The 244,861-nt window shown below is 34.5% G+C and overlaps 14 protein-coding genes and 1 long non-coding RNA gene across 18 annotated transcripts; 9 read left to right on the forward strand and 6 right to left on the reverse strand.

The window, feature by feature from the left end:
- Positions 1–1,131: 1,131 nt before the first annotated feature.
- On the forward strand, positions 1,132–12,981 carry LOC135687345 (ribosome biogenesis protein NSA2 homolog). The gene is made up of 10 exons (XM_065203885.2): positions 1,132–1,408; positions 5,010–5,077; positions 6,363–6,428; positions 7,083–7,287; positions 8,410–8,494; positions 9,936–10,030; positions 10,675–10,713; positions 11,765–11,866; positions 12,509–12,560; positions 12,849–12,981. Exons 1-10 carry the CDS (start codon positions 1,406–1,408, stop codon positions 12,914–12,916), a joined length of 783 nt encoding a protein of 260 aa, XP_065059957.2. The 5' UTR covers positions 1,132–1,405; the 3' UTR covers positions 12,917–12,981.
- LOC135687346 (uncharacterized) lies at positions 11,773–16,603 on the reverse strand. The gene is made up of 7 exons (XM_065203886.2): positions 16,454–16,603; positions 16,093–16,228; positions 15,304–15,443; positions 14,849–14,874; positions 14,255–14,329; positions 13,867–13,932; positions 11,773–13,418 (listed from the first exon to the last, which is right to left on the reverse strand). Exons 1-7 carry the CDS (start codon positions 16,551–16,553, stop codon positions 13,311–13,313), a joined length of 651 nt encoding a protein of 216 aa, XP_065059958.2. The 5' UTR covers positions 16,554–16,603; the 3' UTR covers positions 11,773–13,310.
- Positions 16,604–31,432: 14,829 nt separating this feature from the next.
- On the forward strand, positions 31,433–45,821 carry LOC135687153 (uncharacterized). Of its 2 annotated transcripts, none has more exons than XM_065203649.2 (8): positions 31,433–31,775; positions 37,432–39,514; positions 39,762–39,830; positions 39,991–40,059; positions 40,703–40,777; positions 41,761–41,823; positions 43,927–43,994; positions 44,518–45,821. In XM_065203649.2, the coding sequence occupies exons 2-7, from the start codon at positions 37,453–37,455 to the stop codon at positions 43,956–43,958; spliced, it is 2,370 nt and encodes a 789-aa protein (XP_065059721.2). In that variant the 5' UTR covers positions 31,433–31,775; positions 37,432–37,452; the 3' UTR covers positions 43,959–43,994; positions 44,518–45,821. The 2 variants fall into 2 exon arrangements, with proteins under 2 accessions (XP_065059721.2, XP_065059720.2); XM_065203648.2 differs by having other exon boundaries at positions 31,433–31,631.
- A 1,397-nt stretch (positions 45,822–47,218) lies between these two features.
- LOC135687151 (uncharacterized) lies at positions 47,219–149,298 on the forward strand. Of its 2 annotated transcripts, none has more exons than XM_065203645.2 (33): positions 47,219–47,393; positions 50,250–50,322; positions 50,748–50,794; positions 51,418–51,531; positions 51,627–51,698; positions 51,820–51,848; positions 52,066–52,133; positions 52,884–52,965; positions 53,831–53,957; positions 56,003–56,089; positions 57,123–57,231; positions 58,212–58,269; positions 59,080–59,119; positions 61,524–61,593; positions 62,373–62,413; positions 62,864–62,910; positions 63,390–63,453; positions 64,143–64,196; positions 65,363–65,505; positions 67,051–67,105; positions 72,040–72,141; positions 129,419–129,535; positions 130,729–130,886; positions 131,639–131,678; positions 132,651–132,803; positions 133,084–133,199; positions 134,979–135,094; positions 135,776–135,936; positions 137,471–137,599; positions 142,194–142,308; positions 146,920–146,981; positions 147,978–148,058; positions 148,948–149,298. In XM_065203645.2, exons 1-33 carry the CDS (start codon positions 47,343–47,345, stop codon positions 149,101–149,103), a joined length of 2,937 nt encoding a protein of 978 aa, XP_065059717.2. In that variant the 5' UTR covers positions 47,219–47,342; the 3' UTR covers positions 149,104–149,298. The 2 variants fall into 2 exon arrangements, with proteins under 2 accessions (XP_065059717.2, XP_065059716.2); XM_065203644.2 differs by having other exon boundaries at positions 47,223–47,393; positions 59,077–59,119.
- LOC148957849 (uncharacterized) lies at positions 79,083–121,318 on the forward strand. Its single transcript, XM_089114361.1, has 2 exons — positions 79,083–80,794; positions 120,981–121,318. The coding sequence occupies exons 1-2, from the start codon at positions 80,647–80,649 to the stop codon at positions 121,316–121,318; spliced, it is 486 nt and encodes a 161-aa protein (XP_088970487.1). The 5' UTR covers positions 79,083–80,646.
- On the forward strand, positions 120,969–126,743 carry LOC135687158 (doublesex and mab-3 related transcription factor 3, truncated). Its single transcript, XM_065203653.2, has 2 exons — positions 120,969–122,148; positions 124,637–126,743. The coding sequence occupies exons 1-2, from the start codon at positions 121,806–121,808 to the stop codon at positions 125,437–125,439; spliced, it is 1,146 nt and encodes a 381-aa protein (XP_065059725.1). The 5' UTR covers positions 120,969–121,805; the 3' UTR covers positions 125,440–126,743.
- A 197-nt stretch (positions 149,299–149,495) lies between the features above and the next one.
- Positions 149,496–151,886, reverse strand: LOC135687157 (carbohydrate sulfotransferase 5-like). The gene has a single exon (XM_065203652.2). It carries the CDS (start codon positions 150,853–150,855, stop codon positions 149,521–149,523), a length of 1,335 nt encoding a protein of 444 aa, XP_065059724.2. The 5' UTR covers positions 150,856–151,886; the 3' UTR covers positions 149,496–149,520.
- Positions 151,887–152,142: 256 nt separating this feature from the next.
- On the reverse strand, positions 152,143–158,623 carry LOC135687155 (haloacid dehalogenase-like hydrolase domain-containing 5). The gene is made up of 8 exons (XM_065203651.2): positions 158,020–158,623; positions 156,435–156,549; positions 156,231–156,319; positions 155,694–155,730; positions 154,376–154,550; positions 153,892–153,937; positions 153,214–153,359; positions 152,143–152,684 (listed from the first exon to the last, which is right to left on the reverse strand). The coding sequence occupies exons 1-8, from the start codon at positions 158,479–158,481 to the stop codon at positions 152,372–152,374; spliced, it is 1,383 nt and encodes a 460-aa protein (XP_065059723.2). The 5' UTR covers positions 158,482–158,623; the 3' UTR covers positions 152,143–152,371.
- Positions 158,624–158,893: 270 nt separating this feature from the next.
- On the forward strand, positions 158,894–172,914 carry LOC148957850 (uncharacterized). The gene is made up of 2 exons (XR_016145016.1): positions 158,894–160,432; positions 172,131–172,914. It is a non-coding gene; the product is annotated as an uncharacterized LOC148957850 (long non-coding RNA).
- Positions 160,956–182,265, reverse strand: LOC135687150 (leucine-rich repeat serine/threonine-protein kinase 1). Its single transcript, XM_089114359.1, has 25 exons — positions 182,141–182,265; positions 179,723–180,428; positions 178,012–178,296; positions 177,070–177,373; positions 176,111–176,353; positions 175,259–175,482; positions 174,458–174,564; positions 174,011–174,108; positions 173,547–173,690; positions 172,908–173,084; positions 171,928–172,188; positions 171,575–171,734; positions 170,840–171,063; positions 170,326–170,593; positions 169,908–170,107; positions 169,399–169,546; positions 168,493–168,931; positions 168,023–168,149; positions 167,141–167,365; positions 166,739–166,963; positions 166,303–166,476; positions 165,312–165,474; positions 164,820–165,007; positions 163,845–164,120; positions 160,956–163,370 (listed from the first exon to the last, which is right to left on the reverse strand). The coding sequence occupies exons 1-25, from the start codon at positions 182,157–182,159 to the stop codon at positions 162,294–162,296; spliced, it is 6,462 nt and encodes a 2,153-aa protein (XP_088970485.1). The 5' UTR covers positions 182,160–182,265; the 3' UTR covers positions 160,956–162,293.
- Positions 182,259–191,283, forward strand: LOC135687160 (uncharacterized). 2 transcript variants are annotated; one of them, XM_065203657.2, is made up of 4 exons: positions 182,259–182,390; positions 189,223–189,312; positions 189,868–190,052; positions 190,976–191,283. In XM_065203657.2, exons 1-4 carry the CDS (start codon positions 182,366–182,368, stop codon positions 191,177–191,179), a joined length of 504 nt encoding a protein of 167 aa, XP_065059729.1. In that variant the 5' UTR covers positions 182,259–182,365; the 3' UTR covers positions 191,180–191,283. The 2 variants fall into 2 exon arrangements, with proteins under 2 accessions (XP_065059729.1, XP_065059728.1); XM_065203656.2 differs by lacking the exon at positions 182,259–182,390 and adding an exon at positions 188,745–188,902.
- LOC148957851 (uncharacterized) lies at positions 184,406–190,982 on the reverse strand. The gene is made up of 2 exons (XM_089114360.1): positions 190,547–190,982; positions 184,406–186,769 (listed from the first exon to the last, which is right to left on the reverse strand). The coding sequence occupies exons 1-2, from the start codon at positions 190,570–190,572 to the stop codon at positions 185,167–185,169; spliced, it is 1,629 nt and encodes a 542-aa protein (XP_088970486.1). The 5' UTR covers positions 190,573–190,982; the 3' UTR covers positions 184,406–185,166.
- A 5,415-nt stretch (positions 191,284–196,698) lies between the features above and the next one.
- LOC135687152 (endoplasmic reticulum metallopeptidase 1) lies at positions 196,699–200,799 on the forward strand. The gene has a single exon (XM_065203646.2). It carries the CDS (start codon positions 196,831–196,833, stop codon positions 199,531–199,533), a length of 2,703 nt encoding a protein of 900 aa, XP_065059718.2. The 5' UTR covers positions 196,699–196,830; the 3' UTR covers positions 199,534–200,799.
- A 2,959-nt stretch (positions 200,800–203,758) lies between these two features.
- On the forward strand, positions 203,759–218,741 carry LOC135687159 (very-long-chain (3R)-3-hydroxyacyl-CoA dehydratase). Its single transcript, XM_065203654.2, has 12 exons — positions 203,759–203,913; positions 207,515–207,557; positions 207,822–207,895; positions 208,688–208,748; positions 209,799–209,911; positions 210,216–210,270; positions 210,745–210,855; positions 211,242–211,369; positions 211,771–211,883; positions 212,933–213,039; positions 214,012–214,143; positions 214,764–218,741. The coding sequence occupies exons 1-12, from the start codon at positions 203,833–203,835 to the stop codon at positions 214,850–214,852; spliced, it is 1,107 nt and encodes a 368-aa protein (XP_065059726.2). The 5' UTR covers positions 203,759–203,832; the 3' UTR covers positions 214,853–218,741.
- Positions 214,763–221,536, reverse strand: LOC135687154 (uncharacterized). The gene is made up of 8 exons (XM_065203650.2): positions 221,415–221,536; positions 220,953–221,039; positions 219,324–219,491; positions 217,523–218,740; positions 216,874–217,002; positions 216,076–216,156; positions 215,778–215,856; positions 214,763–215,548 (listed from the first exon to the last, which is right to left on the reverse strand). The coding sequence occupies exons 1-8, from the start codon at positions 221,521–221,523 to the stop codon at positions 215,296–215,298; spliced, it is 2,124 nt and encodes a 707-aa protein (XP_065059722.2). The 5' UTR covers positions 221,524–221,536; the 3' UTR covers positions 214,763–215,295.
- Between the last annotated feature and the right edge of the window lie 23,325 nt (positions 221,537–244,861).

A 244,861-nucleotide genomic window follows, 5' to 3' on the forward strand; every position in this document is an offset into this window, starting at 1 on the left:
ACGCGAGCACATGACTTTTGATGTTGCCCAAACAGTGGCGCTTGGCAATTGAGAATACTTGTAAGTGGGTGTAGAAGGGGTTTTGACTAGGTGAATAACAGGCTGTTTTCAGTGACCAATTTTGTGTAAAACCCTGTGACGGGATATATTATGTTGCAATTCAAATAAGAACTCATAAAAATTTTTCTTTTTGCTTATGATTATGAAACTATGAAAATCAATGTTGAAACCAGGAGTTTTTGTACTAAAAAGAAATTTTGACTAATTGGAGCCAAAAATCTTGGCTAGTGACTATCACTTGGGGCTTATCGCCCGACTAATGACTAACAGTATCCCCCCTTCTACACCCTCCTGTAAGCACAATCAGAACATTTCTGTACGTCTAGATTCTGGATCAGGGTTAAAGTGTTTTAGCTTGAGATTATATTGACATACATTTTGATCTCAAACACTGTATTGAAAAAGCAATTCAATAAACTATAAGAATCTTCCAGCCCTGCATATCGCATGTTTTACTCCTCAACATCATGTCAATTTTCTACACGACACTAGAGAAGAAATTTTTTTAAGTGACTACAATTAAAATAGTCGTTAATATGTGTTGTTTGTGCTTATGTCCCGGAGGGGGGGGGGGGGGTGGTACTCCCATTAAGGCCCGACAGGGGGTCCAGTCCGTTTGAGGGTCTTACCAAATGGCTACCAAATGGCCCATTTTCGATAATAACTGAACTGCTCAGTTTAGCTTGCAATTTGTTATAGATAATGAACAAGATTTATCTTTCCCGAAACAACAACAATCAATTCTGAAGTAATTTGTCAAAAAAGGACCAGAAGAGAACAGAGAAATGGATGCTACCAAGGAAATAATATTGGTTTTTATGCTACCGTTTGAGTGGTTTTGTCAAAAAGTACTACCATTTGAGAGTAATTTTCTAAGCTTTCCATTACTTTTAAGGCAAGGGCATGAACATCTGTCTCTATTTATGCTTATCGCAGAGGTGGTACTGTTTTGTCAAAAAATTCGTCGAACTGAAATTACTTGAACGCAAGTTTGAAATATTCTTCAAGTGCACATGTTGCGTCCAGTGGTTGCGTCATCAAAATGGAAGCAACTCCGTCTCGTTTTCAGAACACCTCCCTTTCACGTGTTCGCCATCTTGTTGATGGAAACAAAAAAATCACACACATTCGAGAAATGATTTAAATTGGCGTTTAGCTCTTGAGGAGAAGATAAAGCAGACATAAATCAAAAGAAGGATCATCGAGTCCTCTAAAAATCTAACTGATTGGGTCATTGATTCTGTAAAACCTCGATATATCTTATTATTCTTTTGCCTACTTGGTTTTAGGCCATATTTCATCAACACAAAGTTATAATAGGAGAGCAAATTAAAAATTAACAAACATGGTAAGTAAAGATTTTGATGCGTACATTTTATTTCGATCGTATTTAAGAAGTGAGAGATGCTAGATAGAATGAAGCAGCGTGATTTGGAAGGAAACAGAATAAGCAATTTGCCAAAAGTATCCAGACTGCAGAATATGGCAAGTGCACACAGGAGATGATAGGGTCACGTCTCGCCCTGATCGGGGATAGTAACGTTACCTGACATATACAGGCTTTTCTTATATATACCGAGGGGCAAATCACTCTTGAAAATGGCGTACGAGATTAATAATCAATAGTGATTGATTTGCGAATAAATCAATTTTGTGTGTGATTAATTTGATTTCATTGATTAAAGTGATTATTATTTGATCAATTTGTGATTAATTTGTGATTATTTAGGGATTGAATCATAGATTCCAAAATGCTCTCAAATAATTTCATGCGAAATAAGCGTTGTTTGAACGTATGACGGTAAACTAATTCATAAGCTAAATTAAACAACAATATTTCTTAAATTAAATGCCAACTTATCATGCCAGTTTAGCAACAATTTTGAAACATACTTGATGAAATTGAAAAAGAAAAGTTAGAAGTTCAGCACAGGGGCAGATCCAGAAAATATTTGCAAAAGAAAAAAGGTGCAAAAGTTTTATAATCATTGACAACTTAAAACAAAGTTATCTTTCTGAACAGCAGCATAAGCGGAATATTAAATCAATGTGATAGATTTTCTTCTTCATGGATGCAGGGGTGACAATAGCCTGACGTGAAAAACAGTGAAAAGTTGTGGAACACCTTGTAAAAGACATCAAGTCAAATATAGTGCTCTGTTCCCTACCCATCGCAAGTAATACCGCTATTGGAAAATGAAACTGTCATTCCTGAAACTGTTATGGATAGAAAAAATTATGGAACTTGATTATCAAGCCTTATTTGGGGAAAATACAAAAATATGACATAAATCCTTTTCCATAAATGTAACAGTTGCAACTGCAACAGCCTGAGCTGTCTGGATCCGCCCATGCAGCAACCAATGAGAAATTAGTGAGAAATGACTGCTATCAGGCGATTAAAGTGTGATTATTTTCAAGAGCGTACGTGATTTTAAGCAGCGATTTGTCCCTCGATATATATGGGCGACTAAAATGGGCAATGAAATTCATTGAGTATTCACCTCAACTTTTCCAAAACTGAATTTTATTCCATTTTATGATGATTTTCCATGTACTATTGTCATAAGGAAGTGTTATCACCATCAACTGGTCGACCTACACATTAGGATAAGTAGGCCTGTAAAATCAAAACACAGTTATCCCATTAATGGAGTATATATCGATTTAGGAGAATGAATCAAGTTCAAATCTCAATCACTTTTTTGCTAAACACCATTTAATTTTTGACGAACACCCAAAACATTAGGCCCTTCTGCAGCAATTGTGAAAACGGGCAAAACCCAAATTGATAAACACTACTTATATGAAGGGTATTCCCTAACATGCCAAGCTTTCCACTTGAATAGTAATAGTGCTGCAGTGAATCCTACATATGCAGGCTTTTCATTTCAGGGCCAAATAACAACAAAAACTAAGTAGTAACGGTTTAATAGGTCAAATTGTGGCTGTGCAGGAATAATGAACTATTAAAAAAAATGGAATTGTACAATCTCACTGATCTTTATCTTTATAATCTTGATTCTTGGTTTACGCTGCCTTAGGCCATCAACACAATGTAAACAAATCTGCTGAGTTTTTGTGCGTCTTTTCTCCAGCAAAATTAAAACTAACTAACTAAAAATCTATTACAACGGCACTGTAGTGAATCTTACATATAAGGGCTTTTCATTTCAAGGCCAAATAGCAAGAAAAATTGGGTAGTAACGGCACTGCATTGAATCTTACATACACTGGCTTTTTATTAAAAAAGGGCCAAATAACAAGAGAAATTGGGTAGTAACAGCACTGCAGTGAATCTTTCATACACCTGCTTTTCATTTCAAGGCCAAATAGCAGGAAAAAATGAGTAGTAACGGGCTTTTCATTTTCAAGAAAAATTAAGTAAAGTTAAGATTCAGCAAAATAGAAAATTTTTAATTTGTATCCAGGTACATGACCCTATATCTCTAAATTTCCCTGCACAGCTGATTAAAGGTGTGAAATTTTGAGATCTAGGCCTGACATGGGTGCTTCCAATTGCTTAAGGTAAATGAACAATTAAGTTTTATCGAGATTAACATAATCTTGCATTGGTTTGATAACAGATTAACTATCACTCATGTACACTTACTTATTTTTGTTCATTTTCGCTTCTTAATTGATATCCTTGGGCTCTAGAATAGTTTTGTGTGCTAATATGCACAACTGAAGTGCACACGTTTACCAAAGTGCACACTAGAACAAGTGATATTTTGCTCTTGCACACCCAATATTCTGTTGGAAACAGCCATACTCTGCAGTCGAGAAAAGTATTAAACATTGACAACTCAAAGGGAGCCTGAGGTCATCTTCTAACTCAGTTGATTTGAATGAATCATTTAAAACTTTGCAATTTCATGGCAAATCTGGTTGTGTCAAATATCTAGGATTTACAATGGAAATAAACTTTGAATATTGGCCAGGTTGTAGAATGTGCATACTATCATATGTATGACTTAGTTGATTTTGTGGGTCATGTTCAGGTGCATGAAAACCCAGCATAGCTGTGAGTATATACAAGTTTTAGAATCAGGAATATTGGAAATAACTTATCCAAAAAGTGTCTCTTAAAAATTCACCACAAATTATAAGTATTGTATCTCAATATACTAATCAACAGCCATAGTGCATTTATTTTATCATTAATCATTTGAATTATCATGAAACAAAATATACTCCTATTTCAAAAATCATTTTTTGAGCGCTGAATGCAAAATGTTTCTAAATAAAACCCATTTTGTATTCAAAATTCCTTCATGTGGTGCAGTTTTATGTTATTTACTCGCTGTTAACCTGCTATTCCCTAATTGTTTTTTTATTTGTTCATAAAGCAAAATCTGTCAGATTTTTAACTACCAATAAGAACTGTTAGCCTTGTCACTAAGAAATATGATAGTTCTTTCAATGTGTTCTATGCAATCATTAAGAAAATGTAGATTCCTTAACATTGTTTCTTATTAAATTTGCCATGCTTAGATTTGCACGTCCTGTAGGGCTGGTGCTGGAAGTAGATGCTTTTTATGATATATACATATATAAATATATAATCATAATGTATGTAATCATAGGCAAAGGCTGAAAGGAGGAAAATCTTTCCACAAGGGTGCTGCCCAATTGTATCAAACCACTCTTGGTCAGAATCGAACTCCAGTTTGCTGCTTCAAAAACCCACACTCATTCCACTGAGCCAAACAGTCCAATATACACATATATTTATCTTTCTTTACAATTTTGATAAATTAACTCCAAGACTAGGGCATGACTCTGTACAGAGGTAGCCTATTCAGTTGATAGCATGGCAATGTTGGTTAAATTTAAAAGCTCTGCCTAAAACAGGATATGTAAGATTTGCTAAGATATGTTCCAGGGCCTTTTGTTTTTCATAAACATACAATTTTGATAATGTTGTCCTTCCCACCACCTTATAGCCACAGAATGAGCATATTGAGCAGTCCATTAAACGACATGGAAGACGTCTTGACTACCATGAGAAACTGTAAGTAGATAATGAAATGTTTTCCGCAACAATATATATTTTTTTCCTATTTCACATGTCATTTGTTGCAGTTCTTGTTCATTTGTACAAACCATCTTGTGTACCAGTTGGGAAATGTTACAGACCACATTTTGAATCTCTGCGCTTCAATTTCAAGCGCAAACTGTGAATGAAGGGATTGCAATTAAACCAGTAGAAAAAACAATTAAAACAATCAAAAAATTTATTGAACGCTAAAAATTATAACATTTTTCATTTAACTGGCAAAACTTCGTTGTCCTTTCATCCAACAGTTTGGGAATTGGCCCACATAAGAATGAAAAACCACTATTATCTTCACATTGGACTCCAGTGGTAATTTTTTTAGAGGAACATGGTACTTTATGGGTAACTATGGTGGTCATGTGCTTGCATTTTTCTGATTGGCCTTATTTCGATCCAGAATTGACTTTATAATTTCCAGTTTGATCTTTTCAACCCTGATTTGACATTTTATTCTTTGAGCAGTGTCAGACAAAAAGTTTTTGTATATACAGGCCATACTAGGAATAAATTTGCAGGTGTGCAGTGAATCCCATTCTGTGTCAAATCAAGGGGTGTATGGGGGTGTTATTTATATTTTGGAGTGATGAAGTATTTTTGAAAATTTATTGGTAGTACAACATTTGAGTTTTTTTAAAAATTTTTAAATGATTTACTATGTACAAGGGTATACGTTTGATTAGAAAGCACAAATGTGACACAAAAATTGAGATTTTCAAAATGCTATCAAAAGTACATATTCACAAAAAGACTTTTGAAAAAACAGTGGATCGATGTGAAGGTACATTATGGAAAAAAATTCACAAAAATAGAAGCAGTGTGAATGTTCAAAACCATAAAAACAGGTATCTTTATCAGAGAAGATAAAACAAAGGCAAACTCCCCACAGTTTTGTACCCCAAATCCAAGATGAAATGAAAGCAGTAACATGTAAATAGGCAAAAGGTTTGTGTTGGATGAGGAAACTAAATACAACATGAAATGAAAATGTAATTGTTTGACCAAGAATGTTTTCTGTAAAGGTGGTAACTCAGAGGCTTGATACAGCATGTGATAAACTGAACTTCTTTGGAAAACGCAGGGGGCCAAAAAATGCCTGTGTGATATCATGCTTTTCTGAGGATAGCCTAATATTTGTAAAATATTAGCTTTATTGATCACCATTTTCAAAATTTGTATCACTAAATAGAGCAGGGTGTTGAATGGAAGATTGACTATGTAAACAATTTTTTTATTTTCTCAGTCGCAAGAAGCAAGGCAGAGAGCCACATGACAGAGCACTCAAAGCAAAAAAACTTCATGGTTTGAAGTAAGTAACTCAATAAAGTATTAGTCTGTTGAGTTTTTTGTTATAATTCATAGGATTTTGATATTTTCAAATAAAGATAAAATTGCAGTAGAATGATATTTGTTTGCATTACAATAGATAAAAAATGTGATGATTAGACATTAAAGTTAAGCTGCAAAAATTCATAACCTTTGTTTGGTAAAAGATTTGTAAGATAAACCATAACTACGTTTTGTTTATCTAGTGCTTAACTTTGGCAAACAAAATTTGAAACCCCTTGCAAAAACTCTGCAGCCACTTGACTAGCATCCACTAATGCAAATGTGCTTTGTCGCTAAATCCTATATTTTCCTGCCTTCTATGTACCCTTTTTGCACCCTCCACACTCTTTTTTGATCCTTATTATATTTTTCATTCTGTATTTCTCTTCTCTGCTTTCTGATCTCTTTCTTTTCTATCATTTCATTACCATGCTCCTCTTTCCCCATTCTAACATACCTTTTTTGCTCTTTTTCTTCTTATTGGAGAAGAAATCTTCAATTTATCATAATTTATCATTTTGCAGCACATATTTTGCCATTTATGCTTAAACTTGTATACAACATTTTAGGATTAATAAAAATTAGGGAATTAAGAATTAGAATAAAAATTAAGAATTTGTTTTTCAACCTAAAGGGCAAAACTATACAACAAGAAGCGCCATTCAGAAAAAATACAAATGAAAAAGACATTGAAGATGCACCAAGAAAAGAAAACAAAAGCAAAAGATGCAGAGAAAGTTCCAGAAGGGGCTGTGCCTGCATATTTACTTGATAGAGAAGGACAAACAAGAGCAAAAGTACTCAGTAATATGATAAAGCAAAAACGAAAGGAAAAGGCTGTGAGTTATCATTTGGATATCTAGTTTAAATATGTAAAGATATTAATAAGATATATATAATGCACTTTGATCCAGGCTCAGTATTTAGCTTTGAGAGAGAAGCATTGCTGTGTCATATTAGGTGGATTTCTTCTTCACGGTATGGACAGAATACGGCATATGGTACAAGCATGGGCAGAAGATATTTTGAGATTCAAGAATGGTACGCTTACCATACAGCTTTTCATTTTTTAAAGTTGAAATCAAGGCAACTTTTTCCATGGAATTTGTACCGTTTGACCTCTCAACCAATCATGTTCAAGCCATTTCGTCATAACTTCAGGAACAAGCTATGCTTCAAATTGAGTCACAGTCAGTCATTCAGTAATACTTGAAATGGTATTACCTATCATCGGTGGAAGCAGGCAGAGTTATAGAGCATCCCTTTTAGATGCCAATAATGAAACCTCTTCTACTTTTTGCTATCCTTTTTGAGAAATTTTTCCCCTCTTGGCCCCTCTTCTTTTTTTCATAACAACACTTGTAATTTCATAGTTCCCTGGGTGGAACTTTCCTTTTTGCTTTTTTCTTGAAAGGTGTTTCACCCAAATGCTCTTTTCGTATTTCTTTCTCTTTTAATTTTCAATCTTCTTGCAAAAGAAAAAGCAACATGAAGTTGTTATCATTTGTCAGTTACCATTTTCTGTGAAGTGAAGAGGAAATCCACCTTAAATTCTGGTAGGCATATTTGAGAAAAATGATATGCAACCTCCAATTATATGTAACTATGTGCAATGGCAATCACAAGTTGGTTGAGGAACCATGTAACAGCAAAGTTGAGTGGAACAGTTGCATGAAAATTGCATTAAGCATTAAACTTGGAATCGCAACTTTGAACAATCCTGTTCTGTATATATACCAGGAAAATTACAGTTAATTTAGGTGTTTAGGAAAAGAGCTTTACTAATGTTTCTTTTGGTGCTTTCATTTATGGCTTTCTCAAATTCTAAATTTCAAGCACTTGCATTGCAACATGAATCCCCTGTTTCCATAGCACCAAATCTATGGCTGTATAATTTGCATGTGTCTATCTGTGAAATATTTGAAAGGAGTTAGGCATCAGAAAGTTTTATTATTTTCTAGGGCAAATGGGATGTTCCTTTGCCAAAAGTAAGAGCAGTTGGTGAGGATGAGGTTTTCAGAGTCGTCAAGACTGGAAAAACAAGAAGTAAGCATTTGGATTGTTTTTACTTTATCGAGTAAATGAGCACATTCTAGATGTATATAAACAGGGCCAAATTAACCCTAAGGCAAACTAGACCATGGCCTAGGGCCCTGCAGTTGTTGGGGCCCGTGCTAATGAAGTCATTTTTTAATCTATAATGAGAGCATCACTGGAATATGACACAGAAATGGCATCATTAGTGCTAGGCTGGAAAAAATGTGCTGTGCACAGAATGTATTCTAAAAAATCCAGCAAAGTGCATAATTGTTTCAAACATTGCTCTTTCTACTTTTGGCGAGAAAAGCTGTTGAATCAGAACCAGACTTTAGCAATAAAATATCTCTAAATGTGCAAAACAAGTTAAATTTGTTGCATATTTAATGCCAATTGGCCATTTGAAGCTTGCTAATAAATTACTGTAAATTTGGCTTGGTTGAAACATTTAAAGGTGATGCAGTTCACTTATTTTCAGAACTTCTACGACTTCCATGAATGGAATGTTCAAAATATATGTATGGCATAAACAAAAGCAATGTTTCCCAAAAATTGTAAAATTGATTTTTATGACATCATTGCATTGCTATTTTTATAGGGCCCCAAAAATATTTTTGCTGTAGGGCCCTGCAGAGCTTTTATCCGACCTTGTATGTAACCAGTAGAATCCAGTAAAGTCACTAGCATGTAGCTCAATAAAGCATTGCAACAATTAATTTGTATTGCAAAGGTTCGAGATTCTCCTGCTGATATTTTATTCAAGATAGTATGGTTGAGTCATCACTTTGAAGCCAGCAAATGCGTAAACCTTAATTTCCAATTTTCAAGGGTGCAAGGCAGCAGTGAAAGTCTTTGTAAATGCATAATTCATTGTCTATCGATAAATGTGATTTAGTGTACAGCAATTTGAGCTGTGTTCCTGTTATCTAGTATTTATAAGAGGTTTGGTTGAGACAACAGGTATGTAATTTAATCAACTTCTTTCAAAAAAGCTCTTCAAATTCCAAACATGTAAATGATTGAAAAAAAGTTTCAAAATACAATGAAATAAAACAACACACCTTTACTTACTTAAAACTTGATACTTTTATATGAAAAATTGCAGTGGATGATTTGAAATATATCATTAATATGGCAAAAAAATCCCAAAGCATTTAAACATTCTTCTAAAACAATTATACATTGTTAATGGAATGATTTATGTTCACCAAAATCCAAATTGTTTATGTGCAGGTATGTTGACAAAATTAGATTTTATCCAGAGGATGTCTTGTACTGAATTTGGTTGAAAATGTTTAATTTGGAAAGAATCAACTGACCTCTACTGTTTTTATTTATATATTTTTATATTAGCACTGATGTTCATTTGAGCTCCAATACCTTTTTTTTGGATTTCTTTGTATCAAAATCTATTGATAACAATTCGAAAATGGACATTTTCTTCTTGCAGGAAAGTGCTGGAAACGAATGGTCACTAAAGTAACATTTGTTGGGGATGCTTTTACAAGAAAACCTCCAAAATATGAGCGTTTTATCAGACCAATGGTTAGTGCTCAAAGCAAGTTTTATTTCTAATATTGCTTGATATTTTGAAAATGAATTCTTTTGTGCCAGCTGAGGCATTCATAGTGGTATACAAACACAAGGTAGCACTAAAAAGTGGAGACATAGAAAAAAACCAGAAGGCATTGGTGATATGTGCTATTTTTATCTGCTCCAGGATGTAAATTTCTGTACACACGTTAGTTATTTTCTGATTTCAATTGAATAAATGTTTTTCTGATGATTAAGCTCAATACTAGTTAATGTTGTCAGGGTTTTCTAATGATGTCCAATGAAAGCATTTAATAAAGCATTTAATAATGTTCATTATTTAGAAATTATTGTTTCTCTTGCTTGAAAAAAAAATTTTGTTTTCAAGTGGCAACAAGAGGTAAAGATTAATATTAGTTATATTGCATTTTATGTAGCGCTTGAAGCTTGCCAAATTGCATACCATAAATTTCTGAATGAGTGCCCTCCCCCTTTCAAGAATCAACCACCAATCAATGAAAACAATTCTATGGAGGCTAAATTGACTAATCATGTTACAGAGATTAAAATTCAATGTGATTCTTGTGCACTCATTAGAGGATTTATGGTACCAGTTTTAAAGTTAATATCAATATATGTAACTTTTTTGTTTGTAGGGCCTCCGATTTAAAAAAGCACATGTAACTCACCCAGAGGTAATTCCTTCTGAAATTTCAATAGCAGGGAATCTATCTTTAGTCATGGTTAATTGCATTTTGTGTTTTAAAATGTCTTGCACCAATTTGAAACAAATATACAGTATAACCCCCAAGAGAACAATGAAAGCTGGAGCTTATCATTGATTTAAGTTGTTTGAGATGACGGGTTTTAGAGCGTTAAATGTAACTTCTAGCTACAGCAATTGTACAGTTCTTTGTCATAAAATCTGTACAAAAACTGCCATTCTACCGATTTCAGTAGGTTTAAGCTTTTCTTTTAAAGTTCAATACTTCTGCAAGGATTTTTGACTTTGACTTTTCACACTTTTATTTAGACTTGAGCATTGCTTGTTTCTTATGTAAAACATATTTTAAAAACATATTTAGACTATTTCAAAACATTTTATTTTAAAATTATAAAATATATTATAAAATATAGTAAAATATAATAGGAACTCTAGGTTAACAGGTCCTTGGTTGATAGCTAGCAGCAAATTATTTTGCTGAACAAATTTACCTGTACAAATCTGGCTTTATTATTATCATTATTATTTACCCCAAAGCATGATGAATTTTTGGATATTTGTTGTGAGCTACAAAAAATTTTGTACCAAGCCCTTCTCTCTATTCAGCCTTAAATCTTTCGAGCAGTCAAGTTAAGCAAACATTTCTATAATTGTAGTATGCTGCTATTGAATTAATGCTTGGCCCCCAATGCAATTTGTAAGTTTTGGCAACCCCCTCTCTTTCTTTTAAGCTCCCCTTTGGGTTCTTCAGTGTTAAATAAGTTCCAAAATTTATTATCAAATCGTCATGAAAGAGAGATAAGAACTTTTCTTTGTCCTCCCTTCTCTTAACGAAACGTTTTTTGCCAAATCAAATGACTACCTTTAGAATAGCAGTATGATTGTTTGTTGCATTTACAGCACAATAATGTTTACTTCTATTTGTTAATGCAAGAGTCTCTTTTGAATAATTCTATTGAATTAAACTTGATTTTTAATTGATCTGCTAGATATTATACAATTATCTGTCTTGACTTCTCCAGCTTAAAGCAACATTTTGCTTATCTATTATTGGAGTGAAAAAAAATCCCCAATCACCAATGTATACAACACTTGGGGTCATAACAAAAGGAACTGTCATTGAGGTAAGTTTTTTTTTAGAAGATTTGTATCTGCAAATGAAACCTAATTCTATATTCAAGTTGTTAGTTAATAAACAGTGTCAAATATAAAGTGAATTTACTCTGAATAAATATTTTTGGGGAAAACTGAGAATTTGAATTTTTCAAGCTTACTTGTCACTTACCTTATGTGCTACTTTATAGGAAAAGAGTTTATTTCAAGCCAACAAATAGCTAATCCAGTTTACAAAAGCAATTCCACTCATATTTCAATGCAAGTTGTTACGCATTATTAAGTTAAGTCTCTCGAGTATGATGTGAAATAGTAGGAGCATGAACTAGTGCTAAAATGTATATGATAAGATATGATGTTATCCTTTAAGCATAACACAACTTTATCCAGGGCAGTAGAATCACATTTGTTCTAAATGGGTTGCAAAATGGTTATGCTATATGCTTAAGGGTTATGCCAAATTAGTTATTTCAGTTGTACCCAGTGCTAGAAAAATGGTATATAATTCCTTGCAAAATCAGTTTTCTAGATTGAAAAAGTGGTTCGGATTGACTTTTTGATCTTATTATTTTGGTATTTTAACATGGCTTCCCTTGCTTTTTCTACTCTGATATGTTGTTTGAGCTATATGTAACTTATGTTTTTCTAACTAGGTAAATGTCAGTGAGCTTGGGTTGGTTACTCAAGGTGGAAAAGTTGTCTGGGGTAAGACATCATTAAATACACCAATAGCTTAATTGTACCAGTTAAAACTGTGCATTAAAAGCAAAATTATAGGCAAAAGTGTTTAAGACCAAGTTTTCTCAACTTTGGCTATAACAAATGGATCAATCTTTGGTTTCAGCAATTAAAATTTTTCTGCAAAAAGAGCTGTGTTTGAAATTATCTGTTAACAGTCAAATTTTTTACTTTGAATTTACTTTTTAAAAATTGTTGAAGTTCCTTGAAAACCCCATTAGTTGTAATATATTCTTTCCTTCTTTTCTACCACAGGAAAGTATGCACAAGTAACGAACAATCCTGAAAATGATGGTTGCATAAATGCAGTGCTTCTTGTATAAGCAATATCATTTTGTATATATTCTTTAGAAAAATTGGATGTGTCAAAAGTTATGTTCGTTTTAAAGGGAATGTTGTCTTCTGAATAGTCTTTTAACTTAAACACAACATCTCATGAGGCCCAGTTCTTTCTGTTAGTTCTGCAAGAATTTTTGTCTGTTTTTTTGCCTGCCTGTGGCAAATTTCCAACTCACAGAAGTGCATTAGAATGCAGTTAAAGAAAATATAATTTGAATTGTTTCAATTAATTATACAATAAAAACAGCTTGAAATAAAGACAAACTTCTTCTGGTTGGTTGTAAATTACAAACAAATTTATAGCAGGAAGACATTCTCTTAGATTTAACTTTGTTATGTTCCTTCTTCTGCAACTGATGTGGATTTCTATGTGATTAATCAGATTCTCCTTTGCTTAGGGGGTTTACATCCATTATGTGGCACTGGCGTAACATCTGTAATTGACACAATATTGATCCCTCCAGCTATCAGGCCTTTGATTGATGACTGGTATGAAAATAAAGAAACAAGATGAATGTTAGTGTTCCTTAAAAGCTAAACATGATAAAAAATTTTGAAAATAATTTCCAAAAAAATTTTAAAATAGCAAAGCATGGTATAATGCTCAATAGCAAAATCACAAGTAGAAAACTTAAACCTTAGTAAAAATAAACAGCTCAAAAATGGTGCAATTTGAGACGTTTCCATTTTGAAATGGAATAATCAACATGTAACGAGTCTTTAAGAATTTTTGTGTGGTTGTAAAAGGTGTTCCTATGAAGTGTTTCCAACACATTTTCTGGTGCCAACCTTTATATAAAACAGGTTTTGCTTATTAATGGGGGCTACTGTGAAGCAGCCACTGCCTTTTCATGTCACATTAATTACTACACTTAAAAATAAATATGGTTTTTGAAAACTGTTTATAAGATTTTAAACTGAAGGCAATACATACCTGCCTTGCTGGACCCATGCCTTTGATTTTAACACGACATGTTTCTATACCAAGTGTTCTTGCTTTCTGAATAAAATTGAAATATTTTGTAATTTTTTGAATTGATACTGTAAATCTAATTTAAAAGCAGCCTAGACTACTTTGACAGCAATAACAATTACTTTCAAGCATGCTGATATTTAATTTGAGGCCTGGCAACAAAGGCAAAAAAAGGAATGAACAACAGTTGAATATTTTGAAACTATGGGATACAAAAGGATACAGTAGAAAACCTTATAATCCCTTTTTTCGTTTACTGGTTTCAATATTTCAGAATTACTAACTTTATTTGAGTTAGCATGTAATATTTTTAAAAAGAAAGAAAGTTTATAGACATGTTATACTAGACCTTGGCAGCTGCAGTTGCAGCCATTTGTCCTGCATAGTTTGTACCACGTTTGGCACCTTTGAATCCTTCAACTCCCTACAGAATAACAGAACTTGTTCAACTAGTGAATCAAGTATAAGAAATCTGTGAAGAGCATGAAGACTCAATAAATATATAAGCCTGTTCAGGAATACTAATCTTTAGTGGATGGTGGTTAATGCAATAAAATACAATTCAATAGAAGCACTTTCAAAATAACAAGTGAGATAAAAATGTTCATAAACACAGTCCTTTTGTGACTTGATAAAGTTAAATAATATAACTGATTTCACAAATTTTACAGCATACTGGGTATCATTTGTCATACCTAGATTGTACCTCACATTATTTCTGTCACTGATCAGTATCAGTAACTTATTGGATGGTCTTCTGTGAAAAGAAATTTTAATCAAAGCAGTTCAGCAATAGAATTTAGTTGGATAAAAATTCCTCTAAGGTTTTTTTCATATCTGATTAATAATTATTTGGATAATACTAGGTTTGTAAATCAAACGTTTTAATGTCTATTTAGATGAAATTTCAAGACTGAGATATATTAAAGAAAATAATACGCACTGCTGATGTCCAAGCAACCACCAACCCTGCACAAAGATAAAAATAACTTTACAAATAACAAAATGACAAATAACTAACTGTTTTTAAAATAATATCATGATTAACTAACTTGGTTCAAAAGAATTGATGACCGCATGATCAATCCCATTTATATACCAGCATGTCAACTTTATCTTTACCTTGCTTGCAATTAAACTCTAAATGGATCTGTTTTAACATATTGTGTTTTTTCAAAGAAGCTAAAACTATATTTTTATTAAAAGATCTAATGTCATTAAACCAGCTTAAAAACTTGTTCCTGTCTTTTGCTGAAGGTGTCTCTATGAACTTGAAAGTGAAACCCTTATCAGCCTTTCTAAAAAATATTAAGCATGATTTCTTACAAAATAAACAGTGTATTGCATGGTTTGCTATTGTAAAGGTATCTGGCATCAGAGGATGGAATGCATACATACCTTGGTGATCTGTGATTGTAAACATAGTGTTATTATAGTTTGCATTTACACACATGATAGGCAGCTCATGGTAAAGGACTTCAGGACCCTGTTTGATGTTAGGTTTTCTGCCAGCAATTTTTTTTACATCTTTCTTGTTCCTATTTTCAGGAAAAAATTTATTGATAATTTAAAATCATCAAATGTGTTATTAAATCTTGTAATAAAATGTATAAACATCCACCTACATCTACCAGATACGGTCTGCCTTCTATTTAAAAGATTCTGACAAGGTGACAGACCAAAGCGGGAGGTCATCAAAATCTCTGTAAAAGTTAGAACTAGATGATTTGAATTGAGAACTAGGTGATTTGAACCTAGTTCAAGACGAACCATTAGTCTCCTCCAGGCTTACCCATATATAACATGGTTTCTGGTCAGAGGGTATGCACATAAGCTTTATATTTTATAAATATATATTTTATAAATACAAAAATACAAATTTGATACATAAACAAGTATTTGACACAGTAGAACAATTAAAAAATGTTATTGTAGATAATTGGTACTGTAAATAAGAATACTCAAAGGTCATCCTCAAGCTAAACCCCTTGTAGGAATTTGAGTGAATTCTTGATGCTCATAAATATTTCTATCTTCAAAAACTTTGTTAGTGATTGCGACTTTTGTGAGCCATGTGGGAACGAAGATCAGATACAATTGAGTCATTATTAATCTAATATTATCCATATTAAAATGCTAATCCATATTGTATTTTTTAAAAACTTTCAAAATTTTGAATGGACGTACGTGGCTTTTGAGGCTAGACTCCTTTCTTGTTTCTTCAAAGGAACTATATTCTTGCTTGTAAACTCCGGTGACTTGTTTATCAGATGCGAAAACGATCGAATGAAGATGTAGCTCATATATCTTGCAATATTACTTTCTAAGGACAAGAAATTATAAAATGCTTAAAGAAACACCTCTTCAATTACACTTTTATTAACTTTATAAATATAATTTTCTCGGCTGAGTTAATATCATCGATACACACAAACTTCATAAACACATATTAATATATGTGAAAGTGGAGGATCTGATTGAATATCCCTCCTCAAACGTCCTATTGTGCCCTCTAACAGCAAAGAAGAAGATTTGATAAAAAATCAACCTTTCTTTGCGCTTCTCTGACAGCAACAATGACTAAGGTTCGACGAGGCTTGAAAAAGAGAAGATAAGTTTCTCATGTGAAACATGGCTCTGGAAGCCATGTTTGAAAATTCTTATAGTAGTAGTTCCTTGTGGTTCAGCCTCATTTCTAAAACGAGTAGACGTAGAGTTTCTTGTCAACAAAAAGTTTTCTCCTTTCTGCGTGAAAAGCATCTTTTAAAACAATTGTATATAATAATTTTATGATAGACATTTGCTATTGTCAGAAATTTTGGCAAAGTCACTACTTCGTCGAAAATTTGAAATTTGGACACATCAGGGCCAGCACCACAGGGAGGCCCCCGGTGGGTCTTCTCACGCTATCAAGTGTAAGCGCCCGTGTCTGAGGGTCTAGAAAACTGACCCTTATCTCTATTATATGATGCCAATATGAAAATTCTAATGAAAAACTATACCCTTTTTCCTAAAATCAAGTAGTTGAAATAAGGCCAAACAAAGAAAAATTAGAAGCTATATTAAGAGACCCTTTTTTATATTTTCTATGTTCTAGATATATGACAAAATTGAACCCAGAGATATTGAAGACACGGTGCTTACATTTGATTTAGAGAGAGGACCCGCCGGAGGAAGGCCATGGCCTCCATGCTTTTTCACTAAATAAAAGAATAAAAGCAGCTTAAATTGTTCATATAGATAAGCCTCCAGATAACAGCAAATACATTAAACCAAAAAAGCTATGTAAAACAGCGTCAGCAAAATGTTTGTCACAATTGGGGCTAAAGGGGGTAAAAGGAAACTTTCTTTACATTGCCGGCCCCTCCAGTTTAGGATCAGTGGCGCAGGCCCTGCATGCTCACTAAATTTTGGCAAAGTCACCACTTCGTCAGAATTTTTGAAATTTTGACATATTCACTACATTTTGGATATTTATGATAACATATACTACATCAATAAAGTGATATGCTGTGTCAGCCAACTGCCGATGTTCAATCACAAAGCAAGAAAAAACATGCAAGGAAATTCTTGACAAGTTCTTCCAGGGGTATGTTGCAAGTAAAAAGACATTTGACCAGAATCGAGAAGAAAATTTCTTCGAGAAATCACAGATTAGATTGTACTGGCAAAGATGCTGTTCTTTTCTATTTACATTTGCAGAAAAATTGCAAAATTTGGGAGATAGGTCTGTATATTACCCATTGCAATAAATGAGATGACAAGAAGAGATGACAAGAACCAAATATATTATGGCCGTGCAGGGTGTATAAGGCAAAATAATTCAACTTCCCGGGCATTTTTTATGTGCTCAGTACATTGATGCCATAATTTTGGCGCTGATGCCATGAGGTTAAGAAGTCATACAAGATTTTTGTGATGATTATATCAATGCCATTTAATTCAAACGCTAGGAGTTCATTTGCAATGGCTACTGCAGCTCTTTAGCTGAGGCAAATAACTTAGCATCCCTTATCAGCGAAAACAATTCTTTTTTCGTTTAGTTTAGCTCTTCCTTGTTTTCTATTTATTAATATGTATTTGTTAACCTTAACCTTTATCCAGAAAATTTTGTCTCAATGTTGAAGTTTTTTTCTAATTCAATGTAATTTTATGCATGCAGTATAATAGGGCAATCATGTAGCTTGTTAAAATAGCTTGAATTTATTATAATTGAATTGAATTGAAAAATCATTTTACATCTCATTCTAACTATTACATTTGACATGCTCTACCCTTTGAATGTGGCTTTCGTGCGGTCATTAAATAAGTGCCCTATCTCAGTTTTTCGGGCCCCAAAATCTCCGTTACGCCGCGTTACGCCACTAGCAAAGTGTGTTTTATAATGTGCCAAGGTTCTACATTACATGATCACACGATCTTGTACGTGTTTTCAATACGACACGTAATTACAGCTTAAATGCAGCTTAAGAGCCATTACTTACATAATGCAGATATACTGTATAGATGTGGCGAAGCAAGCTCTACCTTGCCTAGCAAAAATCCCAACAATCTTCTCTAGCCCTTTCTTCACGTATCAATATTTATTTTTTAATTTTTAAATCTAAAATTTACTGCAACACGCATACTCTCAACCCCCAAGCCCTTGCTGGACAGATTGTAACATAGGCGACTCAAATATAAATGTCGCACTTGCTTCATATTACATTTAGCTATCAACTCTATATTATAGTGAAGAATATAGAAATATACTCATATCTTGTAAAAGTTTCACATGCATACATGCATATGGATATTTACCCAAATAGGCTGCGATTAAAAAAGCTCTTTTTCAAAAACCCGGAGCCAAGCTTTTTCTAAAAGATGAGTCTTTTGAATAATTACTAGATTTTATGTTGAAACACGCTTGAAGATAAAAACTGTACAGCCTTGAATAAACTTCAAAGCCTTTTGCCCAAGTATGTTAGGCCCTTTTTTAGCAGCTTTGCCTAATTGATGTCAAATAGTCTCATTACTAAGTCTCAGAAAGAAAGATCGAAACTAATCACAAAGAAAGTTTTCTACAATACTATATCTCCGGAATCATGAGGCTCTGGCATCCAGGGTACTTCGTCATTGCTCACTAATAAAATGCTATTTAGAGTTTTGAAAATAGCATACATAAACAAATGTAAATGTGTTAGGTATCAAAAAAGGGGCAAACTAGTGAAATGTAAAGTGAAGTCAAGAGTATAGCTAGCTAATTGCAAGGGATCATCTGTATGTCTCAGAATGTCACCTAACCTTAACCCTTACGATCTACAAAACTGCATTGCTGCATCTATTTTCGAGAGCATTAGCTTGAACACAATTTGAAAAATGTTGGGAAGTAATGTTATTACTTGAATGTTACTTTTACTTTATATTACTACCCTGGGTGCTAGATTCTCCTTAATTTAGTCTCAGAGGCATAGTTCAAAAAAGTCACAGACAAGTTCATCTCTTTGCCACCGCAGCGGTCTCCAATACTTCATCCCCGGTTTCTTAAGGCATTGGTACCAAGGGTATTGAATTATTTAATAATTTCATTTACATTGTAGCCCTTTTCTTGGAAAACATACAATGAGATAAACATCGAAAGTCTAGCTCCTAAGAAATATATTAGCTTATCGGGGTTTTGATTTATCAAGGTTCACGCCTAAAACTTGACCCTTGCTTTCAAATATCGCCAAATTAATTGATACCCATTCACGAAATGTAGCAATGGAAATTTGGAATGAGTATAATTTAAATCCTGCATGTAGATCCAAAAAGGAGCGAATTCGAGGTTAAAGTGCAATGGTGAGCAATTAATCAGGATGACGAAGGTTAAGTACAAATTGGATAGCTTCATCGAAACGAAATCTTTATTTGGGAGGCTGCCCATTTGCATTGCCTCCTTTCTGTACTCTGCGCAGTGCTGAGGAGAGGGGGGTCAGGCGGGTCACTGACCCGGGGGCCCTCGGCTTTAGGGGCCCAAAAATAATAACTCAATTGAAAAAAATTTCTAAGTAATAATCTAGCCTCCCCATCAAAATTTACATAACATAATATTAGAGACAATAATGAAAAAGATCCATGAAGTCGTTGCCTGCCTCAGTCTTAAATATAATTTTGTTAAGAATTTCTCATCTTTGTTGGCTAGGGCTGAAGAAGTTCAAAAGCTTTTGAATGTTACCAAAAATGTGATTGCAGGGCAACATACAGGGCAATATGTATGTCATACAGATTTGCACTATGGCATTGGTATCTATTTGCAACAGTGTATCGGTTTTGGTCCAATTTAGTTAACGAATTGAACGTTTTTCATTTTCTAGCCTTTAAGAATTTCTAAGAAATTTTCATTTTCATGCATTATGGTGCTAAGATATCAGTTATGCTCAAGTTATCAGGTATCAGATATCAGTTATCAGGTATGGTAAGTATGATATTTGATGCGTACATTGTATATCGATTGTTTTTAAGAAGAGCGAGGTTGAATGAAGCAGTGTGATAGGGAAGGAAACAGAATAAACAGTTGCCTAAAGTATTTAATGTACTTGTGATAAACTACATCTCTTCCATTAAATATCCCTAAATCTTGTGCCAAACCCACTTGTTTTTTATTCTGAGTTATTAAAACGTATCATCTTGTACCTGTTATTTTCTATTTCTTTCTAATTCAGAGGAGGGGTGAGAAACATGGATTTTCCGACAAAAATCTAACAAGCTTCTATATTTTTCTCATAAATTTCAACATAACATAACGACATCAGAACTGAAAAAAATATCTTTTGATATATTGAATATTCTTATGTTTATTTAGATTCAAATTTTTCCATCAAAACATAGCATTTAGATAAACATAGACAACCATGTTAAATTTTTGAAAAGAGCAGAGGTTTTCTGACAAAATAGCAGTTCAGCTCTACAGTGGTGTTTTTGATTCCTCTGACCCCTCTATCTACACCATTGCCACCAAAGCAGTTTAGCCACCATGGCAATTTTAGCAACCAAAATAGCCACCCTAGCAGTTTAAGCAACCATATATTTTAAAAATTTCTGGGGAGCATTCCCCATACCTGCTAGAAGCGTCTGCCTTAGGCATGCCTTATAATTTAATTTTTGTCCTGACCCGGGGCCCATAAATTCTCTCCGCGGCCCTGACTCTGCGTTGAAGGAAAATGACAAGAATTTGAGAAGTCAGAAGTTGGAGTACGTTGTAGTCGACATTTCAAGGTTAAACTGTAATTGGTCAAATTTAATCTCGGTTCCATCGCGAAAACCACCAACAAGAGACTTAAAATCAGAAACAAGGTGTCGCACAATCATCTAGATACATCGGGATAAATTTCAAACAAGGTCACTTCTTACTTAAACCGCAAAAAGCCTACGCATTCGATGTAAAATTGTAGTCAGGTAATTGGTAGAGAACGTGACAACATGCACAGGTTAAAGCCTGTGACGTAACATAAGTCATTTATTGCAAGATATTCTTTAGCGAAAGCTTGATTAAGGTGTACCACAGGGATAATTACCTGGACCTCTTCTCTTCACAACTTCCTTAATACCAGTTTTTAGAACCTCGGTGAATGATATTCATGCAGTTTGGCTGACGATGACCTGAAAAGATACATCAGTAGAACAAATTCCAATGAAATTACAAATGCCTAAATAAAAGTCAACACTAACAAAGGCCTTGATTGATTGGAGATGATTGTAAATTATTCTAAAAATCTGACCCAATAAGCAAAGAAATGAACTCATTAAATAAGCGCTTATAAATTATTTAACAAGAATTTGAAATTGAAATAGATAACAATGTCACTTTGGTTTTTTGTTTAGATTGATGGGAATTCAAAATTTTATACTTCTATCAATTAAATCTGTAAAGAGCAGCTAGAAAGTTAAATTCTTCAAAAAGATTTGTAAAATATATGAGTGACATAAAAGAAGCTAACTATAAATTACTTTGAAGTATGTCATTTCAATTATTTCAAATTAATATGGATGTTTTGTAGCAAAGGAAGCCTGGGTAGGCTAGAGAAAAATAAACGAGAAGGCATTGCGGCTAGAATACTTGGACCATTCGTCTTCCTACAATCAGGGGCGAAAATACCGGAGGGTGGGGGGGGGGGGGGGGTGTGACACCCCCCCAATCTTGAAATCAGCCGATTTCGCAGGGCGATCGAAGATTTTGCAGGGCGTCAAGAAGAGCTTTATTGCCACGCAGAAACGCCATCTCTGAACTTCGTAAAGGGCCGTTTACGAATTTTGAAATGGAAGTATTCTTTTTGCTATGAACCTCCCTTCCTGACATTGCATTTTAGAGAACGGAACAGTTATGTCAGGAAGAGCTCCGTTATTAGCAGAGCGAAAGCATTCCTTACCGAGAATCATAGCCTATGGATGCAGTGATTGATGCATAATTTTATGAGGGCAAGGTTGAGTCTACACAAATTAATTTAAGTTGTAAATTATTTTCATGACAGGTACGGCGCCACGGGGGGGAATAGAGGGCTGAATAACTTTGGTCAAGATAAGAATTTTTTATCGTTTTTTCTATAACTTTTTAACAGAGTGTTAAATAGAAAGAGAATAAACTATTAAGATGCCGATTTTGTTTGATCTAATTGCTAACTTATTCATGTATTTCTATTATTTTTTTATTTGCATTAATTCAGTAAATTACTTTCTGTATCATTGCAATGTTTTTACTTTGGAAGTGTAAACATGGCCTTCTCGAGATAAGAAACTGCACATTCTGTTTATGAAATAAAATTCTCCCAATCAAAACAACATTGCTCTGTCATTCACAACTATGTGCTATCTGAAGCGAAAGGTTACCGTTTCTTTCCTTCCCCAACATCTATCGCTAGCGTTTTAGCATGACATCCCCCTCCCTATTTTTCAAATAAACAATTATCAGTTTTTTAGCAGTATAGTATTTTGCTAAATTTTAGTCTGGGAGACGCTTTTTAGCCCTTTTACAAGGTATAATTTCAAAAATTTTCTTCACGTCGGACCCAACCATGGTGGGTCCTCCTACCTCACTAAACTTACTGTGCCATGAAAAAAAAGCTTTATTACAAAGGGAAATCAAATTTGACATTTAATTTACGCTCACGTAAAAAAAAGATATTTCATAGGCAATGAAGCTTCAAGTTTTTTTATGGCTTAGGAGTTTGTTCTTGGTAAAGACTAATTTACACTGGTAAAGCTTTCACTAGTAACCTATAGACAAACCTTTGCTACGAGGTCTGCAGGGCACCACTCATTTTCGCAGGGCAGAAATCCTTTCACCCCCCCCCCCAAACCTATTGGTCAAGTTACGCCCCTGCTTACAATGATTGTCTCGATAACGCGAAAGAAACAACGATGCACATTCGTTTAGTAAGAATTTGGAGCTTGTACTGAATAAAACATCTAAATGCTACCATCCTGTTTTTATGTATGACTATTTGCTATCTAACTCTACATGTCACAACATTTGACTCAAAAACTCTATTGACGTTTCAAGAGTAGCAACTACCAAAAATGGCATCGGTTCATCAAGTCTTCAAAAAGCCCAAATATAAAATGTACTGCCAGAATCAATAAAGGCAGCCCAAAGTACTAAAAATTGAAAATTATGCGTAAAAGCCGGATCTTTGAAAATTAACAAACATTTTTTACTGCCGTAAATATTTTGTCTTTTCGAGCCTCAATCTGATTTGCAAATGGTCAGGAGGGAGGGGTAATCTTTTTCTCAATATACAGCGCGAGGGGCTCGCAAAAATCTATTTTAGCGTAAAAAAGACACATTACACATCTATTTTTGTATTGTAAAACAGGTCTTGCCTACAAAGCGGCACACATTTGTCAATAAAACTAAAATTCAATATTACTACCTCTATTGGAAAATCTTCGTTTCTGATATACGTGACCTTTCCACTTCCTCATTTATGAATTTGATGTCTGCAACGCTGTCAATCCTTGACATTGGATTAGTGTACGTTCACTATTGTTTATCATTTGTTAAGTAAAATAGTGCCGCTAGACAAAAGTATCTCTTTGAAGTGGTAACTTGAAGAAGAAGCTGACCGATATACCCAAGATCTGCATGCATTGACAAGTGTTATTGAAACAACAGAATTATCAACGTGCAGGTGGAACTTCGTCCAGAAGGAGGACATGGTATGTATGGAGCTAGGATGGGGCTAATTCAGATTTTCCCTCCTATCGTTTTTGCATTGTGCTTTGATTCCTAAAGTTCTACATCAATTTGTTGGGAAGCTGAAAAAGTTTATTCAGCGTAATATTGGATTCAAATCACAAATCATGACAACGTGGAAGACATGGTAAGCCCAGTGGCCACCTGGCTATAGCTATTGTTGTTTGGTAAGCACAATTTCAGGCCAGTCTTGGCTGCAAAAGCAAGATATTTGCTTGACTTTGGTAGAAATCATCTTTGGTATAAAATACTCATTTTATGTTGAATTAGTAGCGTTACTAGTTTATTAATGCCAAGCTAAGAAATTTCTGGGTTAAATTACAGGCAATAGAGAAAAAAGGTTCTGGAGAGTGATGGGATGGGGAAATGAGGGTAGACAATGGGAAAGCATTTAGACCACGCTCTTTCTGCACAATTTGGTGCTTTATACTTTTAGCAGCGTTATCTCTCTTAGGTAAGCATGAAAACGTTACTGCTAAGTAGATGAAGTTTTTGAAACAAGGACTATCTTCCCCATCCTATGTCCACGTCCAAAAATGACACTTGATATATCTAATAGTTCTGCCTAGAAGCTTTTCTCTTTCTCCATTTAGGCTGGTTAAGAAGAAACTGTTCAATCATTTCATTTTTGAATAGGGAATAGCCTTTTGATTAAGGTAGTTAGTCCAGAAGAAAAATTCTTAGTTTAATTGTATTCCAAAATGTTGGCTTCCCCTCCTAAAACACCACAATTTAAGCCCCGGTCAAACGCTCTTAACATTTCACTGAACATTGACAAACATTCATTGCAGTACCAATCGTTAGAGTTAAAGCCTGCACGCTGTCAGGTTACCATTTGGGTTGGGTTGGTGCAACTGTCCAGGCGCGCAACTACGGGGGGGGGGGGGTCCTGGGGGTCCAGACCCCTGCCCTTTTTCTCAAAAGGGGAAAAGTGCCCTTTTTCTTGGAAAATTGCTTGAATATTTTGATTATTACGCTAAAATGGTTGGTCATACAGTAAATGACACACTCCGGAGATGTAATGGACCTCGCAGGAATACAGATAAATTATTTAGTCAATTTTTCACGTACTTGTTGGGTCGAACGTCATCATGTTGCAGTAATAGAGTATATCTTCAAGCCCCAACTCTACAGCGTGTTTTATGATGCGTCACGCACTGGCTTTGAAGAAGAATGGTTCTGGGACTCAAAAACCAAAATAAAGGCACAAGATTTTGAACGGGATAGAGCCTCTACGACCTCTGGTAAGAGCTTGTAAGAGCTTGTTGGGTCGACCAAGACATTTTTCAAGCCTGTCACATAGTTGACAGGGTCATAGAAGACCTTTGCATGAAACGAGCGAATGCAGAGAAATATTCGCGGACTGGTATTAGAAAGCAGTAAAGATGGCACAAAAAGTTGATGTTCAGCTGTTCCGTTCCTTGTCAGTATTACAAATCAGCTGAAAGCAAGACTTGGAGACAGAAACCAGCTGAAGGCAAGGCTCGTGGAACTGTTCAACCTACTCCCACTGTAGTGCGAAGCAAAGAATTCAATAATAATATTTCAAAGAGCAAAATGTCTTCGGATATGGAAGATGATGGGCTGCTATTCAAAAGTGAGCTGGCGCTGGGAAAAGGAGATGACAGCAGGGTCGCCGAGAGGGGGACAAAGGGGCAAACTGCCCTAGAGCCTCGAGGTCTAGGGAGCCTCACAAAGCAATGAATTCCGTTTTTAAATGGAATTTATTAAAAGTAACAAAATTACAATTAAAAAGTAAAACATCTTAAACGAATTAGTGAATTTAAGCTATTTGCAAGGGTGTGGTGGCAAAATTTTTGCTCGCTTCGCTCGCAAGAGGCATTGTTTTTTCCATTTCCCCCCTCCCTCGGGCCTCCTAAACTTCTCGGCGGCACTGTACGGCAGACAGAAAGAAGTCATATGCATAGTTAAAATTAAAAGGAAAAAATAAATCACACCTCACCACAAAATAAACCGTACACCACAACTTTTCTCTATTGATCAGTTTCCCTTGTCTGGCGTACAATATTTACAGATTTACTAACTGCTCATATTTTCGCCGTACCTAAACAAATGCCCCGGTGGACCTTTAATGAAATTTAATTAGTGCCCTTTTTGTGTCTTGAACCCCTGCCCTCTGAAATTTCTGGTTGCGCGCCTGACTGTCATATCTACGAGCATACAATTACAGTACCGGCGAAACGTAATTGAAATTGTAGGGACCAAAATGTTAAGGTTATGAAAGGGTATCGTAAAGAACGCCACCGTGGTTGGCGGCAAGACAAATTTTCAAAATCTAGGGGTGGGTAGAAACAGCGTTAAAAATAGACTTTGGCTAAGGAAAGTCCAATACTTTTTATTGGACTTTCCAATTACTGGCTAAGGAAAGTCATGGTTTTGCCGGCCTTGAATCAGCACCCTCCCTGAGGGTATGAGGATAAATAAAGGCAAAAAATTGATCAAGCATAAAAAAGCCCTTGAAAGGAAAGTACTGTGATTTCCGCAGTTCCAATTTTCCACAAACATGTGTTTCGGGGACTGTTATACCCTAACACAACCCAATGTGAACAAAAATATAGTAATATTAACTAAATAGCAGGAACGATAATTAACTTCTGGACCATGGGCCATTAGGAGCCTTAGAGGAGGGCAATATGGAAGCAATTTATCTTTTTATAAAGAGATTCTGCGTTTAAAGATGTTGAAGAAAATGCTTGAAAAGTAAAATTGACATATTTTACTATAAAAATATTCAGTGGATAAGTCTTCAACAAATATAACAACAACACAATTACCCTAACCTAGAGTTTGGAGGATAGATATTTCTATTAAAGAGTAATGCATTGATTGCTTTTGCATCTAGTCAAATGTCAAATTTATCCATGGGCGCGCACTTTAAAGGGGGTTCAGTATGGATCTTGCTTCATTAAGATAAAATTTGCCAAATGGGCCTAAAATTCAATTAATTTTGCCGGATTAGGGAGCTGTAGCCCAGCCTCTATGTCTCCTATTCCTACGTATTCGTCATCAAAGTTTTCTAATAACATCGGTATATAAGCCATCATCATCAGGTACCATCTTCTATCAGAAGGTTGGTTACCATGACCCTCCAACTATCCCACAATCTGAGTTTTGGTTTATTGTCATGGTCATAGATAAAACTAACATGGTCATATATAAGCCATAGATAGCTGAAAAGAAGAGCTTGTTACAAACTAAGGTATAACAGCGCCATACCAACCGCAGCTTAATTACATTTTATATTGTTACACAACCTTGCACATTGATGAGATCCAAGTTTTAGTCTTTCTGCGTGGATAACAAGAAGATTAGGCATACGAGTTATATAGATGTTGTGTTATGAAAATGTAGATGTTGTATAGCATACCTAATTTTAAAGAAAAAATTCTCACTGCAAATGTTTGCGATAGTAGGGGGTTTTGCGCGGGATTATTCATAAATCTTGCTGATCACACCCTCTATTTCATTAGTTATTTTTATAGGAAATGGTAAGGCAGTTGATATCTCATCTAAGACAAATGGTGATACAAGATCTCTTAGGATTACACTTTTGAACAGTCATTCAAATGATCAAGATATTTGTAACTTCACCAGCGTAATAAACAACATTATGTTGTGTTTATGGGAGTCTTAAGTAGATCATAAGCTATCTTAACTGAAGGGAGATTCTTATGGCCATGCTCAGTATGCTCCTTCTTGCCCTCCTTTTTATCTGAGTATAGTAAATCTTGTAATTATAAAATATGCTTCATCATTGGTGATTTCACGTCTGCAGCTCAAAGTTCGTCTATAAAATATTCTACCATTTTCAGTTCTAAAGGACATAGATAGAATGGATCTATAAATGTAAAAGATTACTCGCAACTACGGGTTTCTAGTACAGACAGATGGCGATTTCCCCATACTTATATGTAATCACTGCTTTCAATAGCAAAACTGTATCACTAACGAAAGTTTGTTTCAATAGTATGAGCGTATTGATAAGTATTCCGGGTTATTCATCGTATACAGCGAGTTAAAATATGCTTGTATATGCAGTGGCGTCGCGTGACCATTCTCGCTGGGGGGGGGGGGGGGTGTAAGAGGTGCAAAACCATATTTTACCGACAGAAATTCTTTTGTTACCTTTATATTCTCTTATAAATTTAATTCTATCGACAAGTTCTCTGAAAGTTAGGGGGGTGTACACCCCCCCACACCCCCCCGCATGCTACGCCCCTGTGTATATGCATCTTTTCAAGCAAAATATCCAGAGGGGCGCCAGCCCTAAAATAGTTGGATGGATATTGAAGAGGAGGAGCTGATGAAGCGGTGCAACTTTGTTATACTTACAACTTAAAAAATGTTTTGGTGCAAGTTTCAAAATTAGTTATTGCTAAAAACCTTTAAAAAGGAAGCAAGGCAATAACCACACTCTAAAAACCAACTTTTTACCACGACAAGCTGTGTTTTATAGATCATCTTCATCACAGTTTCTCACTACAGAACTGATGATCCAACACATCATACTCCATGTCAGCTAAGATCTGAAGAAGAACCGTCAAGGACCATCAAAAGGGAAAAAAGTTCCGATCCCAGAAAAGAAAACTTAAACCCCACCCTTATGTTTATTGTCCAGTTTTGGAAAAATTAGAAAATCGATCTTGAAAAAAGGTGGGGTGGACATATCCACCCCAGCCCACCCCTTGGCACCGCCCCTGAAAATATCTATGAAATATAAACATGAAATATAAATGTAAATATATCCCTATGAAAACGAAATCTTAAAGGTTCTGAAAACATTGGTTGCAAATGCCCCTACAGCCCTCCAATTATGGCTGCTCTGAGTTCACAATCAGAAATGTAAGCGTTACCTAATTCCCTAAAGTGCTGAATTTTCACCATTGCTTCAAACATACACTAAATTGAAGCCAGCCAGCACCGGTCGCTCTTTTCCTTTCATCTGATAAGTCAGAAAGGGAAGGCTTTTTCATAACTCATCAAAAAAACTGATCACTTCAAAACAAAGGATTGATTTTTGAATCAAAATAAATACTCTAGTTATAGAAAAGACCCTTTCCCCAATCTATCCCTTACACGTAGGGGCAATGGAAGATGCCCCAAAATTTTGAAAAGACAATGCTTTCGTGTCGGAATTTGAATTGCTAAAACTGTTTCTCTTGCGACGCATTGTGGTGGAAAACGAGAAAATAATACACAGTGGGCAATAATACTGCTCACAGCATTTATCAAAGTTTTACAAGTAAACATTTGCGATTGTCAAAACGTGATTTGCTTTTCACTCTTGCGCGCAAAATAACTAATTATGCTTTCGATTCAATCACACCAGCCTAATAAACTGGACTGTGTAATTTCACACACAAGGTCCTCGGATGAACTGAGAAGCTAGTTGAACAGCGGATTAACATGCTTTTCCTGAGTCTCATCCTTATTAGGATGTTGTTTAACTTTATTCATCGCTATATTGTTTATTTTCCTTCCTTCTCTTTGATTCTTTTATGCCTGTTGCCATTGCTCGCCACTCTCAACCATTGGTTATTATGCCTAATCTTTTCGTTGTTGATAATATCTTTATTCAATGGATATAAGATGTAAGGCGTGCAGTCAAGTCAAGCAAGTAAAGCCGTCATAATCCCCGAAATTGTTTGTTCCTTCATTAATGTTTCATACACCCATTGATTATTGGTTGCTTCGGTGCATGCAATTTCTTAATTTGCAAGGAGAATTTACATTTTGATCTAAGAATAGCATTGCTTGGTAATAAAAATGAAGTCGAAATAACAAAGTAAGTATTCAATACTTTGGACAAGTAATGGTCTGAATCAATTACTAATTCCCTAGGAAAATTATAATTTTTGGTTTATGGTGAATCATTTTGTATTTGTATAGAAAAATAAGGTTTAATTTGTGCATTATTCAACTTGTCGTCTTTAGTTTTCTCGTTTCTTCTTTCCCTTTCAGTTTGTAGTTCTTGTCATGGCGCTCAAGGCGTATCTGCAGAATGCCGGAGTGAGTCACCCATGACTCGCTTTACGCTACTCTTTTCGAATAGGTTTGTTCATATCCTATAGTTGCTAGCAAGGCTGTGAACCTTGAATGACAGGTAATGATATCCAATCTCCGAATAAGCACCATTTATTAAATTTTCCCTCTTTATGGGGGGCGCTCATTCGAGTTTGAGGGATGGTACTCATTAAGTTTTAAAATGCAATCAGACTTGATTCACTCGAGTCCATACTTTGAATTTTTAAGCAATCTGCATTAAACAGTAGATTTTGTGACAAACAAGCAATGCCGTAGGAAGGATAGAATTATTGGGGGGGGGGGGGACATTAGAAACAAAGGATCATAAAAGTTATTCTTGGTTTGGGAAGAAGGTTCGAGCCCCCTCAAGAACAATGTAGCTCCGGCCGTGCAAAAAAGCAAAAGTTTTGAACGATGAACTTCTGAAAGTAAAGACATAATACTAACTCAAGCAGAATCAAATCTTAGATAACCATTTACTTGGATTGGTAGTCCTAGCTTTATTGGGAAATTTAAATGAAGAAATAGAAAGTTCTAAATTGGTAGAAATTTGTTGACCGTAAATAAAAAATGAACTACTTTTTGTTTTGTGCGAGTTATATATAAAGATACAATTGGCTATTTAATACATTAATCCTACATTTAGGCCAACAGTTGCAAAATAAACAGATTGTATTTCCAGTTCCTTACCATATCATTGTATTCAGAAATGAAATTTTCCTGAAAAGTGAGTCATGGCTACCCATAGAAAGGCGTGTATCTAGAGATGGTAGATTTTGCCCTAAATGTTGCTTATTCTTATCCTTCCTGAAATGAAGGATTTGTCCCATGGCTTTGGGTGGGGGGGGGGGGGGGGTGGCTGATGGTGCTACATAATTTTAATTGATTTCATAATTTAATTCGTTTTGCTTGGACTTTTTTCTTCTAAATTTTCATCTTACTTTTTATTTTATCAAACGTCATTTATCTACCGCAAATCAAGCCTCGATGTTCACATAGTGTGTCATAAATAAAGGCATTTTCAATAGAATTTATTAGTTTATAATTTTCCAAGATGCTAGCCATCATGTTTTAAATGTCGAGGAAATTTCTTTCTCCTTGTTGCTCCCTTCAAAGTCGACGATAGAAATCATCTCCCCCCCCCCTCCAACACCCGCACTTTCTCCAACACCCGCTACAGTGTACAGGTTTCTTTTGTCTTGCAACGCTTGTAAAGCACAATGCGTGCTTGAGTAATATGACATAAACTACGAACCCATTTCATATATTTTCACCCATTTGCCTTTGATCGCGCATCAATAAACAATAGCCTGAGTTTGTTAGCAAAAAATCATGATGTAGTCATTCTGCGTAGGCTTATCAAGTACACTGAGTTAATCCCGAAAAATAAAAGAAAATAAGCGACGAATCTTTACATATTAATCATAAACGCACTTGTTAACATTATCAAGCTATCAAAACGTGAGGACTGGTAAGTTTTCGTATCATTTTTAGCAAGTTTTGTTTCTTTTTCAAATTCATAGTGTCAGACTTGGCAGGTGAAGCGAAGTTCATGTTGTATGGAGGGTTTCCTTCTGTATCATGGTAGAGAATTTACTTACTATATCGGTGGAAAGTAAGTGACCCATTGCTCGATTGTTTTGGTTTCTCATTCAATACCTTCCATATGCTAAATTTGAAAGCTTACATTGTGTCGGAATCCGTAAACATGTTCGTACCCCCACCGTTTCTTTCAACACGCGTGCATTCACTTTAGGCCAAGTCCGTTTCTGTTCAAAGGTAACAAGTTATTTATTTACCCCTACTACAGCATGGGCGTAAGTTTGGGTTAAGAGAGCATGTCAGTGAAATTTTAGACCATTCTTAACACTTCTTTGATTTGGAATAGGTGATTTTGAATGGCAGTAAAGTTCAAAAGAAGATGGCGTGCTGTTACACTTTTCAATTTCAGTTTCCATCATTTTGTCGTTGCGAACAAAGGATTTTTATGTAATTAGCAGTTAAGTATTTTGGTATCGACGGACAGAGAGATCAGTGAATTGTTAATGGCAGACGAAAGGGACTAGATTAGAGGAGTAGTGGTAGATTAAGCAACGGGCTTACTGCATGAAGAGCGTACCTGCATTTGTTAATTAACTGCCGTTTTAAAAGAAATTTTACCTTTTTAACGGACACGTAGGAATTCACTTAATTCCGTCCTTTTGGTGGATGTTTCGACAGTCTTGAATCGATTTCGTAATTATGGTCCTCTTCAACGTTTCAAGGGTGCTGCCAGAAGCCCAAATCTCTAAAAACTAAAACGTTTGGTTGCCTGTGTAGCAGATCCTTACGTTTATTGGCAATTGTGTGTTAACAGGCTTTATTTCTTGTGTAGCCCAATATTAGTATGATATTTTTGAGACAAAGAACTGTAGGTTTTCAAAGTATCAATTTATATGCACCAAATAAGAAATTAAGATTTTCTTTAAAAATGATACTGCAGATGTATTCATTTTTTCATCTTTCAACCTGGTGAATTCATGCTGAGTATCCATATTTTTTTTTACATTTTAGAATATTTAGTATCAGCATCATAGATTTATAAACCTGAAAATGTAGACATTATTAATAAAATAGATTGGTAAAAGAAGATAACACACAAATTTGTGTTTGCTTTGCCACCTGCCCAAAATTCTGGTGGTGACTGTGAACAGCCATTAAGTTTTTACATCAAAACAGTGAACAATGATTCTGAAGCATGGAAATAAAAAAAATAGTTGAAGAAAAAAAAACAGTTGTTCATGGCAATTTCATGTCTTTGTTTGAGCTCCTATGCATAAAATACCCCACAATGTAATTTTGTGCAGAATATTTGTTGAATCTTCATTATATCCTTTTTAATAGAATGACCAACATAATGTAAAGACAGATAAATTATATAATGGGCATTGATTTCCAAAGACTAACATAGTTTTTTATCAAAACATCATTAAAAAGATTAAAAATTGCAAAAAGAAGAAAATAGAAAGGAATATTGAAATTGAAAGGAATTTTTAAAACCAAAATATGATGTGTTTAACAAACTAAAATGTTTTTTTGCATGATAAATTTAAACCATTTTCATCTTCACCCAAGCTACGATTTACTTGAAATTAAAAATCTGGTTTTGGTCCACATGAAATTTCTACCTGGGGTGAGTTTTACTTCTGTTGATCCCAGTGTTTTTCTGTCTCCTCTTTTAGGCATCAAAGATGCCTCAGGTGGCCCATGTTGAGAAAACTGATTGTTTATGTACATATTTCCCCACATTTTTTGGCAATGTTTCAATTTTGGTAAAGCAAATTGATGTAATTTGTGCTAGAATTTTATCACACAAAACATTACACAAAAGTTTTATTTTAGAGGCAATAGTGGCAGCTTGTTTCTAGCTTATGTTTAACTATCTCAACATGTATTCAACAAAATTTCTACATTGTAACAAATCTTTTATCAGAATATATCTGCTGAGAGAGTACATAAAGACTTTAGTAGAATAACTACATCAACTTTCAAACAGAAATTACATGTAATTTGTTGCTCAATTCTCAAGTAATATTGTATTGTTACTGTTACAGTCTTTTTTAAATCTGAAGAAGTCATTGGTTTTGGGTAACTTTCTTTGTGTTGTTTTTATTTTAAATTGATTGAGAGGATTGTTATATTTTTTGGCTTGACTGCTAGCCACTCATTTAGTATTCACTCAATCTAGATTCATGTGTCAAACAACTTTTTGGTAATCATTCATTATAATCACAAAAGAATTAAGAATATATTTATATTTAACGGGGCACATGTATGATAAAAATATATTGTCAGTAACATTTTGTTTTTTTTCATTGAAGATTAACAAAACCCTTCATCTAAATGAACTCTTTAAATAAACTGCCAGTATTGTCATCATCTTCTTCACCTTTTTATAATACCTTGCTTTTTCTTATTCCAAATAAAATATCATTCTTGATGAAACATTGTACAAGTCTTAATGATCAGCTTAGGTGATGGTTGGACTTTGCTCTGCCATGCCAAATAAGGAGCAAAATTGGTTTTCTAAGAATTTCATCATGCTGTACCAACCTGGCTGTGCAAAAGTCACTTGGTTTGGTGCGGCACAGCACAACTTTGAAAAGTATATGTCAACAGTGATTTTACAATGATTTCAATTTCTGTAAGATGTGAGAAGACAAAGATAGTTCCAGGCTAACAGGCAACATGAGCACCTCAAAAAAAATTTGGCAGCTGTCAAATACTGTGATTATTGCACATGGTAAAGGAGCAAGCTTGCTATTCTGTGCTACAAAAATTTCATCAATGACCACATCAGTTTGCTATAGTAAAAAAAATGTCACATGATATCATGCACAGCTAAGGTTGTGTGTTAGTTGCTGCAGTTGATAACTGACTGCTTGTTATTTTTTCTTGTAGTGAATAATATTAGAAAGTAGCTATATGCTTAGACCTGATATCAACATTTTTGTCATGCCTTGAATTCATATTTGTAGAAGGATGTATACAATTTTTAGACATATTATTTGAGCTGCATCTTTTTGTTGTTCATTGAGTAAATGAATTTGCAGTTTAAAAATGCATCACAAATTAATCCATTAATCCAGCTCTTTTCAAAATAAATTTCAAAATAATTTGAAAGCTTGTCATAAGAGAAATGTATCCAGTTGGTGCTAACTCAGCATGTAGGAAATATAAGTTAGCCTTATGTAACATGTTCAACACCAGGATTGCTTTTAATTTTGCTGCCAGCATAATATTTTGCAACTGTGTTAGTGAACAAGATAATATTCTTGAAAAAAGAGTTGCACAAGTCTTTGTGTTTACTTTCCAGCCTTTTGGTTTTGGGCCATTTCTTTACCAACATAATCTAGACTAAAGGAAGTTATTTTTGCTGTTTTCCTGAACGGTACTGTTTCTTTGCCATAAAGTCAATCAAAAGCCTCACAGCCAGCAAGAACAAGATTGTTGCTCCAGTTGTTTTGCTTCCCATATCTTAGAGAAAATGTTGAATAGATATCAAGTAATGAATATAATTAGGGTTTATAGTGTAAATTGAAATCTAGAAAAAAATATGCTTAGAAGAAATTGAAACTAAGGTATATTCTCAGTTTAGATGAAAGCCCTAGAGAATAACCTTAATTGGTGAATTCTCTATTGCTCAGTCGCTTTTCTAGTTTAATTTATAAAGAATTTATTTTTGTTTGTGGCAGAGTGATGTTTACATTAAAATTTTAGCTTTATTAGGTGTCTTTGTTTTTATACAAGACATTAAAATGTTGAGATTTCTCCCTTAACGTTTTTTTTGTTAAATTATGTTTGTTACTCTGTATCACACCTCTGGGTAGGCCAAAATGCAACAGAACACAATGGTCTCCTTTCCGAGTATTTGTAGGCCAAAAATAGCATAGTAGTAGAAGGCTTTATAGTAGAAGCATGATTAAATTTCGCAAAAGAAATTATGCCCGTCCTCGAATTATTTAGGTTCATGAAATATAGGCACGTTGCTTATATTCAATAAACAGAATAATTCAGTTTGGTTCTTTCACAAAGTGCCGCTCGATTTCAAAGCACTTCGACCACAAGCCAGGAGATAAGCATTGATTTTTTGGTCTGTAAACTTGCCAGTGTGTTACTCTAATAAATCAATAAATAAGAAACCATTGAAGCTTCTAGACTTCCTGTCAGATGTTTTAAAATTGAATAAGAATTATGAGTTTAATCTCATGTATGGATTAGATGACCTAATAGTTCTTAGAATGGTGCTTTAACAGCCACAGAGAGTTTTGTTTCATATTAATTTCATTTTGATTGAAAAAATCAGTCCCCCGATTTGTTGTTTCTCATTTGTAAAATTGAAGAGCTTTCCGATTTAAGAGGCAAGGGATAGAAACATTAAAATTTTTGTTCTGCAAATCATTGTATACCGATCTCCGTTAGCTAGACTAGTAATTGATCGACCAGCCTCCTGTTTATCGTTATTCTCATCTAAAAATTGAGAGTATCCGACGGGCGGCCTACTCCTTTCATTTTGGCCAAGCAAAAGATTTTTGGCGGTATGCCCCTAAGTATTTCCGAGGGGAAATTCACTCTTGCAAATAGCGTACGAGATTTTCCCAAAAACAAAAGATATTCTGGGGATTTTCAGCTAAAACAATTGGATTTCCACTTTGCCTATGAGACGGAATTTTGCGTCGAAGCATACGGCCTCATTTTCTCTAAACAGCAACGCGAAGAGCGGTGAGCGATAGTGTATTGACATTTTCACCGTAATGAAAAAGTTTATATGATTGACGCCAATATTGATTATAACAAGACAAATTAGAAGTTACATATTTGAAATTTTTTTAACCTTTAATTGCAAAAAAGTGAGAAAGCCATAGCCCCTGCTACCCCATACAACATTGTAAAGTTAATGGGGTTTGGCTGCTAATTTACGAGACTACTGCCAGCTACTTGTATGGAATCAACGTCTTTAAGTTTATCACAGAGAAAAGCGCTGTCAAGGTGTTCTTAATTCATGAATACAATATTTTAGCACAACTTTGCCAAGATTCTTAAAAAAAAATTTTTCAACAATTTTACCTAAGAAAAGGGCGTTGTCCTGGTTCTCCGGGAGTCATAAGGGCGGTTGCCTCCTTGGGGCCCAGTTCTTTGGACCCCTTCCGGGCTCTAGCGGGCTCTCAAAGTCCTGGAAAGCATATGATAGCTTGAAAAGTGAATTGGCCGGTCTGTCAGTTTCAAAAGAAAGTATACTCGTTAGTTGATTACACGTAATTCGATCTTCCTAACGACTCTGCTTATCCTTTACTGGTTTACCTATTACGTCACTTGCCCACGGCGTTTTCATTTGCTTTTAAGAGAGGAATGTAAATGATCCTTGGCATTTTTGGCGTTAGTCCCACTTAGTAAAACAAGAACCAAAGGTAGTTTGGAAAAACATGTAGATTTTATGCTTGTAAGATCTAGAGAGAGAGAGAGAGAGAGAGAGAGAGAGAGAGAGGGGGGGGGGGGTATATTCCTTAATATGCTTCCTTCTGTACCAAAACATTTCACTGATATGTAAAAAGAACTGGTTTTGATAAGAAATAGTTAAACCCATGTTCATGCTTGTAATAGCCGCAAGCTTTTAGCTGATTCATGTTTATAAAGTTCTTACGTCATTTGGCTTACCAAGCCTGTATAACAAACCTGCCAGATGAATTTGCATTGTTTTTACTTTCCCTGAAACACTTATCTTCTTTTTATAGGAAAAAGAACACAACTTCAAAATGTCAGGGCATCGTTACTCTCCAAGCACCCAAAAGCACGAACATTCGGCCAGTTTTGTGCATAAAAATGGGATGAGGTCCCCGAAGATATCACCTTTGTCCCAGTCTCTTTTGGACGACGGGGACGATAGAGTGCAACTTCACCGATTGATTATAGCCAACGACATTGTGGTGTGCATGCCACAGGTGAACAAAGTATTGCGTACGGTCTATCAAGTACTGTCACAGGCCAACTACTACCTGTCAAAGCATGGCATCTCCTCAAGGCGCTTTTCAGGTGCACAGCTTATCAAAATCAAGATGTTAGGGATCCTAAACCATGACGCAAAAGTATGCTCATACATCAAGCAACAAGAAGCTGAAAGGATATTTGATAGCTTCGACCTTTCTGGTAGTTGTCACAAAAGTGGCAAGATCACATGGATGGACCCTATTCTTCTGGACGAGAATGGCCCTGAAGCAATTAACGGAAGCAAAGATTCAGATTCGGACCGCAGAAAGTCAAGCGCCAGCCCGGTCGATATCCAAGTGTTTGAACTGAATAAAGAATACGTTGTCTGCGCACCAGATATCCAGAAAGTCATCCAGACTCACTTTAATCAAGGAGCAACAACTGGCTACTATTTTTCTAAGTTAGGTATTGTGCCCTTCAAATTCATACATTCAGCTCATTTGGATAAAGTAAAGGAACTTGGTATTATCAAGAAGTCAGCTGTGCATTGCACGTACGTTGCAAAGGATGATGCGAAACGCGTGTTTGAAGCCTATGGAATGACCCCTGAAGATATGAAATCGAAGATTAATTGGCTATCAGCCATTAGCCTTGATGATCTACCAGGATGGAGCTCCCATCGATCTATTAAGAGAGAACATATGCAAAGTCCATCCCAGAACAGCAGTAGTCCCCATGGAAGTGAACAGTATGATGATGATGTTAAGGACAATGCCTATGGTTCTAAAATCGAAAAGAAGCTACCTGCAAAAGTTAGTGTGTTTCTAGTTGAAGGGAAAGAGGTGGTGTGCATGCCCGACATACACCGTATAGTGCAATCAGTCCATGGCAGTAGCATACAGGTTAATTATTATCTGAATAAACTGCACGTGAAGAAGAAGCGATTTTGTTTTGCGCATTTAAAGGAACTGAAAGCCCGTGGTATTTTGCAGGGTAATGCAACTTACTGTACTTACATACCAAAGATAGAAGCTGAGAAGATATTTCAGATATATAGTCTAATGGGAGACCAACGTATCAACGAATTAGAGTGGAGTGAAACGCTCAGTCTAGATCCTTATGGTTCAAGGGGTGATTATGGCAACTCGCGGTCGGGATTTTCAGAAGGGAATGATGAACACGAGCCTGCTGGACTAAGCGTAGCAACTTTCATTGTGGATGGTGAAGAGGTTATTTGTACGCCAGACGTACACAAGATTGTAGACTATTTAGAAGAGCAAAGTGCGTCACTCGATTACCATTTTAGAAAGCTTGGCATTGTTAAGCACCGCTATACCTACTCACAGCTTCATCAGCTGAGACGGCTGCAAATTATCAAAAGGCCAACGGTTTGCACTTACATCCGCAAGATCGACGTAGAACAGCTGCTGCTAATGTATGCAACAGAGCGTAATAGGCCTAAGATGCAGAGGATCCACTGGCAGGATGCAATGCCTCTTCTAGCAAGTGAACAAGGCCCCCAGCCGACGAATGAGAGCCCCAGTGCAAGCCCTGCAAACAACACTCACAACACTGAAGAAAATAACAGCAACCATCATGCATCTACACCAGATTATGAAATGTCAGATCTCTACAAAATGTATGTGAGTGATAAGTGCCATTCTGAGCCAGATGCTTACAATGATGGTCATGTTTCCATGGCGACCGGGAGAAACCACAGGTCCAATCATGCAATGACGTCGATTGCCGACATGCAGCAGACCAATCCTCACATCGACTGCCCAATTGTCATTCCAAATGCTGACTTCGATCCAAAGAACTGCTCAACTCCCCTCAACTTTGGGCCTTTGACCTCTTCTCATGGAGTTATCCGCTCAGAAAACAGAGAAGGTATGGTTAAAGGCATTTTGACTTATTGCCGTGCTTTCAAGCAATGTGTTTTGTTGCTATCTACTTACTTTACGATGTTATTTTTTTGCCAATCAAAACGAAATCTGTTATGGTAGTCATTGATATTAGCACCAAATTCTTCAGCTTTCAGGATTTTCATAACTGTGTAGCTGTTATGAATGGATTCGTAATTGTCTCTAGGACGACTAGAATTAGTTACACTAATTTTTTTATTCAAATTTTCAAGGTACCAGTTCACCTTTGAAAAGAAGAATGTATGAGAATGATGATTCCCCAGCTTCTAAAAAACAGAAAGGTAAGGAACATAATATGGCTTTTAGTTTAGTGTGGAGCGTTGGTTCTGTTTTAATTATTATTACTAGTGTAGACGGTGGGCGTTGAAGGACCAGCGAAAATCATAGCCGATTTTTTTATATTGGACATCGCATTGATTTTGTTCTATTTTGATTTTTTAGAGAGTGAAATCATTGAAAGACTTCTCAAAGACCTACACAGGAAGGAAAATGAATTTCGGTATCTGCATGGTAAGTAAATGTTAATTTCTTTTGAAAGAAAAGGATCCACCCTCCCTCTGCTGGAAGAATAATATAAAGATATTCATTCATTGATAGCAATACTACTACGTTTAGTGAAGACTCTTTATGCTGTCTCCAAGCTGCTGTTGGTACCTTCAGTCCTTTCATAGTTTGTTGCAAGGAGTTTAGAAACACCATCGTATTCAAAAAAAATAAATTGGCAACAGGGATACCTGGTTTATACTGGCAGCGTGGATTTAGCCATCTATTAGATGAGGACATTGCAGTCTGTCTGTATTTATTTCATTGCGATGTAACTTACAACAGGCTAATGTATCTCCACATAAGGCGACTAACAATGCTTTGGAAATGAGCCGGTGACGGGGGACTCAAATATATGTGACTGGAAATGTTATTGTCTGAAAAAAGAACTTCCTCCCAACAGAAACGCTTTTTAGTGGAGGTTTTATTATTTTCAATATAACAGAAAAACAATGTGGCGAATTTAAGTCCTTTGTCTTAGTACGTGTTTCGTATAGATAAAAGACAGTCTGAATGTAATACATTTCTGAATCAGCAGTGGATTACATGCTTCGTTATATCATGTCACTTGGAACTAGAGGTGAACAATGAGAAACTTTTTTCTTTGCAGATGCATATCAACGAGAAATTAGCATCGAGCGAGAGAAAAGAGTTGAGGTAGAAAGTGAACTCCACAAACTCAGAGGTGATTTTTAGATTCAATCGGCTTTTAAGCATAAGAGGAACCAGCTAATTCTCTTCCAAATCATTCACAATAAAGTCGGAAACTTGAACACTTTTCTAATTTGCATGTACCTCACATGTACCTAAAGACACAGCTGTTAATTACATTTTATTATTTCTATATTTAAATATCATATGATATCCCTTCAACGTCCTGTCAATGGTTTGCTCTTTGGCCGGAAACTGTCCATTGCTGACATTGCTGACATTGGATAATGCTGTATCCATTCACCAACGCAATCTATATACTTTGATGATAGTAATATGCAAAACTAAACATAACTTGAACCCTAGTTTCATGAAGGAGATTCTTGAAGCAAGAAATAAAAAGTGGGATTTCAAGTTTCATGAAGGAGATTTGCGAAATAAAAATAACCTTTTGGCATTCCAAAAGCCAGGACAACTTCTTATGGTAAAGTGTGAGATATTTAGGTCAAAAGCTGTAGCAAACACTACCTCACAGTCTAAAAGAGTTCCAATCATTAGCAACTTTTAAAGAAGTATTAAGAGCACACCTTATAGAATGTGACCGAAAATTATGTAAAATATTTATTGCTGGGTTAGGTTTAATTAAGAATATTCTACCTTAAACATTTTTCAACATTGTACCATATATTCATTTAATACTAATTCATTTTATATTATTTTGTCATAGATTGTTGGCCTTTATTGGCTTCTTCGCCAACTGTAAACAAATTATTTCTTATTATTTTTATTATCCATCAGATATTCTTGATGAAGTTAAATAAAGACACTCAGCTTTTTTATGAAAACATTTTACACCATTTTGTTCCATTCATTTTGATTCCGTTCATTTTCCACGATTGAATTAACTGCTGTTGAATAGATTTATTTTAAACCTTTACTCTCAGTGCTTATTTATTGGTACAGTCTCAAAGATTTGGCAATTTCAGATGTACATTTAATATTTCGCATCTTCTATAGATGATCTTGGCATGGAAAGGCAAATAAGAGAGAGACTGGAAGATGAACTAAAGCACATTAAAGGTTGGTTATCAGCTCATCATTGAATTACAATTTTACTCAGGGATCATTAAACTCTGGATTACTGTTGTGTTAAAATGTTTCACCCCATCCTTAATCATTTTGAATACATTCCATCTTCCCACACGGCCCGATTTGTTCTAATTTCTTGTTGGTAAAAATTTTTATTTTTTTGAACAGTTTTTTGGCGGTACAGAACTTGAAAGTGGCTTTGAAAAAAGCAAACATTTTAAAACATTAACTAAAAGCTTTTTTATCTGACACTCCTCAGAGCATAAAACGTCAGAATGAAGGTCCGAAAGAACACGATGAAAAATAAATAGCTACCCAGTTATTGAATAGGCCAATCAGAAAAAACGCAAGCACAAGACCGGTATAGTTGACCTATCAGTGCTGCGTGCCTATAGAAAAATTACCACTGGAGTCCAAGAGAGAGTTCAAGAAAGACTTTTATTTTTCATATATATACAGTTGGCCTTTGTAATTGAGACAGGGAGTTAATCAATCTCACCAGTTAGCGGTAATGCATCTGACTGAGCTAAACAAACCTAAACAATTGATCAATCGAATAGCGAGTTTTAAACTTGACCAATCACAGCCACTCAAAGATCTACACGTCAGATGATCTGGACGCAGTCGTTCGTTGAAGCTGATATTCTATCATCTCGATCTTAATCCCAGCTTTTTATTTTGATCTGAAGGTCTTTCTTAAAAAGCTAAAAATTTCTGGGATATTTAAGTTATCATTTTGTATACTTCCACAATAATGAATTTAGAGATATGTTATTTCTTACAAAACACGAAGCTTGCACCACCACCCTGTTGTGCAGTTCAGTTTAATCAAGCAATCTTATCGTAGTGTTCAACAACTTTTGAAGGCAGTCTTTTTGTTTTTCATAATAGTTCAGGTTTTTCAAGTTACTTAGTTTACAAAGGGCAGTTTCTTTTAGCCATTTGTACGAAAAATATTAGATCTCGTATATTTTTAGCTCATACTATATTTTTAGCAGCTATTAGGCTCATATAATGGCCTAATAGCTGCTATAAAAAGCAACAGCGTTTCGTATGCACCAGATCGAAAATTTTAATCAATGAAAGCTGCTGTCTATAGCTTTATGGTGTTTCTGTTTTTCAAAGATGGTAAGAGCAACAGAAGTTAGTTTCAGGGTTTACTCGAAATAATGCATTGCCTATAGGTCGAGCAAGCAACTGTTTAATGATTCACTGTCTTTCATTGTTTGACATTTCGTAATGGACAAAATTCACTACCAGTCCAGAGCTATTAACATTGCAAATATAATATTTGTTTGATAAAATGCAAGTTCCCAAAGAAACCTAATCAAATAACTTTAGCTAAAAATTGCGTTTTTTTAATTGCACAATAAAATAGAGTCACGGTTGTCATCTATTCAGCTGTGTCAACAAACAGGCATTTGCAAATGAAGTAATGCAGTTGCTCATTGTTTTTTGTTCTAAGTAACAGTTATAGGTAAATGGAGATTAAGGGAAAAATGTTGGTTTACACAAGTGTTATTCTATTTTACAATTAATGTTGAACAGCTGTCTTGATAAAAAGGATCTGTCAAATGTGTGACTCGCTTGTCTTTCTAAGTGAAATAATTACAGCTAGTAACGGTTTCGTTTTCTTTGTCTAGAGAAACATTCGACAATGATTTGATGCCATGTTTTACAGAAACCGTAAAATACATATTTTACAGAAAAGCTACTATTGGGCTGATGTACCTTTGCATATTGATAAAAAATGCTAACTTTCTGATGTTAAATCTGAATAATTTTGATGACCATGAAAAAGCTTATGCAGATTATGTACACTTTTGTTTGTTACTATGAAACTCGATTGTCGTTCTACTGTTTAGGTAAATTGCTTTTGAGTTTGTCTCGAAGTTTTACTTAACATTTATATCAATTTCCTCATCCTCCTTTGGCCTTTTTCTATATAATTATTGCCATTTCGTACACAGCTTTTTGATAAAATATCGATGCCTTAGATTTTTGAGTGTTTTTAATATATTTCTAATAGATTTCAAGTAATGCAATTTATATGTTATCTCTATGCAAGTAATTTCTATGTTATTTATGCTTCAGAGGCTGCTGTAGAGGACCCTGCCACTAACTGAAGAAAAAAAGAAGGCCTGTAAATACGATAGATATAGGTAAATATAACATACTGTGTTTTTATAACTTGCCTAAAAATTGTCTAAAAACAGTCTTGTTGACAAAATTGACATTGTCTAGTAGCAATTTTTATCATTTTTCAGCACCCTTGTTCCACAAGTAGGCTAATCTGTTTACTGGGTTTACAAGAAAGGAATTAACCAATGGAAAGTTTTCAGAGAGTTCCAAGATAACCCATCTTGAAATAAGAAATGAGATTTTTAATGAGATGAAATGAGATGTCTCTGGCTAAATAGGGAGTAAGGCCAGACTCTGTATCCAGAAAAAAGTCCTTATTTTTCATTTTCGTTTTGATGACGGAGATTTGGCAATCTTTGAAGTTTGGCCCTATCCTTTTTCTGTTCAGATCAAAAATACAAATGTATTCTAGTCACTGGCAGCCTTACCTGCCGACCCTGTTTCGTATTTAATGTTAATGTATGCAGGAATGTTAAGGCATTTTTAACCCGCACAAATCTATTCCACCACCATTTTGATGGTTTGCGTCGTTTTCTCTTTCAGGTACCCAGAAGTAACTTTGATTGATTGTTTGATTGAAATTAATAGTAATCACGTCGAAGTTTGTATTCTATTAAAAAGTTTCCTAAGATATTGATCAACGCAGAAATTATACTTTTACCTTGATATTACGCTTTTACATTACATTCAACGCCTAGCTATTTATTTTCTCTTGCAGAAAACTATTTGAAAACAAAACAGGATATGTATTTTATGGGTTTTGTAATCCGTTTGTTCACCTGTAACTTCTTCTTGTACTGATAATCAACTGACAGCTTTTGATTTGTGTAGAATATTGCCCCAAATTACCATAAAAAGATGCAATATCTGATGAATCAGAAAGTATTCACGCAGCATGTAATCATTCATTAGCCTAGCTTAAACCCTACCCATCTTCCTGTTCCCAAACCCCCACCCACCCCGGTTCCTCCCATCCCCCTCTTCCTACCCATCCGCCTGTCCCTCCTCTGTCCCCACCAAACTCCTGTCCCCTTCCATCCTTCTTTACACGTATTCATAGTCCATAACCATCTCTCTTTCCTGGATGGACTTTTGCCATGACATTTTCCCTTCTTAACCTATTTTTAGTCATACCTTTATTTTTGCACCAATCGGTACAAGGTACAATGTAGATGAAGAGAACGCAACCATTTTACCTCTTGCAAAATTCACAATATTCGCTGTCGTTTTCTTGTTTGGAAATGATAATAGCTAATACTCCAATGCCACGTCTGCATTCATATGCTGCAAAATGCTATCATTCGCAATTCATTTTAGCGATAAAAACAGCTTGTTATTGCTTATGTTGGGCGTTACAGAATTTTTAAAAATCATTTTGTATATCCCATTGCTGCAGAAAGTATTTATGTGTGTATTAACTCCGGAACTCCTTATTTATATAGCTCACTATCTCGACTAAGTTGCCATGCTAGGCTGATTCTACAGAAAGGTTAAGTTGGACTTGATGCTGATCGTTTCCCAGTAATGCTAACGTATACCAGTTATAATAATCCCGGTTAAGAAAAGTTTTCAAGCTATGTCCAACTTTAACTGCAGACCCCTATCCGTGGATTTGTCGTTTTGTCGCCGAAAATATATCACAATTATCGAACTTCTCGTTTTTTTACCACAAAAAATTGATGTACGATGCTTTGCACTTTGTCGAACAATCTCCTGTAAATCGCACTTTTTAATATATGATGTGGAAGTATGTTTAGTCATAAATTATCTTATCTTTAATACAGATATTGATATGATTTCTTGCCTTAATTACGAATATTTATTTATTGATTATTATGTTTTCGTAACTTTTTCCATTTTGTTCTTCGAGTCTGAATCTCTCCGCGCTGTGAAAAGTATGTACAATCATTTCCGTACAACTCCCGTCCTGTAAAGTTAGTTTTAAAGTAGCAAAAAGGGCATCCTTCGATGTTCATTCTAACACATCACCAGCCCCTTGCACTAACCTGTTGGCCCCGATAGTTTTGACTTGACTAGTAGCAATGGATTTTCTGAGCCAATTTAGGATCTGTTCGAGGTCATCACAAAGCTCCTTTATGGAAGTCTCTTAAAGCTTACCCATGACAAACTATAATGATGGCGTGGCCATTATGTGGTGGATAAAATTCTTCTACTTAATTCTTCTTCTTATTATGGATAGGAGTTATGGGTAGCCAGCCATTCAGACGAACGATGGAGATGGGATGGCCAATTCTAAAAGCAATAAAATTTGTATGAAATAGCAAGATTGTTTAACTGTTTTCAACTAGCTCACTTTCTCCTTCATATCCGATTCAACAAAGGTTCAATGAATAACTTCTGTGTTGAACAGAGGAACTGTTAAATTTCTAGCTTTTCGAAGTAGTTAACATTTCCCTGCGAATTTTATTGGACTTTGCTGTTTAATTTTACATTTTATCCTTAAAGAAAAAGATCAAGCCTCGGCAAAAAAATAAGAAGGTTATTCTATAAAAAAGTGAATTAATGGGAACTATGATAAGGCACTCAAACTTAAAAAAAATCCTTCAGCAGTACGTCATTTAAACAAAATTTCATGTCGGTTGCTTGAACTGCTGCTTGATGATTGCATCAAGTGTGATGATAAGTTACCCAACTTAACCGATCGCGAAAGAAGACTCCATTTAGAAGTTAGAACCGATCTGTTATATTAAAGGTTGAAATAAACTGAAAACAAAAATTAAAAGCAATGCTACTTGAATCAATCTCTCTTTGATTTAATGTACATTACAGGCGTTCATAAAATCTACCGGACAGAACAGTTTTATAAGAACAAGAGCCTAAAATTGGTCAGAAGTTAAGAACAAATTAAAAACAAGCTGAGACAAATTAAAACAAGCTGAGGCTAACATGGATTTTTCAACAGCGTTTTATCTCAAAACGAAGGTTTTTAGTCATGTGTGGCTGCTTTTTCGGTGAATATTTAAAATTTTCGTTAAATTAAGGTTGCCTTACTCACTTTTGTTGCCAACGAGGCCTGAACATTTCCTAGAGCGAAGAAGCTAGCAGACACATGCTTCTTACACCCTATTAATTTAAGAACAAATTAAGATAAATTCAGCCCCAGTTTTTCGAAAAAATTAAGAACAGTCGGCCTGAACTTAAATTTACATGCTCTTATAAGAGAAGTCTGTACTAGAGTTGCTCGAGTCGCTCATTATTATTATTTACAAAAAATCATGTTCTCGTTTTCAATAATTTGTGTGAGACCGAGATGTGTTTCCTTGGCAACAAAGTGAGCAGTAGTAATAGGCCTTTTTCACTAGAAAACATGGCAAGGATCTTGCATACAGTCCATTAAAATTGTAGAAATGAACATGGATACAAGCATTCCGAGTATCCAGAGCTTGCCACTCGATATTGTGAGTCCTAAGATTTGTCTTTATATCATAACAAAGTGAATGGTTCACCAGTTAATTAATAACATTGGAAAATTCGACACAAGTGAAATGGGCAGAGGCTGGCAATGTGTCGGGGATGGGACGGTTATTTATCTGTATAAATTTTTTCGGTCAGTAATTTGGTTGCATTTTGGTGGGCCATGCAGAGCTTAAACTGGTAAAATCTATCAAAGCTGAAATAATTTTTTTTAAAACACAAAAAATCAACTTTTACGTGATGAAATATATTATTTCTGTCTTTGGGCCTGCTGTAAGAATTTATTAAAATATACTGGCCACAATGGTTAGAAAAGTAAACAAAAATGTAGTATTCCAAATATTACAGGAATTTGGCGGATGATATCCCGTAAGGCTAGTTGATATATAATCTGGCGAATAAAAGCTGCTCTAGTTTTCTTTGACTTAGTGTTGTAAGTTCCTTTCAAGTCAATTTCACATTAAGGGTGATCAAGTTTAAGACAGTGTTTGTTAATACCTTAAGTTTGGTGCCAAAAAGTGGCTATGAACAATAAGCCAGCCCATTTAGTTAATTGTAAAGCAAAAATACTAAAAATGTCCTTCATGCCAGTGTCATCTTGCAGCATGTTTTGCCAGTCTACAGAGTATGGCAGTTTTCTGTGAGGTCTTTGTGTGCATACACTCTTTTTATTTTTAAGAATGCTATATATTTGTTCAAGACTTGATATTCTTAAGAATCTTCTTCAATCTTCAATCGTTAACTCCTAAAGGCTTTACAACCAATCTGGAGCATTTACTCAAGGAGCATTAAAACAAGGAAAATTAACTCAGGAGTAGGATTAATACCATTTCCACCCAGCGCTCCAGTCACTTCCTTTTAAGCTTAAAAATATTTGCAAGTTATTTGTATTTTTCAAATCTGATACCGTTTAAGAGGCTCTTGAATTATTACCATCTTTTTGAAAAACAGATAGGAGTATATCTTATATGTCAGTTTTGTGATTCTTTTATATGAACATTGCAAAACAGGCAACTGCTGAAAAATGAGACACAAATGAGACTGGTTGCTATAGGTATTATTAATTGCCTTGTACTGGAATTGTTTGCCTTCAATAAGCTTGAAATGTATTTTAACCTTTTTTGCTTTGGACTTAAATTTTTTAATGATAATCAGGAATGTGATTTTTAATCTGGGATTAATAACATTTTCATTTACAATCATCTACATCTGCTATAGGAATTTTTCTTTTTCTGTAGCAGGCCTTGCACTAAGCAAAATGAAGGTGCTCCATAGAATAAGCTCCAAAAAAGTCAAGGCTCTCTATTTCACTTCCTATGTAAAATTGCTGTTTGCAAAAATTGTATTTTTCTCTTGATGGAAATGAGTCAAACGTTTTGTTTCCAAACAGAGCATTTAAATATAAAGGCATTTAAAATATCATTCCGTTTTTAAATGATTATTGCACATTTGTTTTGCACATTTGTGTTCAGATTGTTTTGCACATTTGTGTTTTTGATGCACAAAAAGTAACTTAATTATTCAAAAAGGTATTCTTGTAAATGTGGCCTTAGAAGGAACCAGGTTTAAAATCTAGTCATCAGAAGATTTGTGGTATAAACACTTTTGTAAATCTTATAAACCACAATATTTCTGTCATTTGAGAAGATTGTTTAAGCTTTATTGACACCAATTTCAAAAAAGGAATTTGCTGCCAGGCAATATCGCTTTACATTTTCAGGTGCTCTTTAAATTGCTCCTCATGGCTCTTTTTAGGTGCACTTTAGGCACATATGTTCCACTGAGTGCCTTTCTTTGCAAGGCTTGCTGTAGATAAGAATTTTAAGTAAAAGAAAAAATTTACCAGCTAGATTGTCCCACAACTAGTGTTTTTATTGGTTACATAGCCCTTGCCCTCAGCACAATTTTGCAAAGCCATCTGTTGCTGGCTAATGAATACCTTTAAAAACATTTTTGCCTGTGAGTGACATTAAAAATGGAGAGGGGGAGGCATAAAGTCTTTCTGTTGAATGAAGTTATTCCCCAGTGACAGCCAGTCAATGTATTCATCTAATGCATAAAGTATTCAGGTGAAATTCTCAATTTATTTACGAAGCTATGATTTGTGTCTGTGTTTGATATTTATACATTATTTGATTGTATACCTTCCCAAAGAAGTCAAAGGAATTTCCTTTTTGGAATTTCAATATTTTATAAATAAAAATCCCATGTTACTGAAAATTTGTCCCCTAGAGTTTCCACTAAAGCTTAATGTACCATATATTAAGGCTTTTAATTTTCTATCAATTATGTTTGTCTGATATTATTCCATATCAACAAAAGCTATCGAAAGCAAGGTGCATGTCAGACAAAAATGTCTTGCATGGGGCTTTTTTCCATTCAGGGCACAATACCAGCTGTCTGATAATTTATGTGACTGTGAGCTCAATACTAATATCTCTAGACATTTTGTGTTGTTGATTTGGATAAACTATGGTTGCAGCCCAGTCCATAAGCTCCTTTTAAAAACTGTAATTTAGAAAAAAAATAGCATACAAATCATGCAATTCAATTCAATTCAATTTCATTGGCAAATATACCAAAATATATTTCAATACAGAATAAAAATGATTAACATGACATTACAATAGTTATCCACACATACAATCTAATAAATTAACTTAAACATGGAACATACAAGTACCTTTTGTGGAATAATTTTCTTTTAGCAAGTTAGCCAAACTTTTGAAAAGGCTTCAGAATTCTTTTGGGCCTTTTCTTTGTGTCATATTTAAACTGCATGATTAAAAGAATGAAAGACAAAAACAACATTTCTAAGTAACTGCATCAATATTTTTCAGCTCAATTTTCACAAACAGTTTACAGCAGATCTTGAACATTTTGGCCTGAAAGACAGTGATTCAGATAATGAAGGTATGTCTTCTAAATTGCTGGTTTCTTTTTCATATTTTCAGCAAAGTTTGTTTCTAGAGTTTTAGGAATTTAAGCAGAAAAGTATGATATGAACTATGTAGCTTAAATTTACCAGAAAGATTTAGCAAATTTTTTGCTCAATTTTCTTTTGATTGGTCATATGAATATTATTTTGACAAGTTTAATCCTAGTCTTAACAATTGAATATATAAATTTTGATATTATAAAGTTATAATATGATTGGTACTATATAATATATAGATTAAATATATAAGGTTCTAGACAGAAAGATCTATAAATTAAGTGTGCATTTTTATATCTTTTGTACTTTGATACATTTTGCAGCATTCTTCATTTAATGTCTTTATGTTATTGCATATAGATTGTGCTGGTTAAATGTTTTATTTCTTTAAATGATTTTTTAGAATCAACTGATATCCCAGAAGAAGAAAGACCAGTCACTCCAATTGAGGTATGCTGGAAAAATTGATAATTTAAGAGTTTTGAATTTTCTCATAGCCTGAAATAGAGTGCATACCACAAACTAATAGAAGTAGAGTGCATGCGGCTGATGAAAGACGTTTTTCAGAAACTTTATGCATTCAATTGAACATCTAAATTGCAAAGTTTATCTCAATAAATAGAAAATTGTGTTGATGTGCCGTTTTCATTAGCCTCTCATTTCAAAAGTTAAATGAAATTAATTTTCCAAACTTAGTGTATCTGTTACATTAATTACTTTCAGTAACTGCTTACTAGCAGAAAAAATCACATTCCAGGTACCTTATGTTTGAATTCTTGTGAGCTAAAAAGCCTTACTGCAAAAACCTTTTTATTTGCTAAATTTAAAGTCAGAATTTCATGGGTTGTTCCTTTTGGCTCAAACTGCTAGTGAAAAATCTCCTTCGCATCTTTGGTTTTTTTGTTACTTTGTAACAGAGAATAAAGATTGTTAAAAGTTGTTTTTCTTGTAATACCGTATACATTTATCAACACCCTATTTCACGGTCGTTTAGTAGAATCAGTAAATGGTATCTGTTTTGGCTACAATGTCTAGATATTCTTGTAATAATATTTCCATTCTCTTGTTCAAAGGTGGCGATAAAAAGATCGCCAAAAACAATCCAAGAACTAAAAGAGTTGATTCACAAACGACTGCATATCCAAGATGGCATTCCTTCTGTTAAAAGCCAAGACCAGATGGAGTTGGTAAGAAAAAAGTTTGCTGATTAATATTTTTTTGACATCGCCCATTTTCCACCTAAATGCGAGGTTTCCTCTAAATAAATAATGTTCTCTCTTAGGCTGCTACACTCATGTCCGAAACAAGTGCAATCTGGCCAGATATGCGACATCAAGCTCCTGACCCTTTTCTGGTAAAGATGCCAATTACTTTTAATGCATCAGATTTTTGATGAAATGTTTATCTTTAGTGCAATAAATTGATTTATTTTAACTTTGAGTCAAGTTATTTATTGAGATTATTCGTTTTTGTAGAGTGCTGCAGATAATAAAGAATTGGAAAGGTAAGAGCTACTCTGTTGCGTCGTTTTTCGATTCACTTTATGATGCAGTTGTGAATTTAAGAACTTCAGTACTATGATTCTATTTTTTCTCTCTGTAATGGAAAATATGTTACTGTATCTAGCCGTTGTCAACGATTGATAATAAAGGTGCAAACCCTACAATCTGAAACAGGTGAACATAGGTGTTTGTAACACCCTTCAATTTCTCATTTTTTAGAAGAGTTGCAATTGAAGTCGTTAAGACCGTGGAAAATCTCTTCACTACATACATAAAAAAGTTGCAAGGTATGTTACACTAATTCAAAGTTTCAGGAATTGTTGTCTTTATTTGATTTATCTACTGTTTTTCCTTGTTAATTTTATCATGAAAAAACGAAATAAATTTATGCACAATCGTAAGCCTAAAAGCCTTTTTATAGAACGTTTTCACTTGATGTTTAGTTAGTGTTTGATAGTGAAATGTTTGTCTTGTTGCGTTGGTTGGCAATATTTGCAATCCTTTCAAATAAGTTGCAGCTCTTACTTCTGAAGAATTTCAATATAAAATGGAGTGAAGCCTGGTCACGTTTTCTGAGCCCCTACCAAAATCGGCTAGTTCACAGCAACAAGTTCGATTTTGTTCTAAAAAATTTGCCAGACAAAGGGAAATCGTTGACTCAAAGATTTGTTACCCGTCCTGAAATTTTCCTTACTGTTTTGGGCATTGTGGCCTCCCTCAAGAAAATCATTTACGATCAAACATCTTGATTTAAATTATGTAGCTGTGACAGGCTAAAGTTGAAGTTGGGATGATTTGAAGATTTTTTGAGAAATTGAAAAATAGCTGAATTTCTAAAAATAATTTTTATGCAAATGGCGTTTCTACGAACAGAAGTTCTTTTGAACTTCATACAATTTAGTGAAGGTGTTAGAGACAGTATTTCAGATCTACATGAAAATAATTTTTATTCAGGTGACCACAGGTAGATTGCTATAAGATATAATTATTATTCAATTTGCCAATCAAACATTGACCATTAAAATTCTTTCCTTTAGAAGTCAACTTGAAGGGAGTATTCAGCTCATCCTCAAACGTCAGCCGACTAAAGACTCAGCTCTCATTTGAAGCCAATAAAAGGTGATTCTCCAATTTCCGTCCTTATAATTTTTCATATTGCCTTAAAGACATTTTTATTAAAACATGTATTTTGCTTTATTTTATTGGATTAAACACAAAGGCATCTCTTATTACTTCCTCCCTACCTAAAGAAGTGTTTTACTCAACAGCGTTTTCAATTTTGCCAATCTAATGTCTACCTTTCTATTTTATAGTTTTTTCCTTGGAGCAGTCAATCTGCATTTTATCACTATTGTGTTTTTAATTCATCTTTATCAGCGCTTTACACCATTCACTCGATGTTTACATTATTCATTTTTAAAATCTAAAGGTCGTTTTGGATATCATAGTTAAAAGAATAAGTTAACCTAACATTCTGCGAAATCTGCAAGTCTAGCGGATGCTTGTGAGAAGTCTGACCTTTGTCAAAATTTGTTCGATCTTTTGACTTCAGAAAACTCATACATACTGTTATATCATAGATTCTAATTTGTTGCCTGTAGTATTTCAAGTGCAAGCCATTCTTTTTCGACAATAAAATACAAATTCATTTCCCTAGTTTTCAAAATTCACCCAAAACTTTATTCATCCATGCTTCTGCTCTCACTTAGTCTTTTTACCAATAAGAATGAAGTTAAAAGCGAAGTTCTCCATTAGTCTCTATGTTATCATTTTCTTTGCTATTTCAGGAAGTTTTTATCGCAACAATGTCTCTTTTGATTTGCCGATACTATGTATAGAATCGATCTTCTTACTCTTTATTTCTTCTGAATATGTTACTAGGCCAGTTTCGTTCTTTCCTGAATAATCAGTTAAACAATTTAATGTAGAATGCATCTTTATTCTGAGACTGCCTCTATTCGAATCTGTGTTTGTTTTGCCCTAGCTTGAACATTCTGAACGTTAGAAGAAAGCTTGCCACTGCATTAAGAAACCCAGAATCAAATGAGGATGTGTTATCAGAGGATTCGTTTGTCATCAAAGTCAGAGAAAAGCTTTTGGAAAGGAAGAAGGTTTGATAGTCGTTTTCACATTTCTGTAAACCTTATATTACTAAATTACTTCGATATTATATTACTTAATTACATAATTGGAAGCTTGCAATCAACAAGTTTGCTTGAATATAACATTTTAGATAATCAAGTTTTTTGATTTTATGCCAATGTTGACATTCATCTGAGCCAACTGCCAAAGCCTAAGTTTTTTTGTGATGATGGAGTAGAAATTACAAATTCACTTGTGCTAGCCACAGGCAATTCACGTACAGATCTGATAGCCACATACAATCTTCAATATTTAATAATCAGTGTTATCAAATTATTTTTTTTAGATCCCCTAAATCCTTTTTAATTATGGAATGAAATTTGAAAAACTCAACATCTACTTTTCAATCAGCTTTCTTCTCTAATGTGTATCAAACAAATTTTTCTGCACATCTAATAGTTAAAAAAACTTGTTTAGTCTTTTCTTTTTTAGAAGTGAACAAGTATATCTTGTTATAGAGTAAAGAAGCATTTTTCGATGAATTAAACAATCTTATTGGATGTGAAAAGAGATTTATAATGAAGAAAAAACTTAACAACAATAAATACGGATGTCGTTTAACATGGTCATATTCGAAAAATCGTTAGAAATTTTCTAAAAACGCCAAGATTTTTAACGTGAGCAATTTTTGGCGGTACAAAATTTGAAAATTGCTTTTGAAAAAAACAAACATTTTACAAATAATAGACTGACACTCGTCAAAGTATAAAACGTCAGAATTAAGGTCTAAAAGAACAAGATTGAAAATGTATATCAATTGGCAAAGGAAGGTTGTCTTTTCATCTAGCTGTTTTGGAATCAGTCTACATACAAACGAAGCTACACCCTAGGACTCCAGGGGTGATTTTTCTATAGGCATGCGGTAATGATTGGACATCTATAACGGTCACGTGCTTGCTTTTTTCTGATTGGCCTATTTTTATCCACAATTGGGTATATATTTTTCATCGTGTTCTTTCGGACCCTTATCCTGACGTTTTATATCTTGAGGAGTGTCAGACAAAAATGATTTTAGTATGTTGTAAAATGTTTACATTTTCAAAGTCATTTTCAGACTATAAATGTGAAAAAGAATGTCTTAAAGTGATTTTGACACCAATGTTTCGTTTTGTATTAGACCGAGCTTTGACACTATGCTGTAGCTGGCATTTAAAGTTATAACAGGCGTATCGTTCTCGATAGGTCAGCAGAAATCTAAGAGCTGTAGCCAGCGTTCCTCACACTTGCATTGAATGACACTTTTGGGATAAGAAGCATTATCATTATTTTTGCGATTACATTATCCATAACCCATCTAGTTGTGTAGAGCTTGATATTTCAGAAGATCTTGCCTGTTGTGTAGTTGAGTGGGAAAAGGAATAACTTTTGAGCAGCAAAATATTCAGTTTATTTGTACTTCTAGGAAACTTTTTTAGGGCATGACAGTTTAAAAAAACGTCTTGAGATGTTGCGATTTTGAATTTCAACCAAATCCTTGTCATATGAAAAAAGGGAACTTTTCCAATGATTTTTTCAATCTTTTACTCGTTACTATAAAACATTAATTAGTTCATGTTGATTTTAAAAAGCATAGTGCAATTGTAAACAAAGTTATTACTTATTTGGTGTTTAACAAACATGTTCATAACCTTTTAAATCGTTTGTCAATATTCCATTTCATTTCTATACTGTGTAATAAGCGTATTCAATTTTGGGGAATGTCTCTTATAAAGGTTTATTTCAGATCAATGTCCTTATCAGAAATTTGGGAAAGGCCTTGTTTCTTTCAAATCTCTATATCAAATGGGGAGCTGGGCAAGGCGTCCCCATGAAAAATAGATGAAAAAATCTTAACTATTTTTCAATCTTATTGAAGCACCGATCTTATCTAATTATTATTCAAAGGGTGTAATGACTTTATGTCTGGAAGCTGCTTCAAATGTGAAAAGTAGTTGATCTTATATATTTGATAGCAACGTAATCTGCCCCTGAGAGACAGCCAATGGAGATAATGAAAACATTTCTGTGTCTGCAGGAGCAGCCCACGGGACGAATTGCGCGAAAATTGCAGATCACAAGAATGCACGCAGAAGAACTGTACCGGCAACTGGAAATCAAGGATGTAAGTTGAAATTCAGTGAATCTGCTAATCTTAAAGTTGATTTTTCAGTTGGCCGTCCTTGGCCGAGACTCAACCACCTGGATCTTTGGAAAGCAGCATGTATGTTGTGACTTTTATGCAGCATTTATAGTGTATCATCTAATATCAATACTTTGTATTTGTAGTATGAGGTACGTGGTTTGTAACACCTCCAAGGTAGTTAAACCATATTTAGCTTGTACTGCTGTTGGCTGTCCTTGCGAAGTCTTAACCTTAGTATAAATGATCTGCAAATTATACCAGGCTTCATGGAGACCTTATGGAAACACTAAGCAGTTGTCTGATGCTTTATTTTTACAATATTGTACTTTATTTCTTCATGTGCTATTTCCTGTTATGTTGTATCTTTTTGCATTCAATTTGCATTTATAAGTTCTCTTGCATTCTACATTTCTTACATTTGTAAACGCACATTTCGAAATATTGGCTTTATTTCTAGGGTGCGTGGATTCTTCTCAATCCAAAATCTTTTAGCTATTTACAAATGTTGAATTCACCATTCTTTGGTGTACTACTCAGTATTGCTCCTAAATCTTTTATATTTCTTCTCGACAAAGTCTAGCCAGTAGCCAATTGCCGCATCAACAACTTTATCCTTACAAAATCTCTGCAGCTTCTTTCACTTCGGTCATGTGCTGCTAACATATCCATCTTTTACAATTAATTTGATTTATATTGCTCCCATAAGATCAGAGATTTGTTCCTTCTTCCGTCACAAACACCAACAACTTTCCCTGTGCTTAATAATTTCAAAGCTCCTCACCAAATCCATGAATCTTGGTTCCACAACTCATCTTTTCTTTCCAGAGCTTGTAAACTTTGAAGCACATAACCCTTTTTTTGCTTTCCAGACCTTTATAAGCTGTCTCCTTTTTATAAAGCTTTATAAAATTCCCTGAAAAGTAGCTCAAACATAGTATCTTTAGCTACATGATTTGAAGCAAATCATCCACATAGAAACCAATTTCCTGACCAACTATCTTGCAATTTATAGTTGAATGAAAAGATGCCAAGCATAGACGTTTCAAAATTTCTCGACACTGGATCACCTTTCGTTGGACTTAGCATGCCAAAGCCTGCGACCAGCAAATTAACACAAACACGTAATTATATTATATTGAATATGCTTTTTTTGTTATCTTTATCAATGTCAGATATTTATCGTGAGGTAAGATATTGCTTGACGATAAATCAAGAAAAACATTCGACGACAAAACAGGAATTTTGTAGGCAAACTTATTGCTGAATAAACTATTGAAAGTTTGTGCTTCATTTATATAGATGATATTTTAAAAAGCATTTTTTAATGTATGTCAGTACTGTTGTAGTAAGCTTTTGCTGCAAATTGGGGGAATGCCGCCTGTGCAACATTGTTTCTGTTCAGTATCTTTATGCCTTTAAAGTTGGACTGTTCTAACCCGCCTGTAGCATGCTTTCTTGCACATGAAAGAACTACATATACATAAGAAATAGTTTTTGAGAACCTTTTTATGAATGTTGATTTTGCTACTCATTTTTGGAGCTATATCCTCGTGATTTTAAATTCTTTTGGTTTTATTTGTGTTTTATTTAGCTTTATTTCTGTAGAAATATAAAATCCAAAATGAAGCATGCATTAAATTTTGTAACGATATATTTTTGAAAATGAATTTAAAAACAGGCTCAGGAGTTAAGGGATCCATATCACATCCAATCTGTAGGTTTGGAACGCCAAGGAAATTAATCTATACATATCAAATTATTTCTAGTATTTTCCATATCGTATTTCATAACCAGGAACCAAACACCTTATTGGAATTTTAAAAGAAGTCAGGAGTGAAATAACTAAGTTTTAGCTTAAAGGATATTAACGAAAGACAGTCTTCGAAACTGGAGTTATAAAAAATACAGCCATGCATGGTAGATTTGGAAGGTGGATTTAAAACTGGTGGTAAATGGGGCTGTTTACACGTACAACAGAAGACTTCTGATATAATGGATGCTGTATCATAATGCACGTTATTTAGCACAACATCTCTGATAATCATCATTTGACAAATTTGTTTCTCGCTGCAAATTATTCACTCTCATTTATACTTCCCAGCTGTCACTCCAAATGATGGAAATGATGAAGATGTTGCGATTGAAAATAAACAAAAGGAGTAAGTCTCAATTCAACAATTCGTTTTCTCATTAATAATCAAGATTTCTGCAGCCCTCTTATTTATTCATGAAATAATTCTATGACTTAAAAATTCCGGGCTGACGTCTGTATCGTTAATGTTATTTTTAAAAGTAAAGTAATGAGGAGATTTTAAGATATGAAGAAAATTAGTTGCTGATTTTGCTACTGCAATTAGGAAAGATTAGAATTCGGTCAATTCACTTATTTTCTAAGCGTTTTGCAAGCCTCAAATGATGAAAAATGCAAAGAAAACATGGATGGCTAACCGGCTACGGACAAACCTAAAGGTTCAGTTAATTAGGATTTTTAGGAGATCTTAATAATACAGAAACTGTTAATTGAAGAAGTGATTTACTTATCTTTTAACGTTTTACGAACCGCAACTGCTTGATTTTGAAATGTTACAGCGTCGAAGCCCTAATCGTGTTAGATTTAGGATTTCGGAAAGAATACACTGGTTTCACATTAGTCTCAGTTTCGCTGAAAACCAAGTAAGTTTAACCCAGATACGATATGAATTTTGCGAAATTAAATAGAATCCGGGAGATAAGGATTCCTAATCCGGTTTTGTGAATCATTTATTCTACGCGGTGGCTTGCTACTATCAATGACACGCCCTTTTATTTGTAGTAATCGCAATAATTGAGAAGGGTAGCAGGGCCTTGAGAAATGGCTTGTTTTGGGAATTTAGGGAATTAATGATGAGTGACTCTTCAAAGCTGTGGTAAAATTTTGGCTATTACGTTTCTGTGCATCATAATCTTATTTTATTGGTTTTTTCTAGCAGGCTTTTAGAAGAGGATGGAAAATTACAGTTTAGACTACAGGTGAATTTTTTATCCCTGATTTCGAATATTGACACATTGTCGAGTCAGATACCCAATGCCAGACTTTGATTTAAAAACCGAAAAAGCCATGGTCTGAGACAGCCTCTCTTTCATGCAGCTGTTAAGATTGCCAAAGATATGTTTAAAGAATGGTCTAGCATTACTATTTGCTGTCGATGAAAACACATTTGAATGTTAAAAGAACTTAGTTACAACAGAAATTCAATTAGTGAACATTTCCCAACAAATCTCCTAATACCTAGTAAAGCGCTGTACCTCAAAGCTCTTTTAACACGGTTCAAGCTTTGTCGACATGGTGGTCCCTAGATTCTTTATATAGACTTTCAAGTTACAGCAAATTATTTGGATGAATAGAAAAAAATGGTTTGCAATATCTAGAATAAAGACTTATAAACGCTGTTGAAACCTTGGATGGGCACAGATAAATTAGAATGATAAATCATTTTTGACCTAAAGAGTATAATATTCTTTGATAAATAAAAAATGAAACCTTACGAGAACTGAGAATCGTGTACATGTTAATTGATCAATCAAACAATATGATTTTATAAAAGGGCCAATTGAATTACTAACTCAAAATTTACTAATTTATACTTAAAATCTGTGAATAAATGCTTTTGATCTTTCAACACGTGTAAGTAATTTCAAGGTATGTTGTAATTTCAATGTGACCCTTATGTAATTTCAATGTGTCCACAAAACACTTATGTAACTCACCATACCATGCTTAATTTACTTTTCTTTGATGATTTCGTTCATAAAGTTAGAACCGAGAAGGGAATATGTTTTTTCGACAAGCCATGTGCAAAACAAAGAAAATCTAATTCTAAACAAATGCCCTTCAGCGCTCGGTGTGACGTTCGGAGCTGGGGGTGTCAGCCAGATGACGATTGTTATCAATTTAAACAAAGAACGTTGAATCTACTGGGCTTTAAAATAATTTTCTTCCAAATATTAAAACGTTCTTTATTTTTATTACCACAAGGTAGCCTGATAAGATAGCTGCAACTCTGTAAAACCCACAGCATTCTTTTCATTTCCTTTGCAACTATGAATTTAATTCATATTCTTTAACTGGAAAATCACTTTGATCGATAGATTCTGACACAGCTAATCTCAAGTAAGAAATCAATTGAGCTTTCAATTAAGTTTAGTTTCTATATTTTCAGCACAAAGATAACTTTCAATAAATTAGAATAAAATAATCTAAATTTAAGTCTCAGTGTGTTTCAAAGTCATCAGCGTAATTGTGGTATCTTTGTCTGTTGGGTTATTAAATATCTTTCAACGCCTTTGGTTAAACCAGAAAAGATATTAATTTTATGTAGTAGTTCAATATAAATCAAAGCTCCTTAATAAGCGTTTCTATATTACTTTTTCATTCTACTTTTTGTTTGCCTGCTTAAGGATTAGCGCACTTTAATACTTACTATAAATACTGCTACCCTTTTCAAGGCTTAGGTCTGTCTTTTTGCACCCAAAGACTACTGTCCGAGGAAAGCTTTTGTTTCTAAGTTGACTGCTTCCGAAACTACTTTGTAGGATTATTAATCGTTTGTTTTCTGGTGTTAGAAGTTTAAAAGTTATTAACAGGAAGTGAGTGCTTTTTGTCTTCTGGTCTTAAATGGTTATTGCTTTGATAATGTGCTGGAGATTCTTCGCTGGAGATTTTTTATCCCAGGAGGCAGTACATTTTCTAGATAATGGCATCGAATTAAGTGAACGTGCCAATGAAACGCAAACTGTTATGCCATAAATGAATGAATAAAAACCTCTTCAAGTCAACGAGCAAAACCAACAGGAATATAGAAAGCCACTAGACTACCCTCATCATATATGATTTGTTTTTTATTTCGAGCTCATCGTTTAGTGTCTTCTTGTAGTAACTTTACAATTTCATCGTTTAATATATTTTTGATATGCCTTTATCGTGTCAGATTTTGTTAAAGCTTGAATTTGTACTCCGCTTTACCAAGGATCAAAAACACATGTTTCTAGTTCATAAGAAAATGATTTTTTCAATTCGCAAATTTTGTTGATGTCAACACGACTCTGTTCATGATCACATTAACTATGATATTTTAGCTTTTAACTAGCCAGGCAAGTTTCATTATGCTAGCCGTCAGAACCTTTCCCATGTACCAATATCACCAGATGTATCTATGTGTCTATTAATCAGCACCAACTACGTGTTAGTTTGTGAGGGCTCAAGCAGATGTTTGTTATTAGTTCTCCAACTGACAACTGTAGCAGTTATAATTGTCTTGATAAATGTTCTCAAAATCTGTTTCAACGCAAATTCTGGTATAGCTAGGTTTACCTCAGGCTTCCTATACTTTGTTTAATAATTTAGACCTTAGCTGTTGCTTTTTCATTTTTGTAGAAGTCACATTCACTTCAAATGCCAGATACAACGGCACTGTTCTTGGAAGAGCTGGAGCTGACTGAAAAAGGTCTCATATTATATTTTCAAGCTAATTTTGAGTTTGATTCGTATGCTATTCTAGTGCGTATCAATGTTTGCGGTGAAGTTCTTGTTTTGAATTTCTACACACGGTTTATAACGCCATGCCATTGTTGTGAAAAATAAGCTCACAAGCTCTTTTTTCCATCGATTTCTGTTGTTATCAGTTAGAATTGTTCAGTCAATAGTTCGTGATGTGATTCTAATCCTTAATCAGAAGTTTTGCTTACAATGTGCTTTGAATGGTTGCACTCATATTCGCTTTTAAAGTACGCTTTTTTAAGTGCTACCGGGTTATTATATTTCCCCATTTTGATTGGCACTCTTTTCGATATTTTCTATCCCCTAAAGTATTCCTACCGGTTTATTCGCCATTTCGGCTCAGTCCTTAGCTACGATTAATACTTTGAATTCTTTCGGTTCTTTCAACTACGGGTATTTGAACCCAGCTGTTTACGACTTCAGCTACAGAATTTTGTGTCTGATTGATCGTTCAACTGTCAGTTCTGTTTCCGTCTTACATCTTGAATGACCTTTTCATATTACTAATTTTTTGCCAGGTATTTGTCATGTTTTTATTGTCAAGGTCATTTCAAAAGCTAATTGTTAATTCGCCCTTATGTCTCAATTCTGACTTTCTTTGTCTTGAATAATCTGCTTCTTATTTTATTGTTGTTTGGAAATTTGCTCGATCTGATCCTTATTTTTTTCTCAGCTTCAAGTTTCTAGTTTCTTACATATTAACAAAAGTAATTTTATTTTATCCAGATTTGAAACCTGAAAGAAAAAGAAGCATAGAGCGCCTTCCAGTGAGTTTCTTTCATCTATTCTTAATAATCTGCAAGAAAATTAAAATACCGGACCTGTCTTTTGACAGTGCTACCCAATATTGTATTTCCTGCATTGCTAGATCATAGTTAGTAGGTGGAAGAAACGGGCAGTATTGGAACTTGAGAATATGACTGTCTTTCTACTTAAACAATAGAAGATACTTCAGTAACGGTTTTATGCAATGGATTTCTACGCGTTTCTCTGACTAGTTGTCCACTTTAATTTTAAGTGTGCCAGGTCTTTAGTGTACTCTGAAACTTAGTTTAAATGTATTTTTTCTCCACTTAAGGGCCTGCCTTGAATTCATACTTTGGTGCTCCATATAAAGATTAAACCTATTTATTGCTTCTAAATGCAATGTCTTCACAATGCACCCGAGCCTCACTCATCCATTGACTGTTATGATGTTGGGTTTTATCGTTTTCAAGGTTACAAGTATGCGAATAGATGGCATTCAAGAAAAAGAGAAGGCACTGTAAGTAAACAGTAGAGTTAAACCTGTTCCTTTACCACAAGTATAATTCACAGGATCTAGATTTTTTATTCTGAAGCTCATTTCATTATTTAGATAAATATATTTATATTGGTAGTTTTTGTGATAGTGTTCTTTCAAAAACTTTATATATCTTTGAGAAAATCAAGAAACAATGATTGATTTTAATAGCAAATACGAATCCTGAATACCTTAAAAAATTGTCATTTGCTGACATTGCTGATGACCCTAATCCGAGTTTCGTACATTAAAGCAACATTTTCAAAAAGGCAACCGTCAGGTTTAGCAATTATGAAAGCACCATTAATGACTGCATGTGTCGTAATGTGTTTTATTTTGCACTCTTTTGGAAGCCCTGGGAACGCTGTTACGGCATCCAAATCTGAAGCTAACTACAACCAAGAAAATTTTTATTGTTTTGCAACGCTTGTCTTTTTGTAAGCCTACGATTGTTGTTCAAGGTATGCAAAATCACCAAGAGAAGATCTGGAAAACTTATTTCAGAGAGAAATACTCAGTAGAAAGGTAAGAAATTTAATGACTTAAGTTGGTAAACGATTTCCTTGTAAATTGGCCAATGGAACATAACATAATCAATTATTACATCTGTTGTTTGTATTTTATCATATATTTGCTATTCTGCTGAAACATCTTAGTGTGTTTTCTATAAATTTATCATACATGCATCATTTTGGCTTGCAATTCTTATGAATCAGGAATCGTCAAACCGGTCCGCCAAGAGCTTTTCTAGAACCTTTGGAAAAATAAAGATGGTCCCTTTAAAGGCGTCATTAAAACAGTGAATTTTATTATTGCTGTTATTGTTTGGAGCTTTATTATAACTTTTTCGAACCCTTTTAAGCTCAGGGGGCTAAGGCAGTCGGCCCACCTGCCCCCCCCCCATATCCGTGGGCCTGTGAACAAATTTATCGACCAATTCTTGCCAAACTGACAGCTTCTACTTTTACCTACAATTTACTGTTTGAATGGAAAAAATTGCATCAAGTTTCTCTTCCTTCACAGACTGGCTTATGTGTCATTTAAATGTCATTAAGTGGACAAATTAAATGTCAAAGTATTAAATGTCATAGCTCTCCAGACTGTAACAAGGCCCGTCCTTAGATTTACTAAACTTAGATTTAGAGTTACTTTGAATTATAAGAACAATATTTTACTATGCAATTAGCTTTATAGTTAAGGGTTTTCGCTTCTAGGTTGCTGATGGTTTTGAAACGGACGTTCTCGAAGACATGCCACCGTTGCTACAGGTGAACGTTTTTGCATTTTGCTTATTGTTGGGTTCAATCTAATCTTCAATCTAACCAGCTATATTTGTTTCTTTAAAGGGCAAACGTTTTTTCTTGTAAGTGGTTTGTTATCCATGGCACTAGTGTATAAAGATGTGTAATATAACTGAAGTAAACTTTTTGCTAAAAAGGCAATTAGTTGGTAATTGCTTTTCAAAAAGTAAATACCCACAGAAAAGGGGTGCTCAATGCTGCAGAACCAATAATAATGATAAAATTCCTGAGTTAAGGAAATATTTATTAAATGATTTTTTGGTTTATGTCTATCAAGTGGTTATTGAGTTGTGCAATTCTGGTTATTTCGAGTCACAGCCTTAACACTTTGTAAACCTTAATAAACTGATTCTGCATTTCGTAGTTTTAACAAATTTACATCGCAGGACTAAAAGTATTTGATCCAAAACTTCTCTTCAATTAACAATTAGTTCGGATATTCTTATTTAATTTGCATTTCTAGATGCCAGAAGGCTTAAATTATCTATATCAGCTACTAACCCCGGATTACAGCGAATGATTTACAAAAGAGCTTTTCCAATACTTTTCTCCCGAACTTTTCTTGCGTTTTAATCGATTTCCTAGTCAAAACCCATTCTCCCGTATTTGATAATTATTAAAGCAGACTGTATTCTTGCTACTAATGTGATGATTTTCAGAATTTCTTTCTTCGAAGTAGTGAGGGCGTTAGTTTACCAGTATTCTGTCACTAATGTAAATTGCCCAAATGTTGAAAAGTTTGTTATGATTTTGTCAAAATATATTTGGTGTTTCAAATAATCCATATTTCCTTCGTTGATTCTTATTTAATAGATCATTGTGGATATCTATGCCGATTGATTCCTAATTTTCTGAAACCAAAAACTCACATTGACACCAAAGGTTAATTTGCAATAATCATTTTCAATGTTGAAATGGTTCTTTATCAGCACATTCATTGACATTCAATGCGTTGACACTAAAGTTGCAAAGCATGTGGATGCATTGAAGTAGACTGTTACAGCGGAGTTGTTCGGTTCTATCCTTCAGATTTTTTGAAAGAGGCCGTGAAGCTTCTGTATGCATTTTCTGTATGCTGAGCAAGATTAACACTCGAAAGAAGATTATAATATAGGCCGTTATTTATCTTGTAGGCTTTGCCAGTCAGTCGAAAAGGCAAACGAAATCTGAAAAAGGACGTAAAGGAAGAGGAACTGGATACGAGTGAAACAGAGTCAGTGGCATCAACTATATCTACATTGAAAGCTATCAATACTGGATACAGAGGAGAGGAAAGGTAATTTGAGCACTGCATTGTCTGCAAATTAGAGCTGCATAGATGCAGTTTCATCTTCATCGACTGTAACGGAACTCACAAAAAAATGTGAAATCTCCTGGAATTCGGGTTGCAATCTTAGTAACTAAGTCTCTTAATGGATGCTTAGACTAAGAATGGTGACTTGATCTAAGAATAATGAGCCAATCTAAGAACGTTGGCTCAATCTAAGATGAGAAATTCAACTCTAGAAAATTATGTCGATTTAAGAATAAAGACTCGTTTTAAGAATAGTGATTTACACTAAAAGATCTAAGAAAGTAATCTCATTTTTCGACTCAGTACAAAAAGATTGACGTAATCTAAGAGAAGTAACTCAATTCAAGTGACTCATAAAGTGACTCAGACTGAGAACAGTAACTCAGACTAAGAAAAATGACTCAATCTAAGGACAGTGACTTAGACTTAGAAAAGAGACTAAATCTAAAAACAAAGACTTGAGCTGAAAAAGTAGACTCAATCTAAGAACAGCGAGTGAGACTAAGAAAAGTAAACCAAGCCAAGAACAATGATTCAGCCTAAGAATTTTGATTTGATCTAAAAACAGTAAGTCATTTGAGAAAAGTGACTTGATTAAAGTATAATGAGTCATTCTAAAAATGATGGCTCAACTGAGACTAGTTACTTCATCTAAAAGTAGTAACTTAATCTGCGATCTCTCTCATATTTGATCTCCTTTGTCGGTAAAAATCTAATTTCATCAGCGAGGATTAGTGCTTGCTCAAACTTTACGAGCTTCAAGGTTGCATGACAAGGTTAATAGAAGATTGACTTTATTAACAATATGCTCTGAAGAACAAAAATATTTTATAAATTAATGTGAATGAAGATGTTTGCAATTAATTCAACTAGATTCAGTCTACTGTGGAAACTTTATAATAGTATTCAGTGTTGTCTCTGGAATTTATTTTGTTGATGTAAGCAGTATTAACTTTTGCATATATTTTCAATTTGATTAATAGAAAATAATTGAAAATTTATTAAGAATTGATGTGTTATAAGTATGTTTTCATTTTTTTAATGGCTAAAAATTATTTGCTATAGGCATCTAAGGCTAGGCATTATCCTGTTTTAGCAACAGAAATCGGATCAATGCAAGTAAATCAGTTGTTTTGGAGTAAACTTTGAAATACCTGTAGAATTCGATCTAAATGTTCATTTGAAGCTAATCATGTCGATTAGTTGTTTTAACAGTAAATTAAAAAAATGCTTGCATCATTTGCTGGTCAAAAAGCAGGACTTTTGTTGAAAGGAATCAATTTAAAATCGATAAAGTCGACCAATTGCATAAAAATAGCCATATAAAGAACGTCAGAAATGTTTACCAGTTTCAGGCAGTTGTCTTCTTGAGAAAGGAACTTTTAGAAACCCTCCCAGATGGTGCAGCAATGAGAACTAGGTACAAATGTCTGTAAACATGTGTTCCTTCATTGCTTTGAACTTGAAATTTAATTTTTATGCGAAAAATTGGATCTTAGAGGAATCATTAAATACTTTTTCATTTAGGATCAGTGAATTGCCACCTCAACCGGCTGTGGTGTCGAAGAGCTTCAACAAGAAGGTGAGAATAGTCTGGCCAGAAATGCCTGCATTTCCTGTCTCGTCTTTGGTTTGCTATGAATAAGAGTAATTTTAGTTACTTTAATTGGGAACTATACCTGATATAAGTTTTTCTGCTCTTTAAGTTTGTGAAAGTTCTTGCAAATCGGTATTAAATAGGGTTTGAGAATGATTCTCTAATTAAAGTAAAAAACATGGAACTCTCTGAGAAGATAGAAGGAGTACTTTCGTCTTTCCATCGCAGATCTGAGGATATCTAAAAGACAAACCATCCACGTATCATTGTTTTAAGTTTGTTCCAGTGCAAACCCGGATATAATGCTTTGTCCCATTTTAGTCATTAAGCAATGTTTTTCTGTTTCATGTGAATGGTGCAGATTTTTTTTCTGTATTTTCTAAAAAACTCTTTTTGTACACTTTTGAAATACAAAACCAAATGTTAAGTAAACGGATTTATTAGAAAGTCTTCAACAGTTGTGTAAATTTTGTATAATGATAAAGTCAGCATCTATTATCTGTACAAGGGGAAATTGAAACATTTTATAAGCTTTAGCTGTTGTCAAATTGATTGCCAGTTGGTCATTTTGGTAAAAATCAGTAAACGAACCCAACATTTAACGAGACAAACAGTTGTAAATAACCCACGAGCGCATGCGGGCAAGGAGTTGCATTCATCTGGTTGCTGGTAACAACATTACGACTTCCTGACTTGTCGACTTCTCGTATGGCCTTTTAATATGTCTGTCCTCTGATCTATATTGTTTCTTTGATCGTTATGAATAAATTCTAAAAGGGTAAAGGTTTAAAAGGGTACATCAAACGAGTCGTTTTTCATCTCCTGATGATTAGTGTTCCATTGTTTGTAGGCTACTCGAAGCCTGCACGTTTTTAAACATTAGACTTTAGAAATTCCGGTAGGAAATTTGAAAGTCATGAAATATTAAAGAAAGGTCTCATCAATGGAAAACAGACTAATTAAAGATTTAGAAGACTAAAAAAACAGACATATGCAACGGAGAAAGTGCACGTAGAAGAAGCATTTGTCGTTCTGTGATTGAGTAAATTAAGGAGCACCACCTACGACTAAGCTGGCCTTAGTTCAAAAGATTCCAGTGCATCATAGCATCGATCTGTATCCAGAGAGATGGCCGCAGATGTAAATATTAACCAAGACCTATTGGAAACTTTTTATCAGGTTTTTTTATTCAATTAATCCACGCGCTTTTAACCAGACCGCAAAACAACTAGAACTCAAGAAAATTGTAACCCACTTATAGACATCCCGACTTTGTAACTGCGGTCTGAAGGGATTTGGACGGCGATTTAATGTGATTTTTGTAGCTGTTTTCTCTTATGGCATTTGATTTTTGATAAACAAAGCAGCAGGGATGCTACTAAAGGTCTAAAGTCCCTAGGCTACCTTTTACGACAGTTGATTCAACTGCGATGTTAAATGAAATATTTATGGTCAATCATTGATTCTGCTTATCAATTTACAATCGCACATTAAAAATGCAATCAATTATCTCAAGAATCAAATTTAAGTCTCAATAGGTGTGTACCTGTGTATGCGGCCATGAAGATGTTAGTGTCAGGGGTTTTAATGTGATATAGATTGATTTATATTACATAATACAACAACGCAGTAAGCAGCTTGATACAAAAAGATGTGGTATATTATCTGTTGTTCTATATAATTTCATAATAATATAATACACTTTCATATTATAGTATGATACAATATGATTAAGTATAAAATGATTTCAGATAATATAATATGATTTCAGATAATATAGTATAATATGATATAGTATAATATAATAAAATATAATAAAATATAATATAATATAATATAATATAATATAATATAATATAATATAATATAATATAATATAATATAATATAATATAATATAATATAATATAATATAATATAATATAATATAATATAATATAATATAATATAATATAATATAATATAATATAATATAATATAATATAATATAATATAATATAATATAATATAATATAATATAATATAATATAATATAATATAATATAATATAATATAATATAATATAATATAATATAATATAATATAATATAATATAATATAATCAAATATAATATAATATAATATAATATAATATAATGTAATGTAATGTAATGTAATGTAATGTAATGTAATGTAATGTAATGTAATGTAATGTAATGTAATGTAATTTAATTACTATAATGTTATATAACATAACATAACATAACATAACATAACATAACATAACATAACATAACATAACATAACATAACATAACATAACATAACATAACATAACATAACATAACATAACATAACATAACATAACATAACATAACATAACATAACATAACACAACATAACACAACATAACACAACAAAACACAACATAACACAACATAACACAACATAACACAACATAACACAACATAACACAACATAATATAATTTACTGGACAGGATATATATTTTCAGCGTAGGTAGTTTGTAAATTAAGGGACTTGTTTTTAGAAGCGTTAGAAAGCATATATGCTTGAGCTCTTCGTGTATTTAGAACTTAAAGAGCCTTTTATAGAGAAATCTATAGCTCAATTGGTAGCATAAACTTGTATATTCAGTATAAGAAACAGTCAAGGATTTCAGGACACCAAGAAACCAGTCCATTTGAAACTGCTATTTGAACTTTCCGGTCTTCAAAGACGATCGTTGCTTTCATGCACTCATTTTCTACAAGAGCCTGTGTATGAAAATCTACCTCTAAGATGACCATAGTACTGATCACCGTCAACCTCTCTAAAATGCTCTAAAGCTGCTCTAAAAAGAATATTTTAAAGATGGGACGAAAACTTTTTCCTTTGACGATTAGATACCAATTTTTTGACTCAATTAGAAGTGATAATAGAAAGAAATCCTTGTGGCTGATAAGTTTTAAATATCATGCTATCTTATGTTTCTTTTTTGGTTCTAAAAACAGGGTCTCTAGCAGTTGGTACTAGAGAAACCAATAATCAACCAAAAATTTCGAAACTAGTAACTAATGTCGTGTCTGGTTTGTCTTAGAAACAATCGGCGTAACTGAATAATGATCAACTGCAAATTAGCGATCGCAGCTGATGGAACAGAGTCAGTTAGAAACCTTTTTATTCGTATAATTTTTTGCCTTTGTCTCACTGACGAGACCTTGACCTAGATCAGGAAAAACAATCAACTAGAATTGATGTTGGATGTTTCAGAAGATCCTGTATTACATCATGATCTAAAGTACCATCCTCTTTAATCTGATATGGCAATCACATGACATGAAGAAGTATCAGACCGCAGTATCTTGATCTCCATCAGCAGATCCTTATGTACGTCTACTTCAATCTGAAAATAATCGAATTGAAAATAAATGCTACCACACAACAGTTCTGAAATAAGATTGTCTTTTAACGAGGTCTTCAGTCTTGATAACAAATTAAGCAATGTCATTGGGAACAAAGTACACAATCGTTTTGTAGCCTTTACCACTTGTTAAATTAGACAACAATATTAAATAAAGTGAATTTCTTTATCCAATACTGTCGCATCTGGGCTAAGTTGGCATTGTAATACCATTGTGGCCTTCCGTTAATTACAACGGTCACAGCCAGTGAGGGCCCTTCGTCAGCAAGAATTTCAAACTACTCTGGACAACAAATTGACCTGTCAAAGGAAATTTCCAGACAATGGTCAATTTGTCCTGTTTATATCTTCAAAATACCGTGATGCATTTGGAAACAAACTTGAAAACTTTAAAAGACTACACCACGAATATAGCTAAATTGCTATTAGTGGATAAAAACTTATTTCATTGACAAAGAATATCCATTTTGTTGCCTTGTCGGCTTCAAGTTCAAGCCTTAGTGGCTTTTCCTCTTTCCAGTATGTATTAATTCCAGAATATTCTGATCGTATTTGGGAATTTTATTGTACTTGTTCTTCGGTTCTGCCAAATGCGCTGTCTATTTCTTGACCGACTGGTTTTGACTGCGTAGGTTTTATTCAATTTTCTGGCACCAAGTTAGTGAAGAATTGGGGGTAGGGGGAGCTTGCCCTGCAAAGGGTGTCTTTGCAAAGGGTGTCTTTGCAAAGGGTGTCAGTGGAAGGGCGTCCTTCTTGAAGTAAATGAGTCCGTAATGTCAGAAATTGCTTTAAAAGGATCATTGATTGAACCATTGTAGATGACAATATCATATCTTAGAATTTTCAATTAGCGCGGCACGAAGAGGGTTTTGTGTGTCAAGTTGTTCTCCAATTGCTGTGCTCTGTCTAGTCTTCCATATCTTTTTATGCTTTTGCTGCTGTTTTGCTGTCTGTCATTTAAGACTTTGTTCTCGATCGCGACTAATATGGTTTCTTCTGCAAAAGAGTACTTTTCATTACTTATCTTTGTTTCTAGGATTTTTTTTGTTTAATTAACAGTATTGGGTGAATTTTTTTTCAGAGTGCACCAAATTTTGAATATGGTAATAGGCATTGTGCTTTTTTACTTGTTGCTAAATAGAAACATGTCCCCTTTTATTGTGAAAGGTATCCATGAAAAAGCCATAACGACAGAGAGTTCCATCTTGACATTTTTATAGCAAAGCAAAATCATGATTAACTGAACATAAACACTGATAACTATTTTTTTGCAATTTTTTGTTGACTGAAGAATGTACGTGGTTAATATTCAAAGTTCAGCTTCTGCAGAATGAACTTTAAGCCATCCCTCGACCATGTTAATCACGCATTGTGTTTCATGATTTGTTCAAACCGGCCTTTATGTTTTGAAATTTTCCCTTCGTTTCAGCAGCAGCCTAATTATTATAATTTTTGTTTGCTGAATTTTTTTACTAAAGGAAGTTGCTACCTGATTTCAATTTGCACTTTCATAATTTAGGATATTGTTCGGGCATCTGATGTCAGAGTATCCAGTCGAGAAAACGCGTCCCAGGTCACCTTAAAGAAGCACCACACAATTTACAACAGTTTCAAAGGAGAGGTATGTTGTCTTGCAGTTCTTTTTAAGGCGTTTTGTCTATAGGCCCTACTTTTACCCAGAAAACTCGAAAAAACTCCAATTATGTCATTTACGACATACATGTTCCAACCTCGTTACCCGGCGCAAAGTGCTGTCTAGCGTATATGGAAGTGGTAGTCAGTTAACGGTGAACATTTTGTTTGCCAGCTCCTTAAAGACGATACGATACGAAAGAGTCGAAAGAAGCGGGAACGTACGAAAATCGTATAGCATAAATGTGATGTGCGCCACTGATAAACTAATTTTTGGAGTCATTTCTTCCAATGACAGCATTTGAGAAGTCTTAAAATGTCCTTCAAGGTAGAATGTCTCCTTGCCATTACTTTTTCTTCCCAAGAAAACCTGAAATACGCGCTCGTGCCAGCTTACCCTAAAAAAGAAGGGCGAATTAAAGGGAAACACGGAAGAGATAAAAGAGAGGCAACACATTTTGGAATTAATGAATCGTCAACTGGTCCTGTAGCCTCGTGTTCGTTGTTGTTGATTCCAGTTGCCATCGACCTCTATCTCATATCACTGATTTCACTGATTTTCTGATTTGAAGCTCTGTGTTTCTGGCTCAAAACCTTTTGATGTGCTGTCTAACTAAGCTAAATTTTGTGGACTCATTTCCTATGATTATTTGAGTCTTGCTAACCATCAAAACAAGGATTGCTTTATAGCTTAATTGCTTCATGTATCAATCTGATTCATAGATATTCTCTTTCACTGACCTTACTCTGCAGACACTAAGGACTAGCAAATATTTGGCTCTGCGCATTACCTTAAAGTCCAAGTACCTGATTTTTTTATAAGCAAGTTAATCATCTACCGCAATACCTAAAAGCATGATTGTTATGGAAATCGAAAAATACGTTAAATAGATTTTCGCTAATATAGCTGTCACAGGCCCCTCTTTCAATCCTATTCAATCAAAGACGCTCTTTTGCTGTTGAAAATAACAAAATATTGACCAACTATTGATATATTTTCTCGAAATTTTTTTGCATCCATTCTGTTCATCCTGATCTACAATCTTCCCATTCTTATATTTCTCTTGCTTTGTGCTGTTTTTTAATCTTGACAGTTTTCCATGTCAGCAATGTCTTATCGTCATGACCTTTTATCGGTGCATCAAGAGCCCTAGAAAAATGTATTCAGCCAAGTGTTCTGTGTTGACCTTGTGTAGTATCAAGATTGAGACTTATTTATATTTAAATTCATAAATCAGTATCGGTTCACTTGGTGCAAAGAGCTACGTTAATTTTGTACGAGTACCGTTCTTGGATACGCCCATTGAACCTTGCATTTCGATTAGAATATAATTATTTTGACACTACGACCAGCTGGCTGTGATATTAAAATCAGCGCGTTATGGAGAGATATTTAAAGCGAAGTGCAGCTGCGGAGAATCTTATGAAGTCGAAACAGAGGAGAAGCGCCGCCAGTTTTTCAGAAGTCATATGTTTGACGCCAGAGCGGACTCTCAAGAGGACCAGCATGGATCAGACTCTTGACCAACAATAAACAGGTAACGAATATTTTATACACTGCTTATCTTTTTTTCAAGTATTTTAAATATAATATATGATGGCGTTGGGTTATATCTAACGGTAATTTTCATATCGAACTTGAATTTGGAAGCTTCTATGCGATCCATGTGCTGTTAGTAAAGGTTTTTGCCATTGTACTGCACCGTAGATGCGCGTAGCTGGGATTGATACTTCATTTCGCATTTGTGCCAAATAGTCTGAATTGATTTATGTAGATGACATGATCGGGGTCATCTTTAATTGTGTTTATATACGCGGTAATTTTTTAATGAGTAATTTTTGAGTAGCTATAATAAAGCTTGTGTTTCCCAAATATAACCCTGTTATCACAAGAATTTGAAGCAAGTGATTCAACAGACAAAATGCGACTGTTGTGCTATGATATTCATCCCTCGGAAAATTTTGAGCTGGTTTAAATCATCACCCATAAACAGGTCATAGACAGAGTTTTTGAGCTGTAAATTAAAATGCACTTTGCTACGTTTCAAAATGATTCCTAGAGATGAATGTTGTTTTGATCTACGGTAAACAGTCGTATAATCAACTCGATGTGTGAAGTTGTGAATGTCTACTTTTGATGTCTTGATTTTGGTTCTGTTTTGTTTCCAACCTCTTCTTGGCTGTCATGCAAGAAGGCTCATTGTTAATCAAGCAAGGATGCTTTTATTTATGTTTATCAAATCTGTTGGACTGTTTGATATCCAGGAACTAGCATCTATGCCCAATTATACCAAATCATAAAAAACACCATTAAACGCCGTAGCTAGCAAACTGTACTTAATCATTGGTTATCTGAAGTTGTCGTGTACTGTTGAGCCAAATGAATCATGTTTGTTTTCTTGTGCTGTCTACATTTAACTTTTTGTCTCTCTTTATCTTCCATTGTATCCAGCAAGCAGCTTAACTTCCTGTAGATGCAAAGTTATTTTGGAATTTTGCATGGTTTTTTCATCAGGTTATTTGGTGTGTAATTAGCACATAATTGCTTTGGGCTTTGTTGGCATTTACGTTATGTAAAGTTTCACCAAGTCGATGCCGCTGCTTATTTATGTCCGCTCTGTACAATGAATTTTGGTTGTGCAAATCTTGCTTTTGGAACTTTCTACCATTCTAAGCTTTTTTATCTGTTAAACTGAAGTTTGAATAGTAATGTCAACAATTGTTCTATCTAAAACTTTTTAGAGGTTGGCGTTTAAGATAGTGATTCTTGCACAACCTAAGTCTTTGATGGCTACATGGAAACTCCCTATACCACTTTGATAATTTCAGATAACTAGCCTGTCTTAAAGTGCGAATCCAAGCCCTGGAAAAATTTTACTGTTTCTATAAAGGTGTTTCTTGATTACTGTAATGCAAACTTCTCTTGAAAAACCAGATTTCTTGTATAGAATAGGAAGGCCCTAAGTTGCTATTCCGAGTTTCACGCTTAATGCCACCATCAGTCTTCCGCTCTCTGTAATTCCAGGCGTAGGAATCACGAGGTGTGGTCACAGCGAGTGGAAGGACAGGACACTGCTCGATAAGCATAAGTTTCTCACTGTCCTTAAAACTACCTTCGGATGCTAGGTAGAAACAAATACATTACGCTTCAGATAAATATATCTGTTTATACATAATAATGTTTTACGGAATCAAAGAAATATGACACTATTTGCTTCCTGTCTCCGTGCATCTAACGACAAACATATAGCTGCTTGTTATGTGTAAGCTGTTTGAAAAGGAGACTTCTCATTATACACACACTTATATCCACATTCGCTCTATAGTGTGAATCTATTTATCATTCTAAGACCATCTAGTGCTCATATATTTTTTTTACTAACTTAGTATTGTCTCATCCAATCAGCCACTAAAGAGTTCTTAAAGCTTTTTGCTTTTAGATTCGTGTTCCATAGAAGTACGGAACATAATATTATGCCTTATGTAAAGCTTCGTTTCGGGTCTGAAGTTTCTAGTTTGTTTTTGACGGTGATGTAATGAGTTCCGTCATTCATTTGATCTGACGAAAGAATGCTGTCTGATGAAAAAGTGTCTAAGTGCCAAAATCATTGTTGCCAGCCTTGTAGCAGCAATCTGTCTAGCCAAAGCTTCAAATTTTGCAATCTTTGGTTCGTTCAATTGCTATTTTTTAATAAATTCAATCAAAAATATCATATGTTGGATAGTTTCAGTGATTACACTACCACAACCAGTTTCTTGTTCTAGCAAAGAAAGACCAAGACCATTCAGTTCAGACACGTTAGTAATCCTTACAAATGCATCTATTTTGTCCTGCTTCAATCTTTGATGGTTGCGTTTATGTTAGTATATCATTTTAATAAAGAGCCTGCCGGATATTGTTTGCTAAACGAGAGACATAACATGATCCTTGCGAACACAAGTGTTCCAAAAACCATCACGACGTTACGACGGTTAGTACAAAGTCTAGTCTTATTAGAATTAAAACGATTTGGTCACTAATATTTTGTCAACGTTAAACATTGTCCGATTGTCTAATCGTCGGATTCTATACTGAGATACAATTCTAGACAAAATTCAATATTATTGATGCGTTTCTTTAATTGTTTACATTTCGAGAGCAATTGACCATTTAGTCTTATCTTGTAGCGATTAGGATTTCGGGTTTAAGATTTTCATAATTATGTTTTAATTTATATCTGTAACAATTAACATCTGTTAAGCCTGAAGATTTAAACTCCGACCCCCATTGAGCGAATTCCAAAATCAAACAACGGCATGTTTCATTGCAGCCACTTATCCTACCTTTTCACTGCTTAAATAGTGCCCTTGGCGACATGAAATCCTTTTTAGGCTCTTACAATCTTAAGCACTAACCTTATCAGTGATTCAGTGAACAACTCTTAGGCTCATAATGGTTTTCATTATCAATAAAACACATGCCATGAAAGATATTTTAGTCTTTTCTTTGTATTTTCTTTTGACTACTCGTTGATATTTTCTCATTGGTCTACCTTTTGTTTGTGTAAGTCCCGCTCACTTCTGGCTCTCCTGTGAACTTCACTTATTGTTCTGTCTCTTTCGATTATGTGCTGGGGACTGTGTTTGGACCACTTTGGTTATTCGGTCTTTTTGTCAGTTTCTTGTCGCTGGGATAAGCTGGTCCTTTGAGTCGATGCTATCAGCGGTAGATCTTTGATTGTCCTTAAAAGCGGGTCTATTGTCAATGGTACTTTAGTGGAGCAGCTATTGATGGTTTTTGTGCTGGTATTTTTGTCGCAAACAGCGCCAGTTCAAGAAGGCAGAGGCTCCTTACAATGGCAACGGCGTCAAAGTCAAACCACACCAGGTTTGGCTGTGGACCTTTACAAAGACACAGAGGTGTTCTTGTTAATTGCACTCATGGTAATCATTTGATTAAGTTTATTTATAAAACATCCATCTCTGTACGGAAGTGATTTTTTGCAGATAATTGTTTGTAGCTCTTTGTTTCAATTAAGATAGACGAACATTTTACGATAATAGAATGCCCATTTTTGTTTCAGTATTTAGCAATGCAAGGGAAAATTGCAGCCATTCTTTTGTTCATTTTTCATAACTATCATTTATTGTCATGGCTGTCTGCATATTTTGCTATATCTTTGCCGAAGATTTAAATCAAAGTAGACCCTGCTAAAAATCTTGCTTTCTGACATTTTTATATGAAAACGATTTTATCCTAGATTTCCGTGTGTCATATACTTTAGAAAATGAACGGTTTCCTTTTAAAAAGGCCTTTTCTCTTTCACCGAAGACAGACTATGGGTCTATCTGCAAGGCAGCTGTGCGTGGTTAACTATCAATTAAGTCATTTCATTTATTTTCGGTCAATATTTTCTGTTGATACCATACTTTAAAATGACTGTTTCAAAGTAGTTTTAAACTAAATCTTCCTTGGTAAGAAAGCATTATAATTTGAACTCTGCCGCTAATTTGTCTCTCTAATAAAAGATGGGCAAGAAAAAGGATGAGCTTAGGCTTGTAATGAGTGTTTCTACTAATGATAATGAGATCTTGCTCGAGATTGGTTGTTGCCTGGTAAAGAGGAAATCGTGGTTTCACGCGTCGATCTTTGACTGTAGTTCAATTTCTTTTCGTATTTCTTATGGTTTTCATTGATAATAAACAAGAAAGAGAGCTTTACTTTAATTTTTTTCATTTTTGAATGAACTTAAGCGGCGGTTTCATAGCAGGTTTCCACGTGGCATTTGTTTCTGGGTATTCATAACTCATTTTCCCCATCGCACCATTTCGTTTTATACATTTTGTTTCACACGGTGACATTTGTTCAAAGATTTTTTGATCTATTTTCTCATTATCTGTTTTTATCTATTTTCTATTCGATATTTTCTTAGGTATATTGTAATTGAAGTATCACTAATTTCTTTTTATAAATTTGACATTCTCTTAATTCTCTGACAGTTGAAACATACTTGTATGCTTGTACTGACACAAATCCAATATAGGTAGTTTTATCTTCGTATTTATGCTCATTGCAACATTCACAGAATCCAGCGGACAGCCTATCCTGCGGTTCTTCCTTCTTGCACACAATCCAATATATCACCCTTAAATTAGCGAATTTATTTATTTAACTTATTTAACTTATCTAAATATTCTCTTCTTTATTATTATCATTTCTTTTGATTATATTGTAACTCAGAATATAAATCTATTGAATCATCGAGAACTTTTATGTTTTATTTTTGCAAAAAAGTTATTGAAAAGAAAACTTTTCATTTTCTTGGGTTATTAATCTTTCTATAGACGGAAATAAAGTGCTATAATCGAATAAATAAAAAGCCAGTGAGTTGCTGAACTCACCTGAAGATCAAGCAAGGACTTTTTTTAAAAGATATAAGTTGTTGCTGCTTTGTAACTTATTTATAGAAAGAAAGTGATAAGCAAAATAGGTCTTATAACGGTGTATAAATTGTCTTTTTGTCTCTTTAAAAAATTGTTATAATTGTTTGTTTTACTCAAAGCAGAAAACAATCAAATGAAAAATATCTAATCAAAGATCAGAGAAACTCATTGATAAAATGAGCACAGCCTCTTACTCTAAAGAACACTTTTTGTGCATTTTTCAAATTATGCACAAACTAACAACTTGGATATATGGATACATATAGAATAAATCATGGATATATGGATGGATACTAATAAATCAACTTGGACTTTATCAGCCCAGGATACTTGCAATGTTAGATTTCTCTCTGCATACTGTGTTTCTAGAGAAAAAAACAATCTTTCTTGGTTCGACCTTTTATATAAAACTTTATGCTTAACACTAAACCACCCTGCTCCAAGTAAGGGAGATGTCTCAATGCATTTTATTTTTAAATTGGTTCAAGCTTCTTTATCATGAAAGCTTCTACCACTTACTGATTTTTATTTTCTCATTTCTTTCTGCTCTTATTTTGGCAGTTGAAGTCTCTATATCTTTATTATGTTTCTTTATGCTTTTAGTATTTTGATACTTTTTATTATTTGATACTATCATATTTGAATCTCCAAACAACTCTTTGATATTTGTCCACAAATATCAGAGCTACACATTAGATAGATAAGCTGAATCTAAAGCTTGGTAACCGATTTTACCAATATTCGATATTATTTCAGGCTTCGTGTTATTTGTGAAATAGAAATACAGTTGCCTATCCTTTTTCATTCAATATTCAACTTCTTATTACCGTCATCTTGAAAAACATTAGTTTTATGCAGCTTTGCCACTTATTTTCCGCCTTCCTTGTGGTTATTTGTGAATTTTCAAATCCTAAAATGGCGGGCGACATTATAAACAACTCTCATAGATGAATTATTGTTAGGAAAGTAAAAATTCTTTAGATTTGGCAGATGTAATATAACAGGAGCTATTTAAATTTTTTTTCCACTCCAGTTAATTCTGATATTTTAGGAAACTGGAATATTAACAAAATCACTTCCAATGCAGTTCTCGTATTTCCACCCTGTCAGCCTCGTTCGCAAGCTCTCAAAGGCAAAAATGTAAAGCTTTAGCGTTAAAGTACCTTTAAATTATCGCATGGGCTCTTTTCTTTTACCTACGTTCATTCAAATGTTATGCTGTTAGTTAGGATATAGGCACGCTGACTGTCTATGTTACCATTATGTTTGCAACGTAAATGTATATGACGGTTTGTGCGCGCTATAATTATGAATGACCCTGTAAAGCTGTAAAATTGTCCCTGTATCACAATTTGGACATTAAAGCATATTTGTTGTCTTTAAAATCCTGTTGTCTTTACACTTTTATTTGTTTTACTTCTTTTTGCTTTTCAAAGTATTGGTCTAAAGGATGTTTCTTAAGAGGTATGGTCACTGGTACTAGTTATAAATAAATTCACTCATCCTTCACATTTCATGTCTCAAAGTTTTAAGATCTTGGCCCTCTTTGTTTACAAAAGATTGACATTGTAAGGAAAATTCAGCCTTTATTTGAACATACCCAATGGAAAATTTAAACAACAAATGGGAAAGCCGATTTCTGATGGGCATTCAGTAACTGTTTCAATGTATGGGCCAATTAGGAATAATTACTTATGTAAGCGATCAGTGTTAACTGAGGAAATTGTCTACCATTGCAAATGTCTTCTTAGAGTGGACACATGAATTTAAGCTGCTGTTAATCCGCTGAAAGGTATTTCGCGCTAGTGAGAAAATATTGCAACTTACAGGAAAGTTCAACAAGAAGTAACAAACAATACCAAATTTACCGGCAAGTCAGGCAGCTATCTTCTGTGTAACTTCACCGATTTTTGGCGCGAGTTTTTGTTACCTAGCGTTGTGAGACTACTTATTTCGAAGCGACTTTCTTCCTGTAATTGGTGAGTTGCATCTATATGTTGTTGATACAATTAACAGAATTCAATGCTTGCTTGCTTTCTTCCTTCGGTGTCATAGCCAAACTCTGTCTCAAATGTATAATGTTTACATTCCTGCGAGCTACTCAGAGACTGAGGCGAGCGGTAACGGCTCATTGATCTCGCGAGCACTTTGCAACCCTGTCCCTTTTGAATTTGCAACAGAAATATGGCTGCAGATTCGTGGGAACATCTTCAACGCAAGTGAGTTAGCTTTCCCTTTCTTTGTTGTTCTTCAATTATGATATAAGTCTGTTAAGCCATAGCGCTTTATAACCCATAGGCAAGTCACACATTCTGCTATGTCAGCTTGACGCAGTTATATGTGTCGCTTTTCAATGTAACCTGGCACATCTCCAGTAGACTGCTCTTTGCTGCTATTTGCATTCATGATGAACATGTTCAAACATTGTGTTATTTAACACATAACTATTGACCAAACTTTCATTAGATCCATTTGCTGTTTTTCCGTAACCATTTATAGAAAACAAATAAAACTTCACTTATGCCGTTTTCTTGAAATACCTAAGTAATTGCAAAAGTATTTGTCAAAGCGCATTTGGATCCCTAAAAAGTGATTAAGATTGATCGAACTGTTATTTTTGTGAAAAGATAGAGACAGAGAATCGCTTGGTTTAGAAAAGATTTTGGTTTAAAAATCTTATTGCCCAAGTTGAGATGCCGGTTCAATTTTACCTATATATGCTCCGAAATTCTTTAAGCGCATTTCAAGTTATCGATTTATTCCATCATTGCTACAGCTATATTTTGAAATTGTCTCATAACCTTCAAAGCACTCATTACAATCTATGCGACCTTCAATAAGGACTTTTGCAGGAATAAAACATTTGAAAATATCTCCAATTCATCACAAGTACAGATTTGCGAACCTCAGTCTCGTTTTTGCTTTGCATTCTTTACAAACTTTGCCAAAAAACTCGACAGGGGAAATCAACCCCCTCTTCTATTATAACTTTATTTTAACTTGAAGCTGAAATGGCCAGTGCAAATTGTCTTAGTATCAGATCACTCCAGGTCAGTTCTTTAAGTGCATTAACGAAGAGCTAATTCTTTTCTACAACATTAATATCAAAGAAGAATAAATGAATTAGTTCCATCATGTCATTTTTATTTCTTCACTTTCATTTCAGGTTTAGTTCTTTATATTAGCATAAACTTTTAAATGCTTTCTTGCAACCCAGTAAACGTTAATTTCCAAAGTGAGGAAATTAGATCATTTCTTTACGATGAAAGTTGAAAGCTACATAATCGTTATAGATCTACAATTATATATATATATAAAAAGTCCTTTTTTACTTTTTTGGCCCTTCTTAAACTTAAATCACTCCAGCTGGGCTTGCTTATAGATCTCTTATATAAACACGTGTTTTATATTTGAATAATGACAAATATATCTTTTCTGTATTTTTATTAGCTTCTTAACTCTGTATTTTAAATATTTAGACGAAATGGTTTTTTAAACTTCAGTATAGTTCTACTCATTCTCGCATTGTAATGATGCCATATCATGCTTTCGACGCTGTTATCTTTGAAAGTTATTCAATTTTTCTTTGTTTTAAAGACTTTTACAAAATCAAATGCAATGAGAATAACAGTGAATATTGCCTCTATCCATGCTTTAAACTGCACACATTCTAAGACATTCTTTATGTTATCAAGAAAATGTTCTATGATATAACGTTAGTTTTTCGCAATCGCTTTTACACCAGTTTCTATAAAATGAAGATTTTATGCTTTCAAGCTATGACCTGATCACAAGTCAACCAGCCTATTTGCTAAACAGCTTAATCAAAACCTTTTTGTAACTAAGCATTCAAATTTGAATCTGATTGGCTGCCTGTTCACTTTGATATTTTTCTATCTCTTACATATATGTCCTAATCGATTCTATTGCATGTTGCTGTTTAATTGAGTCTCTTCGAAAACCTCAAGGACCATAGTAGGAATCTATCTCAAATTCTTAATTGCCTATATTCCTGTTGCACGCCTGTCCTTGTTGGAATAGTTTATATGAAGCGCTTTTGATGCTAGCAATCTTTGTGGTGGCTCTAATATGCAATATATCATGCTCATTTTTAGATCACTTCACAACTTCTCTTTTTTGAAAAGTCCTTTTTATTCAATTAAGCTACCGAAGAGGTAACTCCTTTTTCTCTAACAGTAACAAATTATACGCTGTCGAAAAATTGTTTCGTTTGTTATTTATTATTATAATCCAAACGGCTACTGCAGTTAACGATCAGTGATCTGTAGATTTTGATGAAATTGTAATGAATTTACTCTCGATAGAGGTAGCAATAACTGAAGAGTTATTTGATTTAAATCAGTTTTGTTCTAAAGGATAACTCTGTTATGAATGGTCATAGTATTTTGTCAAACGTCGAAAATGAACCGCAGAGAAAAGTAAAGGAATTTCGTAGCATGTTTATCACTCTATCTGACTGTTTGGTGTTTAAATATTTTTTCAAACGCTGCTCAGTCAGATGTAAAGTCCCGTTGCTCTATTTCTCTTTAAACTTCAACTAAGCATTGTCGGCCGGGCTCTTACTAAAGCGATATAACAAAAATGAAACACATTTATGCTTAACTTGTCTACAAAATTCCCATGGTCCAAACTATGATCTTTGTCCACGCAAATTGATAAGTTTGTACTTGATGTTTCATTTGTAGCAATTTGGCGGTTACAGTTTGCTGGTAATTTTTATCAGTTTATTCTATCTATTGCAAGAGTATTCTTAATTTTTTTTGAGTGAACGGCTTGATGCTGCAACGCGTGCTTGCGGATTGTGTAGGTTGCAATTTATCGTTAGTCCTCTTCCCAACTTAAAAACAAGGCTGCAAATAATTTATCAGCCGCTTTGATATTCTACTTCAAGGCACGATGATCCAATAGAAGCTTGATATGTTTAGATGCTTAGATATAATAATCATTTGGCTATTTATATTGAATAGTCTGTATTACACAATTAGTTTGCGTTCTATTCCAGTTGACACTACACGCTCTACATGTTCAAGCAATAAGGCTTTATTGTTTCCTATTTATTAAACAACTTCCTTGAGAAGTTTATCCATGAAAGGTCGAGGCAGTGTGAGAGAGTATAATCATAACGTGCCTATAAAAAGTGCCTCCAAATTGACAATTGAACGCGGCTTCACTGTCTGCATTTTCTATAAAGTTCATTCTTGTATTAGTTCTGTATTCAAACACTCGACAGTCTAGTTATAATCAAGAGATGCAGCCTTTTTAAAATTCTTCTCAACTATTTATTGCCATATCAAATCTATGTTTGATCAGGGTTACCTCGTTATCTGTCCCGTAATTATCTAAATACTAGTTTGAATACCTCGTTTTCTCTGGGAACTCACTTTACTATAAGATGAACCAAAAACAGCTGAAAATAATCATGATATGCTACTGTCAATTATTTGAAACAATACCAAAATCTGATTTCCTTCAAAGCTTTACCTCTCATAGACAAATTTCAGACCAAACAAAGATTCAATACGAACTGTTGCTTATAAAAACAACAACAGCTGAAATATTCATCAACTTATCATTTCCGTGGCAGAACTTACCATATACCAAGATCGACGATATCTTTGTATCAGTATAACCATTTAAAATCAATGTGATCTTTTGGTTTTGGATATATGTTTGCAATGGCTGTCACTGGTTTCTAAGAGATATTTTGTGCCTTTCATAAGGACTATATTCTTTTATAGCTTTTATAAGATAACGAATATATCCTTAGATCGTTGTGGTGTGCCAAGAAATGTAGCGAATGAAATTCTGTAGTTTTAAAAAGTTTATCATTTGCCTACTGCTTTTGTTATCTTGTCGCTCAACTATTGTAGGTGAGCTAAAAGGTAAGACATCGCAAAAGCAAAATTGCTTTTCTTGTTGCAATTTGAAGAGCATTTTCTTCATAGGTATTCATATGAAATAATTCCAATTTTAAAAGCTTTCAAAACTTCAGACAGATCTTAAATAGTCATTTCTTAACTCTTTCAAACGTATTCAAGACTTTGTCTTTGCGGAATCTTTAAATTGCCGCACCTACTTTTAACTGACATGACTTAAATTGAAAATCCAGTTTAAGTGGATTTTGACAACCCTGTCCATACGCCAATCCAAAGTCAGTTATGAGAAAGAGTCAGGAAATTATAAATTGAACCACGAGGGTTGAAAAGAATCTTGCTTGATGCTCGTGTGGAAAAGTCAAAGTTTTGAATCCGTTTATTCGTTTGGTTGGTTGCGAGCTCAAGTTAAACATCTACTTTGTTTTTTGTATCAAGTATCAGAACTAATAACAGGCAAATCCTTTCATAAAAAGGAGTATGAAACTAAGTAGTAAAGCTGCTTTAAACCCTTGTTCTATTCTTAGTTGCTCACAGGGACACAGCTCTATAAGTAGTAGTTTACAGTTTCCCTGATATCTCATAATTTCAGATTCACAGACTTATATTTTCAGCTGAATGCCGTAATAGAAGCTTAGCTAAAGATGTACAGTACCCTGGACAGTGTTCTTTATATCAGGGTTTATTTTAACGTGCAGCGATAACCAATTTGTGCAGTAATAAATCGTTATTGTAACTCAAATTTTGCGCAGTGATGTAACTAAAATAAAGAGATTTGGCATTGAAAAACAAAATTGAAGCAACTGTCAGTAGACACATAACAGTAGCAGTGATCATAATCTATAAAATCTCTTTGAAATTTGTTCAGTATCTAAAACCTATCGAGATTTTTCATAATCCATTTTGTTTAATGGGTGTGGTCATGAAAATTTTCAAAAGGTGACACCCAAATTTTTAAAAGTTTTGAATTTGTGCAGTGATAAAAAATTCCTTAAAATAAACTCTGCTTCATATTGATTCGTCAAAACGACCATCTTTCGATCTAAATAGCTCGAAAATATTGAACCAAACCGAAATTTTATTTGGTAAAGTGAAACGGTTGGTTTTTTCATGGTTTTACAGCAAAGTTTGTTTTAAATTATAAATAAAGGATAGAAAGACTGATCTTGTAGTGTCAATCGCCCCATCACAGGAATGGAAAGTATGAAGTACATGCATCGGAAAGAATGTTTAAAAGGCAGTAAAATTTTGCAAAATCTTAATTTAAACACAATAGTCAGGATACTGGTGCAAAGGAAAATACTACAATTCTCTCCTGAAAAATATTTATTTTTTATTTTTGATAGACAAGGGAATGAAATTAAGGATTTTGGTATCTGGCATTGCCAAGGTGAAGAATAAAATAACATGAAATTGTTTAGAGTAATGCCATTTTCTTTAACGTGACTTTCAATCGAATGCCCGCGTGGGTTTTGACGAGATGGCTCAACACCGGATCTGACTTTATCTGAAATAAGTTAAAAGCTCTGATTCACACGAATGATGATCTTTTGATGCAGACAATTCCATGCAAATGGTTTCTAATACACTTTTTCTTTCCGCGAGAATTTGATCTTAAAATTTTCTTATCTTTTTTACGTTTTAGTATTTTTGTTATTTGCTTATGAATTTAGTGAATTTGAAGCCCAAGCTAAGAACAATCTTTGAGTTGTATAGCCAGGTTTTTTTCTCTAGTTTCTTATTGAAAACGTTTAACACTGGGATTCTTTTTTGCCCGAGGCAAAGAGGCTTAACTTCGTCTTATTAACAGGATGCAAACAGGATGTGTTAAGATGTGGCACAAAAATGATCTTTTTCTTGCCCAATATCAATTGGAATTGATTGGGAATTGAAATAGATTCTGTATTATGAAATTTCTTTTTCAGTTACACAAATGTTTATGATAGTTATGAGGCATTTACATTATTTATTCAGTTATCAGTTTATCCTAAAATTATTTGACAACCGCTTATCTTGCGAAACAGTATGCTCTTTTCTTAATATTTCTAAAGTCTGTTTTCTCGTTGCAATGAAAGCAAAGATGGAGGGCGTTAGTAGGATGACCTTGCTGTAAATCTAAATCAGAATTGTCAATTCAGCCAGATATTTTTCTTTGAAAACTCATAAGGTAGATTTGTGCGTTTGTAAATAAAGAAAATCTTTATAGAAAGCATAATTAATGATACATTAGTCAAATCTCAAAATATTTGAACATTCTACGATCTTTCAATTAAAATCATTGTATGTTAGTGATACCTTATGCAGCCTGATTAGGGCATTTCTGAATGCAGAAGTAAGGTTGATCTAACAAACCAACTTATAAAAATTATCTGTGATTACGAAATACCATGAAGTATTCCTATCATCGATAAAGTCAATTTACAGCTTTGTAATAAAATGTTTAGTGGCAAAGATCCTTGTAAAAATCATGAAAGAAGTGACTCCTGCAGAAATCATCATACCTGGCGTCGATTCTCCACAGATTTCCTTCCAATGAAGATCTGTTGTTAGATCCTTTGTGAAATTGAATATCGTAAACATCATGAACATATTCATGTTGTTTACCCTCCTGTCATAAAGTGCTCGATGCCGTTTAGGTAGAGCTGTAAACGCATTAAATGCAAAGAACAGTTCTAAAGTTGCTGCCTTGAGTTAGACGCTTATTGAGGTCATCAGGCAACGATCGCGTTTCATGAACACTAAACATAAGGTTTACTGTATCAAAAACCAATCGATGTATCAAAAAAAATTTGTCATCATTGATGGTTCTGATGGTAATGAATATTTTCTAGTTTATTATCTTCGTGATTGAAGATTTTTTAATTACTTCGAGCGCCCTAGAAATTTTCCGTGCCTATTTTTGTTCAAAGTTTACTGTTTTATAAAGCATTAAAATTTATTGTTTCATAATCTTTTTCTGAAGTCTCATTCATTCATAACCAATTATTCTTCAATACCTCTTTTACCTTCCCAGTTTTCTCTCTAATACCTTATTTTACGCTTCTTTGCCAACGCAATTAGTTAAACTGCTTTTCAAAAATTTTGGAAACATGTTTTATAAGGATTTTTGAGCACAGTTTGCATTCAAGATCTATGGAATAAAACAGTTGTTAATTTAGCTGTAATTGATCATTAAAAACATTTTTGGCAATTACCTTCAGTTAATTTTAGAAGATAATTGACCTAAGGCTTCGAAGTGCTTTCTGTCATTTCGTATCATATTTCGTTTACTTCAGGATAAATCAAAGCATTTTAATCACTTTTGGATTCAGAAGAAGTAGCCATATCGTGGCGCTGCCATTGAAGCATCCAGCAAGCACATCAAGATGCAGTAGAAATGTCTAGGTTTATTTGTCGCTGCGCATTATTCTCCCATCGAATGATCCTCTGAGCACAAAAGAATGCTGTCTTATATAATCATATCGGCGAAATTCCCTTGTAAAATACAATCACTTTACCCAACGGGCAGTTTGATCTTTTTGAATCCTTTTTGCAGATAGATTGTTCAAAATCGTCATATGCTAAGAATAGATGCGTTAAAACTAAATATGTAGAGATGTTGCACCTTAAGTTAAAAACAATCATTCGAATATCAGATAATTATTTTCAGGTTTGAACACCCAAAAATTTATCAAATCAGATTTGCAAAATGTATAAGAAAGTTGTTGTTCGTTTAAGAATTTTAGACAACCTTATCTTTACTGTGGTTACCACGATAATTTAAATGTTTTGCCATATCTCTGAGCCAAACAAGAGACCAGACAGCTTGTTTTGACTTATTAAACCAACTATCAAACATCAAATTGCGTATTCAAAATTAGTTATCTTTTTAGTTGAATTTCGGTTTACTGTATGTTTTTTAAAGGTGTTGGGTGACCGGTGCCCTCACTTTTCCCAAGAATTTCACTGCGCTGTCGGGACATACTGCCTAACCACGCTACCCACCATTTCTATTTTTGGCACCCGAGAATCAATCACCCATTCGAAATTTTAAGTCGCCTATCATTAAACAAATTTCCAATAGGTATTAAGTTCAATTTATATTAAGAGTGTGTTGTATACAACTTCAAATGGATGTCAACAAAGTTTGAAACGCATTGGCTGGTATTGCCATGGTTGCTTGCTTGCATAACATTTTGACACTTCACGCTCTAACCATAAAGCTGTATGAAAGGATTCGACCCAAGCTAGAGTTGTGGAATGGAGAATTAAGTGATTAGTCACTGCTGGTATTTTACAGGAAGCTATTGATCCTTGCATTGTTGAAGTAATTTCTTGGCAGACGGCTCTTTGAGGAGCATGACATGTAACCACGAAAATCAATAGATATTATTCGCTTACTTGGAACTATGCTGCCAAATAGAATCTAAAGAGTCATTGCTAGGTTTTGATTTTCTGTAGCTTTGGGTTTCCTTGCATGTTGTTAGTTTTCTTATCAGTGCCTACTTTGTTTTCTTGGTGAACGGCCATGAAATGTTAGAAATTTATTGCCAAAAAATCCTCTTAGAAAAAAAGACAATTTTAGAAATGAGTCAGTTGAATTGCAGGTCAAATCAATTAACCAATCAAATCTACGCGATCACCTGTCGATTTTGATAATGCAAACAAATGTAGGTTTTGAGTGCTTTGGATTCTGATACAACCACAGTGCGTCTATTATTCTCTTTGAACTGAATCGAAAACTGTATGTATTTTGAATCGATATGAAACAAGCTTTGAGCTTGCTAAAGCACAGTGAAAACAAGCATCAAGCACAGCAGTTGTACGTAAACTTCCATTAGCACCTACACAAACTTCTTCTTAATTATTATCTATGCATATATTAAGAATCTTGCAATATCAAGGAAAGGCAAGATATTGAAATCTAATTACACTTGAGACAGTTTTTGTTGATCCAATAGTCAAATTAAAGCAGTAAGTCATTCTTGGTGCTTTTCTTTTGCTGTGAAAAGTGGCATTCTTTCATCAAAGTAAAATTGTCATTTTTACTTTAATGAGCACCAGCTGCAGAATTGATTGATTGCCAGCTAATCTAAGCAGACAAAAGTCACAAAGTTCTATAATTAAGCAAGTTTATAATTGCAAATCCTGCACATAGTTTATTGTTGATAATTGTCACAATGAAGAACAAACTTTGGCAATACTCCTCTGCCTCCTATTATTTGCTAGCTTCGATAAATATTTAACTTTTTTGCTGCTCAAACTCTGTCTTGTCTTTCATAGCAATTTTTTGCTGTCATTTCATTCAGTTTATTTCTAAGTAGACTGTTAGAATTCTTTCCTATGCACCACTAGTCAAGGAAACATTTTTCAGCTCTTGAAGATGACGTCATAGACGGCTGTTTCTGTGTTAGTTTTTAGTTGTGTATGCAGAGACTTGCAGAGTTAGTTCTTCTTTGCCAAATATGGATGTAAAAAGAAGGCGGTATCCCGGTTCTGCTTTGCATCACAAGTGCAGCATAGTTAAGGCCCCACATTGCTAAATCTTCACAAGAGTGACAACAATCTGCCTATTCTGCTGAAGTATCTTCTCGTGCAATGCAAACAGCTTCTACAAATGCTATCACGTCGGATCATACCTGACTGAGGAACTTCATTTAAACTATTTGTAAACTGTGGCCGACACAATATCTTCATCTATCCAGTTTACACTTTTTAACAAGAAATATTTGTTTAAATATTCATAATAGTTACCTTTTAAGTGAAATTCTAGAGATAATGCTTTTAATATTCAATTAATCAACTTTTCTCAATATAGAAGCGATCTTTTAACTGCCTTTGAGTCGACTGTTTGAAGTTGTATCGTCTTCGAAGCAGCATTTCCTGTCGTCGGTCCTCTTTCATCTGACAGGCTATCTAGGGCAACATCTTTTGTTTATATCTCGTGTACCATGGTCTGTTGATAACGCTACAGTGTAGGTTCTATGTTGTAGAAAGAATACGTCGGCTACTTTTTCAAGCTCTGATACTCCTGCCTTTAAGAACTTTGCTACCGGACAGGAAAGGAAAACGGACGCCCTTTTACTTGTTGTCGGATCTGTATTGAGGTTTTCTGATTGCTATTTTGAAAAGAAGTTTTAATTATGAGCATAAAAGTATGAGACAAGTATAAAACATATATACAAATATTTCGAAGCACAATGTATTGCTTTTTTGAGGTTACAATGTATGTGAATTTTATCATATCTTTGGTGACTTTCTCGTTGTGTAGTTTCCACTTACAGTTTTAAAACTTTCACAGTTCTTTCAATAAAAGTTACTTCTTGCTAATAATATGCAACTTAAGGTTCAGAAATCATTATTTGTCAATAATGGAACATCTTTTTTCACAGAATATTATCAATATTAATCTCTTTGTGACCTTGCAGCCATTTTCTAGAGCTTCGTTCACTTGCTGATTTTGCTATTTCATTCAGCTTTTTAAAAATTAAACTGGTCGATTCATGTTGTCTGTATTAGCAAATTCTACATCACTACTAAGAAGATACCGACCTTAGTTTTTACTCATTACAGATTGTACATCCTGTGCTCTAGACTTGGAAGAACTACTCGTTCTTATACTTTCATGCACCAAGGGGATTCTTTTGCATAATGTATGCATTCAGGGCTTGTTTCAGTATATTTTGGGGCTTACTTTCATTCGTTAACACAAACAAGAAATGGCTTTTGCCAAATTTTCATTGGCTAAAAGAAAATCATCACATGGCAATTAGTTTGGTTGGCTAGTTTAAGTTGTTTGCAATTACATTCTTTTGCATGGAAAATACCATCATTTGATATATAGTCTCAAAACGCTTTTGATCTGATACTTTTCTTGTGAATTCAGGCAATGAAGGATATCTGGCTTAAATTTGAGCCTTTCCATCTCCTCCTGTGTGGCCGTTATTTTTCAATAGCGTCCACTATCAAACATAAGGTGTCAAATCTAAATTTCCTTGGTGTCAAACGTTAACAAAAGATGATTTCTGCAACATAGAGCTATTTTTATCTAATTCATTAATAACTGATTTAGCTTCAGGGTATTATAGACGCTATCATTGGCACGTGTCTGCTGTAAAGCACCCCAATTGCAAGCTGGGTCGATAGGAGATGAACAAAAAGCGGTCCGAAACCTTTGTGGTTTTAGCTGTCATTGATTCGTGCCTTGTTAAACGGAAACGTAAAGAACCAATGTTTTAGAATCAGCCTTTCAAGGGAAAGTGCATTCATTTCAGGCAGTTCAAGTGAAAAGTAAGCGATTTTCTGGTTATTCGACATGGGTCTGTCTGTATGCGCCTTACATGATTAATTCTAGAGAACGGGCTAAGAAAAGCTCACTTTGCGTTTCACAATGGTGAATTGAATTGAATACGATGAATATATCTTTGCGCTTTTTATACAAGTCTGTTAATGTATTTATGGACAAAGCATCCAGTTTGCCGATACCTTCAAGAAAATTTTCAATTCCAGAGAAATGATAAACTTCCTGTGAGGCTTTTTATCATTTCTATGAAGGTAAAATACGATTTTATTCTAAATTTATAATCACACTCTGCACTTTGCATAATGTTGTAAATTATCTTCCCTTGTGAAACAGTTTTAGGCCGTGCTTGAAATACCAATGCTAATTACTTACTTTTTTTTCTATTGTTCGTAATTTTGCCGGGGTGTATGCGCCACAGAAAATATGTCACACGTTTAGTCGTTCAATGGGAATGCCGCCATTGGTCGTGTCCAGCCATTAAATTTGTGCGTATCTTATCAGCCTGAAGTATTCTGGTAGCAAGTATGATTCTTTTACCCTTCAGAGCAAGAAAGTTTGGATACACGAGGCAGGTTTATATATCAAATTTGACATGTTGGTTTACGCTTTTGCAGTGTGCATTTTATCTATTGCAGTTTAATAAATATCAAAACAACAGGGAATTCGTCAGGCAAAAGCTTTTTCATTGCTCTCCTGGCTGGAAATATTTAATAGTTCTCTCATATCATTTTTAAATTTGATAAACTTTGATATCAGATTAAAGCCATGCTAACATTGTTTGAGCTCAAGTGGCCTCGTACTCTTTATACACCTCTGCTTGCTTTATCGCTTGCGTTTGCCAGATTCGTGGTGTTCAACTGAGACCTGCCTTAATTACTTGGAAGATAATAAACCCTTGGTAACCGTTTCTGTTACATATGGTGATTTCTTTAATGAAAAATAACAAAATAGGCGCTGATACTTTTGCATAATCTTGAAGTTGTTTATCTTAAGGCTATCCCGGATTCAATAAAATCTAAAAAGGCAAAAATGTATCAAATGTAGAAAAATTTAGTTTAGTTATTGTGAAATAAAAAAAAGATAGATTGTCTTTAAGCGTTGTTTGCTGCTAGATTTGATAATGCTGGAAAATGCCAGATCTTTATGCATCAAGATATTCGTGCTAAAGTTGATTTGAAATTCCACTTCAGTTCTCAGTTTTACGGTTTATGAATCTTGTCTATGCAATTGCATAGCACCAATGCCAAAGAAGCTTTGCACCTTATTACTCTTGTTCTACATGCAACTTTGCAAAATGAATATTTTTGATTGATGGTGCTAATGCCAGGCAAAAAATCATACAAACTTTAAAGACTTTGCATCTTGGAGACCTGTGATGTTGCATTTCTCAAGGAATAGCTTCCTTCAAAGTGCAAGTTTTTCTAAATCTAGCAAGCTCTTTACTATAGCATTCAAAGGCATTATCATGTCAAAAGTCCCATGGATTCGTTTTATTGTGGAAATAAGCTTTTTAATTGGAGAGAATCTTAATTTTATGGTACTGAAAGACTCTCCGAAAGTGGAAATACTACCAAAAAACATCCCCGGTCAGAGTTTGTTATTTTAATGCTACCATATCACAATTCCATCTGGTGTTCCATTATTAACAGCGTACCTCTTTTTGAAACTTAAAAAATGAACCATGCCTCACTTCGCCAGTTTGATTATTGTTTTAAAGCAAGCATGGATTGTTCAGAAAATTACTTTTTTTAAAAATTTAGGTGGATTTTTCAGCAAATGTAAATTACTTTGCTTTGCATTGAATTTACTATCTTAACAGTAGAAAGCTACGACAGGCAATGTCTCAACAGTCACTTGATAAATTATTTACACTGGGTCTTCTCAGAGTAAATATTGAAGAAGTTTAAAAGCGTTGATAATTTCTGTAATACTGAATAGCTTGGTATGCTTAGCAAGCGTGCATTGGTGAATCCTTGCAAATTGCTTTGAAATATTGCACTAATTGAACGATCTTATGCATAATCAGCTTTTTTATACAATACTACATTTAGTGCTAGCTATGACAATAACTTTGGTTTGCTGAAAAGTAAGCCTACGGCCTACTCAACACTTTGGCCTAATTTTGCATAGTCAGTAGCCTGAATGTAGGATTAGATTTCATTTCATTGCAATCTTGCTATCGGGCATTGCTTATAAATCATCATTGGAGTCATGCAGAAGATGAGTTACTTCTAGAGAAATTCGCTGAAGATAAAAGGTTTAATGCAATAGCTCTAAAAGTTTGCCCGTCGTCTTGTTTATAGCCTAAGATAATTTCTGAAAGCTTTTAATACCAGTTAGAGACTTTGATTGGTAAATATTCAGTTGTAGTAGGTGATACATTATTAGAAATATGTATAGAAATATCAAATTCACCTTAAAGCTCATATCCAAGATTGATTGCTTTAGACTTAATGGAAATTGCTACGGAAATAGTTGCTTTGATATCCGATGAAAATATATTTGTATAAATTGCACTCTTCCATCAAGCTGCTAAATACATCCAGCCAGTAGTTTCTCATAATTTATCAAAGCAAATTTTACTCTCAATATTTGCGTGATAATTGAGAACTTGACACTTTGATGCTAAGGAGTTATGTATTCGTAAGTGTAGTTTAAGTGTACTGAAATGATTACTATAAATTTGAACGGAAAATCATAGTTGAAAGAGTTGGTGGGAACTGGCCAGTGGCGGAAAGTTAAAAGTTGTTACCCAGAAGTGAGTGAGCAAATTTCTTTTAGCATTGAACAAATTTGTTCGGTGGTGTTTCTTTTTAGTAGTTTCATTTAGATCTGTGCTGACGGCTTAAATTTGCTGTTTGAGATCTTTGGTTCTTAGCATCCATCAATTGGAGATGGTTTAGTGAGCTGTATTATCTCTTGTTGCATTGTTAAAATTCAATGGTTCCTCTATATGCGAGTCCAATGGATGATTTTCCGTTCTGCTTTTTCTCATTGGTTGCAGTATATATACTCTTGCAGTACACTACAGTGTACTATTCAGCCTTAGCTCAAATTTGTGAAACCATGAAGTTTCCTATTTAGACGTAGCTAATCTTGGACGTACCTATATTTTTTTTTCAAAAGTGTCTTGTGTGCAATAAAATTTTGAAATTTTGCGATTTTTTTAAAATTTCCAAGTCATTTATTTTTCAATTTCATTATAGATAGGTTTTCATTTCTTTTTGCATCTTCATTGTTACAGTACTTAGCTGACTTTCTAGAGCTGCACAATAAACATTCTTACTTCTACCTTACCATTTCCTCTTTGATTGCAAAAAGCAACGGGATCATTTTACTAAACTCAATAAGGTACTGTGATTATGTAAACTTAAGTAGCTAGGGAATCTGACAGTGCAGTGATACTTGGAGTTGGTTTAGCCCACTGTTTTGGTCATATGTATGTTCTAATGTGTCACTTTTGTTTTAACGGATAAGAAATATTTTTATATATTACAGTCGATCTTAAACTGAACATTGTATACTATCTGACAAATTGCTGAAGATTGCTTGGTACATAAAGTACAATTTAGCTTCTCTATTTGTACATTTGAAGAAAAACATCTCAGATACTCATTATTTGAAATTTCTGCCTGTCAAACCATAGCCAAATGCTGGCTGTCATGGTAAAATAACATGTCACCCAGTGTCATATTGGTAGCAGGACCATTCTGGATGTAATTGTTTTTGGATAGGTGTTCTTATAGGTGAGATGCACTTCTTTGGTACGATTTGCCTTGTCGATTATCACAGTCTGTAGAACAGGAATGTAGAATAGAAAAGGATCAAACCTTGAATGATTTTAATAAAACATCATTATTGGCTTAGTAGTTGTTACGCATTGGGTACGTAGATGACGCGAGACTCGCCAAAGCTTAGCACGTCTTGATGGTCCTTATCAGGAGTAAACTAGATAGTTAGTGCCTTGTACACAGAATGAGTTTATTTTCTCTTGGGACTTTCTACGTTGTCCAAAAGCTGCATTTCTTCAACAAGAAGCTTACTCAGACTATCTAAGTATTATTGTTTGTGCAATTGCGATTACGAATTCGGTTAGATATTTCACTTGCTGAGGGCAGCTAATGTAATGATTACACTGCCATCTTAAACTTCTGTGTTTGCTGGAATGTTGCCTCCATTTCGCTCTCAAGCAACAAGACCTTTCTTTTTGTCTTTTACTTCAGCTTTGCTGTAGACTTTTGCTTAGACATTGAATAGCATTGGAACTAAAGCCCCTCCCTGTATAACACCCTAAAAAATGCTGATAATGGTCACCAGTCTTTAAATGTGCCAGGAGCACGGTCAATATGCGCGGGAGTAGAATAACGGTGTTGATTAGCCGTTTATGTTTTTCTAATACTTACTTTACTCACGTACACGTCTAGCTGGCAATACTTTATCTATTCAGTGGGTTTTCACTGTGGATTGTTTTTTTATTATACGCATGTGATGGGATATTGGTAAACACATAATTTTACTGTAAACGCATCAAGGCATTGTACATGAAGAAAAGTAAATGTAAGTTTTTACATACATCTATCAATAATTTATCACAAGGTCGTGAGAGAAGCGTGAGAATACTGTATTTGTCAGCGGATCTCATCAATCACTCGATGACACACTAAATTACTCTTATCAGTTGCCAAGACATGCAGTATTTGTTTCTACCAAGAACCGAATCAAGGAATTTAGCAATTAAGTTATGGGTTGGTTTGGTCAGCCACTTTATTAGCACAACAATTGCAAATTATGGTGTCAATGTATTGTATGACCCATGTTCAATCAACTGCTGTCAGTTTTCTGCTATAGGTAGTTCATGAGTCTTTTGGGTTTCCAGTTTCTTGCGGGAGTTTTCTTTGCCTTCCATTTTGACACTCTGAGAAGTTTTTAATGCACATGACCAATACACGTGGACGTGTTGGTAAGCAACATAGAGCAAAGAAATGCTCCTTGCAGGATCAATTCCTTTTGTTTCCACTGTATAAGTCTTTCCGCCCTTAGTTTTCACAATTTATAATTATATTTAATTTTTTTGTATATAACAAGTAGACCATCTAATTCATTGTGCGGAAAATTCAAGATTGATTAAATGATTGGGCAGTAAATGTTTTCTTTGTGTTTAATGTATTCACATTGTTGAAAAATAATTCTCCCGGACTGCGGCCTAATCTAATGCACCAGCGAAAACTAAATGAAGGCATTAAGGCGCACGCCTTTATTAGTATTCAAGCTATACATCTATTCATTCGTTTTACTGTGTGTTATTACATTGCACCATTTTCCAGAACTGTCATTATTGGGAAAATATTCGCTACCAAGCATCAACTACGCCTAAGTTCACATTCTTTAGCCACAATTAACGAAACAACGGATGCGTAACAGTGGATTGATTGTGAAGTAAAGAGAAAATTTCACATAAGTTTGATTAATCTTAGTCAAGACTAATTAATTTTCTGCATATTATCAAAGTACAATTCGATATTTGCTGGTGCATGAAAACTGACGTCACTTGGTCGATAGCTTTGGTGATGACCTTGAGGATGAACTTTCAACGTCTGAAGGCGGAATAACATGAAAGGCTTAACCTCGTTTAGGGCTATTCAGGAAACATTATTTCTCATCTTAAGAAGTTTACCGCATGCTAACTTTTGTTAATTGTTTTCAATTCCTTCTCTGCCCTATATTCATGTTAGTATGCATAGAGATCTAGGCTGTCCTCTGAACAGGTTTTGTGATCGTGTTACCGAAAGATGTTACATTGATTTGTTACTGAGAATAAGTTCAAACGTGAAATTTGTTTAGTAGAATTAATCTTGTTCTGTTTTCAAGCATGTCTTGGTCACTATTCAAACGCTTTATGGCTGATGTTTGCTTAGCCTTTTTCAACTTGAAAACAAGTTAGCCCTATCAACAATAGCAAGTAATAAGTCTTTGTGTCGTATTTATGTACACATTAGTGGATTAAAGATCACAATTATTATGCTCTCCAAGCAATGAAAACACAAAACACTAGCAAAGTTTGCTCTAACTAATCCATCTTCCTTCTTCGGCCTCATTCGTCGGTTTTCATTGATACAAATAAATCCTTTTTGGCTGTTTGTGTTTGGTTGTTGCAAAACGCCGCTCTTCTGATATTAAATTTGTCAAATTGTAGCAACAGATACCTTAAACAATACGATTTCATCTCCAATCTTCGTTCATTCACATCTGCCGCGGATCTTAAGCCTGAAAGCCCTGTTCACTATTTCTATAGAAAACACCAACAATACGTACTCTATGTCGCCAAGGACAAGAACTCTTGGATTTTCTCAGAGTTCTCTATTTTTGGCATACCATTTGCCTTACCAAACTTTCCCTTTTGTGAAGCTTGCCACAGTAATGAGAATAATGTACTAAAACATTCGTCATACATGATAAGGTCAATAGTAAATGGATAGTTCTTCATTGTTCGATAATTGTTAAGTAGAAACCTTTTGGACCTTTTTTGTAATCTCATAGTCTAAAAATCTAAAAATCTCATAGTTAGGGTGCAACTCTTCTCCATTTTCTATGATTTCTACACGGTAGCCTCATCTGTCAAGAGATAAGCTTTACAGAGGACATAAAGCTGCAACAAAACTTTGGATAAGAACTGCAATAAGGATTCAAGGCTAAGATTATGTTGATTAAGGCGAAGATTAAGATTGAGGGCTAAGATAATCTGAAATGCAAAATACACAGAGCTAGGCTCATAACGGCAAATTTCCCTACAGCCAAATTTCAGAAAAACCAAGAGAAAGTGCTTTTTTCGATTTTTGATAGGCAAATTTTACAAAGTTTTTTAACCTCAGAACAATACGGGTACAGCTTCTAGATCATGTATTTGGGTTCTAAAGTACACAATGAGCTCTTTGTCATCACTTGCTCTCAGCCATATGGTATGGCCTTTTCAGTCTTCTAACACATCTTGTTTAGAGTGTTACCTGATTTAGTACATACATTGAATAGTGATTGCTTTGTTAGCGAATGATAAAAGCAAGATTTATTTTTATTGTACAATTATCTACATCTAACTCCTAATACCCACATAGACATGACACCTAAATAGTTTTGATATTTGTTCTCTCCTATAGTGCCAAAACATTAGTAAAAACTATAATTTCACTGAAAGTCAAAGCATCAAAGATACTCTTTAATATGCACTTGGCACAGTTTCTATTTCTTTTTTTAATTTTTTCTTTTTTAAAAAATCATCACTATCTTGACTAGAAGAATAAACATCTTCATTAACAGTCATCTCGTTTTGCTCTCAAGCAATTCAAATCAAATTTTCTCTCTCTTTCATGAGAAGAAATTGTTTGAGAAGAAGTTTCCATTTTGTCTATATATAGCTTCCTATAAGCGCTGGATAGAGTGTCTAAACATGAAACAATGAAGAAGAAGCTTCAATAATTTTTCCAATATGAAAGTAATGTTTACCTTTGCTTTGCAAGTTTTCTTTTCTTACAGCAAATCGTTTATTCCGTTTGAAATGAAAACGTTGATATTTACAGATATCAATTGGCAAGCATTTAAGAGCGTGCGCAAAGAACGAGATAGAATGCACTCTTGTAGGCAACACACCGCCTCATGAAAGGTACCGCTCTGCAGTTGTACAAACTTCTCGTTATTCGAACGTTATCTAAAGGGTGGTTTAATTGATAGGTGCATTTGTTATGCTAAGGCTGATGTTAGGCCAGCTGTATTGTAGAAATAACCATTCTAAAGCCTTTTGCAAATCGAAATGTTCCAGTTGTCCATCTTCAATGCAAGGTGTATCCCAATATTTTATCACATGTATTTTGCTATGCGTCATTAATTAGCGCTTCTAAATATCAATTTGATACATTTTTTCGTGAATCTAACGTTGCTGTGTAGTTTCACTTTCACTTAAATCTTCAGTCCTAAGATCGAGTGATCAAATGGATAATCATTTTTACTTGGGTCAGTATTGCCCTGCTACTCTGTCTTAGAAAGGAAGTATTGTTTATATATTTCTGTAATGGTAAACATACAGCTTGATAATCAAGAGCTTTACGAGTAATTGCTTTAGTTTTTTTTATAGCCTGCTATAACGAATAACTGTACAATTGTGCAAGCAATAGAGCTCCAAATTATATTTATCATCGATTAAAATATATATTATAGAAATTATGGTAGACAAAATATCGAAAGATTGAAATTGAAATTATGGAAAAGGCAGGAATGTGTTTAAGCCGTGTTGTTTGGTATGTTTTTGATTTTCTAAAAAGAAACTTGTGGTATATCTTGAAGTTTTGCTTGGCTTATTAAGTTTTCTGATTTTGGCATTAGAAGACGTTTGGATGCTCTAATTGTGATAGGCGCAGGGAGTAGCGGATAGAATTAAAAAAAAAATAGACAAATATGAACAATTTTTTTTCTACAAGGGCTTTGGATGTAATATAAATGTCAACGATCTGAACCCTGCTTCCTCCGTTTGGTAGTCAGCCTTGAGTAGGTCTCTTATTGGTTAAAGTCCTTGCCTAAAACAATTTGGGAATCGCAAGTTTTTAGCTTGATAGTCGAGTTTGGTAGCGTTTGACGTTCTCGCTGAGTCCAAGACAGCTCATGTTGATCTCCGTTGCAATCACTTGGTGTGAATAGGCACGACTGGTTCATCTTTGCTTGTCTGATCCCTTGTTACTTGTTACTTCGCCTCTTTGGTTAGATTCTGTAACCATTCGCTGGTTTCTTTGTCCGCGCTTTATCAAACCTCCCTTGCGAATATTCTAAATATCATCATTTAGCAAGCTAATTACCCATCAAGAATCTGATAGTCCAAATATTGCGCTTCCATAGTCTGTTTTCAAAGTGCGTAAATGGATTTCAATTGACTTAGAACTTTTTAAATACTGTTCAAAATTCATAATATAATATGAATTCATAATACATTCAAAAGACGACGCTGGTGACTTTTGGCTTCTCGACAAATTTCATTCATGACAATCAATTGCTCAATAAAAAGATAGATTTTCAAGGTTTTAATGACCAGAATCCTACAGTAAGTTAATTGGATTAGGGTATGTAAGGCCGGATAAAGTAGCTAATGTGGGTATGAAGTCTTAGAGACTTGAATGCACAATAAAAGCCCAGAAAGTGATGGAATTGGTGCAAAAATTGTTAATAACCCAAACTTGAAATTACTTCAAATTTCCTGTCTTGATAAAATGAATTCTTTCTTCAAATCAGATTCGTAGAAAATCGTTAATCTAATGAATTTAAAACAAACATTTCGTATAAAAACTAATCGCAGAGAAAGTGAATTTAAACGGTTCTCTTATTTCGGAGATCAAAACATAATTGTAGTTGAATCTGAGGCAATATTATTTTAAGGCCTCGTAGCCAGGATGGAATTCATACATCTGTAAGAGGCAGATTGGTTTTAGGCTTTGAACAGGCTGTTCCTGGATTTCTATACCGTGCTAAAGCTGGGTTTTGGTCAAGAGATGTTTGAAAGATTTTAATCTGAACTCTTGTGGATTGAAGCCTTTTTTATATCCAGTCACCTCAAGGGGAGTTACAACCAAAATAATCCTGTTCGCACAATTCTGGCAAAAACGAAGGTCTTGAATTACTCTGTAGTTCGAAGCATGCTGAATAGTGCGTTTGCTTAGTGGCCTAACCAGAGTCAATTAAGTCGCAAACTTACTCCAGTCTGTTTTAAACAGAGCAACACTCTCTCTTTTGTAACCTAGCTAGTGTAGCAGATACAGTATGAGCTGATCTTTCTCTATCCCTGCCGTTTAGTGCAATGATGCAATTAGTACACAATCATATGATTTTTTTCATTAATCTTTAAATGCACCTGAGTACCATCGTCAGCAAGAAGAATACTCTGGGAGGAATTTTAAGTTCAAATTTAATAGTTTTAAAAAGTTGTTTGAATGCAACAGTATAGAACTATGTGGAAAATTTTGTCGAGGATACTGCTAGTTGTGTAAGTTGATAAGCTGTTGGATTTTGTGATGGATATAGGATTATGCATTTTTTGAACTAGTGTGAAGCAAGCTGTATCTTTTCTGCACCCGCGTTTTTTGAGATTTTAAGATAAATGAATCGTCTGTTTGAACGTAAAAGGAGGGTCAATTAATGGTCGATCTGAACGTAAAAGGAGGGTGAATTAATGGTCTATTTGGACGTAGAAGTAGGGAGAGTTGATGGTCTATTTGAACTGGAAGCAGGGTGAATAAGTGGTCTATTTGGACTTGGAAGGAGGGTGAGTTGATGGTCTATTTGAGCATCAAGGGATGCTACAAGACCCTTTCTGTGATGTCATGGAAAACTTCTCGACGGTGCCTTGTAATGTGCGAAAGGAAAATATTGAGCTTTAAAAAACAAAAGCTATATGCTCGTCATATTGCAAGTTAACTAAGCGCTATGTTCCAATGCAAACATAATTAAGCGATATCAATTTATCTTTGTTTTACGACGAAGGATTTTTTGAGAGGTCCCATAAAATTGTTGAATAAACCCTAAACGTAAGCCGATCAACGGTCATTCAAGTAAACTGCATTACCCATAGACATGACAACTGGTAACCCATATGAGTTTCTATACACCAATGAAATCTCAGTCATTTGCTGTCTTAATATGAAAATAATGACAGCAAGAAAATCAGCTATTATTTTTACCTAAAATGACTGATATTGGTTTTATTATTTGTTTCTGTTGAAGTAATCAGCTCTGAAGTTTTTTGTCTGCTTCTTATTGAAGTATAGGTTGTTAAGGTTGTTAAAACTAGCCCATAAGAAAAAAACACGTCAATGGCAAAAATATATTGAAACACCATTGTTTGCTTTGTCGATATCCCTCTTCAAACATTTCTTGTTTTTCAGCTGCTTTCTTTTTTTGCCTCCTTTACTTCAATGACTTTTGCCGAATTCTTATGAGTTACTTTGATATAAGAAAGCGCTTTGAAGCCGAACTCTGATTCATAACTACCTGTAGCCTTTCTCTATACATTCGACTGGATTGGCGAATTCTCTTTGCGTGAGTGGTTGGTCCCTTTTATTTTTTTCTGCATCACCTTTGTATCTGTTTAGATTGATCGTTAGCGAAAATACATTTTGTTACCATTTGCACTTAACAAGATCTCAGCAATCAAGAATCTGCGATCTATCTCAATCATGAATTCGTTTTTTTTTTGAAAAATAATATTTCAAGCCTCTAATTTTATTTGTTTGTGGTTGAAATGTCAAAGGGTTTGCTAATAGATTGAAAAGATTGAATGCTCCATGCTTATTTGCTGCCTCAAAGACAAACAATTTCATTATATAGAAGATTCTCGACAACTGGTAGAATCAGGTAATCGAGATTACGTTCTGCCATCATCTTGTAATTTATTTGTAATGGACAGTAAGTTTCTTGTCGTCTGACTCATCTAGTTTCTTTTTTATTAATTTTCACCATTTTTAGTAGCTGTTTATAATAAATTGTATATATCTGAAGGAAGAGGAGTCGTTAATTTTTCTTTTTTTAAGGACTTGTGTCATTGATTAATGCCACAATGTACATGATTAGAACTAACAACTCATTTCAGCTGTAGGATGATCTACAACTGAATTCTCCATGGCGATAATTCTGATTGTGAATCTGCTAACGGTACTAGTTTTGATATACAAGTAATCGTCGAGGCAAGATGAGACCAAACATTATCCCGTGATTATCTCAAAGACAACGTAATGCAATAGCCGCTCGATGTCGCAGCTTAAGTGAGCGCGTATTGCCTTCTTAAGAAGATAAAGCAGACTAGATGTCATCTCTAATCCGTTGGAAAGATAACTATAGTTTCAAATCATGCAAAATTTACTCTCACGAAAGTATGTGAATATTAAATATATGCAGATATCGGTAGTTAATGTCGTCTCCTTTGAATCTCCTTATCCGGAATTTCTCCTCTTTGTGTAACAGACCCAAATTATCGAAGATTATCTTCAAAATCGGTGACAATAAAAGTGCTTAGTTCAAAATCATCCCGCGCATTACCGTTATGCTTTGGTCATAGTCTTGAACATTGCTTCTATTCTTTGTCACCATGCGCTACAAACCATATCTCCTTCCTCTGGTGTCAATAAACAAAGGATGCGAACGGCTGTTGGTCGGTGACCTAAAGCTAGTTTGAAGGTTCCCTGGGAATAATAAGTTAGATAGAGGTAAGCTCTGAAGGGTTGTCATACTTCTGTTGCTCCTTTGTTAAGTTATATAAAATTTCGCGAGAGTTTTTAAACTTCATAAATACTATCAAAAACTTAAAGTTTAGGAATGAAAAGACGCTATTTCTCTTAACGCTTTAAAAAATTGTCTCACTTTTCATTTGATATATTTATTGAAACACTTGAATCAAAATCAACACCTCGTTATTTCTGCTCGTGATGCAATGCTACGTAACATTGTTTAGGAAATCAGTATTGCGGATTTGCTGACAGTTACAAACAAACCGCAAGTGTAAAAACATGCTTCATTTTTTGAAACATTCTTATTGAAGATCAGCCACTCTGCTTTTCTTTTTACAAATAGATCGAGGTAGTCTGAATAGAATTGCTTGTCCTATTGTGAGTTTGCTTAATTGATAAAGCAGAAATAAGTAGTGTATTTGAAAAGTGAAGATTCCCTTTAGTGGCACAGAAGAATATTCATCTGTTGTATCAACAGTGTAGGTGTGTTAGACAGACAGCAAATAGAATTTAGGCCATTATCGTTCAAGTGAATTAGAACCCTTTCAAGTTGATCTTTGCAGATTTGAAGAAGAATTTCTTTTCTACCTTAATTTAAATGGCAGTATATGCTTTTCAGCTTGATCAACAATGGGACTTCAAACAATGCAATGTTTCATGTTCTTGCAAATAAAGCTGATACAACACAGATCAAAGTAACAGTGTATCGTTTGATACATGTTTATATTTGGCTTATTCAAAACGCAGGTTGTGAGCATGTCGCGATTAAGGATATCTCTGTCTTAACTGACGTGTCAAAATTCCAATTGACATCTACATTGCTCGTTTTCACAGCAGGCATCAATCATTAATCTTCCCAGTAGTAATCAATAGCCATCTTTGTCTATAGTCTATCGTTTTTTGTTATCTACACAATCCAGCCGTCTCCACTACTCTTCTTCTTTATATCGTCCATCCTCTTCCCCTGCTATTATACGGTTCGAGTGTTCTTTTTCCTAGAAATTTGCACTTTTTGGCTTCCTCATGCAGTTTTTGCACCTTTTTTGCTTCCTTCAAAGAATTGAGGGTTTCATATAGTACTTGAAATGGGCATTTTAGAGCGAGCATTTTACTTGAAAATCGATAGTTCAATATAGCTGCTTTTGAATTTTTTATTGAATTTTGAATTTACTAACACAATCAACCAAATGACATATTATCGCGTTTCCGTATCGTTAAAATCCTCGACTTCTATAATTTTTCTATCAGTGCAGAATCATGGTGGATTTTCAAAGCGTTTCCCTTAATACTTTTGTGGCTTAGGCCATCCATCCTCTATTCAATACAACCTGCCTCATCATAAATGCTTGAGGCTGAATCGAACTGCTGACCCGCCGTTTGTCATCGACGCTTTTCTAAACAACGTTGCCATACAGTCTGTTAGTGCAATTGGTTTTCGATTACATAGATGACTATTGGATATCAAGCGATGCATTCTAAAGAGTAAAAATGCATCTTAACTTTTACACTCTGAAAAAAGACTATGCATAATTAATCAAATCAGTTATGCTGAATTATTGAAAACCTTTAATTAAAATTGGATCATACTAAATCTGATATTTAAAAGAAATAACAAATTTTGGTCATTCGTAAAGCTGTTTTTTCACGTATGTCAGTACAGCTCAAGTTAATTGGCAGATTTTCAACACAATCATTCTCCCAGCGCTTCTCCGCAAAGATTTTCGGGTATTACCTATCGCTACAATTTGGTCTGGATATAATAACTGCATTAAATAATTTCATGTGTCAGGGCTCTTCTTTTATTGATGTATTGGAACATTTGAGATTTCTTCAATAAGCTGCGATTTGTGCTGAAACTAATTTGTATATTATGATTTTGAAGAATAACGGATTGAAAATCAATGAATAAATGATTTTGAAACTGCTAATCCCTTCTGATACCATGGATCAAATGCTGATGACCAGCTTCCATTGCTGTAACTTTTCTAGGTAAATTTTCTGCGGCTGGTCGGGACGTGATGCAAGTTGCTCTCTCCATAGAAGCTTGACATACAAGTGTTTTTTCAAGTAAGCACTAACTGTAACCATCATAACTTAACTCTGTAGCTACTATGTATGCAGCATTTTTCTTCCAGCGTTATGTTTGCAAGGCCAGCAGTAAATTCAATTTCTTTGTCTTACAGCAGTGCTAAGAAATGTGTCATAGCAGATATGTGTCGAATCTAAATCACTGAAATAGTGAATCTCTTGACAAACGCCTTCCTCTTCCTTCCATAACAGTTGCTTGATAAACTGAAACTACGAACATCATTCAATAAATTAAATAACAACTTATGTGTTGAGGAAATATATATAGAATGCATTATAACTCATATTTTATTCCTTTTTCAATAGTTCTCCCAGTTATGTTTCTAGTTGCCTGTGCATTCTTGTTGAAAATATTCCATTATTTTCTACTCTTCTAGTTTTAAATTTTTCGTTTTAAACATAAATGCTCCATGCATGCGGCCACCTGTAAAAGCCAAATAACTTAGACTATTGCCATATAACTGAGAAAATCCATAAGCCATATAACTGAGAAAATCTTATTCCAATGTTATCAAGATTTCAAATGTTAAATTTTTGCATAAAATAGGCAAATTTCATTAAAATATGTGAATCGATGCGATCTTGAATAGAAAAGAGACAAGAACTTCACTTCACAGAATTCTATATCTAGTTGCTTTCAAACAGGACAATGACTAATCTTTTTATTTCTATCAGACATTTGCATTGCATATCGTATCATTTACAAAATAACGTATAAAAACGTAAGCATTAAACGTACATTACAATCATAGTCACTGCATTCATTGCATCCCGATATGGTAATTTGCTAATGCCACACGCTGAATTTTTTATGCATAAGTACCAAGAAAGATCAAAACTTTGTCAAGGCTTTTGCTCGCCAATATCCCTTTTCGTTATCATTACTACAAATTTTGCTTCAAATAGCATTATTCTATTTTCTTTTTAAAAAATGGTGCACTTCTAGGCCGTATTAGTCAATATCCCTTTTTACAGGCCTTTGAATGGGAATGCTTTATTGTTTAGTTTGTGATTATTTACAGTGAACCTTTGTCTTGATGGTTTCTAAGAGAAACTGTCCCATTATCATACGGACAACCTGGAGTCATGGTTCATTTATTATCTTTGCCCCACAATATTCACGTAGCTTTCAACTTCATTAATTCAGCAACGTAATTAAGTTTATACAAGATACCGTCTTTTGTGATATGAATTTTCTAATATTTCTCCCTTTGGACTTTAAGGAATCCCTTAAACCCATTCAAATATCATTGTTAAATGCTTGGAAATTATGACAAGGCTGTTGGTTTTGATGAAAACTTCTGGCCACTGTTGTATGATGACATTTTCTGGCCAGTGCTGGTGGATGGTGTTAGGCTGCTAGGAAGGATGATATCTTCTTGTCACTGTTGTATTGTCCATGCATAGCTGCTATTGTTGACGATATCTTTTGTATTGACGATGTAAGGTTGCTAGTGTGGGTGACATTTTTTTTCTATACTATTCTAATCCTAAAGTAGACATCGTTATCAACAGGTTTTACGTATGGTATATTTTTATGCAGTTTTGTAACTCCGTGAATTAGCATTTGAGACAAGCTTGCATTTTCAAATGATCCTGGGATTATTCTTCATTGCCAGTTTCTCAAAGCCTTTATGATCAGTAAATATCATGCCTTTGAAGCGGCATGCATTAAGATTTGATTGTGATGTGATGGGTATTGTAATTGTTTAAAGATGTGCTGGTATTCTCAAGTCTTCTTGAAGTTCGAACCGAGCCGCAGTTGAAGTGTACAATTCGGCACAATCTGGCTAATCGTGTGAATATTTACCCTTTATCTTACAAGAAGACATTCTTATCTCCAAAATCTGAACAAAGTAAATATTTTGCTAATTGTGCTTGCTATGCTTGATTTGTGTTTACAAATAATATAAGATTGTTAAAAGTCTAATGCTTGTTTACGATAACTTAAGTACGTCAGCTTGGTAATCACCTAGCTAAATATCACTTAAAAGCTATTCTCATAATGTTTTGCTTGAAAAGAAACATAATAGGTACTAAGTTTTCCATTGACTTGACCCATTTGATTTGTCTTCGGTGATTTTATGGCAAAAAACCCAAAGAACTGATTAAGCCTTGATTTATGGACTGGTTATCATAAATCAAGGTACTTAACTTAAAAAGCAGATGTTTTCGGTGTTTTGATGTTGTAAAGAGACACTGAGACAATTTATACCCGACATTAAAGTTATTGAATAGTTGAGCAAAATATTTACTAAAAAGATGACCCAAGAATCTCCTATATTCATTAAAGCATTTATTTTTGTTACGCAGCTTTCTAAAGTTAACCTGATATTGTTCGGCTACATTTAGCATACCAAGGCCTAAAAAAGCTGCTTTCAACTCCCATCAGCAGTATCTTCAGATTATTCTCAGTCCGTCTCGGTTTATTAACAATATTTATAAAATTTCCAGTAACTTCTCAACGTCTTCTTGGGAGTCGCAAACTGAATTTGCAAGTGCTGCTTATGAAATAGTATTTAACACAAACTATGTTATCATTAGTAAACGATATCGTTAACGACTACAGTAGGAAAGTTGTCGATAACATCCTGCAATGAAATTATATTCTTTAAATTTGATATACTTGAAAACTTTTTATTTTATAATCTATATCCTTAATTGCTTGTTTTATATACTTTAGAAGTTGTATTTCGGCTCCAGGACGTTCCAGGCAGATTTTGAGGGATTTGTGAACATTTGTATTGTGTGTCGACGTTCTTTTTCCAAAAAACCCACGATCAACGACAAACCTTAACTTTGGCAGTTATTGATTGTAGTGGCTGGCGATGTTGTTTTTCGATTTGTTCGCAGAATTGATATAGTCAATATTGGGGTGGTCTATGAGAAGGCTTAAATATCTAGTACTTTGTGTGATTCTTTGACGTCTAGCTGCATGGTAAGCGTAATAGATGAAGAACTTTGGTTGATGGAAATTCAAGTTTGTTGCAGCGCACTTGACCTGTGAAGGGTCTTTATAATTTTTTACCATGCAATCATTTGACAACTTAACATCTTAACAGAATTAGAAGCATAACCTTAAAAGGTTTAACTTTATATCGATATTAAGGGCAAGGCCTTTGGTAAGTGAAGTTATCATATGGGGACGATATTAAACAAAATGTGATGAACAGGATGATGCATTTAAGCGTTGAGAAACGAACATGACGAGATTTCCACGAGTTAATGATTTTGATCAGAGTACAAACATAGCGGTACTGCTACGTCGAACTTGACGTTTAACTACCTTTAATTTGCCGGTGTCCACATTTAAAAGTCACTTCTTAGTTGCTTTATCTACCGCCTTATTAAGGTTCTAACATAATCTTTATCACGTCTCTAAAAGATATTAAGGTAATTTCTGTCTGCTTGAAGTTTTTTATTCAATCGCCTTGCGTCACTTTCTGGCAAACGGTTCACAAAGCAACCGATAAAAAAGTGCTGAATCAAATTCACGTTTGATCTTCTTTTGATACGAAACTCTATTTCATTTGTAGAAACGCTACTGTGATCTATGATGACCGTACTAAGCTCGATGACAGTTACTCGGAGTCTTTCTCAGGATTAGCCTCCCGTAGTTATTGTACAGGAACACAATAAGGAAAAAGCCTTTTGTTAGGCCCTCATTGCATATCATGGTTCTTCGTACTGATCCCAATGAATATATTCATAGTCGCATGTCTATGGTAGCACCCATAACTACCCATGAGATCTGAACAGCTGATTTCTGCTGAAAAAAACAGAAACAATTGCCAACGACTTTATTGAAAAGGGCCTGTTACAATTGCTTGACTGAAAGAAAAGGTCTTTTCTCTTAAAAAATGCGTTTTTCAACTGCGATGCGAGGTCATATTTACGTTGGAAAACAAAGCGGCTTTAGCTACTGACATTTGATATCTGTATACAAAAGAGCGCTCACCAAAGAACTATCATCATTCTCAATGTATCTTTTATAGGAGGTCCTGCAGCGTCTATCAATGGAATCTAGACGATTGTGAAGCGATAATGTTCTGATTTCGGTAGCTATTGTAACAAAGGAAAGCGTGTGTCGGCTTCTATTTTTCCAACCATCGGAATACCAGTAAAGAGTTCATTTCGGCCAAATCTTCAAAGACTTTTTCGAGGAATCATTTTTGTCGTTGGAAACTGTCAAGTAAGACATCTTTCTCGTTTTCTCTTCAATGTAACCTACCTTAAGCTGTGCCCGGTCATTGCGTCGCGTGGACATCAAATGCTGATTTTCTATAAATCACTGTTTTCTTTTCCTATATGAAGAAGGATGGTCTGCCAGATCTGAAGGAATTTCGGCGAAATTGTTTAAAATCAAACGTAAGTAAGGCTAGCGTTCTTGACTTGGAAGATTTTCATTCTCAATACGTTTCACAAAATAACCACCTAACATTGAGCTTTCCTTATCTTTTTACAAGGTATTTTACTTTGTGTAAATGGGCATGAAATAAGATTATTAAGTTGATATAGACCAGAAATTTTGTAAGCAGAGTTTTATGCAATAGCCTTCTTACAATATTTCATAATGTCGTCAATGTATTTAGCTTGCTTTGATTTGGACGCGATTGCAAGACTTTTATCTTGCCCGATAGTCGTTATAATTGTATGCTGTCTAGCAGCTGGTAAATGTCAGCTTTATTTCATTGGATATTCAACCGTTACTTTCTTTTTGATGTTTGAAGTCAAAATGATCATATGAAATCGTGTGTATGAATATGCTTGCTTATATTTGGAAAACTTATGTTAAGCTGCAAAGCATCGAATGCGTTAATGTAGCTAGGCTGTATCTTTCTGTTTGTCTAGCGTGAAAATTAATGTTCAAAACAAACTGAAATCTGCTTGCATAATTCTTTCTAAATTTATTTTCTGATACTGTTTTAAGAAACCACAAGAGTAGCGAAATTTCCTAGAAGTTTTTCTACAGCCAGGCAAATTCTACATTCAAGTCTATCAAAAAACTTAATTTTTTAAACAGATTTTAGACTTCGATTTTAATATATTTTTGCTTTATGACTTTCCATTTCCAGAGTTATCACAAATTGCTATTTTTTTCGTTGCTTTTTCTCCTTTCCTTTCCTTTCCATTTCAGCCTGCTTTTACTTCATTAACTTTCGGGATATAAGCGTTTCTGTAAACCTGGTCAAAATTTGCAAAATCTAGGTTTTGACTTTTATTTTCCTTATTCTATACAAGTTATTGAATCTTTGCAGTGGATTCGTGTCCTTAAGTACGTTAAAAATGTCTCTCTCTCTTTCACTCTCATCAGTGCAATTTGATTATATCATTTTTATTTTATTTTTTATCATTTTCATTCTTTGTGACTGCGGTTTAAAACAAGGAAAGGACATTTCCATATAGACGTTATGCAACAATCCTATTCCTCATATTTTGCTGCTGTTTTTATTTTTCCAATGGTAAACCTCTCTCTTGAAGCACATAGCAACTCTCGAACTATCTTCTACTGCCTATACTATGGTTGGTAATACTTTGCAGCAATGCATCTATCGAAAAATCCAATTCTACATTATGTGAGTTGTCAGAATCAAACAAGATATTGTAGCAATGTGTGACAAGGAATCTTCTGAAAATCTTACCTTAGAATCTTTTCTTATAATGTTTGAAACTAAAAACTTAAACTAAAGAGTTCTCCATATTTGTTACGCAACACAACACATTCTTCACTTTCCTACATCACCATAGGTACAAATTTGAAAGCAGCTCAAAATTTAGTTGAGTATCTTTAAAGCGTACAATTTTTCTTAAACTAGGCACTGTAACGTTCAAAACTGCTTGACCAAATTATTTTGCCTATTACTCCTTAAATTCGCAGTAATGCTGTCTGACAATTTTCGAAATTCGATTACAATACATAAAGATTATAAGTTATTCGACACTTCTGCAGTTTCGTTTTTATTCTTGCGTAGGAATTGAATTTTCAAATATCTCTTTTTTCAAATGTAAAACAATATTTGTTGCAAAGAGCCTATTGATACCAGCTGTTCAATTCTGTTAAATGTATTTTTTATCAAAATGTGAAAAAATAGAGTACAAAATATTTTTCTTCCTTAACCTTCTATTAAGCCTAGGGAACAAAAGAATCACGACAGGTATTTTTCATAATGGCCTTAATTTCCCGATTTTTATGTCAAAAAAATCAATAGGACAAATTGAAGCGGAAAAATATGAATAAGGAAAGTTATAGAAAGAATTTTTGAATGATAGCCGCCTTTTGAATGGCAGTCAGTTTTGAGAGAATGCATGCTCTCTCTGACACTATGCTTACTTCATCAAATTAATTAAAAAGTATGACAGGTGATGCATAGGCCGTATTTACAGTAACAGCTTTAAAGCCATAAAGGCGCGTGCCTGGGTGTACCTATCATATGTTATGATATGTGCCTTTGTACTGCTTTATTCAATATCAGACAAGTTACACGTGTCTTCACCGATAAGCATTAATTTTGACATATTTTCATGCGCATTTTAATTGCCTATTACATGTGGCAGTATTGTTATTCTCTTGTAGCATATTGAAAAAGTCAAACGCAAAGTGTAGACAAATTCTTTGCTTGAAAGTCTTTTTTTATTGTAAATTTTCAATTTAGATTAGAAACAATTGCTACTCGACATCATCGAAACATGTCCTAACAATGCTGTTTGGCTTTCTTGGGAATGCGACAATTCCTTCTGCTTTTTCAGTGGGTGCTATGAAAACCTATTTCTTACTTTTAATCAAACAACTGAGCATGCAGAAATTTACCAATTGGTCATATTTTCAAATTTATTATGCATTAAGCCTAACAAATAACGGGTATCATATTCATTTTTTGCATAACCTAGCTACGTTTTATATATACCACCCTCCAAGTATTGACATAACGAAGTAAATCAAAAATTAGAATGCAAGCTGAATGCAACTTAAATGAGTTTTGAACTTTTTGCTTCTTCTCAAAAGATTTTAACAAATTTTAAAGGAGAGCGGAAAGTATCAAATGAGAGTCAATTTTTATAAAGTACAATGATATTATGCAAAGAGACAGGAACATTTTTGCAGCAACTGAACAGGAGATTTTAAAATTAACTTATGATGAAACCATCCGGTATCAATATTTAATCTGTTTTGCTTGATTTGCGCACAAGTCGGTTAGAAAATGACTTTGAGAATGGAATTCTTTTTCAAAAAAAGTTACAGGTAGTCTCTTGAACTGCAATGACTCCTCTGAATGTTTAGTCGTTGGTTCAATAACTCGCCTTCTTTAATGGCACGCTAACAAACATTCTATTGATACGTTTGCAAAAACAACGTCATATGAAAACACGTTGACATTTGAAAGGGCATTTCATTTCGTTTCTTTCTTTTGTCTCACTATTCGTTTGTGCATACATGAAAATGAAAACATTTCCAGACATTTGAGACCATGATACAATTTAATCAAGAGTTGCTTAGACTTCGAAACAGGTGCTTTGTCTTAAAGACAGTTGGTTCAATTTCCTTTTAGAACCATTTCTAAGAAGTCTCCAATTGAAATCTATTAACTCCTAAATATGTTACAGGAAGACTCCAATATTTTTCACGTTTATTGAATTTATTTTAGTAAGTGAATAGCAACAGAAGTGATGAGGCATTGATTACAATCCAGGTTTGACAGATTTTGTCTGTTACATTAAGCATTATTCTTTGCAATAAATGCATCTTATCAAGGATATTTTGATCACTCTGTTCTCTATTTGGGTGGTATTTCATTCATATATAACCATGCTGAAAGGAACATGATCCTGTTATAACACAACGACTCAATAAGAAGCTTTTAATTCATACATTATTAGGATCTTTTTATATTTCTATATAAGCTTGGGCATAAACTTTCGTTAATTAGAGCTCTTCAGCACTGATATTGCTTTAGATTTTCTTTATCTTGTTAACAGTTGTTGGGATAGCAAATAAACGGAATATATTTTAGATGAGTATGCATAAGCCCAATGTGCAATATGTAAAATTAAGGCAGTCATATGATGCCAAGCACTTCTATCAAAGAGTGCATCTGGAAGTTTTAAGGTACCCGTTATAAGAAAGTAATAGCAGAGATGAAGAATGTCAACATTTTTATTTCTTTGTGCTTGAGAATTTCGCCTGTAAAAAGTTTTTGAAATTGCATTTCAATTTGATGTTAAGAAAAGCTACATTCGAGAGCATCTTCTATTTGTTTGATATCATAATATCTGGTTACTAAGTCTTTTTTACCTGGCTAGAAGGCGAGATTTGGTCTCCTATAAACAATTTGCTTGTAAATAGATGGCCGCAAATGTGTTGCAACGCTACAGGCGTGAGTAACGACAGTTGCTTTTCATGCCTGCCTCACTCTCTGTGAATTTCTTCGCTGGTTCAAAGGAATAACCAAGCCCGTGATCTCGCAAGTGCAACTAAGAAACTCAGCGCTAGCAACAGCTTTTGCCATCTCGACATGGGGAGATTAAATTGTCGCATGAACCTAATAGAAAAAATTCGTGGGAAGTCCAATCTTTTCTTAATTCAATTTACACAGTCGTTTCTCAAGATTTTATTAAATCACTTTTAACTTTTGCCAATATATTAACAACGTACGCAATACTCATTTTAGAAACTCTTACATTACCAACATAAAGCTGTCTTTTGTAGAGTCCGACTCACAAGATACGGTCAGTCACCGTGTTTCTTCTGTTGTTTAGGACACTGTGATTTATTGTGACTAATGCGTGCGGAATCGGCGCAATGTGACGAGATCCCATGGCTTTTTTATGAGATTTCATCATCTGGCTTGTCTTTGCGTTGATAATCTGTGCAGTTTTGAAATTTAACTTATTTTTCTCACCAAGGTCACTGCATGTTTCCTTGTAAAAGTCTTGCAATATCTATAAGGATGTAAAAACAACACATATCAGATTTCGTATCAATATTCAAACAGCCCTTGTCAAATAACTCTTTCTTCGAGCATTTGCTATTCTTCTGTTTGAAGGATTATATTGCTATCACAGCATTCAACCTTTCTGCCAGCCTTATCATAATTCAGCTTTTGCATTACATTTGTGAAATTTGCTTTAATATGTTTTCCATGTTTCCTTAAAAGCTTTCAACACTTTTGTCCTTTATGAGCTTTGCGAAGACTAATTTTGATGAAATTCTTAGCAAGTATTGAACTAACCTACATCTTCTATATCACAATTTGTGAAACATTTGACTTGAAATTTATTCTCAAGCAACTTTTCATTAAGTTCTTATCCTGCACCTGAAAAATGTATTCCTGAAAAAGTGTATGCTATGTTGCAGCTAAAAACAGCCTACAAGTGTATTTACAATTCCAGAGTAAACAAATTGCTAGTTAGACAAAAAGTCAAGATCGTCAGAATAACTAGGATAGAGCAATTTAACACATGACACTGTATTGAATGCCTGGTTTCTCTCAGGAATCTTCAGGTGTATGTTATGAATCTTTTCGTATTAGCCTCTTCATCAGCTGTAGGGTTGCTTTATCAGGCATCATGTAATCAGAATTTTAGGCTTCTATGCTGCTTTTCTTTTCCCATTAGGTCTTATTTACATGCTGTATCGCAAGCACCCGCGTTTGTTCCATAAAGAAGCTGTTCGCGTCTCATCTCTTCTGTTCTCTTCTGTTCTCTTCTGCTCTCTTCTGTTCTCTTCTGCTTTCTTCTGTTCTCTTCTGTTCTCTTCTGTTCTCTTCTGTTCTCTTCTGTTCTCTTCTGTTCTTTTCTGTTCTCGTCTGTTCTCTTCTGTTCACTTCTGTTCTCTTCAAATCTATTCTGTTCTCTTCTTTATATTATTTACATAAAGCTTATTTGCTTCCTTCCATGCCTTCCCTTCCTTCAAATTTCATATTTTTCTTAGATACATACTTTAAACCTATTTCTCTTGGTTTCTATTAAATCTATTTTTCCTTTTAAATCGCTAATAGCATTGCATCTTTCCTTAAGATGAAGTTGATACAATATGTTTTTAGAGTCCTTTCTGGCAATTTTCTTCTTGGCTCTGGCTAGCTTTTTTTCTTTCGAATCAAGACTTTTTCCCTTTTCTCCTCGTTATATCGAAAAAGGACGTCATCTTTTCTTCATTTACCTTGCGGATAACAAAATGTTGTCTTGTGATGGAGCTTTGTAGAGCTTCCGGAGTTTTTCTACTAGTTGTACCCCCTAGGACAATCTTGTTATCATATTTTTATTGGCTGAAAATAAGATCAGCAAGCTACGGCTGGTTGTTTCAATACCTTTTGGCACGTACTTTTGGCTTGATTTCAGGAAATAGTACATTCCTTCACTGAATTTTGATACCAGTTAAAGAATATTCCTTATTCCTTTTTAAATAGCTGCTTCCTGTGAATAATAGCATTGGTCTTTCACGCTAAGACATTTTTAATGCAAAAATAAATTATTTGCCATTAAAGATCAAACTGTGTCAAGTTGCAAATTAACCTCCAAAGGTGTATCCGCTTGGTAATTGATACATCTGCATACAGCCGCTCTTCTGCCCCGACTTCAACTTACGTCTTTTATAAAATTGACTTATCTAATGGTCATTAACCTTGGGATAAAATTACAACCTTTCAACATATGAGTAACTTTTTCACGATTAAAGTTACCAAAATGTTTAGATTTAATGATGTCTCTTTTTACCTTTCTACATAAATTAGATCTTTCAACTAACAAATGATCTTTTCATCTTATCTTTGGCTTAATTGTTGCTATTTGTGCTCAGTTATTTTTATTCACTTGAACTAAATTCAGTTGTACATATAAGTCATGTATGTTTACTAGCCACAATCTTACATTAAGAGCTAACTGAATTGCAATCCTCACCTGGCTACTGAGGTGGTAAATTTGATAGCTGTTGGCTCAGTCCTAGCCCTTTGGACATTACCCAAATCGAAGCAAGCCTGAATATTGTCTTTAAGTCATTGCTTGGCAAAATTGCATAGCACCGTAATTATCTTATGATCAGGTACACCGCAAAGACCATGTTTCTCGGCGCTTTGTATTGCAAGTTTAGATTTGCTAGCCTATATAGAATTAATTTGGTGAATTTAGTCACTTGTTTTAATAGTCCTATTAATGCTTCTTTAACAGATTGGCAAATGATTCCGTCACAATGGGAATACTACAGGCATTACAGAGGCCATTTATGTAACTTGTGGAAAGCCTACTCAGCTATCTGCATCTAATATCATTTTGAAATATCAAAGTAACAAAGATTCATAATGCTTCTTCAAATTGGCTTATTTATAAGACAAGGTGGGATTAGCACACCCAATCATAATATAATTTTACAGGAAACCCAGTATTGTGTCCTGGGGTACTCCAGGATCCACATTTTTATTCATAATCTATGTAGAGTATAACTGTCTCAGAAATCCCTTCAATTCAGATAGTTTTAATTCAATCATTTGATGGATACCCAGTACTGAGGAGAGGGGGGATGGGGGTCAGGGGGGTCACTGCCGACTTTAATCTTGAATTTTTCAAATTATTTGAATAGTGAAATTTTTTTGGTGCAGCATATCAGTTTTGATCAATTTTGGTATTTAAACGTTTTTAACTTCCTAAGATTTTTTTTAAATGTAAAGAACTGCATATTTTATAGTTAAGAAATATCCATGCATTATGACGATAGTATACCAGTAATAGTTAAACTATATTGAAAAGGCTATTCATAGCCACCATCGCAATTTCAACAACCAAAATAGCTGCAACCATCGTCTCAAAAAAATTTCCCCGGGCCCCTTAGAAGGGTCGCCTCCGGTGTGTCTTGCTTTTATCTTACTTTCTGACCCGGGGCCTAGAAATCCTTTCCCGCGGCCCTGTGGATACCCCACACGATGAGATTCCATTGATATCAGCGTTTTTGTAAGAAAGAAATACGCCTGGCAATTTGCCAATTTAAAAGTTTTTGTAATCCTGCGTTGCTCTCTATAACGCCAGGTTTAGTCAGACCACAAATATTTTCGTTATCTCTTTTTTTTTGTAATAGCAGATCCTCGTTTGGTGGGATTCAGGCAGATATTTCCATTGAATTGAATCGCTTTCCAGAATAGACAAGATAGCTTTGATTGAGAAGAATTGAAAGATGACTTTGTGCCCAGGAGGTACTTCCCCTATAGTTTTTAGAGTGCGTGAAACTATACCAAAATGGTTCTATTCTCTTATTTTTTTAAAAAAAATACCTCCTCATGTAGCCATTCACCTTCTCATATACCCTCATACACTCACGTATCCACGCCATAGAAGAAATAAGCCTTTCCCAACCTCTTTTTTCCAAGAATATGCCCTATACAGTGTGACACCCGTATGTTCCGATCATATTGATATTCTTTCTTGGCTTCTGCATTTAGAATAAGATTTAGTACATTCTGGTGGAAGTCTTTTTGCTTGCAAAGTGCAATGGTCGTGAGTGGCTTTGCGAAGAGGCATTCTTAATAGAAACAGTCACGTGTAGCCTACAGCAAGCAGATCAATGGTATATAATAGATACAAAGTACATCTTGTGAAATCCCGTTGATCTCTATCCGTTTGTTGTTTGTAGGTGAGAATGTCTCTAAGCTCCATGCTTTGCAACTTTTCCATTTTAATCTGTTTTGATACTGCATAGTAATAACACGCGGAGGGCCCTCGCTGGCCGGCATTCTTTTTTGGATAGGAAATCTTCTGTCCTGTTTTCCTACGTTGGATTCGGTGAATATAAATGTGGTTTTCATGTATCCCTGTAAGCTTTAGTTTATCAACCATTAAACACTCTTGTTTTAGTTGGATTTTGTCAGGAATTTTGCAGCCTTTAAATAGAAAACTCATCTTTCTGTATAGATAAGTCGTAACATACATGAATTGCTAGACACCCTGTGCTTAGAGGCAACGCGTGACATGGCTCAAAGTATAACCAGGAATTGCAGCATTTTTTGTTTCGCGCTCTACTTGGTTCGTTTGGTTCTATTATTAATGTTTCTGGCACATTGAAAGTTGCCTTAAAAAGCAACAAGTGTAACTAAAATGAGCTGTTGTGTTTTAAGCCATCTAAAAAGTCATCATTTTACCATTTCCAGCAAAGCACACTGATCATGTCATTGTTGATAGGTGTAATAGTCCAAAAAGTAGTTTAATTTTGGGTGTTGCTAACTTTGGCAAGCACTGACAAAGTGTTGTGGTACAGCCAAACAGCAGCTATACCCACTGAACACTAGTGTCATTGCCTGGTAAAATTATTCCACAGTGTTCAACGAGAACTACGTAGATCTAGGTATTCAACTAAATTGTTTGTCATTTGTTTGTATGTAGATCAGGGGTGGGCAACTTACGGCCCGCCAGCAATTTTTAGCGACCCTTAGACCTCCAGAATGGAATATTTAACGAACGGAAAGCCTCATGAATGTGGCAGCTTGCTGCAAATTATTTTCAATCAACGTGTAATATTTCGTCCTCTACTATTGAAGTTCATTCCCAGGCGAAAGACCTCAACAAGCATTTGTATCTGGAAGCAGCTTTTCTCGCAAATGAAGTTAATCAGCTATAATTTTATTTCAAAAATTTAGACAAACACATGTATTTAGTTACATGTTTCTGTAGTGGCTTTGACCTGATTTTGACAAGCTTGCTATAGCACTAGAAGGAGAATAGCTTTATTGCTAGTATAGGACAGAACTTACTTGTAGCCCTTCCAGGCCCGACCCGCTCTTCCATGGAACAAAATGTTATAAATTTGGCTCCCATGTTGAAAAGGTTGCCCGTCTCTGACCTAGACAGTAACAAAAATGTTGTTTGGTCTTCATGTCTCTTCTGATAGGTATTTGTTTGTCATTTTTGCATATTTTCCTCGGAACTTGACGCTCTTGTTCACAATTTAGTACTGGAGCCTTTTTCTACTGAACGCGTCACAGCTCATCATCCACCATTTTCATAATGCGTAGCCTCCAGTTGCAATGGCGGCACCAGCCACTAGGCTCTGGGGGGACAAAAATAATAGGCCACACCCTTCAAAACATTACCCCTCCCCAAACATTTTATCATCAAATTTAGACGAAATTGCCTGTTGCGAGATAAATTCACAAAGCTAAAATTGTATTTTTTCATATCTTAATATTGGAAAGTTAACAAAAAATTATCATGAATATTTCTGTTTGCGTTACTCTTGAGTAGATGCAGCATTTTTGTATGATACAGACATCGACGCTTGACAAAGCAAAGTCGAATGAATAGAGGCTCTTGCATTTAATCTTCTCAATGGCTTAGAGAGCTGAAAAGTAGTTACTTTAGCGGGCATGTATTTGGAAAAGAATAGTACGTTTCTTTTACAACCCGATTATTGTATCAGTAGTTAGAATGCTTTGACTGCCTAGAGAGCGGCAACATAATTTAAGAATGTGTGTTTGTAGGAACGTCTCTTTTATTTGGGGTCACATTTTTCACAGGTCAACTTATACCCTTGGCTTTGTTACCACAGAAAGGCAATGTTGCATTTAGAAATGACAAGTACAAATGTAGCCGTATATTTAATTTGTACAAGTCAAAATTCCTTGATGCCATTGTGCGCGTGCCTCTGTGCAACAAGCCGCTCGCAGTACATTTGGGCATTGCTTGTAATATCAATAGTATCGCATAGCAGCTAACAAAGAGGCCAGAATAGGTCATCGTATCAACAAGGCAAATTAAGCACCGCTAACTCACTAATACTCTAGTCGCAATAACACACTGAATCGCATAGGCAGCTTTCATAATATTTAGTATATTGATTTACGAAACAAAACTCGGCTAAATTTACTAGGAGATTAAACAAATATTGTTATTGAAAATATCTCTTTATTTCATCTAGGATATTACCACGACATTGAGAGAACAAAAAGACTTGACCTCTGGTCGCGGCAAAAGAGCGCACCGAGCCTTGTTCCCCGTGTGTGTCTCAATCCACAAACGGTTCTGCAGCAGTGTTCAGAGACAATTGACCGCAAAAACTACAGACTGGTTTTCAACCGGCCAACACTTTTTAGCTGCAAGGAAAACGGAGGCAAAGTGGGCGATCGAGCCTTGTTGCAGCACCTGAACGGCTGTGAGAAGATTAAGCTGTTCAGCCATTGCTGCCCAGTTGTAGCCACAGGGATCCTAGATGAATCTTTCCACCGCTCGCCTATACAGGTCAGGGCCGTGTTATAAATCCACGTGACTCCTTTGACGAGGTTATATCTATAGTTGCAGCCTAGCGCGCGGACATAGAAAATCGTTCCACTTGGTGACCACTGCAAGATCGAAGCTTACTCTCTAGCTACGTTGATGATTGCCTGCATTGTACCATAAGAGACATCAAGCAAGCACACGCAACCTACAAGCCTGTATATCTCATTTCAAATCTGATATTCTTTTAGAGGGCTGCCTTTTTCTTTAGCTAGAGACATTTTTCAAACGGAGTGTAAATTTTTTTAACGTTATCAGCATATTTCAACTTAAGAAGAAATTTAATGGAAATTTAGTCAAAGATACACACTTCAATCGCACATGAAATGTTACAGTAATTTGTTTACTGGCAACAACCTTCATAGAGACTGCTGAGAATTCTGGGTAAAAGCTGCTCGTATTAGCCGACAGATTTAAGTAAAACCATTATTTGTTATCAAAGTCAATTTGGCGAAAATTTTCACCAGACATGGAAGGTCCCAGCTTCATGCACTTTCCAGATTCACCGCCTTCATTACTCTCACCAGAAACAAAGCCACCACGAGCACCAAAATGTGCCAGGTGCCGAAATCATGGAATCGTTTCTTGGCTGAAGGGCCATAAACGAGCATGCCAATGGCGGAACTGTAGATGCAGTAAATGTATCTTGATATCAGAGAGGCAAAAGGTTATGGCTGCACAAGTTGCGCTAAGAAGGCAGCAAGCTCAAGAGGAGATGAACAGTGATGCCAAGCTGCAGGTAAACATTGCCAGCTTCGTCAGAGCGTCGGAGGAAGAGCGACAGAGTCTTGTCAAGCGCAGGATCACACTAGGTACGTAATCGTAATTTGTTGTTACTTAGTTGCAAAATAATGTCTTTCTCGTTTGATTTGATGCTTCGAAAAGTGCTTTTTAGTGCTTTTAAGGTGCATTTGCTTTCGGGAGATTTTGCAACTGTGAACTCTCAGTAGAATAAACAACGGGTTTGTACTCCAGACGATTCGCTATGTTTTTTATAAGGGAAATTAGAAGCTTTTGCTACATCTCTACAAACAGATACCCCCATAGGCTTGGTGGTCTTACAATGCTCATTTGCTGAAGCACTTGCTTGCAATATGCATTGACATATGCAAGTCCTTACAATAAAACAGCATATCCATCTTCAAATCCTTACAAATGTAGATAATTATCTTTACATAAAGCTTTCTTGCCGCCTGTAATTAATTATTTGCCTTCAGTTTGCACTTGTTCTGCTCAAAAAGATGAATATTGTTTGCAAAGATACATTAGATATTTTTCAATTAGTTTTCCACTAAATCTGCAATGTCTTTACAAATGTTTATAATGCTCTAACAGTATTCTAGCTAGTATTGAAGCAAACTGTTTCAAAATCGGGCAAAATTTTTTTCAAAGTTCATCTTTCAATCATATGACAAAGACCTTTCCTTTCTTTTGGTATTTCCATATTCATGGAGCAATTTGAAGTGTTAAGCTTAAGTTTGATTTACTTTTAATGACTACAGATTGCTAAAAAGAACATATTATTACGGGAGAATTTGCTCGTTTTTATTTATTCGATTGTGCGTCGCGTAAGAGCAAATCAAATGCGACATTGATTAAACTTACTTTAATCAGCACTTTATTTTTACGGCAATCTAGTTCAAATACGTTGTTTTATTTGAATTAATGCTTGTGCCAATGATTTGAATCTTTTTATTGATGTTTAGCAGTCAGTGTAAGTCAATTTTGTGACTAGAATATTGTCTCTAGTTTGGTAGAGTGGAAGATATGATAACATATACCGAATCATCTTTTATAAATATCTCCGTTGAAAACATGGTTGAAATATGTAACGTAGAACCTTAAGCACAGTATGAAGATATATAGCTCTTTGAGATCTAGATCATAGAAAATTTCTCAAAAAATGCAGTCAGTAAGGTTAGGAATATTTCTTAAGTAAGCTAAACTTGTTGGTAGGTTTATTCGATTGTGTTATGAGATGAAAGACTAGCTTTTTGAGAGATTCATGGAAAAAGCCTATATTTTGAGCAAATGTAAATTGATTACATGAATTTGCCTGAAACAACTAATTATAAACATTCAGAGAACTTTCACAAAATTCTGGAAAAACCATATTTAATTCTACTGAACATTTTACTAAAGTTATCATTTTCCTGCTGTGATTATTGTAACAAATACGTTCCCATCACTTTTCATGTTGATTTGGCTGCAAAAACTGTAAACCTACAGCAACAAGTGTATTCATAGGCTTCATAAACCAACTCTTGACGCAACTTCAATTAAACTTTGAACCACTATTTATTTCAAGATGCATCGACACTTCATTGAGTAAACTGTTTATAATTGCGTTGAATTAAACAAACAAATACATAGAATGGTGTCAGTATTTTTAGCATTCTGGTTCTGTTAGGTTCAGCGTTATAAATATTCACTCGGACACATAAGATAGTGTTTAGCAGTCACAACTTATAAAAACATTTCAATAGAAGTAACACCAAGATTTCATTTGTGTAGGCTTTTTAAATTTACTCTAAAACAAGGTTTGTAGCTGTTGATTTGAGTTTAAACAAGTGCATTAGCCAGAATGGGGCTTTTTAGTCACTGTTTTGAATGTAAATTGAGATTTGAACTAGAAAAGACACCTCTAGAAGGTCTCCCTGAATTGGACGAAAAAAACTTCTCTGTTGGCTTGCCAACACTTCTGTGGATTGCATCTTAACCTCTTTTCCTATGTGTAAATCAAGAAAGCTCTCGCTTAACCCTCCTATAGATAGACACATAAATGTGGCATATTTATGACTAAAGCTGCAGATAAAATTTACTCCAGGGCTGGAAGTAGGCTGTGCTGAGGATGGTCACTCTGGTCATTTCTCGGTGTTATTTTTGTTTATCTAAGCGTTACTGAAATTATGATGGTTTTCTGATGGTCATTTCTGCCGCAAGGGTTTCCCTTCTGCATCAAATGCGAACCTTTTCAGTTTGATTTGCTTTATTTCCTCGCCTTATGTTGTTGCTTTTTTCTGTTTCCATTTGCATAATTTCCATGTTTTTGCTTCAATTATGTGATTCATTAGATCTATGCTCGGTGACAATAAATTTACACACGCGTTTAGTTTAAACAAATTCAAGTGTATTTAAGGACAACGTCTATTTCCACTGTCTTATCAAATTCATGCGATGATGTGCAACTTCATATGTAACAACCTGATTCGATATTTTCATTTTTGTGACGCAATTTTAAACTGTAAATGATAAAGTCAAATCTATAGTTTTTAATGATATGATATTGTTTTTTCACAGGTATGCCTGAAGGGAATGGTCCATCAATACAAGGGTCAAGCAGCAACGGTTTTGAGTCTCACTTAGAAAATGAACAGAATATGTACGATAACAGAAACTGGCATGAAAGCAAGTCTTCTACGAGAAGCTCGCCGGAGCAGCATGACTATCCCCCGCAACCAGCGCCGCCTTTGCCATTTTCAGCTGCATCCAAGCTTTTCGCCTCCTCTCCATCAGAATCAAGCAAAGACCCTGCCGAAGTCCTTATGAAGATTTTTCCGTATTTAGACCCAGTTGTATTGGGCTCTGTCTTGAAAAATTGTCAAGGTGATTTGCTAAAGGCGGTTGAAATTCTCTCTCCGCATTCCATGACAAGGCTTAGGGAGGTTAAGCCAAATAGTAAGGAACACATAGAAATTCCCCCAGCTACATTTGCAAGACATCTCTCAGCATTCTCCTCGCCAAATAGAGGCATTGAACAGCCTCCTTGCACTTGCTGCCATAGAAACGGTGTCCGAAAGTTTTCGGACTACATGCCTTCCAATAGAATGGAGATGATGAAATACAACCGCATGATGCATAGGATCACGGATCATGATGTGAGAAAAGCTGACTGTCGAGGTCATGTTAACTATTTCTTGTCACTGCAAGAAAGCAGTGAAAAGTTTGCCAATGATATTCCCCCAAGAAGGCACATAGGCCATGAAAATAATGACAGACTTAGTATTGGAGAGCCAATCTGCTTTGAATGCAAAGCTCCTGCGCGTCCGCAAGACTTATTTTGCCGGGCGTGCGGGGCAAGGATTGCAAAAGCTGTCCAATAAGAGAAAACTGGCCATACTTATGTCCACAAGACCAAACTAAAGCTGAATACAAGAAGCAATCCTTTAAATTTTTTTCTGAATGACTCTCTTTGAAATTCAATCAATACGATCTCCATTAATATATGTAATATGTAAAAATTTAATGTGATGTATCAGTTCATCGTAGTTATAATGAAATAAGCTACAAAAATGTAGAGTATTAATAATGATATTGTAGAATGTAAATAAGCTATAGCTTCTTGGTTTGTGAAAGTTAAATCTAAAAGATTCAGAACGACCTGTTGTTTCAACCAAATCAGCTCTTGTTGCCCCGGTAAAAGTTATGATTTAAACTTCACAGTTAAAACTTATGATAGTACGACTTCATGAGAAATGCTCATGCTATGCCTTCTTTTGTGTTTAATTTCTTTGTATTAAAATTATCTTTAATCATCTTCATTACGAATCTTCACTACGGTCTTAAAATTTTTTTTATGCAAATAACTTTTGGTTAAGCAAGAACATTAGTGATTAAAGGTAAATAAACAAGAGAGCAGCTTCCCTTTTTGTTCTATGGGCGCTTTTAAATGCAAAGATTTATGGTCAGTTATACAGAAATGAAATGAAAATCGATTTATCTTGAGTGATGATTGAATTTGACATTGAACTTTGGAATCATTCAATCGCTCGCCCTTGATGTCTTAGAATTTTTCATTTAATTTGCTATCTCTTTCCTGGTATGCCATGCTCTTTTTGATCAACTCTAAATTTTTTACACGAAATAATTTTGAGTTACAAAGGTGCATGTTTTCAAAAATGCTCTAAACGTTCTCGAAGAATGAAATGGTATTCGATATTCTGATCAAGGTAATACTAGCCAGCTCCAGAAACCTGGTATAGAAAGCATCATGTCAAGGACAATCTTAATTTTTTATGATGGTGAACGAAGAAAGATTAAGCCATGCTACTTTTTGCTATCAATAACTCTGTTCATTACTCTGAATCTTTTAGATATTTTTCTGTAAAAAGTTTAATATTACTTAGTGGACTCGCAATTTTTATGCTTGCCGGACAAATGAATGGAAGATAACGAGAAGAATTTGAACGGCTTTAAGAAATTTGATAACTGTTAGTGTGGTGTCGCATATTATGTTCTGGATTCCATTTATCCACATACTAAAGTCCTGCTGACGCTGTAGAATATGGGTTACACAACTGCGTCGGATCTTCAAGAAGCTTAATGCTTTTCTATAGAATATCTGTTGATTTTATATCTGATGTCCTGCGTTGAGGTTACATTTTATCACATCCAAAAGCAAGATGAATATCGAAACCGTTTATCTTAGGATAATGCTGTTGCATAAATCGAATAATCCGTTTGCAGGAGATTCGGTCTTCAGTAAGCATGTCTGTTTTAAATAGTTAAACAACACTGTATGTTTATCTTGGATAACTTGAGTGATGAACTCATTGAGCGTGAAACATATTAGCAGTGTCTTAAGTTCGCGCATTTTTCAATAAGCATTGTTTGAATCAGTTACACAAAGCCAACGCAAATCATATAATCAGATGTTTCGATTTGTTCTGGTAGATTGTAAATAATATCTTCAGGCACTATAGATCAGATTTTAAGCTCACTTTTTGTTCAATCGGTAAAATGATGAATTCAAACCAGACGAGCAAAAGAGAAATTATTTCCAGAAAAACATTATATGGGTAGACTTATTGATCAATTTTCGTCACTTTGAAAGAGCCTTATTGAAACCACGTGCAACTACTGCCTGATCCTTGAATATATGACACTTCAAAGGTTAATTGGTCCTATTTCTTTGTTTCCATTTTACTTGACAGATATAGAAATGAACCTGATATGGAAACGATAGAGTTCTCTTGGGTTTAGAATATGAGAGAGCAAGCAATTGTTTAGAATATGATTCAGAAACATGGGCCAGAATTACAGGTTCAAAGCAGATAATACAGTTACGATACTGTACGTGTCTGTAAGAAAAAAGTGACAAAATCTACGTTTTTTGTGCATCGAATACTACTTCTTTCTAAAATGTATTTTGATTATGTCAACTATTTACAAAAAATGCTGGTAGACACGTAAAAACTCTTTGTTGGTCTTATCATTTACGATTCGAGAATTAATATTGTACCCAACCCTTTTTTTAGTTTGTTTCTACCTCACAAAAAAGTGCGCTTTTTCATGCAATATAATTATGTACCAACGGAAATCGTGGCAAATTTTTGCTAGTAGATCGAATTTGCTTGAAACTGCCTGGTGTATTCATTTGAAGCAGTTTTTTCTCCGTTTTGGTTTCACCACAATGCCATACAAGTTAAGAAGCCCAACCAAGTTTGCTTGGATTTCGTTGAAATGGCCTGGTTTCAATTACGGTTAAGAACTGGTGTCCACAGCTTTTTATAGTGAAAGATTACACTTTAAGCCTGAAAAAGCCACTGGATCCGTAATAATTCCTCTATATGTTCTCTAAGAAAAAATCCTTTGCGTTCAAAAATCCACATGAAATAAGAAAGCGTCAGGGTTTGAAAGACATTGCTTAGAACAAATAGATTGAACCACAGCTTAATTTTTAGAAGAAGCTTGGCAAACACGGTTATTAAGCCTGCGATAAAGGCTATTCGAAAGGTTTCTCTCTATATCACCTTCACTCTACTTGGCAACATTCTGCGTGCCCTTGGTATGCGCCTCCATAGTGTCGAGACACCATACCACTTGGACTCCCCTTAAGTGTACAAGATCCATTGAAAACATTTCTGTATTGTTCAGAGCTCTATTGAAAGGACTTTGGACTGGGCAATGAGACACTCCTACCACAAAATAGAGCATTTAAATAGCGGATGTAAATGTCTTGGTAAATAATTGTCTTTGGATGAGCTTTTTAACAAAGTTAAAGTGGAACTTTGATACGATTTAGACTTAATGGCCCTCTTTCATCTTCAAATTACATGTAAAATAGGCCATGCACTTAAGTGGGCTTCCAAAGATTTCAATGATTGCAAAAAAGGGACTAAGCAAGAAATTAAGTGACAACGAATGCTTCACGATTTACAAATCGGGGACTAGAAATGAATTAAAAATTACATATAGTTATTACATTAAAATATTTTTGCAACAAAATCCTTAACAAATAAAAAATATCTAAAACGTAAGTGTAATCACTTTGAATATTAAAAATATTGCGTCATCAAAGATTAAGCATTGCTTTTGCATTAAAAAAAGTTTCTAAAACAAAAAATTCATTAAACTTAATGAAACAAAAAAGTCCAAAATTTGCTTGGAACATAAAAGTATAAAAGTCATTACAACAGGGATTTTTAAAAAGTTTCCTGAATTTTTAGAAACCATTGACTTCCTCTTATGCATTCTTTAAAGAGCATTATCAAGCTAAATTAATTGATTTTCGCAATTTATTTCAGTATGATAAAGCTTTTGTGATTTGTTTCCAGGAATGAGTCATTAACTACTAACTGTAACTTGCACCATTCCAAGTTCTGTTGTAACGGGATGGGAATTGCATCACTGAAATTATAGCTTTTATATATTTTTGCTTTTCAAATGTCTCACGTTAATTCCAATCAGTGAAAAAAATTAAATCTCTGATTTTAGAATGTCATAGCAAAGGTTATGAAATAATCAATCTTAAGAAACTGAAAAAAATCTCGCATATGCTATCGAGTTAAAAGCCTAATTCAACTACTTGATAGAAATACTAAATGGTAAAAATATGAACAATTAAAGAAGATATAGTACTAATCAACATTTCAAAGCTGAAAGTAAATCTACTATCTAATTGAAGAATTATTCAAAAGTAAGTAACACAAATTGCTGCGTTAAGAAACACAACACCCCCATTGTTGTCATTTTCATTCTTTGTCCTCTATAGAAAAAACTTGGGTGGGTCACATTTTTAGCCATTTTGACTAAAGTTTTTTATCATTATTCAACACTTAAAAGCCCTGAATCTATTTGCAGATCGACGACGCCACTGTGAAATGGTTGGATCGCAACTTGTTTGCAGGTGACGAAATCAAAGAGGTTTACGGGGAAATCGTAACAACAATAAGCAAAGTCCATCTACAGTATGATCAGGTAAAGTCATAGAATTTTTCCCCATTTCAATAACAACGCGCAAAATTTTCATCACCTTTTTTGCGAATGACCCAGCATAAGAAGTCCAGTTAGCAGGGACAAGTCGCAAGGCCGCGGGCTCTAATGAAGAGCCTATTAATATAACTTCTGAGTATTTTTCGTTGTCTATTGAAGGTTGCTAAAACATATGATATGGAACTTTTTCAAAACTTTAAATTTGTTGAAATATTCAATTTCTTTGAAAAAAATCTTCCTGTTTCATGACAATGCATTGCTTCTTAAAAATCCATAAACCTTGTCAGATTTATCTTATTTTTTAATTTCAAACATTTCATTTCCATGCATTTTCAGCATATCTTTGGTGAAGAGCACAAAAGTTATCTCAGTCCCTTAACAGTTGGTCCATTTTTTTATGAACAGCAATGAGCTTTAAAGACATCTATGAGCTAGCACCAAAAGTGTACCTATTTAAGGGAATAATAAACTGTTTTATTTTCTGATGTGACTGAAAGCAAAAAACCAGGGAATAACAACGAATCCTGCACCACATTTAGATTTTTTTTATTTAATATAATTAGATAAAACTCCTGAAGAATTTGCCTTTTCCTGATCAACAAGGAATCAATGCTTATCACACAAAAAGGATGTTTTTGCAATATTCATAGGCAACAGTCTCATAATTGAGACTGTTCAGTCCGCATTTGTTTCAAAACAAGTTTACAATTAGTACAAATAATGGAATGGCAAAATGAGTAAGCAAAGATGGTAGTTCTACTTACAAAATGCTCAAAAAGTATGTTTCATTACAACCATTATCATCATTACCATCATTCATAGAGATCTAAACCTGTTTTCTATGAAATTATTTTGTTTTATAAATTAGGCTAACCAATTAAAAACTACCTTTAATTAGAGTGTTTGGAAGGATGTCAAAATATAGCTGAGAATGGAAGAGAATTTATTCTGATTGTCTGGTGCCTCAAGATTTCCAAAATGACAGAAATATGCAAACAATATCCAGTTGGCGATGCCATCCATAAGGCTTTGCTTTTCCACACTATCCTATTATTATTTCTACATATACCCTATACAATATTGTTTTTTACACAATCCGTCCCCAATATCAGAAGATTGTGCCTGATGAAGTTGATATATGCTGTATCATCTACTGTCTAATGCCAATTTCTGTCTAGGATGACTTTGTGGTTAAATGTCCTCTGAGCCTTGACAACTCAAATGCGAAATCATCACTAACGTCTGAAGGAAAAGAAACTCGCATTTTTAATAAACAATTGGTAGGGAAAACAGAGCCACCCTGGGGCAAAGAAGGTGCCAGCGACTGGAGAAATTCGTATGTTCAATATTTAACCATTCCTTTTAGGGCTTGTGTTACAATGTTTGCGAGGCATATTCAATTCAAATTAATAAGTACTTTAATAATTTGCACAATAGTTTCAATCATGCATAAAATTTTTAAAGGCCAGCTAAGTTTAGCATTTAAACAAGAAGGTGTTCTTACTCACCAAAACTCTCTTTATACCTAAGCAAAGCTGAAAATGTTGCGTGTAACAGCACACAAGGGTTTTAATAGAGAACTTTGGTCAAGTGTGTAGAATTTTCGCATTTTTGCATGACATATGAAGAGAATTGCCCCTTTATATTCATTTTTAAGTTATTGCTACCTCTATTAGCCCTGTCCCTCTTTTACCAAACTCCATTAATCCTGTCCCAGCGTAACAAAACGATATTAACCCTGCCATTGTGATTCAATGAGAGTATTTCATTTGATTGAATAAATTTGACTATTGGCCAGTGCACTAATGAATGAGCTTGATGTAGCCTTGAATGTTTTTAAACATTTGTTTATGTTTTGTTGTGTAACCATTAGAGAGTTTTATGAGATCTAATGGATATAAATATTGGTTTTTGGTAGATTAAGACCACAGAGAAAGAAAAGGAATATTGTATGAAAATAAACTATCAGAATATTCACAAGAACCTGAGCATTGTTGCATCAAGTCGGTGAAAAATGCATTGATCTGAATTATTCATATTTCACAAGTATTTTCTCATGCCTGACTCATTTTTGTCAATTTACCGTAGACCAAAATTTGACGGTCTTGGAAGGCAAGAAATTCTCAAGGTAATCTGCAATTAATGATAATAAATTGACAAGGATAAACGTGTATTTTTTGCTATGAAAGGGTGATTCATTCCAAACGCTGAATCCACCCAATGGCAATGACATCTCCACCCTGAAACCTTAAGATTAATTTCAATCCTTTGAATTGTATACATTGTTTCGCTGAAATGATCTGTTAGATGGATTATCCAAGGTGGGAACATATTCATGATTTTCAAGGTCTGTTCTTTGCTTTCGTGGGAAAAGTCTTTTATAAGCAGAATCTTTATTTATTTTCCAATAAATTTCTCATTTTTGAACTATTTTATATCATCTTACTTTCCAGTGCATAGACTTATCCTTTTGTATTTTCTGCATTCGAAGAGTCTTAGTACCGCTCGATAAAAATAACTGGTCAGTCAAATCAGATTGTTTATGCTGTTTTTAAAAGAACAGTTATTGCCGAAGTGTTGGAACACTGCCGTCAGTTTTCTAGATCATATTTAGCAAGCCCCATCTTGCCCGCTACACAACGAGAACTTACTGTAAAATGACGGAGATTAAGAAATGCATTTTTTCATTTGCCCAAAAAAATGAACATTAATCTGGGAGGAAGGGACGGAAGTTTTTGGATTGGAGAAAATAAATGAAAAGGATAAGGTCCAGCGAAACCAGGAATTAGCATGTAGCATTTTCCAAGTATTGATCGTCTAGTAAGGACCATAATCGTTAGTTTCTTAATGAAACATATTTAATGCATCTTTTAAGAATAACCTGTGTATGAAGAAGCCTAAATTATTATGATTTTTTCTTGAAATTGTGCCTTTTATTCAATCTTAATATTAACCTTTAATTATATTTACAATTTAATCTGCTTGTACTGCTAATTTTTATAATTCCTACACTGTGAGTAGTCGACTATACCTACATCGACTATAGCTACAGCAACGCTAGTGAAATTTTAAGGCTAAAAATCTTACTTTTATCAATTAGCTTAGAGAAAATGCCAACAAGGAATTGAATTCCCAAGAACTGGATTACAGCCACCAAAACCAGAAAAAGCCTGTCAAATCATATGCTGCCTGGCTTGCTTGGTGGAGATCTACGATGAACAGTGAAGATTTTTATAAATACGTCTCAACAGGGGTAAATGGTTTACTTCTTTTTTATCAAACATTCAACATAAAAAAATGTCTTTAAGGATTTGGTAATCGGTCAAGTTTTTAAGATGCCTGGCTGATACGGACAATCAGTGGGTCGGTACAAAGAATTGGTATTGACAACTTAGTTGTAATACAAGTCAGTGCTTTTTCTAAGCTAACTATATCTGTCAAATGATGGAGTAATATTTATTGGTCAGCCAATTTTATATGCTTACTTTACGAAGACGAGAAGTATCAGACTATATTTTTCTCCTTTTTTTAAGGAAAATGACTTTTTGACCAAAATATTTCACCTTTACGATTCTGAAGATGAAGATGAGAATGCAGATGGCTCCTCAAATACAATTCAAGAAGACCCTGAAACTTTGGCACGAAGAAGGTATCGTGATGCTTATTTACTCACTAGAATATGAATCATTTAGATACTTATTTCAGTTTTTGTTTTGTTGCATTAAAAAAGCTTTAGTCAAGTAAACAAAGCTATGGTCTGATTTATCACAATTCAGAGCCAGAAAGAAATTTTACACAAACAAAATCTGTTTTTTTCGACTGGTCATTACCCAAAAAATACTTTCCAAGCAATGCTGGTAAATGTATATTACACCTATCTTTCTTCCTTCGTTTATAAAGTCATTGAGGCTACTCTCAAAGTTTTCCATGGTTTTATGAACTTTTGTTTTTTTATCAATTAGGACTATTCATTATTGTGAAATCTTTCTTTCCTGGGCTTTACATGAAAAGGGCTTAGGAATCTCAAACTCATTTATTTTGGATTTCTTATTTGTTTTTAGGTTTTGTAAATATTTCAAATCTTGATTTTTTTGTTGATATCATTAATTTGAGAACTCAAAAACACCTCATGATGGGAGTATTCAGCATTGTATATTAATTTTGGATTCATGAGAACATTATTACATATTCGGTATGGAATTTAAAAGCTTTGTTCTTTTAATGAAAAGAATCTTGCACGGCCTTAGTATATTTAATTTAAGAGATTAATTACAAGGATCATTGTATTAACATTCTTGGATTACATTTTATCATTAATCAACCCCATGGGCGATTCTTGATATTCTTTACAAGGGAAATCTTTGACATTTCGTATATTGACAAAGATTGCTCCAATCAATCAATTATTGAGGCATATATGCGTTATTGTAGAGGATATCGCAAAACAAATGTTATACGAACTTACGGATCTTTTTGTGTTCGATAACATTACCTGATGACGTGAACACGAGTGTCTCCAACATGAGTGCATTGTAGGTGACTTAAGAAGATTTACTGGACTACTTTGCCTGGGAACGTCCTTTCACAAAGTTCCGGTTGGATTTAAAAGCGGAATCAATCAAAATTAAAATTAATTTTTGATGGAATTTCTTCTCTAGCTTTGTCAACCATGTATCTTAGAAATAAGAGAGTGTTTTTTGAAGTCTACTGTCAAGGACTAGAAAGGGCAAGCATGTCTTGTCCAGGAGTGATTTTAGAAATACGTATCATAGAAATAAGAGAGTGCTTCCTGTTTATTCAAAAATTGTGATAATCAAATAATTTAGGGGTTTTTTGCAAGAGGGTGTGTCGCTTCAGAGCAGACTTGGTGTTATCTTCTTGATATTATTCTCACGCGAACTTTTCTTTTTCTTGCGAAAGCAGAAACCTCTTTTAAGCTTAGAATGTGGAGATATCTTGCAGCATAATGAACTATTTTTGGCGGCTAAGATGGCTAACAATAGCTTTATAAACAAGAAAACATGTCAGCTAAAGATGACACTCAGAGTTGCAACTTAGAACCGTCCTGCTTAGAAACGAAAGCGAATACACGACCATTTGGCAGACCTGTAAAACAGTAATTTTTATAAGCGAAACATTAAACTCTTGCGTGAAACGTATTTCAGAAAATGAAACGCTGGTTGGGATATCGTAATAGCTTGCCGTGCATAGCATTTTATTTTTTCTTTAATGAAAAACTCAGGGAAGTTTAATGGGCATTTTTCCAAAATTATATGACAGTAAACAATCTACTGGCAGATTTCTACATTGAAAGCTTGTTGTAGTAGTTTCTATCATGTATGAAAAAACGGTAAGCATGCATGTTTTTGTTAGCCCATTGGACATTTTCCCATGTTTATTGGTCATGCTTCTTCTTGTATCATCCCAGACGCTATGAAGAGCGACAAGCAAAACTGCAAGCGGACAAGAGTAAGTACAATGAAGGCTTCTGGAATGTCAATACAATTCTGCTTGGAGGACTTGGAAAAGAGCCTGATTTGGATGGTAAATATTTGAAATTTTTATAAAGAAAGTTTAATGTGTACAACATAGAACGTGCAACTTTGATACAACATCCAAGTAATTGCACTTTAAAGTAAATGCTTAGCTGTTACTTTTTAATTCCTGAAAACATGTTTATTAAAACGTGTTAGAAACATATGAATCAAGGATGGAGGTTTTGAATGGGATTAAAATTTCTGCGATAATCGGATATCTATTGTATAGAAAAAATGGAGGTGGCAGCTCGGAAAGCAAGAAATTCGGGAATTAATTGTCCCTGCTTGATCACTCATAAAGCTCAATTTTCACCATATGTAACAATAAAAATGCTGCCAATCGACAGTCTAAATAACAAGTTATCGCTTGTTTTTATTTTATTGTACTTAAATAAATTTTTCTTATGCGGTTATAAAGTAAAGCGTGAATACTGGAGTTGAAACTTAGAACCGCCCTATTCTACAGAAGAAAGCATGTATAGCTCTGTATTTAGAGAAAAAGTTCTGTATGCAATGTCGTTCAATGTTTTAATACACAATAAGTATAATGATGAATATCGGTATGGTTAATCTTAGCTTTTTTCGTGTATAAGTTCTGCTGCTTTCTTTATTGGTCATCTATGAATCAGTCTATTTTTTCATTAAAGAAATTTTAAGATAATACTGATTTTATTAATCTAACTTTAAGATGATTCTGTCTGCTCACTGTCTGCCATCGGAGAGGGCATTGCAACAAAGGATGGAAAAACTAGTGCGTCCGGAAAATCAACGAGAATGTCACAAATATCATCAGAGTTATTGGGTTCAAAGTTAATTAGGCTGGCCAACAGCGTGGCATCTGATTATTTGGTAGGTAATGGGCTGATGAGTAACAAATTTTCTTTTTGTTAACTGTCCCTCAAAGCAAAAACGATATTGACTGATAATTTGACTACATTTTGAGTAATTCTATAGTCATTCGAAAATTGAATTACATAATGGTATAAAGAATTAAAGCTATTTTGTAAGTATTATGTTAGCTTGTTATTTAAGTTATATACCGTAAATCCTCGAATAAACCCCCCTGGGGGCTTATTTAATTTTGATATTCTTGGTTGGGGGCTTATTCGAGGGGGGCTTATACGAGAGGGGGGGCTTATAAAATTATTGTAGACATTTAGAAGACATCATTAAAAGACCTCGTTTATTTTAGTAGAAATTTCTTTATGAGCATTCAATTAATTACTACCAAATGTATGAATTTGTTGTGGTAATTAAAAAAAACGCCATAGGCAACCTCAGCTGGCAAAATCATCAAATTGAGAGGTTCAATTTGAGAATTTACGGTAGCAGTAGGGGCTTATTCAAGGGGGGGGGGCTTGTTAACAATTTGTAGTTCTAGGGTGGGGGCTTATTCGAGGGGGGTGCTTTTTCGAAGGAGAGGGCCAATTCGAGGATTTACGACATTGGTTTTACATAGTAAAATTATCTAAATTTATTACAGTAAAAAATCATATTATCTGTTTTACATTCTAAAATTACATGATTCAATTGGTTTTATATGGTTGTTATTACATCATAACTTTTTTTCTTGATATTGAATTATCTACCTGTTATACATTAAGTTTTTATATTGGCTTGTAGGTATCACAATATTGTTTTATTCTGTGTGCATAACATAGTTAAGTTATTATATTGGTATTTGATTATCTAAAAATTTAATAGGCATTATTTTTTAAGCTATTTCGTAAGCGTGAAATAATTCAGGTATAAATTTGTAAGTTTAATTATAGGCATCAAATACTAAATTTACTTTATAGGTATTGAATTAAAATATTTTGTTCTAGATTCTACATAAGTAGGGGTTTTATTAGTATTACATTATTGAGTTAATTTATTGTTTTATATTACTGTATATAGCTGTTTTAGCATTTTATTATTAAGATATTTTGTAAGCACCAAATGTTTTGGTTATTCATAGGTAAACATAATTGAGTCATTTTATTAGTATTACAGTACTATATTATTATATAGGTACTATATGGTTGTGTTGTTTTTAGATATAACATAATTTTGTTATTCTATGGGTAATGTATTAATGTTTTTTTTGTAGTTATTACATAATGGAGTTGTTTTTAGGTATTGCATTGTAGAGATATTTGATGGGTATTACATTATAAAGTTATTTTGTTCGTAAAACATTTCACAGATACATGAATTTCAATCCAATGGAATAATCCAGTCGGTAACCTCACTAGAATTGCCGCGTTCTTGGCATTCAATTACTTATACTGCATAATATGGAAAGTGAGGTTTATGAAGCTGCAGTATTCATTTACCAAGAAAAAATTGTTGATCATTTTCATCTGATACTATAAACAATTTAACTGTTATTCTTCTTTAGCCTTCGCCAGAACTCACGTTGCAAGATCGACTAGAAAGAGTATGGACGATGCTTAAGATGCCTGACAACCTCAGAGTTGATATGGCGATTAAATATAGCATGGACGAGAATGCGAGAAAGTTTTCTGAGGTAAGTAGTATCTTTATATTGTCTCTATTCTATGTTTACTTATTCAATGGGATTCCGTAAATGAAAATAATAAGAATTCTATCATTGTATTTAATCAATGTAAACAGTCTTCATTTGGTTCATTGACCAAATGAGCAACCCATTTGTCTGTGTTGTTTGGTAACAAAGAATGTAGGAAGATATCTTCATACTACAGCAATCGAAAAGTGTATATTGATGACGTGGAAACGCCTTGGGATAGGCCATCTGAGTAATTGCATTATTTTGCATAATTACGATCTGTGCTGGCAGTAATTACCTATGCACTTAGGTTTGTTTCAGAACCCATTCATATGAAATCAAACTACGCTATTAGGAAATTCTGTAAATTTCATCTCTATTTGCTAAAAAGACATTGTACTTTAATTGTTTTTTTTCTTACGTTTTTGGTATTCGACTAGATAGATAACAATTAAACAATATATTTTAATTATCCACTGTTTTTTGGAATTTCAATGTCAACTTTGATAACATGCAATATACCAACACACTATCTTCTACACTTCTTTCAACAAAAGTCTGTATGGATCAAATTCTTGATGAAGTGAAATATTTGTCAATGTATAAGCAGGAAATATTTCCCACGACTTTGTTTCCTGGTGTCAAGCTCAAGAATTTTCTAGTTATTTGCGTAGAATCTCGATGATTAGTAACCTTATACCATAGTTCTTCGTAAAAGCCAGGAAGCTTGTATGCCAACAACATTGATGTATCCAAAAGTTTCATTTTCCAATATACTATAATATATGACTGTATGAAAAACTATTAATCAATGCTGCTGCCTTTACCAAGAATAGCTTCGTTCTAGGCCAATCTTTTTCCCTTTTTAGCGTAGTTTACAGGTGTAGTCCCATAACATAAAAAGTCTATATGTAATAAATATGTTACTGAGTAGCAATGTCTATATTTTGTGCACATATGGCTTGAGGTTGTCTAGACTAATAAGGCAGTCGAGAGGACCTCACGATGTTGATATTAAATTTTCCTTATTGAAGTAATTCCTTTGGTATGTGGTGTGTCAAACCAATTAAGCCATTTTGTTTAACTTAACGAGCCCTAGATTACTTTGATGATTAACTGGTTCAGCGTTTAATGGTGGTAATTGATTGAAAAATCTCCGAATGTTTAATGTCTCTGGGGTGTTGCTTCATGCTGCCATTTTAAACCTGGTGAGGTTAACAGACATTAGAACTAGCGTGAACCGTAGTCTTATTCATTAGCAGTAAAATATATAGCTGGGTGGCTTACTGACAAATAGCAGAAATCAATCCAAACCTGCATTATTAGGTGCCAAAGCGTGAAATTATATCCTTTGTTCAAAATGAATAAGAAACTACTTCAACCAGATATTCTAACAGGGGTTTTGATTAAAAGTTTTGGGCATTCCTTGGAAAGTAAATGCGACCACCTTGTCACTAAACCTGTTAGATCTACGGTAGGTTGGTGATCAACAGGGCCGCGGAGAGAATTTATGGGCCCCGGGTCAGGACAAAAATTAAATCATAAGGCATGCCTAAGGCAGACGCTTCTAGCAGGTATGGGGAATGCTCCCCAGAAATTTTTGAAATTATGGTTGCTTAAACTGCTAGGGTGGCTATTTTGGTTACTACAATTGCCATGGTGGCTAAACTGCGCCGGTTTCAATGGTGTAGATAGAGGGGTCAGATGGAGCAAAAACACCACTGTAGAGCTAAACTGCTATTTTTTCGGAAAACCTCTGCTCTTTTAAAAAAATTAACATGGTTGTCTTTGTTTATCTAAATGCTATGTTTTGATGGGAAAAAATTTGTATCTAAATAAACATAAGAATATTCAATATATCAAAAGATCTTTTTTTAGTTCTGATGTCGTTATGTTATGTTGAAATTTATGAGAAAAATATAATATAAGCTTGTTAGATTTTTGTCGGAAAACCCATGTTTCTCACCCCTCCTGTGAATTAAAAAGAAATAGAGAATTACAGGTACAAAATGATACGTTTAAATAACTGAGAATAATAAACAAGTGGGATAGGCACAAGATTTAGGGATATTTAATGGAAGAGATATAATTTATCACAAGTACATTTAATGCTTTAGGCAACTTTTTATTCTGTTTCCTTCCCTATCGCACTGCTTCATTCAACCTCGCTCTTCTTAAATACAATCGATATACAATGTACGCATCAAATATCATATTTACCATACCTGATCCGCTGTTTGATATAATTTGAGCATAATTGATATCTTAGCACCATAATGCATGAAAATGAAATTTTCTTAGAAATTCTCAAAGTTTAGAAAATGAAAACGTTCAATTCGTTAACTAAATGGGACCACAACTGACACACTGTTGCAAATAGATGCGAATGCCATAGTGTAAATCTTTATGACATACATATTTCCCTGTATGTTGCCCTGCAACCCTTTTTGGTAACATTCAGAAGCTTTTGAACTTTTTTAGCCCAAGCCAGCAAAGATGAGAAATTCTCAACAAAATTATATTTAACACTGAGGCAGGCAACGACTTCATGGATCTTTGTCATTATTGTCTCTAATATTAGCTTAATGTTGATTGGGAGGCTGGATTATTACTTAGAATTTTTTTCAATTGAGTTATTATTTATAGGCCCCTAAAGCCAAGAGCCCCCGGGTCAGTGACCCCCCTGACCCCCCTCTCCTCAGCACTGGTGATCAAGGGAGTGGGTGAAGTACAGAGGATTTCCAGTGGAGGGATCTCTTTTTAAGAACATTTTAGCAGGAGGGGCTATTTAGGAAACCATATAGGAAATTGCTATATGGTGGCTGTGTTTGAGCCAGGAGATAGGAAATCACAACTCCAAATATTGAAGTTGGTAAAGTCAAAGCATTTGTTGTTAATAATATTTTTGTCATTATTCAGAACCAAATCTCTAGCTATTGCTTTAGAACTGGTTTCAAGATTTTACAACCTTAACAGGCTGTGTTCAAAAGTTTCTTCACTTCAGCACTGACTTAACATTTTCTATGTTTTTTTTTCAAGAAATTGTCAGTTTAGAATCTTTGATACTACAACAATTAAGGCACCATTCAAATTGAAATAGATTATTTAAGAATCCGCCGCGCAGTATTTGGCAAATTGGACTATTATTCAGATATGGAAATACCTAGAACAAAAATTCTTTATCATTTTACTTTTACAGCGAACAATTAAAGTTTTATCAAATACTTCAAAATAAATATTCAACCAAATAATTAATTCGTTCAGAAATTATGGTGTTTTTATTTTTTGTGAGTATAGGTTGCAACAAGTGACCTGAAGTGTAGCATCTTTTTTCCCATATAAATTTTCTTTATGTTTGATACAATGTTTTGTCGCATTTTATGTCGATACTGGTATTTTTTGTCGCATTTTATGTCGACACTGGTATTTTTTGTCGCATTTTATGTCGATACTGGTATTTTTTGTCGCATTTTATGTCGATACTGGTATTTTTTGTCGCATTTTATGTCGATACTGGTATTTTTTGTCGCATTTTATGTCGATACTGTTATGTCAAATGACAACTCTCTTCTGAGGGTCGTCTCCAGCTTCTTGCATAAGTATCCTGTGCCATTTTTGCACAATTTTAGCGTGCTTACTATCACAGGAAGCGAAACGAAACGACTAGGAAACAAGAAGAAACAACTAGGAGACAAGTGGAAACAAGTAGAAACGATTTGGAAAAAATCTAAATGTGGCACAATTTTATTTATTTATTGAAAATCCTGCCTTAATAGCTATGATAGTAGATGTTTATATGGTATTTTTGTAAGAGGAATTAAACTCTGAAAGCCTGGTATGAAATGCCAGCATTGTAAGAGCAAATATCACTGGAATATTGTGATTCACATCGGTGGAAAAAAGGCAATTTGAAATCTCAGCTAATAATCAAGCAATATTTTGTTTTTTCCCTGAACTGTTTAGGAACTTACAGAAAAAATATGGAGGATTTGGGGCTCGCCCCCACCCCAAAATTTGTCCAAGAAGTAGATTGTCAACCTATACAGCTTGTTCCTCTCGTAAATTAGAGTTTTTTCGTAACCTAAGACATCTAAGACAACAGCGATTGCCGTGGAAAACGACATGACCGAACACACACTTAGGCCACTGCAACGAAGATGACAATGCCTGACAATGCCCACGTGGATTGATAAGCTTGCCTCGTTTTGGAGATCTAATCGTTTCTGCTATCGTTTCATATTGTTTCCTTATCGTTTCTTCTCATTTTTATTCGTTTCTTGTTGTTTCCTTTTGTTTCCTGTTAAAGTAAACGCGCAATTTTAGTCACTAGTAAAATTGGTCTTATCTTAAGTACATTGCTTGCTTGGTCGGTTTCTTAGCCATGCTAACATTTGTTTGTGATAATGTGCTGAGATGTAACGCGTTAAAGGGGAAACTAAATTTATCATATAGGGAGACATTAATCATAACGAGCCTGCAAATTTAATTTTAACCAAAGCAAATCTGATCTGTACAGTGTAATTGTATCAATATTTATAGCATAATTTCGAACAGTGAACAATTAACATAACTAAATCTTGGCTTCTTCCCCTAGATGGTCCAGTGCTGGGAAATAGCTGCCTCTTGTGTGGTTAAAAGAGAAGAGCTTATTTCAGCTCTCGAAAAATTTGAGCGAAATGCTTCCGACCCAAATCGCTTTTTCGGAAAAGGTTTGTTTTTTTGATATTACAAGATGAATTTTTTTGCCATCAGTTTTTTGGCATTAGCAGTCCGAGTAGCATCTTTCCATATTTTTTTATTTCTTTGCTTGTTTTCATTTCAACAAGTGGAATATGATTGCATATCATGTAGCTTTCCATTTTTAAAATTGGATGGAATTACAATTAATTTTAAATTCAATCGTCTAAGTAAACAATGTTTAGAAAATTGGTGGTTCATTGCTTTCTTGCTGTTGTTACTTATCTAAACATTCACCCAAATAATTATAAATCATATACAATACCACAAGGAACATGAGAATACGCAGTGGCCTTTAAACCTTTAGATCTGACAAACCATTTACATTAAATCATTCTATTTAAAAATAACAAAAATTACAAGCCAGAATTTGCTAAATAATCATGTGTCACAAAGGCGGAGAATAAAGAGAGAATGATGCAGAAATTACTCAAAGAAATCTCTAAGATGATTCGATAGGGTATAGGTTTTTAGAAGATTTTCATTGGCCGTCTTAAAAATTTAGTATTTTACCATTAAACAGATTATAAAAAGAATGCTTGACATAGGGAAGGCATGACAAATAGAATTTGAGCAAAATTGCTTGTAAGGCATTTAGGAGACCATTTTTTGTAGATTATTAGAATGGCATTGCAATATGAACTGGTCACATTGCTCTATGCTCCAATATTTCGGGTATTTTGTGCCTCAGCTTCATATTTCTGAACGTCGGCTGGTGTGAATCGACATGTTTTAGCCTTATAATTTTGTGTGTGGAACGTTGTTTGAACCAAAGGTTGTGCCTTTGTGTCTTTTGGCATTGCTCCGGACTGAAAATGTTTCATTGTTAAAAGTTGGCTTCTTTACTTTGCCGTAAGGTGTTAATAGTTCACAGCATTGTACTAGCTTGCATCGAATTTTTATCTTATCCAAATCAGTGTAGCAGTGTAGTTTCATGGGGCTTGATGACTTATGATCTGAAGAATGAATCTCTTCAAAGGTGCCCTTTGCTAGTCAATCTTTTAATGTTAAACTTGCATCACAAAGTAAAATACGCACAATGTGTCTCAACTTCGTTGGAAACACTATCCTCCTCAGTTCTAATGAATGGAATCAAAAGAAGAGCTTTGTATGATATGATTATAAATTCGAGCCAGTGTGTTATTAAATTCCAAAAAAAAGAAAAGCAAATCTTTGGATCCGATATTTTTAAAGGATTGAATTATTTCATCATATATTAGTTTTAGGATCATTAAAACAGAAAGAGCTGTGAGAACATTTTGTATCTTTCCAAACAAAACTGACACCTGTCCTTGCTTTACGTGCCACGACCATTGATAAGCTACCTGTTTGGATTCAGTTAGCGCTTACATGGCTTAGAAACAGTCTAGGACAAATTAATTCTTCTTCAAGTGTTCCTTGCTGTTGCCAAGACAATGCAACGTACTGGAGATCAACCCCTGTCCTTTCTTCTGTTCCATCTTTGTTTTCGCCACCCGTAATACTATAGAAAATGCCAAAGTTGATGCAAAATTGGCGTCCAAATAAGTAGAGGATTTTAGATGTTAAAAAGGGTGCTTTTGGAAGAATCCAATTACATCTGCGATACTCTTTGTCGCAGACAAATATGCTTCTCTTGAATGTACTCCAGCAAACATGAATGTTTTCTTGTTACTGTGGTCCTGTTTAATTTCAAAATGTCAACGTGACTGGCTGTTGATCAGCTGAACAGAGTTGGGGGTTGATTCTCCACGAGTTTGGAGACATGCAAGAGACTTTTATTCATCTGATTTCGTACGAAAAATAGAGATCTTATTGGAGAACAACGATTTTAATACGTCAGAAATGAGGTACCTACAAATGGAACTATTTACATCAAGAGTGCAAAACGAAAATTGTTAGGCCATGCCCTTTTTACTGTTCAAAAGGCCTTTTGCCAACAAGCAACGCCTGCGCTATCAATAGTAAATGTTCATGACTTACATTTGTTTGAGTGATGTCAATTTTAAAATCAAAGAACTAGAACCATGTCACAAACAATATTACCTTTGAGGTTTCCGTCCTGCCAAGAACTTTGAAAGATATGCACCCCTAGCCCCCTCTCTCTACCCCACGGCTCTGACTTTGATATGCCTGCGTCATTTTTAGTAAAGAAGAATCCCCTTGATTGGCTGAGAACACAAACTGCAGTGTCAGATAAGGACGATATGGCGAATTGGAAACATTGATGCGACTCTAGCAAACATTATGCAATTTTGCATCTTGGGTGGCTTTGATTATTGCAACGTTTCCTAAATTAGAGAAAAAGATAGCTTGAACAGCAATTGATCTATGTCAAAAATACTTCCTTGATAGGTTAGTCTTGTTATGTGGCAATGATAAATTAAAGGAAAGCTGTAAATTGTATAAAGCCCACGTTTGTATCATAAGTATATCATATAACTTCTGTGATACCAGTATATCATATAGCTTCAATCCAAATACCCTTAGGGCCCTGTGATATTCAACCCATTGCTTGTTTGATAATTCATTTCAACGTATGAAACATGCAGGAAGAAGGATCGACAACATCGGAGAAACTTCAGCAAAGCAGAGTGAGCATTAAGATTGTTGGCCTTGGAAAAGGGGAAAGTTAATGGGCGAGCAGCGATGGTACTGCTGTAATATAAGCTTGGAACTTTTCATTGTGATTTGCCATCTCTAATGAAAATGAACCAAACTGGAGGTATTTGTGTTACCAGTCAGAAGGTAGACAGCTTTGAGGCCCTTTGAGACTAACGTATAAAGGGTTACATGAGTTATATGTTTCGTATCTACCTAAAAACGGCAACTTTTGCAGAAACACTGGTAAATATTTGATGAAATAAGCATTTGTCGTTTGCTGCACTACTTAATCTGTTGACAGTAGCTTATTCTTATTTAGAAAGTAATCTTAATCCCGCACTTTGAAATCCCACCGGCATTATTAGTCGTAAAACAGGCGCGATCTAATTCATTTTGACAGATCAGCATTCCCATGAACCACTGCGCTCTTGATTTAAATTCAGACTCCCTGTCCCTGATTTACTGTAACGATCATGCGCTAACTAGACAGTGTGATAATCCCTGCTCAAAATACAGCCATATTCTGTTGCAAATAAAATTGTTCCTTGATTCTTGCCTAAGGATAATCCATTGAGCCATTATTATCACAACCAAATCGCCAAGATGTTCTTCTATTGCTGGGTCGGATTACCTTAAATCCAAACTGTTTCACCAGACCCCATGACTAGCCAAAGAAATTCTGTGCCAAAGCTGTTGCAAATAAGTCGCTATCCTTTCATCTTTTTTCTCTTAGATCTTGAAAATATAATAGCATTGGAGGTGGAACTAACTTTGTTTGCTCAACTTTCCTTTCCTAATTCGAAGATTTGTTTCCTAGTTCCTCAGCATTAAGTTGTATTTAAGATGGATTGGTTAAGTCTTTCCATCAAAAGACTTAACACCCACGCGATGTACCATCTTCTTTTCGTTGGCTTTACATCAGGATTTAAATTCCAGCTAGTTATTTCTAGACGTGCATTGAATTGGCTATCTATTACCGTTTAACCAAGAACTGAGGTTTGGATGAAGCGGCTCTTCAGCTAAAGCAAACATCAGAGAAAAGAAAATGTTAGGGGTTTTGGACCTGATGACTCGGGTAACCCTAATTGAATCTGATTGTAACTTGAAGCATAAATGCTTGAGGGTAGCCTAGAGAGCCAGAGGGTAAAGTGAAAAGAAGTCACGCCAGGAATGATGCCGACCATGCAAAGCAATGTGCGCAGGGAACTGGGAGTGTTATTTCGCAACACTTGGTGAATAAATTGCCTTTGCATGAGCATTGCTTTCTTCAAAACATAAGAGAGGCAATGACATATTTTGCCCCAGCAAAAAGAGGAAAATCAGCATTAATGCTCCATGAAAGCCCTTATAATAACAATGGTAATGACTCTATAAATTTTAGCTTCTGTGTGCAAGAAGACACACAACAAAATGGTTACGAGGACATGCCCCTGAAGATTCTTAGAAGAGCAGCTAAATCTTGGAATTTTTGAATGTTTTTTGACAGGCAGAATTTGCTAACACCCCTGTACCCTTGACAACAAACTTTGAAATATCAAGCTAAATCCAAGAAAATATAGGTTGAATAAACACTAGAGATGCTATGATTGATATGATACGACACGACACGACACGACACGACACGACACGACACGACACGACACGACACGACACGACATGACATGACACGACACGACATGACACGACATAACACGACATGACACGGCATAACACGACACATGCTATATGAATAGGTATTGTTTAGTGTATGGAATGGTATATTATATTGTAATATTGCAGTCACCTATCGAATTTTATAACATCGTCACTCCGTAGTCAAGTTTGTGTTAAGAAGAAGCAACCAGAGTTTTTGTACCTAAAAGAATGACGTGTTTTACAAATTTTTAAAATGCTCGTTGCTAATGTGTATCAAATGCCTTTTCTTTGACACTAGTTGGGCAGAAAATGTCGGGAATGCTTTGTGCTGTTGTCATGCTCAACTTAGATTTATTTCTTTGCAGGTTCAAAGCGCTCTTCGCTTGCTCGCCTAGAAGAATCAAAAACAAGAAGTGCGTTACACAGGGTAAGCAATTTCAATTAAGCGTAAACAAACGAATACTTCAACGCGAGTTAATTTCACCAGGGACGTTTGTCTTGTAATTGTTTCGCCCTTCGCTGTTTTTTTGCTATTCGTGATGGTCTCTTGTGACGTGCTTCCTCGCGTGTTTCTTGTATCAATTCTACAAGTTTATGTGCAATGCATAGCATTTGTATTTCCTTGCTTGAACTAAAGGTATTTAGGGATTCGGCATAGCGTGGGTCGCACTTTTCTTGTTGAAACTTTATTACAAAAGTGCTGTTCAGTCTTTACGAGATGAATGGCTGCGAACTAGGTTTGAAATGATGACTCTCCACCTTTGCGTTCCACTTTACTAGGCTGTTTTTGAAAATGCTTTAGTGCCCGTTGCTTGGTCTTCCATTTGTGCGACTTTATTCGGTACAGGTACGAATTTGTGTGTTCCAACCTCTTACAAAGGTAGTTTTGTCACCTAGTGCTCGTTCTTTCTCCGCAGTTTATTCCTCTCGAAATATAATTGCAAATTTTCTTCATTTACTTCCACAATCATTTTACGGCTGTTTAGATACACTTGAGGCTTTCCGCCTGCGCTTTTATATTTCTGCCACATTTTTTACCTTAAATAGCCTGTTTTTATATAACTATTTCTCGATATTTAGTGTAAACAATATCTAAAGTTTTTAATTGTGTTTTTATGGCTGGACAGAACAGTTTATTAATATAAAATGCTTCCATCTTTAATTAAATTTGACATATATAATGTCTTGTTTCTTTGAAGAAGCAATTTTTGCCTTTCACTTTGTAAATTAATGTCAGGTTGAGTTTTGCAATTATAAATCTATTGGCTGAAAACTGCTTATTGATTAAAAATATCACAAACAAGATTACAGTTATACTCCATGGCATTGCACATTACTCTAAACTATCTATTGCAACTCAGCTTTTATAAAGATAAACTATAATGTCACCGATAAAAGTGAAAATAGTCTGGCTCTTCGACAGGAATTGCATCGCCTAGATGATACCACTAAACATGCTATTCTCAAAGTACGAAAGATGTTTAAAGATGTCGTGACGTATCAAGTAAGTATCTGAAAGTTATGTTATTTTTGCATGTAGCAGCATTGCCATCATAGTGAAGCCATGGGTGTCGTGGGAGCAGAACAAGTGGTGATTCCCCCATCCCTATCTTTATGCTGGATCTTGTTCGTTTTGTCGGATGAGCCACAAACCATATTTCTAGTTTTTGTTGGACAACGGATTTTAATTCTGTTTTTATTCACAAAAATTTTCTAATAAATGAACATTTTTAGGCCTTACTTAGATAAGCATTGCCTCTTCCATAACTTAAATAAGCAACGCCCGAATTGACGTTTTTACGTCTGCCCCCTCTACAGAATACGACTCTGGGGAGAGCCTTTTTACTTTACTAATGATCTATGCAAAATTCACAAGTGTAACCGATGCGTTGTCGTGGTTCACATTATTTTCCGTAGATTCTTATCACTACATTATCTGCCATATCTCTACTGTTGCCACGAACAACGTTTTGGCTTACTATACAGAAAATCGTTTGGATCTTAGATCATATTTAGATTATACCAACAGGTCTTGGTTTGTAAAATTTTTAAATTAAAAAACTTTGGTACACAATATCTCGCTTTGATAGGTCAAATTTTCACCCATACATTTTTGTTGATGGTTTGAATTTTTGAAGAGCTATTAAATTTTGTCACATTTGATTCTGCAAGGTCGGTTTCATTTAAAAACTCCGCGGACTGTAGACGACCTTTGAACAGCCATTGGCTCATTTTTAAAATGTAAAATATTTATCTATCTCTATTTGAAAACTTGAATTTAGGTCAAATCGTTTTGTTATGAAAAACGGAGCTCTACAGTCCAAAAAGAGGTTTTGCAAAAAGGAGACTGTGAGCAGCCAAACCTCTCAGTGAAAATACTTTATTTCTTGCAGGGACGACCGTATATCGAGAAAATGAGCTCTGATAAGACTGAAATGTTATATTGGCTACAAGAAGAGAGAAGGGCTGCTGCGTTGGAGCAGTCATTCAATGATCGCAAAGGTAAAACATCTGAACTGCCTCCGATTGCCACTTTGACTTTATTGTAAAGTTTATCTTTATATTAGATCCTGTTTATTTATTCTTGCAAAGGCGAGGCTTATTTGCCCATGCTTCCTTGTTGATCAACAGTGTCGATGAGCAAAATAGCAAAAAACTTGTCTATCTTGATACAATGTATATTGTAAAAAAACTAGGACACTTTCATTGAGCTTCAAAAATAATCAACAATCTATTTAATATTATACAGTGATATTTTCTTTAATTTTTTGGCTAAACCGTTATAATAACCTAACTTTGTGCAAAATTCGGGTTGATCAAGACCCGACATTTTGCTGAAAGAAGCATGCAAGAACCCAACTCATTCTGTCCCCGAAGCCTATATGCTTATTGCTATTCTTCCACTCACCGTATTATTTCTCTAGTTCCCCTAGCACCTTCCTATTCGTCACTAAGTTTTTTCTAACTCAAAGATCTAAAGGTAAGAAATCTCCAGTGCTGGCAATGCTTTTTTTCTTCAGGAAGTTTTTGTGAATGTGGACATATCCGAGCCTTTCCATTGTTTTGTTGCAGACTCTTTGAATCGTCTCAAATATTTTGACATCAATATTTTGCCTCCAAGAATCTTTAATTAAAGCAGCATTTCTTGGTCCATTTTGGTATCGGTTGCCGTCGCCCTCACCTGTACCTTTTGTGATTTGTCTAAACCAACCAATGGAATTGTTGAATACGTTTATGCCCGTTACATCAGTCACCTTTTGAAGCATCGAATCAGACTTAGTTAGAAGATCCTCATAACGAAGAAGGGTATATCGCATTTTACTCTTATATCTCTTCATGTTCTTTTCAATACCATTAACATATCTCAACGTTTCAAGGCATCGACTCTTCATATAAACGTCTGCTCGCCTGGTTCTTATAGTTGTGTTCTTAAAAAACCATCCAAGCTTTAGTTGCGAATGAAGGTACGCCCTAGGATCGCGTACCAATTGCACGACTCTCAAGTCGACACCGAGTTCTTCTGATAACTCTACTAGCATGTCAAGCTTCATATCTGGCAGCCTGAATTCGAGCTCTTTAAACACTGTGTATGATGTTAAGTTACTGCAGAGTTTTAAAATTTTATTGTGGTCGATTCGATACGCTCGTTTTTCGTCAGTAAAAGGTGGTCTTCCGAATGCCGCAGTGCGAGAACGCGACCCGTATTCGTCGTAAATATCCATGTACTTTGCTAGCTGAGTATTTTCTTGGCAAGTAATCAAGCCTTTGAAAAGTTCTCTCGATTCGTTTTTGAAACTCCTAAGCAAACTTTGATTTCTTAGTTCAAAATGTATAACTTTGTTGGACCTCTCGACCACCAATAAGGGTTCGAAAAGATAGAAAGAATTTTTGTCGCGATTAAATAACTCGGCAAAAAAACTGCTCCCAGATCTTCCTTGTGCAAGAATTATAACTAATTTTCGCCTCTGTTTACCGCGTGCACCAGAGGCATGTTCTTCCTCTTTTGACTTCGTTCTGTTTTCAGATAACTGCTTAATACCATTATCTGTAATGTTTCTGGAAATACCGTCCAGCGTGTCTTCCCTTTGTTGATCATCTTTTGTAACCATACGAAGTCCTTTACTGACGATGCCAGACGAAAAACTATATTCCACATCTTTCCCTTTGCCAAAAGCCCCACAAAGATGGTTTAAACAACGCCGTGATTCATGAAAACTTGCGTTTCTTGTGACAAGAAGTATCTCTAATACCAAGCATAGCCCAAGAACACTGAACAACACTTGTAAGAAGTGCTGACGCATCTTTCAGATTCACTGCCCGGCGCCTTTAGACATCGACAACAGGAATAATAGGAACCTTTATACAGGGTAAACCTTGTCAGTAGTGGAAAAGCTGACCTTTCGTAGATTAATTGCTTTCATATAATTTCCAAAGGATATTCTAAATAATGTATATATAATTTGAAGGGATGTAAACTATTGCCACCGGCAAAACATCATAACAAATTCCACGACGGCTATCAGGCTTCTATGGATACAATCGGGAATAAAAAGATGTTTCTTTTTGTTATTTCGACAAAAGGAACGTTACGCTGTCTATCAGCTATCTATCAGCTTTCGACTCAGCTACCAAAAACTCAATTGCAACCAGGGGTGGCACGACTGGGGGGTGTCACACACACCCCCAAAAGAAACTAAATGGGAAATTTTAAGTAAAATCTGCTCGGTGGAAGATTTGTTGTTGGCACTAAATCGAAAAAATCCAGGCCCTCTTTAGGTAAAATTGTGCCTTATTTCCATTTCCCCTAAAGTTTCTCAGTAGAAGCGTCAACTGCAATTCACTATGAGCTCCAGATTTTTTAACATTCAAAAGGCATGCTAAGATGGAAAGAGGGATTTTACTTGATAACCAGTGCTGCTTGTTACCTACCTTTGAAGGTAACTGACGGCATGGTATTAGACCACGGCGAAATTGTACCAGTTGTTTTTTACCTGCTGTTCAATTTTTTTGCAAAAAATGAATTTTCAATAGAATCATTGCTTTAGTAAAATTTGCCTAAGAGAGTGCATTTTCCATGAAACTGGAAGCATCAAAGTTCAAAAATTTTATAGTCCTTCAGCGGCAACCGTGGTACCGCCTCGGGTAGTAACTATATCCTTTCCCGTCCCGATATAGAGATTGACAAAACTATTGGGGAAGTCCGTTATTATCATATAAAAATAATAATTTGCGAATTATATACAGTTAGATTGACTAAATGTACTGCAGAGGTTTGTGACAGCAACTTAAGAATTTCAGGCAATAATTTTTTAATCAGGTAAATTTGTAGTCAACCCCCCCCCCCCCCCCCCCCTTCAACAAGGCTTGCCTCGCGAGGGCCCTGAATGCAATACACTCTTTGTAAACATCCACAGTCTGACATACAGAATCGCTTTATGTTTCTTCTACTACGTGGGCTAATCTCTTGTCTTTTGGTCTTTCTAAAAATCTAAGGAATGGCCAATAAAAGCTTTCAAATAGAGCGTAATTTTGCAAAGATGGAACCAATTGCCTTGAGTGAAGATTAAGTCAAAATTTTAAAAACAGTCTCATTCACATGCGGAATTTTTATCACAAACTATTCACATAGCAAATGAATATAGTTTTATAATTCTCTAACTAAATTGATTAAATAATAGAAGATCAATTGCGCCTTGGAAGAATAGTACAAACATGTATAGATACAAATACAATTAATGTTTCTATGATGTTAGCTAAAAATACACACAATAAAACTAAAAAGGTACACTAAAAACAACATAAACAATTGCAGACGGATCAATACGCCTCTTCTTTGTGAAATACTAGATCTACAGCTTCTAATACGTCCTGTACTATATAGTCAGGCATTGCCATTTCTGGCTCATACTTTGTATCCCTGTGAAGATGGTTTATACCTACTTGAGGCAGGCTTCTTTTCACAGCTGACACACCAGTGTTCACCATTATCGATTCAATGCAGCTCACTTTTCCGTTGGTAATCAGGGAATTACAGAACTCGTCTTCAAGGCATTGCATATGATTGCCTTTCGATCTGGCTAAAAAGTTTTTGTAGATATTTGCACCATATATATCGGTATCGATGTTATCACTACAAAAACAAATGTTCTTTTTAAGACTTTGAAATATCAACAAACCGTTCAAAAAATATACCAAATGACTCAGTGTCAAGGGAAAGGTAGTCTTCGTCGTTCTACAACATGTTTTGACTAATAAGAAAAAATTACTGTTTTTTATAAGACTTTGTCTTTAAAAAGTAAAGTATCTTTCTCTTAAAACAAATAATAAAGCCCATTCAGTTTTCCCGTACGATATTGAATAGAGTACAATATCAAAAATAAGATATTATTTTCTGTTGCTCCCTCTGTTCCCTAATTCTTTAGTTCCACCAAACAAGTGTTGAAATGATAAGCCTATTATGTACCTCACAAGCTCACTGGCTGATTTTAAAATGATATCTTTGTTTTACTCTTTGTTTAGCAGATAACCAAAATTATTGAATCTAAATGAGCCCCTAACCTAAGTTGTATTTGGCAGCCTTTCATATGATAAACAATGCAAATCACAACAAAGCACTCAATACATCAAAATAACTGCAGGTTTGCATAATGAAAACATACCCAATAACATATATTCTGTCAACTATTGCCTCGTCACCATGGTGATTTTTTGCTTGAGTAGCTAATACTTCTGAAGCAAACTTGTAGGTAAATAAGTTTGGCTTTCCAAGGATTGTTGTGTAAATTAGTTCTCTTCCAGTCAGTTTCTGTAAAATAATGTAGAGGTCATGAAATAAGGCATATTCGAAACTTAGTAACAAAGGGGGGTCATGCCAAGTTCTATATCAATGAGATTCCACTTCCATCGAAGAAGCTTCACACAATTTTTTACTTCTGTATTATGTATTTGGGACATCAAATAAATAAAATACAACTATTGTAAAATGCCATACCTTGGAACAGAAAATTCAATAGATCATTTTTTTATGAATAAAGTATTCCTTGAAAGTGATATGCTAAGGAAAATTTTTAAAATATCATGCTAAATCTGATCTCTGTGATTTTCCTTGGAAGTATTTTGTGTTTTCTGGGTACCCCTTCTGCAAGACAATTATAAACAGCTGTTTTGGTAGCACAGCTTGCTTGAAAAGTCAGTGCACCAAGTTCATTGTTTCATGATGGTTTAGAGAGTTTACAGGGAGTGGAATCAAATTTTCATTGCTACGACTTTTTAAGTTTCAATTTCATCAACCAACAATGCATGTTAGAACACTCAAAGTTGATTTGAAAGGTACTTACTCTATATAAAGCTTCAAGACAGCAGAGAAAAGCACCATTGCCAAACCTAGGATGCAAAAGCAGAATTTTTGCTCGCAATTTCTTTGTAAAATTCCATTAAAACTAAAAAACCAAAATTGTTATTCTTAAGGATCATTAAAATGAAATTTAATTGAAATCTTAAACCATATGTAAAAAACAACAATAATGAAAAAGGAATCATACATTTTCAAGGTTTAAAGCTCTTGTTAATGTATCCAATGATTGAAATAAGCAGCTATAGCTGTCCTCACAGTACTAAAAACTTACAAAGAATCTCACAAATAGAGAAATTGTAAAATACCTCTGTTACAAATGAAAATATAAATGACATCAAGAGATTATTCTACTGTTAATCCATTCTTTTGGTGCTTCAACATTTTTTAAGTTGCATGAAGTAGAAAATAATGAACATTTGACACATGCAAATTTTAAAAGCTGTAAGCAGTTTGTCAACTTTGATTACCTTGGATTTGATGCTTCACTCATCCAAAGGAGATCTGGGTTGACTGCTATCACTGGGATGTTAGTTGCTGGTATCTCTCTCAGATTGTTGTTGGGCATTCCATTTGTTATTAGCAGATCAATTAAAATTTGAAGATGTGTTTCCCAGTGAATTGGTTCACCCATTATAATAATGGCTTTAAAAGAAATAAAGAAATGGCTTTCATTGGTATAAACAAGTTGTTCATCATAGAATGTACAACAACACACTTAATATTGAGGCAAAATATACCCACACACTGCCAACCAGAACCAGGAACATATACAACCAAAGGAGGCAGGGGTAAATGCACCCAAATATTTCTAAAAATAAAAAACTATGCCCTTAAGTAAGATACTTTCCTTTTTTGGGCCCCTTCCTGAAAGAAGATTGCTCCCATGAAGTTGTTGATTTCCATAATACTCAAGCATCATAGAAAATATGAACGAGTGACAACAGCAGGTCAGAGCTTGAACCTGCCATCTGTGAAACTTCACTGCAGTGCTGCTAGTCTTGGACTAGAGTCTTGGTTATCTCGCTCACTTTTTCTTGGTGTACTTTCTGAAACTGTTCTGTAATCATGTTTCTCAAATCATTTATCAATCATCAAGTTGATGACAATTCTGATGTAATCAATATTTAAATCAAGATACTGATTGATAGCCATGTAGCCATGAAACCCTGGGCTAAGTCCAACTTCACCTCAATCAATTTTTGTAATATTTCCTATACCCATGCACAAATTATATTTTATGTATTTCATCATCATCAGGTACCATCTTCTATCAGAAGGTTGGCTACCATAACCCTCCAACTATCCCTATCCTCAGAGCATTGTTTAGCTCTCCCAATGCTCTCACACCTGCTCTATTCCTTAACATTGTCTTCCCATGTTCTTCTTTGTCTTCCCCTGTCTCTTTTCCTGTCAATCATACCTTCCAAAACAAGCCTTGCCAAGAACCCAGATGATTCCCTCATAATGTGGCCAGCAAATCTCATTTTCTTTTCATCATTTCGTTGACAAATACTCTCTGATGTCCAATTGTTTCTAACACGTTTTTGTTGGTTACTCTTTCAGTACAGCTTCTTTTCAGAATTCTATATTCTTAGAAAATATAATTATCTGATAGATTACTGTTAGAATACAACTCTAAGTTCTCAAAGAAGTAGAATACTACCTGATATAATATTTCACCTTCAATCCTGGCTTACAGATATGATGCTTTGATAAAATCTTATATTGAAACATTCACCTTCTCATACTGTGCAATATATTTAATTTACAAGAACTTTGTTTTACCTTCAGTTTTCTTCATATCATGACACCTGTTTGGTGGCTGCAAGATAAAAAGTTCAATCGTTGTTTAAATGTTTAGCTGTTAGGACACCTTCCACAAAACTAACAATTCTAGTTCTCAAAAAGCATTGTAGTTCTATTGTGTATGAACAGTTTTCTTATCAACTGGCAAAGGAACTTTCCTGTCAATTCATCTTCCAATTGTTCTTTGGTATGCATATTCATGAAAGTCTCATGTGACAAACTGCAAAATGGCACAGAAGAGTGGGAACATGGGAGAAACATCATACAAAAGTAATTTTCATCTTAAGTTTTCTGCAAAAGTGTTACCCAATTATGGATAAATAGATGAATAATGGTAAAGAACAGTATAAACAGTACAGTTAATCAAACAGGGCAACAAATTTCATGTATTTAAAGAACCATAAAATTTCAGTATAGAAATCTTGATATAACTAGAATGTTGCTATTTCAGGAAGCCATCTGTTCCAAAGATTGAATACGTGCATTGAATGAAATGTATAAAAAACTTCTACTTACAACATGAAACCTTTTCCTTCTGTCATTAACATCTAAAAGTGGGCAAGCTTCACTTATTTGTTCTAGTGTAGAAACATGTTCAAAGCCACATCTTTTAAGGAGTTAAAGATTTTTTATGAAAATGAAGAAAAGTTGATTTAGTAAATCACAACAATATCATAAAAGACTATAGAAACAAATTATGTATTGTAAATTGAAAAGGATATGATTTAGCAATTTCTGATATAGGTCCTTGGCCTGAGACTACAACATGCTTTTGATGCAACTTTTCCATCCACCTCAATGGAGTATGAGCTAATATAACCTGGTCCTTGTTTACCTATGAGCAATAAACAAGACCTAGACATTGAACCATTGAAAAAGCATGGTTATCATTATCATATGTGGTTTCATGATGCTGCAATATAGTTGTTTCTGGGAGGCCCTCAGCTGAAAGCTAACACTAATAGTTAACCTTTTAGATTTGCATATTTCAATATCTTGGATATGACCTATTTACATTTAAGTTTTGAAAAAATTAACTCTTTGGAAAAGTATAATGTAGAAAGAGCCTTTACATTGTGATGTGTATGCAAATAAAACCTTAACAATTGCAGCTGTGAGAGATCAAACAATGAGCAGGAGGTTACAATCAGTAACAAACATTGACAATTCTTAAATCTGTAAGGTTGCATGCTTACATGATAGAAAAAATAATAAATTCATGCTTTCATTAAAATTTTTTTGCTAATTTTCTAAGTGCTGCGTTTATGTCTCTGCATGCTTTAACTAGCCAGGTGCAAGGTTGCACAAGTAAATTTATGTTAAATCTACTGTCATCTCTAAGTAGCAAGATGAGGAGCTATTAAAAGTGTCATTATGTTTAGCTTAAATTTTGTGAATACAAGGTCAGGCTGGGGGTATTTTAAGTATAGCAGGGTGATTTAATATAAGTCATATCAATTCTAATTTTTGTTTTTCCAACAAAGCCCCTATTATAAGAAATGCTTTTTGAGAAGTTGCTTTTCCAAAAACTTCAACAAGTACATCAAGTATACTAAAAAGGCATTTCCTATGTTTTCTGAGAGTCTGAAGGGCATGTTCAAGGAAACTTTCTTGCCCACACCTGTCTTTTTAGGCTGGCGATGCCACTTATTCAGTGCTATTTTTAATACAATCGGGTTTGTAGCTACTTTATCAATGGCTGTCTCATTATTTAAATCGATTATGCCCATCGGCTATGCAGAGTTTGTCTAGCACACAGCTGATATTATGTCCCAAAATAGGGCTGCACACTTTAGATTGAGTGTGACATTATGATAATCTCATTTCTTATGTGTATGGCTTGAAAATTTGGCATCCCTTGCTGATATTTATGCAAGAATTTTTACCAAAGATGAAAAAAAATTTTATAAAGAAAAATTGTTTTAGGGGTTGGTCATGTTTGCTTCTACTGGATATTTTCAAATGAAGGATAATACACAGAACATAAAATTTTCAAAGGTTGCAAAATTTCTTGCAAATTTAGAGCATTCAGTTATTTACTTTCACAGCTGAAGTTTTGTTGTTGTACACCCATAAGAAACTGTTGAAAATGGACCAACTCTGCAAACTAGCCGGCTATAAGAGTGCCAGTTCTCAACTGGTGAGCCTGTACTTAGCGTGTTCAATTTCTAAATTTACTGAGTAGATATTTGCAAATTCAAATATGGTAGTTTAGATTGACTACAGCTAAGTAGAACCTTGCTGCTCTATCTTACACCTTGCTTATACCCAGGTAGAGATCAAAACACCAAAACAATTACCGCACCTTCGTGTGAAGCTGAGTGCTAAGCACTCGCGCTTTATGCTCTTCAGTCTCACAGCTCCCATTTGTGAGAAATATTGTAGGGATTCCTGCTTCCATTACTTTTCTTACAGCATTTATCGCTGAAGGAATTACGTGACGCCCCCTTACTAGAACGCCATCAATATCGAATATTAATCCAAAACTGCCTTTCTTTCGCCGCTTGTCCCACTTCTCTGTCTCTCGGAAGAGTAAGTTTGCAGTCTGATCGATAAGAGTTTCCTCTTGCCCATCTTTGCTCCATTTTTCCTGCTGACAGCAACAAGTTTGGCTGGAAAGTGAGGCCTTCTGCTGTGTATTTAGAAGCCGTGAAGCATTAAAGTTCCCATATGTGATTACAAGAGTAGATCTCGATTTAGATGATTGGTGCTTCCACATTGTCATCCATCGTATTAAGAAAGACTTGCTGCATTTAAAAACATCCATCCTTGTGGCTGTTCAGGCACCGCAGTCCTACGATCTCAGTTAGCCGGCAACAGGCTTGATTGATCAGTCTTTTCAAACGCTGGTATAATTATATCCGCCATTTTGATTATCCAGAGCAGCAACATTCCAACAACATTCGGCACTGGAGGAGAATGTGACGTAAGGAATGTTTTCTTGGAGGATAACCCGAAGGGGGAGGAATAACTATTTTAATTAATATGGTAGACTTCTCTTGAAGTTCGTGAAAAGTTACGGAACCTTAAGCCACTGATATAAAACTGGACTCTTTGCATTGACCTTTATAGTAGCTGGTAACATCATTTTCCTACTTGCATAGTCAATCCAGGGGCGTCATGACGGAAAAAGCTAAGGGCCTGTTCTTCAAGTTCCAACCAAAGTCAGACTATTGTCTAATTAAAAAGGTTTGCGTTTCTACAAATAAAATTTAAAGTTTTCTTAAGCAGCTTTCTCCTACGAGCATCAGGCAAAAGACAATCCCGAAAAGAGAGCAGCCATGCTGTATTTAGAAAATAAACCAGCCAAACTGATTTTCATTCTACAATATGTCAGCAGTTGTTTTAAAATCCATAGTGCACAGTGACGACAACTTTGAAACTGTTACGCCGGTAAGGTTGCCTTGGGTACCAGGGCCTCAAGAAGCCGTAGATACAGAATTGTAGATCGGTGGGGGTGGCGATGAAAGAAAAATAGTTCTGATGCTGGATTGTATGTATTTTTCTTCTAGTGTAAACATCTTCTCTCCTTTGGCCTCTTTAAGTATTTGAAGGGCTAGTGATCGCTGATTGGTCTCACATTATCTTCACCCGCCCCTAGACCATAATTTTCTCTCACCCCTTGAAGGGATGAAAACATCTACCCTCTTTCATCTTTGCTTAACTCCCCGTGCTTGAATTATACAAACGAGTTGACTTAAATTTTTACCTTTATTGTCTTTTTAGATTCACATATTTCAATGTTTTTAATGTGGGGTTACTAGTTGACCCTGCAATTGGAATCGTCTTTCAGTTCTAGCAAATTTCTGTCTGTTTTTTTGCCTCCTCCATATCTCTATCTCAACTGACTTTATGATTACCTTCAAACTCTCTTTTATTTTGCAACTGTGACCGAAAAATCAAGAGTCGTATCAATTCGCATCACCGTGATTATTAGATATAATGAATTGGCCGAATAAATAAGTGTTGCTGTCATGTTTGAAAAGTTTCGTTGGAAAGATTGCATCATGAGAAACTTTTCTTAAGGGCCTTGGACGAGACTGAGTCAGAGACTAAAAACAACTTCTTTTCAATAAATGAAGGTTATATGGCCATCTTGCCATCTTGTATCATCTTGAAAGCAGATCTTTTTTTAATGATTTTGTTTTTTACATTGCGTTAGTGCATGCTACAACAGAAGCGTTTGGTGACTCCTCGCCATACCCGTTCATCGCCTCTAGATACCAATTGACAAATACTATGTGTCTATGTGCGACTGGAGCTACTGGCCAGAAAAAAGGCTACCCCCCAGCATACTCCATTGTCCCATTAGGTATTGCATCTGAAAATGGTTATGTGCGATCTTGATCTTCCATTACTTTTTGCTTTTCTGACCAAAATTTGCAATGACTGATTGAAACAAATGAACGACCTATGGTTGCTAAGCAACTCCAGCCCTGAATCAACGTGAGCCAGTTTAGACAAGTCGTGATGGAAGATCAAGTATTGCCACAAAATATGCTTTTACTATGCCTGGTGTGGTGGCCTTAATACTTCTTTCTAAACTATTTTTAAGGCAGCGTTACTTTGACGTGAAGCAAATCGATGATGGATGGGATATTGAAAAAGGCTATCATGCTGACGTACTTCATTATGGGAATGCATTCAGGAAAATAGCAAAAAAGACCCAAGACCTACCAGCGCTGATCTTATTTCTGGAAAGCACTTATAAAATTCCGGTGAGCTCTTTCTTCATTCTTGATACCCTGGGTACCAGACTCACTATATAAAATAATAGAGACAAAAACAATCTCTGTTTTGTTTTATATATAGTGAGTCTGGTACCCAGGGTACATTCTTGATTGCCAACAAAGTGTTTTAAATTTCTTGGCTTTTATTCGTTTAGTCTTTTCTAAAATTCTCAGCTCTGATCATGGGGTAATAATTCTAGGATCTTAATGTGCTCTAATGTAAATCTTATCCGATACAATTTACATTTCTTGAAACTGATCCTGACATACATCCAGCTTGACTCATGTACAGCAAATCAATACACAACAGAAACACGGCAGAAAACCTCAAGAGTCTGTACTTGTAGTTGTTTTTGCTTCTACCAAGCTTCCAAAAGTTTTATTTAGGACACTGAGAAGCTGCGTATATCGAACTGAAAATACAGAGGGCTGGCGACTCTTCTCGCTCCAAGTGGAAGTATAGTCATGTCATTGACAGACAGGAATCGCCTGAGATTTATCCGATTCAGCGCTACATTGTCTGACGGATGAGACCAATTTGAATCCAATTAAAAACACAGTCAGCATTTGATTTCATTCAGAAAGAAACAAAAAAGTGATCGAAGGGGATAGTCAAAATTTGCTATGCACAAAAAGTAGAAAATTGCTTAAACGCTCAAAAATTCTACTATAAAGATCCCTTTCTATAAAATCTTGATAAAAATTATTAATTGGCAACAAACGAATTTAACGATGAGTATCATACATCCACAGCAGTCGTCCATTTTATAAAACTTATGGAATTTTAGTTTTAAAATTAAACAAAACAATCTATTTGCGATCAAACGAGTTAAATGACGATTTTTGGACAACAGATAAAAACTAAGTGGTAAGTCATGGAATTTTTAGCAAATGAATAGTTTTTACAAATCAAGATTGAACATCATCTCAAATTCCATGACCCTTTTAAACATACACAATTGGCCTCCCCCCCCCCCCCTGAATAGAAAAAATATTTGCTATTCCAGCTTTTTATCCTTAGTAAATATTTGGAAATACAAACATTTTTTTACATCTTCTGAGTTAATTGGAGGAAAGGCATTTGAGTAAATAAGTAAAACGCATCAAAGCGTAATAATTAGAAATCTTTAGAAATAGAATTAGAAATAATTAGAAATCAAAGCGTAGAAATCTTTAGTCTTTACACCAAAGTCTTGGAACACTAACGTCACTTTTCAAAGGCAAATTCAGCCAACCCTTTCTCTCCCCAGGAAAAATTTTGATTTACTTTAGAAAAGAGAAAGGGGTTACCGTAAATCCTCCAATGAACGCCCGCAGCGTTTATTTAATTTTCTTACTTTTGATGGGGGCATTTACTAGGGGAGGCGTTTATAAGAGGGAGGGTTTATTTCAAAAATTAAAAAAACTCTTTCATTATGTTAAAAACAAGTACTGTAATCAAATAACAGATACAAAATCATTCTCGTCTTCAATATCCGAATCTGCCGGCTCCATAATGAATGGGTTGATGGGGGCCTTTATTAGAGGAAGGCGTTTAAAAGAAGGGGGCGTTCATTGGAGGACTTATGGTATGGAGCACGCTTTTTCTTGTGGCTGGTAAGATATTTTTCTATACTTTCAACATTGTTCTGGGGGGAAAGGTGTACGGAAATAGTAGTATTTGGGAAAACAAACGAAAAATAGAAAAGCAGAGCGCAAAGTGTTTGGTGTTCCAAGATTTTGGCAGTGATTGAAGGTGAAGCAAAGTATTTCCGGCATCTTAATTGGTTCATGTCCAAATAGCTATTTCCATTTTAAGAACACATCATAAAAATATAAGATCTTTTTACAAAATCGCGAAAGATAATTCTCATAAAGATTGTTCCATAGAATGTAGCGAAGAAACATTCCTTGCAAAATTTTCGAATTCAGAAATATCCCAGGCTTCAAACGACAAGAGTTTGAAAGCATCAAATATCTGTCCCGCCGATCCAAAGGTATTCAGCCGTTCCCTCATTCGGTCCTTTTTTGATTCTATCCGCATCGCTGCAACGACCCTGCTATTGCCAACTTTTTCCAAGCAAGTTACCTCTTTCAAAATGTCTGGTTGTTTTCCTTGTTCATCTTCTAACTGACACAACACTTCCCCAAATACAAACGTGTTCAAGTTATCATGTAATGTCACTGTTTGTGTAGTTGGTTTACGTACGTTGATGACAAGAATATCTCCAACGCTGCGGCCGACCAATAAAGTATTGCCTATAAGCAAGATAGGCCCTAACCGCAATGATGCATCAGAATAAGCCCCTGAGCGCGGTCTGGTGGGAAGATTGAAATGCTCAGCATCGAAATGAAGTCTTCTTGATGATTTTGTCACTCTTCGCTTCTTCTGTGAAAGTAAGAATGATGGCTGAGCTCTTCTTGTTGCCTTAAGTAACAACGGACTAATTGCTAACAAATCAATTGGAGGTTTGGTCTCTTTGGCCTCTACATCTTCAGCACTTTCAGCAATGTCTTCCAGTCCACTGTTATTTTCAGCAATTTTATCTAGTCCACTGCTATCTAACTTTACAGGATCTGCAGGTGCAGTAGCTGGAGACTCTGCAGTCCTTTCAGAAGAACCGTTCTTTACCAGCTGTCCTAAAATGATTCCTTTTGCATTACATGTTATATCGCAGTCAAAAATGTATGTCTTCTGCCTCGTTTCAACATCCCATTGATAGATAATGGTCGAGTTTCTTTCGGCTGTCCAAACCCTTTCTCCATCTGTTACCATATGAGTGACAAGATGACGAGGCAAGGCAAAAACTTTAACCTTCTCCATGAGCTGTAGGTTTTGTGCGTCTACTATTGCCACTGAATTCCCTGAAGCCACCCATAGCTCTTTTCCACCCTTCGTTAACGCTAATTTCTTTGCCGGGCGCCCTTCATTGGCTAAATATATCACCTTCAAAGAAAGCAAGCCTTTTTTAAAACTAAATAGTTTACAGTATAATATCAGCGCAATATCTTAAGATAATAGTTACATTCAAATGCACTTTCAATAATAGGCTGATTATCAAGCCCGTGAAATTCAAGTCTATCAACTGAATGTACAAAATTAATTACAGAAGACCAAACAGAGAAGGTTTTCATAGATAATATCACAATTCTTTCGTGGTTCCCCTGACACCTCTGAATTTTATACTGTTCAAAGCTCTTTTGAAACGAAATTTCTTTACGTGATGGAGTTTTTCTATTTTTTTTGTGGGACCGTTAAACATTGTCGTCGCCCTGAAAAATGTCTAACTTTTAAGAAAACAAGAATTTCTACACCAATATTGATTTTTATTCATATACACAAAAAATTTCCAGTTTTTGTGTACTTTAATCCAACAATCAAGTGTTGGGCTGTAAACATGGTCAACCACAAAATACTAACCGTTTCAAACCACGAATTCTTTTCGCTTGTAATCAAGTCATCGTTTTCTTCTCCATCTTGTGTTGGTTGAGAAGGCCCTGAGACCTCGTACCTGTCAGGTCCATTTTTTTGGAACACAATGAGTGTCCCATTAGCAAGTGACACAAAAACTCTTTCGTGAGGCGCACCTTCTTTTGGCGCCACAAGAATGTCCATAACGGCATCTTTTGTCCCAAACGACCACAAAACGCGAGGAAACTGCCACATATGCATTCCAAAAACTTCAATTTTCAGTCCCTAAGATAAACATAAATATGTAAGTCTTTTGGTTTTCAAACAAATAACGTCTTGGCTACATTCCACATAAATTTAAGACTATACATGGTCAGTGCAATTATAATCGGTTACATAAAAATAAATGATTAATAAGTCTTTCCAATGAATAAGGTTTTCTACCAGAAAGGTTGGCTAAAAGTTTGGCTGTACTATTTTGAAATGATACTTTTGTTATACGCTGTTGACAGAATTACTTTTTCTCACTCAACACAACATTAAAACATGAACTAATTAATACTTCTTTATTGCATGACAGCAAGTAACAAACAATAAAGAAAGATTTTTCATGAGCTGCACGTTTTGTGCTCTGAAGATAAACAGAATATGTTTTATAGCTTATGCAGCAGTATTCATAGCTTATTACCTTGCCTTTTTGATCATGTACTGAACAACGAATGAAATAAGGGAAGCTAATTAGCTGTGATTGAAGAAGCCTTGTTATTTGAAAGATAATAACTACAGTGGAACCCACAGTCGAGCTAATAATCGTTGTAGATATTTTTTCAGCTACAAGGCATTGACGGCAGGAAATGAGTAACAGAACAAAACTATAAGTTGTAGGTAATATAAAATAATGATTCCCTGTTAAGAGACAAAGGTTTGATAAATCTATTTATTGGAGTTGTTGCTTGAGAAGTGAAAAGTGTATTTTCAGCATACCTCTGTCCCGAGCCATATTCGCTGGTTCACCCTGGCAGCACAAAGTACCCTCTGACCAACACATGGTATGTCACTTTCCACGGCACCAGTGTTGGCATTCATGATAATGAATCGTCGCCCTTTGTTCGCGGCACTCCAAATTAGCAATTTGTTGAAATGCTCACCTGTAGCATTTGCCATATTAAAACCTTCCAGAAAAAGAGCAAGCGTTGAATTGTTTTACAAAACATGAAAAGCCTGCAATAAAAAGAGCGCAACCCTTTTGGATTTTCAAGTAAGTAAAGCAAAGATGACCCTTCAATCAATGATAAAAGATGCAGTTAGTGAAAGATATGAACAAGACTAAAACAGGGGATAAATCGAGGACCAATCTTGACATATTTCTGTCCTTTCTCTGTTCTGAAAATTTTCACCCTTTATTTGTTGTTGAATAAGATGGTTCGCTTTAGCATGAGTCAAAGTCAAAAGCGATAAAAGAGAGTGCAACGTTACCCATAAAATCTTCTTCAAGTGAAAGTACACAAGTGACATTCTCAAGAGGCTTTTCGCCGACGGCAGGGAAACTGTTGCAAAGGCAAAGGAATTCTGGCCTCTCCATTCTGCGCACAACCTCGACGGCTGATGGCCTAGCCTCTGGCTCACCAACCCAGCAATCCTTAACGAAAATGATTTGGTTGAGTTATCAGTTTAGTTCCATTGATTCGAATGCATGCAAGTTAAGAAAGACAGACTAGCCTCTAGAAATACAAAGTACCCTCTAACAATAGTGCTAGAACTGCCTAGCCGTCTAAAAAATTGCTGTACTAATAAGCAATAAAACCATAAAAAGATTCAGGCCTGATTGAATTTAGATACTCTCAAATCAAGAAAAACTAGTAGTTTTAATTCATTGGAACGTTTTTGGAACATTTTCGTCCAATTGTTGTTTTATGACCATCGGTAATTCTGACCTCAAGGGTTGAAACTTCAGGATTTAACAACCTCTCGATATAACCAACCTTATTGTAAAATCTTTTGCCATCCCCCGCCGTACAATGTTGATTCCTTCATTAGATATGTTTATGCGGCCAATCCTACTTAGATTGTCACAGACAATAATGCTATATTGATCAAGTAACATGGTAGAGGGAAGGGTTGCATCGGTTCGACTGTGAAATCGTTTCAACAGCAATTTGAAACAGATCATCCGCATCTGAACTTACTAGTGCATAAGTGAACCGAATATGCAAGTAGATAATAACATACAGCGTAGACCTTCAAAATTCTAGTTTATACAGCGTTTACCATCTGTAGGAAGGATACCCGACAGAATATTTTTATATGGCTGCATTCATTCTCTGAACATTCAATCTGAATATAATATCCAAATCATTCTCTGAATACTCAATCTGATTATTAGAAATTGATCGATAATAAAGATATACGCAATAAAAGCAAAAGCTGAATTGGCTTTTTGAGAATATAAAAAGAAGAATGAAGCCACCTGCATCAGCCTTTCCATAAAGGGAAGTTGACTAGCAATGTTCACTTTTTGCAAAGATGGCCGAATGCCATTATAGACAGCTTTGCGAATTTCAGCACATGTTTTGTGCTCCCTTAGTGGTCTAAATCCACTGATAAGCTCATAAAGCCAGACGCCAAATGAAAATATGTCAACCTAGAAAAAAAACAAAATTAATTTTTGAATAGAAACAATATAAATAAATTCAAATTCAATCAAGATGGAAGGTTCAAAATGTGCCAGATAAAGTTGAGATTTAAATAACTTTAATTTAACCAAGTTGGTTTCTTAGAGCTTTCCTCAGAAGTAGAAATATTCAGTTCTCGAGCTGAGCAAAAATTAGTCCTTATGAAAGCAAAAACCTTTGATCTGGGTCTTTTTTTAAAAATGTGGAGGATATATGTAGTGTTGCAAATACCTTCTCGTCATATGCACAGCCTATTTTTATTTCAGGAGCTTGGAAACCTGGAGTACCACTTTCGCCAACGATACCTTGTGGCGTTGCAAAGCATGATATCCCGTAGTCAGATAATTTCACATTTATTACAGCATCTTCGTCAAGTGACCATACCAAAATATTGTCAGATTTCAAATCACGGTAAACGATCTCCGAATCATGAAGGTACAGAAGAGCATGAGCAACCTTAAAAAACAAATTAAGCAAAATTTAGCATACACCGTAATTCAGTTTACATAGAAGCCACAATATTAAAGTTTCTTAAGCTAGGCCAACTATTTTTTTAAAATAATGCCAGGGCATATATGCATAGGTATAAAAGGTGGAAAACTACGGTTGCACAGAATTGTTCCTTTTAATTACCTGCAAGGCTATCTTATATGTTAGCTTTCGTCCAAGGATACTGCCCATTGTCAAAATGGAATTTGATTCCCGCTGCCTTACAAGCTCTCTTTTGTGGTTGATTTCTTCAAGAATACTGTAAAGCCCACCTTTTGGGGCCAACTCTAAGCCAAAGCACAGCGGTATTCTGCAAACTCCAATCATTTTTACAATACAAGGGTGCTGTAGTCGACAGAGCATCGCAACCTGAGATGAAAAATAGTTTTAGACAAATTCCTGTACCAGCCCAGAATTGATGCGGTGACATTTTGTTGTTCTTGTACAATATAGACTTAAATTCAAATCTTACATTTTACAACTCAAAAAGATGATGACTTTATACCTTTTACAAACCCTTGTTACACTGATACAACTATCCTACGCTTAAGAAGGAGAAATCATGATACAATAAATAATGGATTTGAAATTAGCAAACATTTTAGAACAAATTAAAGGCTTTTTGCTTGACACTCCTTAGAGCATAAGTCATCAAAATAAAGATCCGAAAGCTCAAGATGCAAAATATATACCCATTTGTGCTTTTGTCAAAGCCATTTTCAAATTTTGCACCGCCGAAAAAAATTTCAAAATGAAAATAATGGCATGAAATGGAGTCAACGGCACAAAATAATGGCACAAAAATCTATTTAATATAAGTAGGCACTTAAAGATGATGTAGCTGTGTAGTGAACTAAGTTAGACAGACTATTGAAATATCAAAAATTGCATTTACAATAATCAACTGCATTTGTAAAAACTGCGTTGAAATAATTTAAGGCAGTATAATCGAAAAATGGCCGTTACACAGGTACTAATACCTTCAAAATACCTTCAAAATAAAAGCAAAAAAAGAAGGAATTATACCTCTTGACGAAGCTCCCAGAAAGACCTAACAACCTTCCCATCAATCAAATGGTCGCTAACACTTTGATCATGTGGCACAAATAGCGATGTGTCACCCTCTCTTGTAGACATTACATCCTGAATGTCTCTGTAGAGTTGATACAGTGAATAATAATATCTTTGCGTAAACTGGCAGTTGTAAATACGGAGTCAAGTGGAGAAAGATAAAGAAATTTGGGGCATAAGCCAGTGTCAGAAGGTTGAGGAAAACAAAGCAAATCACTATAATAACAGAAAGGCAGATTTCAAAAGGAGAAACAAATCTACCCACATGTTAAAAGAACTAATAACGAAAACATATCAGACCTTTTCTGTATTCAGATCATAAGAAAAACTTAGTTAAGCAAAGTGAAAAACAGATCTGAAGTAAATAAATACACTGAAAAGTTTCAAGTTCTGAATGAAAGAGGAGGAACATAGTCGCAAACTACCTTGTTGATTTTGAAGAGTGGAATCTTTTAATTGCTATTGGCTTTCCGTCATAATTGGCTTTGAAAACGGCACCCATTCCTCCGGTTCCGAGTTTAGTCCAATTGCTTTCCTCGAGGTCGAGCTTTTCCTTGTCAAGCACCATTGAGGAAGGAAGATCAGAGAGCAAAATATCTGGAACCAAATGAGTTAAAGGAACCGGCCTCTCCGGATGCATCTGGCAAAAAACCCGGTCGTGGTTCAATGCCGCTATAGCACACACTGTTAAAGGAAACTGGTTGACAAACGTGGGATTTCGAACATACGATGAAATGTCCAAAGAGCCATAGCTATCCATATCGTATTCGGCCAGCTTTTTCTCATGGAAGTCCATCACGCAGGCTGGACATGGAATCATTCGCTGCACTACCATTATACCGTATTCATCTAAGTCTTCAAGACCTTGATTAAAAAGACAGATTTTCAGGTCAGGGTCCTATTAAAATCTAAAAATGAAAATTCAATGAGAGGCTAAAAAAGAGGTTAAAAAAGGCACCGGTCGAAAGCATACACAATTATATATTACGTAAATTGCTTACAAAATTTTATTCCTTTTAAAACTTCTTTTTATAGATTTCACCCAACTTTCTCTAATTTGAAAAAACATAACGGCTTCATGAATCAAACTTAAAAATCATATCATGTAGAATAACAGTTAGAGTATCACGTAAAATTTCAGCCAATATATTTCATCTTTAAATATCGATAGACACTGGGAACCTCTCTATATCGGTAGCTAGGGATACTTGAAACATCTTCTTGCGAGGCGGTAAAACACCACCTTTAGATGACTTTTAATAAAAAAAACACGAGAAAGTTGCTCTATATAGCTTTACATGAGAAAGTGTTTATACAGATAATGAACCAACCTGGATACCACTCTGTGATGAGCCTATCAACCTGGTCGACAATGAACCCCATAACCGAAAAATCTCCGTAGTCAGACCAAACCGTGATCGAAACACCTTCACTCCCATACTGATATTCATCTCCAATCAAGAACTGCTGTTCGTCGGACTAGAGTTAAAAGTAAAGCTTCGTTTTGAATTTCGAAACCCTGTGACTTTGTACTTGTATTTTTCTATGATTTTGACACATTTCTATTGAAGTTAAGTCCATCGAATATGTAAAAATAAAACTGTCAGTCCATCATTAAGCAAGTAGCGCGTTATCATTCAGATACATTTTAGTATAAGCCCGATACTTCACAACACCTAAGTTGTTGCAGGTCGCAAAATTTCCTGAGTGCCAAAGAGGATACCAGAGAGGGTCACAAAATAGCCATTTAGAAAAAGTGTGATAAACGTGTCGATAAAATGAGTGAAAGCTAATTGATATAATCTAATGGATGAAGAAGAATCAATGGGAATCAACTTACATTATCTTTGAAAGACTCGACTAAAAACTTGCCACTTTGGTAAGATACCAGGATGCCTTCACGCCAATACACCATTGAGTAATTGTTGGTTTTCATTCCGATCCTGGTACCTTGCTTGTTAGGTGTTACTTCATTAACTTCTTCACTTTCCTGGCCAGTGACAATCATTCCCCACTTGTGAACAGCAATTATCAGACGGGCTGTAGGTGGGGAATTTAATGTTAACAAGGTAATCGATCAATTCTTCTTTGGTAGATAGTCTTTTTGAAAGAGAGCGTTTAATTTACTAATTCTGACGCTATATTTTGATGACAAGTTTAAAGTGAAAGTTGGGTCGAGGATACTGGTAATATACTCTTGTGAAACTCATAAAGGTTTTTCATTTTAAGAAAAATCTTCTCAAACAGTGTCAACATACCAATGAGCCTACTCCAAAATCCAGCCGGTACATACATCAGGTGGTAGTTCCTTAGAATGTGGTCCACTAAGAACGGCTGCTGGCTGTTTGCCCTTCCTCTCGACAAAGTTGCTAGTTGACTCAATCGATTGCTTTTCTTATTAGTCCCAAAGTCAGTTGCCCGTTCAATATGCAGTATGGGCCTTTCTTTTGGCAGCATTGAAGGGACAAGAATACGTTCCTCATCCAGCCTCAGGGCTATTTCGAATCTTTCCAGTATTTGCAAATACTAAAATTTAATTTAAAGAAAAGTAGAAATTGAATTTTTGTTTGGAAGTTGTTTGGAATGAGGGTATGGGTGTGCTGTGCGTACAGTACAGGTTTGAATTAGCTCTTGAAACAATCGAGATGGATATTCAACTCACTACTTAAAATGAATATGGCTGACAATTGCATGAGCACATTTTTTGCCTGTCATTTATGCATGAAAGAAAAATAAATCATTTAAATCTCGGCAGAAAAATAAAAGAGTTACCTGCGGTATGAAATCAGCCGGCAGTCGGGGACACTTCAACACAGACTTGATGTCCGAATCTAGAATGTAGCCCCCTTTTACGAAAGGGTTCTTTTGTCTAACTGTCACAACCAGTGCAATCATATCACAAAGCCACTTTGGATCGATGAAGTAAAGATTGTTCAGCCCACGAAGATAATCATTGTAGTGGAGAAGAACACCATGTTCATGTAAGAACTTTGCAGCTAATTAAAAGAAGCGATGGTTATATAAACGCCACTCGGCTCTTTCTAAAACCGAATATTCTGGAGGACATTCAAGGGTGATAGAGAATGTAGGGAAAATTTTGTTGGGATTTGCGCTGAACGCAACTAATCTTGCAGCTAAGCAAATAAATGGAGCTCGTGCCCAGTTTTCCAATTGCTGATTTTGATTGGTCGGTAAGTAAATACAGGCTGTGCGTACAGTACAGGTTTGAATTAGCTCTTGAAACCATCGAGATGGATATTCAACTCAATTAAATTGAAGCTTGAGAACAAGAACAAAGGAAAAATTTACGATACTGCCAATAGACATCAACTCAAATCATTTGATATCGATATAAATATTTATATATTTATATAATCCCTTGTTTGTTTTGCCTAAAAAATATTTATTGCAACTTCTGTTGACAGTAATTAACAGATTTAATGGTATTCAGAGACGAATTTTATGAATCTTCTTCACAAATATCACAATGATAAGTAGGTATTTTACCATGGTTTAGTTCTTCGGTGTCATAAATGTCGTTGTCAGGGTTGTCTTTTGCGATTTGAAGAAGTTCTTCTGCCGTTAATATTGGTGGCTTGTTGGAAGCAGCTCTCAGTTCAGCCTCTTTGGTGACTGCATCATATAACTGCAAGTAGCTCAACGGGACCTGTATGTGGAACAAACAAAAACTACAAAAATATGAAAGAATAAATTTAACGTAAATAGACTTGACAGATCTTACAATAAACAGAGTAAATTCAAATGAAGAAACATTTAAATCAGTTTTCGCAGTATCCTGCTCCATCAAGAACATTGAACCAAGATAACCCAACTTAAACTTAACATAAATCATCACTAACCATTTTGCCAATTATAGGTTCATGAGTGTGACAGTCCTGCATTTTCAAAGCAACCTTGTGAACAACCTCTCTCAATTTTGATAATCCTTCACCAGTCAAATTTGAAACGAAAACATTTCCACAAATTGTAGGAAAACCTTTTTGATTAAATTTTGAGAATAATTTGTGTTCCAACTTCTTCAAGTGATCACTCTTCTTTGCAGATGGAAGTCGGTCAAGATGTGTTCCAACAGCTATAACTTGTGATTTCGGGGCTCTTGCCTGTGAAAAACAAAAGAAACATTCAAGTGCTATGTCCCAAGACTATTGCTGGTGTACTGAGTGGTAAAGTCGTCACAAAATCACAAATCCGGTAAGGAACTTTGTTAGATACAAGTAATAACTGTTCATGTCTCATCATTCATGATGTTTATTATGATTACAAACATAATGACTACTATTACTGCATCCGCTTTGAGGTGGAGTCAGAGAGAAGTTGGAATAAGTGTAAACGTAAGATTAAAGCTCGTAATACACAAGGCAATCCCCTTTCTTGGGATAAAGAAGTATGTGCATTTGACTGAGTCATTACTACTCATGCTCTTTGACCCCAAGGAGAAGGAAGATGGGGTTGGGGCCGACTCACTCATAAATAGGAAAACTATGCGTTTGTTCATCTCCATAAAAAAAGCTGCCATCGAGTCGGCATGTGCAACCAACATTGGAAAAGGGCCACGACTGTCATCAGATGTCAATTAAAAACCTAATATTTGTAGCAATAAAAAAGTCTGAAAATACCACAATGAAGAAGGTATAATTTGCCAGTAAGAAGAATTCAATGTATTGATGAACGCTTTGGAAATAACAAAAGTTAAAAGTATGCAAATTTCAGCATTGAAGCGACGCTCTTGAATTCGTTTGAATGCGGGCTGTAATCCCCCGACCGAAAATGTCCGAACGTTCTACGCTTCAGCATATCTTTTTCTGCTGTTTAACATTACCTGTATATTTAGAAGCCATGGTGCTAGTCCATCGATGCCTTCCTCTCCGTGCTCTAAATTCCATACGACGAGGTACAGGGTGTTGCTTGTCAGGAAACACTGGTGAGTTGCGTAATAGACGTGTTGCCCAGCAAGGTCCCATGTGCTGAACAGAATCTCTTTGCCTTCGGTGTTTTGCTGTAACAAAACGCAGTCAGCAATGTTACAAACAGAAAAGTAGCCTTCTTGTCGACCCGTATTCATATTGAATTCAGTTGTCTACAAAATACCCGCTTCATTTCATATCGTATTGACCAGTGTCTTCTTGTAAACGAACGGCTAGTATGGTATGATACTGTACCATATTCATTTGAATAGGGTTTCGTATACACAGTCTAATTGTGAGTATTATAGCATTAAAATGGTTTGGATTGGTTTTACATTTAAGTTTTCACAATTTACTGGCAAAATCATCATAATTCATAACGCAAAATATTTAAAAGGCTATATAGAAATTTTTCTAAGGACGAGTGAAATATACAGAAACCCACTGGTGTTAAGTCTGAAGTCTTATGTACGTTGTACTTTGATAAGAAAAGATCTATTTATACCTTTCGATGGGAGGTTTGCTTCTCGAGAAAAAACACACCAAGTACTCACCGAAGAGAAAAACTTGGTGATTTTCCACTGATTGCTGCTTGGTTGAAAGTGCCACTGCTCAACATTGATGCCATCAGTAGCAACATTTTCTAAAGGTGCTGGTTTGTTTTGAAGTGTTGCCAGCAATGTAGTTTTTCCACGACCCTGTGCATATTGACAAAAATACAAATGTAAATATTATCAAAACGATGCAATGAAACTTGTAGAAGGGATAGAATGCTCCTACAAAAACAAAACCTGGGCTCAGGCTTAAAGCAATAAATCAAGAATAGTTTTTTAAACTAAGCAACAGGCTCGTCTCGAGCAATTTTATCAAATTCATTACTTTAAATCGGCGTCTTTTTACTCGCTTATTCTAAATTGATAAGATGGAAGCCTTTAATAGCGAAAAATTGCTACAACACCTAAGAGCAAATTGATAAGCTAAATGTAGCTGACTCAATTTGGGTTACTTTTGCACTGACCTGAAGTCCAACAACCATAAGTTTCATTCGCTTAAATGGCACAGACTTTCTCAGTCTCGCCCTTAGCATTGCAAGAATTTTCTTCACACCACCAGAAACTGGAGAAACAAAGATTGTAAAACTTATAGTAGAAAATACTGTCTGAGATAATCGATAACAAAGTTATCGATACAGATATAACGCCCGTGTAGTCATAGGTAGAGTTTGAAATTTTGAAAGGCCTAAAGAGAACCTTTTAACACTACGTAAGGTCGATAAAATGAAGGAGATTACATCAATTTGATGAAAAAAGGGGATTATCGTAAAACTAAACGTTATTAGACAATGTGGCTTCTAGGAATTTCTGAATCTTGCAACATGTTCTGAACCAAAAAGAATCTTGAAAACCAACCCTAGTGCCCTGCCAACAGAATTTAACCGCCATGTTGAGTTATCAGGACAACTTACCTCGCAAATTTTGCGGAACATCTGGCAGTGATAAATTATCAAGCTTGAGATTCCAAATATTGCGCAGATTGCCAAGCTCAGGTGGAAGTCTTGTTAAACGTGGGTTGCTGAAGAAATAAGTCACAAAAATTTCATTGAATATTCGTACGTAGTAGCTTCGAGGCTGCACGACAGTGCAGAAAAATTTTCAAAAATATCTACAGAAATTTTGACACAACTCGGAATCTGAAATGTCCATTTTCCATCAATTGAAGACTTAATATTCAGCTATTGGAAATTGATGCCTGTGAGAACTTTACCTACCCTTTTAGAGCTAGGTGGAGCCGTGTTGCTATTCAGTAGTAGGTTTGGGTTCACTTCAGGCTAAAAAGACTCTTCTTAGAAGAGTGCTGCAAGGAATACATCTACAGGGAATATATCTAATTCTTTTAGCTAAATAAAAATTATGTTCTGTTGGATTGTTTTTAACATGTTGAACAAGCACGACTGAAACTTATTGCCTTACAATTGGTATAACATCACAGAGTGTATATTTATGAAAAACACACTGCATGTCCTAATGTCCCCGATTGTTTAAGACGATAAAAAATGTGCCATTCTGCCATCCAAGCTACTTTCAACTCGTTCCTAAGCAAAACTCCAGTTCGCCCTTTGCTGATTATATGTCGTTTCAGACAGTAGTGTTGTAAACTGGAGGACTTTGACAAACGTGGCGCAGATGTAATGTTTTAAACGTCTTGAGAAAAGCTAGCATTCGCATCCAAAATGGAAAGAGCCCAGATTATAGTGCAAAAAACGTACTTGCTTAGATTCAATTCGCCAAGGGATGTCAACATGCAGACAGTATCTGGTACAGTTTCAAGACGGTTGTCGCTGAGATCCAGCGCATGCAGAGTATTTTTCAACATCTCGTATGGAAACTCACAGTCTGATGCAAAACAAAGGCTATCTCCCAGTACAATAGCTGCCTCAATCGATGTTTTTTCAACATCTGTAAATCCTGTTGGTCCAGAGTTTGCCGACAACTGCATAGAAGTAAAAGGGAAAATTTGGAAAACAACAAAAAAACAGTCAACCATGGTTTTAGCAAAGAAGTATTAAAACAACCATAAAGGGTATTCAACGAATATGCATCTGTCCAAATTCAAATTTCTTTAAAGGTTCAGGTGCTGGTAAAACCATTTGAGTGACGAGTGGCTCACTCATTTAAAATCCTCAACAAATTTTGCGAAAAATTCACTGCTCTGAGATATATCTACATAAATCCTTTTCTTTAAAGACTCTCTTACATATTGCTGGACGATACAATACACCATACCTTTAATTAAATATATTTCCAATGAACATTTTAATACAAGTGCCTTTACTTCACTCTTCTTTGCCATTTTCAGCAAACAAGACATTGTGCAGTTGACGTCAAAAGTGACGCCTAAAACCCTTTCTACAGGACGTCAAAAGAACAAATAGCTACATTCTTCATTCAGTATTTTAGCCAGAACTCTAATTTGGATAGACAACTATTTCTGGTTTAGATGATTACCCTACATGATGTGAAGTTCGACATCTTTTGGTCTGTTGTTACAGATTTTGTTACAAACGATTTTGTTACAAAGAGTGGTGCTGACCTTTAATTGTATCTTTAAGAATACTTACCAAGTTGTGGGAAAGATTCAATTTGTTTAGGCATTTCAGTGACCAGTATTCATATGGAGGAAGACGTTCCAGCAAATTGTGACTTAAGTCCAACATGACAAGGTTTTCCAGCTTACAAACACTCTGTGAGATTTCAGCAAGCTTGTTGCCAGCAAGATTAAGTCTTGTTAAAGTTTTAGCCCAATAAAGATGAACACTTTCTTCAAAAGCCACAAGCTCATTGCCTGATAAATCCAGCTCATTCTGTAAAAGTATTCAAAGTCAATTATCATTACAATAAATTTGGCATTAAATTATAGTTAAATAAAGACTCAGAATTTGCAAAACAGGATTAGTAAACTTTGTGCCGCTGATGGAATTTATAATTCACAATTGTTCCTGATTCAAATTTTGCATAAAATTTGTCAACAATACTAGATTTATCTAAAGGGATCTTGCTCTTGAAGAATGAAACATGGAAAAATTGTTTGACCTGGAAAAACTTTCCACCTTTCACTTTATTGAGGAAAATGGAAAAAAGCACACAGCAGTAAGTATCTAACTTAAATGCAAGGTTGTGTAGAACAAAATTGTTTTAAGTTACAGATTGAGTTTCATGCTTAATGTGACCTTTAGGAAGATGATATTACTAAACTTACAAAGCTAAAGATCACATCAACAGACACCAATAAATGTGGGTTGTACATATTGAAACATTATGGCATCTGTTTAAGTAAAACTAAGAAAATTTTAAGCGGTAAAAGCAAACTATGATGTATGGTTATCATTGAATAAGATAATGCACATAAAGTACTCAGGCACCATGGAGTCGTGGGGGCTGGGGGGCTTTAGCAAAAAAATGCCAAATATTCAGTAATAAATTACCAGTACAGCCTCTTTTTATATGATTTTAGCCCCCACAATTTTCTCAATACTTCATGGTGCCTGGTTTTCATGTGGTTTGCATGAAGATTACATACCAACGGGCAATTCCATGGTGTGACAAAGAATGTGAGCTTATTGCGAGAAACATTCAACCTCTCAAGGCTGGTTGCTCCATGAATTCCTTTTGGGATCTGAATAAGCATGTTCTCAACCAACTTCAAGCTTTTAAGCTTATCACATTCCCATATCTCATTGAATATAAAAGAATCTAATGATCCATGTGGGGGGAGATGCTTTAATTTATTTCCAGATAAATCAACTACTTGTACACTTCTATTTTTGAACAGGGCAAATGGCAGAGATTGGAACTGATTTTTTGAAGCAATTAGTCTTTGCAACCTACAAAATAAATTTAATTTCAAACCATTTCTTATGTTTTGTGTATATAAGCAACATTTGTATTACTGATCCATTTAGAAAAATATCTAGTAGAATTATTAGCTTAAAAAGGTGCTGAATTGTATGAAGAATGGCATTTATTTTATTACATGATATGTTAATTCAACAGCCAAATACATTTATCAAAATAAACTATATTTAGAAAATAATGATGTTTTCTTAAAAATGTTAAATTTTGAGGTTATCAATTCAAATCAATTGCATATCCATTAATTGATGTTTGCAGCAAACAAAAAAAGTTTCACAATGATTGGAAGCAGAATTTGATTTTCTGAAGTTTTGGCATATAACATTGCAACATAAAATAAACAAGCAAATGTAATTCCTTCTTTTAAATAACGCCTGTTCTCAAAAATTGTGCCATGACACTGTTTACTCAACTTGGCATATAAAACACTATTCTTTTCCACCCACTTTTCTAATATTTATGTTGATTTGCAAAGAAATTTTGTTGTGTTTAAGTTCTAAACTGGAAATTATTTCTTGTCTTGAAACAACAAATTAAAAAGGTATCTACTATAAAATTACAGAAAATGTCTTTCATGAAAGTAGGAATAGAAATAGAAAAAAAGCTGTACCTGCAGCTTGATAGTCCTCTTTCTGGCAAAAAGCTTAGTTGGTTCAAAGATAAATTGATATCATGACAGTTCTGTAGCAAGTCAAAAAAAGAAGGCGGCAACTCAGATATTTTATTTTCCTGAAGATGAACAGAAGAGATCATGTGTGCATGAGTATCAAACCAGCTATCATGGATTCCACGCAAATTCTTTTCATTCCAGAACACAGAGAGGCTACTTCTAGATGGATCACCTTCATTTCTGAGTCCACGTAAGCTAGGCGGTTGATTGAATCTTTTAATCATGCTAAAACGAACATAATCATAAATACAACATCAATTATCTTGTTTGTGAATTTCTGATTTGATTAGAGAAATTTCAAAATCAATGATAGATAAACATAGATTTTCTCATTAAAAAAGCTTAGTAAATAACTGTTCTCATATATTCCCATAGATAAGAAACATAACTTACATGTGAAAGAGGTTTTTGAAATAATCTAGAAATTCATAGATGCTAATTACTGACTTACTTAAAAATCTCTAAATTGCCTACTATTCTTTAAGATGTTTCAAGTAGATGAAAACAGTACCTGACTGATTTGTCTGCTTTGTTACATATTATAACAAATATAAATATTTGTGTTCAATTATGACCATGATCTGACCAGCTCTTAATATATTCGATGCTTCTTACTATGATTGCTTTATTGATTGATCTCTCAAGATTAAATATTGGACACCCTAGCTTTACACTAAAGAGTTATTAAATATCAGGCCTTGCTCTAAGCAAAATGAAGGTGTTCCATAGAAAGAGCCCCTTTGAAACTCTAGGCGCTCCATTTCGAACCTTTAAATAAAATATCCTTGAGAGCATCCTTCAAGAGCTTTGGAATATCGCGAGCTTCATATCGAAAGCTTTGGAAGAGTGTTAAATAAGAAATTCAATGGTGATACCAAAAAGCACCATAATATGGAAAGCAAAACATGCAGCAAACACTATGTTAATACAAATATAGAAATTTAGGAAAATGCATGGCTTTAAGTCGAACATTAACTTTGGTTTCCTTTTTATGCTATCCATTCTATAAGACACACTAGAACATCTACTACTCGCGAAAGCAAATGCAAACTGAAAAGCAATGCGATAATTTGGACGGAAATGTGATCTCTGATTTGCAAAGGTGATTTTAAATTATTAAGAAAAAAAGAAAATAATACTTCAACAGAAGATTAACGCTTGCTCGAAAATCAAATAAATCTGACGGAGAATACGATTGATGGCCTGTGTCCTTGATGGTTATTAGAGGGTTATTAGATTAAAAATGGTATCGAAAACCCAACGTTGAATTTGCTGAATTTTTTTCTCAAGGGGTAATCTTTCGCAAATCATAATATTGCGGTCTATTGGGAAGATTGTTTATGCTTGATCAAGTTTATTAGACAAAGGCCAACAATTAATTTGCTCCGTGGTAATATTGTTTTTACGTTTTGAGGCGCTCTATAAATCGCTCTCCAAGGCTTCTTTTGGGTGCGCTCTAGGCGAACGCGCTCGATCAAGCGCCTTTCCGGGCAAGGCCTGAAATATGTATGACGTTTAACTGCCAATCTAACACATTGAAAAATGTTCCCCTCCTAAAATACGAATATTTCATATGGTTGCTGATTGATCCAACAAAAGTTTCTATCAAGTGCAGTATTGATATCTTTAAAGAAGAAATCTGTGTGAATACCTTTCAAATGTGGGTTTGAACATGAATGGGTATTGCTCAATTGTAGTTTTCGGTAATTCCGCATGTTGCAATAAAAAGTAATCAATGAGCTCATATGAACCACTTGCACAGGCTGCATCTAGTGGAATAGAAAGTGAACCATCCCTTTTGAACACCAAAGCATTTATATCTACACCCTTTTCTGCTAAGAACTTAGCAACATCCAATTTTCCTTTTTCACAGGCTGCATAGAAAAGTATACATCCATTTGGAAATCCTTCTGTTTTCTGAGACAATAGCTCGGGCTTTGATGAAATAATATATTGCAGGATGTCAAGATAGCCATTTTGACAAGCAGCAAATACACCAGTATCCCAGATTTCTTTTCCCTCTGGTTGAATATCAGCTCCACTTGTATGAAGAAGTCTGACAATGTCAAGTTTTCCTTTTCTACATGCAGCATCTAAAGGTGTCCCCAGCCTTGTTTCTTGAGACGGATCAGCTCCTAAGTTGATTAACTGTGCTACTAATTCATGGTGACCAAGAATACATGCTGCATGAATATATTCTCCAGGCAAGAAATCACCTGGGAAAGTTTCACTTTCTGTGGCACAGCCAACTTCCCCATTTAGCAATGACTGTATGAGATCAGTATTATAGTATGCCAATTGCAAAACATGGTTAAGGTCCCCTTCCAGACATGCATTAAGAAATTCTTGATGTAAATCTATAAAATAACAAGAATGATATGAATTGTGAGACTAAGAAATTCCTCTCTGACAAAGCTCAAAGAAGGCCTTGCACCAAGCAAACCAAAAACAAACTCCTTAAAAACTCAAGGCACTCTATTTCACACTTCTGTGTAAAATTGTTGTTTGCAAAAATTTGCCTTTTCTTCTAAATGAAAACAAGTCAAACAATATGGTCCAAACTGAAACGATGCATTTCAAATTATCATATCGACTTCAAATGATTTAACTCTCAAAATCATTTGTATATGATTGTATTAATGATGCATGGGAAGTAACTTTATTATTCAAAAATGTATTCTTGTAGACATGGCCTTATAAGGAACCAGATAAAAAATCTAGTCATCGAAAAGTTATTGGTATAAACTCTTGTATAAATCTTACAAACCAAAATATTTCGGTCATTTCAGAAGATTGTCTTTGCTTTATCAGCAGTATTTTCGAACAATCATTTGCTTTAGTGCAGTATTGTTTTACATTTTCGGCCACTCATTAAATTGCTCTCTGTGGCTATATTTAGGTGCACTTTAGGCACTAGCACTCGATCGAGCGTCTTACCAGCTAAGGCTGGTTTAAAGGCATCTTTTACTATATTTTTTTTAAAATAACAGAAAATACCAGTAAAAACTTAAAAACATAGGAATAGTTACTCTTAACATTTATCTAGCTGGCAGTAAAACGTTTGTGGAGTATTACCTGGAAGTATGAGAGTGCATTTGTAATAACTGTGCACACTCGAATGTGCATGAAATTGGTCTTGTGTGTGTGCATATTTTCCGGCACTTATCCTGTTTACATCAATTTTACATCTCAGGGACATTCATGATCGAGAGTTGAACTATGCTTACCTACCACTACTATCAGTAGCTGTAATTCAAGTTCCTAAAGGCTCCACAAGTAAAGGAATGATTTTATAAATAATGTTTAGAATTCCCAAAGGCATGATTATCCTAAAGGATTATCTAAAGCTGGGGCACCAAAAGGGGATAGGGGCCAAATCAATTTAGAATGACACACTTTTTCCAATCTCAGTTATGAAAAGCTTTAGAAGTCCATTTTGTCGCATTTAAAAAAGCTTATTAATATGAGCCACATTCAAAACCACACCCATATTTTGGGTGTGCAAGAGTGCACTGGTAATTTTGCAAAAAATTATCGGGAATACAGCTGCCATGGAATCCATACTGGGAGACATTGCGAGACAGATTTGATATGTTTTGATTTATGATAGCCACGAATAGTAAAAACATGATATCGCCAAGACTTTGCTCTACTTTAGTTTTCCAATATATCATTGCAAAAAAGTAGAAAATAAGAATATTAGATGATTAATATTAAAAAAAGGGAAGGGGAAAAGTTCTATTCGATTCATTTTTTTCACTTGATCCAAAATGTAATAGTTACAATAAAGAGAAGTCGGTAATCTGCATGTCAACATTTGTCAGCTGTTCGGTGAATTTATTTCCCTTCGGGTAATCAAACCTGTAGGTTGTTCATTGAAGTTGTCTAAGCCACGATTCACTGCTCAAATTAGAGATATGATTATGAACAACGGGAGGGAACTCGGCAAAAGTGAAGATGTCTGGTGATGGTGAGGTTCACGCTGCGACCTGCAAAATCCCTTGGGATGGTCAATGTAAGTGTAGACATAAACCGTTCAAGTAAGAATTGATTAATAATCAGAACCTACCTACAACAGACACAGCCATTTAAAAGCGAAATCTGAAACTCCGTCAAATTTTCTTTCCCGTGTTTCGCAAGACAACCAATTTTTACGCTATCGTCCATTATTGTGTCCAGTCCCCACTCTTCGTCGCTTGAATTCCAAGAACAAAGCGGAAGTGGTTTCACTTGTGCCCTTGTGCTCAAACACTGAAGCAAAGTGGCCGTGTTCACCAAATGATATCATACAACAATGGATCAACAGCAGGTTGTAGAAGGTTTGTCTTGAATTGTCTAATTCATTTATAGCGTGAAATATAGTGTGAAAAATGAAAGGAACTGAACTTAATATAAAGCCCTTTTCAAAATATAAAGTAATTTAGTTTAGATTTTTGGAACTTATGCTCATCGAAACCTTACTACAATAATAAATGCTTGCACAAACATCGCTATGCTCAACAGATGTTGATGTTTAGCTTTTGTTTCAGTTTCTATCATTGTTTTTAAAGTAACAGAAGCATCAACAGAAGAGAAAGTGAAAAATAAGCATTTTCAACGAAGAAATGAAACGAAAGAGCACAATAATGTGAACTCTGGACATTTGTAAGACCATCACTTGACAACAGTTTCAGTTTCGATTCATCAGTAAATCCTTAATACCATTCTACAAAGATAGATTGTAGCTAATTACACATCAGCATTTATTACATTTGAAATACTTGAAGCAATCAATATTAAATAAAACAAAACCAGACAAAAAACCTTGCAAGAATGTTCTTTAAGATTAATTGACTAAGGAGGAACTCTCTAAATAGTTTAACTAATCGAGTGAGACAGTCCTGCAAATGAAATTAAAGAAAATAAAATGCATTATCTTAAAAACAACAACCAACCAAATGTGTTGCTACCAAGGTTTTTTGTTAAAGGCTCTAAGTCATGATAAAAGGAAGGGGGCATATCCAAATATACCCAAATACTCTAATAGATCAGGTGGAGAAAGGGGGTATTGTCTCCTGAAGGCGAAATTTATGGCATAGATACAACATAGAATGGATTTGGTCAATCTTGGGGTGCTGATTCTGAAAATTGATGTTATGTGGGTACATTCAGGGGGCTTTCAGCCTCATTTGGATGCTGAAAGTCTCATTTTTGACCAAGTAGATATTTCTGCATGTGCAGCGCTCCAAAATTGACTAAATCTACTCTATGGCATAAATTTTGCCTTCAGGGTACCCCTTCTCCGCCTGGTCTACAAGTAATGATTTTCGTACCCCAATGCTATTAGTGGGCCTGGCACTGATCACATGACATGGAACTACAAAGATCCCGCCAAATCCAAGTTACTGTAGAGAAGGCCTATTTGCCATGATTCAATGTCTTATGCCTGTGTTAGTATTTTTCATTAGCTTCTATCTCATATGGTCTCAACAAACTAAAATTTGAATTTGAAATTGCAATCAATTACAAACACCCTAAGAAGTCATGATGAGCATTTAAAGCTGCAGCTTATAAGAACGGGTATCAAAGCTTACTTCAAAACTCACTGACCAGTGGCAGACACCTTGGGGAGGGGGCATTCACCCCCCAAATATTTCAGAAAGACAATTGGTCTTTTGTTCCAAAACAAATATAGGAATATATGAAGTCAGCATATCAACACAATAGTCTTGCCTCCCCTGATGCTGACCTAAAAAATTCATATAGACCTAGACCATAGTGTGAGTTTGTTCACCACCTGAAATATTGAAAGCAAAATTTCATATTGCTGATAATTTTTCAGGATTGCTCAAAGGTTCCAAATTCAATAATCACAGAGAACCGAATAATTGATCCATCAATTAAATATACATCCATATCAAAATGTGTCTTCACTTTGACTAGAACAGCCGGGTATAAGTATATTGATTTTAATCAAAATCAAATTAATACTTAAGCACAGTTGACAAAAATGGCACAGGCCCAGGCACTCTGTTTAAAGAAAATGTCACAGATATGCAAAATCTTTGGTTGAGAAAAATCCTAAAATTTTATAGGGCAGGGTTTTTAAAAATGAGAAGTTGACTATTTTTGGGAGCAAATGTATTTTTGGAAGCAAAAGTGATTGCAACAATATATCAAATTTTATATTTTTAGTGTATTTATGTTTTTGAAAGCAGTGGGAAGATAAGAAAGGGTCTTCAAAGTCCCAAAAAATAAAATGGGGTCACTTATTCCCATCAGAGCACCAAATATATCTAATTATGAATAACTGCTGCAGGTAAAGGGAGAATGACTAAAAGAAATGCCAACTACATAATCAATAATTTGGTCAGTAACCATTAAGTATATATGGCTATTATCATGAATATTAAATATTTAGGTCATTGCAAATAACTTTTTTGCTTAAGCATTTTCCAGTATAGTTTATATTGCATGTACTAGCTTATTGTAAAAATGTCTTGAATATAACAACAACTTCAAACACGATAAAATTACTTTTTTTACTTTTTATTTTTTTTACAACTTTCAGGATCAGAAGTGCTATTGCTAAAATGCTTCTACATTTGCATATGTCTGATACCCTCCTAAGTACTAGATGTGTCCAAATATTAGAGCTATGTCAAAACTGCAAGGAACCTTATTCAATTCTAGAACAGGTGGCTTATTTCATGATAAAGATTATCTTGAACATTTTAGCTTTATTAGTGGTTTGTAAGTTACAAAACTTTTGAAAATGGAACTAAAGTTAAATAGAAAGGTCTTTATAAATATTTGAAGTTTAGATAGTATCACACTTTGTAGAAAGCCATCATGAATTATGCATTTTGTTTTTGCCCTTTTTGTGTGAAGACTGGGCTATGGCCTAAATAGAGAGGGTGCTGATTTCAGGTTTCTGCTCAGTGTAGAGATTGCACTAACTAGAGACGGGGCTTATTTCAGCTCTTTAAGGGTAAACTTTATTACCTCCATTGCATCATTTCTACTTGGTACTGTAAAAATTTTACAACGGTGGCTACTGTGCAGGTTCTGCAATTAACAGCTTTTCTTGATTTTCCCTCCACTTTTATCAATGTTTCACACCAGCAGTCTTTTTTCTTTCTCTTCCACAAACTTAAGAATATGCATTTCAGTTCTTGAGCCTTGGGGCTTTAGCCTTAGACTTTCTTTGTCTTTAAAGTTCTTTGCAGAAACATCTGCTCTCTCTGGGTTCATTGCACCATCTGAGCTGCTGTTTGGAATGTCTTCTGTTTGTTCTTCGGTTTCATCCCCTATTGATGTTTTTTCTATCTGTTCCTGGTGACTTTGAGAAGTTTTGTCTGCTCCTATTTTTGTATCATTCTTATTTTTTGCTACTTCTGTTTCTTTCTCTGTACCATTATATGGTCCTTCATTTTTCTTCTCAGAGCTTTCATTTAATGTATTATTGACTGGAGTCTCATTTGAGTAGACGTTGTACTCTCCATTTTTATTTTCTTTATCCTTGCCGTGAAGTTTTGGCATCCCCAGCATGGTATTTGTTTGGCCCTGGTTTCTTGTATTCTTTAACGCTGGCACTCCTGTGGTGTTTTTTCCATCGTTTTCCTCACCTGATGCAAGCTCGACAGTCTTATTCCTATTACCTATTTCATTACTTTGCACGCTTGAATTTCTATTTGCTTTCTTCTTATCACGCGACAGGTCTCCTGAAACTTTCAAAATTTTTTCCTCATGCCTGTGAAAAGTGTCATTTTCGTTTTCTTTGGCATTTTTCTTTACCTCATTTTGACTACCGTTACCTAATCTTGAATCACTCTTTCCCTCTTTTTCTTGTGTTTCGTTAAAGAGCATTGTTCTTTGCTGTGTTTTCAGACCACCCTCGTTTTTTGTCATGTTTTTATCTGCACCTTTTTCCTTTATCATTTGATTGCTTTTATTCTGTTTATCCAATACGTTGTTTATTTCTTTTATTTGTTTGTCATCAACACCGTTGTCAAAGCTCTCTTGTTTCTTCCCTTCCTGTAGTTTTATTTTTTCATTCAATGCTCCCTCGGTCTCCTCATTCTTTGGCATGTTTTCTTTATTCGTAAATTTACTTAGCCCTTTATTTGCCTTTTTATTTCTGTGATCTTTTAATCCTGCTGATAAATCTCCTGGCTTTTCACTTTCGTTATCTTTTACTGTCTTTGCTTCGTCCTCGCTATCTTTTGAATGTTTCAAATTTTCGGTATTTGACTTAAATTCCTCAGTCAAACTTTCATATGACTTGAATTCCTCATTATTTGTCTTTTTCTCCATATTTGTTCCCTTCGTGCCATTGCCCAATTTGTGTCGTTCACTTAATTCAATTTTTTGGTTTCCTCTTTGGGTTTCATTTTCAAGCTTCTGTTTTTCTTCATATTTTTCTTCATATCTCATGCGTTGATCAAAGTCTTTTGTTTGATTAATATTTTCATCCTTGAAAGTTGAATTCCTGTTGGTTTCCTTTTTGTCGCCAGACCTTTGACCTTTTCCTACATTTGCTTCTTCCTTGCTTTTCTCTTGTGTCTTTGACTTTTCGTCATAACTTTTTGTTATATTTTTCACTGCATTTTTCGTAATTCTTTCAGTGTTTCTCCCAATTGTTTTGTTTGTCAAGTCCTTATTTTTCAAAGACCAATAGCTTCCAGCTGGTGCAGCTAGACTTGAGGTAGCCAGCAAACTGAAACATAACACAAAGATAGTTTCAGAATTCATATTTATGTCCGTTTATCAAATAACTGCAAAAAAATGTGTGGCTATTTAAGGTTGCTCTGCCTGCTTGGTAAAACTTTCCTTATACGCTTCCAGATATTTCGTATCATTTTCGATTAGGTGATCAACAATTTTTACCTGCATTTGCTTTTTGTTGCTCGGTCAAGCCAGGCAGCCATCGATAAACAAATCAACGATCTCCGTAATCAACAACACAATATGTTGAGTATTTACATCCCCCTTCACATGGAAATATAATTTAGAAAATAAACGTTTGTAAATAATGAGCTTTTTACTTACCTCCATGTTAATGCTACCTGCTTCTTAGATAGAGGCTCTTCAATATTGATATGAATTTCAAAAAATATTTTCCTTATGGAAGAAATTTTACAAGTTTAACAAATTTTTTTCAATCTATTTCGCATAGCTGATAATTTGGCTAACAGTTATCTGTTTCGTTACTGCTCTTTGCATGCTTGTATTTTTATATCATCAAGAAAAAAGAAATTTCAATCAGAAGGTCAGAACATTTAGTCCAGTCGCATAATTCGAATTTTTGGTCAGATTGTGACAGACTGGAACAAAGCACCCAACTTTTTATGGTGATATCACGAGGCATGGAGAGCATTTCCAGAAGGGGTGATTTAGAAAGCATTCTGGTGATTTTTCTATGACGTCATACGATTTTATCTCTAGCTTACCCCCCGAAATCGATAGAAACCGGCACCCCTTCTGGAAATGTTCTCCATACCCCTAGGTATCACCAAGAAAAGTTTGGTCAAAGAATAGAAATGACTAGAATAGTCATTTCTATTCTGTGGATTGGTGCTTTGTTCCAGTCTGTCACGATTTTCATCTTAAGTGACTGGACTAATTGAAGATTTAGGGTTGGGAAAGGTAATTATCTTGCGAACGCAGTTAATTCTCACTGAAGCCAGAACTACCGTAAATCCTCGAATTGCCTCCCCCCTCAAAAAAGCCCCCACCCTAGAACTACAAATTGTCAATAACCCCCCTCCCCCCTCGAATAGGCCCTCCCTGCTACCGTAAATTCTCAAATTGGGCCATCTGAGGTTGCCTATGGCGTTTTATTGAATTACCACAACAAATTCATACTTTTGGTAGTAATTAAATAAATGCTCATAAAGAAATTTCTACTGAAATAAACGAGGTCTTTTAATGATGTCCTCTTAATGTCTACAATAATTTTATAAGCCCCCCCCCCTCTCGTATAAGCCCCCATCCAAGAATATCAAAAATAAATAAGCCACCAGGGTGCTAATGCGAGGATTTACGGTAATCATTCGTTTGGTTAGCTGTACATTAAAAGGGACAACGTTTTCAAGACAGCATGAGATGAAAAATAAACTAGAAATGTGCGCCAGAAGAAAACGAGATATAACGTGCGCGGGCATGATATTCAACGGTCGCTGTTTAACAACAAACATCAACACGTATTTACACAGCCAACGCTGCGATGATTGAAAAAGAATATGGTTTCAAGCTTTTTCCATGGCTTTTCCTCAAAGTGTCATTTCACCTGTTTGTGTATATTGATTTACCAGCATGGCGAAATTTTTTGATTTTATTATTTGGAAGTATTGCTGGAGCTAGTGATTAAGGGGGGAGTGATTAAGAGGGATCAGCCAGCTATGAAGACATACTTTCTCAAGGCAGTATTGTCGATGAATAAAACTCAATTATAGCTGATTATCATAATTTCTCATTTTTCAAAGAGTTTGCATCATTTATCAAATTTGTCAACTTATTTTCCATAACCTATGCTGTCCAAACTCCTAAAACATATCTTTGAAATATTTTTAAGAGGAAATTTCCAAAAGGCTGTGCCAGATATGTGATACATGCTTCTAACTAGCAAGGCATTCATATTTTTGACTCTGCCGCAGAAAGACATAGCCCCCTGTATAATGCAGAAGGCTGTACATGAAGCTAACCAAAGTCCATTGTTTTCTGAAGCAATAAATAACACCTGAAGAGGGTTGTGGATCACTAATAGCATCGACAAATTTTGTATGAACGATTGTAGGCTTCAGAATGTTCCCGAAAATTGTTGCTTCCTTTCTACTCCTTTTTGGAATAGGTAAGAGTGAAGAAACACAACATGTTTCTAATAATATTTTAAACATTATGAGTGATTTGAAACTAGATATTAATCGAATTAATTTGACGGCTGATATTAATCTAAATTCAGATATATTTTCTGCCAAACGTACTCACTGTGGTGGGCAAGAGATATGACAGAATTTTTATAATAAAATTTAAAGCAATTTCATCTCTATGTTTCCACTCACCAAATTTAAGTCAAATTACTTTTTTGTTGAGGTGTTCTCTATATACTATATAGCATATTGTTGAGATTTGTTCGTCTTAAAGTTTGACTTTATTGTCTGGTTTTTTTAGCTTCTGCTGTGCACCAGTTTTCTGACCTGCGTAAGGCATTCGATTCTGATTATACATCTGCGTATGTTGAAAAAGATGTGATTGGTAAAGGTTAGTCTTTTCTTTATTTATTTCTCTTATTTGTGGACAGATATATTAAGTTCATTGTAGGACTGGTTTTAAATTTTGTCGCTCTTCTAAACTAATTAGATTTTCTATGGATGAAAACCTTTATTGAAGATAATGTGTGTTTATAACCTCAGGTTGTGCAAAACTTTTGCTCACTGAGTGTAAAGCATATAGAACTCTTTCAAAAGAATCGTTTTCGCATAATCTTTCCCCTCCATTGAAGCTGAAATACCTCAGACAATGCAGAGGTGATAAAAACCTGCAGCGAACATGAAATCAGCAGTATCGCGTTCTATTGCACAGAATGGTTGAAAGCTATTAAGACAATCATTTTGGCTACAAAACAGCCTGAGAGTTAAGTTGTGGTGTGTTCGCACACGTTTAGGTGAAGCCTTGTAAGATTTTTGAATTTTAATGCTCTTCTGTTATACTTCGCGGCGGTATACGAGTTCATATAATCATGAAAATTTTAACACCCCATGCCTGGCTCGACATTTTATAAAATATTCTTTAAATTATGTTATATTTTGAATCCAGAGCTCGAGTCAGTTGTGAAGGATGTGTACAGAAACTTTTTAAAAAGTACCAGCCTTGCCCAGAAGGAAAGAATTGATAGTTACTTTGCTCAGTGGAAAAGAGTTGCTGACATAAATGGACCATTTGAAAATAAGGAAAAGCAGTCAAGTGCCCTCCAAGAAATTATGAATCCTTCAGATTTCCATGTAAGTTTCTTTCCTGAATCAGCTTAAATAGATTCTGAAAGATTTTTGAACGGAAGTTTTTCTACCCGAGCCTAGTAAATTTAGTAGAATCAACTGTGTTGTTTCTTGCACCGTTTTTTTGTAATTGAGTGGCATAAAGGAGGTGCAAGTCTTTGGCCCTAGTAACTGCTTTCAGGACTTTCCCTTGGCTAAACTGACACTTCGTGATTAAAGTCACCAGCACTTTTCGATATCTAAAAAACCAAACGAACCTCCATTTGTAGCATCGTTTCAGAGTAACTTGATGTGTAGCTAGATTGTCTCTGGAAAACAGTTTTTTATACGAATATATTCAAGTTTGGGCTGGAAAGCCATAATCAGGTTATAATTCATTAAGCAGTCCTAATGACAACGATGCGATCTGAAATCTGAAAGTTTTCCAATCACGAAAACGTTCCAAAATTTTCCAAGCAGCAATTTCGACAGGTATCATGTTAGTACAGACTTCTTCTCACCTGGTTGTTGTAGAATATTTTGACATAGAACCCTTAGACCACTTTGAATTTGATGCAAAGAATTTGTTTTCTTCTTTGACTGTTCAAACAGGTGTTTTAAATCCTCCAAAATAGTCCTACTTTCGTACAATTCCTGGTGCAGCAGTATTTATCCACTAGGAGTATCTGCAAAATAGATTCTAGGAGTATCTGCTGAAAAATTTCATCTGTCTTTATCTTGATGTTTTCTACCCAACAAAATGTAAAGTGATATGAGCAAAAGCTGATAAAAAGCTGGTACATTGCTTTTTTAAGCAGATACAAAGTTTTTTATGAAAGCGTGAAGATGTAAAGTTTTTATTCATATGTAACTGTAAGGATGTTTTGCTGGTATCTTTTATGAAGTATTACCTTCGCACTTTCTAAATGGTATGTTCTTTACTATTATAGGCGTCATTGGGCGTTGAACAGCTACTACAGAACAGAGATGACAGCGAGCAAACAATCGAAATATTCAAGGAAACAATGATTTCACCTGATACTATGAAGCTGCAGCTTTATTTCACGGGAGATAATGACATCATCAATGGTGTTGTAGCTGCCAGCTTGAAGAACAATGGTGATCTTTATGTTGTCACTTCGATTTTTGACTAATCCACAACAAAACTAATTCACAAAAATCATTTTCAGATTATCGTTTTTTCTCACCACATGATGCATCATTTCGATAAAACTGTGAGACATTCCTATGCCTTAAATTTTATGTTTTTCCTTCACCAATTTTCTTCATAATGTTACACTGAAAGCCTCATTTTCCCTGCTTACAATTCACAATAATTAAAAATGCACCTTTCTCAGCTATTACAAATAGGCGAGGAATTATATAATAGGTTCAAATCGACAGTTCTGGAATCGACACAGCTGCAGGTGGGCCATGATCTCCACTTTTTGAATTATCTTTTTCGAGTCTTTAATTTGCACTTGCTTCCCTCTATTTTCAACTTATATCAGCGCCTGCTGGCTAGGGCACGAATTTTCTAGTTATAAAATCGTTTTTGTAAGGCGAGTTGATATTTTTCGAGGCATCCGTTCCATTGACACGATACATCTCATTTACAAACTCTATGTAGGCATCGGCTTTAGAGAGGAAAGCCAATAACATTAGGAATCCATATGGACGTTAAACAATCGCATATCTTTTCAAATAACAAAAATGTACTTCAAATTTGACAACCGTGAATGTTTAGGGGGAGGGAGGGGTATCCAAGTAGATTTATCAGTTGCCTAGTAAACCGTTGTCTGATAACCTGTTTCTAGATTTTTATATTGAAACGTGAAACTCGCAATAGCAACTTAAAAACATCCTACTCTGTACACCTCTGCCTATACGTGTGTACACCTCTGCCTATACGGCATCGAGCGCTCTATGACATACCGATGAACATTAATTGTCATTACAAGATACTTCGTTCCATTAATAAGTACCCCACATGGAGTTTTCAGCACTTAGGGGTGAATGGGCAGAAGAAAGAGGGATAGAAATACTGGAACTGAGCCCCACAACAATGCACCCCCTTCCAACGACTTTTCAACGAGTGGTCAATTTACTGTATTTCTCAGTCATATTAATCCATAGGACACGATTATTATTTCTCACTTTTGTTATCGTAATCTGAATTTCATGCATATGAGGGAGAAAAATTAGGGTGCAATGGTTTATTATGTTTCCAAAACTTTTAGATTTATTGGACAGGTGAGAGTAAGTTGTCAAGAAACCCATCTAAGTAGAGTGTTGGTTGACTGTGAGGCAAGGACTGCAGAGCATACTACAGATTGAAGGGGCAAACATATGTAAAGCCAAAAACAAGGCAATTTTTGCATGTTTTAAGTATTTTTGCAAATATCAATCCAATTTTATAGCATTAAAAGCAACTATTGATGTTTCTTGGCAATTTAATTTTTGTTAAATATAGTTTGATAAATTGAAATTTATTCACGTCTTATGGTGACTTTTTGGTTTTTCTGGGGTTGGGTAGACTCCAATAGCATAGTCAATGTTTTTGTTCATCGTAGCAACGCTCATGTAAATCTTTTGCAAGGCAATGACTACTAATCTACATTTAAAAGCAGATAAAAAGGGATCTGACTTGATCTCATGTTTGTATTCCAAACTTTTGATCCACGAAATGAAGATGCTTTTTGACCATTTCTTGTTTTCATAAGCGAGGGGACCAAGTCACCTTTAGAATTTTTCAAATCTAGAATCTTTCGAATTTAATTCTCTTGAATTATTTCGAATTGATTTGAAAGGTCAGTGTTCAAGGACTGAATACATTTTTATAATTCAAGATGTGTATGGTGGTTTTATTTTTTGGTATAATTTTTTAAATGTTGGTTGCAGTCTGAGAGGCAACTCAATAACCAAATTTATTTGCCTCTCACCCCAATAAGTTAATTTAATTGCCATTGTGATAGTATTGTATATAAGTCATTATAAAAAGGTCATCTAGAGCGACGTCTGCCTCTTGATGTTTTGGACGGATCTTTTTAGAATTTTTGAATTTAGATCACAGCCAAAAAAAGTACCATGGAATATCTCTATCCGTGCGAAATCAGCTATCTATGCTAAAAATTGGGTAAGTTATAGCTACATAGAAACCATCCCTGTCCCCATCAAATCACTGTAACTGGGTCTCTGTTCTTAACTTTATGAGCTAGACCAAAACAAAAGTTATCCGTTAGCAAGCATCAAATCTTTCATTTGCAATATCGCTCCCAGTTTTTAACATACTCTTCAATATCTAGAGGCATTTGCAAGTGTTTTTTTAGGGTAATGTGGTCAAAGTTAAAAAAGTTCTAAAAATGTATTTTTTATGAAGTTACACATTAGAACTCCATGTCCTTAGCAGGATAAGAAATATTGGTATCACAAGCATACATTTTTTACTCTGGTGTTTTTAATAGCAAAAGACAGTTACTTTTTGTTTATAAGGAATAAAAGGGGTCCAGGTAAAGAGCCTTGAGGGGCACCAAATTCAATTTCATCTTTATCTGAGGCTACCCTATTGATTCTACGATACTACCTCTTTTTTACATACGACGAATATCAAGTGTATTTAATGCCAGTCTTACTTACTTACAATCATACTTTTTCGATTTTTGAAGCATAATATCACGATTTACAGTATCGATTTAGTTCAATGAATAACGTAGCAATGATTCTACAATTGTCCACATTAACATACCAGTCATTGGTAGATTTAAGAGGCCAAGTGATAGGAGAATTTGATGCAGGGATGGTGTCAAAATTTTCTTTGCTTGGCTAATTCTCTATTTAGGGGTCTTTAAAGTGTTTTCAATTTACAACATATTCTTCGGCAAGTCTGTCATTGTCATAGATTGGGCGGTGTGACAGCCTCTCTTCTAGGAAAAATCAGTTTTAAAACGAGGGTTTTTCTGTTTAGGGGTGCTTTGTTGACAAATTTTCTAAAGGATGGCTAACACAGTTTAATGGCTAATAGGATCTTGAAATTCAGCAAACTTGCGAGAATTAATCTTAATTGCTACTGATTCAGCCATCTTCCATGACTGCAATAAACCAACGCCTTTTGACTACAGGTAGTTCAAAAGTGCAATTGTCACTTCGAAGAAAGGTTGAAAGGTAAACGCTGTCCAGAGTTTTTCGAAGTTTGAAAAATAATTCGATGAACCTTTTTGCATCTTTCGGGACATTTGCTGCAATGGTCTGTCAATGACTTTCAGAATTCATATTTAGAGCAACAATGGCTTCTTCAAGAATATAGTCATACACGGAACAAACTGAGCTGCCAGGGAGCTTTCTAGTGCTTTTGCTTTGAGCACCATTGCGTATCTCCCAGTGTTCCAAGAACTTTTAGTGGCTTGCTGTCTTTCAACAACACCTTTTCCCAGGCACAGGCACCAGACACTTCCAATATACATAAGATACTTTGAAAATCTAGAAGCAGTTTGCAGCATATCAAAAAGTGGAAATGTTTGAACGCTTGTTAAAGCAGCAGATGTTACGACAAAATCTACAGGTGGGCATAGCACCAAGATGGGAACATGCTTGTTATACTTTAAATTTGGGCTGACAAAATTTTATGAATTCCACTCATGTTTGCTACCTCATGGAACGAATTCCCAACACATCGCTCAATTTGTAGCTAATGCGCTTCAAATACATTGTCTAGTATAAATCAAATTGTTATTGATACAGGTTATTTATGTTATAGTATCGTTACTTAAAAAGGCCACTAAACAACCTCTGTGCTGCCTTGTCCAGTATACATATCTTTCTGTTTTTGAGTTGCCTCTAGGAATTGAGTCATGTTATGCAACAGTACAGAATCATAATAGGGAAACTAACTTAATTGATTGAAAGAATGTTTTTGATTAATATTTCTTAACTGTATGTACGTTTTGACCGAAGGTGGTTGCTGTACATTAGAACATAGAGAGATGCTGTTTCATTTCTTTTTCCAAGCAATTCAATGCCTTGCATGCCAATATATTGAACCAATGTATTGTACTATTCTTTCTACAACGGCTTATCTCCTTTGTACCTCGTTTATAACCATTTTTGTGTGAAAGCTAAAATGTTTCCTTTGCTATCACTTCTGAGATGTGCACCGAGAAAATTATTATGATTAGATTCTGATTTTGGGAAGCGCAGCTTAATGATTAGACAAATAGCCAGTACGACGACAAAAAAGACATCATCTTCGTAGTATTCCAACTTCTATTGACGGCAATTCATAAGACAAAAAAATCGGTATATCGACATTTCAGTTACGACCATCCGGGTGCTTAAGACAATATCCTTGGTGAAATTACATAGTGAATTTAGTTAAGACATTCCGGGTACGAAAAATTCAGTTGTATAAAATTAAAGACGTTAAGAATCTAGCTAGAGTCATCTTCAGCACACAGTGATATAATAAATTATTATGGCTCCAGGAAGATTCTTGCACTTACTTTTTGATAGTGCGCAGATGACTAAATCACTTGAATCACTGTGAAATAAAAGGACTTTGAATAAAAGACTGGTTTTGATTATCAAATGTCAGCCACACCTTTTGCGGTTTTGTGTATCTGTTAGTGTTGTTTGGTGTAATGTCATAAGATACTGGTTTTATTTGGAAAACATAGTAACTGTTGGATGAAACAAGGCCCTTGTCTCGTTAGTTTACCTACTTCTAGTTGTCTTACATTGTCATATTTTCCTTTTGTAATAGAAATGGCCTCTTCAAAACGTCATCTTAAAAAGTTGTTGCAGTTGTCAACAGTTACTTTGCTAAGAGTGGCCAGTTGGGAAATTTCCCGGTGTACCGGCGGACCACCATGCTCCCGGTGTAACCCAAAGCCAAATTGTTTATAGTGTTATGATATGATATGAGCTTGCTTTGTCTAGATGCTCATAAAACTATTTTAATGGGAATTAATCGTTTAATTCGAGTTAATACCCGCGGGGAAAGTGCGCAGATTCCCCTTTTCTAGAATCGGGTGGTCCCACACGTATATCCTTAGTAGGCTGTGGATGTCATGTTACCTAAGCTATTTGCTAATCACCTTGTGGTATTTTCTAGGTGGTCTTTTCCTGGCATATTTCTTTAAGTACAGTGATGCAGCTAGGGTCATGTCATATTTTGCAGCAAGACTCGTTGTTTGCACGCGTTTTCCCCTCCCATCCCTGTCCCCTTGTACTCACTTCTCCTCCTGCTTATATCCCGTCATATACTTCCTTCTGCCTTCTCCTGTCTCACTTCTTCTCACACAGTCATTCGATTGTGTGACAGGTGTATCAGTCTGATTATCGGGGTAAAAAACTGAGGCAGTTTTTTCCCTGGAATCAAACACCGACCATAAAATTGCGTCATTGCTCAGGCAAGACAAGGGCTGATGCACCAAAAGCCCAAAATGTTTTTCCTGAGATTAGGGTGTTGTTTATCATAACTAAGGGGCCCCCGCGATGGAATTAATGGCCTAGTTGTATGTTTTCTATTCAACCAAGAAAGATGGTGGGCTGTTTGTGGCTGTTTTTCACAAGCTCTTGTCAAAATGCAAGAAGGTTTCACAATCATATCGACATTTTATGTCAGTAGGTAAATAAAGATTCCATTACAAATTTGTTCACGTCTTGCAAAATTTTTATCTGGAATCTGCCAGTAACTATCAAAATTAAACTCAATACCTTAGAATAACATATTTTGAAAGGTGTTCTGGGAAGTGGGTGGGAATGTGTTCTTGTTGCCTCGCTTTGAGGAACTACTTTCTCTGCCCCCAAAATGGCAGCCACATTGAGAAAACGCGTTGGGAAAGATTTGCACGACAGCTATTCTGATTCACTAGATGATGGTAAAGAAAAGGCTGTGAAAGCTCTTGGCAATGAAAAACGTATATCGCTAGCGGAGTTCGCTTTTCTGTGCCTTTGTATTACATTGCTCGTCGCACTTGCATGTCTGCCGCATTTCCATCTGCCTAGGCCCAAAACTGTGAAAGAATCTAAGGAGACTGATTTTACTGCTGAGAAGGCACGGACATATTTAGAAGGTCTAACAAAGCTTGGAGCACGAACAGTTGGCAGTTATGCAAATGATGTACAAGCTGTTGATTATCTCATGAAAGAAATTTATAATATTATAGCGCACACACAGGTATATTATCATGTTCACGTTGATGTGCAAACAGCATCAGGTGGATTTATGTTGAATTTTTTGCACAAAGACTTTGCTGTCGCTTACGAAAACATAACAAACATAATTGTCCACATACACCCGAAAAGCAGTAAAGAAACAGACCCAAACGTTCTTCTGAATAGTCACTTTGATACACAACCTAGAACTGAGGGTGCAAGTGATGATGCTGTTAGTTGTGCCATGATGCTAGAGATAATGAGGGCTATCTCAAGGTCACCACCAAGAACTATAAAGAATGGCATTGTGTTTCTTTTCAATGGTGCTGAAGAAGGGATACTTGAAGGTAGCCATGCTTTTGTAACAAAGCATAAGCTTGCTTCTACAATAAAGGCATTTGTTAACTTGGAAGCTGCAGGCTCAGGTGGGAGGGAAATTGTCTTTCAAACTGGACCAGGACATCCATGGCTTATTCATACATATGCCTCATCTTCTCAGTATCCCTATGCATCAATAGTGGGACAAGAGATATTCCAATCTGGAATAATCCCATCTGATACAGATTTTAGAATTTTTCGAGATTATGGAAACTTGGTTGGTATTGACATTGCCTATGCTTCAAATGGCTATGTCTATCACACCCGTCATGATAATTCCTCTATTATTCCAGATGGTTCAATTCAAAGAGGAGGAGAGAATGTACTTGCAGTTATAAAAGCTCTGTCAAAATCACCCTATTTGACTCATGAAGAAAACTTTAAACATGGAAGAACAGCATATTTTGATTTCCTAGGAGCATATATGATTTTGATTCCAGAAAGCTTTTTAACTTTGGTGAGCATTGGCTCAATAGGTTTTTCACTTCTTTACATACTGGCAGCTTTGCTAGAAAAAAACACAGTGCAAGACAAATTTCCTAAAAATGTGACTTTTCTTTCATTCATCATAGCTATAGTCACAATTGTTTGCTCATGGACAAGTGCCATATTTGTATCTGCTCTTGATGCAGTTATTTTGACAAAATTAGGATGCTCTTTGTCATGGTACAGTCATCCTTGGTTTGCACTTGTTCTATATGGATCACCAGCATTGGCAACTATATTGTTAGTACATATTGGTGTTAGAAAGATTGCAAAAAAATTTGGCATATCATTTGGAGAAGATGAGCACGAGCCAGAAATATATGAAAACAATTGCATATTGGCACATATCCTGTTGGTATCAATAGTGGTTGCTTTGATGACTTACAAGGGAATTCTTTCATCATTTTTGGTTGTAACATACCTGGTTTTTCCACTTATCTTCCACTGTTGCATCAGACCCTGGATGCATAAGAATGGCCAAAATGATGAATTTTACACTAAAAAATTACTTCTTATCCATATTCTTGCTGTTTCATTTCCAATTGTCCTTTTTACCTATCATTTGTTTTCATTATTTGATGTATTCATCCCTATTATGGGAAGGCAAGGCTCTGAGATCCCACCAGATTTAGTTTTTGCTGTTTTATCTTCATTTGTTGTTATCATCATTACACTTTACCTTACATCACTTACTCACTTAGCTCAGAGGGCAGTTTTGATTGGGAAGATTGCTGGTTTTATTGCTTTTGTTTCCTTTCTCTTTGCTTTGCTGGGAATTATGTTTCCATATTCAGGAAGTCATCCGGTTTCACCAAAGAGGATATTTCTTCAACATGTGGTTCGTAATTTTCACAACAAAGATGGTTTGGTCTATAAGAATGACTCTGGTATATGGTTTGCACCTTTAGATTATCTAGGTTTGAAGCCAGTGATGCATCTACCCAGCTTGAAGGATGTTGCCAGTGTGGAATGTGATGGCCCATATTGCGGCTATCCTTATATCTTCCCCATGAGAAGACTCTTGAAGAAAACATGGTATTTGAAAGGACCACCTCCATTCAAAACAAGCAAAAAATTGTCCAGTTTCAGGATAATCAAACAGGAAACCCTTGAAAATGGCAATGTTAAATTTCAAATAAGAATCAAAGGGCCAGACCACATGACATTGCTTGTAACTCCAAATGAGGGTAACAAACTGGTGCACTGGTCAGTAACAGATGAACCACCTTCAGGGCAACAAGACTATGATGGCAGGATGACATTCTACACATACTATGCACATGGTTTTCATGCAAAACCTTGGGATTTCTGGCTTGAATTTGAAGTCAGTGGAGAAAGAGACGATGAGAGCATTGCTGATGTTGCTGTTGCAGGACACTATTTGCATGGTCCCCTGTCAACTACAAAATGGATGCAGAAGATTGTAAGAGAATTTCCTTCATGGGTTGTTGATGTTGCCTTTGTTAGTTCTTATGATGTGTGGAGAATTTGATCATGTCCTTTTTGCTTTATTAAGCTATGATTTTATCTCTACCCTTTTTTGAAATTTTAAATCTTGTTGTATCCAAATTTTGCAACCATTTTCAAGTTGCTTATCCCAAACATAAAGATGAAAATTGTAGAAGATATAAATTTGTGTCTGTCATAGAAACTATAAAGCTTTTCTTCCTTTTTCTCTAAGAGCTTTGTTGGGTTGTCATTTCTAATTGGTTTGTTTTTGTCAGAAAGTGTTAAGTATGTGTCATGTAACCCACAGTTCATGCACCAAGGAAAAATGTTTGGATATTTAATTGAATTTTAAATAGCCCAATTTTTTGCAATTTCCTTTCATTTCCTTCATGGTTTAAAGTTGCTACCATCAACTGTTCTCAAAATATTATCAAAGAAAAAAAGTTGTACAATAAAACTTCCATCTCACGAAACCCTTTTTCAATGAGGCCCACTGTACAACCTCAATAACCAACCTGTCAAGCTTTCATGTTATATATATGTAAATGTGACAAAGATCTTTGAGCCAGGTATTCCAAGAACAGAGGATTTCAACTTTTATTTGACTTACATTTGTTTATTTAGTTTGATTTTACTGTTTAATTTGAAGTTGATTGTTTGCTGTTCTTTGCTGAGCATAGTTGACCTTTTCAGAAAAAACATTTTCTCTTGTTGCCTTTCCTTGAAAAAACAAAATGAAATATAATCAGTACAGTTTTTGTTGATGTCACCATCCTAGTTTTTCTAGATAATAAAAAATGAATCTGAGATAGGCATTACAGACTATGATTAATGCCTAACCGTTTGTAGATATTTGTATGTTGCTTGAAACTGTGGACAATTTATTTGGTTTTTATGGGTAATTATATACTTAAGAGATCATTATTGAAAAATCCATTTATAGAAAATGATTCCCCTTTTTATAGTTTTCCATATCTCATATCTACATTATTGGCCAGAGCAAGTTTTTATGAAAAGGCTTTATTATGTTCAGCAAAAATAGCAATTAAATAATATTTTCGTGTTCATGATTTGCGTATCAAAGGTTTCAATATGTTTTACATCCTGATGCGAATTGAAAGTAGTTACAGCTAAACAGATGCTAATATTTTCAATGTTATACAAAACTTCTTACTGATTGTATCTTGAATATTATTCACGCAAGTATAGTAATATCTGAGCAATATATTGATATCTATATTTTAATAAGGATGATGATTATCTGCAGTTTGTTATTTACACGAATCAAGCAATAGTGTGTGGTTGTCAACTCTTTTGTCTACATCTTTGTCACAGTTTTCTTGTATTTGAAGATGGCACAAAATAGCGGAAACATAGCGTACTGGAGTACATTTTCTTCCGACCATCTGCAGAACAAGTACGTTGGGTAACGACCCAAGGTATTTTATGTTTCCGCTGTTTCGTGTCATCTTCCAATTTTGTGGTACCAAAAACGTATTTAGGTTTTCTTATATTCAGAGCATGATTCGTATCTTAAGGAAGCTCATGCAAGGCTTAACTTAGATGAGGAGAATGCTAAGATTTGACCAGCTGTTTAAATCCAGCACATTATCTCTAACGGGACGTCTTGAAAACATGGTGCGTGAGCTTATAAATCCTGAAAAATTGGTTCGGCTAATAAGAACTTTTTTACCCACAAATGATGATGGGTAATGATGAAATTGTTTGATGAATCTATTTTGGAGCCTCTCTGCCTGATATATCGAAAATTCTAGAAACTGGAGTATACCAAACTGCTTGACAAAAATAAAACTTAGTACCTATTCATTACAACTGTAAAGAAAATTAGACAGCTTTAAAAAACTTGCAGACCATTATTATTTTTCAATAATATTTGGGAAACGAAATAGGTCATTTTAACATTTATCTTCGATGCCATTGACGGTCATTTTGTTTGATGATAGGCACTTGGTCGAGAACAAATATAGTTTTCGACGAAGCGGCTCAACCACAGGGGTGGCGCTAGAGACAAACCTTCAAGGTGCCGAAGTTTATATTCTCCGTAACTGCCGACGCTGGATGTGTCAAATTGCCGACAGAAAAAAAATCTATTTGCCCCATATAGCAGGCAATGCCGTCGCGAGGCAAGCCTCGTTGGGGGGGAGGGGTGTGTGGAATGCAAATTTACCTGATTAAAACATTATTGCCTGAAACTTTTTAGCTGGTGCCACAAACCTCTGCAATACTATTTGTCAATCTAACTCTGAAAGATAACCGACTTTCCTAATAGTCTTGTCAAATCTCTATATCGGGACGGGCAAAATATATAGTTACTACCTGAGGCGGCACTGGTTGCCGCCGAAGGGGGAGGAAATTTTCGAATTGTGATGCTTCTAGTTCCCTGGAAAATGCACTCTTTTAAGCAGATTCCACTAAAGCAATCCTGCTAATCCCATTGAAAATTATTGTCTTTTTGCAAAACCTTTTTTACAGCAGATAAAAACAACAATTTCGCCGTGGTCTTGAAAAATACCAGGTTGTCAGTTACTTCTAAATTTAGATCCCTCTCTCTATCTTAGCATGCCTTTTGAATGTGGAGCTCATAGTGAATTGCAGTTGACGCTTCTACTGAGAAACTTTAGGAGAAATGAACACGAGGCACAATTTTACCTAAGATTGCTTGATCCTTTATTGATTTTATGACAGGAAAGTCTCTGAAATACCTAAAGCGTTTCTTCCACCGAGCGGATTTTACCTGAAATTTCCTATTGAGCAATAGAGCATTTTTCCAAAATTTTTGTTGTGGGTGCAAAATTCTCCCTTGCCCCCTTCCCGTCCCCCACTTTCCATCCTGTGTCGGAGTCCACCAGATTTTCTCGGCAATTTGTGCCTTGTTAGAAACTTAATGCGCAAATATTGCCTATTGTTGAATATTTCTTCCTATCTATGGTGGAAGAAGTTAATCAATGGTTTTCTCTAAACCATTTGTTTGTCGCAAGCTATGCGGTGAACAATGCTATTGAAAAATAGTTTATGAAAAAGGACAAGAAGTGCTTTTTGAAAAATTTATTACGCGAAATGTGCTCATGATCGAAATGTTTTCATTGGCAATAATAATGTCTTGAAACGAAAAGAGAATCCCTTAAGAAGAAAATTCATTTAAGACTTTATTTATGACAGCGTGATTTTGCTGTTGCTAGGGTAAATTTCCTTGAAACGGTCCAAAACATGATCCAAATCAAGCATCTGCACGTTTCGCTTGAATTCCAAGCAGCAACAGGAATTTCAACCGAGAGGAGCACCATGGTATTGTGGGTCATGCGAAGGAGCACCATGAAATTAAGTCACAGCTTTCACGGAAGCGACAGGATATAATGCCACTTTGATAATAAAATTGCCGAAGAAAAGCCATTGAGGAAACCATAAACCAGCCAGTGCAGTTTTCTCCTCGATTATTTATGTCATTTAAACAACCTGTAAACCGGGTGACATCCATCAAGTGCCGACGGTATTGAGAAAGCAAAAATTGATTGGCTGCCGACGGGGGGGCTAACAAAAATCTAGGGGGGGCTAAAGCCCCCCCTTGCCCCCCCATGCCGCCACTCCTGCTCAACCATAAATCAAGCAGTTCTCCAGCGGCAAACGGTATCATTGGTTGTACCCCAAGGATCCGTACTTGGGTCCCCTACTTTCTCTAATATATGTGAATGACATAACCGACGACCTTATTAACTGTGATGTTAGGGTGTTAGACTCTTTTCTGATGACAATCTCTTCTTTCCACAATAAATAATGCACCTCAAAATGCTTTAAGTGAAAACTTAGATAAGATCAAAACGTGGGCTTGACAGTAGAAGATGGAGTTTAATGTCGATAAAACAGAACAAAATTATCATCTCTACAAAAAGACAGCAACCATGCCATCCACCCATCCTTTTTCTTGGGTAAAATTTAATGCAAATTTAGCTTCTATGTATTTTAACATAAGCTCCAATCTTAGAGCTGCTAAATTTAGCTTAGATTTCGCCCTTAAAAGTTTTATTGACAGACAACACAAATACATACAAGAATATACCAACAATAATTGGTAATAAACTACTTTAATACTTGAAGCAATAATGAAATTCTATAGCTCTGTAATCTCAGAGCTTTCTTCGAAATTGGACTTGCAATTTGCTGTATTAAAGAAATCCTTGGCGAAATTTTGTCATGATGGTATTTTGAAAAAATTTTCACGACGAAATTTTATAGATATTGAACGCCGATTGTAGGCTACCTTCTCATGAAATCGAGGCACATGGCCTAACCTGTGGCCTAACTGTCTTGTTGTTTCTATCCAAGGATGGAGACTTTAACTCCAATAATTCGATGGGCAGACGCAAAAACAAAGATTTTCTTGAAAGCTGAGCTCAGTGATGTAAAGGTATTCTAGTTTTGCAAGCTTCTCTAATGCGATCTATTTTTCGGAACCTTTTTATTTTTTAAGAGTGCTGAAAGTGTGCAGTGTGTGTGCACACTGTTCAGTTTTGATCCAATGTGTGCAGCAAGTTTCTAATGAGCAAAGTATTTGTCTCACAAATTATTTCTGCAAAATAAGCGCTTTTAAGCATTCCAAAAAATTTTGACTTTTTTTATATTTTGACAAAAAATTTTAAAATTTAGCATGGGGTCAATCATATATTTTGTATGGTTAAAATTCAATATTAAGGTGGGTAACTTCCAGGTGGGCTTGCAGAATTGAAATGTACCCCCCTAAAAGTTCACTCAGTCAGTTGATTTTAACCTAATTCAGTCAACAGAATAATCCATAAAATTGTAAATCATGCTCGAGCACAAGTCAGATACTGTAGTTTCCCACAAAATCCTACTTTCTTTGATTCAGACCTTTTTATGTCCCTTGTTAGTAATCGGCAAGGCCTCTTCTTACTAGCCCTCACTTAGGAAATTGAGAATTTATACCTAAGACTGTAGTTTCTCAGATAATTGGAATATATGCTGGTCAGTAGATTTCAATTCTGGGCATCAATTGCAAAACAGGTGCATACATATTCTCTAATTTAGTAATAGACAGTAATGTTTTCTAATTTAGTTATAATCAAAGTTGTTTTATGATTACTAAAGTTCCAATTCATCAGCATTTAAGGATTTCACCTAAAAATGTTGTTTAGACTAAGATAGGAAAGCAATGTTTCAAACAAGGTGGTCCTTGAAAATTTTCCAGTACCCAGAAAAATGTTTGTGCATCCCTACGTTATTGTGTGCATTAGACAAGCTTTTGAAAATATCTTGTGTGTGCACATGCCACACTCTGAAGCCTAGTTAAGTGGAATTAGAAAGCAAATTCCAGAAACAACTTATTTTCTAACTAACTATTGTCACCTCGACAAATTTCAAGCAGTACAAGCAAGTTTTTTAATCTTGGGATGAATCTGGTGCTGAATGGTATGTGGTATCAACAGTAGGGCGATGCTAAAAGTCTTTTAAACAGTATGAAGCAATTATCTGCTCCATGCTTTTTTATCTTCATATTTGCCAACAATGGATCACAGAATCGAAATCTTCATGTTCAAATTAGTCTGTGTTGTAGTCAAATTAGTAGTCAAATTAGAAAATTTCATGTTGTTTGGGCCGTTTGGCAGCGAATTATCCCTTTTTCAAAATTAGTTTTTCCTTTAAATTTTAATGGAATTTGTTTGTCACTACAGCAGCAAATTCTGGTCAGATCTAAAGAAATATCTAATTATTCAAAACAAAGTAACTCGTGACCAAACGGTCCAAACAGCATGAAGTTCTCAATATAAACTAATTTCAAGATGAAAATTTCAAATCTGAAGTCCATTTTTGAAAAAAGGTCTGTAGATAGCGAGATGCAGAATTGATTATATCGACCTGGAATGTTGAATGATATATAACTCATTACCCAATTCATTAAGGCAATGTAGCAATAAAAATTCCATTAAAAATAAATGTAAATATTTTCTTATGGACAGAATAAATTTGGACAGAATTAGTATAGATGTATTTAACTATGGTCGATGTGGGGAAAAATGCGCACAGCGATTTTGGGGGTAAAAATGGGCACCTGTTTCAACAGCGCTGTGGAAGAGTAACCAACAGTTTGCGATATATCATCATAAACCAAACCTTTGATGATAGTTTCAATTAATACCAAATTTAAATATAGTTTGCTTTTGTTTTTCACTATGTATTTGAAAAGCGGAAGCTCCAGTTTATGATGATATCAAGTTTCCCATGACAACCATAAACTTTTCAATTTCTCAGCTCATTGACTGCATCACAGCAACACATTACTTCAGTGTTGAGGTCATTGCCCATAAACAGATATTGTTGCTCCTCCAAGTGGCATATTTAGAGGGGCCTGCACATTTTTTAACCTTAGATATTCATAAGTGTGGGAAAAGTGTGCATAAAATTGTGGTTTTCTTTAGAAAAGAGACTGTGTCTGTTCTTATAATAAGTCGTGCATGCAAGACTGAGTTGAAATTCCACAACCACTTGAATTTGGGAAGACTTTGAATAAATTTCTGTTCTTAAAACCCAGTTTTTTATGAGACTCCGACTTTTAAGAGCAACATTAGAGCGATCCAATTTTCCCTTGTTGAGGTTTTTTTAAAGGCTCCAGGTCCTTTTCCATCATCATCATGTCAAATATGCAATTACTGAAGCCAAGAACTTTCATTTGTAAAAGATCTTGAAATCAGTCAGTGGTGGTACCAGAAATTAGCAGAAAAAGTGGTTTGACCTGCTTACAAATGAGGGAGGAAGGTTAAAATGTCTTAAGATTGCAAAGATGAGTTCTATCTTTAACCTAGCAAGGGCTGTAGATATGTTGGCTAAAGCTCTCTGATACCACCCTGTAATAGACTCATGTTTGAGCAGCCGTGGACCTCTTCACCATCTTTAGCCACTCAACTCGATATTGCGCTTTCTTTTCCACTTGTCCCTTCGTCAGCCCGCAAATATCTTTGATGTTGTCGCTCAGTCTTGTCCTTGGTTTTCCTCTTTCTCTGTTTCCTAGGACCATCCCTGTCAGCAAGTTCTTCTCAAATGTATCGCTTCTCATCACGTGACCTATGAACTTTAATTTCCTTTGGTTCAGGATGTCCAGCAGTCGGTCTTTACAATTAATTCTTCCCAGCACTTCATCATTCATTTTCTTTTCTGTCCAGCTAATACGCAGTACACGTCTGTAACACCACAGTTCAAAACTATTGATTCTTTTCATGTCATTTTTCTTCAGGACCCAACACTCAGAACCATATGATGCAATTGGGAAGATTAGCGAGTTTAATAACCTCATGTCTTTAACATAATACTCAGGTCTTTCCAGATGTTATTAAGTGCAACTGTGGCGTTTTCGGCAATAACAATTCTTCTTTTAATTTCCCATGAATCATCATAAGTGTTTGTAAAAACAGCTCCAAGATAAATGAACTCCTTCACATTTTGCACAGCCACTCCATTAATTGTAGCATGTTCTTCGTCACTCAATGCCGGATGCCTTCATTCAATGTCAAAGCCAACAGTGTAATATTTGTATCATCATCATACATCATGCTGCAACATTCATACACCAAACTGCCTGTTCACCCCCTGCAATCAAATTGGTTTTTTTCTAAGCCATTATTTTATTATAAATCTAGCAAAAATTCTTCAAAACACACCATCTATACATGGTGCTAACAACGTTCTTGGTCCAAGGCAAAAACATAGCAAAATCATTATGTTACTGTCAGGGGCTCTTTATTTTATAATGGCAAATTGTATAATGCCATTCCTACCACTGATTAATATGTTAACAAATCAGTGATATTGAGATTTTTAGAATTATATAAGTTATTTTAGGAAAAACGTCAACCACGACTTAATTCCTTTAATTTTTTTGTAAATTAAACCGTTTAGCTATTGGTGAAAACCTTCTCCTTGTTATGCTTGACGTCATTTTGCATTGGAAAAGAAAAATATTTTCATTGTAATGATAATATATCTTTATTGCCTTGCAGGAACCAATCATAGATATAAGTGATGAGAATATTTCTTTTAAATGTAAGTCTTTAATACTTTTTCTTTTTACTGGACATTATTAGTTAATTGTATTTCAGCTTATTTCAATACCTTTTGATGTTTTGCTTCATTTTCTTTTCTTGGATAAACTATTCACCTTAAGATTTATTAATTACCATCCCCGCAGTGACATCCTGAAAGTAATTCATTTTCAAAACAAAACTATCTGTTCACTGCAATATGGATGCAGTCACATTGCAGTTATTTTGATCATATTGTATGACACAAGGACACATCATTTTGTAGGCTTTGGCTTTGGTGCAAGGGGAGAGAATTATTATGATGTTTCATTGGATCTTTTTGGCAAAATAGATTTGGAGGTTTGCGAGCCTGTTTTATACAGACTTTGTTTTCATACTTTACTACCTCCCACATGCATTGCCACTGACAGCCTAATTGCTGGCCCTAGGTCGGCTTTAGGTCCTCATTCAGTCTAGCTGTACTGATGAGCCCCGATATGGGGCGAGACCGGTCTACAGCCGACTGTTTGAGGTGTCAGTGACCTCCTTTCTTTTACACTATTCCTGCAACTCTGTGGGATGGCATACAGTCCACCAAAACCTCAGCACTGCTTTGCGGTGTGGTTCTTGGTGATATTGCTCAAAGAGACTGTTGAGTCTCTGAGACTGATGCATTCTTCTTTTCACCCATTGTTTTCATAGGTTTGAAAGAATCTTTCATTACTGCCCTGACCATTCTTAAATTAAATGATATTCATGTAACAGTGCAATCACTTCCCTGGAAAGAAGCACCAGCAGTTTTACTGAAGAATCAGTAACAAGGAGAATTTCGCAGAATAAACTAACAGATCGAAAGCATCATTATACATACGTTTAGATTTTGTAGTAAAAAATCGTGATCCCTAACTGCATGTTAAATAAGTGGAATTTATCTTAAACTATTCATTTGTATTCCCTCAAATGATCTTGTATTGTTCTTTTTACTTTGTTCATTACCGAAATTAACCTTGCTAATTGCTTGATAGCTTATTTTACACCAACGTCTACAAAAACATTTTGCAAATGAAGTTGGACTTCCTCATTTTGTTTTAGTGGATAACATAAGTATTTATACATCCCTTCATTCATTACCAATTTTCTTTTAACATGCAGAAGAGCACACACAACGTTACAGATAGATGCATGACATTTTCACTAGCAAAGGTTGGCAAAGGTACCTCACTAAACTGATTTTGTTACACAATATTCGTCAGTCTTTTCCTAAGACATGCAACGTAGTTCGTGTGCTTCATTACATTGGCAGCATTTGAATAGAATGCCTGTTCATGGGCGGCGCCAGAGGGGGAGGGGAGCTTAGGGGCTTCAGCCCCCCTTTTTTACAGAAAGTGTTCTTAAGAAAATGAAAAGTATGAAAGAGAAGCAATGGAAGAAAAAACTAATGTGATAAATCCTGTTATTGGCTAATTTTCAAGGAATAAGAAGTCTATGGGGCCTTTATAAAGTAATGAATTCCGTTTTAAGACTGGAATTAATCAAACGTACTAAAAGCATGCCTTGAAAATAGCAAAATGTTTTAAACGATTGTAAGAAAGTGACTGCAAAAAATATTCTGAAATGTATTTTAAGCTTATCTAAAGAATGTGGCCGCAGAGAATATTCTGCTCGCTTCGCTCGCAGGGAAGCCTCTTCTTTAAGAAATACCTAGTGCCTCCGAAAACTTCTCCCCCATAAAATATCGTGAAGCATTTAAGTGCGCTTTAAAAAAATAGTTCTTTAGTCTAATAAAGCTATCCACTCAAGCCCTCCCCCCCCCCCCCTCCACTTTGAATTTCTTGGCGCGGCCCTTTTGTTTAAAATCATACAAAAAGCAAGCACCCCTTGTCATAAATTAAGAAAACATGATTTAGTGCCAACCAAAACAATAATGCACTGCGTACCTAAATTTTGATGTTTATGTCGTTTATATATTTATTAATGCTAACACAACACCATTACTTGTTTATCTTGAGTAGAATAAAACGTCTGTATTATAAGTTTTTGATCAAAGGAAACCTGAGAGAGCAGATCTGATTAGAACCCCTTACCTCTTTTAGCCAAACAGACATCTCCATGATAAAATATTTAACCCTCTGGTTGTAAATTCTTTCTTGTATATGCTTCCATAAATCTGAGAAATTTTTGGCTCGAACTAGCCTCCAACTTCAGTCCTACAAATTTGATTAAAAGCACCGAATTTTTTATCTACTGTTGCTCATCTTTGCAGACAGCTGGCCACGTCTCCTGAAAAACCAGCAGAAACCAGAATGGCTGAAGGTTGATTTCGATAAAATGGTAGTTGATGATTCAGAAACAGAGGAAGTGGATCCTAAATTAAAGGTAATTTCAACATAACATGGAAATGGATGGTAGTGTCTCAAAATAAAGTCGCTTTTGCCTTTTCTGTACGCATAGAAAATATGAATTAGCTGCCAAGACAGCAGTTTCGTTGAAAACGCTGGTTTCTAGCACCGCAAATATTGAAAATCAAACTTTTTATCTTCATTCTTCGTGAGATTTTGAGCCATTCAATATAAAGTCTAGACAGTTAACGATGCAATTGTTATTTGAAATGTGTCTGTATTGCAATTTTCAACCCCATATTCTGATTATTTACCTATACTTTGCCTATTTTCCATTTTAGAACATCACTTTTGAGAATAGGATGAAAAGTGATATAGAACGAGCAGAGGAAGAAAGTAAGTCCTACAGAATTCTGAATGTTCTTTTGCAATGTGGAAAGAATTCTACCGTTTTGAAACTCACGAGGAAGAGTTCAAAAAGTTAGAATTTATCGTGTTTATTCAAAACACGAGTTGTGGTATAAAAAGTTAGAAAAAACGTGCTAGAAAAAACTGCTCGTTTTGTGTAAGTGTCGTATATATTTCCCAGGTAAAACTGCAAATTACTTGATAAATCAGGCTTATTGTTAAATTATAAAATGTAAATTAAACATCTTTTGTTATTATGAAAGACCATGTTTGCAAATGTGATGTTCCAATATTCTTTGAATTTGCATAGATATTTTGTTTATCAATAGGCCAACTGAATTTTGGAAATTGTCTTCGATTGTATAGGTAATGAATTAAATTTATTCGATTGTGCAACATTTTTCATGCCTGTTTTTTCCTGATTTTGATTTCTAATCACTGAAACCTTTCATTCTTTTCCAGTCAGTGTGTTTCTAAAAATAGCTTATCTTGCAATTTACAATAGTGGACAGGGAATCGCCTTCTGGGTTATCGTTGGGAAGCTCCTGCATAGTCTATATACGCAAGGTCATGGTGAGTTTATAAGATACTAACAAAGGCCTTCCAATGCTTTTTGCGTCTTGTTATAAATAAGAAATTGAAAATATCAGACTTAATATAATATTCGTTATCTTAGTAATCTTTCCCTAAGTTTATAAGTTACCTTTTCAAGGCATAAGATATTTTGTCGCATGGTGGTATTGCTGCTTCATTATGATTGGAAGTTTAGAAACTGTTCCTTAATTAGAAGATTAGATACAAAATTCTGTTTCTGATACCCTTAAGTATCTTTAAAGAACAAAATTGTGGTAAACGTATTCTCCAAGATACTTGTCGTTAATTAAAATCCTCTCATTTTAAGGAACTTCAGTCAAAGATTTTACGATTGCATCACTGTTATGTCTCTGTTTATGTTTCAGCTGGTTTCTACTCGGCCTACGACAATGTCAGCGATCTTTTTCTTACATGCCAACTATGTGCTTGCCTGGAAATTCTTAACCCCATGTTCCGCATTGTAAACACCGGAGTCGTTGCTCCATTGATTCAGGTAATATTTATTTATCTAATTTCTTTTCTGTAAAAATCCTCAACGCTTAAATTCTGTTTTATGCAATTTTTCATTTTGTTTGTATGTTTCATTATATTTTTCATTTATAATCTAGATCATTTTGTCTTGTACTTTTGATCCCTCATAATGCTACCCCCATATCTAAATCTTTATTTTCTCAGCCTAACTTTTTCACATTTTCTTGATGTCAAGTTAAAAGCGACGATTTTGACGATTTTGTATTTTGTGTTTACTTATTTATCCAGAAGGTATCTAAGTACATTTATTCAAATAACATAAGTCTAATATGTACACGATATATCTTTTGCGTTTGATCTGTTTAAAGCATTTCTGTTTATAAAATAAAGACGCCTTTGAACCCTGATTCTGTTTTTTTTCAGGTTGGAGGTAGAAACTTTATTCTGTTTGTCCTTATTTTGCCAAATAAAGAACTTCACACAAGTGGAATCGTTTATGTTCTGTTTATGGCTTGGGCAGCTATTGAAATGGTCAGGTAAATGCCTCTTTAGATTATAATTTTTAGTTATCAATTTTACATTTTTAATTTGATCTTATGTTGTTTACCACAATAAATTATATTATGTTTTTCGTTGTTGTTTGTACATATACCTCCAACTAATTTATTCTATAGATGCATAAATATTCTATAAATAGAATTTATTCTTAAAATATGCAATGAAAAGTAGACCTTTCTTATTCATTTTTAAGTTACATTACTCCTGAAAGAAGCTCGTTACACTTAAGAGGTTTCAATGTTGTCGAGTTTAGATCGGTTGGCTATGATGCTAAGTTTTTAATCAAACTTTGTTTTTGGGGAGACAGTATGGGATCTATTATTTCAAACAATAAAACATCTATTTAGCAAAACAGTGCTTTAGTGTTCGAAAGTATACCAATATTTATTGCTGGCGCTATCCCCTTCCATCGTTTTGCGTAAAAAAGACACCCAGAAAAGTAAGAATATAGGTAACGACAGCCACTTTGTGTTCCCGTTGCTTGTTCCAACTTTCCCTCATTTTTGAGACTTCTGTTCATAATTTTTGGCATTAATTAGCTTTATTAGTGAATCAACTGTCTGTTTCCAAAATAGCCAAACTTTCTTTCTAGCTAGATGTGCTGTCTTATTTTACGTTTTTGGCAGTCAGGGTGTTTTTTCCCATAGGCCTATATTACCCTAGCTCACGTTAGTTGGATAAAATGATAGAGACATGCTTTGAGCATAGGAATTTTTCAAGAGGTTTAGGCACTAAGATAGAGCAATCTACAATCAGAAAAAATTATGTTATCTCAATTTTCTTTGATTAATCTTAATAGTCGTTTTTTCCTTTGAGTATTGTCATTTTCTCGAAGTTACAATCTGATCGAGGTTCTGTTTTGCAAAATTAATATTATTGTATTGGCGTTTGAAATAAAAATTACAGTGAATAATTAATTTCATAAATTGATATTATTGCTCTGTCATTATTTTACATGAATTGATATTTATTTTGATATGCCAAATTTTTTAATTAAAACATAGTTTGCGAATTGTTTTTCTTTTAGATATCCCTTCTATGTCACATCATTGTTTCGAAAGAATTTCCGGTTTTTGACATGGCTGCGATACTCTCTTTGGGTTGTGTTGTATCCATTGGGACTTACCTGCGAAGGTTAGTTCTTCATCAACCCAATTTTTCTTGCCTCATTTTGTCCTAGATCTCTGTATAGGGCAAAATTGATTAGAACCAAGTGAATTGATATCCTTTGCAGCTGTAAACTTTAGAACTAGGTATGAGTATTTAACTTATTTTAATAGGTTCATCAGATTTCTTAGTTTTTATGAATTATTGAATGTAGCAAGTTAATTTACATATATCATTGTGCCTTTTGTAAATGGAATATTTTAAATATTGGAGAGTGCACACCAAGTTCAAATCCCCTTTAGAACATTTTGCAGACCCTAGAAACATTTACGAGTCAGAAAAATCACCCGTGTTAATTGCCACTCCAATTAAAGTAAAAGTCTAAACAGGGGGTATGCCAAAGATAGACAGCTTTGTGCTGAATTTTACTGGTTTCCAAAATATTGAACTCAATATTACTGGACTCAAATACACAATCTGCTCTTTCAAGTTTTTTTTATTTGTCAAAAAATTGCTTTGCCAATTTTTTGGCCTCAACGAGACCTTGCCTGCACTTAAATATTTTCAATTTTGTTTTACAATTTTAAAATTAACTCGTTGATAAAAACAAATTATTGCTGGTTCAGCAAAAAGAGGTTGTCAAGGTGATTGACATTAACTTGCTTTAAACAGATATAGTTTATTGATTTCATTCTGTGTTCTTTCTTTCTACATTTCTCCCTATTATTTTACTTTTCGTCATAAGCATGTTAAAGTTGGGATGCATTTTAAAGAGAGAGTTTGTTCATTGAACTTTACCATTATCAAGAGTGCGTTCATTCAATGGGGTGGTAGAAAGAAAGGGAAACTAACTCATGAATGATACAGTATTGAATATTAATTTACACATATTTGACAGAGAGATATTTCTATGTTAGACATTTTCTAACAGTAAAATTTTTCGCCTATTAGCTGGATTTTAAAATTGGTTTCCTGCAGTAATAATGCTATTTGTTTTAGGTCTAATTGTGTATAGATCAATTCCATATGCAGAAGAGACAAGGCGCATTTCCTTGGACCTGCCAAACCAACTGAACTTCTCATTTCAGTTCTCATATTTTCTAAGATGCTACATGTTTCTTTTGGTTTTTGGTGAGTAAAATTCCTGAGGCACTCCTCCTTAAAAATCTATGTCTGATCTGTTGTTAAATGTAATTTGCTCACACTTCTGATCTAAAGTAGGTATTTGCAATATTACTTTTAAATAGAATTTTAAGAAACTGCCCTGTGAACCAAAAACTAAGAATGATCCTCTAGGTCAATTTCAAATACATTGCTTTAAACTTGGGCTGCTGGGTCGACTTTGGAATTTTCTAAAATTTTTCAATCAGCAAAAGCATAATTTTCTGCGTTTTCTCTTATCTTTGTAAATTCCAACTTATCCTAGAGATCTTTGAAATTCATATTGATCACCGAAAAACATCACATTTTAATCTCTTTCAGTGCTTCCAGAGGCATTGCGTTACAATCTAGGAAATATTTCTGACCACTAGCTTGGCTGCCAGGCCTACTCACAATGCTTTGGAAAGTTGAAAATAACCAAATAGTTTAATCAGAAAAATATAAGTTTCTTAAGCTTCTGTGCATCTTCAAAATTGCCAGTTTGTATAATGGAAGACATTTTCAAGACAGAATATATTTACATTTTAATTCTTGTTTCATGGCCAGTAAGAAGTTTGTTTCAATTGACTGAAGGAATGTTTTTTACTAAGGGGGAGCATACATGATGAAGCATCTGCTTATTCTGAGAGAAAGAAAACTTGGGACACGTAAAAAGAGATCTGCATTGAAGAAAGACTAAGAAGAACTCCCAAAAGACTTAAGGTTACATTATGAATACTTTTTTATTGGCTTTGATTTTATGATTATAGTCAAAATCTTAAGTTTGACTTATCTCTTATGTTGCCATTTAGCAAAAAATCTTGCATAATTTAATGTGGAGAAATGCTTTAAAGGAAGATGATAAAATTCAGCCAACAAGAAGGGGTTTTAATTCAACCTTTTAAATCATGTTTTTAAAGTTTGAATCTCAAAATGCAAGTACTGAAGAGTCATCTATACATTTCATTAGTAGTTTGTCAAAGTTTTACATTTCTTAACAAGCTTTTGGCTAATGAAAGCTTCAGATAACGAGAAAGAAAACCATTTCTTGGTATGTGTACGCGTCATTGTTGTATTATCAAATTATGCAGTTATTGGATAATTTTTAAGGAATATATGTAAAACCAGTAAAATTTACATAATTCACATAACACTTGCAAAATCTGAAAATGGAACAGCTCCTGCATGTGATATATATTGTTTGAAGCTATCAATTTTGAAAGATGCTACCCTTTTCTTAATTCTATCAAAAAATGCAAAATTAGAGTTTTCTTTTTTCTGAACCAGATAGTAGTGAACTGGATTATCAGTCAATTTGACTTCTTTCATCTTCCTGTTTGACAATTCTAGAGAATTTGCAAAACTTGGAAGTAGTGATCCTGGAATTTTGTTGCAGCTTGAAATAAAAAAAGAAATAAAAACATATGAAATTTTGTGATTGACTGAAAACATTGTTTTAAAATCAAGTCTTCAGGTTTTGCTTAATTGGTCTGAGTGAAATGAGAAAAGCAAAGAGCCTTCATCAACATGAAAATTATTTATTTGAGTATTGTGTTGTTTGTATAAGTTACATGTTTCATAAAAAATTAATCCTTGCAAATCAATTCTGGGTAGCTGTTTGTTACCTCAGATCAAGGACCTTCAAAGCTGAAAGTGCTGATGGATCTGCAAGAACTTCGATAAAAAGACCAAACTCTCCTTCACCTAAGGGAAAATTGGAAATTTACACTGACAAAGAAATGTATAGATAGTGACTAAGGTGCATTGAAAAATCTGATAAATGAATCACAAATATTTAGATTAATATTTAAATTGGTATCATGAAATGTTTGAAATGAAAATCTTGAGATAAATTATAAGCCCTTTGTCTTTGCATAGGCTTTGTACTTCATAGCGACATAAAAGTTATATTTTACAACATACCAATTCTGTTTCCAGACAAACAAAGTGCCTCTAGAGTTGAATTTCTAGAAAACGACCTCATTGTTTCTTCAGTGAAGGCACCTGTTGACAAATATTAGTTACTTTAGAACAGATGTGTTTGCAAGACTTTATCCAACAATAACACAAAATATTGTTCAAAAAAGAAAAAATTAACATTTCTCAAGAAAGAAGGTTTATCTTTTAACATCCCATAGATCATGGAATGAAAGTAAATTATCGAGGTTTCATAGAATTTGGCAAGCATATCACAGCAAGGCAACAACAGAATTTATGACACTTTATTTGATTAATAAATTTTTACCATGTTTATTTTTGGAATAGTTTCTACATAGAAATAGCATAACATGATGAAGCCTGTACATAGATTATGAATACAATGGTGATGAAGTAATTCATTGCTGATATAAAATTGCAGTCAGCACCTCAGTTTAATTACTTGAGACATTTCACAAAAATATTCATCTGAAATTTGTGACCTTGTATTATGGTTGAGCCTTTAAAAAATCGTCTGGCTACAAGTTATTTAAAAAATACTATATAAATACTGATAGTGTTTGCGTTCTAGACAGTTTAGCAAGGTATCTCCTTTGATTGTTGATCTCTTGGGAGTTTCCATTTGAACCTGGTTCAAATCATTCCTCAATACCTGAAGATGACAGTGCAATATCTGGCCTTTGGGAACTTTTAAGCAAAATAATGTTCACAAGCCTACTTCAAACCAGGCTTTTTCTTCTTGCTGAAATATTTGAATAAGACACTCATTTGTATTTAACTCACCAGGTCCAATGCAACATGCAAGTTTCAGATTTTTCAGTTTCCCATGAACAAATAGGCTCCTTAAACTGTCATCACTGCAGCTATCATAACTGTTACCAGACATGTCAAGATGCTCCAATGAAATACTTTCTGAATGATTATAAAGTATAAAATTATTAATTAATTAAACAATCAAATGAATAGGAATGAAAATGGCTTGTGGATAAGGCAGTGAACTAAATGTCATGTGTATTCAGATTTATTACTTTGCTAAAAGGAATTTCAACTATACCCCCAGGAGCTCTGTTGGAAAGGCAGTTGCATCTAGTTTACTATTCCGAAACAATATTTTCATCAATAGCCAAAGTCTGCCAGAAACTAGTTCATCAGTTATACATTACAGGGTGAAAGGGCTTGAGAGCATTCTGCATTCCCAGCAGTTGTTGAATTTTGTTATGAATTTATTAAAGGCGTTTTCTACAGGGAGTCATTTAACAGAGCGAGAAATTTTTAAAAATGGAATAAAATCAATTGGAATGAATTTTCATGTTTAATGATGTAGAGAATAAAGAACTGCGACACTCATATACCAGGTCATATTTTTGTATGCAGCATTTATTAGAGGAGGATGTTGGCTAGGAGAAGCATTTATTTGAGGTTAAGAAAATACCCTTTGCCATTTTGAAAATGAAACTGCAACCAGAGGTATCCATGCCACAGTCTGCCAGCTTGATGGACTTTAAGACCAAAGAGAATTTTAAGGCTTGTGCAAGGGCCTCTGCATCAGTGGACCCAAATTTGTTTTCACTCAAATCCAAGGTTATCAAGTCACTCCAGCTGCAAGCACAATTCAGCTCTGAGTCAAAGCACCACCTAAATTCTGTACTGTTGTTAAGACCATGTTCTGCAAAACTGATAGAGTTATGACAAGGTATTTGTGATGAATTCAAATTGCAGTCAATCAATTTGAGTGTTCTGGGCTTTGGCACTGCTGTAGTGTTTTGTTTGCTACATTGTTCTCTTTTATGCCACAATAAAAGCCTTTTAGATTGGCACCCTGGCATACAATTTTCTAATATTATGCTTTCAATACAGTTGTTATTAGCAGAGTTTAAAAGTATTGCTTTTATGATTTGATCGGATTCTCTGATCAAAAGTCTCCATTCTGGAGACAATGCAAATGATGTCAACCTAGGCAATTTGTTCACAATGTCACAAATAATATCCATTGCTTCAGTTGATGCATGACAATTTCTTAAGCTTAAACTTGTGATGCATGGGGCAATTTTACCATCTGTATTACAGTGTATTATTTCGCTTTTAGTGCCATTTATGAAGTCACAAGAAGGATAAGTCTTTCTGATGCTGCGATTAATGGAATATGTAGCTCCATCCAAAGTTTCATTGAATTTTTGCTGCTTCTTTGGGGTTGCAAAGCTATCTTCTTCAACAGTTTCTTCTGGTTCTATGTTCCTTTCCCTTTTCAATTCATTGCTTGTGATAGTTCTATTTTTGGTATGGTCATCCAGTAACAATTCATGAAAGTTTTCCATAGACAGGGCACCAAATTTGCAATTCAAAAACGTTAAACCCTTCAAATCTGGGAAAAACTTTGTACATAATACATTTCTAACACATGATATATGGCACTGCTTGAAGCTCATAAAATCACGCAATTCTATATGATTAACTTTTGAGGTTGACTTCTGCAGTTCTTTATGCAAAGTTATCATGTATTCAAGATTTTGTAAAATTCTTGGATAAAATCGTATAATTTTGAGGTGATCTTGAAGCAGTGTATTCAAACTTTTCAGGGTGTCAGTGAATGATTCTTTGTGTATCTTTGAAAACAATCTTGACTTTTTTATGTAACAATCAAACCACTTCACTGCAAATAAGAAATAAACACAGAAAGTCAGATATGTCATGTTTTTTATCAAATGTTTTTTTACTCAAGGGATATTTTAGGTTATGAAGCAAGAACCTTTTTACTAGATTTAATTTCTTGTTAAAGCTTGTACAACAACTGAACAGTAATCATGATTTGGCATTTCCAGAACGTCTAGGCATTTTGTACTTCAATGCCAGGTTAGTTATAACAAGAAGACTAATAGGTCTTACTTACTCAGAAACTGAAACTTGACCAGGTAAATTTGTCATACCAAAACTAGTACTTAATTGTGAAGATTACTGGCAGTACCATAGAAATGATAGAGTCATCCAAAGGGCACCATTGCTTAAGAACAATGGGAAATAAGGTGGTTTTTCATTGAAAACAAATACTTCTTGGAGGGGAATGAACCATCCAATAACAATAGTTTCTATGACCCCATTAATGGTAACTAGTATGTTTATGTATAGAAATAGTTATTTCTAGGTTGTTACTCTTCAATATCATCATAACCTCTTACCCTAAGCTATAAAAATACAGATTCAGCTCTGTCTAACGAATTTAATGAAGAAAAACAAACCAAAAAGATCCTCATTTTTATCAAAATGCTGCACCACATCATGAAAAACTCTTTGGAAATATATTTGTTGAGTGCTTCTTCCAGTGGTTTCTCCTTGTGACCCTGGCTCATAGAACTTGTTAGCTATTCTAGAAGCTAAAGTTTTCCAAAGCCTCTCCTTTTCAATAGCTAAAAGAAAAATTAGACCAAATAATTTTTTGGATTGGACCAAATAAAATAAATATGAATTCTCAATAACTCATAATGCAACTGTAAACCTTATGGCATAGTAGAGCATTTAAACAAACTACAAGAAGGCATGTGTATTCTTCTGTTTTATGATTAGGAGCACAGGAATGGAGCAAGGGAAGCTATTTGACAAATATAAACATTATCTCAGGCATTTATTGTTTCAGACATGGATAATTTCCATCCAGAGGAACTTTTCTAGGCAAGCAATGACAAACAGTCTAGCACACTCCTCTTATCACGTTGACAAAAAAATAATGTCAAGAATGCTGTTATTTCGCATAATCAGGCAATAAATTCACAGAATATATTCAAAATGCAGTTAAAAGTCTGGCTGTGCACATTCACAAAACAAGGTGTGATGTTTGCAAACATCAATTGTTTACAAGCACATTATTTGGTTTTGTGCACATAAATCACTTTAACTTGGTTAACAACAAAATTCTCTAAAATACAAAAAGGTCAGAAAGTGACTATTTGCTGCAAGTCTGTGTGCCTGTATGGAAGTGGATATAAATCATAAATTTTTATAGCACTGTTATGAGGGCATAGAGATAAAGGGTCTAGATAAAAGCTCCCTAAGTTTCCTTTTAGGATGCATCTTTGGCTAAAGGGGTTTTGGCCTAGACTTGATAAATTTGCTGGAGTTACTCTAATAATAAGCAAATGAGGAGAAAACAAGGCAAAGTTGGGGCCGGAGGGCTATCACTCCAGAGTAAAATCTGTGTTTCTAATGTCAGAGACCTCTGGTATGGGTGTGTCCTATAGGCTGACATACTAGTTAAGGAGACATTTTATTATTTCTTTGCTGTAAAAAGGTATTTCAATTTTGTAACTTTCAAATTCTTGTTGTATAATTTCTTATCTCCTGACAAGCAAGGTTGAAAAACCTATGAGTTTGGCAGATGCATGTCCGCAACAAACAGCTATCAGCTACAATCTATGAGCGGAGGCATTTGAGCTGGGAGTAACGATGTTCATACATACATACATGACTAAAGTATAATAAACATGATTGATTGACTTTGTGGGTCCGATCTGCAGAGTACTGCAGATGCACGTGTCAGTGTAGGGCTGAACTTCAAAATTTGAAATTGCACACCAAATTTACTTCAGGGCTACTATGAAATTTTTTTTGCATGCCATATGAATAACAAAAGGTGGTTTGCACACAGAAAATGTGCTTGGAATTATTTTGCATTTGCGAGATCTCATAGAAAACTGCCATACTATGAAGATTTGTTATCGTTCAAGTGCAGGCAAACAAAATCCAGCATAAACCCAGCACAGGCAGACTGACAAGGCTCCTGCGTAGAAGAAACAAAGTGTTCCATCCTTGCATTTACTCACTGTCAAACCCATCTGTTTCATGTCAATGATGTCTGGTAACCCTGCACATACCTTTTAGAAATCCTTTTGATTCAAGAAGGCATAGTCCATAGGCAGATACATTATGTGCAATTTTTTTGACAATGCTGTTGGGCAAATCTAAAAAGAATTAGTGGTATAATAATTGAAAAAAGATGTGGAATAGATATTTCTTTTTGGAACAAAGAGTGAGTTATGACAAATGACAAATATTTGCAAATGAAGAAGTACAAGATTAAAGTCCATCCAGTAAATTAGACGAAATAAGACATTTCAGCCATCAAAGGGCTAGTTAAAAATTCTACGTCACATTTCCTTCCCTGTAGCTCTTGATCCTGCCATAATTCTTTTCATTTTTGAAGTTGAAGTTGAAAACATTACCATGATGTTATTCTAATTTTTCCCTTCTAAATTTTTCAATGTAGATAAAATTCTCCTTTAGAAATTGACAAGAAAAAAATCAATGTCGAAACAATATCATTTTTGCTGCCTTACCAGAAAATAAACTTAAATTAGCACGGAGAACTTTGTCGTCGGTAATTACACTTAAAGACTGGCTTAGAAGAGTGGAAGGTACTTTCACCATGCCTTCTCCGTCCTCCATCTTTGGAACCTCTTTCCGGTGTTGCCTCGTTCACGATATATGCTCACATGTTCTAGTAAATAATAAATATGGCGCGTGCAGGAAAGAACCGTGTGAAATGTAGAATTTAATTTCAGTGAGACCGAGGGATTCAATTCGCTTTATTGTCACAGAAGAATCTTAGAAAATGGTGAGTAATGTATATTTATTTTATTGTCAATACCATATATAAAAGATATTAACACTCAAATACAGTTGATATGATTGGGAGTGAACTGAACACTGAAGTGGAAAACTGTCTTTAATCTTTTCAGTTCAGTTTTCATTTTTTAAATTCCACTACATACAATTTATCAATAATAAGATGGAGATTGTTTATCACTTTTGCAGAAAATGATCTGCCAGACTGCGGAGAATGGCATTTCTTGAAGAGATCTTCTACCTACAAGAAACAATAAAGATTTGCGCACATGTGCTATTCTCTGTTCCGGGCAATTAATCTTCGTATTTGCCAAAAATGGAGCATAGAATTGGAATCTTCATGTTAAAATTGGTCTGTGCCGAAAATTTTTCTTTGTTTGGGCTTTCAGGCAGCGAATTATCCTATTTTCAAAACGTAGCTTTTCCTGTGCATTCCAATGGAATTTTTTGCTATAGTGAAGTTTCTTCACTACAGCAGCAAATTCCGGTCAAATTTAAAGAAATATCTAAAGATTCAAAACAAAGTAATTTGCGATCGGACGGTCCAAACAGCATGAAGTTCTCAGTATAAACTAATTTCAAGATGAAGATTTCAAATCTGAAGCCCAGTTTTTAGAAAGGTCTGTAGATAGCGAGATATAAAATCGATGATACCAACCCGGAACAGTGAATAGCAACAAGCTTTGAATTCAGGCAAAATGCAGCCGAATAATACCTGCATGCAGCCCCCACAGTTTCTATCACATCACTGAACTAAATCATTGAAAAATTAGGCTTCCTTAGTAGGGTCTGGACTCACCGTACAAAAGCCAAGTCATATGACTGTCCAATGTTTCATGGAACCATTTGTGGTCCCAGCCCAGACTGGAAACTTTTTCATGCGCCTGCAATATATTGTCAGTGCAAAAAAATTTTCCATCTCCTTGCTTTTGCATATTTGCTGCCCAAAGTCCCTAGTTAATAAACTTTGCTACTAAATGTTTCTTAATGTGCACGATTTCAGGCACGCAGTTGCTTCATTAAAATAACATACAAAAAACACACTAAAAATTATATATGTAGCTTTGAATGACAAGAATTCATTTGAGTGAGTGGAGATGTGAGAAGAAATTAAATTCAATGTATGTACATTAAATCAGGCCATGCTGGAAATAAAATGACAGGGGTGCAATGAATCACACTCATTGTGGTGCCAAGGCGTGCAATGGTGTGCTGTATTTAGACTAGACTAAATAACTTCATCATAAGAAAGCACAAATAAAGGCTAGTCCTATCAATACATTTTTATTAAAAAAGCTTCATTAACATCAAATCCAAAATATTAAAGAGAACAACATTAACAATAAGGGAGGTTAATTAATATTCCTGACAATCTCATTTTTAAAATTTCAAAATTTTATCTGTGTTTACACCATAAAAAAACTAATCTGTTGACTAATGTTAGAAAGAATTAAATTGTTAATTACACATTTCTTGGGTACAAATAGCTTTTTTGTACCAGTATATAGAGGAATTTTGAGTCCTGAGAAAACAGGATTTTATTGATCGCACTTATAAGGTACACTCTTAAACCACAGCATAATCTGGGTCAAGTCACTTAAAGCTTAAAGATCAATAAGTCTGTTTAAATAAAAACAGCCATACATGTGCCATGAATTGTAACTAGTTACTGCAAATGAGACACACAACTGCAAGGCAAGAAATATCTGAAGTAATGTTCTAACCTTTTTGATAAGTTATATGTGTAATAAACCAAATATTGAGACGTAAAATGACTTCAAAATATATTTATCTTCATCATAATCGTACATACAAAAAACTGACTTACAACACGTGCTAACTGGAATAGAGGCTAGATGTGATTTATGCACATATTTAATACTATTGTCCACAGGGGATAACATATGTAACAAGTTTGGTATTAAACTTTTCATTTATAATTAAGAAGTGCCAACTTGACTGATGTTGGATTTTTTTAACTGACTGGTGTTTGATTATTTTTGTGCACTGTGTTGCTTAAAAGTTCAAGATTTTTGATTGCCAAAATCTATAAGATGCAAAAACAAACAACATTTTTAATTATGATCTCATAGACATTGTAAATTGAGCTTTTTAGAAGAGCAGAAAGAGCTTCAGGACTGTAGTTTCACTGAGGGGACAAAAATAATTGAGGGAACTAATTGTAATTCCATTAAAGTAGGTGTCATACTTTGGTGTGACATTTAAAGGGAATAAAAAGGCAATTTTTCTTTAAATAATGCCTTAAAATGGTTGTGTATCTCACAAAATTTTTTGATAATGAAAAATATGTTGCTTTTGTCCTTTGATCCCTTATCGTAAAGATTTGTGAAAATTTTCTGAGGGATAATTGCTCAACCTGGTCATTCCATTACCACCCCTGAAGAGCAGTCCATCCGATGACCAAGTACTTACTTCTTACTTTTATGGGAAAATCTTTATTTCTGTTGTTTTTTTCATTGCATTTATAATACCAAATTTTTTCAGGTAGAAGAATGGTAGCAGTGATTCCATGATGAAGAAAAGATCAACCTTTGCTGATTTGACATTTTCATGATTTAAGTACGTAATTTTGAGTTTTGTACTAGTTTTTTTATTTATTTACCCAGAGCTTTTCCTACAAGTGTATCTTGGGCAATGATGCCCAACATCTGGTAGCTAATGACCTTCCTCATTAGATATTAAAAGAGCTTCCTTGCAATCAGTTTTAATTCTAATTTATTGAAAACAAAATAAAAGTTTCTGAGGTAACAAATTTAAATAAATCACTTTCCTAGTTCAAGATTTATTAATTTTTATTGATGTCTTCCTGTAGCTAGATTTACTTTAGAGTTTCTCTAAAAACCTTTTTTATTCTATATTTCCTTGCATATTAATCTCTATTTATACCTTACTATTGGTAGCTGTGCTTTACAGTTTCTCTGAAAACCTTTTTCATCTTTATTTCCTTCCGTTTAGATTTTTATTTATACCTTACTATTGGTAGATGTGCTTTACAGTTTCCTTGAAAACCTTTTCCATTTATTTTCTTGCGTATTAATTTCTATTTATACCTTACTGTTGGTAGCTGTGCTTTACAGTTTCTCTCAAAACCTTTTTCATTTTTATTTCCTTGCGTATTAATTTCTAATTATACCTTACTATTGGTAGCTGTGCTTTACAGTTTCTCTGAAACCCTTTTTCATTTTTATTTCCTTGCGTATTAATTTCTATTTATACCTTACTATTGGTAGCTTTGCTTTACAGTTTCTCTGAAACCCTTTTTCATTTTTATTTCCTTGCGCATGAATTTCTATTTATACCTTACTATTGGTAGCTTTGCTTTACAGTTTCTCTCAAAACCTTTTTCATTTTTATTTCCTTGCGTATTAATTTCTAATTATACCTTACTATTGGTAGATGTGCTTTACAGTTTCTCTAAAAACCCTTTTTCATTTTTATTTCCTTGCGCATGAATTTCTATTTATACCTTACTATTGGTAGCTTTGCTTTACAGTTTCTCTCAAAACCTTTTTCATCTTTATTTCCTTGCGTATTAATTTCTAATTATACCTTACTATTGGTAGCTGTGCTTTACAGTTTCTCTGAAACCCTTTTTCATTTTTATTTCCTTGCGTATTAATTTCTATTTATACCTTACTATTGGTAGCTTTGCTTTACAGTTTCTCTGAAACCCTTTTTCATTTTTATTTCCTTGCGCATGAATTTCTATTTATACCTTACTATTGGTAGCTTTGCTTTACAGTTTCTCTCAAAACCTTTTTCATTTTTATTTCCTTGCGTATTAATTTCTAATTATACCTTACTATTGGTAGCTTTGCTTTACAGTTTCTCTGAAACCCTTTTTCATTTTTATTTCCTTGCGTATTAATTTCTAATTATACCTTACTATTGGTAGCTTTGCTTTACAGTTTCTCTTAAAACCTTTTTCATTTTTATTTCCTTGCTTATTAATTTCTATTTATACCTTACTGTTGGTAGCTGTGCTTTACAGTTTCTCTGAAACCCTTTTTCATCTTTATTTCCTTGCGTATTAATTTCTATTTATACCATACTATTGGTAGCTGTGTTTTACAGTTTCTCTGGAAACCTTTTTCATTTTTATTTCCTTGCGTATTAATTTCTATTTATACCTTTATATTGGTAGCTTTGCTTCACAGTTTCTCTCATCATCTTTTCATCTTTATTTCCTTTCGTTTAGATTTTTATTTATACCTTACTATTGGTAGCTGTGCTTTACAGTTTCTCTGAAAACCTTTTTCATCTTTATTTCCTTTTGTTTAGATTTTTATTTATACCTTACTATTGGTAGCTTTGCTTTACAGTCTCTCTGAAAACCTTTTTCATCTTTATTTCCTTTCGTTTAGATTTTTATTTATACCTTACTATTGGTAGCTGTGCTTTACAGTTTCCTTGAAAACCTTTTTCATTTATTTTCCTTGCGTATTAATTTCTATTTATACCTTTCTGTTGGTAGCTGTGCTTTACAGTTTCTCTGAAACCCTTTTTCATCTTTTTTTCCTTGCGTATTAATTTCTATTTATACCTTACTGTTGGTAGCTGTGCTTTACAGTTTCTCTGAAACCCTTTTACATCTTTATTTCCTTGCATATTAATTTCTAATTATACCTTACTATTGGTAGCTGTGCTTTACAGTTTCTCTGAAAACCTTTTTCATTTTTATTTCCTTGCGTATTAATTTCTATTTATACCATACTATTGGTAGCTGTGTTTTACAGTTTCTCTGGAAACCTTTTTCATTTTTATTTCCTTGCGTATTAATTTTTATTTATACCTTACTATTGGTAGCTGTGCTTTACAGTTTCTCTGAAACCCTTTTTCATCTTTATTTCCTTGCGCATGAATTTCTATTTATACCTTACTATTGGTAGCTTTGCTTTACAGTTTCTCTCAAAACCTTTTTCATTTTTATTTCCTTGCGTATTAATTTCTATTTATACCTTACTATTGGTAGCTGTGATTTACAGTTTCTCTCAAACCCTTTTTCATTTTTATTTCCTTGCGTATTTATTTCTATTTATACCTTACTATTGGTAGCTGTGCTTTACAGTTTCTCTGAAAACCTTTTTCATCTTTATTTCCTTGCGCATGAATTTCTATTTATACCTTACTATTGGTAGCTTTGCTTTACAGTTTCTCTCAAAACCTTTTTCATTTTTATTTCCTTGCGTATTAATTTCTATTTATACCTTACTATTGGTAGCTTTGCTTTACAGTTTCCCTCAAAACCTTTTTCATTTTTATTTCCTTGCGTATTAATTTCTATTTATACCTTACTATTGGTAGCTGTGATTTACAGTTTCTCTCAAACCCTTTTTCATTTTTATTTCCTTGCGTATTAATTTCTAATTATACCTTACTATTGGTAGCTGTGCTTTACAGTTTCTCTGAAAACCTTTTTCATCTTTATTTCCTTGCGCATGAATTTCTATTTATACCTTACTATTGGTAGCTTTGCTTTACAGTTTCTCTCAAAACCTTTTTCATTTTTATTTCCTTGCGTATTAATTTCTATTTATACCTTACTATTGGTAGCTGTGATTTACAGTTTCTCTCAAACCCTTTTTCATTTTTATTTCCTTGCGTATTAATTTCTAATTATACCTTACTATTGGTAGCTTTGCTTTACAGTTTTTATTAAAACCTTTTTCATCTTTATTTCCTTGCGTATTAATTTCTAATTATACCTTACTATTGGTGGCTTTGCTTTACAGTTTCTCTCAAAACCTTTTTCATTTTTATTTCTTTGCGTATTAATTTCTAATTATACCTTACTATTGGTGGCTTAGCTTTACAGTTTCTCTCAAAACCTTTTTCATTTTTATTTCCTTGCGTATTAATTTCTAATTATACCTTACTATTGGTGGCTTTGCTTTACAGTTTCTCTCAAAACCTTTTTCATCTTTATTTCCTTGCGCATCAATTTCTATTTATACCTTACTATTGGTGGCTTTGCTTTACAGTTTCTCTCAAAACCTTTTTCATTTTTATTTCCTTGCGTATTAATTTCTATTTATACCTTACTATTGGTAGCTGTGATTTACAGTTTCTCTCAAACCCTTTTTCATTTTTATTTCCTTGCGTATTAATTTCTAATTATACCTTACTATTGGTAGCTTTGCCTTACAGTTTTTATTAAAACCTTTTTCATTTTTATTTCCTTGCGTATTAATTTCTGTTTATACCTTACTATTGGTAGCTGTGCTTTACAGTTTCTATTAAAACCTTTTTCATCTTTTTTTCCTTGCGTATTAATTTCTATTTATACCTTACTATTGGTAGCTTTGCTTTACAGTTTCTATTAAAACCTTTTTCATCTTTATTTCCTTGCGTATTAATTTCTATTTATACCTTACTATTGGTAGCTGTGCTTTACAGTTTCCCTCAAAACCTTTTTCATTTTTATTTCCTTGCGTATTAATTTCTGTTTATACCTTACTATTGGTAGCTGTGCTTTACATTTTCTATTAAAACCTTTTTCATCTTTTTTTCCTTGCGTATTAATTTCTATTTATACCTTACTATTGGTAGCTTTGCTTTACAGTTTCTATTAAAACCTTTTTCATCTTTATTTCCTTGCGTATTAATTTCTATTTATACCTTACTATTGGTAGCTGTGCTTTACAGTTTCTCTCAAAACCTTTTTCATCTTTTTTTCCTTGCGTATTAATTTCTATTTATACCTTACTATTGGTAGCTTTGCTTTACAGTTTCTATTAAAGCCGTTTTCATCTTTATTTCCTTGCGTATTAATTTCTATTTATACCTTATTATTGGTAGCTGTGCTTTACAGTTTCTATTAAAACCTTTTTCATTTTTATTTCCTTGCGTATTAATTTCTATTTATACCTTACTATTGGTAGCTGTGCTTTACAGTTTCTCTCAAAACCTTTTTCATCTTTTTTTCCTTGCATATTAATTTCTGTTTATACCTTACTATTGGTAGCTGTGCTTTACAGTTTCTATTAAAACCTTTTTCATTTTTATTTCCTTGCGTATTAATTTCTATTTATACCTTACTATTGGTAGCTGTGCTTTACAGTTTCTATTAAAACCTTTTTCATTTTTTTTTCCTTGCGTATTTATTTCTATTTATACCTTACTATTGGTAGCTGTGCTTTACAGTTTCTCTCAAAACCTTTTTCATTTTTATTACCTTGCGTATTAATTTCTATTTATACCTTACTATTGGTAGCTGTGCTTTACAGTTTCCCTCAAAACCTTTTTCATCTTTTTTTCCTTGCATATTAATTTCTATTTATACCTTACTATTGGTAGCTTTGCTTTACAGTTTCTCTCAAAACCTTTTTCATCTTTTTTTCCTTGCATATTAATTTCTGTTTATACCTTACTATTGGTAGCTGTGCTTTACAGTTTCTATTAAAACCTTTTTCATTTTTATTTCCTTGCGTATTAATTTCTATTTATACCTTACTACTGGTAGCTGTGCTTTACAGTTTCTATTAAAACCTTTTTCATTTTTTTTTCCTTGCGTATTTATTTCTATTTATACCTTACTATTGGTAGCTGTGCTTTACAGTTTCTATTAAAACCTTTTTCATCTTTTTTTCCTTGCATATTAATTTCTATTTATACCTTACTATTGGTAGCTGTGCTTTACAGTTTCTCTGAAAACCTTTTTCATCTTTATTTCCTTGCGCATGAATTTCTATTTATACCTTACTATTGGTAGCTGTGCTTTACAGTTTCCCTCAAAACCTTTTTCATCTTTTTTTCCTTGCATATTAATTTCTATTTATACCTTACTATTGGTAGCTTTGCTTTACAGTTTCCCTCAAAACCTTTTTCATCTTTTTTTCCTTGCATATTAATTTCTATTTATACCTTACTATTGGTAGCTGTGCTTTACAGTTTCCCTCAAAACCTTTTTCATCTTTTTTTCCTTGCATATTAATTTCTATTTATACCTTACTATTGGTAGCTGTGCTTTACAGTTTCTATTAAAACCTTTTTCATCTTTTTTTCCTTGCGTATTAATTTCTATTTATACCTTACTATTGGTAGCTGTGCTTTACAGTTTCTATTAAAACCTTTTTCATTTTTATTTCCTTGCGTATTAATTTTCTATTTATACCTTACTATTGGTAGCTGTGCTTTACAGTTTCTATTAAAACCTTTTTCATCTTTTTTTCCTTGCGTATTAATTTCTATTTATACCTTACTATTGGTAGCTGTGCTTTACAGTTTCTATTAAAACCTTTTTCATCTTTTTTTCCTTGCGTATTAATTTCTATTTATACCTTACTATTGGTAGCTGTGCTTTACAGTTTCTATTAAAACTTTTTTCATCTTTTTTTCCTTGCGTATTAATTTCTATTTATACCTTACTATTGGTAGCTGTGCTTTACAGTTTCTATTAAAACCTTTTTCATCTTTTTTTCCTTGCGTATTAATTTCTATTTATACCTTACTATTGGTAGCTGTGCTTTACAGTTTCTATTAAAACCTTTTTCATCTTTTTTTCCTTGCGTATTAATTTCTATTTATACCTTACTATTGGTAGCTTTGCTTTACAGTTTCTATTAAAACCTTTTTCATCTTTATTTCCTTGCGTATTAATTTCTATTTATACCTTACTATTGGTAGCTGTGCTTTACAGTTTCTCTCAAAACCTTTTTCATTTTTATTTCCTTGCGTATTAATTTCTATTTATACCTTACTATTGGTAGCTGTGCTTTACAGTTTCCCTCAAAACCTTTTTCATCTTTTTTTCCTTGCGTATTAATTTCTATTTATACCTTACTATCGGTAGCTGTGCTTTACAGTTTCTATTAAAACCTTTTTCATCTTTATTTCCTTGCGTATTAATTTCTATTTATACCTTACTATTGGTAGCTGTGCTTTACAGTTTCTCTCAAAACCTTTTTCATTTTTATTTCCTTGCGTATTAATTTCTATTTATACCTTACTATTGGTAGCTGTGCTTTACAGTTTCTATTAAAACCTTTTTCATCTTTTTTTCCTTGCGTATTAGTTTCTATTTATACCTTACTATTGGTAGCTGTGCTTTACAGTTTCTATTAAAACCTTTTTCATCTTTTTTTCCTTGCGTATTAATTTCTATTTATACCTTACTATTGGTAGCTTTGCTTTACAGTTTCTATTAAAACCTTTTTCATCTTTATTTCCTTGCGTATTAATTTCTATTTATACCTTACTATTGGTAGCTGTGCTTTACAGTTTCTCTCAAAACCTTTTTCATTTTTATTTCCTTGCGTATTAATTTCTATTTATACCTTACTATTGGTAGCTGTGCTTTACAGTTTCCCTCAAAACCTTTTTCATCTTTTTTTCCTTGCGTATTAATTTCTATTTATACCTTACTATCGGTAGCTGTGCTTTACAGTTTCTATTAAAACCTTTTTCATCTTTATTTCCTTGCGTATTAATTTCTATTTATACCTTACTATTGGTAGCTGTGCTTTACAGTTTCTATTAAAACCTTTTTCATCTTTATTTCCTTGCGTATTAATTTTTATTGATACCTTACTATTGGTAGCTTTGCTTTACGGTTTCTCTGGAAATCTTTTTCATTTTTATTTCCTTGCGCATGAATTTCTATTTATACCTTACTATTGGTAGCTGTGCTTTACAGTTTCTATTAAAACCTTTTTCATCTTTATTTCCTTGCGTATTAATTTTTATTGATACCTTACTATTGGTAGCTTTGCTTTACAGTTTCTCTGGAAATCTTTTTCATTTTTATTTCCTTGCGCATGAATTTCTATTTATACCTTACTATTGGTAGCTTTGCTTTACAGTTTCTCTCAAAACCTTTTTCATTTTTATTTCCTTGCGTATTAATTTCTATTTATACCATACTATTGGTAGCTGTGTTTTACAGTTTCTCTGGAAACCTTTTTCATTTTTATTTCCTTGCGTATTAATTTTTATTTATACCTTACTATTGGTAGCTGTGCTTTACAGTTTCTATTAAAACCTTTTTCATTTTTATTTCCTTGCGTATTAATTTCTATTTATACCTTACTATTGGTAGCTTTGCTTTACAGTTTCTATTAAAACCTTTTTCATTTTTATTTCCTTGCGTATTAATTTCTATTTATACCTTACTATTGGTAGCTGTGCTTTACAGTTTCCCTCAAAACCTTTTTCATCTTTTTTTCCTTGCGTATTAATTTCTATTTATACCTTACTATTGGTAGCTGTGCTTTACAGTTTCCCTCAAAACCTTTTTCATCTTTTTTTCCTTGCGTATTAATTTCTATTTATACCTTACTATTGGTAGCTGTGCTTTACAGTTTCTATTAAAACCTTTTTCATTTTTATTTCCTTGCTTATTAATTTCTATTTATACCTTACTATTGGTAGCTTTGCTTTACAGTTTCTATTAAAATCTTTTTCATTTTTATTTCCTTGCGTATTAATTTCTATTTATACCTTACTGTTGGTAGCTTTGCTTTACAGTTTCTATTAAAACCTTTTTCATTTTTATTTCCTTGCGTATTAATTTCTATTTATACCTTACTATTGGTAGCTTTGCTTTACAGTTTCTATTAAAACCTTTTTCATTTTTATTTCCTTGCGTATTAATTTCTATTTATACCTTACTATTGGTAGCTTTGCTTTACAGTTTCTCTGGAAATCTTTTTCATTTTTATTTCCTTGCGTATTAATTTCTATTTATACCTTACTATTGGTAGCTGTGCTTTACAGTTTCTATTAAAACCTTTTTCATTTTTATTTCCTTGCGTATTAATTTCTATTTATACCTTACTATTGGTAGCTTTGCTTTACAGTTTCTCTGGAAATCCTTTTCATTTTTATTTCCTTGCGTATTAATTTCTATTTATACCTTACTATTGGTAGCTGTGCTTTACAGTTTCTATTAAAACCTTTTTCATTTTTATTTCCTTGCGTATTAATTTCTATTTATACCTTACTATTGGTAGCTGTGCTTTACAGTTTCCCTCAAAACCTTTTTCATTTTTATTTCCTTGCGTATTAATTTCTATTTATACCTTACTATTGGTAGCTGTGCTTTACAGTTTCCTTGAAAACTTTTTTCATTTATTTTCCTTGCGTATTAATTTCTATTTATACCTTACTATTGGTAGCTTTGCTTTACAGTTTCTATTAAAACCTTTTTCATTTTTATTTCCTTGCGTATTAATTTCTATTTATACCTTACTATTGGTAGCTTTGCTTTACAGTTTCTCTGGAAATCTTTTTCATTTTTATTTCCTTGCGTATTAATTTCTATTTATACCTTACTATTGGTAGCTGTGCTTTACAGTTTCTATTAAAACCTTTTTCATTTTTATTTCCTTGCGTATTAATTTCTATTTATACCTTACTATTGGTAGCTTTGCTTTACAGTTTCTCTGGAAATCTTTTTCATTTTTATTTCCTTGCGTATTAATTTCTATTTATACCTTACTATTGGTAGCTGTGCTTTACAGTTTCTATTAAAACCTTTTTCATTTTTATTTCCTTGCGTATTAATTTCTATTTATACCTTACTATTGGTAGCTTTGCTTTACAGTTTCTATTAAAACCTTTTTCATTTTTATTTCCTTGCGTATTAATTTCTATTTATACCTTACTATTGGTAGCTTTGCTTTACAGTTTCTCTGGAAATCTTTTTCATTTTTATTTCCTTGCGTATTAATTTCTATTTATACCTTACTATTGGTAGCTGTGCTTTACAGTTTCTATTAAAACCTTTTTCATTTTTATTTCCTTGCGTATTAATTTCTATTTATACCTTACTATTGGTAGCTTTGCTTTACAGTTTCTCTGGAAATCTTTTTCATTTTTATTTCCTTGCGTATTAATTTCTATTTATACCTTACTATTGGTAGCTGTGCTTTACAGTTTCTATTAAAACCTTTTTCATTTTTATTTCCTTGCGTATTAATTTCTATTTATACCTTACTATTGGTAGCTTTGCTTTACAGTTTCTCTGGAAATCTTTTTCATCTTTTTTTCCTTGCGTATTAATTTCTATTTATACCTTACTATTGGTAGCTTTGCTTTACAGTTTCTATTAAAACCTTTTTCATCTTTATTTCCTTGCGTATTAATTTCTATTTATACCTTACTATTGGTAGCTGTGCTTTACAGTTTCTCTCAAAACCTTTTTCATTTTTATTTCCTTGCGTATTAATTTCTATTTATACCTTACTATTGGGAGCTGTGCTTTACAGTTTCCCTCAAAACCTTTTTCATCTTTTTTCCTTGCGTATTAATTTCTATTTATACCTTACTATCGGTAGCTGTGCTTTACAGTTTCTATTAAAACCTTTTTCATCTTTATTTCCTTGCGTATTAATTTCTATTTATACCTTACTATTGGTAGCTGTGCTTTACAGTTTCTCTCAAAACCTTTTTCATTTTTATTTCCTTGCGTATTAATTTCTATTTATACCTTACTATTGGTAGCTGTGCTTTACAGTTTCTATTAAAACCTTTTTCATCTTTTTTTCCTTGCGTATTAATTTCTATTTATACCTTACTATTGGTAGCTGTGCTTTACAGTTTCTATTAAAACCTTTTTCATCTTTTTTTCCTTGCGTATTAATTTCTATTTATACCTTACTATTGGTAGCTTTGCTTTACAGTTTCTATTAAAACCTTTTTCATCTTTATTTCCTTGCGTATTAATTTCTATTTATACCTTACTATTGGTAGCTGTGCTTTACAGTTTCTCTCAAAACCTTTTTCATTTTTATTTCCTTGCGTATTAATTTCTATTTATACCTTACTATTGGTAGCTGTGCTTTACAGTTTCCCTCAAAACCTTTTTCATCTTTTTTTCCTTGCGTATTAATTTCTATTTATACCTTACTATCGGTAGCTGTGCTTTACAGTTTCTATTAAAACCTTTTTCATCTTTATTTCCTTGCGTATTAATTTCTATTTATACCTTACTATTGGTAGCTGTGCTTTACAGTTTCTATTAAAACCTTTTTCATCTTTATTTCCTTGCGTATTAATTTTTATTGATACCTTACTATTGGTAGCTTTGCTTTACGGTTTCTCTGGAAATCTTTTTCATTTTTATTTCCTTGCGTATTAATTTCTATTTATACCTTACTATTGGTAGCTTTGCTTTACAGTTTCTCTGGAAATCTTTTTCATTTTTATTTCCTTGCGTATTAATTTCTATTTATACCTTACTATTGGTAGCTGTGCTTTACAGTTTCTATTAAAACCTTTTTCATCTTTATTTCCTTGCGTATTAATTTCTATTTATACCTTACTATTGGTAGCTGTGCTTTACAGTTTCTCTCAAAACCTTTTTCATTTTTATTTCCTTGCGTATTAATTTCTATTTATACCTTACTATTGGGAGCTGTGCTTTACAGTTTCCCTCAAAACCTTTTTCATCTTTTTTCCTTGCGTATTAATTTCTATTTATACCTTACTATCGGTAGCTGTGCTTTACAGTTTCTATTAAAACCTTTTTCATCTTTATTTCCTTGCGTATTAATTTCTATTTATACCTTACTATTGGTAGCTGTGCTTTACAGTTTCTCTCAAAACCTTTTTCATTTTTATTTCCTTGCGTATTAATTTCTATTTATACCTTACTATTGGTAGCTGTGCTTTACAGTTTCTATTAAAACCTTTTTCATCTTTTTTTCCTTGCGTATTAATTTCTATTTATACCTTACTATTGGTAGCTGTGCTTTACAGTTTCTATTAAAACCTTTTTCATCTTTTTTTCCTTGCGTATTAATTTCTATTTATACCTTACTATTGGTAGCTTTGCTTTACAGTTTCTATTAAAACCTTTTTCATCTTTATTTCCTTGCGTATTAATTTCTATTTATACCTTACTATTGGTAGCTGTGCTTTACAGTTTCTCTCAAAACCTTTTTCATTTTTATTTCCTTGCGTATTAATTTCTATTTATACCTTACTATTGGTAGCTGTGCTTTACAGTTTCCCTCAAAACCTTTTTCATCTTTTTTTCCTTGCGTATTAATTTCTATTTATACCTTACTATCGGTAGCTGTGCTTTACAGTTTCTATTAAAACCTTTTTCATCTTTATTTCCTTGCGTATTAATTTCTATTTATACCTTACTATTGGTAGCTGTGCTTTACAGTTTCTATTAAAACCTTTTTCATCTTTATTTCCTTGCGTATTAATTTTTATTGATACCTTACTATTGGTAGCTTTGCTTTACGGTTTCTCTGGAAATCTTTTTCATTTTTATTTCCTTGCGCATGAATTTCTATTTATACCTTACTATTGGTAGCTGTGCTTTACAGTTTCTATTAAAACCTTTTTCATCTTTATTTCCTTGCGTATTAATTTTTATTGATACCTTACTATTGGTAGCTTTGCTTTCAGTTTCTCTGGAAATCTTTTTCATTTTTATTTCCTTGCGCATGAATTTCTATTTATACCTTACTATTGGTAGCTTTGCTTTACAGTTTCTCTCAAAACCTTTTTCATTTTTATTTCCTTGCGTATTAATTTCTATTTATACCATACTATTGGTAGCTGTGTTTTACAGTTTCTCTGGAAACCTTTTTCATTTTTATTTCCTTGCGTATTAATTTTTATTTATACCTTACTATTGGTAGCTGTGCTTTACAGTTTCTATTAAAACCTTTTTCATTTTTATTTCCTTGCGTATTAATTTCTATTTATACCTTACTATTGGTAGCTTTGCTTTACAGTTTCTATTAAAACCTTTTTCATTTTTATTTCCTTGCGTATTAATTTCTATTTATACCTTACTATTGGTAGCTGTGCTTTACAGTTTCCCTCAAAACCTTTTTCATCTTTTTTTCCTTGCGTATTAATTTCTATTTATACCTTACTATTGGTAGCTGTGCTTTACAGTTTCCCTCAAAACCTTTTTCATCTTTTTTTCCTTGCGTATTAATTTCTATTTATACCTTACTATTGGTAGCTGTGCTTTACAGTTTCTATTAAAACCTTTTTCATTTTTATTTCCTTGCGTATTAATTTCTATTTATACCTTACTATTGGTAGCTTTGCTTTACAGTTTCTATTAAAATCTTTTTCATTTTTATTTCCTTGCGTATTAATTTCTATTTATACCTTACTGTTGGTAGCTTTGCTTTACAGTTTCTATTAAAACCTTTTTCATTTTTATTTCCTTGCGTATTAATTTCTATTTATACCTTACTATTGGTAGCTTTGCTTTACAGTTTCTATTAAAGCCTTTTTCATCTTTATTTCCTTGCGTATTAATTTCTATTTATACCTTACTATTGGTAGCTTTGCTTTACAGTTTCTATTAAAACCTTTTTCATTTTTATTTCCTTGCGTATTAATTTCTATTTATACCTTACTATTGGTAGCTTTGCTCTACAGTTTCTCTGGAAATCTTTTTCATTTTTATTTCCTTGCGTATTCATTTCTATTTATACCTTACTATTGGTAGCTGTGCTTTACAGTTTCTATTAAAACCTTTTTCATTTTTATTTCCTTGCGTATTAATTTCTATTTATACCTTACTATTGGTAGCTTTGCTTTACAGTTTCTCTGGAAATCTTTTTCATTTTTATTTCCTTGCGTATTAATTTCTATTTATACCTTACTATTGGTAGCTGTGCTTTACAGTTTCTATTAAAACCTTTTTCATTTTTATTTCCTTGCGTATTAATTTCTATTTATACCTTACTATTGGTAGCTGTGCTTTACAGTTTCCCTCAAAACCTTTTTCATTTTTATTTCCTTGCGTATTAATTTCTATTTATACCTTACTATTGGTAGCTGTGCTTTACAGTTTCCTTGAAAACTTTTTTCATTTATTTTCCTTGCGTATTAATTTCTATTTATACCTTACTATTGGTAGCTTTGCTTTACAGTTTCTATTAAAACCTTTTTCATTTTTATTTCCTTGCGTATTAATTTCTATTTATACCTTACTATTGGTAGCTTTGCTTTACAGTTTCTCTGGAAATCTTTTTCATTTTTATTTCCTTGCGTATTAATTTCTATTTATACCTTACTATTGGTAGCTGTGCTTTACAGTTTCTATTAAAACCTTTTTCATTTTTATTTCCTTGCGTATTAATTTCTAATTATACCTTACTATTGGTAGCTGTGCTTTACAGTTTCTATTAAAACCTTTTTCATTTTTATTTCCTTGCGTATTAACTTCTAATTATACCTTACTATTGGTAGCTTTGCTTTACAGTTTCTCTGGAAATCTTTTTCATTTTTATTTCCTTGCGTATTAATTTCTATTTATACCTTACTATTGGTAGCTGTGCTTTACAGTTTCTATTAAAACCTTTTTCATTTTTATTTCCTTGCGTATTAATTTCTATTTATACCTTACTATTGGTAGCTTTGCTTTACAGTTTCTCTGGAAATCTTTTTCATTTTTATTTCCTTGCGTATTAATTTCTATTTATACCTTACTATTGGTAGCTGTGCTTTACAGTTTCTATTAAAACCTTTTTCATTTTTATTTCCTTGCGTATTAATTTCTATTTATACCTTACTATTGGTAGCTGTGCTTTACAGTTTCCCTCAAAACCTTTTTCATTTTTATTTCCTTGCGTATTAATTTCTATTTATACCTTACTATTGGTAGCTGTGCTTTACAGTTTCTATTAAAACCTTTTTCATCTTTTTTTCCTTGCATATTAATTTCTATTTATACCTTACTATTGGTAGCTGTGCTTTACAGTTTCTATTAAAACCTTTTTCATCTTTTTTTCCTTGCATATTAATTTCTATTTATACCTTACTATTGGTAGCTGTGCTTTACAGTTTCCCTCAAAACCTTTTTCATTTTTATTTCCTTGCGTATTAATTTCTATTTATACCTTACTATTGGTAGCTTTGCTTTACAGTTTCTATTAAAACCTTTTTCATTTTTATTTCCTTGCGTATTAACTTCTAATTATACCTTACTATTGGTAGCTTTGCTTTACAGTTTCTCTGGAAATCTTTTTCATTTTTATTTCCTTGCGTATTAATTTCTATTTATACCTTACTATTGGTAGCTTTGCTTTACAGTTTCTCTGGAAATCTTTTTCATTTTTATTTCCTTGCGTATTAATTTTTATTTATACCTTACTATTTGTAGCTGTGCTTTACAGTTTCTATTAAAACCTTTTTCATTTTTATTTCCTTGCGTATTAATTTCTATTTATACCTTACTATTTGTAGCTGTGCTTTACAGTTTCTATTAAAACCTTTTTCATTTTTATTTCCTTGCGTGTTAATTTCTATTTATACCTTACAGTTGGTAGCTGTGCTTTACAGTTTCTCTGGAAATCTTTTTTATTTTTATTTCCTTGCGTATTAATTTCTATTTATACCTTACTATTGGTAGCTTTGCTTTGCAGTTTCTCTGGAAATCTTTTTCATTTTATTTCCTTGCGTATTAATTTCTATTTATACCTTACTATCGGTAGCTGTGCTTTACAGTTTCTCTGAAAACCTTTTTCATCTTTATTTCCTTGCGTATTAATTTATATTTATACCTTACCATTTGTAGCTGTGCTTTACAGTTTCTCTGGAAACCTTTTTCATTTTTATTTCCTTGCGTATTTATTTCTATTTATACCTTACTATTTGTAGCTGTGCTTTACAGTTTCTCTTAAAACCTTTTTCATCTTTATTTCCTTGCGTATTAATTTCTATTTATACCTTACTGTTGGTAGCTGTGCTTTACAGTTTCTCTGGAAACCTTTTTCATTTTTATTTCCTTGCGTAATAATTTCTATTTATACCTTACTATTTGTAGCTGTGCTTTACAGTTTCTCTGGAAATCTTTTTCATCTTTATTTCCTTGCGTATCAATTTCTATTTATTCCTTACTGTAAGTAGCTTTGCTTTACAGTTTCTCAAAAAACCTTTTCTAATTTTGTTTACTATATTTTTTTTATTCCTATCTTACTGCTGGTAGCTTTGTTATAAAGTTTTTCTGAAAACCATTTTTCTTTTGTTGCGTATTAACTCTCGTTTTTATTTTACTTTTGGTAGTTCGTTTTTAAATTTTTTATAAAATCTTCCTTATTTTCATTTCCTTCCATATTCATTTTTTTATATCTTACTGTGAGTAGCTTTTCTTCATAATTCTTCCAAAAACCTTTGTTATTTTTAATACCTAGTGTCTTAATTTATTTTTAATTTCTACTATTTGTGGCATCGGTTGACAAGTATAGTATGATCTATAATAACAATTGTATGTATTTGCTTTTGCCTATCAGATTAATTGAAATATTTCTGTGTATTCTCCCGTCAATGGTACTTTCCATTTGTGCAAAGGCACTGTCTTTTGTTTCAAGGAAATCATCGTGGTATTTTGCATTTAAAGTTCTTAACTTTTGCCTGTGACTGATGGAATTCACCTTTCTTATTTCTCTGATTTTTTGCCTACATCAATGTCAATTTAAAAAGATTTTTCACTCTCTTTGTTCCTTTTGGAAAGGTTTCCTTTTGAATTTGTGTTTTAACAGTATTTCCACTTGCAAAATATGTACCTATTTAATGTTATATAAAAGGGTTTTGATTATATTATCTATTTCCTACTTTGTACCTGCTTTTTAACACGCTTGTGTTGACTTATTTGTGGACTTCAGGATGCTGTAGAAACTATTTGTAGTCTCCAGCTAATGAAGGCAAGGACACTTTCGCCCCCATGCCCCCTATCAAAAGACGACTGTGGCGGTTGACCCCCCACGCTCCCCCTCTCCGGCGTCCCTGGAAGTCTCTAGCTGATGAATGCAAACCTCAAAAAATACCTATAACCAATTGAATCTCAAGCATTAATTAAATGATGCCCTGGAGTTTTCTTAATTAAAAGATTTCTTAAAATCATTCAAGTTTATCTGACTATAATCTGATTGTCTTTTTACTCAAGTGTTTATGTTAAAGTAAGTTTTTTGCTAGACCATAGTTCATAGAAATCAACTATGGCTAGACGTTGTATCCAATCAAAATTGATACTTTTAATCTACTGCGTTAAAAATTGATTGTTTCCTTTTCATTTTCCCTTTTCCACAGGGCTGATTTCATTCAATTTTTTATGCGTAAAATTTCAGAAAAAAATGTTTTTGTATAGCACATTAACATTTTCTTTTACCCTCAGTATATTATGCAGTATTTTTGTTCGTTTTTTACGATTTATTATTATCATAATTTTTTTATAAAGAGATCATCATATTTTTTTAATAATTTGAACTTTGGCAGTATCCAGCACGGCATGCAATCTCCTTGAAACTCAAAAAGATGAAATTTCCGCCTTTCTCTGTTCACGCAAAAAAATTACCGAAACCTTTGGTACCAAATGGGTGCAAGAAATGCATGTATTTTTATCAACATAATATAAGCCTTTCTTGGTGGGTTATAAAACGTTAATATAATATAAGCCTGCGAGTTGAATTCTTTTTGGTTGAGTACCCCTTTCCTTTTTTATGTCCCCGTTTTTGTCATAGGAAAAGCACCCCTTAACGCGATATGTTTATCTTGAAACCCCAAATATTTCCGCGTTCCATTTCACTGAGGCTGCTCCCTGCTGACCACCTTCAAACAAAGGTATATACACAGAATAATGGGGTCGAGATATTGCGCAAGAACTCAGTAAAATTGATACCTCTTGGGTATACAGATACAACTTGAATGCCGTACAATTCATTGATAAATTATTATCTCAGGCAACAACAAACTGTTGTACAAGCAGGAAATCACAACTTTTATCAAACTGTCACCAATGATGATTATTTGCAAAATTATCAATGATCAAGGTCGATTAATTTTATAAATACAACCTATGACAATGATTGAATGACAATGGCTAATATCAAGACTGCACAGAAAGCAATAAACAACGTTTTGGATCGAAAATCACTAGAGAGGCGAAACCAAATAGCCAATCACGCGCCAATACTCCTTTTAGGTCATTTTCGATCCACCAAAGTGCTCAATTCCTGGCACACTTTTCAAATGCTACATCAAAACTTATGCATCAAATAAACCTTTCATAACAGAAAGACCATTGAGATATCACTAGAAAAACTGTCAAACGACTTCTAAGCTCTTTATTGAGACTGCCAATTTTGCTTCTAAAGGATTTTACTGAGTTTGCGAACTTAGTTTTGCTAACGACACAGAAAAAGCAGGCAGTCTTTGGAAGAGTCTTTGGAAGCCCCGCTGTTTAAAACAAACTATGATCTTTATAACATCAAATTCAGAACTACCAAATGCTTTGAAATTTGAAATTAAAAGTTCTACTATATGCTTTTGAAAAATTCAATGGAAGAAGTATGTGCTTGGAGGGGTGCCTTTGGAGGGGACTCAGCCGCCGTGAACCTAAGTTTCGTAAGAGGACTTCTTTCTTTAAAAACAAATTCGTTCTTCAGGAGATTTGTATGTAAACCCATCTCCTTTTATGGCTAAAAATTGTCCAGGATTGATTGAAGTAGACGAGATCCTGTTTGTTCCTTAAAGAAGTGTCTCTTAAAATGAAAGCTATGGAATTCCGTAAGGTGCCAACCACCTGCAGAAAACCAACAGCAGTCACTCTTTATAACCATGTACGATGTCACCTCTCTGTGTAGCTGTCAATTTTAAGGAATTAGACATTTCAGCTTTTTAGTGACATTTTCATAAATTTTCTAGGAAAGATTTCGCTGCCGCAGACACCCAGTGGACGCCGCAACAAGAGATGATGTCGATGCATCAGTAGAAAAGAGGCAAACGCACATGAAGAAAGGAACCAAGTCTCTATACAGAAATCCAATACAGACACTTTTTTCTAGTTTGTAATCGTTTACAGCTGTAAAGAATTTCTATGCATAAGAACGTTGCAGAAAATTTCTTTCCGTACGCCCTTGTTACATCTCCCTGTAACTTGTCCCATCACATTTAGCTCTAAGATGAAATGCCCCTCGCCCCTAAAGCTTTTGTGCCGCTATACTGCCGAAAATTAAGTAGGGTAATACTGAATGAAAACCTGCTATTTGGAGCCATCTATTGTCGGAAAATGTGCAATAGAGTCCCTATATTAACGATAAATACACCCCCTTCAATATCGAGAAACATAGGTCAATACAATATCTAGCCCCTTTTCTATCCCATCCCTGCATCCTTAGTAAATGTATTTTCTGAAATTACTTTAATCCTTTATTGCCCCTCTCAAACTCTCCTTTTAAAACGGTGCACGACCAGTGTCTAGCTACTGCGAAAAGATGCCCATCTCCGTCGGGAGCATTCCCCATCATTGATACATTGTTTATGGTCTCCTTTTAGGTTCGCCCTTGTCAATTGCTACCCTTAACAAATGAAGAGAGTATTTTGAGATGAAGCTTTAGAAATCGTCTATTGAATTTCTTTTGTTTGAAGTGAGAATCCTTTGAATTGTTTGTTTTTGGGAAAATTAATTTTTACTCGCTCATCCAAAAGGTTAAACTAAACATCCTTTTGTGGAATGGTAGCATGGATTGAGATAAATATTGCTCATTTTCTGTGTATTTTTCCTGTTTTGCGTTCAAAAGATATTTGATATTCCAGCCGGCCCGGCCCTCACATCTTAGTGTTTTCACAAAGAGAGCCTTTTGTCTGAAATTGAATGGCCAGTGTTTCAGCTAAAAGTCGCATTTTTGGCAAAACCATATACAGTATCAAATTCTAGTTTCGACCATTGGATGCGGAAGATTGCGCCCGTCCTTGTGATATTTCGTTTAGTCGCATAGGACCAGTTTTTGCAAAGTTATTCGACTTTTACTTGGCTGAGAGCGAGGGGGATTCAGGTTTACATAAAGGCGTTCAGAAAAAACAATAGGCTTGTGATTCCCCGAGTTTCTGAAGACTTGGGTTTTTCGCAATTTACTCAAAAAGTATCACAGTTACAAATTTTTGAGTACATCCATGAGATGGGCCGTTTGATGCTCGATTTTTTGAGCCGTTTCCCGTATTTTTAAGACCTGTTTTTGCCGAGTTATTGAGGATTTAGTGATTAAAACACGCAAAAAACGGTTTTTTGCAGTTTAAAAATCGAAAACAGCCAATAAAAATTCTGCGACACTTTCAAAAAATCGCTGATTTTTTGCTCGATTTTTTGAGCTATTGCTTGTCTTGTTTGAAGCTCGCGTTACTGAATAAACTCGATTTTTCCGAAAAGTGCACTTTTCAAATTTTCTCAAATTTGCATCGCAGCGACAGATCAAGCTCAAACCGGTAACTGCGGCGGCGGTCGAACCTTTTTCTTGAAAAACGGCGTTTAATTGGAATTTAAAAACAGGAAAAGTCTTTTAACGGGTAAAGAAGCTTCCAAGATTCGACTTAAATGCATTTAAAGTGCATTTCATGACTTTTAAATTTTCGATGCATTTGCCCTCATCTTGCTAGCCGCCCATCGGCTTGTTCGGTCAAAAAAGCTAATGTAAGATTTCTTTTGTTCTATTTTTAAATCCTCAATAACTCGGCAAAGACAGGTCCTAAAATTACGGGAAACGGCTCAAAACATCGAGCGTCGAACGGCCCATCTCGTTGATGTACTCAAAAACTTGTAACTGGGATACTTTTTGAGTAAATTGCGAAAAACCCAAGTCTTTAGAAACATGAAGGCGTTCAGAAAAAACAATAGGCTTGCGATTCCCCGAGTTTCTAAAAACTCGAATGGGTTTTTCGCAATTTACTCAAAAAGTATCCCAGTTACAAGTTTTTGAGTACATCAACGAGATGGGCCGTTCGACGCTCGATGTTTTGAGCCGTTTCCCGTAATTTTAGGACCTGTCTTTGCCGAGTTATTGAGGATTTAAAAATAGAACAAAAGAAATCTTACATTAGCTTTTTTGACCGAACAAGCCGATGGGCGGCTAGCAAGATGAGGGCAAATGCATCGAAAATTTAAAAGTCATGAAATGCACTTTAAATGCATTTAAGTCGAATCTTGGAAGCTTCTTTACCCGTTAAAAGACTTTTCCTGTTTTTAAATTCCAATTAAACGCCGTTTTTCAAGAAAAAGGTTCGACCGCCGCCGCAGTTACCGGTTTGAGCTTGATCTGTCGCTGCGATGCAAATTTGAGAAAATTTGAAAAGTGCACTTTTCGGAAAAATCGAGTTTATTCAGTAACGCGAGCTTCAAACAAGACAAGCAATAGCTCAAAAAATCGAGCAAAAAATCAGCGAT

This window comes from Rhopilema esculentum, chromosome 20 (genome assembly GCF_057945365.1).
Source record: "Rhopilema esculentum isolate cy_ngs chromosome 20, ASM5794536v1, whole genome shotgun sequence".
Taxonomy (NCBI): Eukaryota; Metazoa; Cnidaria; class Scyphozoa; order Rhizostomeae; family Rhizostomatidae; genus Rhopilema; species Rhopilema esculentum.

Bases quoted from the DNA above. Each gene is read 5' to 3' on its own strand.
- LOC135687345 (XM_065203885.2), top strand. The intron at 7,288-8,409 runs GTGAGTTATCAT...ATTATTTTCTAG, and splicing joins AAAAACGAAAGGAAAAGGCT to GGCAAATGGGATGTTCCTTT. The intron at 12,561-12,848 runs GTAAGACATCAT...TTTCTACCACAG, and splicing joins AGGTGGAAAAGTTGTCTGGG to GAAAGTATGCACAAGTAACG.
- LOC135687346 (XM_065203886.2), bottom strand. From the start codon at position 16,553: ATGGCTTCCAGAGCCATGTTTCACATGAGAAACTTATCTTCTCTTTTT. The intron at 15,444-16,092 runs GTACGTCCATTC...TCCTGAAAATAG, and splicing joins AGTCTAGCCTCAAAAGCCAC to GAACAAGAAAGATGTAAAAA. The intron at 13,933-14,254 runs GTCTAGTATAAC...AATTTTATTCAG, and splicing joins CTGCAACTGCAGCTGCCAAG to AAAGCAAGAACACTTGGTAT.
- LOC135687153 (XM_065203649.2), top strand. From the start codon at position 37,453: ATGTCAGGGCATCGTTACTCTCCAAGCACCCAAAAGCACGAACATTCG. The intron at 39,515-39,761 runs GTATGGTTAAAG...CAAATTTTCAAG, and splicing joins CCGCTCAGAAAACAGAGAAG to GTACCAGTTCACCTTTGAAA. The intron at 41,824-43,926 runs GTTGGTTATCAG...TTTATGCTTCAG, and splicing joins TGAACTAAAGCACATTAAAG to AGGCTGCTGTAGAGGACCCT.
- LOC135687151 (XM_065203644.2), top strand. From the start codon at position 47,343: ATGAACATGGATACAAGCATTCCGAGTATCCAGAGCTTGCCACTCGAT. The intron at 50,795-51,417 runs GTATGCTGGAAA...TCTTGTTCAAAG, and splicing joins GACCAGTCACTCCAATTGAG to GTGGCGATAAAAAGATCGCC. The intron at 61,594-62,372 runs GTCTCATATTAT...TATTTTATCCAG, and splicing joins GCTGGAGCTGACTGAAAAAG to ATTTGAAACCTGAAAGAAAA.
- LOC148957849 (XM_089114361.1), top strand. From the start codon at position 80,647: ATGTATAATGTTTACATTCCTGCGAGCTACTCAGAGACTGAGGCGAGC. The intron at 80,795-120,980 runs GTGAGTTAGCTT...TATTTCATCTAG, and splicing joins TGGGAACATCTTCAACGCAA to GATATTACCACGACATTGAG.
- LOC135687158 (XM_065203653.2), top strand. From the start codon at position 121,806: ATGGAAGGTCCCAGCTTCATGCACTTTCCAGATTCACCGCCTTCATTA. The intron at 122,149-124,636 runs GTACGTAATCGT...GTTTTTTCACAG, and splicing joins CAAGCGCAGGATCACACTAG to GTATGCCTGAAGGGAATGGT.
- LOC135687157 (XM_065203652.2), bottom strand. From the start codon at position 150,855: ATGCGTCAGCACTTCTTACAAGTGTTGTTCAGTGTTCTTGGGCTATGC.
- LOC135687155 (XM_065203651.2), bottom strand. From the start codon at position 158,481: ATGGATGTTTTTAAATGCAGCAAGTCTTTCTTAATACGATGGATGACA. The intron at 156,550-158,019 runs GTGCGGTAATTG...TATTGCTCATAG, and splicing joins GCACTCAGCTTCACACGAAG to GTAAACAAGGACCAGGTTAT. The intron at 154,551-155,693 runs GTAAAACAAAGT...TTTCTTTTAAAG, and splicing joins TGATATGAAGAAAACTGAAG to CCATTATTATAATGGGTGAA.
- LOC135687150 (XM_089114359.1), bottom strand. The intron at 167,366-168,022 runs GTATAATTCCTT...TTTTCATCTCAG, and splicing joins TCTGGGAGCTTCGTCAAGAG to GTTGCGATGCTCTGTCGACT. The intron at 166,964-167,140 runs GTAATTAAAAGG...TTGTTTTTTAAG, and splicing joins CATATAAGATAGCCTTGCAG to GTTGCTCATGCTCTTCTGTA.
- LOC135687160 (XM_065203656.2), top strand. From the start codon at position 188,857: ATGTTCCCGAAAATTGTTGCTTCCTTTCTACTCCTTTTTGGAATAG. The intron at 188,903-189,222 runs GTAAGAGTGAAG...TGGTTTTTTTAG, and splicing joins TCTACTCCTTTTTGGAATAG to CTTCTGCTGTGCACCAGTTT. The intron at 189,313-189,867 runs GTTAGTCTTTTC...TTTTGAATCCAG, and splicing joins AAAAGATGTGATTGGTAAAG to AGCTCGAGTCAGTTGTGAAG.
- LOC148957851 (XM_089114360.1), bottom strand. From the start codon at position 190,572: ATGTCAAAATATTCTACAACAACCAG. The intron at 186,770-190,546 runs GTGAGAAGAAGT...GTTATGTTTCAG, and splicing joins AAATATTCTACAACAACCAG to TTTGCTGGCTACCTCAAGTC.
- LOC135687152 (XM_065203646.2), top strand. From the start codon at position 196,831: ATGGCAGCCACATTGAGAAAACGCGTTGGGAAAGATTTGCACGACAGC.
- LOC135687159 (XM_065203654.2), top strand. From the start codon at position 203,833: ATGGAGACTTTAACTCCAATAATTCGATGGGCAGACGCAAAAACAAAG. The intron at 203,914-207,514 runs GTATTCTAGTTT...ATTGCCTTGCAG, and splicing joins CTGAGCTCAGTGATGTAAAG to GAACCAATCATAGATATAAG. The intron at 210,856-211,241 runs GTGAGTTTATAA...TTTATGTTTCAG, and splicing joins TCTATATACGCAAGGTCATG to CTGGTTTCTACTCGGCCTAC.
- LOC135687154 (XM_065203650.2), bottom strand. From the start codon at position 221,523: ATGGAGGACGGAGAAGGCATGGTGAAAGTACCTTCCACTCTTCTAAGC. The intron at 217,003-217,522 runs GTATTTTCTTAA...ATAATCATTCAG, and splicing joins CATTTTCAAAATGGCAAAGG to AAAGTATTTCATTGGAGCAT. The intron at 215,549-215,777 runs GTAACAAACAGC...TTTTATTTCAAG, and splicing joins TTGAAGGTCCTTGATCTGAG to CTGCAACAAAATTCCAGGAT.